We start from the raw sequence: 275,350 nt of genomic DNA on the forward strand, positions 1-275,350 counted from the left end.
AAACTGGGAGGGGGCACAGCCAAGAAAGTTGATCCAAACTGACCAAAGGAGTATTCCATACCATATGACATCATATTCAGTATATAAACTGGGGGAAGTTGGCCAGGGGGCAGTGACCTGTGATCAGTAATCAGTGATCTCAGGAACTGACTGGGTATCAGTCAGCAGGTGGTGAGCAATTGCATTGCGCATCACTTATTTTGTATACTATTATTATTATTAATTTTCCCTTCTTTTTCTGTACTATTAAACTGTCTTTATCTCAACCCATGAATTTGACCTTTTTTTTTTTTTCCCAGTTCTCTCCCCCATCCCACTGGGGAGCGGGGGGAGTGAGCAAACAGTTGTGTGGTGTTCAGCTGCCTACCGGGATAAACCACAACAGGACAACACAGAATCACAGACTGGTTGAGGTTGGAAGGGACCTCTGGAGGTCACTTTGTCTACCCCACTGCTCAAGCAGAGCCAACTAAGGCAGGTTGTCTGGGACCATGTCCAGATGGCTTTTGCATATCTCCAAGGATGGAGACTCCACAACCTCCCCGGGCAATCTGTGCCAGTGCTCAGCATCCTCACAGTAAATTAAAAAATATTTCCTTATGCTTAGATAGAACCTCTGATTTAGTTTGTGCCCATTGCCTCTTTTCCTCTCACTAGGCACCTCTGAAAAGAATCTGGCTCTGTCTTCTTTACACCCTCCCTTTAGATATTTTCATATATTAATGAGATCTTGCCCAAGCCTTCTCTTTCTCTGGGCTAAACAGTCCCAACTTTCTCAGCCTTTCCTCATATGAGAGGTGCTCCAGTCCCTTAGTTATCTTAGAGGCCTTTCACCAGACTCTCTCCAGTAGCTTCGTATCTCTCTCATACTGGGATTCATGGAATCTCACAAAGTTAGAATACTGAAATCAGGCTTAATTCATGTCTTAATACGATAGGTCTGATCACGACTCTGTGAATTTAATACCATGCAACGAAAACTGCTTTAACTATAAGGATATTGCACCAATCTCCACGTAACTATTGGCTCAAAAGCAGAGCCTAATAGGTATGTAAAATACATTCCCAAGACACATAGAAAACAGCTATGTAGTTCAAAAGATGAAGAGCCCATTCAGCTGTAAAACTTCCTTGCTCAGCTTCTGCACCCTACAAAGGAATTGGAAAAGGATGAGGAACAGCACAGAATTTTTTGGAACCAACAGCTTCAGGTTTCATGAATGAACATCATAAACTTTGATTTTGCAGACCAATCGTGCAAAGATGTTTGACTGTGAGAAGGGACCTTTTGCAGAAAGAAAATAAAAGCCACTAAATGAGGTGTCAAGGAGGAAAGACCTATCAGGCTGGGACAAGCCCAGAGGGAGATGGAAGAAATAACAGATCAAAATATTAAAAAAAAAAATCCTTCACAGAAAAAAAGAATCCAAAAACCAAAAATATGTTCATTTTCCTTAGAAAGACTGCTCAGAGACTAGAGAGTACAAACCTTTTCTTTATTTCTTAATGTACCTTCTTTCTCTGATATTTAATTTCCACTTGCAGTATTTGTCAAATTTGCTGTTATTCTCCAAATGCCTCTGATAGCATCAAATCTTTGAGCCATTGCCCTGTCTTACAAGTCTGAACTGAATATCTTAATTCCCACTTGTCTGCTTGCCTCCCTTTTCAGTTCTGGTGTTGGATTTTGTTGCTATTCTTTTGATTAATTGTGACTTCAAACAATCCTCAACAAGTCACACTCTTAGCAGAATTCCTTTTGTTACATTGAACAAAATGTAACAAAAAGCTAACTGTAATCCCCAAAATTCATATCATGAGTATTATTCTAGGGGGCCACACTAAAAGCCCAGCAGCCTCTCTCCAACAGGACACAGAGGATGCACAGGCCAACAGTACAAAAACATGTCATATGTGGACCAATCATCCCCTTGAGACAGTATCCCATTTATGATAATAAATCTATACTTTCCTCTATTTTCAATATCTTGAGTGTGATGTTGACTATATGACAAATTACTCTGAGGGAATGGAAATTGCTATCACAAAGGCAGAAGTAAAATGCAGCATCTTTCAGCATCTTCAAACCCCTGCTACCTGATTTCCATCACAGATTTCTAAAAGAACAGACAAGTAAGTGTAGGATTGAGGAGGGTTTGTTTTGGCTTGGGTGGGTTTTTTTGTTGTTGTTGTTGTTGGTTGGGGTTTGGGGGGGCTTTGGACGGGGAGGGGGGGGAGGGGCATTTCTTTTTAAGATAAACCTGTCAGGTCTGGAGTAGAATGATCAGATTGAAGAAAAGCAACTGCAGCGCCAGTAATTTAGAATGGTAAAATCCAGCCTATGTGACCACAAGTCCACTAGCCTGCCTGTTTGGATAAAAATTTGGAGGAAGGGATAAATGACAAATGAAAGTACACTGAAAAGGAAAGAAAATTCTTATAGATTTATCAAACACAACTATTTGCTAGACTGGTCTTCAGTTCTCTTGAATGAAAACATAAACTGAAATTCATCTTATCTATTCTGATTTCAGTAAAACATTCAACACAGTGCTACACTGAAAAAATTAACAATGGCACAAGAAGTTGGGCTGTTCTAACAACAGTTGAGGAAGACAATGATATGGCATCATTCACTGCAGGAACAACTTGACACCTGTCACAGAAATGGAGGATGTCTAATAACCCAAAGTGCAGACTCCCATAAAGTACTACTTATATCAACTAGTTTCAGTCATTTAAAAGTTGTGCATCTAGTCTCAGCATTATATCTAGACTATGTCTAAACTCTTGTGTTTAAGATGAACAGGATGAGTTGCTCTCAGCAGGTGGCTATGATTTTTTAACATCTAAGGTTCAAACATCAAGCATTTAGATGGAAGAAGTTAGGCAGGAAAACCACCATCTTAGGAACCAGCCTTCCCCCATCCACTCTACCCCAAAGAAGTCCTGCAATAATACTTACATGACTGATCAATCAACATATTACAACTATGGAGAAGGTAACTACCATCCCAAGAGGTATCAGGTGATGTATTCCCTATCCCCTGGACAGGGAAGTATTCCTATCACTGTGTAGGAGGCCCTTTGTCTGAAATATTATATATAATTCTGGTCACATATTTGCAATAAATAAATATCCACAAAGGAAGAACAGATGCAGAGAATGGATATTAGCATGATCAGACAAGTGCAGAAGCGACCTTAGAAAAAAGACTGGAAGAGAATGACTTGTTTAGCTGAGTCAAACAAAGTCTAAGAAAAGATGTGGTTGCTCTCTAAGCTACAAAGAAAGCACACCCCAAAGAGGGAAAAGTACTTACACTAAAAGAACATTGTTGGCACAAGAACAAATGTCTACAAATTCACATCAAATAACTGTTGACAGGATGTCAAAAGAGGGTTTCAAAGCCTTAGAGGAATAACTTCCCAATAGGAATACTGGTTACAACCTAGTGAATTTTGCAATTAAAATTAGTATTTTTACAATTAAAATTTAAATCTCTGAATTTGAAGATTTAAGATTAAATGGTGGCTGATATAGGAAAGGACTGCACTTGATCCAAATTGTGTTTTCTTGTTCTATGCTTTCATACAAGAATTACTACTCACATCTACCCTCCCTCAGCCCAGTTCACCATCCAATTTCATCCTTCCCTGCCCATCATTGCCTTTGCCTTATGCACCTCCAAATACAGTCACATTACCCTCCACATCCCTACATTACCCTCCACATCCCCTCAAGCCCTTTGTCTCAAGCTACTCCTCCTGTCACTCTCCCTTCCACTACCTCTAACAATAATAATCCAAGGCAGCCATCAGACAAGCAACGTTTCAGCCCAGGCATTTGTAGCCTTTCCTGGACACAGTGTTTTTTTGTTGAACATTGGAGCTGCATCCTTCTTTACGAAAGGTAATTGAAGCAGTCAGAAAGAGGGAAATCTATAGCAGTTTCCCTTGCTGAATTTTCTTTGATCATCACTCTTTCTAGGATTTTCTTGGCCTGACCCCAACAGTAACTTCTGTAGCCAAGAAATCTGCCTACACAACTGAATTCTTACAATGTGGGCATAAGACTACCGGTACTAGGCAGGTTGTTATCAGCACGGACAGAAAAAATTAGGAAGGTGCTTCACCCTTATATTTGGCTATGTTATGGGGCATGCTCCCATCAGAATGAGTTGCAGGGAGGGCTTGCTCACGTGGCTGGTCTTTACTTGTGTAAGCCAGCCACTGATGCTTAGCCTGCAGCAGTTCAGCCTAGATTGCATGCCACTGTCTCAATGTGGAGACAATGTCCCAAAGTGCATCCACTTTTGTCACTGGAAATGCATAAAATGATTCCATTCCTACTGCAGTTTAGCAAGAAATAGTCTCCACTGCTAGGTTTGTGTCTATTTTTGGATGTAACCTAAATATTGAATGTCAAATCACAGAGAGGTCACTACACTCTGAATGTAGGAATATTTTACAGGCCTTTTGTGTAGCACAATGGACAACACAAGCAAACAAAAGAAATGTAACAATCCATGGTCACATCACGATCCCAGAAATACTCAGTGAACTACTGCTTACGTTAGTAATCCCACTAGTGCCTTTGTCTCTAATACAGCACAGTAGCACAGCAGTGTAACATGCTTTTCACTTAGCTGTCACTTATGCTACATTGCAGAAAGACTCGGCAAAATAGTGAGATACAGCTACAGTTTACTATACTGCTGTTATGGCCACACATAGTTCTATATTTAGCTCTAACCTAAATAGAAGATGTAAAAGCACAAAACGGTCTTGTGCTTCTGCATATGTAAAAATCATTCAAGCCTATCAAGCACATCAAGACCAAGAATAAAGAAGTTAACCTAAATTTTTAAAATACATTTAACTTCTGGAATTTCAATTAACTTTTTGTATATGTAGACATTTTTTCTGTCTTCGACATACCAAAACCTGTAATCCCCCCCCTAATTAAAAAAATAAAATAATCGAAGATATTTAAGTTCTGCTACAATTACAGTTTTGGAGTTGTTTCCAGTGCCTTTTAAATATTTGACACTTTCTTTTTGTTACATTCTTATTCTTAGGGAGCAATGCAATGATCCCTCCTCAGAAGTTCAAAGGGTCACATATGTTTATGTTTTTAACTCCAAATAGGTCAGTCTGAAAGCACTTAAAGACAAAATTTAGTCAACACCCAAACTGAAATTCCTATTGGTAAACACTGAAAAATTATAATCCTCTCATTTTAATAAAAAATTAGTAAAAATATTCCTCACTAATAAAGTGACTGTGATCTTTTTGCATAGAAATCGTATTTAAGTCTACAGGGATTTGGACTAAGGAATAGTTTTCAAGAATGAGTGTCAGTTCTCTTTCCCACCTCAGATGACTGGAAACTATTTTCTAAGCATCTCTTAACATAATTATACTTTATTTTAAATCTTGGTGAATCTAAAGCATGTACAGAAATGAAAATACAGAAACTGCAGCTTCTGACCACTCCTGATTATTTGAATATGAATGTCATTTTAATAACTTGCAAATTTTGCAAGAAATATGTAAACTGTATATATAGACATATATGCATGTATATATATGTAGTTGATTCTCCAGTATACTAGCCACTGGAATCATCAACACCAAATTAATAACAACTGACATCCTTTTGTTTCTAAGGGTACATAAGTTTTCACAGTCTCTGCTCCCCTACTCAGCTCAATTAATGAATAGCCTTTGGACTTTCCGCAGAGGTCACATCTATGGTTACCTATTTCTGCATATTAGGAGCTAATAAAATTGCCAAAGGTGACATCTCAGATTTATTTTGCCCACTATCAAGAGCTCCTAAAAAGGTGTCTCATATTTCAAATTTAAAAATTCACCTGAATGACTGAAATACATGAGATGTAATGAGACACGTTTTGATTGTTCTCATTACAGAGATAGAGATACTTTTGCATTTTTACTATTATTCAGTCCATTAATGTGTTGATAGCCTGAGTTTCAAGATCTTTCTCAATAGGAACATGGAAATTAGTTGTGCCAGGGGTTTTTTATATCACCTTTGTTACAGAAATTTTGCAATTATGAACTACTCTCCAGCCAAGAATACACCCCAGGACACTATCAGGGTTCTTGCAGACACCTTCTGAGTTAAGAGATTGCCAAGAAGGTTTTTAACTCCCCATTACAAAGGTTCTAACTTAGCCTTTTTTTTTTTTTTTTCAGATCCTCAAAATAATCAATGATATTCCCAAATTACACCAATGCATTAGGTACAAATTCTTCTTTACATACTGTCACTGCTATTTTTCTGGACTCTACAATTTCTTACTGAAAGACACTGACACTTCTGCTTTTGCAAGATTTATTCCAACTCCCCCTTTGCATAGTGAGACCCATGACATGTGCAACCCTTTGCCACTACAGAGAACTGATTATGACTTAAAACTGATTATAACTTTGATTAAATACTAGATAAACCATCATGTAAGTCAAATAACAAATATTTGAGAAAAGATTTGTCAATAAGATATATGTGGAAAAAGGTGTTCAGAAAAGGGTGAGAGGGGAAAAAAAAAAACACAAACCAACTTCACCTTGCCAACAGATAAATAAGACAAGGCATGATAAACTAATTTTATAGTTAAGAGCAAATCAGGAGTCTTTTCTAGAAGAAGGGAAAACTTACTAAAAATCACTACTTGGAAATTCAAGAATTATAAAAGGAAGTGCTATATAGCTGAATATGTATTTGATTATCCAAAGAAGTTGCTGAAGCTATCCTTACATCAAGGTTCAAAAAGGGGTTGGCCTTCTACATGTATTTAAAAGTACAATAATGGTTTCAAAAATGAAAATAAAGGTAATGGTTAGAGACTTAGGACAACCTCTAATAATTGTAAATTAGGATAAAAACAACAGCAGGAAGCAGATTACACTATGTCTGTCTAACATGGGTTCTTACATTTGCCTTAGAAACATCTGGAATAGCTCTTACCACAGAGCACTGGCCTGGACAGAGCCAACAGTGGTTAGTTACTATTATGCACACTAAGGAAATTTGACACACTGCAGGCAAAACATCTTAAAACTTCACAAAACTATAAAGATGACTCACAGCACCTACTAAAAATACAACCAGTGCTACTCTGCATATAAGAAAACTGAATCTTGGACAAGTGACACAGGAACACCCAGCAGATCAGACCTGCAGACATATCCTACCTTGTAGCTCTAAACCGTGATCAAAATAAGATATTTTCTTCTGCAAAGTCACCCATGACACTACTGACAAGAAACCAGCTTGGTTAGAGGCTCAGAAGAGAATTATTTTAGATTCACAAAGCCTAAGGATTGCTTGGAACAAGAGAAGAACGCTACAAATTAAATTTCCTAAAGAGATGCTGAATATTGAATTCCTGCTGCTCCACCATAGGCTTACCTTGGGCATTGCAAAACAGCCTCTTGACTCAGCAAACTACCCACCTCTCAATGAAAAACTCTCAGGAATGGGGGTGGGGGGTGGGGGGGAGGGGCTTCCAAGGTATTCAGTTTTCATTTACATCTTCTTTACCTTCAGTTATATCTGAAGGTCCTAAATGTTTTTGAGGAAAAAAATCTTTTTTATCATCTCATGACCATATTTCACCCAAAGAGATCTTGGTTTTAGGGAAGATATAAAAGGAAATTAAGTTTCCTCCAGGTGCCATGAAATGATGCCTGCTCTCCTGCAAATACCCTCAGTACCTTCTTCCACACTGACAGCAACCCAGTGTAGGCCATATGCCTGGGAGAAAGAAAGTGAAAGGAAGAAGAACTTACCATAAGGACAGCACTCAACCGATCACGTTGGACCTGCTGCACTTGGATGCAGGGTCCTGGCACTTGTAACCTTGAGCCACTGAAAATATTCCCAGCATCACCATTTGGGATGCCACTGTTACTAGGCCCAAGACCTACAGATGCCCTGTACAAGTAGGTGTGAGTCAGTTTACCCACACGAGTGACCTCCAGCATGTCTGGTGGGAGGTGGGAGCTTGGAAGCATGTGCACACTATAGCAATACTTTTCATACTCATCAGCTGGGCAGCAGCAGCCACTGCAGCAGCAAGTCTGGCAGTGGCACAGCCTCACAATGGCAAGAAAGAGGAGGAACACTGCAAAGATGCAGGAGACACAGGCAAGGGAAATGATCAAGTAGATGTTTGTAGCGTTGAGCAGTGGTGGTGGCTCGCCACTGTCATCAAAGTCTGGCAGTGCCTGAGGCAGGGTATCAGCCAGCAGGATGCCCACCGTCACAGTAGAAGAGAGTGGCGGATCCCCATGGTCCCGCACCACCACAACCACCTTGTGCTTGAGGAAGTCAGTGGAGCGCATGGAGCGCATGGTGCGCAGCTCACCAGAGTGTGGTGCCAAGTGGAACAGGGTGGAGTCAGAGGAATGGGCAAGGTGATAGGAGAGCCAGGCATTCTGCGCATTGTCCTCATCATCTGCCACTACTTTGGTCACCAGGTAGTCCTCATCAGCCAGGCGGGGCACAACTTCCACAGCTACTGAACCATTCTCGCTGGTGGGGTACAGGATGGCTGGGGCATTGTCATTCTGGTCTGAGATGTAAACATTCACAGTTATGGCAGCACTCAAGGCCGGTGACCCATTGTCCTTGGCTTCCACTTGGAAATAGAAGCTCCTAAGCTGCTCAAAGTCAAAGGCACGTTTTGCATAGATGCTCCCGTTGGCCAAGCTCATGGACAAAATGCTGGCCAGGGCACTGCCTGCAACTGTGGAATTCCTGAGCATGTAAGAGACCTGTCCATTGTCCCCCATATCAGGGTCAGATGCTGAGACCTGGCAGAGAAAAGCACCAAGTGGATTGTTCTCCTCCACAAACACATCAAAATTGTCAGCGCTGAAGACAGGTGGGTTATCATTCACATCAGAAATCTGCACCCAAAGGGTCTTCTGAGTGGTGATGGGTGGAGAGCCCAAGTCTGTGGCAGTAATGGTGATGTTGTACCCACTGATTAGTTCTCGGTCAAGAAGCCCACTGGTGACCAGGCTGTAGTAGTTTTCAAGGGAAGGCTTTAACTGGAAGGGAAGGTTATCGGGGATCTGGCAGGTTACTTTCCCATTCTCCCCAGGGTCCTTATCCATAATACTCAGCAGAGCTATCACTGTGCCAGGAACAGCATCCTCGGGAATGGGACTGGAAAGGGATGTAATTGTTATCTCTGGACCATGATTGTTCACATCAGTGATTTCCACCAGAAGCTTAGCTGTGCTGGACATGCCAAATGCCCCATTATCCCTTGCCTCAATAAGCATCTCGAGGAGAGGTCTCTGAACGGCTAAAACACCATTGACTGTCACCTCCCCAGTGTGCGGGTGAATTAAGAACATTCGCTGTAGATCAGCAGAAGTAATATTGCTAAACGAATACCTGACCTCTCCATTTGCACCTTCATCCAAGTCCGTGGCATGCACTTGCACTACCAAAGTGCCACTGGGGGAGTTTTCCAAGATACTTCCCCTGTAGACTGAGTGCTCAAATTCTGGTGCATTGTCATTGGTATCCAGCACAGTGACAATGATTGGGACATCACCGAACTTCGGAGGATCCCCACCATCTTTGGCTGTAAGGAAAAGTCTGTGAGTGGCTTGCTGCTCCCTGTCTAAGGCTTTCTTCAGCACCAATTCAGGATATTTACTCCCATCTCCGCGTGTCTGCATTTCCAAATGGAAATGTTCATCAGGGCTCAGAGTGTAATTCTGGACACTGTTGGTACCTTCATCAAGATCTTGGGCGTTGGGGAGTGTAAACCGTGCCCCAGGTGACAGGAACTCAGGCACGTTTATATGATATTCACTTAAGGGAAAGCTGGGGGAATTGTCATTTATGTCCAAGACTTTAAATTCCATCCTATAAAGCTCTAGGGGGTTGTCTAACACGAGTTCATAATTCAGAAGACAGGCAGACTCTAATTCACAAAGCTGTTCTCTGTCTATGGGCTCATTAACAGACAAAGCCCCTGTGCTTGCATTTATATTAAAATATTGCTTACTTGAACCGGTGATCATGCGAAATTTCCGAGCTGAAAGTGTAGCTGCATTTATTCCAAGATCCTTTGCTATGTTCCCAACAGACGCTCCACACTCTGTTTCCTCAGCAATGGTATACACTACTTGCCCGTTCGCGGTGCAGCAGATAAGGCAGAAGACCATTAAATACACCCGCATTCTTCCTCCCCTGGCTCAGCTCCCCGCAGACCAGCTCAGCAGGAACATAATCCAGAATTTCAGCAAACCCCCGAAGTTCCCAGCGCGAAGTGAACAGACACCAGGGCACAGCGGCGGCAAGGGGAGAAGCTCGCTGCCGGCGCGGGAGGTGCCCTGGCTCCGCGGCGGCTCCCCCGCCCCGCACCGCCGGCTGCCGTGCGGGGAGAGGCGGCAGCTCCGCTGCGCTGCGCCCGCCGTTGCCGCTCTCTGTGACCGGCGCGGCGGGACCCCGCGCGTCTCTTACCGGCGTGCGGCGGCGGCAGCGCCACCCAGAGGCCGCGGCGACACCTGCGCCGCCGGGGGAGAGGGCTGCGCTCCCTCCAACGCTGCCACCTCACCGGCCGGCAGCTTCTTCACCACCACCACCCCCCCCCCCTTTCTTTTTTCTTCTTTAAACGCCCGACGGAGATCCGAGGGAGCTCCGGGTCCCCGAGTCCACGGCATGGATGCGTTTCCCTGAAGGACAGATGCAGCCCCCCCGCCCTGCTCCTTGCAAGAGAGGCAGCGACAGGATGCGCTGCCGCACGCTGTCAGAGTACCGCGGTGGGAGAGAAATGCGTATGAGAAGTGACAGGCATCGGCTAAACGTGGGTCAGCACAGCCCAGGCAGTCTCCGGCTGAGCACAACATTTCCCAGAGGGGTTTTAAGAGCAAATTAAAGGAGGCAGTGTACCCCTGTTAAAAAAAAAAAAAAAAAAGGAAGGGGGGGGCACTTTTCTTTTTTTCTCCTTCTGGACAAGGAAAATTGACACAGATTATTGGAGAGAAGGATCTCTGATAGTCCCCAGTCAGATCACCCACAGACGAGCTCCCATCCAGCCTGCCAAAGCAGGATGGGGATGGCTCGGGTGGGCAGGAGAAAGTGGGAGGCTGCAGCAGTCCAATTACTTGCAGAAAAGTAAATATCAGTGCCAGAGAGATCTTGCATTTAGGACATGCCCAGGAACTGTGGGGAGAGACGAGCTGGTACCACACAGAGATAGGAGATCACAAGTGAAAAAAGAAAAAAAAAAAGGGGGGGGGGGGAATCAAAGCTCTCTGCTCACCTGACTTTCTGCACCGAGAGCACAGTTAGCAACTACCCCCTAAGCAGGTGGGAGAGGGCAGAAAGCATTTCAAAATACCCTTCTGGAAAACCCTCCTGGAATGACCTGTGGCAGCAATTTACACAGACAGGCCTCAAGCCCTGACAAGCCCGCTGGTCTCCTCTGTTCCTAGCATCCTTCTGTGAGAGATTATTATCATGAGATCCTGATCAATCAAAAGCAAGAGGCTATAAATGTGCAACAAGGACAGATCTTAACCCTTCTTGTGTTCATTGTGTTTCTTTATGCAGCTGAGAATTTCTGGCCAAGTGAAAAAGAACATTTCAATTATACATAGTACCAGGGCCTTTCAAAATAGGAGAAAATTGGGACCACAGCCAAGATTTGTACATTAAATAAATAAACAAATAGATACATTTGTTTGCATCCTCGCAACTCAGCAAAACCTCACAGTGATGTTCCTATCCTGCCCGCACCGGCGCAAGACTTGGTCAGTCCCAGCACACGTATCTGCAGATACGATTTTTTTAACCCCAGGCACACCCTGGCAGTACCTGAATGTTGCATTCCACTTCTACTGTGTTGATGCTACAGCACCCGTTAGAGCAGTGGGGGAAGGGGGGCTGAGTGCAGGAGCTGTGGAGCTGGTGTGCACCCACCTTAATTCACACACCATGTAAATGTGTTCAATGGACCATTGCACACAGTATAAAATGTAAGTATTTAAGGTACACTGTTTACCTTGGTTTGGTGGTTTTGGTTTTTTTTTTTCCTTGATTGCTAACTGCAGAAGTCCCCAATTCCCACCTGGTCACCATAAAATTGTCATCCAGACTCCCCCCACTCCGAATTTGCCCTAGACTCCTCTTCTGCCAAGATATGATGTCATCTACAATATATGAAAAAGTTGCTAGTTTTACTGCTCTGTAGTGTAGTCATTATAAACACCCTGAACCAATGCAACACCACCTATTAAAATCACAGGAAAGACTGATAAATTTCCCCTAACATTGGCCTGCAGCAAAGATAAATCCATCTGCCCGGGAAGGCTAAGGCAGATGGGTGTTGGTGTCCCAGGTGCACACACAGGTAAAACACACAGACTCTACTCACCCATCTGTGACTGGGTTTGCAATGAAAAAATGCAAGAATTTTGGGCCCAAGGTCTTCCTGTTGAACAGATAAACCCACTCAAAGGCAGATTTTCTTTAAATCTTAATACTGGAATAACAAGTTGTGGTTATGCATACCAGTGCTTGAAATACCAGCAGTGCTAGCACAAACTGAATTAAGGAACAATGGCCAAAATAAAAATAATTGTACATTTGCCTCTTTCCAAGATGTACTCACCTTTTGAGAAGTATCTGCAGCCTACACCAATTTTGTCTTTAATTCACTCGTTTACTACTCATTTAACATCAAAATAACTTCTTCAGCTTTCTGCTATATCTCTTTAATTTTGTAGCGTCATCTAATGCTTGTTTACAGGGATCTAAGGGAACCTGCCTTCAATTGTCTTTCTTTTTAACACCATTTTAAAACCTTACAAGCCTCCTTTAGTATTTTGGCCTCCCTTGTCCTATTGTCCTTTTCCACACTCTGCTGTGGACAATGATGTCCCCAGCAGCCAGGCAGCTTCACTCACCGGAACACGGGTGTTGCTGCACCATCTCAACACCCAGCTCCTACCGCACTGCCTTCCCAGTCCAGCCTGGATGGGAGCCTGATCCATACGCCACTCAGACATCTCTGGGCCATGGCCAAAATCCAGTGCTTAGTAACATTAAATACCCAGGGCCTGTTACACCACAGCCACTCCTTCTGTGAAGGGAATAACACCATTGTGCCGTGGGAGCAGAATCCAGCCTTGCCCTTTGTGCAGAGCCACTGCTCTTCTCAGCAGAATCCCAGGCCCATTCCTCCCTGTCTGTTTGTGCTCTACTTCCCACATCCAGCTGCCCCGCGGGTCTCAAGAGTGCCTTTACACTCAGTTTCTCTACTCTCACTCTTGTTTGGCTGCCATTCCACCTAACCCCTCTTTTCAGAGTCTCCAGTCTCAAAGGTGTCCTCTCCATCTCAAGTTGCTTACCCTAATTATGTTATCTGCACATCAGTCATAGTAAACACCTTTAATGTAGATGCTTCCCTTGGTATCACAGTAGATAATGTAACCACTGTTTAAAACCCCTCATCTTTGATCTCATGTTTGCCTTCAATTTGCCATCTCCAAACCGTTCCCTATTCCCTTCCCTTGGCTTGACCCATTCTTAAAGCTGGTTTGACCTGAGTCGCCAAGGAATTCAATTTTTTGCAATCCTGAAGGCATGGGCCGGAACCTCTGCAGTCTCACTCACCACTACACAACCCCTCTCATCATGTTCCGCTCCCCGACATGCTCACAGAGTGCTTCCTCCACATCCCTCCACCCAACAGGTAGCTGCAATGCTGCATTTACACCGCCTCAGAGCCTCAGGCATCCTTAGGTACTCTTTCTTCCACCCCGTCTTATATTTTCAACCAATCATCCCCTTTTCCAGCAATAAGATGTCATTAGTCCAGCCATGCATGTAGTGTTCTGAACAATGGCAGTGGCCAGAAGAGACTATTAAGAGAGCAAAGGCAAAAAAATAAAGGTGACTAGTAAAACTGGGTTACCTCGGGGCTGTGGAGCTCACAGATGCACCACACGAAGGGCCACTCATGTTTGAACATCATCACCTACGTCAGCAATTATTTTAAAGCGTCGTTTCCGCGGGCAATGCATCAGAGGCATTGCAGATGCAGAGCGGTGCCTTCGGTGGAGGCTTGCAGGACACGTCCCACTCGGTATTGAGGCTTGGGAAAATCCCAGAGGTGCCCACAAGAACCGAGGACCCCCACTGGTGCTAAATTAGGACATGGCACTTCAGCAGGAGACAACAGAAGGGGCTGAATCCGTTCATAGGAGCAGACGGAGCGACAGCCCTGCAGTTTCTCCTCCGAGGGGAACCGATGAACTCTCCTCGCCGGCAGCTGTCTTCAGACCGACCGGCAGCCCCAGACCTCATCTCCACCCGGAAAGGAGCACGTGAAAGCTCGTACACTGACGGGAGCCCGACAGAAAATAGGGGCTGTCTGCACACTGAGGAAGACCGAAGACAGAAGCAGGAGCTTCTCCTCGGACCGAGCCCAAATCGCCAGCGCAGAGTCACCGACGGAGGTACAGGGACCCCGCTAGTGCCTTTCGCATGTGGGCTTTTCCAGGCAGAGATGAGCGCCAGGTGATACCCCCAGCGACCCGAAACACCGAGGTCCTCCCGCTCAGGACCCGGCGTGGCAGGCAGCCCGGGCTGTCCCCCGTCGGAGCGCACCCACCCCCGCTGTGGGCTCACGCTCAGCCCCGCGCCTCCCCCGGCGAAAGGAGCGGGCAGACCAGCTCTGCTTCTGGCCGCAGCGCCGAGCTGATCCGCTGTTGTTCCCGCAGCTCTGACTCCCCCGCTCTGCGGAGGCAGGCTGTACCTGCTGGCAAACCGGCCAGCGATGTCAGGATGCCCTTCAACAAGCCACGGGAGTTCGCAGCTGCTACGTGGGGACAGCAGGAGCGGAGATGACTAAAAGGAGCCCGGGAGAACAATCTCGTAAGCAGAGGATTTCTAGAATTCAGCGAATCAGACGAAAATCCTCATTACCCACATCAAGCCACAGAAATACGGACTCACAAGGTGCTATTTGCTATATCGTCGTCAAGAGCTCGCCTCGTGAACGCGAGGGCGGAGACTGGTCTATTTACCCCCAGTTAGAGACCACCGGGCTTGGCAGAAGATGCTGGGGAGACGCCAGCGACAGCGGGTACGGGCGACCGGTCCCGCTCGTGGGGCAGAGCAGCTTCGAGCCGAGCACCCGGCGTCTCTCGCAACTCCTCCGGCAGCCGCGCCGGGCATTTCCCTGCCTGTAAAATCCCCAATTTTGAGGCCGCAAAACAGCATCCGGCCGCCACAGCGGCGCGGGCGCTGCAGCGGCGGTTCCGCCGCCCCTCCCGCTCCCGGAACCGCCCGCGGAAGGGCTCTACAGCGCACCCCGCTGCAAGCCCTGCCTCAGCTGCCACGACTGCATTGCGCATAACACCGCTGCTAATCATCATCATTCTCCAAAACTATATGAGGCGGGAATGAGAGCGTGGGCTTGCAGCGACTGACAGCCCTGCGCGAAACTGTTATCTTTTATTCAAGACACTGACCGTATATTCTAGCGACTTCTGTTAACGACTCCTGCCCAGACTATGCTACGAAGTGAAAGCACCCACGAGCTCTTTTTCTGAAGTTAAGACTGTTTTATGTTTCTAAAAGAAGTACTGAAATGTTTCGTGATAGTGTACGTCTATAATAAGTCCCGTTCAGATCTTCCAATTCGTTACTGCGGTCAGTAGTAATGAGAGAGAAACCGTACGGAAGCCAAAGCCTCTCCTGCCGCAAACGATCGGCATTAAGAGACTCCACATCGCTCTTAATCATAACGCAAGGAAACGAGTTGCTTACCACACCTGTGCGCAAATGCTGTGTTTTCCCATCCTCTTCTAAAGAATTAGTTAAACCTTCCTATAAACCTAACCAGAAGATTCTCTTTTAGGAGATCGCGGTTTGCTGTTCCTGCCCTCTATCACATCCTCGTGAATTAAGGAAAGGAAGTGACAGCTTCTACAGCTCCGGGATAAGCCTTGCTACTCACAAGCGGCGGTAGTTCACGCACGCTTAAGAGGTGATGACCCACTCCACTTAAGCACATCAGCTATCGGACATGATCAGAGGAGACTAGAAAAACAATCCCCAGCAAATACACAAAGAACTCAAACATAAAGCTCTTACTAAGGGATCTAAAATAGATGCAGGAAGGAAAGAGAAATTCGTGGGGCACGTTCATATTTTTCTATGGATCAGCGAGAGATAACCCATTCCTACCATTTTTTTCAAAACCGACATGAAGCTTTCAACTTCCTTTAATGGATTTCGGTACCCCTATAAGCACCATTCTTGTCAATTTGTAGCCAACGATCTGCGATTTTATTTTTTTAATCCACGTCCTTCGTGTAAAACACTCCTATTAGTACAAAACCAAACAAAATGTACGTTCTCAAAAGAAATATACCGCGTTACAGATACCACTTTGCCACAACACTGTGGAAGTTATCCAAAAGCGTGTCTTTGGCGAATTGAACGCGTAACACCAAAAAGAATGATACAGAAGTACTGCTTGTTCTTACTACCCCGTCAGCCCTACAGACTTCGTTTTTATGCTATAAAAGATCAGATATAAGAGATCTTTGCTTTTTCCTGTAGAAGTTGCACATTTTCTAACACCGAACAAGGAACACAAAACATGATCCTAATATCCCATCTCAAGGAGTGCTTTGGAGCGGGTCTCGATAAGAACAGAGTCGATTCAGTGCCGTTAGTGCATGGCCAGGATCAGCTGCTTCGATAACGGTGTTAAAACAACCCGGGAATTAAGCAATCCCTCTCCACACGGGGAAATCAATGTGGAAACCAATATTGAAAACTTTTATCTAGCTGAACTTGTCTTTCCCAGCTTCTTCTGCTCTAGTGCTGGGAGAACCAAGTTTTCAACCTACCTCTAGACTATTCAATATTGCATATATTACTCCCTACTACTTTTCCCTTAACCGCTCTTCCTTCCTCTCTCGACTCCCAGTAGCTTAACAATTTTTGACTCTACTTTCCACAGCACGTTACTGGGGTGGATGCATAGAACAGACGCCACAACACTAAAGAGCGGGATTAGGTGGTGGGGAAGAGGCACAGCGAGGCCAGGGAGCACCTCCGCCCTAAAACAGTTCTCTGCTTTTTCATAAAGCATCCTGTGTCTCAGTCCACTTTCCCCCACATTTTCACCGGACACCCAGAGTCAGAACAGTGCTTACGACGTCCACGAACTTTTCTTCCCCTCATTGCACCCCATAACTATCACTTCATGTATTTCAACTTCTTAAGCTTAACGAAACCCACCAACCAGCGAGCTTCTGGATCAATAAAAACTCGAACTATCCTTGGCGCACGTGAACCCAATATTCATCAAACCAGGCATAAACACACCTGGGTTCAAAGCTAACTAGCACCCTAATTACAGTCATCCTGAGGGTGCTACCTAACTCCTGGGTGTTTTCACATGTTGAAAATCGCTAAATAAAGGCAAATAAAAGATCAGCTAACACCTACTACTGCCATTTGACGCAAAGTAGAGGGGGGGAAAAAAAACTCTTTCAACAATAAGAATACCTCTACTAGTAAGGTCCTACGCAAGGAAAAAAGAAAAAAAAAAAAAAACAAACAAAAAAACAGACATGGAAATTTTGCGACATATTCAGGTAGTCAGACAATGAAATTTTAAAAGGCAAAGACACATGTCTAATGCGGATCACTACAGCTACATGCAACAGCAATACAGGACTAGCAATCGCATTGTAAAATTAATATCACAGAAAAGATGTTCTAATACATAGAGGAACCATAACGTGTGACAGGAAAAAAGAACGACACAAACAAAAAAAACCCCATATTTGCAAACAAACTTACCGCGCGTGAAGCAAGTGGGGAGAGAAACGGACCCTTCCCAGGAGAACCGTTTTCTGCTGCGGGGCCGGGCGGCGGCGGGAAGTTGGGGCTGAAAACCATCAGGTCGCTCTTGCCCGCGCCGTCCGCCACGCACAGGCTCCGGCTCTGGCGCTGCGAGTACGACCAGCTCCCCACCTCGCTGGCGCACACCAGCGTCGCCGGCCCGGGCCCCGACAGCACGGCCGCCCGCGGCGCCCACCGCGACGCCCCGTACAGCACCACCGCCAGCAGGAACAGGCTCGACACCGCGCAGATGGCCACCACCAGCCACACGTTCGTCGTCGCCGTCGCCGTCGCCGTCGCCGCCGCCGCGCCGCCCTCCGCGCCCGCCCCCGGCCGCAGCCCCGCCCCCGACGAGGACGAGGACGAGGACGAGCCCGCGGCCGCCAGCGCCGCCTCGGCGCCCTCCACCAGCGACACGCTCAGCGTGGCCGTGGCCGAGCGCGACGGCTCCCCGTGGTCCCGCACCACGATCACCAGCCTCTGCCGCGGGCCGTCCGCCTCCTCCAGCGCCCGCGCCGTGCTCACCTCGCCGCTGTACAGCCCCACGCGGAACGGGCCCTTCCCCCGCGGCTCCCACAGCTCGTAGCGCAGCCACGCGTTGTAGCCCGAGTCCGCGTCCACCGCGCGGATCTTCGCCACCACCTGCCCCGCCGGCGCCCCCCACGCCGCCCACGCCCACAACGCCCCCGAGCCCGGCCCCGACGCCGCCTCGCCCGCGGACCCGGGCCCCGGCCCGCCGCCGGCAGGCGGGAGCAGCGCCGGCGCGTTGTCGTTCTCGTCCACCACGAACAGCTGCACCGTGGCGTTGCCGCACAGCGGCGGCTCCCCCGCGTCCACCGCCCGCACCTCGAACTGCAGCACCTGCAGCTCCTCGTAGTCCAACGGCTGCAGCGCCCACAGCCGCCCGCTCTCCGCGTCCACCGACACGTAGCTCGACGCCGGGCGCCACCCCGCGCCCACAGCCGCGCCCCCGACGCCGCCCTCCGCCACCGAGTAGCTCACGCGACCGTTGCCCGCCTCGTCCGGGTCCCGCGCCCACAGCCGCGCCAGCTCCGCGCCCGCCGCGTTGTTCTCCCGCGCCAGCACCGTGTACACGGCCTGCGCGAACGCCGGCGCGTTGTCGTTCACGTCCGACACCGGCACCCGCACCCCGCGGCTGGCGCGCAGCGGCGGCGCCCCGCCGTCCTCCGCCCGCACCTCCACCTCGTACTCCGGCACCCGCTCCCGGTCCAGCGCCTCCCGCAGCACCAGCGAGTACGAGCCCGCGAACGTCGCCACCAGCCCGAACGGCGCCGCCGGCCACACCGCGCAGCGCACCCGCCCGTTCGCCCCCGAGTCCCGGTCCGACACGCTCAGCAGCGCCACCACCGTCCCCACCGCCGCGTCCTCCGGCACCGGCACCGACAGCGACGTCACCCACACCTCCGGCGCGTTGTCGTTCGCGTCCACCACCTCCACCACCACTTTGCAGTGACCCGACAGCGGTGGGTTTCCCTGATCCGCCGCATCCACTTGCAGGCGATAGAGACCAACGTCCTCATAGTCTAAGTCACCCCTGACACGGATCTCGCCGCTATTTCTGTCGATCCCGAAAACGTCTCTTCCATCCTGAGGGAACAAGTGCTGGAGAGAATACGATATATTCCTGTTCGTCCCCTCATCCAAATCCGTGGCGCTTACTCTGATCACTAAAGTGCCACGCTCCGTATTTTCCGGCAGCTGCACTTTATACACCGACTGGTTGAACTGGGGCGCGTTGTCGTTGGCATCCAGCACCGAGATCACCAGCTCCATCCTGCCCGTCAGGGGCGGACGGCCCCCGTCACTCGCCGTCAACACCAACCGGTGCACAGGCACCGTCTCGCGGTCCAGCGGTTTCGCGAGCACCAGGAATAAGAACTCAACGTCCTCCTCGGCCTTTTGTAAATCCAGACGGAAATGCTCGGTGGGGCTGAGTGTATAGGAGAGCTGCGCGTTGGCTCCGATATCTGCATCCGATGCCCCCTCCAGCGGGAACCGAGAACCTGGCAGCGACAGTTCCGCGATGCTGAGGTTTTTCCGGGCGGCGGGGAAGAGCGGGGCGTTGTCGTTGATGTCGGTGACCTCCAGCTCCACGTGGAAGACGCGCAGCGGCCGCTCCACCAGCACCTCCAGGCGCAGGGCGCACGGCGCGCTCTTCCCGCACAGCTCCTCCCGGTCCAGCCGCGAGCTCACCACCAGCGCCCCGCTCGCCCCGCTCACCTCCACGCTCGCCCGCCGGCCCTGCGCCGCCAGCCGCAGCCGCCGCGCCTCCGGCTCGCCCGCCTCCAGGCCCAGGTCCTGCGCCAGCCGGCCCACCACCGTCCCGGCCTTGGCTTCCTCCGGCACCGAGTAGCGCACCTGCCCGCCGCCCAGCGCCCAGGCCGCCTGCAGCACCAGCACCCGCACCACGGGCCCCCAGCACACGCACATCGCCATCGCCCGCCCGGGCCCCGCACAGCTCCCCCCCGCCCCCCGGACCTCCGCCTTTAGGGCACCACGGCATGCGCGGGGTGCCGCCCCGCCTGGCCCAGCCCGCTGCATCCTGTCTCCCGCCGCCGCCCGCCCGCTGACGGCAGCCGTGACAGGGGCTCGGGGAGGAGCTGCCGCCCTCCCGCAGGCTCACGGAGCCTTCGCAGTCAACAGCGGCACCTGGTGTCCGTCCGCGGCTCCTTCTGCGAGCAGCCGCCTCCTGTCATCGTCCTGCGCCCTGCAGCGTGTCCGCTCGAGGAAGGACGGGCCGTGGCTTCGCCCACTCGGCCGACAGGCTTCGCGATTTCCCTTCGGAACATTTCCTTTCGTCAAAACCGGTAATAGTTGGTTCTCTTCTCTTCTGGCACTTTAATTGACATACACTTGCCAAAATGTTTTCTAAATGCCTACATTAACCCAGGAATCACATCTGGGAAGGTCTTCACTGAAAATAACCTACCGCATTTCCGATCTCCTGACTTTGTGTTGTCTATACGTTGTTGAGGAGGCATAACACAGTTTCCTCATTTATTTCTGTCTTTGCAAAGAGATTTCAGCTGTTTCCTCTACAGAAGAAGACTGTATCCTTGATCTTCCATCTATGGAAAGTATTCAGGTCTCCAGCAGAAACACACTCACATGGAATTTATTTGTGTTTAGTGCAGCAACGCTGAAAGCAAGCAGAAATTGCTTACTTTTTCATGGCTTTGCGACAGTGATGTAGCTGAGCATTCCCATGCACTCACCTTGGTTTTCATACAGTAAATAACAGAGTGAGGACATCATATTACAAAGAATATCTGTGTCTGTCCCTAACAGAATGGTTTTGCCTTTTTAAGTATAGGTCCAACCTAAGAAACCAGCAATGCATACAAATTCCAAAGACTTTCAACTCCATCAATGACTTCCTAACTCTATGTCTGTCTAAACATAACTCACATAGCACAAATCCTCTTGGAAGGGTGAAACAGCTCAGGGAACCTGAGCTCTCTAGTAGTCTTGATGTGCCTCAGTAAAGTATTATTTGTAAGTTTTATTCCCCACTTGTAGCTGCACAATGAATGACAAGTTCTTCCTTACCTTTTTAGGCAGGTAGGTACTCGCAGTACAGTAAAACAATGTGCCCATTACTGATGGAGAACAGCCACTGCAGGGTGCAGTACAGTCACCCACACATGCTGTAACTGAAGACAACACAAAAGGGTTGCACCACTGCTCTGGCAAGGTACAGTTTGTCTTACAACATGTTCCTAGGCTCCCACCACATAAACACATCAGGGCCCCTTCTCTACGCAACTACAGACACTTGCCGTTACCCTGCCACCCAGGCCAGGCAGCAACACAAAATGGATGATTTCACACAGTAGCAATTTGTTGGTTTCTACCACAGAAATATCAGTGATGCAGCAGGAGGTCAAACCAAAATGAAGATACCAAATGGTAAAAAAATCCAGGTAGGTTTGTTGATAGATTATCTTTAATTACACCTGTTGCTAATCTAACAGCTGTCTTGATTTATTTCCAGGTCTCCATTATCAGGGCTGAGATCAGGGATCACTGTTCACGATTTCAGGGAAGCAGGGCTGGAAAAGCAAATGCATTTTTTCCAGCCTCTCAAATCTCTGCTGTATTGCCAGTGTTTCTGTATCCACTTCTATGAAAGCAGAAACAGAAATTAAACCTGAAGCCTCACAGCATCCTCTCGAGGTAAACATCACCTTAAGAGTCTACAATACAGTGAACCACAGTGATGGCAAGGGGCTCAAGTTCTGAAATCAGTCAACACTATTTGGCGGCATGGCTCTCACCCACAATTACTGACACATCTCCTGAGAAAGGCAACCTAAGCCCCACTGCCTGTGGGGGAAGCAGGAGTTTCAGTGTCATCCCAGTTCATATTCACATGGTCATCATAAGGCACACACACAACAAGACACAAAGTAATAGTTTATTTTTAAAAGTATTCCCAGGAAAGGGAAAAAAAAAAAAAAAAAAAAAAAAAAGAAACAAAATACAAAGCCTACCACTGCAGGATACATGGAACTAGCAGAGTCAGGAACCATAGCTGAGGTGCTTCTACAAATATATTTGCCCACCACAGACAAGTCCTCTAGCAACACATCTTGCCTAATACAGCACTATAGCTGCGCATTTTCCACACCTACCTTGCTTTGTGCTCTTCTGCGATTAAGTACTTTGTATTAGAAAGTACATTTGCATCATACTTAGAAAAGGGTGACGTGAAATGCTGCTACTATTTTTTCCATGTCTATAGTAATTCTGTAGTACTTCATGAACTAATATATGCCATGCAAGGTGAACAGACAAGAACCTGGAGTACCAACTGTGGTCACCTTATGTGATCTCTGTTTCAGAGGAGAATCAAAAAGGACAGACTTCTGATTAAGAAAAGACTAGAAACTCTCACTTTGTAGCAGCCAAAGCAAAAAGTTCATTAAAACTGCCCTACATGCAAGACAGGAAAACATACACAAATGAAGACACTCCATACAAACTGAAAGAAGGCTGAGAGAAGAACTTAGAATTGTGATTAACTACACAGATGGCAGGAAAACCAAACCTGGTCACTTGAGCAAGACAATAAGGTCAACACTGCAGTCGGGCAGAGATCTTTGCCAGGAACTCTGCCATTTCTTAGGTCACCAAGGGATCTCAAAAAGTCATGGAGGGTGATGTAATGAAGATTATGGAAAATATTACCCTACGGAGCAGAGTTAAAATATAGGTCTACTGAGAACTGCAGAAAGAGTTGATGACCCTGAAGACCTAGGTGGGGAAATGGCAAAATATTTTCCATGCAGGACACCACAAAGTTGAGCAGATGAGGAAAAAAAACGTGGCTTCAACAAAGACTGTACCTAACTCTGAAACAACCATTTAAGGTTCTGAAATAACACCTTTGGCATAGAGAAAACAATGATGAAGATATATCAGCTCTGTTCTCGGTGCCAATCAAAAGGTAAGACTTATGAGACCACAGAAGAAAACAATGCATTTCATTCAACTTTGTGGTAATATAAGGTTCACCAACACTTTGAATATTTTGTGGACGTTCTCCCCTTCTTAACATGGTGGGAAGAGAGAAGACCAGGAAGAGTTTCGGAGAAGTCCAGCAGGATGACCAAAGATTTAGAGTACCTTTTGTCTGAAGAACATTTCCACGTGTTAAAAAATAAAAGACTGAAAAAGAATACGAAATCAGAACTAGAAGAATGGTCTTCAAAGCAGAAGTACCGTAAAGAATGATAAGGAGCAAAGACATGAAAAACTAGACTGGGCAACACCACAAGAAAACACATACAACTTCAATATGTCCAATATTCAGGATGGCTTTGGGCCGGACATTTCCACACATACTTTAAATCCCAATTTATGTTCTTGATCTCCCCATCTCCTCTGCAAAAAGATATGAGAATCTACAGAAAAAAAAGCAGCCAAACCTATCAGACCTCAGCTATAAAAAAAGGAGTAAATGATCATGTGACAATATGAGCATGGAGGTCATGACGCCATGGAAAATGGCTGCAGAACAGCGCCGATCAATTCCGTGCCAAGGAAGAGAGGAAAGTGGTGCAAAAAATTGCAGTACTCAAACAGCTTGCAGAGGAAGAAGACACAAGGAACACTGCAGCCAGTAGTCAGAGAGTAAGCACCCGCCAAGCACCCACCGCCCGCAGGCCCCGGCGCCGGAGCCCGGCTCACGCCAGCGCCTGCCCACGGCGCGGGCGACAAGGGCGACAAGGGGGAAGGGGCGACAAGGGCGAGAGAGGGAGGGCCACTGACCGTGTCCAGGAGAGCGGGCGGCTCCGGCTGCGTCTCCTTCGCCGCGGGGCCGGGCGGCGGCGGGAAGTTGGGGCTGAAAACCATCAGGTCGCTCTTGCCCGCGCCGTCCGCCACGCACAGGCTCCGGCTCTGGCGCTGCGAGTACGACCAGCTCCCCACCTCGCTGGCGCACACCAGCGTCGCCGGCCCGGGCCCCGACAGCACGGCCGCCCGCGGCGCCCACCGCGACGCCCCGTACAGCACCACCGCCAGCAGGAACAGGCTCGACACCGCGCAGATGGCCACCACCAGCCACACGTTCGTCGTCGCCGTCGCCGTCGCCGCCGCCGCCGCCGCCGCCGCGCCGCCCTCCGCGCCCGCCCCCGGCCGCAGCCCCGCCCCCGACGAGGACGAGGACGAGGACGAGCCCGCGGCCGCCAGCGCCGCCTCGGCGCCCTCCACCAGCGACACGCTCAGCGTGGCCGTGGCCGAGCGCGACGGCTCCCCGTGGTCCCGCACCACGATCACCAGCCTCTGCCGCGGGCCGTCCGCCTCCTCCAGCGCCCGCGCCGTGCTCACCTCGCCGCTGTACAGCCCCACGCGGAACGGGCCCTTCCCCCGCGGCTCCCACAGCTCGTAGCGCAGCCACGCGTTGTAGCCCGAGTCCGCGTCCACCGCGCGGATCTTCGCCACCACCTGCCCCGCCGGCGCCCCCCACGCCGCCCACGCCCACAACGCCCCCGAGCCCGGCCCCGACGCCGCCTCGCCCGCGGACCCGGGCCCCGGCCCGCCGCCGGCAGGCGGGAGCAGCGCCGGCGCGTTGTCGTTCTCGTCCACCACGAACAGCTGCACCGTGGCGTTGCCGCACAGCGGCGGCTCCCCCGCGTCCACCGCCCGCACCTCGAACTGCAGCACCTGCAGCTCCTCGTAGTCCAACGGCTGCAGCGCCCACAGCCGCCCGCTCTCCGCGTCCACCGACACGTAGCTCGACGCCGGGCGCCACCCCGCGCCCACAGCCGCGCCCCCGACGCCGCCCTCCGCCACCGAGTAGCTCACGCGACCGTTGCCCGCCTCGTCCGGGTCCCGCGCCCACAGCCGCGCCAGCTCCGCGCCCGCCGCGTTGTTCTCCCGCGCCAGCACCGTGTACACGGCCTGCGCGAACGCCGGCGCGTTGTCGTTCACGTCCGACACCGGCACCCGCACCCCGCGGCTGGCGCGCAGCGGCGGCGCCCCGCCGTCCTCCGCCCGCACCTCCACCTCGTACTCCGGCACCCGCTCCCGGTCCAGCGCCTCCCGCAGCACCAGCGAGTACGAGCCCGCGAACGTCGCCACCAGCCCGAACGGCGCCGCCGGCCACACCGCGCAGCGCACCCGCCCGTTCGCCCCCGAGTCCCGGTCCGACACGCTCAGCAGCGCCACCACCGTCCCCACCGCCGCGTCCTCCGGCACCGGCACCGACAGCGACGTCACCCACACCTCCGGCGCGTTGTCGTTCACGTCCACCACCTCCACCACCACCTTGCAGTGACCCGACAGCGGCGGCGTCCCCTTATCTGTCGCTTCGATTTGTATCTCGTATGAACGGACGTCTTCGAAGTCCAGGGCGCCCGCGAGACGGATCTCCCCCGTCTTCGGATTTAAAATGAAAAGGTTTAACCCCTTTGGAGGAAAAGTATTGCTCGCAGTGAATGTCATTTCTCTGTTGCTTCCCACGTCCGGATCCGTGGCGCTCACCCGCACCACCAGTGTCCCCTCTGCAGCGCTCTCTGGCAGCTGCACTTTATACACCGACTGGTTGAACTGGGGCGCGTTGTCGTTGGCATCCAGCACCGAGATCACCAGCTCCATCGTGCCCGTCAGGGGCAGACGGCCCCCGTCACTCGCCGTCAACACCAACCGGTGCACAGGCACCGTCTCGCGGTCCAGCGGTTTCGCGAGCACCAGGAACAGGGATTCTCGGTACTCTTCACTCTTCTGCAAATCCAGAGAGAAGTGTTCGGTAGGGCTGAGTGTATAGGAGAGCTGCGCGTTGGCTCCGATGTCTGCATCCGATGCCCCCTCCAGCGGGAACCGAGAACCCGGCAGCGACAGTTCCGCGATGCTGAGGTTTTTCCGGGCGGCGGGGAAGAGCGGGGCGTTGTCGTTGATGTCGGTGACCTCCAGCTCCACGTGGAAGACGCGCAGCGGCCGCTCCACCAGCACCTCCAGGCGCAGGGCGCACGGCGCGCTCTTCCCGCACAGCTCCTCCCGGTCCAGCCGCGAGCTCACCACCAGCGCCCCGCTCGCCCCGCTCACCTCCACGCTCGCCCGCCGGCCCTGCGCCGCCAGCCGCAGCCGCCGCGCCTCCGGCTCGCCCGCCTCCAGGCCCAGGTCCTGCGCCAGCCGGCCCACCACCGTCCCGGCCTTGGCTTCCTCCGGCACCGAGTAGCGCACCTGCCCGCCGCCCAGCGCCCAGGCCGCCTGCAGCACCAGCACCCGCACCACGGGCCCCCAGCACACGCACATCGCCATCGCCGCCGCCGCCGCCGCCGCCCGCCCGGGCCCCGCACGGCTCCCCGCCGCCGCCCGGACGCACCGGCTCTCCTGCCCGCCCCGCGCCGCCCCCCCGCGCTCACAGCCGGGCTCTCCGCCGCACCGGGGCGGAGCCGCCTCGCCGCTCCGCCGCCGTTTCTGAGCCTGCAGCGACACCGTGTGCTGCTCCGCCGCCTCACACGCTCCCCACCATCGCCCGCGCCTCCGGCCCCGCGCTGGTCATCTCCTCTGCCGTCTCTTCCTGCTCCTCTTTGTTTCTCTTCTTTCTTTTAATCTTACCTCCTCCCTCTTATTTCTTTTTCCTTGCTTGTTTGTTCTTTGCTTGCATAGATTCCTTTCTTTTTTTTCGTCCTTTCTTTCTTAATTTCTTCCCTTTTCCCCCCTTATTTCAATGATCTCTCTTTGTTCGCTTATCTCTTTCTTCCTTTCTCTTCCCTACCTAATTTCCTCGCTTTCTGCTATCTACTTTTTCCTTTGTCTCTTTCTTCTTTCTTCTCTGCCTTTTTTTTCTTTCTCCTTTTCGTTCTTGCCCTGCCGTACACTACCCTTGCCTCCCCTTTACCTTCTCTTTCCGTCCTTCTCTCTTCTTTACCCGCGCTGGCAGTTCACCACTCGCCTCCGGCGCCGCGGCACAGACCATCAAAGGCGGAGCCATCAGCGCTAATCACGGCGCAACAGCGCCGGAGCGCGGTACTCCAACCAAGGCGGAGGCGCTTAGGGACCAACGCCGTTCAGCGTTTAGAGGTACGGTCAGTGCGTGCTGGTCATCTCCTTTATCGTCTCATCTTTCCTTCCTTTCTCTTCTTCCTTGCTTTCTTCCTTGCTTGCTTTTTACTTGCATACAGTCCTTCCTTTCTCTCTGCTTTCCTTCTTCATTTCCTTCTGCTATGCTCCTTTTTCTCTGTTTTTCTGTCTTCCCCTTCTCTTTCCTTCTTCTCCTTTTTTTCCTTTACCAAAGTGTGTTCCAAATGTGTACACCATGCTCAAAACGAAGCATGGACATGCCCTTTGGCAAGAGCTCTCCTTCCTTCTCTTCACCGCTTTTCATCAAGCCTTGCAGAGCATCCCTGAGAACTGAAGATGCCGAGGTCCTCAACTCCATTCAATGCCTAGGGGTAAGGTCGGTGTGTTCTAGTAATCGCCTCTATCATCTCTTCCTTCCTTCCATCCTTCCTTCCTTCCCTTCTGTTCTTTCTTTCTTCCTTGCTTGCTTTCTACTTGCATAGGTTCCTTCCTTGCCTTTTTTCTTTCCTTCTGTGATTCTTCCTCCTGCAAGATAATGTTAGTGCACCCTGGTAATCTCCTTTATGGTTTCTTCCTTTTTTCTCTTCCTTGTCATCTTATTTCCTTAATTTCTTCCTTGCTTCTCTCTTTCTGTCACTCTTTCTTTCTTGCCTTCCTTTTTTTCTTCCTTGCCTTCTTTCTTTCTTCCTTTCTCTCCCTCATCACCTTTCTGTGTACAGTGATAGCGTCCCTGCATCCTAGTAAACTAATTTATTGTTTCTTATTTTATCTTCTTTCTCCCTACTGCTTGCTTTGTTCTGGTTGGCTTTTCTTTCTCTCTGTTGTGTGTTCCTTCCTTCTCTGCTTTCTCCTCTTTCTCCCTCTCCTCTCTTCCCAGTCCTTCCCACACTTCTCTTCGTCTTCCCTCTTTGCCTCTGCTTTGTCTCCTACCAACATGTTTTCTATATGACTACATCACTTTTGCCATGTGGCGCGGACACGCCCTCTGGCAAGACCTCTTTCCTCTTCCTCAACACTTTTCATCAGGCCTTGCACAGCGTCCCTGAGTACCAAGGATGCCAACATCCTCAACTCCATTCAGCACGTAGAGGTAACGTCAGTGCATCCTGGTAATTTTGTCTCTCATCTCTTCCCTCCTTGTCTCTTCCTTCTTCCTTTCTTCCTTGCAAGCAAGCTTTTTCCTTGCATACAGTCCTGGGTTTTTTTCCTTCTTCCTTTCTCTGTATTTACTTCCTTTTTTCTTGTTCTTCTTCACCTTTTTCATTCACCTCTTCTTTTCTCTTCATCTTCTTTCTCTTTCCTCCTTCTTTTCCTTCTCTTCCTGCTTTTTTGACTTGCCATGCCCTATCCTTGCCTCTTCTCCTTCCATCCTTGTCTCTTCTATTTCCCCTGTAGTAAAACATTTTCTACATGTCTACACCATGCTTGACATGAAGCCTGGATGTGCCCTTTGGCAAGAGCTCCCACTCGTTTTCCCTTCTGCCTTCCATCCATCCAGATGGGGAACAACCTTCCTGCTTTCCTCCCATCTATGCAAGACAGACAGACTGCCCCTTCACCTCCCCATCCCTCCCCTTCTGGGGGAAGGCCACACCCTTCAGCCTCCAGTCCTCTCAAAGAACCCAGCAAAGAACAGGCCATCACATGGCAAAGAACAGCTCTGCTACCCTCCAATAGTTTGACGTCCTTCTTCTACTGAGGTGCCCAAAACTGCACACAGTACTCGAGGTGGGACCGCACCAGTGCAGAGTGGAACAATCACCTCCCTCAACCAGCTAGCAATGCTGCGTTTCATGCACCCCAGCACGCGGCTGGCCCCTTTAGCTGTCAGGGCACACTGTTGACTCATATTCAACTTGCCATCAACCCAAACCCCCAGATCTCTTTCCACGGGGCTGCTCTCCAGCCTCTCATCCCCCAATGTCTATGTATAACCAGGATTACCCTGTCACACGTGCAGAATCTGGCACTTGCTCTGGTTAAATTTCATATGGTTGGTGATTACCCAGCTCTCTAGTCTATGCAGATCTCTCTCTAAGGCCACTCTACCCTCGAGGGAGTCCACAGTTCCTCCTAATTTAGCATCATCGGCAAACTTACTCAATGTACATTCCACTCCCGCATCCCGATCATTTATAAAACCATTAAAGAGCACTGACCCTAAAATCGAGCCCTGGGGAACCCCACTGGTGACTGGCCGCCAGCCTGATGTAACCCCATTTACTAAAACTCTTTGACCCCAGGCCGTCAGCCAATTGCTCACACAACAAATTACGGACTTGTCTTACAACAAGTATTATGACAGCTGTATGCTGGACATTTTATCCAGAAGGGTACTGTGAGAGACAGTGTCAAAAGCTTTGCTAAAATTCAAAAAAACACCACATCCACTGGCTTCCCTTGCTCAACTAGGTGGGTGACCTTGTCATGGTTAACAGGGGAGGTCCCTGATGACTGGAGGCTTGCCAATGTGACGCCCATCTACAAGAAGGGCCGGAAGGAGGACCTGGGAAACTACAGGCCTGTCAGCCTGACCTCGGTGCCGGGAAAGATTATGGGCAGGTTCATATTGAGTGAACTCAACAGGCAAGTGCAGGTCAACCAGGGGATCAGGCCCAGCCAGCATGGGTTCATGAAAGGCAGGTCCTGCTTGACCAACCTGATCTCCTTCTATGACCTGGTGACCCACCTGGTAGATGATGGGAAGGCTGTGGATGTCATTTACCTGGACTTTAGCAAAGCTTTTGACACCGTCTCCCATAATATTCTCCTTGGGAAGCTGGCAGCTTATGGCTTGGACGGGCGTAGTCTTCGCTGGGTAAAAAACTGGTTGGGTGGCCAAGCCCAGAGGGTTGTGGTAAATGGAGTTAAGTCCAGTTGGCAGCCGGTCACGAGCGGTGTTCCCCAGGGCTCTGTTTTGGGGCCAGCCTTGTTTAATATCTTTATCGATGATCTGGATGAGGGGATTGAGTGAACCCTCAGTAAGTTTGCAGATGACACCAAGTTGGGTGGGAGTGTCGATCTGCTCGAGGGCAGGACGGCCCTGCAGAGGGACCTGGACAGGCTGGATCGATGGGCCGAGGCCAACTGTATGAGGTTTAACAAGGCCAAGTGCCGGGTCCTGCACTTCAGTCACAACAACCCCATGCAACGCTACAGGCTTGGGGAAGAGTGGCTGGAAAGCTGCCTGGCCAAAAAGGACCTGGGGGTGTTGGTAGACAGCCGGCTGAACATGAGCCAGCAGTGTGCCCAGGTGGCCAAGAAGGCCAACAGTATCCTGGCTTGTGTCAGGAATAGTGTGGCCAGCAGGAGCAGGGAGGTGATTGTTCCCCTGTACTGGGCGCTGGTGAGGCCGCACCTGGAATACTGTGTCCAGTTTTGGGCCCCTCACTACAAGAAAGACATGGAGGTGCTGGAGCGTGTTCAGAGAAGGGCAACAAAGCTGGTGAAGGGTCTACAGCACAGGCCTTATGAGGAGCGGCTGAGGGAACTGGGGTTGTTTAGCCTAGAGAAGAGGAGGCTGAGGGGAGACCTTATCGCTCTCTACAACTACCTGAAAGGAGGTTGTAGTGAGGTGGGTGATGGTCTCTTCTCCCATGCAGTTAGCGATAGGACGAGAGGAAATGGGCTCAAGCTGCGCCAGGGGAGGTTTAGGTTGGAAATTAGGAAAAAATTATTCACGGAAAGGGTAGTCAAGCATTGGAACAGGCTGCCCAGAGAGGTGGTGGAGTCACCATCCCTGGAAGTAATCAAAAAAAGGGTAGATGTGGCACTTTGGGACATGGTTTAGTCTAGTCTACCCTTAAGTGGTTTAGTGTGGACTTGGTAGTGTAGGTTAATGGCTGGATGGATGATCTTAAAGGTCTTTTCCAACCTAAACGATTCTATGATTCTATTCTAAAAGGAAATTAGGTTAGTTAAACAGGACTTTCCCCCATGAACCCATGCTGGTTATGACCAATGACTGCAGTGCCTCTCAAGTGTTTTTCAGTAACTCCCAGAATAACCTTCCCTATCATCTTACCAGGCACTGATGTGAGACTGATAGGCCTATAATTACCAGGGTCTTCCTTCTCACCCTTACTTGAAAATTGGGACAACAACATTTTCCAGCTTCCACTTGACTGGGGCCTCTCCAGGCTCCCAAGACCATTGAAAAATAATGCAGAGATGTCCCGTGATAACATCAGCCAGCTCCTTCAGTACCCTGGGATGAATCCCATTGGGCTCCATAGACTTACATGCCTCCAGCTGGAGCAGCAAGTCTCAAACAAGTTCAGAGTTGGCTGGGAGTTCATCGTTCCCCCAGTCACGGCCTTCCAACACAGGGCTCCGGGGGTCCCAGGGCCCATCATCGGTGTTAAAGACAGAGGCAAAGGCGGCAATAAACATCCCTGCATCGTCTACATCCGTATTTGTGAGGTGGCTGGCCTCATCAAGTGTCGGACTGATGTTACCTCTGATCCTCCTTTTGCTGTTAACATACTTAAAAAAGCCCTTTTTGTTGTCCTTCACAGTGCTGGGCAGCTTGAACAAAAACACAAGCCCAACCCCCAGGTACTTGGACATCTGTGCAAACGGGCTCCAAAGAGCCCAAACAACACAGGGGAGTCTCTTGTTCGAGAACTCAAACCCATCACAGCCCAGCACGACAATCCTCCGTGAAAGATGAAAAAGCAGGGGGCACCACAGCTCCTGAGCACTCTTCATATACCTTGAGGAAGAGCTACTCTTCCTGACTCATTTTCACCTGCACGCTGAATAGCAAGCACTTGCTTTCCCTTTGAGGCAAGCATGCACTGCCAGAACAACGCAGCAAGAACCTTGTTACCCAAGGGATTTAGTCCCCCTGGAATACCTCTCCTTCGTTCGCGTGATCCACGTATAACACAGCCAAACACAAGCCACAAAGGTAACAGCACGAAATTTTCACTGAGGACATCTCCTTGATGCCCAACACATCCCCTCCAAGAAATGCACTGGGGTCCCTCCTCCCTCTGTCCTTGCTGTCACCTGCTCACCCTGTGCCTGGAAGCAGCAGGACAGGAATGACAGCAGGCAGTGGTGCTTTGCTGGTCCAAACCTACAGGCATTACAATCCAGGCAACATCTGGTCAACCCAACATAAAGATGCCACAACTGAACAGGAACAAAAGTACATCTGTCTCTCAAACACCTTCACTTCATGTGTGAGTGACTTACCTGTAGCATCACTGGGTGCTTCTTCAGAAAAGAAATATTTTCAGCAGGGGCAAATTGGTTTTAAAGGACATTTTCCCTTAGGGTTGTCCGAGATCTCTGGGGATGCTGGACAGAAAAAAATGACTCATGTTCTGCAAAACCCGGACAGTGCGCAGCACCCCTTACGCACTCCTATCACAGGGGAAGCAGTAAGGAGACCTGAAAGATAAGGACGTTCTCTGAAAGTGAAACTTAGCTCAGGAGAGCAGAAAAGCCACCCCCCACACTGATGGGAAATCACCCAAACGTCTGCCACCTGAGAGCTGCCAAAATTCAGCAGTCTGCATCTCATCCACTGTTACCAACGCATTGCCAATGTGAGAGAAAAGCAAACCAAAAGGGTGAGCTGTTTTGGTGAGAGGAGAGAAGAAAACCAAAGGATCCCATTCCACTGCATTTAAATGCAAGGTTTGCCAACATACTGAATACTGAGATGACTTCTTCCCCTCCCTAGCAAGACTAGGAGCACAGAGAAGACCAAGGAAGCTTCAGAGAAGACTTGCAGCACGATCCAAATTTCAAAAAGCTTCTGTTTGACCAACAGCATTCCACATCAAAAACAAGTGATTAAAGGCGCATATGGCAGTTATCCCCACAAGCAGTAATACCAAGGACAACAACTGGGTGCGAGGACATGCAGAACTTCTGGAGGTCCTGAGAGGATCCTGGGCAAGCAGCCCTGTGTGCCGGCGCTCTGCTCAAGGTTTTCTACTGGAATCCTCTAGCCCGCGCCACGGGAAATGGCATCTCCACAGCTAATCAGATATTCTCCAGTCCTTCCCCAATGACACAGGCCGTGTTCTACCCAGCGTCTCCATTTCCCTTAGGCAAGACCCTCCCCCGCTCAAGGTCACCCTCCCCACGACATATGCCCATGCCCTACTCACTACCACTTGCAGGATCACTGCCACAATACCCAGACATTGCTCAACCCCAACAACAGGCCCACGTCTAAACCCCACTCTGAGCATGACCCAGGCCTTTGAACATCCTCACCTTCCCTCAAGATTTGCACAAAGAACAGATAGAAGGCTGCAAAGCCACACAGCATCTGGCAGGCTCTTCCCAGCTGCGTGAACTTCACCTGTACTCTTTTTGCCTTTTCAGCAATCTCAGGTGGAAACGCCACAGAGCTCCACATGAGAGTTCTTAAGGATTCTCTCATTAGACAGAATCAGACAGTTGTCATCTGTGACAACTCAGATCCCACTCTGCACAGATTTTATTCTTGGACAGAACCACACCAAATGCTGAAGTGCAAGCGCACTCACCATATCAACCAGGTGCGAAAATTTGTACTATGGAAAAAGAGAGTTGGGCTGCTCCGAGGGGTTTGGCCTGTGTGTGCATGTAACCAAATGAGTAAAGCATGACAAGGGGACACAGCATCTCTACTGAGGCCAGCTGTGCAAGTGCACAAGTAGGGGAAGGCAAGAGCACAAAGATTACGCCCACCTCATCACATGCCCTTACAAACCCTGCCTGAGGAGGACAAAGGAACCACCATGGCAACATCAACGGCTGTGGAAACTACTATAGATGCCCACCACTACACAGCAACAGCAGATTGAAGCACCACCCTCCCACAACACCCTTCCCAAAACAGGAGTCAAAAGGTTCATTCAACGGTATTCAGCAGTCTGCATCTCACACCATCTTACCAGCACATTCCCTACATCAGACAGGCAGCAGCACAAGGGACTGTCTCTGGATGGAGATATTCGTAACCTCAGAGGACTTTGTGGGCATTTCAATACCACACGCAATCTCAAGATCAGGAAGGCCTCCAACTCCAGACCCCTGGGAGCCTGGAAAACAATCCTGGGCAAGAACACGCCGTGCCCTCCCTGCCTCATGCTTTCCTCTAGGCATCCTCCATTCCCCACTCTGCAACACGCGTTCTCATGACAAGCACACAGCTCGCATTCCTGTCTTACAACGTGGCACAGGGTCTTCCCAAGGATTTCCAGTTCCCCCAGACAAGGCTTCCCACTGCCCAACGTCACCCTTCCCATCAGGACATGGCCAGGCCCTGCTCGGTGCCACCGCCACATTCACCTCTGCGACATGCCACAGTTTCCTTTCCCACCTCAGGGCTCACTCCAGCTTTTGCAGACCCGCCCCAGCAAAGACAGCACCATAAAGACACGTACAGGCGGCATATCATATAGACCATGTCCCGCTGACTCTCTACTCTTTCTAAAGGTGATCTCAGAACAGCTCTAAATGGCAAGGGCAGCGATTTCATGCTGTGAGAGAACAACCCATATGCTGACAAGCACCCCACTGTAATGGATTATATTGATTCTGTAGGAGAATTCAGGTTTGGGATTTTGTTAACAGGGTTTGTTTGCTTGTTTAGTTGTGTGTTTGTTGGATTTTTTGGTGAAAAGAAGGTTTCCAGGGCTTTTGTAAGGGTGTGGCTGCTGATGCAAATATTCAAAGACCATCATAACAGGCCAGTAGGTATCATGCCGCTTCCCTGGCCAGGAACACAAGTCCACAACCATTCCCATCAATGAGAGCACCACAAAAACCACACAGACAGGGTCATATACACCGTGTTCAGCAGACTCTCTGTAGTTGACCCTTCATGTTTTGCAATGCTTCAGCTATCTCAGATGGAAATGTTACACACCTGGGAGCTCTGCTACACATCTGAAATGTTACACGTCTAGTTGTAGAGATGCTGTCAGGATATCTCTAATGGCAATGGGCACTGGTTTCCTTCTGTGAGAGAACAACCCAAATGCTGATGAGCGCAGCACTGTAATGGATGATACCGAGTGTACAGGACAATTTTGGGGTTTTTTGAAAAGAAGTTTTCTGGGACTTCCATGAGGCTGTCAATGCTCATACAAGTATTGAAAGGCTATTGAAACAGGCCAGCATACACCATATCACATCACTTCTCCAGCCTGGTACGGAAGTCTATATGATGGTTTGGGGGGTGGCAGGAAAAGAAAAAGAAAATTCCCGTTTCTGACACCTGCCTTGGGTCACACTCCTCTCCCTGAACGCCTTACACTACTAACTATGGTTACAACATCCATGGAAAAAGAACACGGGAAAAGTCTGCAACGTCTCCCCTGATTAACTCTGCTGGGCAAATAAAAATGGAGAAATTACACCACGGGGAGAGAAAGTCCCAACTGTCACCTTCCATCACATCTTTTGCAAAGGAGAATCACAGAGCAGGAGGACGGAGATTTGGACAACAAGCCACATCCAATACCAGCACGGTCAGCAGTCAGCAACGGTAATAAGGCAGGAAACAGTGCCTGGGGAGAGGGGAGGGGCGGGACACACGACTGTGTCACCACCACAGCCCGCGTGTCTTGCAGTTCTTCATCAGTCTCGAGTGGAAATGCTACACACCAGGAAGGGAGAGCATCTGCAAAGCCCATGTCGTGGCATCCCTCATCCCAATCGGCAGTGATTTGATTCTAGGGGAGAACAACTCACACCCAGAACAGCAAACCTCAGCTGCGGGCGGTAACTGCTGCTGGGTGCGGCGATACCTTTACTTCTCCCCCGCGAAGCAAGAGCCGACGGGCTCCGGCAAGGGCGCGAAGGCGGATGCAAAGGTCCCAGTAACACCCTTAAGCACCCGCCAAGCACCCACCGCCCGCAGGCCCCGGCGCCGGAGCCCGGCTCACGCCAGCGCCTGCCCACGGCGCGGGCGACAAGGGCGACAAGGGGGAAGGGGCGACAAGGGCGAGAGAGGGAGGGCCACTGACCGTGTCCAGGAGAGCGGGCGGCTCCGGCTGCGTCTCCTTCGCCGCGGGGCCGGGCGGCGGCGGGAAGTTGGGGCTGAAAACCATCAGGTCGCTCTTGCCCGCGCCGTCCGCCACGCACAGGCTCCGGCTCTGGCGCTGCGAGTACGACCAGCTCCCCACCTCGCTGGCGCACACCAGCGTCGCCGGCCCGGGCCCCGACAGCACGGCCGCCCGCGGCGCCCACCGCGACGCCCCGTACAGCACCACCGCCAGCAGGAACAGGCTCGACACCGCGCAGATGGCCACCACCAGCCACACGTTCGTCGTCGCCGTCGCCGTCGCCGTCGCCGCCGCCGCCGCCGCGCCGCCCTCCGCGCCCGCCCCCGGCCGCAGCCCCGCCCCCGACGAGGACGAGGACGAGGACGAGGACGAGCCCGCGGCCGCCAGCGCCGCCTCGGCGCCCTCCACCAGCGACACGCTCAGCGTGGCCGTGGCCGAGCGCGACGGCTCCCCGTGGTCCCGCACCACGATCACCAGCCTCTGCCGCGGGCCGTCCGCCTCCTCCAGCGCCCGCGCCGTGCTCACCTCGCCGCTGTACAGCCCCACGCGGAACGGGCCCTTCCCCCGCGGCTCCCACAGCTCGTAGCGCAGCCACGCGTTGTAGCCCGAGTCCGCGTCCACCGCGCGGATCTTCGCCACCACCTGCCCCGCCGGCGCCCCCCACGCCGCCCACGCCCACAACGCCCCCGAGCCCGGCCCCGACGCCGCCTCGCCCGCGGACCCGGGCCCCGGCCCGCCGCCGGCAGGCGGGAGCAGCGCCGGCGCGTTGTCGTTCTCGTCCACCACGAACAGCTGCACCGTGGCGTTGCCGCACAGCGGCGGCTCCCCCGCGTCCACCGCCCGCACCTCGAACTGCAGCACCTGCAGCTCCTCGTAGTCCAACGGCTGCAGCGCCCACAGCCGCCCGCTCTCCGCGTCCACCGACACGTAGCTCGACGCCGGGCGCCACCCCGCGCCCACAGCCGCGCCCCCGACGCCGCCCTCCGCCACCGAGTAGCTCACGCGACCGTTGCCCGCCTCGTCCGGGTCCCGCGCCCACAGCCGCGCCAGCTCCGCGCCCGCCGCGTTGTTCTCCCGCGCCAGCACCGTGTACACGGCCTGCGCGAACGCCGGCGCGTTGTCGTTCACGTCCGACACCGGCACCCGCACCCCGCGGCTGGCGCGCAGCGGCGGCGCCCCGCCGTCCTCCGCCCGCACCTCCACCTCGTACTCCGGCACCCGCTCCCGGTCCAGCGCCTCCCGCAGCACCAGCGAGTACGAGCCCGCGAACGTCGCCACCAGCCCGAACGGCGCCGCCGGCCACACCGCGCAGCGCACCCGCCCGTTCGCCCCCGAGTCCCGGTCCGACACGCTCAGCAGCGCCACCACCGTCCCCACCGCCGCGTCCTCCGGCACCGGCACCGACAGCGACGTCACCCACACCTCCGGCGCGTTGTCGTTCACGTCCACCACCTCCAGCTCCACGCTGCAGTGACCCGACAGCGGCGGCGTCCCCCTATCTGCCGCCTCGATTTGTATCTCGTGGAAGATGTTATCTTCGAAGTCCAGGGCGCCCACGAGACGGATCTCCCCCGTCTTCCGATCAATGGTGAACATATCTCTTTTACCAGCAGGAACCGAACTGACGATGCTGTAGGAAAATTGCTTATTAAGACCCTCGTCCAGATCCGTGGCGCTCACCCGCACCACCAGTGTCCCCTCTGCAGCGCTCTCTGGCAGCTGCACTTTATACACCGACTGGTTGAACTGGGGCGCGTTGTCGTTGGCATCCAGCACCGAGATCACCAGCTCCATCGTGCCCGTCAGGGGCGGACGGCCCCCGTCACTCGCCGTCAACACCAACCGGTGCACAGGCACCGTCTCGCGGTCCAGCGGTTTCGCGAGCACCAGGAACAGGGATTTCCTGTTTTCATCAGAGGATTTAACATCGAGCATAAAGTGCTCGGTGGGGCTGAGTGTATAGGAGAGCTGCGCGTTGGCTCCGATGTCTGCATCCGATGCCCCCTCCAGCGGGAACCGAGAACCTGGCAGCGACAGTTCCGCGATGCTGAGGTTTTTCCGGGCGGCGGGGAAGAGCGGGGCGTTGTCGTTGATGTCGGTGACCTCCAGCTCCACGTGGAAGACGCGCAGCGGCCGCTCCACCAGCACCTCCAGGCGCAGGGCGCACGGCGCGCTCTTCCCGCACAGCTCCTCCCGGTCCAGCCGCGAGCTCACCACCAGCGCCCCGCTCGCCCCGCTCACCTCCACGCTCGCCCGCCGGCCCTGCGCCGCCAGCCGCAGCCGCCGCGCCTCCGGCTCGCCCGCCTCCAGGCCCAGGTCCTGCGCCAGCCGGCCCACCACCGTCCCGGCCTTGGCTTCCTCCGGCACCGAGTAGCGCACCTGCCCGCCGCCCAGCGCCCAGGCCGCCTGCAGCACCAGCACCCGCACCACGGGCCCCCAGCACACGCACATCGCCATCGCCGCCGCCGCCGCCGCCGCCCGCCCGGGCCCCGCACGGCTCCCCGCCGCCGCCCGGACGCACCGGCTCTCCTGCCCGCCCCGCGCCGCCCCCCCGCGCTCACAGCCGGGCTCTCCGCCGCACCGGGGCGGAGCCGCCTCGCCGCTCCGCCGCCGTTTCTGAGCCTGCAGCGACACCGTGTGCTGCTCCGCCGCCTCACACGCTCCCCACCATCGCCCGCGCCTCCGGCCCCGCGCTGGTCATCTCCTCTGCCGTCTCTTCCTCCCTCCCTCTCTTCCTTCCTTTCTTTCCTTCCTTCCTCCCTTCCTTCCTTACTCCGCTTTCTTTTTCTGCTTTTTTCCCCTGCTTTTTTCTTTTTCCTTCCTTGTTTGCTCTCTCCTTCGCCCTTTCTCTTTCTTCTTGTCTCCTCCTTTCTTCCTTCAATTCTCTCTTTTTATTCGTTTCTCTCGTTCTTCTCTTCTTTCCTACTGTTTTTCTTTTTGTTTTTTTCTTCTCTTACTTTCTTGGCTTTCTTGTCTTCCCTTTCCAACTTCCTTCTGCTTTCTTGTCTTTCCCCCTCTCTTTCTTCTTTCTTCTCTGCCTTTTTTTTCTTTCTCCTTTTCGTTCTTGCCCTGCCGTACACTACCCTTGCCTCCCCTTTACCTTCTCTTTCCGTCCTTCTCTCTTCTTTACCCGCGCTGGCAGTTCACCACTCGCCTCCGGCGCCGCGGCACAGACCATCAAAGGCGGAGCCATCAGCGCTAATCACGGCGCAACAGCGCCGGAGCGCGGTACTCCAACCAAGGCGGAGGCACTTAGGGACCAACGCCGTTCAGCGTTTAGAGGTACGGTCAGTGCGTGCTGGTCATCTCCTTTATCGTTTCTTCCTTTCTTTTTCTTCTTTGTCATCTTCCTTCCTTTATTACTTCCTTGATAATTTCTTCCTAGCTTTTTACTATTTTCCCCTTCCCTTTTCTTTCCCCCTTCCTCCCTTCCTTCACCACCTTTCTGCTGCCTTTTCATACTAGTAAACTCGTTTATGGTTTCATCCTTTCTCACTCTTCTTTCCCTCTATTGCTTGCTTCGTTCATGTTTGCTTTTCTTTCTTTCAATTGTTTGTTCCTTCCTTCTCTTCTTTCTCCTCTTTCTCCTCCTTCTCCCCCTCTTCTCTTCCCTTCCCTGTCCTGCCCCACCCCCCCCCCCCCCCCCCCCGCCTTCCCTCTTTGCCTCCTCTTCGTCTCCTTTACCAACATGTTTTCTATATGACTACATCACATTCGCCATGGAGCACGGACATGCCCTGTGGCAAGACCTCTTTCCTCTTCCTCACCACTTTTCATCAAGCCTTGCACACGCGTCCCTGAGTACCAAGGATGCCGAGATCCTCAACTCCATTCAGCATGTAAAGATAACATCGGTGATGTTGATAATATCCCCTACCATCTCTTCCTCCTTTCTTTTCCTTCTTTCTTTCTTCCTTTGCTTGCTTTTCCTTGCATACAGTCCTTCCTTTCCCTCTTCCTTTCTCTTCCTTTCTCTTCCTTTCATCTTCTTTCTCTTTCCTCCTCCTTTTCTGTCTCTTCTTTTTTCTTCTATGTCCTGCCCTGCCCTATCCTTCCTTCCCTTTCTCTTCTACTTCCATACTTGTTTCTTCTTTTCTTTTTTGCCTTTAACAATATATATTTTACATGTCTACAACACGCTCGACATGAAGCACAGACATGCCCTTTGGCAGGAGCTCTCATTCCTCTTCCCTACCTCCTTCCATCCCTCCAGACGGGGAACAACCTTCCTGCTGTCCTCCAGTCTATGCAAGACAAACTGCTCCTGCACCTGTCCTTCCCTTCTGGAAGAAGGCCTCACTCTTCAGCCTCCAGTCCTCTCAAGGACCCAGTAAATAACAGAGCAAGGCAATCATATGGCAAAGAACAGCTCTGCTACATCAGAACAGAATCCACCACTCCCTGAAACACAGGCCCAAGCCCCAGATACTTGCATGTCCATGCAACAGGCTCCAATGAGTCCAAGCAATGTTGGGGAGTCTTTCTTTTGGGAAATCACACCTATCACAGCTCAGTATGCCAATCCTCCAAGAAGGCTGAAAAAGCACAGAGTAACCACAGCTCCCTAGCACTCTTCACATGCCTTGATGAAGAGCTATTCTTGATGAAGACCAGGCCGAATGTCAAGCTTTTGCTTCTTCTTGCAGGCAGGCATTCACTGCCAGAACAACACAGAAAGAACCTCAGTACCCAGGGGCATTAGTCCCTCATGGAATATCTCTCCTTCGTTAGCATGATCCACACATCACACAGCCAAACAAAAGCCACAAAGGCACGACCGTGGCATTTTAGACAAGAACATCCCGCTGACGCTCAACACATCCGCTCCAAGAAACACACTGGGGTACCGCCTCTATCTGTCCTTCCACAGCTCACACTGTGCCTGGAGCCAGTAGGAAAGGAACAAGAGCAGCCAGTGGTGCCTTGCTGGTCCAAACCTAAGGCATTGCAATCAAGGCAACATTCCATCAATCCAACATGAAGATACCATGACAAAACAGGAACAAAGGTACATCTGTCTCTCAAACTCATGCCCTTTTGGTATGAGCGACTTACCTGTAGTATTGCTGGTTGGTTCTTCAGAAAAGGAAACATTTTCACAACAGGAGAATTGATTCTAAGAGACATTTTCCCTTACCATTGTCAGCGATTTCTGGTGAAACTGGACAGACAAAAAATTGCTCTCGTTCTCCAACAGCTTTGAGATCACTAAAAAGTGCACCGTACTCCGTTATGTACTTCTACAACAAGGGAAGCAAGAGGGAGACCTGAAAGCTAAGGACATTCTGTCAATGTCAGCCTCAGCTCAGGAGACTGCAAAAGCCATCTCCTACACTGATGGCCAACCACCCCAACATCTGCAACCTTACAGCTGCCAAAGTTCAGCAGTCTGCTTCTCATCCAGTATTACCAACACATTGCCAATGAGAGAGAAATAAAAAACAAAAGGGTGGGAGTGTTTGCTAAGAGGAGAGAAGAAAACCAAAGGAACCCATGCCACTGTATTGAAAAGCAAGGTTTGCCAACATTTGGATACAGAGAGCACTTCTTCCCCTGCCTAGCAAGAATAAGCAGAAAGATAACCAAGGAGACGTTCAGAGAAGGCTGGCAGCACGATCCAAAGTTGTAGAAGTTTCTGGTTTAGCAAAAACATTCCACCTCAAAAAGAAGTGATTACGGGCATGTAGGTCAGATGACTTACCAAGCAGTCATGCCACAAAGAACAACAGTGCCCTAAGATATGCAGAACTTTGGGAGGTCCTGAGAGGATCCTGGGCATGTCGCACTGGGTGCTACGATTCTTCTCAAGGTTTTCTACTGGAATCCTCTAACCCATGCCCTGGGAAACAGGGTCCCCAGCTAAGCGAACATTCTCCAGTCCTTGCCCAATGACACAGGTCGTGTTCTACCCAGCGTCTCCATTTCCCTTAGGCAAGACCCTCCCCCGCTCAAAGTCACCCTCCCCACGACATATGCCCAGGCCTTACTTGGTGCCACTCCGAGAATCGCTGCCAAAATACCCAGACATTGCTCAACCCCAACAACAGGCCCACGTCTAAACCCCACTCTGAGCATGACCCAGGCCTTTGAACATCCTCACCTTCCCTCAAGATTTGCACAAAGAACAGATAGAAGGCTGCAAAGCCACACAGCATCTGGCAGGCTCTTCCCAGCTGCGTGAACTTCACCTGTACTCTTTTTGCCTTTTCAGCAATCTCAGGTGGAAACGCCACAGAGCTCCACATAAGAGTTCTTAAGGATTCTCTCATTAGACAGAATCAGACAGTTGTCATCTGTGACAACTCAGATCCCACTCTGCACAGATTTTATTCTTGGACAGAACCACACCAAATGCTGAAGTGCAAGCGCACTCACCATATCAACCAGGTGGGGAATTTCTGTCACAGAAGCCCAAGCTGGGCAGCAGTGCAGGGTTTGGGCTGTACACGCACACATCAGTGAGCCATGCGTGACAAGGGGACACAGCATCTCTACTGAGGCCAGCTGTGCAAGTGCACAAGTAGGGGAAGGCAAGAGCACAAAGATTACGCCCACCTCATCACATGCCCTTACAAACCCTGCCTGAGGAGGACAAAGGAACCACCATGGCAACATCAACGGCTGTGGAAACTACTATAGATGCCCACCACTACACAGCAACAGCAGATTGAAGCACCACCCTCCCACAACACCCTTCCCAAAACAGGAGTCAAAAGGTTCATTCAACGGTATTCAGCAGTCTGCATCTCACACCATCTTACCAGCACATTCCCTACATCAGACAGGCAGCAGCACAAGGGACTGTCTCTGGATGGAGATATTCGTAACCTCAGAGGACTTTGTGGGCATTTCAATACCACACGCAATCTCAAGATCAGGAAGGCCTCCAACTCCAGACCCCTGGGAGCCTGGAAAACAATCCTGGGCAAGAACACGCCGTGCCCTCCCTGCCTCATGCTTTCCTCTAGGCATCCTCCATTCCCCACTCTGCAACACGCGTTCTCATGACAAGCACACAGCTCGCATTCCTGTCTTACAACGTGGCACATGGTCTTCCCAAGGATTTCCAGTTCCCCCAGACAAGGCTTCCCACTGCCCAACGTCACCCTTCCCATCAGGACATGGCCAGGCCCTGCTCGGTGCCACCGCCACATTCACCTCTGCGACATGCCACAGTTTCCTTTCCCACCTCAGGGCTCACTCCAGCTTTTGCAGACCCGCCCCAGCAAAGACAGCACCATAAAGACACGTACAGGCGGCATATCATATAGACCATGTCCCGCTGACTCTCTACTCTTTCTAAAGGTGATCTCAGAACAGCTCTAAATGGCAAGGGCAGCGATTTCATGCTGTGAGAGAACAACCCATATGCTGACAAGCACCCCACTGTAATGGATTATATTGATTCTGTAGGAGAATTCAGGTTTGGGATTTTGTTAACAGGGTTTGTTTGCTTGTTTAGTTGTGTGTTTGTTGGATTTTTTGGTGAAAAGAAGGTTTCCAGGGCTTTTGTAAGGGTGTGGCTGCTGATGCAAATATTCAAAGACCATCATAACAGGCCAGTAGGTATCATGCCGCTTCCCTGGCCAGGAACACAAGTCCACAACCATTCCCATCAATGAGAGCACCACAAAAACCACACAGACAGGGTCATATACACCGTGTTCAGCAGACTCTCTGTAGTTGACCCTTCATGTTTTGCAATGCTTCAGCTATCTCAGATGGAAATGTTACACACCTGGGAGCTCTGCTACACATCTGAAATGTTACACGTCTAGTTGTAGAGATGCTGTCAGGATATCTCTAATGGCAATGGGCACTGGTTTCCTTCTGTGAGAGAACAACCCAAATGCTGATGAGCGCAGCACTGTAATGGATGATACCGAGTGTACAGGACAATTTTGGGGTTTTTTGAAAAGAAGTTTTCTGGGACTTCCATGAGGCTGTCAATGCTCATACAAGTATTGAAAGGCTATTGAAACAGGCCAGCATACACCATATCACATCACTTCTCCAGCCTGGTACGGAAGTCTATATGATGGTTTGGGGGGTGGCAGGAAAAGAAAAAGAAAATTCCCGTTTCTGACACCTGCCTTGGGTCACACTCCTCTCCCTGAACGCCTTACACTACTAACTATGGTTACAACATCCATGGAAAAAGAACACGGGAAAAGTCTGCAACGTCTCCCCTGATTAACTCTGCTGGGCAAATAAAAATGGAGAAATTACACCACGGGGAGAGAAAGTCCCAACTGTCACCTTCCATCACATCTTTTGCAAAGGAGAATCACAGAGCAGGAGGACGGAGATTTGGACAACAAGCCACATCCAATACCAGCACGGTCAGCAGTCAGCAACGGTAATAAGGCAGGAAACAGTGCCTGGGGAGAGGGGAGGGGCGGGACACACGACTGTGTCACCACCACAGCCCGCGTGTCTTGCAGTTCTTCATCAGTCTCGAGTGGAAATGCTACACACCAGGAAGGGAGAGCATCTGCAAAGCCCATGTCGTGGCATCCCTCATCCCAATCGGCAGTGATTTGATTCTAGGGGAGAACAACTCACACCCAGAACAGCAAACCTCAGCTGCGGGCGGTAACTGCTGCTGGGTGCGGCGATACCTTTACTTCTCCCCCGCGAAGCAAGAGCCGACGGGCTCCGGCAAGGGCGCGAAGGCGGATGCAAAGGTCCCAGTAACACCCTTAAGCACCCGCCAAGCACCCACCGCCCGCAGGCCCCGGCGCCGGAGCCCGGCTCACGCCAGCGCCTGCCCACGGCGCGGGCGACAAGGGCGACAAGGGGGAAGGGGCGACAAGGGCGAGAGAGGGAGGGCCACTGACCGTGTCCAGGAGAGCGGGCGGCTCCGGCTGCGTCTCCTTCGCCGCGGGGCCGGGCGGCGGCGGGAAGTTGGGGCTGAAAACCATCAGGTCGCTCTTGCCCGCGCCGTCCGCCACGCACAGGCTCCGGCTCTGGCGCTGCGAGTACGACCAGCTCCCCACCTCGCTGGCGCACACCAGCGTCGCCGGCCCGGGCCCCGACAGCACGGCCGCCCGCGGCGCCCACCGCGACGCCCCGTACAGCACCACCGCCAGCAGGAACAGGCTCGACACCGCGCAGATGGCCACCACCAGCCACACGTTCGTCGTCGCCGTCGCCGTCGCCGCCGCCGCGCCGCCCTCCGCGCCCGCCCCCGGCCGCAGCCCCGCCCCCGACGAGGACGAGGACGAGGACGAGGACGAGGACGAGCCCGCGGCCGCCAGCGCCGCCTCGGCGCCCTCCACCAGCGACACGCTCAGCGTGGCCGTGGCCGAGCGCGACGGCTCCCCGTGGTCCCGCACCACGATCACCAGCCTCTGCCGCGGGCCGTCCGCCTCCTCCAGCGCCCGCGCCGTGCTCACCTCGCCGCTGTACAGCCCCACGCGGAACGGGCCCTTCCCCCGCGGCTCCCACAGCTCGTAGCGCAGCCACGCGTTGTAGCCCGAGTCCGCGTCCACCGCGCGGATCTTCGCCACCACCTGCCCCGCCGGCGCCCCCCACGCCGCCCACGCCCACAACGCCCCCGAGCCCGGCCCCGACGCCGCCTCGCCCGCGGACCCGGGCCCCGGCCCGCCGCCGGCAGGCGGGAGCAGCGCCGGCGCGTTGTCGTTCTCGTCCACCACGAACAGCTGCACCGTGGCGTTGCCGCACAGCGGCGGCTCCCCCGCGTCCACCGCCCGCACCTCGAACTGCAGCACCTGCAGCTCCTCGTAGTCCAACGGCTGCAGCGCCCACAGCCGCCCGCTCTCCGCGTCCACCGACACGTAGCTCGACGCCGGGCGCCACCCCCGCGCCCACAGCCGCGCCCCCGACGCCGCCCTCCGCCACCGAGTAGCTCACGCGACCGTTGCCCGCCTCGTCCGGGTCCCGCGCCCACAGCCGCGCCAGCTCCGCGCCCGCCGCGTTGTTCTCCCCGCGCCAGCACCGTGTACACGGCCTGCGCGAACGCCGGCGCGTTGTCGTTCACGTCCGACACCGGCACCCGCACCCCGCGGCTGGCGCGCAGCGGCGGCGCCCCGCCGTCCTCCGCCCGCACCTCCACCTCGTACTCCGGCACCCGCTCCCGGTCCAGCGCCTCCCGCAGCACCAGCGAGTACGAGCCCGCGAACGTCGCCACCAGCCCGAACGGCGCCGCCGGCCACACCGCGCAGCGCACCCGCCCGTTCGCCCCCGAGTCCCGGTCCGACACGCTCAGCAGCGCCACCACCGTCCCCACCGCCGCGTCCTCCGGCACCGGCACCGACAGCGACGTCACCCACACCTCCGGCGCGTTGTCGTTCACGTCCACCACCTCCAGCTCCACGCTGCAGTGACCCGACAGCGGCGGCGTCCCCCTATCTGCCGCCTCGATTTGTATCTCGTGGAAGATGTTATCTTCGAAGTCCAGGGCGCCCACGAGACGGATCTCCCCCGTCTTCCGATCAATGGTGAACATATCTCTTTTACCAGCAGGAACCGAACTGACGATGCTGTAGGAAAATTGCTTATTAAGACCCTCGTCCAGATCCGTGGCGCTCACCCGCGCCACCAGTGTCCCCTCTGCAGCGCTCTCTGGCAGCTGCACTTTATACACCGACTGGTTGAACTGGGGCGCGTTGTCGTTAGCATCCAGCACCGAGATCACCAGCTCCATCATACCCGTCAGGGGCGGACGGCCCCCGTCACTCGCCGTCAACACCAACCGGTGCACAGGCACTGTCTCGCGGTCCAGCGGTTTCCCGAGGACCAGGAACAGGGATTTCCTGTTTTCATCAGAGGATTTAACATCGAGCGTAAAGTGCTCGGAGGGGCTGAGTGTATAGGAGAGCTGCGCGTTGGCTCCGATGTCTGCATCCGATGCCCCCTCCAGCGGGAACCGAGAACCCGGCAGCGACGATTCCGCGATGCTGAGGTTTTTCCGGGCGGCGGGGAAGAGCGGGGCGTTGTCGTTGATGTCGGTGACCTCCAGCTCCACGTGGAAGACGCGCAGCGGCCGCTCCACCAGCACCTCCAGGCGCAGGGCGCACGGCGCGCTCTTCCCGCACAGCTCCTCCCGGTCCAGCCGCGAGCTCACCACCAGCGCCCCGCTCGCCCCGCTCACCTCCACGCTCGCCCGCCGGCCCTGCGCCGCCAGCCGCAGCCGCCGCGCCTCCGGCTCGCCCGCCTCCAGGCCCAGGTCCTGCGCCAGCCGGCCCACCACCGTCCCGGCCTTGGCTTCCTCCGGCACCGAGTAGCGCACCTGCCCGCCGCCCAGCGCCCAGGCCGCCTGCAGCACCAGCACCCGCACCACGGGCCCCCAGCACACGCACATCGCCATCGCCGCCGCCGCCGCCGCCGCCCGCCCGGGCCCCGCACGGCTCCCCGCCGCCGCCCGGACGCACCGGCTCTCCTGCCCGCCCCGCGCCGCCCCCCCGCGCTCACAGCCGGGCTCTCCGCCGCACCGGGGCGGAGCCGCCTCGCCGCTCCGCCGCCGTTTCTGAGCCTGCAGCGACACCGTGTGCTGCTCCGCCGCCTCACACGCTCCCCACCATCGCCCGCGCCTCCGGCCCCGCGCTGGTCATCTCCTCTGCCGTCTCTTCCTCCCTCCCTCTCTTCCTTCCTTTCTTTCCTTCCTTCCTCCCTTCCTTCCTTACTCCGCTTTCTTTTTCTGCTTTTTTCCCCTGCTTTTTTCTTTTTCCTTCCTTGTTTGCTCTCTCCTTCGCCCTTTCTCTTTCTTCTTGTCTCCTCCTTTCTTCCTTCAATTCTCTCTTTTTATTCGTTTCTCTCGTTCTTCTCTTCTTTCCTACTGTTTTTCTTTTTGTTTTTTCTTCTCTTACTTTCTTGGCTTTCTTGTCTTCCCTTTCCAACTTCCTTCTGCTTTCTTGTCTTTCCCCCTCTCTTTCTTCTTTCTTCTCTGCCTTTTTTTTCTTTCTCCTTTTCGTTCTTGCCCTGCCGTACACTACCCTTGCCTCCCCTTTACCTTCTCTTTCCGTCCTTCTCTCTTCTTTACCCGCGCTGGCAGTTCACCACTCGCCTCCGGCGCCGCGGCACAGACCATCAAAGGCGGAGCCATCAGCGCTAATCACGGCGCAACAGCGCCGGAGCGCGGTACTCCAACCAAGGCGGAGGCACTTAGGGACCAACGCCGTTCAGCGTTTAGAGGTACGGTCAGTGCGTGCTGGTCATCTCCTTTATCGTTTCTTCCTTTCTTTTTCTTCTTTGTCATCTTCCTTCCTTTATTACTTCCTTGATAATTTCTTCCTAGCTTTTTACTATTTTCCCCTTCCCTTTTCTTTCCCCCTTCCTCCCTTCCTTCACCACCTTTCTGCTGCCTTTTCATACTAGTAAACTCGTTTATGGTTTCATCCTTTCTCACTCTTCTTTCCCTCTATTGCTTGCTTCGTTCATGTTTGCTTTTCTTTCTTTCAATTGTTTGTTCCTTCCTTCTCTTCTTTCTCCTCTTTCTCCTCCTTCTCCCCCTCTTCTCTTCCCTTCCCTGTCCTGCCCCACCCCCCCCCCCCCCCCCCGCCTTCCCTCTTTGCCTCCTCTTCGTCTCCTTTACCAACATGTTTTCTATATGACTACATCACATTCGCCATGGAGCACGGACATGCCCTGTGGCAAGACCTCTTTCCTCTTCCTCACCACTTTTCATCAAGCCTTGCACACGCGTCCCTGAGTACCAAGGATGCCGAGATCCTCAACTCCATTCAGCATGTAAAGATAACATCGGTGATGTTGATAATATCCCCTACCATCTCTTCCTCCTTTCTTTTCCTTCTTTCTTTCTTCCTTTGCTTGCTTTTCCTTGCATACAGTCCTTCCTTTCCCTCTTCCTTTCTCTTCCTTTCTCTTCCTTTCATCTTCTTTCTCTTTCCTCCTCCTTTTCTGTCTCTTCTTTTTTCTTCTATGTCCTGCCCTGCCCTATCCTTCCTTCCCTTTCTCTTCTACTTCCATACTTGTTTCTTCTTTTCTTTTTTGCCTTTAACAATATATATTTTACATGTCTACAACACGCTCGACATGAAGCACAGACATGCCCTTTGGCAGGAGCTCTCATTCCTCTTCCCTACCTCCTTCCATCCCTCCAGACGGGGAACAACCTTCCTGCTGTCCTCCAGTCTATGCAAGACAAACTGCTCCTGCACCTGTCCTTCCCTTCTGGAAGAAGGCCTCACTCTTCAGCCTCCAGTCCTCTCAAGGACCCAGTAAATAACAGAGCAAGGCAATCATATGGCAAAGAACAGCTCTGCTACATCAGAACAGAATCCACCACTCCCTGAAACACAGGCCCAAGCCCCAGATACTTGCATGTCCATGCAACAGGCTCCAATGAGTCCAAGCAATGTTGGGGAGTCTTTCTTTTGGGAAATCACACCTATCACAGCTCAGTATGCCAATCCTCCAAGAAGGCTGAAAAAGCACAGAGTAACCACAGCTCCCTAGCACTCTTCACATGCCTTGATGAAGAGCTATTCTTGATGAAGACCAGGCCGAATGTCAAGCTTTTGCTTCTTCTTGCAGGCAGGCATTCACTGCCAGAACAACACAGAAAGAACCTCAGTACCCAGGGGCATTAGTCCCTCATGGAATATCTCTCCTTCGTTAGCATGATCCACACATCACACAGCCAAACAAAAGCCACAAAGGCACGACCGTGGCATTTTAGACAAGAACATCCCGCTGACACTCAACACATCCGCTCCAAGAAACACACTGGGGTACCGCCTCTATCTGTCCTTCCACAGCTCACACTGTGCCTGGAGCCAGTAGGAAAGGAACAAGAGCAGCCAGTGGTGCCTTGCTGGTCCAAACCTAAGGCATTGCAATCAAGGCAACATTCCATCAATCCAACATGAAGATACCATGACAAAACAGGAACAAAGGTACATCTGTCTCTCAAACTCATGCCCTTTTGGTATGAGCGACTTACCTGTAGTATTGCTGGTTGGTTCTTCAGAAAAGGAAACATTTTCACAACAGGAGAATTGATTCTAAGAGACATTTTCCCTTACCATTGTCAGCGATTTCTGGTGAAACTGGACAGACAAAAAATTGCTCTCGTTCTCCAACAGCTTTGAGATCACTAAAAAGTGCACCGTACTCCGTTATGTACTTCTACAACAAGGGAAGCAAGAGGGAGACCTGAAAGCTAAGGACATTCTGTCAATGTCAGCCTCAGCTCAGGAGACTGCAAAAGCCATCTCCTACACTGATGGCCAACCACCCCAACATCTGCAACCTTACAGCTGCCAAAGTTCAGCAGTCTGCTTCTCATCCAGTATTACCAACACATTGCCAATGAGAGAGAAATAAAAAACAAAAGGGTGGGAGTGTTTGCTAAGAGGAGAGAAGAAAACCAAAGGAACCCATGCCACTGTATTGAAAAGCAAGGTTTGCCAACATTTGGATACAGAGAGCACTTCTTCCCCTGCCTAGCAAGAATAAGCAGAAAGATAACCAAGGAGACGTTCAGAGAAGGCTGGCAGCACGATCCAAAGTTGTAGAAGTTTCTGGTTTAGCAAAAACATTCCACCTCAAAAAGAAGTGATTACGGGCATGTAGGTCAGATGACTTACCAAGCAGTCATGCCACAAAGAACAACAGTGCCCTAAGATATGCAGAACTTTGGGAGGTCCTGAGAGGATCCTGGGCATGTCGCACTGGGTGCTACGATTCTTCTCAAGGTTTTCTACTGGAATCCTCTAACCCATGCCCTGGGAAACAGGGTCCCCAGCTAAGCGAACATTCTCCAGTCCTTGCCCAATGACACAGGTCGTGTTCTACCCAGCGTCTCCATTTCCCTTAGGCAAGACCCTCCCCCGCTCAAAGTCACCCTCCCCACGACATATGCCCAGGCCTTACTTGGTGCCACTCCGAGAATCGCTGCCAAAATACCCAGACATTGCTCAACCCCAACAACAGGCCCACGTCTAAACCCCACTCTGAGCATGACCCAGGCCTTTGAACATCCTCACCTTCCCTCAAGATTTGCACAAAGAACAGATAGAAGGCTGCAAAGCCACACAGCATCTGGCAGGCTCTTCCCAGCTGCGTGAACTTCACCTGTACTCTTTTTGCCTTTTCAGCAATCTCAGGTGGAAACGCCACAGAGCTCCACATAAGAGTTCTTAAGGATTCTCTCATTAGACAGAATCAGACAGTTGTCATCTGTGACAACTCAGATCCCACTCTGCACAGATTTTATTCTTGGACAGAACCACACCAAATGCTGAAGTGCAAGCGCACTCACCATATCAACCAGGTGGGGAATTTCTGTCACAGAAGCCCAAGCTGGGCAGCAGTGCAGGGTTTGGGCTGTACACGCACACATCAGTGAGCCATGCGTGACAAGGGGACACAGCATCTCTACCGAGGCCAGCTGTGCAAGTGCACAAGTAGGGGAAGGCAAGAGCACAAAGATTACGCCCACCTCATCACATGCCCTTACAAACCCTGCCTGAGGAGGACAAAGGAACCACCATGGCAACATCAACGGCTGTGGAAACTACTATAGATGCCCACCACTACACAGCAACAGCAGATTGAAGCACCACCCTCCCACAACACCCTTCCCAAAACAGGAGTCAAAAGGTTCATTCAACAGTATTCAGCAGTCTGCATCTCACACCATCTTACCAGCACATTCCCTACATCAGACAGGCAGCAGCACAAGGGACTGTCTCTGGATGGAGATATTCGTAACCTCAGAGGACTTTGTGGGCATTTCAATACCACACGCAATCTCAAGATCAGGAAGGCCTCCAACTCCAGACCCCTGGGAGCCTGGAAAACAATCCTGGGCAAGAACACGCCGTGCCCTCCCTGCCTCATGCTTTCCTCTAGGCATCCTCCATTCCCCACTCTGCAACACGCGTTCTCATGACAAGCACACAGCTCGCATTCCTGTCTTACAACGTGGCACATGGTCTTCCCAAGGATTTCCAGTTCCCCCAGACAAGGCTTCCCACTGCCCAACGTCACCCTTCCCATCAGGACATGGCCAGGCCCTGCTCGGTGCCACCGCCACATTCACCTCTGCGACATGCCACAGTTTCCTTTCCCACCTCAGGGCTCACTCCAGCTTTTGCAGACCCGCCCCAGCAAAGACAGCACCATAAAGACACGTACAGGCGGCATATCATATAGACCATGTCCCGCTGACTCTCTACTCTTTCTAAAGGTGATCTCAGAACAGCTCTAAATGGCAAGGGCAGCGATTTCATGCTGTGAGAGAACAACCCATATGCTGACAAGCACCCCACTGTAATGGATTATATTGATTCTGTAGGAGAATTCAGGTTTGGGATTTTGTTAACAGGGTTTGTTTGCTTGTTTAGTTGTGTGTTTGTTGGATTTTTTGGTGAAAAGAAGGTTTCCAGGGCTTTTGTAAGGGTGTGGCTGCTGATGCAAATATTCAAAGACCATCATAACAGGCCAGTAGGTATCATGCCGCTTCCCTGGCCAGGAACACAAGTCCACAACCATTCCCATCAATGAGAGCACCACAAAAACCACACAGACAGGGTCATATACACCGTGTTCAGCAGACTCTCTGTAGTTGACCCTTCATGTTTTGCAATGCTTCGGCTATCTCAGATGGAAATGTTACACACCTGGGAGCTCTGCTACACATCTGAAATGTTACACGTCTAGTTGTAGAGATGCTGTCAGGATATCTCTAATGGCAATGGGCACTGGTTTCCTTCTGTGAGAGAACAACCCAAATGCTGATGAGCGCAGCACTGTAATGGATGATACCGAGTGTACAGGACAATTTTGGGGTTTTTTGAAAAGAAGTTTTCTGGGACTTCCATGAGGCTGTCAATGCTCATACAAGTATTGAAAGGCTATTGAAACAGGCCAGCATACACCATATCACATCACTTCTCCAGCCTGGTACGGAAGTCTATATGATGGTTTGGGGGGTGGCAGGAAAAGAAAAAGAAAATTCCCGTTTCTGACACCTGCCTTGGGTCACACTCCTCTCCCTGAACGCCTTACACTACTAACTATGGTTACAACATCCATGGAAAAAGAACACGGGAAAAGTCTGCAACGTCTCCCCTGATTAACTCTGCTGGGCAAATAAAAATGGAGAAATTACACCACGGGGAGAGAAAGTCCCAATTGTCACCTTCCATCACATCTTTTGCAAAGGAGAATCACAGAGCAGGAGGACGGAGATTTGGACAACAAGCCACATCCAATACCAGCACGGTCAGCAGTCAGCAACGGTAATAAGGCAGGAAACAGTGCCTGGGGAGAGGGGAGGGGCGGGACACACGACTGTGTCACCACCACAGCCCGCGTGTCTTGCAGTTCTTCATCAGTCTCGAGTGGAAATGCTACACACCAGGAAGGGAGAGCATCTGCAAAGCCCATGTCGTGGCATCCCTCATCCCAATCGGCAGTGATTTGATTCTAGGGGAGAACAACTCACACCCAGAACAGCAAACCTCAGCTGCGGGCGGTAACTGCTGCTGGGTGCGGCGATACCTTTACTTCTCCCCCGCGAAGCAAGAGCCGACGGGCTCCGGCAAGGGCGCGAAGGCGGATGCAAAGGTCCCAGTAACACCCTTAAGCACCCGCCAAGCACCCACCGCCCGCAGGCCCCGGCGCCGGAGCCCGGCTCACGCCAGCGCCTGCCCACGGCGCGGGCGACAAGGGCGACAAGGGGGAAGGGGCGACAAGGGCGAGAGAGGGAGGGCCACTGACCGTGTCCAGGAGAGCGGGCGGCTCCGGCTGCGTCTCCTTCGCCGCGGGGCCGGGCGGCGGCGGGAAGTTGGGGCTGAAAACCATCAGGTCGCTCTTGCCCGCGCCGTCCGCCACGCACAGGCTCCGGCTCTGGCGCTGCGAGTACGACCAGCTCCCCACCTCGCTGGCGCACACCAGCGTCGCCGGCCCGGGCCCCGACAGCACGGCCGCCCGCGGCGCCCACCGCGACGCCCCGTACAGCACCACCGCCAGCAGGAACAGGCTCGACACCGCGCAGATGGCCACCACCAGCCACACGTTCGTCGTCGCCGTCGCCGTCGCCGCCGCCGCGCCGCCCTCCGCGCCCGCCCCCGGCCGCAGCCCCGCCCCCGACGAGGACGAGGACGAGGACGAGGACGAGGACGAGCCCGCGGCCGCCAGCGCCGCCTCGGCGCCCTCCACCAGCGACACGCTCAGCGTGGCCGTGGCCGAGCGCGACGGCTCCCCGTGGTCCCGCACCACGATCACCAGCCTCTGCCGCGGGCCGTCCGCCTCCTCCAGCGCCCGCGCCGTGCTCACCTCGCCGCTGTACAGCCCCACGCGGAACGGGCCCTTCCCCCGCGGCTCCCACAGCTCGTAGCGCAGCCACGCGTTGTAGCCCGAGTCCGCGTCCACCGCGCGGATCTTCGCCACCACCTGCCCCGCCGGCGCCCCCCACGCCGCCCACGCCCACAACGCCCCCGAGCCCGGCCCCGACGCCGCCTCGCCCGCGGACCCGGGCCCCGGCCCGCCGCCGGCAGGCGGGAGCAGCGCCGGCGCGTTGTCGTTCTCGTCCACCACGAACAGCTGCACCGTGGCGTTGCCGCACAGCGGCGGCTCCCCCGCGTCCACCGCCCGCACCTCGAACTGCAGCACCTGCAGCTCCTCGTAGTCCAACGGCTGCAGCGCCCACAGCCGCCCGCTCTCCGCGTCCACCGACACGTAGCTCGACGCCGGGCGCCACCCCCGCGCCCACAGCCGCGCCCCCGACGCCGCCCTCCGCCACCGAGTAGCTCACGCGACCGTTGCCCGCCTCGTCCGGGTCCCGCGCCCACAGCCGCGCCAGCTCCGCGCCCGCCGCGTTGTTCTCCCGCGCCAGCACCGTGTACACGGCCTGCGCGAACGCCGGCGCGTTGTCGTTCACGTCCGACACCGGCACCCGCACCCCGCGGCTGGCGCGCAGCGGCGGCGCCCCGCCGTCCTCCGCCCGCACCTCCACCTCGTACTCCGGCACCCGCTCCCGGTCCAGCGCCTCCCGCAGCACCAGCGAGTACGAGCCCGCGAACGTCGCCACCAGCCCGAACGGCGCCGCCGGCCACACCGCGCAGCGCACCCGCCCGTTCGCCCCCGAGTCCCGGTCCGACACGCTCAGCAGCGCCACCACCGTCCCCACCGCCGCGTCCTCCGGCACCGGCACCGACAGCGACGTCACCCACACCTCCGGCGCGTTGTCGTTCACGTCCACCACCTCCAGCTCCACGCTGCAGTGACCCGACAGCGGCGGCGTCCCCCTATCTGCCGCCTCGATTTGTATCTCGTGGAAGATGTTATCTTCGAAGTCCAGGGCGCCCGTGAGACGGATCTCCCCCGTCTTCCGATCAATGGTGAACATATCTCTTTTACCAGCAGGAACCGAACTGACGATGCTGTAGGAAAATTGCTTATTAAGACCCTCGTCCAGATCCGTGGCGCTCACCCGCGCCACCAGTGTCCCCTCTGCAGCGCTCTCTGGCAGCTGCACTTTATACACCGACTGGTTGAACTGGGGCGCGTTGTCGTTAGCATCCAGCACCGAGATCACCAGCTCCATCATACCCGTCAGGGGCGGACGGCCCCCGTCACTCGCCGTCAACACCAACCGGTGCACAGGCACTGTCTCGCGGTCCAGCGGTTTCCCGAGGACCAGGAACAGGGATTTCCTGTTTTCATCAGAGGATTTAACATCGAGCGTAAAGTGCTCGGAGGGGCTGAGTGTATAGGAGAGCTGCGCGTTGGCTCCGATGTCTGCATCCGATGCCCCCTCCAGCGGGAACCGAGAACCCGGCAGCGACGATTCCGCGATGCTGAGGTTTTTCCGGGCGGCGGGGAAGAGCGGGGCGTTGTCGTTGATGTCGGTGACCTCCAGCTCCACGTGGAAGACGCGCAGCGGCCGCTCCACCAGCACCTCCAGGCGCAGGGCGCACGGCGCGCTCTTCCCGCACAGCTCCTCCCGGTCCAGCCGCGAGCTCACCACCAGCGCCCCGCTCGCCCCGCTCACCTCCACGCTCGCCCGCCGGCCCTGCGCCGCCAGCCGCAGCCGCCGCGCCTCCGGCTCGCCCGCCTCCAGGCCCAGGTCCTGCGCCAGCCGGCCCACCACCGTCCCGGCCTTGGCTTCCTCCGGCACCGAGTAGCGCACCTGCCCGCCGCCCAGCGCCCAGGCCGCCTGCAGCACCAGCACCCGCACCACGGGCCCCCAGCACACGCACATCGCCATCGCCGCCGCCGCCGCCGCCCGCCCGGGCCCCGCACGGCTCCCCGCCGCCGCCCGGACGCACCGGCTCTCCTGCCCGCCCCGCGCCGCCCCCCCGCGCTCACAGCCGGGCTCTCCGCCGCACCGGGGCGGAGCCGCCTCGCCGCTCCGCCGCCGTTTCTGAGCCTGCAGCGACACCGTGTGCTGCTCCGCCGCCTCACACGCTCCCCACCATCGCCCGCGCCTCCGGCCCCGCGCTGGTCATCTCCTCTGCCGTCTCTTCCTCCCTCCCTCTCTTCCTTCCTTTCTTTCCTTCCTTCCTCCCTTCCTTCCTTACTCCGCTTTCTTTTTCTGCTTTTTTCCCCTGCTTTTTTCTTTTTCCTTCCTTGTTTGCTCTCTCCTTCGCCCTTTCTCTTTCTTCTTGTCTCCTCCTTTCTTCCTTCAATTCTCTCTTTTTATTCGTTTCTCTCGTTCTTCTCTTCTTTCCTACTGTTTTTCTTTTTGTTTTTTCTTCTCTTACTTTCTTGGCTTTCTTGTCTTCCCTTTCCAACTTCCTTCTGCTTTCTTGTCTTTCCCCCTCTCTTTCTTCTTTCTTCTCTGCCTTTTTTTTCTTTCTCCTTTTCGTTCTTGCCCTGCCGTACACTACCCTTGCCTCCCCTTTACCTTCTCTTTCCGTCCTTCTCTCTTCTTTACCCGCGCTGGCAGTTCACCACTCGCCTCCGGCGCCGCGGCACAGACCATCAAAGGCGGAGCCATCAGCGCTAATCACGGCGCAACAGCGCCGGAGCGCGGTACTCCAACCAAGGCGGAGGCACTTAGGGACCAACGCCGTTCAGCGTTTAGAGGTACGGTCAGTGCGTGCTGGTCATCTCCTTTATCGTTTCTTCCTTTCTTTTTCTTCTTTGTCATCTTCCTTCCTTTATTACTTCCTTGATAATTTCTTCCTAGCTTTTTACTATTTTCCCCTTCCCTTTTCTTTCCCCCTTCCTCCCTTCCTTCACCACCTTTCTGCTGCCTTTTCATACTAGTAAACTCGTTTATGGTTTCATCCTTTCTCACTCTTCTTTCCCTCTATTGCTTGCTTCGTTCATGTTTGCTTTTCTTTCTTTCAATTGTTTGTTCCTTCCTTCTCTTCTTTCTCCTCTTTCTCCTCCTTCTCCCCCTCTTCTCTTCCCTTCCCTGTCCTGCCCCACCCCCCCCCCCCCCCCCGCCTTCCCTCTTTGCCTCCTCTTCGTCTCCTTTACCAACATGTTTTCTATATGACTACATCACATTCGCCATGGAGCACGGACATGCCCTGTGGCAAGACCTCTTTCCTCTTCCTCACCACTTTTCATCAAGCTTTGCACACGCGTCCCTGAGTACCAAGGATGCCGAGATCCTCAACTCCATTCAGCATGTAAAGATAACATCGGTGATGTTGATAATATCCCCTACCATCTCTTCCTCCTTTCTTTTCCTTCTTTCTTTCTTCCTTTGCTTGCTTTTCCTTGCATACAGTCCTTCCTTTCCCTCTTCCTTTCTCTTCCTTTCTCTTCCTTTCATCTTCTTTCTCTTTCCTCCTCCTTTTCTGTCTCTTCTTTTTTCTTCTATGTCCTGCCCTGCCCTATCCTTCCTTCCCTTTCTCTTCTACTTCCATACTTGTTTCTTCTTTTCTTTTTTGCCTTTAACAATATATATTTTACATGTCTACAACACGCTCGACATGAAGCACAGACATGCCCTTTGGCAGGAGCTCTCATTCCTCTTCCCTACCTCCTTCCATCCCTCCAGACGGGGAACAACCTTCCTGCTGTCCTCCAGTCTATGCAAGACAAACTGCTCCTGCACCTGTCCTTCCCTTCTGGAAGAAGGCCTCACTCTTCAGCCTCCAGTCCTCTCAAGGACCCAGTAAATAACAGAGCAAGGCAATCATATGGCAAAGAACAGCTCTGCTACATCAGAACAGAATCCACCACTCCCTGAAACACAGGCCCAAGCCCCAGATACTTGCATGTCCATGCAACAGGCTCCAATGAGTCCAAGCAATGTTGGGGAGTCTTTCTTTTGGGAAATCACACCTATCACAGCTCAGTATGCCAATCCTCCAAGAAGGCTGAAAAAGCACAGAGTAACCACAGCTCCCTAGCACTCTTCACATGCCTTGATGAAGAGCTATTCTTGATGAAGACCAGGCCGAATGTCAAGCTTTTGCTTCTTCTTGCAGGCAGGCATTCACTGCCAGAACAACACAGAAAGAACCTCAGTACCCAGGGGCATTAGTCCCTCATGGAATATCTCTCCTTCGTTAGCATGATCCACACATCACACAGCCAAACAAAAGCCACAAAGGCACGACCGTGGCATTTTAGACAAGAACATCCCGCTGACACTCAACACATCCGCTCCAAGAAACACACTGGGGTACCGCCTCTATCTGTCCTTCCACAGCTCACACTGTGCCTGGAGCCAGTAGGAAAGGAACAAGAGCAGCCAGTGGTGCCTTGCTGGTCCAAACCTAAGGCATTGCAATCAAGGCAACATTCCATCAATCCAACATGAAGATACCATGACAAAACAGGAACAAAGGTACATCTGTCTCTCAAACTCATGCCCTTTTGGTATGAGCGACTTACCTGTAGTATTGCTGGTTGGTTCTTCAGAAAAGGAAACATTTTCACAACAGGAGAATTGATTCTAAGAGACATTTTCCCTTACCATTGTCAGCGATTTCTGGTGAAACTGGACAGACAAAAAATTGCTCTCGTTCTCCAACAGCTTTGAGATCACTAAAAAGTGCACCGTACTCCGTTATGTACTTCTACAACAAGGGAAGCAAGAGGGAGACCTGAAAGCTAAGGACATTCTGTCAATGTCAGCCTCAGCTCAGGAGACTGCAAAAGCCATCTCCTACACTGATGGCCAACCACCCCAACATCTGCAACCTTACAGCTGCCAAAGTTCAGCAGTCTGCTTCTCATCCAGTATTACCAACACATTGCCAATGAGAGAGAAATAAAAAACAAAAGGGTGGGAGTGTTTGCTAAGAGGAGAGAAGAAAACCAAAGGAACCCATGCCACTGTATTGAAAAGCAAGGTTTGCCAACATTTGGATACAGAGAGCACTTCTTCCCCTGCCTAGCAAGAATAAGCAGAAAGATAACCAAGGAGACGTTCAGAGAAGGCTGGCAGCACGATCCAAAGTTGTAGAAGTTTCTGGTTTAGCAAAAACATTCCACCTCAAAAAGAAGTGATTACGGGCATGTAGGTCAGATGACTTACCAAGCAGTCATGCCACAAAGAACAACAGTGCCCTAAGATATGCAGAACTTTGGGAGGTCCTGAGAGGATCCTGGGCATGTCGCACTGGGTGCTACGATTCTTCTCAAGGTTTTCTACTGGAATCCTCTAACCCATGCCCTGGGAAACAGGGTCCCCAGCTAAGCGAACATTCTCCAGTCCTTGCCCAATGACACAGGTCGTGTTCTACCCAGCGTCTCCATTTCCCTTAGGCAAGACCCTCCCCCGCTCAAAGTCACCCTCCCCACGACATATGCCCAGGCCTTACTTGGTGCCACTCCGAGAATCGCTGCCAAAATACCCAGACATTGCTCAACCCCAACAACAGGCCCACGTCTAAACCCCACTCTGAGCATGACCCAGGCCTTTGAACATCCTCACCTTCCCTCAAGATTTGCACAAAGAACAGATAGAAGGCTGCAAAGCCACACAGCATCTGGCAGGCTCTTCCCAGCTGCGTGAACTTCACCTGTACTCTTTTTGCCTTTTCAGCAATCTCAGGTGGAAACGCCACAGAGCTCCACATAAGAGTTCTTAAGGATTCTCTCATTAGACAGAATCAGACAGTTGTCATCTGTGACAACTCAGATCCCACTCTGCACAGATTTTATTCTTGGACAGAACCACACCAAATGCTGAAGTGCAAGCGCACTCACCATATCAACCAGGTGGGGAATTTCTGTCACAGAAGCCCAAGCTGGGCAGCAGTGCAGGGTTTGGGCTGTACACGCACACATCAGTGAGCCATGCGTGACAAGGGGACACAGCATCTCTACTGAGGCCAGCTGTGCAAGTGCACAAGTAGGGGAAGGCAAGAGCACAAAGATTACGCCCACCTCATCACATGCCCTTACAAACCCTGCCTGAGGAGGACAAAGGAACCACCATGGCAACATCAACGGCTGTGGAAACTACTATAGATGCCCACCACTACACAGCAACAGCAGATTGAAGCACCACCCTCCCACAACACCCTTCCCAAAACAGGAGTCAAAAGGTTCATTCAACGGTATTCAGCAGTCTGCATCTCACACCATCTTACCAGCACATTCCCTACATCAGACAGGCAGCAGCACAAGGGACTGTCTCTGGATGGAGATATTCGTAACCTCAGAGGACTTTGTGGGCATTTCAATACCACACGCAATCTCAAGATCAGGAAGGCCTCCAACTCCAGACCCCTGGGAGCCTGGAAAACAATCCTGGGCAAGAACACGCCGTGCCCTCCCTGCCTCATGCTTTCCTCTAGGCATCCTCCATTCCCCACTCTGCAACACGCGTTCTCATGACAAGCACACAGCTCGCATTCCTGTCTTACAACGTGGCACATGGTCTTCCCAAGGATTTCCAGTTCCCCCAGACAAGGCTTCCCACTGCCCAACGTCACCCTTCCCATCAGGACATGGCCAGGCCCTGCTCGGTGCCACCGCCACATTCACCTCTGCGACATGCCACAGTTTCCTTTCCCACCTCAGGGCTCACTCCAGCTTTTGCAGACCCGCCCCAGCAAAGACAGCACCATAAAGACACGTACAGGCGGCATATCATATAGACCATGTCCCGCTGACTCTCTACTCTTTCTAAAGGTGATCTCAGAACAGCTCTAAATGGCAAGGGCAGCGATTTCATGCTGTGAGAGAACAACCCATATGCTGACAAGCACCCCACTGTAATGGATTATATTGATTCTGTAGGAGAATTCAGGTTTGGGATTTTGTTAACAGGGTTTGTTTGCTTGTTTAGTTGTGTGTTTGTTGGATTTTTTGGTGAAAAGAAGGTTTCCAGGGCTTTTGTAAGGGTGTGGCTGCTGATGCAAATATTCAAAGACCATCATAACAGGCCAGTAGGTATCATGCCGCTTCCCTGGCCAGGAACACAAGTCCACAACCATTCCCATCAATGAGAGCACCACAAAAACCACACAGACAGGGTCATATACACCGTGTTCAGCAGACTCTCTGTAGTTGACCCTTCATGTTTTGCAATGCTTCGGCTATCTCAGATGGAAATGTTACACACCTGGGAGCTCTGCTACACATCTGAAATGTTACACGTCTAGTTGTAGAGATGCTGTCAGGATATCTCTAATGGCAATGGGCACTGGTTTCCTTCTGTGAGAGAACAACCCAAATGCTGATGAGCGCAGCACTGTAATGGATGATACCGAGTGTACAGGACAATTTTGGGGTTTTTTGAAAAGAAGTTTTCTGGGACTTCCATGAGGCTGTCAATGCTCATACAAGTATTGAAAGGCTATTGAAACAGGCCAGCATACACCATATCACATCACTTCTCCAGCCTGGTACGGAAGTCTATATGATGGTTTGGGGGGTGGCAGGAAAAGAAAAAGAAAATTCCCGTTTCTGACACCTGCCTTGGGTCACACTCCTCTCCCTGAACGCCTTACACTACTAACTATGGTTACAACATCCATGGAAAAAGAACACGGGAAAAGTCTGCAACGTCTCCCCTGATTAACTCTGCTGGGCAAATAAAAATGGAGAAATTACACCACGGGGAGAGAAAGTCCCAATTGTCACCTTCCATCACATCTTTTGCAAAGGAGAATCACAGAGCAGGAGGACGGAGATTTGGACAACAAGCCACATCCAATACCAGCACGGTCAGCAGTCAGCAACGGTAATAAGGCAGGAAACAGTGCCTGGGGAGAGGGGAGGGGCGGGACACACGACTGTGTCACCACCACAGCCCGCGTGTCTTGCAGTTCTTCATCAGTCTCGAGTGGAAATGCTACACACCAGGAAGGGAGAGCATCTGCAAAGCCCATGTCGTGGCATCCCTCATCCCAATCGGCAGTGATTTGATTCTAGGGGAGAACAACTCACACCCAGAACAGCAAACCTCAGCTGCGGGCGGTAACTGCTGCTGGGTGCGGCGATACCTTTACTTCTCCCCCGCGAAGCAAGAGCCGACGGGCTCCGGCAAGGGCGCGAAGGCGGATGCAAAGGTCCCAGTAACACCCTTAAGCACCCGCCAAGCACCCACCGCCCGCAGGCCCCGGCGCCGGAGCCCGGCTCACGCCAGCGCCTGCCCACGGCGCGGGCGACAAGGGCGACAAGGGGGAAGGGGCGACAAGGGCGAGAGAGGGAGGGCCACTGACCGTGTCCAGGAGAGCGGGCGGCTCCGGCTGCGTCTCCTTCGCCGCGGGGCCGGGCGGCGGCGGGAAGTTGGGGCTGAAAACCATCAGGTCGCTCTTGCCCGCGCCGTCCGCCACGCACAGGCTCCGGCTCTGGCGCTGCGAGTACGACCAGCTCCCCACCTCGCTGGCGCACACCAGCGTCGCCGGCCCGGGCCCCGACAGCACGGCCGCCCGCGGCGCCCACCGCGACGCCCCGTACAGCACCACCGCCAGCAGGAACAGGCTCGACACCGCGCAGATGGCCACCACCAGCCACACGTTCGTCGTCGCCGTCGCCGTCGCCGCCGCCGCCGCCGCGCCGCCCTCCGCGCCCGCCCCCGGCCGCAGCCCCGCCCCCGACGAGGACGAGGACGAGGACGAGGACGAGCCCGCGGCCGCCAGCGCCGCCTCGGCGCCCTCCACCAGCGACACGCTCAGCGTGGCCGTGGCCGAGCGCGACGGCTCCCCGTGGTCCCGCACCACGATCACCAGCCTCTGCCGCGGGCCGTCCGCCTCCTCCAGCGCCCGCGCCGTGCTCACCTCGCCGCTGTACAGCCCCACGCGGAACGGGCCCTTCCCCCGCGGCTCCCACAGCTCGTAGCGCAGCCACGCGTTGTAGCCCGAGTCCGCGTCCACCGCGCGGATCTTCGCCACCACCTGCCCCGCCGGCGCCCCCCACGCCGCCCACGCCCACAACGCCCCCGAGCCCGGCCCCGACGCCGCCTCGCCCGCGGACCCGGGCCCCGGCCCGCCGCCGGCAGGCGGGAGCAGCGCCGGCGCGTTGTCGTTCTCGTCCACCACGAACAGCTGCACCGTGGCGTTGCCGCACAGCGGCGGCTCCCCCGCGTCCACCGCCCGCACCTCGAACTGCAGCACCTGCAGCTCCTCGTAGTCCAACGGCTGCAGCGCCCACAGCCGCCCGCTCTCCGCGTCCACCGACACGTAGCTCGACGCCGGGCGCCACCCCGCGCCCACAGCCGCGCCCCCGACGCCGCCCTCCGCCACCGAGTAGCTCACGCGACCGTTGCCCGCCTCGTCCGGGTCCCGCGCCCACAGCCGCGCCAGCTCCGCGCCCGCCGCGTTGTTCTCCCGCGCCAGCACCGTGTACACGGCCTGCGCGAACGCCGGCGCGTTGTCGTTCACGTCCGACACCGGCACCCGCACCCCGCGGCTGGCGCGCAGCGGCGGCGCCCCGCCGTCCTCCGCCCGCACCTCCACCTCGTACTCCGGCACCCGCTCCCGGTCCAGCGCCTCCCGCAGCACCAGCGAGTACGAGCCCGCGAACGTCGCCACCAGCCCGAACGGCGCCGCCGGCCACACCGCGCAGCGCACCCGCCCGTTCGCCCCCGAGTCCCGGTCCGACACGCTCAGCAGCGCCACCACCGTCCCCACCGCCGCGTCCTCCGGCACCGGCACCGACAGCGACGTCACCCACACCTCCGGCGCGTTGTCGTTCACGTCCACCACCTCCACCACCACCTTGCAGTGACCCGACAGCGGCGGCGTCCCCCTATCTTTCGCCTTAACGTGTAGGTCGTAGAAAGTAGCTGTCTCAAAGTCCAGGGCGCCCGTCAGTCTGATCTCTCCGCTGTTCCCATCGATGCTGAATACATCTGAGGCCAACGGAGGAACAAAAGTATCAATTTCATAAATCACTTCTCGATTTATTCCCTCGTCCGGATCCATGGCGTTCACCTGCGCCACCAGTGTCCCCTCTGCGGCATCTTCGGGCAAAAGCACACTATACACCGACTGGTTGAACTGGGGCGCGTTGTCGTTGGCATCCAGCACCGAGATCACCAGCTCCATCCTGCCCGTCAGGGGCGGACGGCCCCCGTCACTCGCCGTCAACACTAACCGGTGCACAGGCACCGTCTCGCGGTCCAGCGGTTTCCCGAGGACCAGGAACAGGGATTTACTGCGTGAGCTACTGTTTTCTTCCTCTATTCTAAAATACTCGGAGGGGCTGAGTGTATAGGAGAGCTGCGCGTTGGCTCCGATGTCTGCATCCGATGCCCCCTCCAGCGGGAACCGAGAACCCGGCAGCGACGATTCCGCGATGCTGAGGTTTTTCCGGGCGGCGGGGAAGAGCGGGGCGTTGTCGTTGATGTCGGTGACCTCCAGCTCCACATGGAAGACGCGCAGCGGCCGCTCCACCAGCACCTCCAGGCGCAGGGCGCACGGCGCGCTCTTCCCGCACAGCTCCTCCCGGTCCAGCCGCGAGCTCACCACCAGCGCCCCGCTCGCCCCGCTCACCTCCACGCTCGCCCGCCGGCCCTGCGCCGCCAGCCGCAGCCGCCGCGCCTCCGGCTCGCCCGCCTCCAGGCCCAGGTCCTGCGCCAGCCGGCCCACCACCGTCCCGGCCTTGGCTTCCTCCGGCACCGAGTAGCGCACCTGCCCGCCGCCCAGCGCCCAGGCCGCCTGCAGCACCAGCACCCGCACCACGGGCCCCCAGCACACGCACATCGCCATCGCCGCCGCCGCCGCCGCCCGCCCGGGCCCCGCACGGCTCCCCGCCGCCGCCCGGACGCACCGGCTCTCCTGCCCGCCCCGCGCCGCCCCCCCGCGCTCACAGCCGGGCTCTCCGCCGCACCGGGGCGGAGCCGCCTCGCCGCTCCGCCGCCGTTTCTGAGCCTGCAGCGACACCGTGTGCTGCTCCGCCGCCTCACACGCTCCCCACCATCGCCCGCGCCTCCGGCCCCGCGCTGGTCATCTCCTCTGCCGTCTCTTCCTGCTCCTCTTTGTTTCTCTTCTTTCTTTTAATCTTACCTCCTCCCTCTTATTTCTTTTTCCTTGCTTGTTTGTTCTTTGCTTGCATAGATTCCTTTCTTTTTTTTCGTCCTTTCTTTCTTAATTTCTTCCCTTTTCCCCCCTTATTTCAATGATCTCTCTTTGTTCGCTTATCTCTTTCTTCCTTTCTCTTCCCTACCTAATTTCCTCGCTTTCTGCTATCTACTTTTTCCTTTGTCTCTTTCTTCTTTCTTCTCTGCCTTTTTTTTCTTTCTCCTTTTCGTTCTTGCCCTGCCGTACACTACCCTTGCCTCCCCTTTACCTTCTCTTTCCGTCCTTCTCTCTTCTTTACCCGCGCTGGCAGTTCACCACTCGCCTCCGGCGCCGCGGCACAGACCATCAAAGGCGGAGCCATCAGCGCTAATCACGGCGCAACAGCGCCGGAGCGCGGTACTCCAACCAAGGCGGAGGCACTTAGGGACCAACGCCGTTCAGCGTTTAGAGGTACGGTCAGTGCGTGCTGGTCATCTCCTTTATCGTCTCATCTTTCCTTCCTTTCTCTTCTTCCTTGCTTTCTTCCTTGCTTGCTTTTTACTTGCATACAGTCCTTCCTTTCTCTCTGCTTTCCTTCTTCATTTCCTTCTGCTATGCTCCTTTTTCTCTGTTTTTCTGTCTTCCCCTTCTCTTTCCTTCTTCTCCTTTTTTTCCTTTACCAAAGTGTGTTCCAAATGTGTACACCATGCTCAAAACGAAGCATGGACATGCCCTTTGGCAAGAGCTCTCCTTCCTTCTCTTCACCGCTTTTCATCAAGCCTTGCAGAGCATCCCTGAGAACTGAAGATGCCGAGGTCCTCAACTCCATTCAATGCCTAGGGGTAAGGTCGGTGTGTTCTAGTAATCGCCTCTATCATCTCTTCCTTCCTTCCATCCTTCCTTCCTTCCCTTCTGTTCTTTCTTTCTTCCTTGCTTGCTTTCTACTTGCATAGGTTCCTTCCTTGCCTTTTTTCTTTCCTTCTGTGATTCTTCCTCCTGCAAGATAATGTTAGCGCACCCTGGTAATCTCCTTTATGGTTTCTTCCTTTTTTCTCTTCCTTGTCATCTTATTTCCTTAATTTCTTCCTTGCTTCTCTCTTTCTGTCACTCTTTCTTTCTTGCCTTCCTTTTTTTCTTCCTTGCCTTCTTTCTTTCTTCCTTTCTCTCCCTCATCACCTTTCTGTGTACAGTGATAGCGTCCCTGCATCCTAGTAAACTAATTTATTGTTTCTTATTTTATCTTCTTTCTCCCTACTGCTTGCTTTGTTCTGGTTGGCTTTTCTTTCTCTCTGTTGTGTGTTCCTTCCTTCTCTGCTTTCTCCTCTTTCTCCCTCTCCTCTCTTCCCAGTCCTTCCCACACTTCTCTTCGTCTTCCCTCTTTGCCTCTGCTTTGTCTCCTACCAACATGTTTTCTATATGACTACATCACTTTTGCCATGTGGCGCGGACACGCCCTCTGGCAAGACCTCTTTCCTCTTCCTCAACACTTTTCATCAGGCCTTGCACAGCGTCCCTGAGTACCAAGGATGCCAACATCCTCAACTCCATTCAGCACGTAGAGGTAACGTCAGTGCATCCTGGTAATTTTGTCTCTCATCTCTTCCCTCCTTGTCTCTTCCTTCTTCCTTTCTTCCTTGCAAGCAAGCTTTTTCCTTGCATACAGTCCTGGGTTTTTTTCCTTCTTCCTTTCTCTGTATTTACTTCCTTTTTTCTTGTTCTTCTTCACCTTTTTCATTCACCTCTTCTTTTCTCTTCATCTTCTTTCTCTTTCCTCCTTCTTTTCCTTCTCTTCCTGCTTTTTTGACTTGCCATGCCCTATCCTTGCCTCTTCTCCTTCCATCCTTGTCTCTTCTATTTCCCCTGTAGTAAAACATTTTCTACATGTCTACACCATGCTTGACATGAAGCTTGGATGTGCCCTTTGGCAAGAGCTCCCACTCGTTTTCCCTTCTGCCTTCCATCCATCCAGACGGGGAACAACCTTCCTGCTTTCCTCCCATCTATGCAAGACAGACAGACTGCCCCTTCACCTCCCCATCCCTCCCCTTCTGGGGGAAGGCCACACCCTTCAGCCTCCAGTCCTCTCAAAGAACCCAGCAAAGAACAGGCCATCACATGGCAAAGAACAGCTCTGCTACCCTCCAATAGTTTGACGTCCTTCTTCTACTGAGGTGCCCAAAACTGCACACAGTACTCGAGGTGGGACCGCACCAGTGCAGAGTGGAACAATCACCTCCCTCAAACAGCTAGCAATGCTGCGTTTCATGCACCCCAGCACGCGGCTGGCCCCTTTAGCTGTCAGGGCACACCGTTGACTCATATTCAACTTGCCATCAACCCAAACCCCCAGATCTCTTTCCACGGGGCTGCTCTCCAGCCTCTCATCCCCCAATGTCTATGTATAACCAGGATTACCCTGTCACACGTGCAGAATCTGGCACTTGCTCTGGTTAAATTTCATATGGTTGGTGATTACCCAGCTCTCTAGTCTATGCAGATCTCTCTCTAAGGCCACTCTACCCTCGAGGGAGTCCACAGTTCCTCCTAATTTAGCATCATCGGCAAACTTACTCAATGTACATTCCACTCCCGCATCCCGATCATTTATAAAACCATTAAAGAGCACTGACCCTAAAATCGAGCCCTGGGGAACCCCACTGGTGACTGGCCGCCAGCCTGATGTAACCCCATTTACTAAAACTCTTTGACCCCAGGCCGTCAGCCAATTGCTCACGCAACAAATTACGGACTTGTCTTACAACAAGTATTATGACAGCTGTATGCTGGACATTTTATCCAGAAGGGTACTGTGAGAGACAGTGTCAAAAGCTTTGCTAAAATTCAAAAAAACACCACATCCACTGGCTTCCCTTGCTCAACTAGGTGGGTGACCTTGTCATGGTTAACAGGGGAGGTCCCTGATGACTGGAGGCTTGCCAATGTGACGCCCATCTACAAGAAGGGCCGGAAGGAGGACCTGGGAAACTACAGGCCTGTCAGCCTGACCTCGGTGCCGGGAAAGATTATGGGCAGGTTCATATTGAGTGAACTCAACAGGCAAGTGCAGGTCAACCAGGGGATCAGGCCCAGCCAGCATGGGTTCATGAAAGGCAGGTCCTGCTTGACCAACCTGATCTCCTTCTATGACCTGGTGACCCACCTGGTAGATGATGGGAAGGCTGTGGATGTTGTTTACCCGGACTTTAGCAAAGCTTTTGACACCGTCCCCCATAATATTCTCCTTGGGAAGCTGGCAGCTTATGGCTTGGACGGGTGTAGTCTTCGCTGGGTAAAAAACTGGTTGGGTGGCCAAGCCCAGAGAGTTGTGGTAAATGGAGTTAAGTCCAGTTGGCAGCCGGTCACGAGCGGTGTTCCCCAGGGCTCTGTTTTGGGGCCAGCCTTGTTTAATATCTTTATCGATGATCTGGATGAGGGGATTGAGTGAACCCTCAGTAAGTTTGCAGATGACACCAAGTTGGGTGGGAGTGTCGATCTGCTCGAGGGCAGGACGGCCCTGCAGAGGGACCTGGACAGGCTGGATCGATGGGCCGAGGCCAACTGTATGAGGTTTAACAAGGCCAAGTGCTGGGTCCTGCACTTCGGTCACAACATCCCCATGCAACGCTACAGGCTTGGGGAAGAGTGGCTGGAAAGCTGCCTGGCGGAAAAGGGTCTGAGGGCTGTTGGTCAACAGCAGGGTGAACATGAGCCAGCAGTGTGCCCAGGTGGCCAAGAAGGCCAACAGTATCCTGGCTTGTGTCAGGAATAGTGTGGCCAGCAGGAGCAGGGAGGTGATTGTTCCCCTGTACTGGGCGCTGGTGAGGCCGCACCTGGAATACTGTGTCCAGTTTTGGGCCCCTCACTACAAGAAAGACATGGAGGTGCTGGAGCGTGTTCAGAGAAGGGCAACAAAGCTGGTGAAGGGTCTACAGCACAGGCCTTATGAGGAGCGGCTGAGGGAACTGGGGTTGTTTAGCCTAGAGAAGAGGAGGCTGAGGGGAGACCTTATCGCTCTCTACAACTACCTGAAAGGAGGTTGTAGTGAGGTGGGTGATGGTCTCTTCTCCCATGCAGTTAGCGATAGGACGAGAGGAAATGGGCTCAAGCTGCGCCAGGGGAGGTTTAGGTTGGAAATTAGGAAAAAATTATTCACGGAAAGGGTAGTCAAGCATTGGAACAGGCTGCCCAGAGAGGTGGTGGAGTCACCATCCCTGGAAGTAATCAAAAAAAGGGTAGATGTGGCACTTTGGGACATGGTTTAGTCTAGTCTACCCTTAAGTGGTTTAGTGTGGACTTGGTAGTGTAGGTTAATGGCTGGATGGATGATCTTAAAGGTCTTTTCCAACCTAAACGATTCTATGATTCTATTCTAAAAGGAAATTAGGTTAGTTAAACAGGACTTTCCCCCATGAACCCATGCTGGTTATGACCAATGACTGCAGTGCCTCTCAAGTGTTTTTCAGTAACTCCCAGAATAACCTTCCCTATCATCTTACCAGGCACTGATGTGAGACTGATAGGCCTATAATTACCAGGGTCTTCCTTCTCACCCTTACTTGAAAATTGGGACAACAACATTTTCCAGCTTCCACTTGACTGGGGCCTCTCCAGGCTCCCAAGACCATTGAAAAATAATGCAGAGATGTCCCGTGATAACATCAGCCAGCTCCTTCAGTACCCTGGGATGAATCCCATTGGGCTCCATAGACTTACATGCCTCCAGCTGGAGCAGCAAGTCTCAAACAAGTTCAGAGTTGGCTGGGAGTTCATCGTTCCCCCAGTCACGGCCTTCCAACACAGGGCTCCGGGGGTCCCAGGGCCCATCATCGGTGTTAAAGACAGAGGCAAAGGCGGCAATAAACATCCCTGCATCGTCTACATCCGTATTTGTGAGGTGGCTGGCCTCATCAAGTGTCGGACTGATGTTACCTCTGATCCTCCTTTTGCTGTTAACATACTTAAAAAAGCCCTTTTTGTTGTCCTTCACAGTGCTGGGCAGCTTGAACAAAAACACAAGCCCAACCCCCAGGTACTTGGACATCTGTGCAAACGGGCTCCAAAGAGCCCAAACAACACAGGGGAGTCTCTTGTTCGAGAACTCAAACCCATCACAGCCCAGCACGACAATCCTCCGTGAAAGATGAAAAAGCAGGGGGCACCACAGCTCCTGAGCACTCTTCATATACCTTGAGGAAGAGCTACTCTTCCTGACTCATTTTCACCTGCACGCTGAATAGCAAGCACTTGCTTTCCCTTTGAGGCAAGCATGCGCTGCCAGAACAACGCAGCAAGAACCTTGTTACCCAAGGGGTTTAGTCCCCCTGGAATACCTCTCCTTCGTTCGCGTGATCCACGTATAACACAGCCAAACACAAGCCACAAAGGTAACAGCACGAAATTTTCACTGAGGACATCTCCTTGATGCCCAACACATCCCCTCCAAGAAATGCACTGGGGTCCCTCCTCCCTCTGTCCTTGCTGTCACCTGCTCACCCTGTGCCTGGAAGCAGCAGGACAGGAATGACAGCAGGCAGTGGTGCTTTGCTGGTCCAAACCTACAGGCATTACAATCCAGGCAACATCTGGTCAACCCAACATAAAGATGCCACAACTGAACAGGAACAAAAGTACATCTGTCTCTCAAACACCTTCACTTCATGTGTGAGTGACTTACCTGTAGCATCACTGGGTGCTTCTTCAGAAAAGAAATATTTTCAGCAGGGGCAAATTGGTTTTAAAGGACATTTTCCCTTAGGGTTGTCCGAGATCTCTGGGGATGCTGGACAGAAAAAAATGACTCATGTTCTGCAAAACCCGGACAGTGCGCAGCACCCCTTACGCACTCCTATCACAGGGGAAGCAGTAAGGAGACCTGAAAGATAAGGACGTTCTCTGAAAGTGAAACTTAGCTCAGGAGAGCGGAAAAGCCACCCCCCACACTGATGGGAAATCACCCAAATGTCTGCCACCTGAGAGCTGCCAAAATTCAGCAGTCTGCCTCTCATCCACTGTTACCAACGCATTGCCAATGTGAGAGAAAAGCAAACCAAAAGGGTGAGCTGTTTTGGTGAGAGGAGAGAAGAAAACCAAAGGATCCCATTCCACTGCATTTAAACACAAGGTTTGCCAACATACTGAATACTGAGATGACTTCTTCCCCTCCCTAGCAAGACTAGGAGCACAGAGAAGACCAAGGAAGCTTCAGAGAAGACTTGCAGCACGATCCAAATTTCAAAAAGCTTCTGTTTGACCAACAGCATTCCACATCAAAAACAAGTGATTAAAGGCGCATATGGCAGTTATCCCCACAAGCAGTAATACCAAGGACAACAACTGGGTGCGAGGACATGCAGAACTTCTGGAGGTCCTGAGAGGATCCTGGGCAAGCAGCCCTGTGTGCCGGCGCTCTGCTCAAGGTTTTCTACTGCCATCCTCTAGCCTGCGCCACGGGAAATGGCATCTCCACAGCTAATCAGATATTCTCCAGTCCTTCCCCAATGACACAGGCCGTGTTCTACCCAGCGTCTCCATTTCCCTTAGGCAAGACTCTCCCCCGCTCAAGGTCACCCTCCCCACGACATATGCCCAGGCCTTACTTGGTGCCACTCCGAGAATCGCTGCCAAAATACCCAGACATTGCTCAACCCCAACAACAGGCCCACGTCTAAACCCCACTCTGAGCATGACCCAGGCCTTTGAACATCCTCACCTTCCCTCAAGATTTGCACAAAGAACAGATAGAAGGCTGCAAAGCCACACAGCATCTGGCAGGCTCTTCCCAGCTGCGTGAACTTCACCTGTACTCTTTTTGCCTTTTCAGCAATCTCAGGTGGAAACGCCACAGAGCTCCACATGAGAGTTCTTAAGGATTCTCTCATTAGACAGAATCAGACAGTTGTCATCTGTGACAACTCAGATCCCACTCTGCACAGATTTTATTCTTGGACAGAACCACACCAAATGCTGAAGTGCAAGCGCACTCACCATATCAACCAGGTGCGAAAATTTGTACTATGGAAAAAGAGAGTTGGGCTGCTCCGAGGGGTTTGGCCTGTGTGTGCATGTAACCAAATGAGTAAAGCATGACAAGGGGACACAGCATCTCTACTGAGGCCAGCTGTGCAAGTGCACAAGTAGGGGAAGGCAAGAGCACAAAGATTACACCCACCTCATCACATGCCCTTACAAACCCTGCCTGAGGAGGACAAAGGAACCACCATGGCAACATCAACGGCTGTGGAAACTACTATAGATGCCCACCACTACACAGCAACAGCAGATTGAAGCACCACCCTCCCACAACACCCTTCCCAAAACAGGAGTCAAAAGGTTCATTCAACGGTATTCAGCAGTCTGCATCTCACACCATCTTACCAGCACATTCCCTACATCAGACAGGCAGCAGCACAAGGGACTGTCTCTGGATGGAGATATTCGTAACCTCAGAGGACTTTGTGGGCATTTCAATACCACACGCAATCTCAAGATCAGGAAGGCCTCCAACTCCAGACCCCTGGGAGCCTGGAAAACAATCCTGGGCAAGAACACGCCGTGCCCTCCCTGCCTCATGCTTTCCTCTAGGCATCCTCCATTCCCCACTCTGCAACACGCGTTCTCATGACAAGCACACAGCTCGCATTCCTGTCTTACAACGTGGCACATGGTCTTCCCAAGGATTTCCAGTTCCCCCAGACAAGGCTTCCCACTGCCCAACGTCACCCTTCCCATCAGGACATGGCCAGGCCCTGCTCGGTGCCACCGCCACATTCACCTCTGCGACATGCCACAGTTTCCTTTCCCACCTCAGGGCTCACTCCAGCTTTTGCAGACCCGCCCCAGCAAAGACAGCACCATAAAGACACGTACAGGCGGCATATCATATAGACCATGTCCCGCTGACTCTCTACTCTTTCTAAAGGTGATCTCAGAACAGCTCTAAATGGCAAGGGCAGCGATTTCATGCTGTGAGAGAACAACCCATATGCTGACAAGCACCCCACTGTAATGGATTATATTGATTCTGTAGGAGAATTCAGGTTTGGGATTTTGTTAACAGGGTTTGTTTGCTTGTTTAGTTGTGTGTTTGTTGGATTTTTTGGTGAAAAGAAGGTTTCCAGGGCTTTTGTAAGGGTGTGGCTGCTGATGCAAATATTCAAAGACCATCATAACAGGCCAGTAGGTATCATGCCGCTTCCCTGGCCAGGAACACAAGTCCACAACCATTCCCATCAATGAGAGCACCACAAAAACCACACAGACAGGGTCATATACACCGTGTTCAGCAGACTCTCTGTAGTTGACCCTTCATGTTTTGCAATGCTTCAGCTATCTCAGATGGAAATGTTACACACCTGGGAGCTCTGCTACACATCTGAAATGTTACACGTCTAGTTGTAGAGATGCTGTCAGGATATCTCTAATGGCAATGGGCACTGGTTTCCTTCTGTGAGAGAACAACCCAAATGCTGATGAGCGCAGCACTGTAATGGATGATACCGAGTGTACAGGACAATTTTGGGGTTTTTTGAAAAGAAGTTTTCTGGGACTTCCATGAGGCTGTCAATGCTCATACAAGTATTGAAAGGCTATTGAAACAGGCCAGCATACACCATATCACATCACTTCTCCAGCCTGGTACGGAAGTCTATATGATGGTTTGGGGGGTGGCAGGAAAAGAAAAAGAAAATTCCCGTTTCTGACACCTGCCTTGGGTCACACTCCTCTCCCTGAACGCCTTACACTACTAACTATGGTTACAACATCCATGGAAAAAGAACACGGGAAAAGTCTGCAACGTCTCCCCTGATTAACTCTGCTGGGCAAATAAAAATGGAGAAATTACACCACGGGGAGAGAAAGTCCCAATTGTCACCTTCCATCACATCTTTTGCAAAGGAGAATCACAGAGCAGGAGGACGGAGATTTGGACAACAAGCCACATCCAATACCAGCACGGTCAGCAGTCAGCAACGGTAATAAGGCAGGAAACAGTGCCTGGGGAGAGGGGAGGGGCGGGACACACGACTGTGTCACCACCACAGCCCGCGTGTCTTGCAGTTCTTCATCAGTCTCGAGTGGAAATGCTACACACCAGGAAGGGAGAGCATCTGCAAAGCCCATGTCGTGGCATCCCTCATCCCAATCGGCAGTGATTTGATTCTAGGGGAGAACAACTCACACCCAGAACAGCAAACCTCAGCTGCGGGCGGTAACTGCTGCTGGGTGCGGCGATACCTTTACTTCTCCCCCGCGAAGCAAGAGCCGACGGGCTCCGGCAAGGGCGCGAAGGCGGATGCAAAGGTCCCAGTAACACCCTTAAGCACCCGCCAAGCACCCACCGCCCGCAGGCCCCGGCGCCGGAGCCCGGCTCACGCCAGCGCCTGCCCACGGCGCGGGCGACAAGGGCGACAAGGGGGAAGGGGCGACAAGGGCGAGAGAGGGAGGGCCACTGACCGTGTCCAGGAGAGCGGGCGGCTCCGGCTGCGTCTCCTTCGCCGCGGGGCCGGGCGGCGGCGGGAAGTTGGGGCTGAAAACCATCAGGTCGCTCTTGCCCGCGCCGTCCGCCACGCACAGGCTCCGGCTCTGGCGCTGCGAGTACGACCAGCTCCCCACCTCGCTGGCGCACACCAGCGTCGCCGGCCCGGGCCCCGACAGCACGGCCGCCCGCGGCGCCCACCGCGACGCCCCGTACAGCACCACCGCCAGCAGGAACAGGCTCGACACCGCGCAGATGGCCACCACCAGCCACACGTTCGTCGTCGCCGTCGCCGTCGCCGCCGCCGCCGCCGCGCCGCCCTCCGCGCCCGCCCCCGGCCGCAGCCCCGCCCCCGACGAGGACGAGGACGAGGACGAGGACGAGGACGAGCCCGCGGCCGCCAGCGCCGCCTCGGCGCCCTCCACCAGCGACACGCTCAGCGTGGCCGTGGCCGAGCGCGACGGCTCCCCGTGGTCCCGCACCACGATCACCAGCCTCTGCCGCGGGCCGTCCGCCTCCTCCAGCGCCCGCGCCGTGCTCACCTCGCCGCTGTACAGCCCCACGCGGAACGGGCCCTTCCCCCGCGGCTCCCACAGCTCGTAGCGCAGCCACGCGTTGTAGCCCGAGTCCGCGTCCACCGCGCGGATCTTCGCCACCACCTGCCCCGCCGGCGCCCCCCACGCCGCCCACGCCCACAACGCCCCCGAGCCCGGCCCCGACGCCGCCTCGCCCGCGGACCCGGGCCCCGGCCCGCCGCCGGCAGGCGGGAGCAGCGCCGGCGCGTTGTCGTTCTCGTCCACCACGAACAGCTGCACCGTGGCGTTGCCGCACAGCGGCGGCTCCCCCGCGTCCACCGCCCGCACCTCGAACTGCAGCACCTGCAGCTCCTCGTAGTCCAACGGCTGCAGCGCCCACAGCCGCCCGCTCTCCGCGTCCACCGACACGTAGCTCGACGCCGGGCGCCACCCCGCGCCCACAGCCGCGCCCCCGACGCCGCCCTCCGCCACCGAGTAGCTCACGCGACCGTTGCCCGCCTCGTCCGGGTCCCGCGCCCACAGCCGCGCCAGCTCCGCGCCCGCCGCGTTGTTCTCCCGCGCCAGCACCGTGTACACGGCCTGCGCGAACACCGGCGCGTTGTCGTTCACGTCCGACACCGGCACCCGCACCCCGCGGCTGGCGCGCAGCGGCGGCGCCCCGCCGTCCTCCGCCCGCACCTCCACCTCGTACTCCGGCACCCGCTCCCGGTCCAGCGCCTCCCGCAGCACCAGCGAGTACGAGCCCGCGAACGTCGCCACCAGCCCGAACGGCGCCGCCGGCCACACCGCGCAGCGCACCCGCCCGTTCGCCCCCGAGTCCCGGTCCGACACGCTCAGCAGCGCCACCACCGTCCCCACCGCCGCGTCCTCCGGCACCGGCACCGACAGCGACGTCACCCACACCTCCGGCGCGTTGTCGTTCACGTCCACCACCTCCACCACCACCTTGCAGTGACCCGCTAACGGAGGGGAGCCTTTGTCTCTTGCTTCTATTGTAATCTCGTAACTATCCATTTCTTCGTAGTCTAATTTCCCTTGAAGTCTGATTTCTCCTTTGTTTTCGTCGATAGTGAACATTTCTTTTACTTGAGCAGCGACACGCCTACTAAATAAATATATAATATCACTATTGAGCGCTTCATCCAAATCCGTGGCACTGAGTTTGATTAACAGAGTCCCGCGCTCTGAACCCTCTAAGACTTTCACTTTATACACCGACTGGTTGAACTGGGGCGCGTTGTCGTTGGCATCCAGCACCGAGATCACCAGCTCCATCGTGCCCATCAGGGGCGGACGGCCCCCGTCACTCGCCGTCAACACCAACCGGTGCACAGGCACTGTCTCGCGGTCCAGCGGTTTCATTAGAACAAGAGCCAAAGACGCGCTCTCATCATCATTCCCCTGATGTTCGAGACTGAAGTGCTCGGTGGGGCTGAGTGTATAGGAGAGCTGCGCGTTGGCTCCGATATCTGCATCCGATGCCCCCTCCAGCGGGAACCGAGAACCCGGCAGCGACGATTCCGCCATGGTAAAGGATTCTTTGCTCACGGGGAAGAGCGGGGCATTGTCATTGATGTCGGTGACCTCCAGCTCCACGTGGAAGACGCGCAGCGGCCGCTCCACCAGCACCTCCAGGCGCAGGGCGCACGGCGCGCTCTTCCCGCACAGCTCCTCCCGGTCCAGCCGCGAGCTCACCACCAGCGCCCCGCTCGCCCCGCTCACCTCCACGCTCGCCCGCCGGCCCTGCGCCGCCAGCTGCAGCCGCCGCGCCTCCGGCTCGCCCGCCTCCAGGCCCAGGTCCTGCGCCAGCCGGCCCACCACCGTCCCGGCCTTGGCTTCCTCCGGCACCGAGTAGCGCACCTGCCCGCCGCCCAGCGCCCAGGCCGCCTGCAGCACCAGCACCCGCACCACGGGCCCCCAGCACACGCACATCGCCATCGCCGCCGCCGCCGCCGCCCGCCCGGGCCCCGCACGGCTCCCCGCCGCCGCCCGGACGCACCGGCTCTCCTGCCCGCCCCGCGCCGCCCCCCCGCGCTCACAGCCGGGCTCTCCGCCGCACCGGGGCGGAGCCGCCTCGCCGCTCCGCCGCCGTTTCTGAGCCTGCAGCGACACCGTGTGCTGCTCCGCCGCCTCACACGCTCCCCACCATCGCCCGCGCCTCCGGCCCCGCGCTGGTCATCTCCTCTGCCGTCTCTTCCTCCCTCCCTCTCTTCCTTCCTTTCTTTCCTTCCTTCCTCCCTTCCTTCCTTACTCCGCTTTCTTTTTCTGCTTTTTTCCCCTGCTTTTTTCTTTTTCCTTCCTTGTTTGCTCTCTCCTTCGCCCTTTCTCTTTCTTCTTGTCTCCTCCTTTCTTCCTTCAATTCTCTCTTTTTATTCGTTTCTCTCGTTCTTCTCTTCTTTCCTACTGTTTTTCTTTTTGTTTTTTTCTTCTCTTACTTTCTTGGCTTTCTTGTCTTCCCTTTCCAACTTCCTTCTGCTTTCTTGTCTTTCCCCCTCTCTTTCTTCTTTCTTCTCTGCCTTTTTTTTCTTTCTCCTTTTCGTTCTTGCCCTGCCGTACACTACCCTTGCCTCCCCTTTACCTTCTCTTTCCGTCCTTCTCTCTTCTTTACCCGCGCTGGCAGTTCACCACTCGCCTCCGGCGCCGCGGCACAGACCATCAAAGGCGGAGCCATCAGCGCTAATCACGGCGCAACAGCGCCGGAGCGCGGTACTCCAACCAAGGCGGAGGCACTTAGGGACCAACGCCGTTCAGCGTTTAGAGGTACGGTCAGTGCGTGCTGGTCATCTCCTTTACGGTTCCTTTCTTTCTTCTCTTTGTCATCTTCCTTCCTTCCTTCCTTCCTTCCTTCCTTCCTTAATTACTGCCTTGCTTCATTCCTTCCTAGCATCTTTCTTTTTTCCTTTCTCTTCCTCTCTCCTTCTTTCTTTCCTCCTTTCTCTCCCTCCCCTCTTTCTGTATACGGCAATAGTGTTGGTGCATGCTAGTCAACTCGTTTATGATCTCTTCCTTTCCTCTCTTCTTTCTATTACTTGCTTCGTTCTTCTTTGCTTTTCTTCCTCACAAGTGTTTGTTCCTTCCTTCAATTCTTTTCCCTCTTTCCCCTTGTCTTCTCTCTCCTGCCTCCCCCACCCCCCTTCTCTTCTTCTTCTCTCTTTGCCTCTGCTTTGTCTCCTTAAGCAATGTATTTTCTATATGATTACATCACTCTCATCATCGAGCACAGACAGGCCCTCTGGCAAGAGCTGACGCCTTCCATCCATGCAGACAGGGAACAAACTTAGTGCTTTCCTCCTGTTTATGCAACACAGACAAACTGCCCCTTCACCTCCCCTTCCCTCCCCTTCTGGAAGAAGACCACACTCTTCAGCCCCCATCCTCTCAAGAACAGAATCCACCACCCTCTGAAACATGAGCCCAAGCCCCAGGTACTTCAACATCTGTGCAAAAAGGCTCCAATGAGTACAAACAACACAGGGGAGTCTTTCATTCGGGGACTCAAACCCATCACTGCCCAGCACACCAATCCTCCAAGGCAGCTGAAAAAGCATGAGGCCACCACAGCTCCCGAGCACTCTTTGCATACCCCCATGAAGACCTATTCTTCCGGCCTCATTTTCCACCTGCATGATGAATGTCAAGCTCTTGCTTCTCCTTTCAGGCAGGCATGCTCTGCCAGAACAACACAGCAAGAACCTCCATACACAGGGGCATTGGTCCCCACGGAACACCTCTCACTCTTTAGCTTGATCCACCCAGCAAAAGCCACAAAGTTAACACCGTGGCATCTTCACTGAGAATATCCCCTCCATGCCCAACACATCCACTCCAAGAAAGCCATTAGGGTCCCTCCTCCATCCGTGGTTGCTGCCTCCTGTTCACGCTGTCTTTGGAAGCAGCAAGAAAAGAATGACAGCAGGCAGTGATGCTTTTCTGGTCTAATCACAGAATCATAGAATATCTCAAGGTGGAAGGGACCCATAAGGATCATCGAGTCCAGCTCCCAATCCAGTCAACACTCAGTCAATCCAAGATGAAGATGTCACGACTAAACAAGAACAACAGCACATCTGTCTCTCAAACTCATCTTCTTTAAGTATGCAACTTACCCGTAGCATCAGTGGTTGCTTCTTCAGAAAAGAAACATTTTCAGGGGAAGGGAATTGGTTCTAAGGGACGTTTTCCCTATAACATTATCAGAGATTTCTGGGGGAGGTGGACCAAAAAAAATGACCCACATTCTGCAAAAGCCTTGAATCACTGGACAGTGCACAGTACCCCCTTATGCACTTCTATCACAGGGGAAGCAGGAGGGAGACCTGAAAGATAAGGACATTCTCTCAACATCAACCTCATCTCAGGAGACTGGAAAAAACATCCCCCACACTGATGGCCAACTGCCTGAAACTCTGCCACCCGACAGCTGCCAAAATTCAGCAGTCTGCATCTCATCCACTGTTACCAACACATTGCCAATGTGAGAGAAGAAAAAGAAAAAAGGCGGAAGTTTTTGGTAAGACGAGAGAAGAAAACCAGAGGATCCCATTTGCTGTACTGAAACGCAAGATTTGCCAACTTCTTGAATACAGAGAGCACTTCTTCCACTCCCTAGCAAGACTAAGAGCAGAGAGGTAACCAAGGAGCAGTTCAGAGAAGGCTGGCCAAATTTGATTGAAATCTGGAAAAGCTTTGGTTTGACCAACACCATTCCCCATCAAAAGCAAGCGATCAAAGGTGTGTATGGCAAATGTCTCCTCATCTGACACAAATAGCATGGAGAACAACAGGGCGCGAGGGTATGCTGTACTTCTGGAGGTCCTGAGAGGATCCCAGGCAAGGAACCCTGTGTGCTGTGCAACTTCCCAAAGTTTTCTGCTCGAATCTTCTATCCCAAGCCCTGGGAAATGAGACGTCCAGCTAAGCAGACATTCTCCAGTTCTTCACCAGTGACACAGTCCATGTTCTACACAGCATCTCCAGCTCCTCAGGGAAGACTCTTCCCCACTCAATGTCACCCTCCCCACGATGGATGCCCCAAGCCCTACTCTGTGCCGCTTGGAGGATTGCTGCCACGGTACCCAGACAGTTCTCCGCCACAACAGCATGCCCCAGCAATAAAACCCACACTGAGCATGACCCAGGCCTTTGCACATCCTCACCTTCCCTCACAAATGGCACAAAGAACATATGGAGGCACACAAAGCCACACAGCATCTGGCAGGCTCTTCCCAGCTGCGTGAACTTCACCCTGAATGTTTTTGGCTTTTCAGCAATCTCAGATGGAAACACCACAGAGCTGCACAGAAGAGTTTTTAAGGATTCTGTGATTAGAGCTGTGACAGCTCTGACCCCACTGTGCATGGATCTTATTCTTGGACAGAACCACAACAAATGCTGAAGCGCAAGAACACTCATGATGTCACCTGGGCGGGAGAATTTGTACCATAGAAAACCGGAGCTGGTCTGCTCTGGAGGATTTGGCATGTACGTGCACTTTTCTGAGTAAAGCATGACAAAGGGACACAGCATCTCTACCGAGGCCAGCTGTACAAGTGCACAAGTGCGCAAGTAGGGGAAATCAAGCACACAGAGATTACACCCACCTGCTCATCACATCCCCTTACACATCCCACCTGAAGAGGAGCAAGGAACCATCATGGCAACATCAACAGATGTGGAAGCTACTATGGATGCCCACCACCACACAAGGACAAGCAGGTTGAAGCACTACCACCCTCCCACAACACCTTTCTCAAAACAAGCGGGAAATGATTAATCAGACAGCATTCAGCAGTCTGCATCTCATCTCCTCTTACCAATACATTTCCTACAGCAATCAGGCAGCAGCACAAGGGACTGTCTCTGGATGGAGATATTCGTAACCTCAAAGGACTTTGTGGACATTCTATTGCCATGTAACTATCTCAAGATCCAGAAGGCCTCCAACTCCAAGCCCTTGGGAGCCTGGGAAAAGATCCTGCGAAAGAACACTTTGTGCCCATACGGCCTCACGCTTTCCTCTAGGCATCCTCCATTCCCCACTCTGGGACATGTATTCTCCAGAAAAGAACATCATGTCCCATTCTTGCCTTCTTATGACATGGCACATGGTCTTCCCAAGGACTTCCAGTTCCCTCAGACAAGGCTTCCCACTGCCCAATGTCACCCTTCCCATCAGGACATGGCCAGGCCCTGCTCGGTGCCACTGCCACATTCACCTCCATGAACATGCCACAGTTTCCTTTCAGTCCAGCTTTTGCAGACTCTTCCATCAATGACAGAACCATAAAAAAACATACAGATGGATGGTATCACATAGATGGTGTCCAGCAGACTCTGTCTGTGTTGCAATGCTTCAGCATCTCCATGCAAAACCCTTCATGTTTTGCAATGCTTCAGCAATCTCAGAGGGAAACCTTACACACCTGGGAGCAATACGATTTCCAGAGATGATCACAGAATCATAGAGTTATGTTGGAAAAGACCCTTGAGACTATCGAGTCCAACTGTTAACCTAACACTGCCGAGTCCAACACTAAACCACATCCCTAAGCACTACGTCTTTTACATACCTCCAGGGATGGTGACTCAGCCACTTCCCTGGGCAGCCTGTTCCAATGCTTGACAACCCTCTCCATGAAGGAATTTTTCCTAATATCCAGTCTGAACCTCCCCTGGCTCAACTTGAGGTTGTTTCCTCTTGTCCTATTGCTTGCTACTTGGGAAAAGAAACCAACATCCACCTTGTTAAAAACCTCCTTTCAGGTAGTTGTAGAGAGCGATGAGGCCCCCCTCAGCTTCTTTTCTCCAGACCAAACAACCCTAGTTCCCTCAGATGCTCCTCATAAGTCTTGTTCTCCAGTCCCTTCACCAGCTTCCTTGTTCTTCTTTGGACATGCTCCAGCACATCAATGTCTGTCTTGTAGTGAGGGGCCCAAAACTGAACACAGTATTTGAGGTGCAGTCTCACCACTGCCGAGTACAAAGGAATGATCACTTCCCTAGTCTTGCTGGACATACTCTTTCTGATACAAGCCACAATGCTATTGGCCTTCTTGGCCACCTGGGCACACTGCCAGCTCATATTGAGCGGCTGTTGACCAACACTCCCAGGTCCTTTTCCTCCGGGCAGCTTTCCAGACACTCTTCCCCAAGCCTGTGGCATTGCATGGCATTGTTATGACCCAGGTGCAGGATCCGGCACTTAGCCTTGTTGAATCTCATACAGTTGGCCTCGGCCCATCGATCCAGCCTGTCTAGATCCCTCTGCAGAGCCTTTCTACCCTCAAGCAGACCAACACTCCCACCCAACTTGGTGTTGTCCTGCAAACTTCCTGAGGGTGCCCTCAATCCTCCAATACCAAGACCTGGGGAAGACCACTTGTGACCAGCCGCCAGCTGGGTTTAACTCCATTCACCACAACACTTCAGGCCCGGCCATCCAGACAGTTTTTTACTGGGCAAACAGTACACCCGTCCAAGCCACAAGCAGCCAGCTTCTGCAGGAGAATGCTGTGGGAAATGGTGTCCAAGGCTTTACTAAAGTCCAGGTAAACAACGTCCACAGCCTTTCCCTCATCCACTAAGAGGGTCATCTTGTCACAGAAGGAGATCAGGTTAGTCAAGCAGGACCTGCCTTTCACAAATCCATGATGTCGGGACAGCTCTCATGGCAATGGGCATTGATTTCATGTTGTGAGAGAGCAACCCAAATGCTGACGAGCACAGCACTGTAATGGATGGTATCTAATGTGTAGGACAATTTGGGGATGGGGTTTTTTTGGTTCAAAAGAAGGTTTACAGGGACTCTTTAAGGTTGTCATTGCTGATCCAAATATTGAAAGAACATCAAAACAGGCCAGTGTACGTCATGACACTTCACTGGCCAGGAATGCAGTCCACATCTGGGGGAAATGGGGAGCAGGAAAAGAAATTTCCCATTTCTACCACCTGCCTTGCATCACACTCCTCTCCCTGAACACTTTATACTACAAACTACAGCAACAACATTCTTGGGGGGGGGAGGGGAACGGAACTAGGAAAAGTCCATATTGCATTCCCTACTTTCATAATAAGTCTGGTGGTAGAACCAACATGGAGAAATTACACCACGGGGAGGGAAACCCCTGAACTCCTAAGTGTCACCTTCCATCATGTCTCTTTTGGAGGAGATTCAAAGAGGAGGAGGACAGAGTTTTGAACAAGAAACCACATCTCATACAAGCACAGTCAACAACAGTAATAAGGCAGGAAATAGAGCCTGGGTGGGGGACTGCTGCCACCACAGCCCGCATGTCTTGCAGTCTTCATCAATCTCAAGTGGAAATGCTACACACCAGGAAGGGAGAGCATCTGCAAAGCCAATGTCGTGGCATCTCTCATCACAATCGGCAGTGATTTTATTCTACAGGAGAACAACTCGCACCCAAAACTGCAAACCTCAGCTGGGAGAATGAAGTACTGCCCACCGTAGGAGAAGATCAGGTTAGAGATGATCTAAGGAACGTGAATGTGCACAAGTCCATGGGACCTGATGAGATGCATAGAGTCATAGAATCATGGAATGATTTGGGTTGGAAGGGATCTTTAGAGATCATCTAGCCCAAACCCCCTGCAGTGACCAGGGACATCTTTAACTAGATCACGTTGCTCAGAGCCCCATCCAGCCTGACCTTGAATGTTTCTAGGGATGGGGCCTCCACTACCTCTCTGGGCAACCTGTTCCAGTGCTTCACCACCCTCATTGTAAAAAATTTCTTCCTTATGTCTAGTCTAAATCTACCTTCCTTTACTTTAAATCCATTATTCCTTGTCCTGTCATAACAGGCCTTGCTAAAAAGATTGCACCCATCCTTCCTATAGGCCCCCTTAAAGTACTGAAAAGGCCGCAATAAGGTCTCCCCACAGACTTCTCTTCTCCAGGCTGAACAACTCCAACTCTCTCAGCCTGGCCTCGTAGGAAAGGTGCTCCAGCCCTCAGATCATTTTTGTGGCACTCCTCTGGACCCACTCCAACAGGTCCATGTCCTTCTTGTGCTGAGGGCTCCAGAGCTGGACGCAGTACTCCAGATGAGGTCTCACCAGAGTAGAGTAGAGGGGCAGAATCACCTCCCTCGACCTGCTGGCCACGCTTCTTTTGATGCAGCCCAGGATTCGGTTGGCTTTCTGGGCTGCAAGTGCACATTGCCAGCTCACGTCCAGCTTTTCATCTACCAGTACCCCCAAGTCCTTCTCCACAGGGCTGCTCTCAATCCACTCATCCCCCAGCCTGTATCAATACCGGGGGTTGCCCTGTCCCAGGTGCAGGACCTTGCACTTGGCCTTGTTGAACCTCATGAGATTCACACAGGCCCACCTCTCCAGCTTTTCCAGGTCCCTTGGGAAGACGTCTCATCCTTCTGCCATGTCAAGCACACCACTCAGCTTGGTGTCATCTGCAAACTTGCCGAGGGTCCTGAGGGAACTGGCAGGTCATAGAATAGAATCATAGAATCGTTTAGGTTGGAAAAGACCTTTAAGACCATCAAGTCCAACCATCAGCCTAACACTACCAAGTCCACCACTAAACCAATTAAAGGTAAACTAATAATTACTTTCATGTTTCCTGGCTCGGTGGCTGGATTATTTTTTAATGAAAGTAAAACTAGGAATCATTGAGGTTGGAAAGGACCTCTAAGGTCATCAGTCCAACCATCAACCCAAAAACAAGCTTTGAGATCACTAAAAAGTGCACCGTACTCCGTTATGTACTTCTACAACAAGGGAAGCAAGAGGGAGACCTGAAAGCTAAGGACATTCTGTCAATGTCAGCCTCAGCTCAGGAGACTGCAAAAGCCATCTCCTACACTGATGGCCAACCACCCCAACATCTGCAACCTTACAGCTGCCAAAGTTCAGCAGTCTGCTTCTCATCCAGTATTACCAACACATTGCCAATGAGAGAGAAATAAAAAACAAAAGGGTGGGAGTGTTTGCTAAGAGGAGAGAAGAAAACCAAAGGAACCCATGCCACTGTATTGAAAAGCAAGGTTTGCCAACATTTGGATACAGAGAGCACTTCTTCCCCTGCCTAGCAAGAATAAGCAGAAAGATAACCAAGGAGACGTTCAGAGAAGGCTGGCAGCACGATCCAAAGTTGTAGAAGTTTCTGGTTTAGCAAAAACATTCCACCTCAAAAAGAAGTGATTACGGGCATGTAGGTCAGATGACTTACCAAGCAGTCATGCCACAAAGAACAACAGTGCCCTAAGATATGCAGAACTTTGGGAGGTCCTGAGAGGATCCTGGGCATGTCGCACTGGGTGCTACGATTCTTCTCAAGGTTTTCTACTGGAATCCTCTAACCCATGCCCTGGGAAACAGGGTCCCCAGCTAAGCGAACATTCTCCAGTCCTTGCCCAATGACACAGGTCGTGTTCTACCCAGCGTCTCCATTTCCCTTAGGCAAGACCCTCCCCCGCTCAAAGTCACCCTCCCCACGACATATGCCCAGGCCTTACTTGGTGCCACTCCGAGAATCGCTGCCAAAATACCCAGACATTGCTCAACCCCAACAACAGGCCCACGTCTAAACCCCACTCTGAGCATGACCCAGGCCTTTGAACATCCTCACCTTCCCTCACAAATGGCACAAAGAACATATGGAGGCACGCAAAGCCACACGGTGTCTGGCAGGCTCTTCCCAGCTGCGTGAACTTCACCCTGAATGTTTTTGGCTTTTCAGCAATCTCAGGTGGAAACGCCACAGAGCTGCACTCTTAAGGATTCTGTGATTACAGCTGTGACAGCTCAGATCCCACTCTGCACAGATTTTATTCTTGGACAGAACCACACCAAATGCTGAAGTGCAAGCGCACTCACCATATCAACCAGGTGGGGAATTTCTGTCACAGAAGCCCAAGCTGGGCAGCAGTGCAGGGTTTGGGCTGTACACGCACACATCAGTGAGCCATGCGTGACAAGGGGACACAGCATCTCTACTGAGGCCAGCTGTGCAAGTGCACAAGTAGGGGAAGGCAAGAGCACAAAGATTACGCCCACCTCATCACATGCCCTTACAAACCCTGCCTGAGGAGGACAAAGGAACCACCATGGCAACATCAACGGCTGTGGAAACTACTATAGATGCCCACCACTACACAGCAACAGCAGATTGAAGCACCACCCTCCCACAACACCCTTCCCAAAACAGGAGTCAAAAGGTTCATTCAACGGTATTCAGCAGTCTGCATCTCACACCATCTTACCAGCACATTCCCTACATCAGACAGGCAGCAGCACAAGGGACTGTCTCTGGATGGAGATATTCGTAACCTCAGAGGACTTTGTGGGCATTTCAATACCACACGCAATCTCAAGATCAGGAAGGCCTCCAACTCCAGACCCCTGGGAGCCTGGAAAACAATCCTGGGCAAGAACACGCCGTGCCCTCCCTGCCTCATGCTTTCCTCTAGGCATCCTCCATTCCCCACTCTGCAACACGCGTTCTCATGACAAGCACACAGCTCGCATTCCTGTCTTACAACGTGGCACATGGTCTTCCCAAGGATTTCCAGTTCCCCCAGACAAGGCTTCCCACTGCCCAACGTCACCCTTCCCATCAGGACATGGCCAGGCCCTGCTCGGTGCCACCGCCACATTCACCTCTGCGACATGCCACAGTTTCCTTTCCCACCTCAGGGCTCACTCCAGCTTTTGCAGACCCGCCCCAGCAAAGACAGCACCATAAAGACACGTACAGGCGGCATATCATATAGACCATGTCCCGCTGACTCTCTACTCTTTCTAAAGGTGATCTCAGAACAGCTCTAAATGGCAAGGGCAGCGATTTCATGCTGTGAGAGAACAACCCATATGCTGACAAGCACCCCACTGTAATGGATTATATTGATTCTGTAGGAGAATTCAGGTTTGGGATTTTGTTAACAGGGTTTGTTTGCTTGTTTAGTTGTGTGTTTGTTGGATTTTTTGGTGAAAAGAAGGTTTCCAGGGCTTTTGTAAGGGTGTGGCTGCTGATGCAAATATTCAAAGACCATCATAACAGGCCAGTAGGTATCATGCCGCTTCCCTGGCCAGGAACACAAGTCCACAACCATTCCCATCAATGAGAGCACCACAAAAACCACACAGACAGGGTCATATACACCGTGTTCAGCAGACTCTCTGTAGTTGACCCTTCATGTTTTGCAATGCTTCAGCTATCTCAGATGGAAATGTTACACACCTGGGAGCTCTGCTACACATCTGAAATGTTACACGTCTAGTTGTAGAGATGCTGTCAGGATATCTCTAATGGCAATGGGCACTGGTTTCCTTCTGTGAGAGAACAACCCAAATGCTGATGAGCGCAGCACTGTAATGGATGATACCGAGTGTACAGGACAATTTTGGGGTTTTTTGAAAAGAAGTTTTCTGGGACTTCCATGAGGCTGTCAATGCTCATACAAGTATTGAAAGGCTATTGAAACAGGCCAGCATACACCATATCACATCACTTCTCCAGCCTGGTACGGAAGTCTATATGATGGTTTGGGGGGTGGCAGGAAAAGAAAAAGAAAATTCCCATTTCTGACACCTGCCTTGGGTCACACTCCTCTCCCTGAACGCCTTACACTACTAACTATGGTTACAACATCCATGGAAAAAGAACACGGGAAAAGTCTGCAACGTCTCCCCTGATTAACTCTGCTGGGCAAATAAAAATGGAGAAATTACACCACGGGGAGAGAAAGTCCCAACTGTCACCTTCCATCACATCTTTTGCAAAGGAGAATCACAGAGCAGGAGGACGGAGATTTGGACAACAAGCCACATCCAATACCAGCACGGTCAGCAGTCAGCAACGGTAATAAGGCAGGAAACAGTGCCTGGGGAGAGGGGAGGGGCGGGACACACGACTGTGTCACCACCACAGCCCGCGTGTCTTGCAGTTCTTCATCAGTCTCGAGTGGAAATGCTACACACCAGGAAGGGAGAGCATCTGCAAAGCCCATGTCGTGGCATCCCTCATCCCAATCGGCAGTGATTTGATTCTAGGGGAGAACAACTCACACCCAGAACAGCAAACCTCAGCTGCGGGCGGTAACTGCTGCTGGGTGCGGCGATACCTTTACTTCTCCCCCGCGAAGCAAGAGCCGACGGGCTCCGGCAAGGGCGCGAAGGCGGATGCAAAGGTCCCAGTAACACCCTTAAGCACCCGCCAAGCACCCACCGCCCGCAGGCCCCGGCGCCGGAGCCCGGCTCACGCCAGCGCCTGCCCACGGCGCGGGCGACAAGGGCGACAAGGGGGAAGGGGCGACAAGGGCGAGAGAGGGAGGGCCACTGACCGTGTCCAGGAGAGCGGGCGGCTCCGGCTGCGTCTCCTTCGCCGCGGGGCCGGGCGGCGGCGGGAAGTTGGGGCTGAAAACCATCAGGTCGCTCTTGCCCGCGCCGTCCGCCACGCACAGGCTCCGGCTCTGGCGCTGCGAGTACGACCAGCTCCCCACCTCGCTGGCGCACACCAGCGTCGCCGGCCCGGGCCCCGACAGCACGGCCGCCCGCGGCGCCCACCGCGACGCCCCGTACAGCACCACCGCCAGCAGGAACAGGCTCGACACCGCGCAGATGGCCACCACCAGCCACACGTTCGCCGTCGCCGTCGCCGCCGCCGCGCCGCCCTCCGCGCCCGCCCCCGGCCGCAGCCCCGCCCCCGACGAGGACGAGGACGAGGACGAGGACGAGGACGAGCCCGCGGCCGCCAGCGCCGCCTCGGCGCCCTCCACCAGCGACACGCTCAGCGTGGCCGTGGCCGAGCGCGACGGCTCCCCGTGGTCCCGCACCACGATCACCAGCCTCTGCCGCGGGCCGTCCGCCTCCTCCAGCGCCCGCGCCGTGCTCACCTCGCCGCTGTACAGCCCCACGCGGAACGGGCCCTTCCCCCGCGGCTCCCACAGCTCGTAGCGCAGCCACGCGTTGTAGCCCGAGTCCGCGTCCACCGCGCGGATCTTCGCCACCACCTGCCCCGCCGGCGCCCCCCACGCCGCCCACGCCCACAACGCCCCCGAGCCCGGCCCCGACGCCGCCTCGCCCGCGGACCCGGGCCCCGGCCCGCCGCCGGCAGGCGGGAGCAGCGCCGGCGCGTTGTCGTTCTCGTCCACCACGAACAGCTGCACCGTGGCGTTGCCGCACAGCGGCGGCTCCCCCGCGTCCACCGCCCGCACCTCGAACTGCAGCACCTGCAGCTCCTCGTAGTCCAACGGCTGCAGCGCCCACAGCCGCCCGCTCTCCGCGTCCACCGACACGTAGCTCGACGCCGGGCGCCACCCCGCGCCCACAGCCGCGCCCCCGACGCCGCCCTCCGCCACCGAGTAGCTCACGCGACCGTTGCCCGCCTCGTCCGGGTCCCGCGCCCACAGCCGCGCCAGCTCCGCGCCCGCCGCGTTGTTCTCCCGCGCCAGCACCGTGTACACGGCCTGCGCGAACGCCGGCGCGTTGTCGTTCACGTCCGACACCGGCACCCGCACCCCGCGGCTGGCGCGCAGCGGCGGCGCCCCGCCGTCCTCCGCCCGCACCTCCACCTCGTACTCCGGCACCCGCTCCCGGTCCAGCGCCTCCCGCAGCACCAGCGAGTACGAGCCCGCGAACGTCGCCACCAGCCCGAACGGCGCCGCCGGCCACACCGCGCAGCGCACCCGCCCGTTCGCCCCCGAGTCCCGGTCCGACACGCTCAGCAGCGCCACCACCGTCCCCACCGCCGCGTCCTCCGGCACCGGCACCGACAGCGACGTCACCCACACCTCCGGCGCGTTGTCGTTCACGTCCACCACCTCCACCACCACCTTGCAGTGACCCGACAGCGGTGGGTTTCCCTGATCCGCCGCATCCACTTGCAGGCGATAGAGACCAACGTCCTCATAGTCTAAGTCACCCCTGACACGGATCTCGCCGCTATTTCTGTCGATCCCGAAAACGTCTCTTCCATCCTGAGGGAACAAGTGCTGGAGAGAATACGATATATTCCTGTTCGTCCCCTCATCCAAATCCGTGGCGCTTACTCTGATCACTAAAGTGCCGCGCTCCGTATTTTCCGGCAGCTGCACTTTATACACCGACTGGTTGAACTGGGGCGCGTTGTCGTTGGCATCCAGCACCGAGATCACCAGCTCCATCGTGCCCGTCAGGGGCGGACGGCCCCCGTCACTCGCCGTCAACACCAACCGGTGCACAGGCACCGTCTCGCGGTCCAGCGGTTTCGCGAGCACCAGGAATAAGAACTCAACGTCCTCCTCGGCCTTTTGTAAATCCAGACGGAAATGCTCGGTGGGGCTGAGTGTATAGGAGAGCTGCGCGTTGGCTCCGATATCTGCATCCGATGCCCCCTCCAGCGGGAACCGAGAACCCGGCAGCGACGATTCCGCGATGCTGAGGTTTTTCCGGGCGGCGGGGAAGAGCGGGGCGTTGTCGTTGATGTCGGTGACCTCCAGCTCCACGTGGAAGACGCGCAGCGGCCGCTCCACCAGCACCTCCAGGCGCAGGGCGCACGGCGCGCTCTTCCCGCACAGCTCCTCCCGGTCCAGCCGCGAGCTCACCACCAGCGCCCCGCTCGCCCCGCTCACCTCCACGCTCGCCCGCCGGCCCTGCGCCGCCAGCCGCAGCCGCCGCGCCTCCGGCTCGCCCGCCTCCAGGCCCAGGTCCTGCGCCAGCCGGCCCACCACCGTCCCGGCCTTGGCTTCCTCCGGCACCGAGTAGCGCACCTGCCCGCCGCCCAGCGCCCAGGCCGCCTGCAGCACCAGCACCCGCACCACGGGCCCCCAGTACTCCTGCGGTCGTCCACAAATGCCCATCGCAGTCAGCGATTCCGCCTTTTCCCCACCGTGTCGTTACGGATCTGTCTGTCGAAACGGTTTTCGCTGTGCACTGCAACGGTTTTCTCAGGGGCTGCACATCCTTTTCTCTGCTGCTCTTTGTCTCATCTGCATTCTTTTTTTATGTGCACCGGAAGGTCTTTCCCCGCCCTTCACCTGCTTTTATCATACGTTTATTAGGTCCTAGCGGCATCATGTGGCAATCCGCACGAATTGCCTGTTACGGTTCTCTGGAAATAGCACTGGTTTGCTTCATCTTTGCCATTTTCCATTCCACGCACTTCAATTCTTTCTCACTTTGTTGCCGGATATTCATCCCCAGCACTTTCAGGAAACTGGTTTAGAAGTGCGTAAGATTTTTCCGCATCTTCTTCGTAGAGCACCCTTCTGCCAGTTTGCCTGAAACACGGTGCTTTTCGCTAATTGCAACTAATTTTGAGGTCTGTATTTTTTTCTTCGGTTAAAAGAGACATTAAGTGCCATCGATTTTTTAATTCTTCTCGGAGACGCTTTATTTTGTTTTGGACTGGTGTTTATTTTCACCTCTACTCATCTTAATTTGTAGTACCTCTTATCAGTTCATGCGGCTGAAAACTAATTTTTCACGCTTGTTTTCCTAGTGAAATGGTCTTGCCATAAATTATATCGAACATATTTTTCAGTTAATGGGACAGGCCCCAAGATTACCCTTATTGGGGTTCCTCTATTAGAAACACTGAGGTTTAATTGAAGTGTTTCCGAAAATATGCACGTTCCACATGCAGTTCTATACATTTCTTGCAATAAAAATATAACTAGAAGTGTTTTGTAACCAGGCCCCCGGTGTGAGGGCGTTCACACGCTGGTGCTATGAGCAAGTCTTGTAAGGATTGAGGGCAGAAGGAAAAGGGAAAACCGGGAGACAGATCCCCTTCTCGCGGTGGCTGGGTTCCCCTCCACAGCGTCCCTCTGAGGGAACAGGAGGGTCAAGCGGTTCGGCGATAACTCCTTCACAAGAGATACTCCCTGTTACCCATCAGCTGTGCTGACAGCGCAAGTGACCACCCTGCTATGAAACGCTGAGTGAAAAGGGGACACAGAAGGAGAGCAGACTCTGAGAAACGCAGGTTACTCCACATTTGCCTCTACTCGGAGCCGAGGGGTACACGAGAGGGCAGAAGTGAGAGGAGATGCAGTCAACACGCGTGGCGACTCCAGTCCCTTGGGAGGAAGCAGAAGAGAGCCTTGCCGTGGGCAAGGTCATTCCTTTAAAGGAGACAAGGCTGAGTTTTTCCGCTGTGCTCTCCACTCCGTGCTTGCTTTCTGCCGGAGGTTCGTTGGTATCGCAGGTTACTGGAATAAATGTTACTGTCCCCCGCCCCGGCAAAGCCGGGTGCGCGGCTTTGGGGGGGATTTTCGACCACCGTTTGAAGCTTCAGGGCAAAATCCGCCGCCTGCCCACACAGCTCTTGTCCGCCCTCGTTCGCATTCACCATCACCTGCCCCGGGCCCCCGCAGACAGCCGGGCTGCGGCACACCGGCCCCACGGCCACCGCAGGGAACTAAGGTTGAGAGCCACTTCCGCCATTACCTCTGCATCTCATGTACACAGACCACAGTTCAAAAGACTATTGAACACGAGTGTGCCTACTGACCTTTCTGTATTCCTGCCCGACTGATCTCCGCAGCACCGCCGGTTCATGGGGAAATCCGCCGCTGAAGGCAGTCAGGCTTTCCGTGGAGAGCAATGATGTCTTGATTCCAGATCCGTCCCTAACGCCATTTTTGTATGGCCTATGCCATCAAAACGCAAAGACGAACTCTTCTTCCTACTGCGTCTTTGTAACTTACCTGCATTTCCTTATCCCGACTAGTGACAGGGTTTTGTCCCCGAGGAAGGCATTCAGACAGATCACGTTTCATATCCCAAATACTTGTGGAAGTTCAGCCTTTGAAGACGAAGAGTGTTTTTTCCCTCCAGCACTGCTCTCGAGCGGAGCAGCCCACGGGAAATAGCAAAAGAGACCTCTAGCAGACACTGCTGCTGCTGGGGACCTTGACTTATTAAACCCATTAGCACATCCTTATCGCATTCATAACACCCACACAGGTTTTGTAATTCTCTTCCATTGTTTAGGTCTACACACGAATTTTCTGCAGCCTCACACTGTCATTACTATAGACCACAGGTAAACACACAGAGACGAATCTATCCTATCAAGTAGAACAGCATTTGTTAACTTTTTTCCGGGTGCAGGTGACAGAATTGATCTTTTTGATAAGAGGACCGACGAGTAAGATTCTACAAGGCATGATTTTTGCCAAGTTAATCTGGAGACACGTTCCTGACCTCTGAGTTTTGTGGGGTTTTCTGGCAGTTCCTTTTAATTCGTGTAGCAGAAGGAAATAAAGGTTTGGGTAGAGATCACTGTCTTGACTCGTGGATAGGAAGAGATGCCAGGACAGATCTTCTATCAAACAAATTCATCACACTCACTCCATGCGAGTCCAGGATGAGAGATGTTTAGGCAGGATAGGTTTGGGTATGTTTTCCCTACTTATCTGCTTGCTAAGTTAATCCACTTACCTGGAATAAATAGATCTTCTCTGGAGGAATATTTCATGCCATTTTCATAGGGATGAACAATAAGAGTACCGTTTTATTTTCAAGTATCTTAGAGCCATGCTAGGGTCTAAGTTAAGCTTGCTGTAAAATGTAGTAGGATGTTTTGAGCCAGTAAAACAGCTGTTAATGAGATGACAAGCACTGATGTTGAGAATAGAGGAGATGATGTCCCTTTTCCTGTAGTCTGAACACTTGTCTGCATCATTTCTACATCCACCAAGCAGTAGCTGGAATAAATGGTCCCACAACGCCAGAGATCTGAGCTTAGCTAGGAATAAATGTATTTCTTTATGCAAAGAAGCAGTTAAAGAATCCAGGATAACACAGATAACTTGGAAGAGTTGTTTCTTGCTTACTCAAATCCAGTCCATGCGAATTTCTCACATTCTGATGAAATTCAGCTACTACCTAAGTAGCAGCAGGGTAGTGGGTAGCATTGCACTGCTATGATAGACATACAACTAAATTGCCTTTTATACCACCTGTACCTATCACGAGAAGCCACAAAGGTCGTAAAGAAAAGCTGAGACAATCCTGCAGAAACCATCTGAGTTGGTAGAAGGCTTAGTTTAGCTACTCCGACTTTGGTCAGTCTCAGAGTATGCCCTGTGCCTCTGACTAAGCAGCAAGACGTGAGGAGTGGTTTATCCACATGAAGAAAGAATCTGTACAGAAGAAAAAAATCAGTAAAAGCTACTCACCTTTACACCCCGACAGCCCACCAAGTGCCCGGGCGTTACTCTGAGTCTCCTCCGTTTGATAGGAAGGGGTGAAAGCCTAGCTAAACTGTCGCAAAAAATAACCACGGGTTTCGACATCCTGAGTTCAGTTCATCCATCAGAGCTCACGGAGTGAACACTTGGATTCTTAGAAAAGTAAGTACAGCCTAATGGCAAACACCACCCGAAAGGTTCGTCTCCTGCCGCTCTTTAGACAATGGACAGACAGACCGACTTTTCCAGGGATATTTGGAAAGCTTTAGTTCGACCCCCTCTGAACTCAGAGCATGAGTTACACTTCAGTTCAGTTACACTTTGAGACAAGAAATGGAGAATCGGCAAGAGGGAGAAAAGCAGCAGCTCCGGCAGAATCGCTGCCGTGACACAGGACTCTTCCAGCTCTACCATCCCTGAGATGGAAAGTGCCGTACAGCAGCTCTAGATCAGCCGGCTCGTGGCGACTCTCCCCGTCGTCGGGGATCCGGAAAGAAGAGCCCGTCCCCTCCTGAAGGGCAGGCGAGCCCCGAGCTCACATTGTCGGATGTCGCTTCCTGCGAAGCGGGTACTTCACGCCTCTTTAAGGCAGTTTAGCGGTTAGAGCAGGGCACAGAAAAGCCGAGGTCTGGTTTCAAAGCCCTCCTGAAACTGAAAGCTTTTAAAACAGCCTTCTCCCCCAATCAAGAGTGCCCTAATCACCGAGAGAGGGACCGCCCGTATAGGGTCCCACCGGTCCTTCTGCGGGGCATTCCGCCCTGGGCAATGTCGGCGGAGAGGCCGGGGAAGGGGGTGACCTGGTCGCTCAGCGGCTGGAGCACTCACCATCGCGGGGTTTAGTCCTCGCTTCTGCACATCACCTTCGGCAACCACCGAATATAACGGGGGCAGGCTCATATAGCAGGGAAGGGACACCAAACCCGTCCCTTTCCACCACCTCTGTTTTCAGGACGCTGCCAGAGCTGGACCCTCCCTCCCCCGGCGTTTCTTGGGAAGCTGCCGGCGATGCCGGTTGCTTTGCATCCAACCACTGCTGGCACTCTGCCTGTCACTCGGACAGTGACAGGACCCGTCGCAGGGCCACGCAAAAGCCTTCCCGCAGGCGCCGTGCTGCCGGCCCCGGGCCACCCAGCTCCCTCCGACAAGCCCAGCGCTTGCCTGCAAGCCCGGCTCCTTGAGCCTGGCACCGCTCGCCCGGGCTCCACCGCCGCCATTCGCGGGAAGCGAATAGCGATCCCGGTCGGAAAGCGGATTAAAAATATATATTTTAAAAAATCAGCCACTTCCAAGCCGCTCCCAAGCCAGTGCGTCCGTTCCCGGGAGGGCACGGAGCCGCTTCTCGACCCCGGCGGGTCCCCGCAGCGCCCGCAGGGCGCTCGGCGGAGCAGACGAAGCCCCGCCCCTTCTCCCTACCCCCCCCCCCCCGCCGGAAGTACCCGGCAGCCTTTGCTCCCGCCGCGGCGCACCGGGCCGGGCCCGCCCAGCGGCCGGCGGCCAGCAGGCGACAGCGGCGCGGCGGGCGCCCAGTGGCCACAGCCGCCTCGGCCGCAGCTCCGGGGCCGGGTTCCCCTGCGGGGGCCGGCAGGCGGGTGCTGTCCCCCCGCGCGGGTCTGGGCTCTCGCTGATCCCCTTGAAGGGGGAAGCGACGGTTTTGCCCGCTCTCAGCCGCCGTTGGGGCAGCTCTGTACAGAGTCAGCAACCCCGCCGGAGCAGCAGTTGTGCTTGGTCTGTTTCTGTCTCTCTCTCTCTCTCTCTCTCCTGTCCCCGTAGGGTTCATCCTCACTGGCCTTTGTTTAGGCTGGAATTCCTCCGAGTGGGGTTTATGAGAGCCCGGGTTTTCTCACGTGTTAAGTGTTTTAGGGCCACAGTGCCCGCGGTCTGCCAAGTCCTGGGTTCTTCCTCTGAGGGAAGGCGTGTCTGCTAACACAGACCCCACCCGATCACGGTCAGGCGGAGATACCCTCCAGCAATAAACATTTTGGCTCTTCATCCCGAGGTGAGAGCTCGTGTAATAACCTCTCCAGGCCCCCAGCCTTCCCCAATTAACATCCCTGACATCTGGGCGTTCGCAGCACCCCACACGCCCCCATTTTCCCGGAGGATAGGCACCGACACCCGGCGGTGGGCTGAAGGTTAGCTGCCCCGCCCGCAGCTCTGCGGACCCGCTCAGGCAACCGCACTGTTACAGCCCACCCGCCCCTTCAGGCTGCACAGCGTTGGGACGAGCTGAGCTGGAAATCCTCGTCATCTGCTCCGAGAAAACACATCAGGCACCGTTAGAGCTGGAGGATAAAACGTGGAGAATAATATTTGTAGGTGGCAATTAGCACTGACAGAGAGGAAAGGCGGGCGAGATCGGCTTCCCCGGCCGGGGGTGGTGGAGCGGGATGCACAAGGCAGCCCCTGGGAGCGGGGCTCTGCCTGGCCCAGGACCCTTTGATTGCTGGAAAGGATGTCGAAAGAGAGGGCGAGTTCCCCGGGAGCTGGCCGATCCTGCAAGGCTGGAGAGATGATGCGCACGCCCAGCCCGGTTCTCTGCGCATCCGTGCCAGATCCTGTCCCGGGAGTGGGGGAGTCCCCGCGTTGTCCCACCTTGCAAAAGTTGTGCGGAGGCACCCTGGAGCCCGGCTGGCCGATCCCATTGCCTTTCATTTGCTAAGTTCATTCCCCAGACACCATTAGAGCTACCACTCGGAAGCAGATGGTTCCCCGCCGTCCCGAGGTTCATCCCGGCCAGATTGCATACACTTTATTAATAACCCAACAGATGCTCGGGCACTTTCCAGCTCAGATTATATTTCCTGATTGCTCAAATCCTGGCATGGACGATCTGTTCATTTATCTTCCGCCGCTCCTCTTTGTGCCTTACCAGCACCAACCTGACAAGGATGGAAAGGGTAAAATTCGTGTCCCTCCCGTCCCGATCCTGCATATAAACGTCCAGGAACTGAACTAGGTCTGATGGCAGACTTGGTTTGGCCCTCCTAGCTCCCATGTCCCGGGGAGAACCACCGCTGCGTGCTGCCGGGGACGCTCCGCTCCCCGCGGGCACAGCACGGACGAACCGTCGGGGCCCTCCGGTGCTGCTCTCCGCGGCGGGGCTGGAAGCCCAGGCGCCCCGTTAGCAGCCCGCCTCGCCGGTGCCTGGCAGGGAGCGGTACATGTCGTGACTCCTAGTAAAACAGCAGGAGGCGGAACTTAGGCCCTTTACTTCCCAGGGTTATGCTAATTGGGTCACGGAGAGGCAGGTTCCCCCTCCTGGAGCTGCTTTCCGAACCGTGGGGATCCCTGTATCGAGGTGAATTAAAACAACCCAATGAAGAATAACGACATTGCCCTCGACACGAACTCCCCCAGCCTTGGGCAGTACGGGCAGCGAGACAGGCAGAGCTGATGGCCGGTGACCCCATCTCCCTCACGGACACAGGGTCTTAAGAGAGGAGAGCAATGTACAGGAAGAAACTGCTTACACCCTGCGAGACCCCTCCTGGAAATATATGCTCTGAGCTCCAGAAAAAGCCATCACAGATGTTTCAGCATGTTCAATTTTAATGTATAAAATGGGCTTTTCGTTGCTCTGTAGGGAGAAGCACAAAAGCAGCAGGTTGTTTATACTACTGAATAAACTAAATGCAGGTCTCTGAGGCAAACCACTTACCTTGAAACACAGACCCACAGGAGCGAGCAATGGAGAGATGCATGGTTAATGTTTTACATCTTCAGAGCAGCATCCAAGTGGCTGGCTCAGCACCAGTTAGGTATCATGGAAGGTAGGGGCTGTGGTTCTAATTTGGAATGTAGAAGTCACTTGTAAAGTATAAGTGGCAGGACATTTGGGGTTGAAGTTGAGTGGAGCATGATGTATGAGTTAACCTTAAAGGCTGAGGGCTTAAATTAAGTCTTGAAGCTGAAGGGTAATTGTTAAAGAGAGTTTGGAGGGAAAGTGCATTTATTATCAGGATGCTAGTCATAGTGTAGTTTTAAAATAAAAATAAGAAGCATGGAAATCTTTTCTGCTCAGTGGCAAGCTGGTCTCAGTAAAAGGCACTTCACTTTCTGTGAATGCAAGTGAGAGGCACTCTCAGCAATAACAGAATATTAAAGTCTGTTACATTTTTCATAGCTCCTGACTTTTGCAATATAATTCCACTTCCTTGCCTTCACCATGCTCCCCATGCCCAACAGATTTAGTGCAGTGGTGAGTTTTCTTCATTTCAGCCTCTGTAAATAAAGTGAGAGAATTACACAGTTGCGGGAAAAATAATTCCTTCCTCCTTGTTCTACTGCAATAGGGAAGAAATGCAGGAAATTATGCCAGCCAGGCTTGCCACTGAAAGGAGAATTAGGATGTAAAAGCTGGGAATGTTTTGTTAAGATGGCCAGTGAGCATGATGTGAAAAGGGGTTGTGGGCTATCAGAGACTAAGCTTTTTGTGATTTCAGGAGAAAACCATGTAATACCTTACACCCTGCTTACATAGCAATTTTCTTTCCTACCCATAGGTTCCCCTAATACCACAGATTCCCTGAAATGTCCACCAGAAAGGAAATGAATGGAAATTCCAATCCTGGTACAGGGTTCCTGGTCAGATAGTGACCATTTTATCCAGTTTTCAATGTTCTGCCCACCTTTCTTCCTTGTTTCTGAAACAACAGCTACAAATATTATCCCATGGCATAAATTCTCATAGGTTGTTAAATTAGACAAATCTTCCACCATAATTTTTTTCTTTCACTTTCCTTTGCTGCATACCAGCTGTTCAGGTCCTCAATGCCATCTCCTTTTTTCTTTCACAGACTTCCTAAATACATACGTCCTCAATGAGTTTCCTAGGCCAGGTCACAGAATAAAGCAGAGAATGAGCAAAACCAGCAACAGCAACAAAAATATTTTCTGGGTTGATAAATGTTCTTCGATGACTCACCACTTTGTGCCTCTGACGAATTGTCACCACAATGAGTAAATCTTTTGAAATAACATGCACATTTTAAAGGAATATATAATTATGTGATCTGTTGATGGTTTGCTAATTTTTCAGTCCCAACCTCCTCATTGCTGAACTCAAAAAAGGGGAAATATGAGGCAATCCAAAATAACAAAAGTTGCAAATTAGAACCTTGTAACAAAACAAACAAACAAAAGTCAGAAGGATTCACTTCCTGCATTTTTTCCCTTTTTTCCTCATCACAATTGCCTTGAGAGTGGAAGGATCAGCCACGCTTTTCTTCACTTGGAGGACAGGCATCCCAATAAAGACAAAATGGAAGTGTGGTCTGATGATCAGCCAGCATATGCATGCAAAAGAGAACTCATGGAGGAACTTCAGCTCTCCCTAGAGCAAGGGCATATGGAAATATTTGGGGAAGAGAGAAAGAGATGGGGAACCAGGGCTTATGGGACACCTGTTTGATGTAGGAAAAAAATACTTTATTACCTGCAGACTCTTCCTGTACAGATTTCTAAACAGGCACCAGTAGTGATGAGGGTGCAGAGTCAGTCCCTGGGGGTTGTTCTTGTACAGTTTGACATGAAGACACAAGGCTCCCATCACACAAGTTTTCTCTAAGGTACAAATCTGGTACAGACCTCTGCCCTCATTGCAGGCAGAAAGGGTTGAATTATCATCAGTGATTCCAGGGGCTTGGGCAGTTTGGAAAACTTCTGGGACCAGCTGGTCTTTTTCCACCTCTCCTAGGTCACACCACAGTCTTAGCTAAAACCTATTCTCTCCTCAGTGCCTTATATTCTCCTTATATTCTCTAAACTTCTAATGTTTAAGCTTAGGTGAATGATCCTGGGCATTGCATGGAAAGACATTTGCTTCTGCTCAAGCAGTACTAAAATTACAAGGTTGCCTGATGTTCGAGGTGGGAGGCCAAAAAGCCAACCAGGGCAGTCGGCAGAGCCTGTCTGGCAACCAGTAGCAAGGCATGGTTAGTACAGGGTACACACAGGCTTTGCGAGGCTCCAGGAGAACTTGGCTCCAAGTGAGAGAAACAGAAATTGGTTTGCTTGACAGCTATGCAGAATATTGCATTGGGCTATATGTTGTAAGCAATTGTGATGCAAATATGGAAATGTCCAAATTGCCTCCTTTCTTGCTGTGACCACAGAAACATGTCTGTCTCTTTGGGGTTAAGGAAAGGAAAAAAGCTGTGATCACAGAATAGTTGTATTTGGAAGACATCTCTGGACAACATCTACTCCACTCCCCTCTGCTCAAAGCAGGCTGCCTAGAACTGAGTCCAGCCAGTGATTTTACTCCACATGTTTGTTTCCTTGGATCAGCTTTCAGCATTTGGGAGCTGAAAAAGTGGATTTGTTTGAAGATTTTTGCTGGGTTTGTTTTGTTAGAGATATGCCTGCATCATTCTTGTTTTGGAGGTCTTTCTGTGCACATGAGCTTAAAAATGTTCTCTGTCTTTGTCAAGCCTACTGTTCTCTACTCATCTTTAAGGCAACAACCAGCTGTGTGCATGCCAAAAGATTTAACTGAAAAAATACGTAAAGCAGCAAGCAATCCAGTTGAGCAAATGAATGACAGCCCCACAACCCCAACCTAGAAAACAGCAAAAGCTGCATCTATATTGATGCTTAATTTGCCACCAAAATAAATAAATAAATCAAGCCTTAAGCACCATGACATTCATCAGAGAAACAAAAGCTAGTGCAGATTAGCAGCCTACTCACTTGGAACTGGGGCGGGGGGGGGGGTGGGGGGCGGGAAAGATAACTGAAGCCTGACTCTCAGTCTCAGCCCTTGTAACAAATCCAGATAACAAGGTCTACTATATTTTGTGAACTGCAAGATACCAGGGACTGAAAATGTCCATCAGCCACCCCGGTTAGACTTGCAGCATGGACACCTGTCCCTGGTGTCTAATTTGTTTTCCTCAATCTTTTGGTCTCTTTTGGGCAGAGGCACACCTAGGCCCACCCCACATGAAAACACATGCTTATGAGAAGATCTGCTGTCTCTGGTTCCTGCCCAGGGCCTTAGTTTGGCCAAAGAGCTCACTAGAAAGCTGTAGGTTGAGGGATTCTGCAGCTGCTTTATCTCTTCCCAAGGACATTGGGTAATGCTGTTCTCCTGATTTTTTGCTAACACAAATTCCTTGCAAGCTTAGTCCACTGCCTTGTTTACCACCTCTTGGCTTTTCCACTAAATCCTGGAAAGAAACCAGACACACAATCCTAATGAAAAGCTCGGCATGTGTGGAGTAATTGCTGGAGGTGACTTAGAGATTAAACTTAGATTCACAATTTTAGGAAAGGCCCAGCACTGAAGAAGCCTCCAGGGTGGAGTGCAGTTGGCATGCAAGGAATCCATTTCACGGAAGTTCCCTGGGCCTGCAGTCTTAGACGTCGGCAACACCAGGGTAACTTGGTGTGTTGGCTCTAAGAGGAACTGCCCAGAGGGTGGAGCGGTGTGGAGACACCATGGCCAGGCTCTGTGTGGCACCCCAGATGGGGCTGCTGTGAAGCATTCTGCCCAGCTGGGGCAGCTCCTGTGCCCTTGGATTCCCCAGTACACTCCGTCAAGCCCGGAGACTTGGTCTATCTACGGACATGAAAAGACGAAGCATTTGTCACCTTATTGCTGCTGCTTTTAGTCCCTGTATAGTCCTGACTGTGCCAGAACATAGCAAACAATTTATTATAGATGTACTTACCAAAGGTACAGAGTGCAGTATAATGGAACACTGCGAGAACTTGGGCAAACGATGGATGAATGAAGAAGGAAAATAGGAAAGGGTATAATATGAGACCCTGGACCAACAACCTGTCATGGTTTTGACAAAATGCTGCCCTTTGGTAAACTTTGCTCATTATAATATCATTATAATACCAAAACACACCTCCATCCCAAAACCTACCCACCTCTAAGGTGTGACCACTCCTCACTGAGCTTGCGCTTTGAATTTTTCCTAGCCTATACCTTTAAAGCGAAGCAAGAAAGTTTTACACCAATCATAACAAAGTATGTATGACTAGAGTCACTCAAGCTCCACCTGAAAGGTAAAAAATAGTATAAATTAGCCTAAGAGAGAGGGGATGTTAGGGAAGATACCATTGCGTACCACTCTGACTTCTGGGATCAGTCAACGGGCTGAGCCTCTCTTCCCCCCCATCGGGACACCTTTGGGTAAGATTTGAACACTTGGTTATACCAAGTGTCTCCCCGGGAAACTTAGAAACCTCTATATAGAGTTGCTTTATATCTTTTGATGCATCTGTGTTACCCATGCTTTGGTATTTGCATGTGCCTTGCAGTCAGTAAATTTATCGCCGGTAATACAAAGAACCTGTGTGTCTGTTGCTTTAATAAATTGCTTTGATTCATTGGTCTAGCTGTGATAGTTCTCATTGAACGCGACCAGATGCTTTAAGCGTGGCCGTGGTAGTTCATGCAGCACAACTAGACAAAAGGTGCCTAAGTTATTTGTGCATCTGTAATTGAGATAGTTCAGTGCACTGAACGCAACTGGACTTATAACAACAAATTGGGTACCTTCCAAAGCCCTCTTGACGCAACAGCATGTAAAGGGAGAATTTATATTTCACTTCTTGCCTTTGCTATTGGTTTTAGAAGTGATTGCTCATCAGAAACCAATTACCCCAGAAAGGCTTGGGTTTGGGTCGCTACTGATGTTAGGAGGATGAATAGCCTCATTTGCAATCTCTCCACTGGAAAACAAAAAGTAGTGATAATTAAAAAAAAAGTCTTTTCTAATTCTCTCTGCCCCTGTTTTAATTCACAAAAAAATTAAACTAATAACTCTGTGAGCATGTTATGCAGATACCTGGAGTCAGGGATAAATGGATTAAACTGTCCCAGGCAAATTCCCTGGGGAAGGAACCTCTGAGCAGGCAACTGTTATGCCTTGCAAGTTTCAAAGCTTCTCTGTCAATGCAATCTATGCAGAGAGGAGTCTGTTTTATTTTTCTTTCTTCCTTCTTTCCACCACTCTTTTTCACTTTAATTCCACCTCAGCCAGCAAAAAACTTCCATGATTTTTTGCTGGGTTCATTTTCCCACTCCATCTCCATTTTCCACCTGCCTTTGATCCTTTGTGAAGGAAATTCTCCATGCCAACAGAATCAAGCTTTTCACAAGTGGCTCCCAGGGTCATCTTCCTTCCTCATTTCTTCAGCAGATAGACAGTGCTTTACTAGATAGAAAGCCCTGGGGGAAGACATGAGGGTCCCCACTCTGTTCCCAAGCTCTGTGCTGTGTTTTGTCCCAATATATTTTTTAAAGAAGATACAACATTAAAACAAAGCCTGTAACTTGCCTCTGCTGGTCTCCAAGATAGGAGGAGCAGAAATGATCTAACTCCTCCCTTGCAAGATTGGAAGTGTCTTGCTGGTCAGCCATGATATCCCGCATAGATCTGCCCTGGTTTTCAGACACCTTAATGATGCACATAAGATGGCTCAGTAGACACAAGCACAGCAGATAGGGTGGTTTTGTCCCACTTGGGTGCTGGTGTTGTGCATCATGTGGGTAATATGGAGGGGGCACAATTTCACTAGGGATTTGGCAGTATGGGATCTTCATGGATCCACAGGATGACCGAGACTGAAAGGGATGCCTGGAAGTGATTGGGTCAGCCTCCTGCTCAAAGATTTGATCCAACCCCGCTAGCAAACAATAGCAGATATAACACTTAAGCCAAAAGAGACGCAGAAAAGAGGGCATGAGGGTGGACCCCACAGTGACAGGAAGAGCATGCTGAAGTCAGTTCAGATATCAAAGGAACATGACCATCACGGTGAGTGCTGTCTGACAGGCACTGAGAGAGTCAAATGGCTCATGTCATGTGGCACAACCAGCCAAGAGGACTCTTGGGGAACATGGGAAAAGGATTCAACCCCAGCTATAGATCTCCTTACATACTGGGGCAATTACCAGACTATTTTGCAGGGGGAAGCTAAGAAGAAGAAAAGATGGTTTAAGTAAGGAAACTGAATATAACATTGCATTTCCTGGCAACAGTAAGTTTTAAGCTTTAGTTTCAGGAACTGATTTCAGGATTACATTCCTGAAGTTTGGTCTTCTAGGGGAGACTCAAAGCAAATAGTAAATCTGTTCCTCTGGTCTCTGACAAAGTGCCACTGACAGACAGGTGCTGGGCACGCAGGGCTTTATCTCCATTTCTGGTGAATTATATTAAAGGAAGATCAAGGAGGAGACTGAGGACAAGAGGGATCCTACTGCTGGGATTCAGCCCCAGGTCAAACACCTTACATTTACATACCTGGGTGGATATGTTCCATCTGTACTCGGGGGAGCTTTGGAGATTTAGTCAGTACAGACTGAACAACTGCAGAGCAAGAGCAATGATGAACTGGGTACAAAAGAGCAGCAGCTCTTTGACAGAAAAATTAAGCCTAGTGCCCTCAGCCCTAACGAACATACTGCCCTTGATGGTATGAAAAAACTTTCTGTTAGTTAAAACACCAAGAAATATGGCCATGGACTTAAGAGGAGACTCATCAAATCAGCCAGGCTTCCCTGTGATGCCAGAGTCTAAACTAGCCTCTGAATTTCAGATAGATTTGTGCTGAAAAAATCCTGGTGTAGGGATCTGCATTATTGCTCGCATCACGATGAACTCCAGTACTTTTTAGGGGAAGATTTGGATACAGAAATTCAGTGACTCATTGCAATAGAACAGAACAAATTCAAAGAGTTCATCTTTTCTCTGGGTTCACATAGCAATTTAACCCCAGTTTTTCTATTTCACATGCAGCCTGCTGTCACAGATTCTCTGCATCCTGGCCTATTAGAAATCCTACTGATGCTCATAATATTTTTCTTGATTGATGTTTGCTTTTCCTGCTTCTTTTTCCTTCATACAAGTATGATTTATTTTCTGTGCAGGCAAAATGTATGATAAGACATTTCTGGAGCTATTTAATGATATTTTCTGTTGTAGCCATTATTGAAACAAACTGATTTGATGTGAAGACCTTAGTGACTCTTTGGGAATCTTCACTCTCTCTTCTTTCTTCTGATGCATTTTTTCACCTGTAGTTGTAGATATTCCTAGCAATGAATTACAATAAATATCTCATCACAGATGCCTGCAGATCCTCTGGATGTATTTCTGATGGTTGACTGCACAAATGTTTTATTTTTCAATCCGTTTAACATGAACTTGTTTGGCCTGCTTCCTGGCATTGGAGAAACACTTTGAATTCTGAATCCTGAAATAAAAATCACTGCTATTGTTTAAAACATGTAAAAATGTATAATTTATTCAAATGTAAGATTTGTAAATAATTGAATTTTGTGAGAGACAACTCATTAGTCAAAGTGCAGACTGCACTTAGAGGTCATATTTAATTTATTTTCAAAGCCTTCATTCATGCCTTTTAGTCGAGTATGTCCTAAGTTCTTCAATACAGAAAGGTGTCTACTTATATCTCACAATAATTAAGCTGATTAAGTCATATTATCACTAACAAGAAGCATTAATTCAACTTCGGTGAATGCTGCAAGCATAGTCAGTGACATTTCCACCACTCTATATTGAAAACACATTATAGGCAAACTGGGGAGGCAAAAGCTTCATTTAGCCCAGGCCTGTTTCTTCATCTGATCTCTGTGGAGGAGTTGGCAACTGATGTTTTCAGAGCAGTAAAAAAAAGAAAGGGTGCAAAGGAGCAGAGAAAATCAGCACTTGACAATCATACAGACCATTTTTCAGTGTGGCAGAGGCTAAATTACTATGACAAAAGCTAAAGGATATTTGTTTCTGCAAAACATCTACTGACATCAAAAAGGAAGCAGGAGGAGGGGATCCAGCCAAGAACAGCAGGCTGTTCTGTAGGGTGAGTCCAGGGAGATATTTAAGACACTGAAGCAATTTGAAAAGAAATCAGGATGGACCTTGACCCAGTCCTGGCTAAATTAAGGTGTGTTCATTCCAGCATCATCTTGAGGCGAGGCGAGGCGAGGAGAGGCGAGGCGAGGCGAGGAGAGGCGAGGCGAGGCGAGGCGAGGAGAGGAGAGGCAAGGAGAGGCGAGGAGAGGAGAGGAGAGAGAATAAAGTCCTAGTATCTTTGCAAACTGTAATTAACTACTGAGTGCCACAGACTTACGGGCTGGATCCGGAGCCCTCCAAGGCCAATGTGCAGACTCCCACGGGTACCATGGATTTTAGCTCTGTCCTGCCAGTACCAATCCATCTGGGGAGCTGAGAACACCTGTATTCATGGCTCAACCCAGCCTAACCTGACCACATGCAGAGTGCTGTGTCCCTGCTAAGGTTTCCTGGGGCTTCACTGGCTGCTACTTGACTCTGTGTGGCAGACTGGAATAGAGCTAAGCACCAGTCCCTCTGGGTCCTTTCTCTGTGGCCTCTTTTCTCTCTACCTCTGGATTGATTTTGTCTCTCTGGTATATGCTTTCAAGTCATTACAGAGATATAAGTAATGTTTCCATCCAAACAGTCTATTCAGCAGCAGCAACCAGAACACAAAAAACCCTTATTTGTGCTGATGCCCAGAAGCACTATGTGTCTGCCTAACATGGCCTGCAGCATTTTTCAGCCAACTGCACCACATGGCAGCTTTCCCGCTGTTGTAGAAGCAAATCTCAAGCTGGCTAGCAGGTTTCTGAAAGCCAGATTTGCCTCTGGATCTCTGAGAGAGCTGGAACATATGAGAAGGGCATATAGAGACCGTGCTGTCGAGTATGTCTCCAAAGCTGCTTTCATGCCCAGTGCATTACCAGACTACAGAAAACAGCCAATGCTCATGAACTATGCAGGAGTGTAAGCACAGGAAGAGTTTTAAAAATAACTGGTTGTAGGGCAAAGACCTTGCATTTTTAATGACACCCTGTCCCTGTGGGAGATCTTCAAAGGAGATCTCATCTATTAGATGGACGATTCTGACCAGGCATGCCCTTTGAAGAAGGGATAGTAGTGTGGTTGAATTAGGTTTAAGCAAGTGCTCTCTCCCTTAAAGCAAGTCCATTTTAATTGTCCTTTTTATTGATACGAAGAGAGATCGAGAGATTGAAATTTAGCTCTTGTCAGTGCAGGACTTCCTTGAACTAAGCAAAAGGAGATCCTCAGGGAATGTGGGGTGTTGGGGCCTGGGCTGAGCACTGTGTTGACCCTCAAATCCCTTTTGGAAGAGGCCTGACCTGTATTATGGTGCAAATCTAGGGACCAGCAAGAGGTGCAGATGTTTGTGAGCCTTAGTAGCAGGTGTTAAAAAATGCCAACAAAATGCACTGAAGAGTGACACACTCATGGGAAAGTGGCAAAAGCTGGCTGCTTCATTGCTCAACCTCATGAATTTTCAAGGACAGGGGTGCAAAGTGTCCATTTAAATGCCTGTGTGTTTTGGGGATCAATTTTGAGACCTCCCTTTGGGAAGCCAAACCTGAGAATCTGATACAAAACGCCAGCTCCATGTGTTTGTTTAGACCCTGGATACCACGAAGCACATGTACTGGGTGCTTTTGCTATGTGAGCTAAAACACAGCAAATGGCTTGGCCCTGCTGCAGAGGGGGTGTGGCTGAGCCCCTGTGGGCTCACTGGAGAGGGGCTGCAGTCCTCTCCTAATGCCTGACCAGCACGCCCTGAAAATGGCTGGGAAGATATTGCCAGAGCTAATCTGGGAGAGGAAGATGTTCGCTGCCCCCCACAGGGAGTCAGGTCCATTTGATGCTTTTAGTACTTGAGGCTGTTATTAATTTTATTGTATCACTTCACATAATTCACTTGCTCATTTGAAGCAATGAAACAGGCTAATACTATACAGGCGTGTCAGGCAGTGGTTGTTTGGGGTTCTTTTTCAACCTTGACACTCTGCAGAGACCATTGAAATATGCACTCGGCAGCATAAAATCCTTTGTCCTGCTGTCTAACTGGGACAGGGAATATTTCATCTACCGGCAGCCAGGCAGATGTGAGCTGGGACTGGTCACCAGAAGCAGCCAGGTCCCTTTCCTGTCCAAAGCACTGTCCTCCTGGGTCCCTGACTCCCATGGGGCCCTTTCGAGTGTTCCCTGCACCCCACTTCCACTAAAGAACATGTTTCCCACTTGTAGACAAGGACTTTTCTGGGTTAACCCCAAAAGCCGCATTGCAGCCTCCCCAAGCCAGTCACTGAGCAAACAGGGGGTAAGAGAAGGACAGCCACAGTGTGGCCATCTCAGGACTTCATCCAAAGGTGAACCACTTCCCACATCAAGTCATCCCACCAGCAGATGTGGGCTTGCCTATTCCCAGGTAGTTGGACCCTTCACCTGGCACACATCCAGGTTATCTCTGTGACTCCCGAGGCAAGCTGGTGTGTGGTAAGAATCTTAGGGGAAAGCTTAAATGAACCATAGAAAGCAATGCACAATAACAACAATAAGCCATTACTGTCAGATCCAGCCTCTCTCCCCAGCAGTTCAAAGCCCTTTATGCCCACACCTTGGTGCAAATCTCTGCAGAGTCTCTGCCCAAGCTAGAGCATGACACCTCCAGCACACAGCTCCTCCTGGCCATGACCCCAGAGTGTTCCTGGGTCCAGGGAGGGAGGGAATGGGACCTTGAACCCCAAGCATCCAGGTGAATTGAACAAAATGAGCTCTTCTGGGCTGCTCCAGCAACTCAGGAGGCCAGAGGAACATGTATGTCTGCTGCAGCCAAGAGCCCTGCTCCAAGAGCTGGGCAGCGATTCCTGCTGTAATGTGCAGCTCAGCAATAACCAGGAGCCAGGGTGACCTATTAAAATACAATTTATTGGTACAAATCAGACACTGTGAAACAAACTTGGTTTAGAAAGAGCTGTCATGTTCTGCACAGATGGATTGGAAATGAGCTGTCCTGTGACAGGAGTGATTGGCAATGCTATCAGACAGACCGGGTGGACAGGTGTAAGGTGAACAGGGAAGGGGGAGAGACTGTTCTTGGGCTGGAGTCCTGCCCTTGAGGGCTCCTGACAGCTAGCTAAAAATCCTCAAAGAGAAGCAGGGCACAGTGGGAGATGTCTGTCCTATGCAGGTGGGGCCCTCAGTGGCAGGGGTTACCCCAGGCATTCAGGACTTGGTGAAAACAGAGATCCTGGTGAGGGCAAGGGGAGGACGGAAGAGGACTGTCACCTGTGCTGGGGTCCTTCCGATGGCTGGAAACTATCTTTCATTCAGATGATGTTGCCTTGGGCTAGAGAGTTACCCAGCAGGCCCTGACCTTGTGCATCTCTCAGCTGCTTAAGCCAACAGCTCTTCTGGCCATCCAATCTGTGTGTGCTCCAGCCAATGCTGCTCCCGGCACAAAGACTGGCTGTGTCCTGGACTTTGGGTCTCCAGTTCTGCAAGTGTCGGGTCAGGGTTTGAAGGGAAGCACCCATAATGGCTGGGTTTTGCACTCACTTCCCAGAGAAGCCAGACACCAATGGCTGCTCTGGACATGCAACACATCCCACTGGATCTCAGGGACAGAGCAATAGTCACTGCCCCAGTATGTAGGGTCAGGCTTGACTGAACCAGCCTTGATTTGCCTACATTTTCCATGCCTACTGGGACAGAAATACAGGCATGCAGCTCAGTACATTCACACAGCCAGACAAGACAAAGAAGTGACAATGTTTACAGAGATGGATGGTCCCTAAGGGGACATGGGAATGGGTAAACTAAAGGCAGATTTTCTTAAATCTGGTCATATGGACCCCCAACAGCACCTGCTGCCAACACAGATCTGCAGGATGAGATGGGAGAAATGACACCACCCCACCCCATCCCCCCCCATCCCTATCACTTCTCAGTCTCTTGCTCCTTAAATCCTTTCCCCGTGCTCTGGGGAGCCACTGTGCCAGCAGCCCCACAAAGTCCTGAGTGGCCTGTACATGGGGCTGTGTGCTGTGGGTGGACCTAGCAGCTGAAATAATGCAAGTGATTCCCAGGGCCTTGGGCACACCCATCCAGGCCCAGCGCTGGTCACTATTTCAGGTCATTGTTGATAACCACACTGTCATACATGTCACAGTAAGTTGTCATCTTCTTCCTCTTGCCAAAGGTGGAGAAGCTGTTCTTGTTCTCCTGGCCCAGGAAGAGGGGCATGTCTTTGCTGGAAAGCAAAGTGGGGGTGCCAGGGATGTAGACATTGTGCTGATAATCCAGAGCTGGGATGTGCACTGGGTACAAGGGGCTGTACTGGGGTGTCCAGATGCTGTTGGTACCTGCTGAAGCCTTCTGATACTCTGGAGGAAAGATGAGTGTGAGACTGGCTCAGTGGAGGTCACATCCATAGCTCAGTGGGACAGTGACATCCACATGTCACCATCCTCCCTTCTGGGGCCTGGACACTCCTTCCACACCACAAAACTCTACCACTGCTAGGAGCCAGGATGTGTCCCCCCCACTGCATCTCCACCAAGTGACAAGAGGGTCTGGTCTTCCCAGCCCCAGTGCCCCAATACTAACCAGAGACAGGGGTCACCAGTGTGCACAGCCTCTCGTGCTCCTTCTGGAGGGCTCTGCAGATTTCCCCCACGTCCTCCAGGCTCTGGGAGCTAAAGAGAGGAAGGAGACTGGTTCAAAGCTGCATTGGAGATAACTTTCCTGTCCCCACATCCCCCTTCCCTCTGTTCTGCTCTGCTCCCTCTGTTCCCACAGTGCCGGATTTGGTACCTCTTCAGGGCAGGTCGCTGCATGCTTGGAGGCAGCCAGTCCATGTTGGGCTGTTTGATCTGGAAAACACAGGGAAGGGCAAGGCTGGTTATTGGTACCCCCTCTTAATCAGCCCTGGGACCCTCTGCTAATCAGCCTTGCCCTGCCAGCACAAGGCTTCAGTAGCCAGGGATGCAGGACTCCATCTCCTCCTGTGTGGAGAAGCAACAAGCACATTACAATTTTAGGGAAACTGAGGCAGTGCTGAACCAGCCTGTTCCCTTCTCGACCTTCCCCACCCTCCTGAGATATTGGGGTTGTCTGGGGCTTGCTTTCCATCTCTGGGAGGTCTGTCCTTCTGGGGAGAGAGAAGGGCTTTCCCTATTTCTGTTAATTTTAAAAAGCCTTTTTTGCAGGTGTGATGGTAACTTAGCCCGGGTCTCAGGCACCAAAGTGTGAGAGGTGTGGAAATTGGCTGCATACCCCATGTCCCAGGGGAGTTGCAAACAACTAGGGGAAAATCCCATTAACATATTAGAGAAGTGAGTCCAGTGGTGCAAGGAGACATGCAGGGAAAGCCTCTTGGCAGCGAGTCTTGGGGTCTCCTTAGAAGGGCTGTTTTATTAAAAGTCAAATGTAAGTGGATTATGCACCTCATCACTCTCTATCCTTGCAATTATGTTTTAGAGAGTCTTTCATTGGGAAAATTAGACGTTCCTCATTTCAATACTTTACAAATATTGACATCAAAATCCCACCGCAAAGACCCCACTCCCTCCCTGCTGGTGCAGCCCGATGCATCACAGTGGTCGGGCCTGGGTGCCAGAAGTGGGGGCACGAGTGGTGCCAGCACGGCCGGGACCAGCCCGGGTGCAGCAGCGGGACACTGCGGACCCCCGCTGGCACAGGGGGAGCAGGGCGGCAGTGATGTTCAGGCTGTTCCAGCATGAACTGCTCACCCACACAAAGCAGATGCTGCCCCTCTCCTCCCCCGCCCCCCCATCCCACCCCCTCATCCCGGGGCACCGGAGCATCTCCGTTGCCTGTAATGGATGCAAAAGGCAGTGGGAAGGGATTTCCTCTCATGTCAGCCGAGCCTGACACTCCCCCGGTAATTAGACCCGTGGGAAGCTCGGTGGAGAGTTTCCTGCTGCCTGACGGCTCCTAATTCGTGCACTGATCAAAGGTGCCAGTTATTCTCTGGGAAAAGCCATGCCTGGTTTCTTCCACAGCAGAGGCTGAGAGAGGGGTCCAGGGGGACCTGTGGAGCACCGGTAAGCAGCGTCGGGCATGGCATTACCTGCTTGGATACATGGAGATGTTGGCCTGGCTGGGACTGCTTCCCGGGGTCCTTCTCATTGTTCCAGGGTGGGCTGCAGGGTTTGAGGAACATGAAGTCACTCTGGGCAGATTCAGGACCGAGGCAGACCTTGTAGCAGTAGCCCAGGGGGCCGCCCCCTGGCACGTTGGGGCAGGTGGCAGCTGTGATCCCCACAGGGGTCTGTGCTGACAGGTTGGATGTCTTCAGGCCATCAGGGGAGGATCTGGACCAGGGGCAGCAGTGGCAGCGGGGCAGTGAGCAGCCGCCACCTTGGCAGGAACGGCGCTCTCCACGGCAGCGAATGGCTGTGAGGATGAGGATGGCAAAGAGGAAGGTGAAGGAGATGGAGCCCAGGGAGACAAGGAGGTAGAGGGTGAGTGGGGAGGATGAGGAGGCCGCTGGGGGGAGGTTGAACTCGCTGAAGTCAGAGAGAGTCTGAGGCATGGTCTCCACCACTGAAAGCAGGAGGGACATGGTGGCAGAGAGGGCTGGCTGCCCACCATCCCGCACCTGCACCACCAGCCGCTGCCAGGTTGCATCCTGCTCCAGAAAGGAGCGGAGGGTGCGCAGCTCGCCTGTGTCTGGTGCCACACTGAAGAGGGTGAAGTCAGTGGCCTGGAGAAGCTGGTAGGAGAGGTGGGAGTTCAGCCCGGCATCCGCATCCACCGCCGACACCGTGCCCACAAGGTAGCCAGGCCCGGCTGATCGCGGCACCAGCTCAGTGGCCACAGAGCCATTGCGCAGCATGGGGGAAACAATGACTGGAGCATTGTCATTCTGGTCCAGCACAAAGATGTGGACTGTGACGTTGGCACTGAGTGGGGGGAAACCTGCGTCCTGTGCTTGCACCTGGATCTGGAAGCTGCGGATCTGCTCATAATCAAGGGAACGCAGGGCATACATGTGACCACTGTCTGAGTTGATAGACACGTAGGTGCCCACAGGCATGCCATGGATGTGCCCATCAGCAATGGAGTAGGACAGGTAGGCATTTTGTTTGCAGTCGGGGTCCAATGCACTGACAGAGCAGATGGAGGCACCTGGTGCATTGTTCTCCATCACGTAGACACTGTAGGAGGACTGGAGGAAGCGTGGGGCATTGTCGTTCACATCGGACACCAGGACAGTGAGCATGCTGCGGGTCAGCAACGTCGGGGAGCCCTTGTCCCGTGCTGTAATGCTTATGTTGTACTCAGGCACAATCTCCCGGTCCAGCATCTGCGTAGTGACCAGCGTGTAGTAGTTGTGGAAGGAGGAGCGCAGCTCGAAGGGTATGTGAGGGTCGACCTCGCAGCTCACATGCCCATTGTCCCCAGAGTCCCGGTCCAGAACACTGATGACAGCGATGACAGTGCCTGGTGGGGCATCCTCCAGCACAGGTGTGGACACAGAGGTGAGGGTCACCTCTGGTGCATTGTCATTCACATCAAGGAGGTGCACAAGCACCTGGCAGTGCACAGCCACAGCCGAGGGTCCACGGTCCTTGGCTTGCACATAGAGCTCGTGGAGGCTTGCCCGCTCATAGTCCAGGGAGCCCTTCAGCAGTATCTGCCCACTGCGGGGCTCTACATGGAAGAGCTCCTGGACACCTGGTGGTGTGTGGCCACTGAAGGAGTACTCAATCTCCCCGTTGGGGCCCTCATCCAGGTCAGTGGCATTGAGTTGAATGACCAGGGTGCCAGGAGGGGCATCCTCAGGAAGGCTCACACCATACGAGGGCTGGTCAAAGGCAGGCACATTGTCATTCGCGTCCAGCACCGTGACAAGGATTTGAGCTGTGCCTGAGCGCTCAGGGACACCGCCGTCAACAGCGGTGAGCAGCACCCAGTGCATGCGTTGCTGCTCGCGGTCGAGGGCACGCTCCAGCACTAGCTCTGCAAACTTGCTGGCATCACTGCGTGTCTGAACCTCGAGTGAAAAGAAACCATTGGGGCTGAGCCGGTAGGTGTGCACCGAGTTGGTACCTGTATCAGGGTCCTGGGCGCTCTCCAGTGGGAAGCGGGCACCGAGCATGGCGGACTCAGCCACCTCCAGCACATACTCTTGCCAGGGGAAGGTGGGTGCATGGTCATTGATGTCCAGCACCTCCACCTCGACACGGTAGAGCTCCAGTGGGCTCTCGATGAGGAGCTGCAGGTGGAGCAGACAGGTATCCGCGGCCTTGCACACCTCCTCCCGGTCAATCCGCTCGTTCACAAAGAGGATCCCGTTCTCCAGGTTCACCTCCAGGTGCTGCCTGGCCCCGGCCCGCGACATGATGCGGAACCGCCGTGCCGACAGGGTGGACACGTCCAGCCCCAGGTCCTCACCCAGATTGGCCACGAAGGCTCCGTGCTCCAATTCCTCTGGCACGGCGTAGCGCAGCTGCCCGCCTGCAGGGCGCGGTGCCGGGGGCCCGGCCAGCAGGAGGAAGAGGAGGGAGCGGAGGAAGAGCTGCCCCCGCCCAGAGCCTGCCCCGGCCTCCATGTCCCCTCAGCCCTCCCGGGGACACGAGGTCCCACGCGCGCCGCCGCGTCCCCCCTCGCCTTTGCTCGCCCCTTGCACTTCCAGAGTTTCGGACTCCCGGGGACGGCGAGGGAGGGCCCTTCCCGGAGCTGGGGGGCCAAGCCGCGGCCACCGGCGGCCGCTTAACTCTTTCCTTGCTGGCCCCGGGGACGGGATGCAATCCGGGCCACGGTGCCACACCAGAATTGCTCTAGCGGAATCGGGCGCACCTGAGGAGGGGGCTAGCCCCGGGGAGGTTCTGTTAACGGCGGTGGGAGCTCCAGCGAGACCGATCGCTGCCCGGGGCACCGGTATTACCCCGCAGATGCTGCGGTCGTCCCCGCGGTAGATTAAGAGGAGCCTGGATCGCGGCGGCTGCCAAATCCCCTGGCCGCGTCCCCCGCCGTGCTGGTCCTAACCTTTACCAGATGGTTAAGCCCCTCCAGACTTGATTACATTTCCCTGCACACCGTTTTCCTTGTAATGCGGGGTTTTTAATTACCGGAGCAGGGGGGATTACAGCCCTGGATAAAGCTGTGCCCATCAGCGCTGAGGCACAGAGAAACGACCCCCCTTCCTTCCCTGCCTGCTCCCACCCCCGACACCCCACCTGCCCACAGCCCGGCGCCCCTAATCCCCGTCCCCCACCGGGGACCCCAGCGCCAGCGCCCTCGGGTTCTCGGGGCACGATCCCGCCGCAGACCCGAGGACCTCCCCCCCGTCCCGGCGGCTCCCCCCGCGGGCACAAACTTTCCGCCGCCGCAGAAGGCGATGGGGAGGCGGGCGCGGACCGAGCGTCGGGTCCCCCACCTGCAACAGACGGAGCCCCCTGCGACCCCCGCCTCCCCACCCCGCCCCAGTACCGATCACGGTCCCTCCGCTGGCCGATCCGTTCTCCCCGCAGACCAGTCTTCAGCCGCCGCCGCCGCGCCCGGGCAGCTCCGTCCGTCGCCTCCCACCGGCGCCGTCCCCGGGGGCGCTCGGTAACGGGACGGGGCGGCCGCCCCCAGCCCCGCGGCTGCTTTGGGCGCGGATAATCCCCTAACGATCTAGTTAAGGGCTCGGCGGGGCTCGGAGCGGCTTTAGCCGTGCAGCGATATTTCACCGCCTTTGTCTCTGCCTCCCGGTCCCCGGTGGGAAGGGAACCGCCGGCCCCAACCGGCCCTCCCCGCTCCCCACGGGGACCCGCGTGGAACGCAGGAACCAGGGGTGAAAGAGAGACCGGAGGAAGCAGGAGGCGGCGGGGCTGGAGGGGTGTTAGGCTGAGGAAAGGGGATTTGGTCCCTGGGAGCGCAGCGCGACCCACGCGGGACGTGCCGCGCTCGGGGGCCGCCGGTTAGGGAGAGGCGCGGGTAAGGGCGGGGTGGTCACGCGTGGGCTCGGGCCGCTCGCGGGTGGAGTCGGGACGGCTCCCGGTAAGTGAAGCCCAGGCGGACTCGGAAGCGCCGATCACGGCCGGCCCGTCCCCCGCACCATCTCCCACGCCAGGGCCACCGCTGGCGTCGTCGTTGTCACACACACACATCCACCCACCCCGCCCCGATCTGTTTCTTTCTCATCCCACAATCCTCCCCCCGCCCCAGTCCCCGATCTGTCCCCCTCTTCCTGCCCTGCATCACTGCCCAGTCCTGCCCGGGGCTGGGAGCCCGGAGGTGGGAGAGCCAGTCCTGCCCGAGGGCTGCTCACGTCAGAGGAGCGGGGGATGACACTGGACACAGATATTTTTGGGGGTCTCTTTTCCCTCCCTCCAGTCCTTCCCCGTCTCCGACCAAGTGCGTTCCGGGAAATCCTCGGAGCGGCTCTCGACCTTTTGTTTGATTCAGATTAGAATATTCATTCCGCCCCCCTCTCCAGGTACAACCTGCTCCCGGCAGGATCCGTGCCCCTCCGGCCCCCTGCCTGGTCCTGCCTGCCCTTTTCCGGCTCTGGTCGGCGGTGCCCCCCCGCGCAGTTCTCCATCGCCGCTTCTTTGGGGCAATCCGCCCCCCAGCTTGCTTCCCTCCCCTAAGGGAGGTCACGGGATAGTCCCATCCTGTTCCTTTTCCTCGCCACCCCAACCTTGGGGCCCCTTCCTGCCCCACCCCCAGTCCTCAGGGGACCGAGGTCAGAAGTGGGGGGCTGAAGAGGGGGCACAGGCTTGTTCCAAAGATCCCTTTCCTGAAGGAAATGGCACAGGCTGGGGGTGGCTGGGGGTGATGCAGAGGGATGGGGGGGAGGATCCGAAAAACAGCCTTGTGGGGGGGGGCATAGCAGAGGAAGCAGAGGAGGGTGAACAGCAGGATGGGGGAGATGGCATGGGGACAGTCCAGCACACCAGCTAACACCCCATTTCACATCCTGTAGATTTTAAGCCCCCTCTTGTGAGGCAGGGGAGTGTTCAGATGCCAGCCCTGTTCTCTTGGGGTAAGGAATCAGGATGCAGTGAGAAGCTTGTTTTGGGAAGATGCTGGAAGCTAGAAGAAGGTGTGGGGGGGGTCCTCTCTGAGATGTCTTGGCACAGGCAGGTCGGTGACCAGTTGCTGCAGGTCAGCACTGATGTGCCTTGGCAAGGCCAGCCGGAGGGATCAGGGTGGGATGTAGCAGGAGATGCAGCAGGTCGAGCTGCCTTGGAAAAGCCATGCAGAGAGCAAAGGGTTGGGGGACCACCATCCAGTTGCCTGCAGGCACCAAACCTTGCCCAGCCATCACTGTCACTCCAATTTCCTGCCCACTGCATTCTGGGGCAGCAGAAGGGCCTGAAAGAAAAGCTGTCCCTGCTAGACCATATATCCCTTACCCCATCCCCCAGCTCCCCCTGGCGCCTGTCTGCCCAGCCGTGCATGTGAGTTTGCTGCTCCCTTCTTGCTCGAAGCAAGAGCAGTTACAGTTTGCAGTGCCCAAGAGGGGAACCACAGTGGGAGGGGGGGCTCTCATGATTAAAGATGAAAGCAGCCCAGGTCCCATGACTGGTAAACCACTCCAGAGTTGCTTGTGCAGGGTCAAGGGCTGGGGGGCTTGGTCTTTGAAGCCACAAAGACCTGTGCAGCAGGATGACCTGATCAGTGCCCCTCCACCTCTGACGCTTTGGCTCCCTGCCTTCCCATGGGAGGAAAAAACAGTGCCCTGAAGGGGACCAGTGGCCATCTTTATCAGTGCTGGTGGGGCACCCTGCCTGCCCTTGGGTGCTGGGATGCAAAACGTGAAACATGCCCAGTCTCCTTTCAGAGGCATACAGGGACAGGATGAGAAGCTACAGGCATGAGCTGGAGAAGGGAAATTCTCATTAGGTGTTAGGGAAAAAATCTTCACCATAAGGGTAGTAAAACACTGGCACAAGGACCAGACTGGAGCAGGAATTGCCATCATTGGAGATACTCCTGAGCAACCTAATCTACCAGCCCTTCTCTGAGCAAGGATGCACCAGGGACCTTCAGAAGTCCTAACTGATCAAAACTATTGTGTGATTCCAAAAGTCCCAATCTGCATCAACCCACCCTGAGCAAAGGTGAAGTGGTCACCAAGGCGAGGGTGCCCAGAGCGCCTTGGTTTCAAGGGAGCGCAAGTCCTGTGTTTCTCAACGAGGCATTTCTTTTCGCAGATGCCTTGCCCAGAGGTGGAGTATGGAGCAATGAAGGATGCTGGGCCTCCATTCCCACTGGAAGTCCTAGTCCATGGGCTCAGTAGTTGCTCAGTACCCTCATATTCTCTGGCAGCAGCGCAGGTAGACCTTTCGCAGCAGTCAGGTTTAGACCCAGGGTGTGTCAGCAATTTTTTCCTGAAGTTCCAGGTGGTTTGTAGGTGAGAAGAAGATGCAGCTGAGGTGGCCAGCTCAAGGGCCACTACTGGTAGAGTAAACTGGATTCTCTTGGCCAGCGACACATAGCAACACATCCACCAACCCCTCCTGCTGGGATAGATGGAGGCTGAGACACAGGCCCAACTCTGCGTGGACCCTCCATACCATTACCTACTTTTGAGCATTTTTAGGACATGGGGGCCAGTCCCACTCAGCTTCTGGGTAGGCCAGTTCTGGCTCCCTGTAGGACACAGACTTCACTGGCAGCTTGGGAAGTCAATGTCTCCACTCCTGCTTCAGAGCGTGGGCTTTCCTTGCAAGCCCAAGCCTGCAAAGGGACCTGCTTTCATGGCTGGTGTCTTATTCCTCTTGAAGTAAGAGACCTCGGACCTAAATCAGAAGAAGGGCTGGGTCCCCATCATCCTGAGAGCTGGGACTTTTACTGCTCTGAGCACTTTCTTAGAGGACCCCCCCTAAAATATCCTGTGGGAATGTCTTCTCTCCCCTGGGAAGGACTGAGAAGGAATGGGGGTCAGTGAGCAGGAAAGTAAGGGTGGGCAATGGTGTGATGCTTGCATGGGGGAAGAGCAGAGGCTTTGTGAGAGAGGAGGTAACAGTTCTCCTCTGTCAGGCACCAGTGTGACTGATCATGGAATACTGCGTACAGCACCTGCATCTGAAGTTTTGAAAGAAGATTAAAAAATTGATTTAAGGCTTGGAAAAATATTTTACAGGCAGAAGCATAAATGAAACTTCCTGAACTCTGTGCAGAAAAAAGCCAGAGGAAGTTTGATGGCAGGACCAGGGACACGTCACAAGGAAGAAAAGCTGAGAACAATTTTACTGTTAAAGGCATGCAGACTCGTGGCTTGAACCAGGCAGCTTCATGCACTGGACAGTGAAAGAGGATCAAGCTGTCAGAACTGTTGATGGTGTCTATGTCTCTTGGTGTCTGGAGATCCACATGGAACAGAAGATACGGGTTCGTCAAGCCAAATTTCCCCAATGTAGCTCAATGAAAGGGGAAGACTGGCCCTGGGGAGAGGGGTTCCAATTGACCTCACCTCCACCAACAGAGAAACCACTGCAGCTCTCCCCTCCATGTGGGTGATCCCACAAGAAATTTGACCTGCTTTTTTCTATGAGAAGGAGGTCCTGTAGCCACAAGGAAGTATCTTGTCAGCTCCTAAAGGGCTCCAGGGAAGGGGCCATAACCATAACATAACCCTCTCCTCTCCTCTCCTCTCGCAATGTGCTAAATAAATAGCAGCTGGAAATGTTGGAGTTGGGACCCCAAGGAGGAGGCCAAGGGGCAGGAGCTGGGGTGGATGTTTCCTTGTCCTCTCCCCACACACATCTCCTTGCATCAACATCCAAAAAACAAATGGGTGCCTGCATTTCACTTTGAAGTCCCACATCCCTAGGCTAGGTTGGTGGTTTCAGGAGGGAAAGGTAGAAAAAGGCATGTTCTCCTTTGTCCCCATTTCTGTTTTTTAGCTATCTGCTTCTATGAAGCCATCCTGGATCTCTGGGGATGCATCTCTGGAGAAGCAATTCCAATTCTTGCAGTCCTGGACAGATATGGGGATGTTCCCTGCTTCCCTGTCCCCCTTTGACTTCATTTCTCTGCCCCCATTCCCAGGATAGGGACTGCCTCTACCATCCCACCCTCCCTTAGCCTCTGCCGGGGGCTGTGTGGCCCCCTGAGATATGCCCCATCTGCTCCTGGGAGCTTTGCAGATCCTCTAGGTCTCCCTTTTCTCCCCCACCAGCCCTACTTCTTTCCTTTCTGTCTGGGAGATCAGTCATCGTGGGTGTCGACAGGCATGCACCCGACCCCCCTGGGAGGATGGGGAGCGTGAAGCTGGGGGTGGTGTTCTGCCTCGAGAAGGCAAAGCTGCCATCAGCAGGTGCTTTGATCTACAGACAATTACAGATAAGTGTAGGACTTCACTCCGCTCAGCCAATAAATAATGGAATTTGTGGGTTGACACAGACAGATTTCCCCCAAACTGTCAGAGAAGGGGAGACAGAGAGTGAGCGAACTGGAGCCAGAGCAGCTGGAGGGAGAGGACAGGCAGGGGGGAGGGATGAGGAGGGCCTGTGGGAAAACAAGGAGAGGAGGCAAGGGAAGAAAAAATGAACAAGTTGGGGAATCTGGGCAGGGAGGAGAAGCCTAAGTAACACATATTTGTAGAGGGGAAGGAAAATCAAGACAGGAACTGTGGGTGGGAAGTGGTGGGGGGAGAGTGCTGCATATGCAGCAGACTGGAAGCAGAAGGGAAAAAAAAAAATCTGAAGGTGGAAAAAAAAGAGAAGGAGGAACAAAGGCATGGCAGTGCCCCCAGGGCTCCCCGGCTGCCTGGCAGATCACACGCTTTCCAAGCAGGGACTGTATTCCTGCAGCCCCCGCAGAGTGGCCTTGACCACCGCCCCCTGCTCAGCCCAGTGAAGCTGGCGACTGGGAGGCATGTGTGAGTTGGTGAAATGGTGCCACTGGTGTGCAGCCAACAGCGGAAATTTGCTCTGAGATCACAACTGCCCGAAAAACCTCCTGCGGAAGCCCTGTCCCCACACGCCCCCACTCCTCCCTATCACCATCTCCCCCTCTCCCTGACCCTTCTCCAGCCCACAGCTGTTCGTTCTCTGGCTGATGATGTTTTTTTACTTTAACGACAACAAAGAAATACCTCCTCTTTGCTCAGGAGCACCACCACCAAGCCCAGCAGAAACCATCCATCCTTTCAGCAGCCCTCCAGCCCAATCTGGCTGCAGTAGCTGATCTGACAGGTATGGGGGGAATCACTGGGGCTGTCTCCTTCCTCCCAGTTCAGAGCACTCAAGGGCACCCTTACATCCCCTCTTGGCCCCATTTGTGGCTTGACCTGGCTCAGCCCTGAGTACTGAGTGTGCGGAGAGTGGCTTAACTTGCCAAGGTGTCCAGGCCAAGCACCACTTCGCTGTAGGTGTCCTCTGCTCCCTGCATGGCCCTTTTTGGAAAACAGGTGTCCAAGCTTCCCATCCAAGCTCCAGATGGGAAGCAAATACCTCCCAGCCCAGGGAACCCCTCCAAGTCTCTACCTTCTTCTACTCTAGCCTCCTATCCCTTCCTGCTCCCTTCTGCGGAAACACCAGCTCCAACTAGGGGTTGGACCTTTGCCCTTGCACAGATCAGGCTCTCCCCTGGCAACACCTTGTCCCACCAGCTGAGGAAAGCAGGACAGGTTACAGGTGGGGCCAAGGGTTGACTGATCAGGGTGTCACTTAGTAAACAGGGTGTCCATAGACCTGGGTGGGGGGGCAGAAATACTGGCTGCAGGGTTGTGTGGGATGGTGCCACAGCAGAAGGTGTTCTGATGGGGCATGGGAGACTCAGGAGCCTTGCAGCCCGTGCAGCCTGTCCCCAGCAGAGCAGGGGTTTGGTAATACATCCTCCTGGCACTGCCATATCAGGTAAAAAAGAAGCAGGAGGGGGGCTTTCCAGGGATATCACACACAGATGTTGTTTAGCTTAATGATGGCAAATGGCAAGAACAGCAGCCTAACTGGGGCAGCAGTAGCTTATGGCCTGAGCAGTGGGAGGACTGGAGTTCCTGCCAAGCTCCTAAACCTCTCTTTCAGGAGGGCAGGATGTAAAACTGGTGTAAATTGCTAAAAAGCTGGGTCTTTTTGGTAATAAAGTCACTGAAGCAGGTAATGATTCAGCTGGCCAAGGCAGAGTAATGCATGGGGCCAGGCTGGGGCCTTTTCTTTTCCAGGATCACTCCAGGTCCCTAATCGCAGTCATCTTACTGGGATGGTGGGAATCCTGGGCTGGATTTGGCTGCTGCTGCTCTAGTCCCAGGCAGGACCTGAAGAGAGTGATGGGAAGGTGGGACAGCAGGGGAGGGCAGGGTTGAGGGGGTGCACAACGGCCTCCCAGTTCCTTCTGAAGGAAGGAAGGGGGGAAAGCAGCTTCACACTGTGGGTGTTGGTGCTCAGCCCCTCCACAACGCTTCAGTCCTCCCTCCCAGGATGTGGCCAGGGAAAAAGTGGTGGGGGCAAGACAGATTTGTGTTTTCTCTGGGGTCTGCTGTGACGCCTCAGTGCTTCTCCAACAGCGCCATCAATATTTAATGGGGTAGAGCCATAGTAGTCCAGCTCAGGCTGACCACAGTCCCCAGCCTGGCTGGGATGGAGGGGGTGCAGGTAGATCTGCTGAACTGGGAGATCCTCCCCCCAGGTCCTCTGAGCCACACACTGCAAAGAACTGCTCTGTGGCCAGGGCAGAGCCTTGTACCCTCTGCCCAGATGCTGAGAACAAGCACCAAACTGGCTCCAGGCACCTCAAAACACTTTCACAGTGAGACCAGGCAGGATACCCCAGCCTGGATGTGGGAACCATGAGAAACGCTCCTCCTTACCCCACCAGCTTCCAGTTTTAACCCACGGAAGAGCTGCACCAAAAGGGACTGCAGCTCTAGCAAGAGCAAAGTGGGAATCAGCAGGCATAGAGCACCCCAGCCCTGTTTGCTGGTGGGGGGAAGCAGGAAGGAGAGCTGCAGAGCTGGGGCCTCCCTCTCTCCAGTTAAAACCCCAAGCTCTGACCCACACAGGGACATCCAGCACCAGCAGCCTTACAATTCAGCATGGAGACAGAATGCTAATGAAGAGTCATGGAGAACCACCGCTCCAGCATTGGGGGCAGTGAGCAAAGGGTTAACACCCCACAGCAGCACTAAGCAGTGGTGGGAGCAAAGGGTTAATGCAGCCGGTGCAGGAAATGTTATCTGTCTCTTCTCTAAATATTATTTCCTCCCATGAAACCAGCTTTTCATCCTTGGCTAGAGGCAGCTCCTGCTGCTGGGAATCCAGCAAGAGCTTGTATCTGCTGCCGCACGCACCGCTGCTCCCAGCAAGCCGCCGAGACAAAGCGCCGCGCTCCCCTGGCGAGAGCAGCCCCAGCGCTGGGACCAGGCAGCAGCAACACAGAGATGCTGGGGCTGGAGCTTCAGCCCAGAGGATGCAGATGGTCTCGGGATGGAGTTTGAGTATCACAGGCTTTTTACCAAAGAGGAATCTCATTAATGAAAGCCCTCTCCCACCCTGCTGTACTGTGGAAGAATTTCCTCCCCACCTCCCAGGATGCAGAGCAGCAGGCAGAGGTGCTTGGACAGGCTGGGTCAGGCCTGGGCAGGCTCAGCCCAGCAACAGCAGGCTGCACAACCCTGGCTATCTCCCCAAGAAGGTTTTTCAGGGGCTGCCATTTCACACCCCACCCCTTGCGTGTGCCAGGGTAGAAAAGAACAGCGGGATGCTCTGTGGGGAAACACAGGCAGCAGTCACTGGCTCCAAGGTCACAACCTGCGAAAGAGGGAGGGTGCAGGGCAGCCCTTGCCCCTTCTCCAGAAGCCGAAACCAAATTCAGGCTGCAGTACAGGTCTGGTTGTCTGTAGAGTTCGTGGCTGGGATAAAATGGCTGCTGCTAAATCTTCTCTGCAATGTCCTAAACTTAATGTGTATGAAACCACAGCAGCATCCTTTTCGCACCCCAGAGGGCACAAAGGCACAAGCACCTTCTCTCTCCCATTCAGCCAGAGCCACATGCTGCAGTCTGAACAGGTACGTGGCTGGAATGAAAGCTGCCTTTCCAGCTTGTGTGCTCAGACAGCATTTGCCAAAGTCAAAGGATTGCCAAGTTAAAAGGGTCAAACCTCCAAGGACAGCTGTATCTGACTGGCTATACATCATTTCAATAGTGTCTTCAACAGGGATTATAATCTGAACTGAAGCGGAAAGACCCAAGGCAATGAAGCTGTCAGCAGTCTAAGATTAAGGAATTAAAACAGCAGCACAGCATTACAGGATTTGTTCTATATGTATTAGAAAGAGCAGGCTAAACACACTGCAGCCTTCCTCGGGTCAGAAATTTCACAGGAGCACAGAGAAGGACAAGAGCATGGATCTCATCAATATACATAAAAAGAGAGAGGAGAGCAAGACAGAGCTACGAAAACCTAGCCACACAAAATATAAATCCTAACTTTAGATAGAAATGAGTCACACAAGGTTTGACTGAGGTAAATAAAAGCAGAAATGAAGTGGATTTAGGGGAGGGCAGAGGTAAGAAGACACTGATAGCCAGCAGACAGGAAAAAAATGGCCCTTAATATACTAAGGCTGGTAAAATCTGGAACACAGCCCAGCCTGCTCTTGGATTGCCTAATGGAAATGCAGGTCCCCAGTCCTGTCCTCCCTTGCCCTTCCCGTGTTCTTACACCCATCTCCAGAATTACTTGAAAAAGCCAAGAATGGCAGCAACTGCCTGCATAGCGCAGCTGGTAGCTGAGCCGAGAAGGGGAGACAAGCCTTGCCTTTGCCTCCATCGAGGTCCCCCGAAGGCCATCAACAGCTCTGCACAGCTTGGGAGGTATCAGCAGCTCTTCTTGGTGGGAAGCAGAAGCTCTCAAAACAAAGAAGGAATCAAACTCCCACCAAAGGACCCATTAAAACAATCCATTTATTTCTGGCAAATCACACACGCACCTTTCTTTCATTTGCTCTATCCTAGATCAGTTGTGGGGAGGAATTTCTCCCCTGCCTTAAAGATATCAAAGTTATGGGACAAAACACAAAGAAAAGCAGGGAAGTACCCCTTGCAGATAAAATACACAGGAAAATTTTGGCAACCCAGACTCCATGCAGCCACCAGCTCTGCTCAGCACAAGCCATAAAGATGCAGGTTGTACCGCTTAACACCGCTCGCTGTGGCACGTTTCCTTCAGTTACATGATCCAAAAAGAAATTGAGTCACTCCCTGCGTCTCACACACACAGCCTGGTTGACAACTAGAACAATTAGGGCCTGGAACAACAATGCCTGGTTGACAACTAGATTAATCCTAAACCAGGCCATCTGTACAGAACTGTTGCGCTTTATTGACACAAAAACATACCCAAGCAGAACACTTCCCTGCACACACAAGGCCATAGAGCAGTGATGAGCAGCCAGATCTAGGACAGAGAAAGGAGATGGGAAGCTAATGACAGGCGGAGCTTGTTCTGCAGCACAGGTAGCGCATGGAATCACTTTTCGACTGCTCCAGCCAACTTCTACTGGGAGATTTACATACAAGTCTTCAATCAAGTCTTTTAAGAGATATCCAGAGTCCCCTGGGTAAAAACAATCTGTTTCAGGAAAGAGTCCAGAGCTGCTCAGTGATTCTTTTTGGTTGAACCGAAACCAGAGAAACCCATCACAGCTGCCATTTCATCGTCCTCTTCAAATGTCAAATCTTCCTCCGCCCGCCTTTTCTTCTCTCTCTGCTTCTCCTTCTTGTAGGCTTTGGCCTTCTCCTCCTGCAGCAAGGGACAGAACAGCAAAATAATTTGAACTTCCCGAGCTGAGTAAGCTTTTGAGACACTGGGCACTGCGCAGTTAACCCAAGTCCTACCAACAGAACTGAAGTTGTGTCTGAGGAAATAAAATAGCCAGCAGAAATCCTGGACTGCAGTCTCCCAGGAGGAGATTTCACACTGTCTCCAGACCACTGCACCTACCACCCCAAGAGCAGAGTTACACTGAGGATGTAGCCAAAAGGAAATGTTATGAAACTCTCTCTTCCAAACAAACATCAGAAGTTTTGTCTGAAATCAGTGCTGAGGCAAGAAGGAGCTGTTTTTAAAGCAGGAGGCGTTTCCGTCATAGGATGCCCTGTTCCAGTGACTGTGATGCTGAATGTTGCTGCCTGTTGGCTTTCAGCCTGGCAGAATGACAGGTGCTCACTGGAACAGAAGCTGAAGCTCTGAATGGCTTTGGGGGGTTTTGACACCAAAGAGTTCGCACTGCTCTAATCAAAGTGTTTTGCTCTGCAAGGATCACAAGCCCTGGAACAGTGCCAGGCTTGTACCAGGCAATGCAGAAGCATGGCTTTGGCTCCCAACTTAGCAACTCCTGCCATTCTCATCACCGTCTGCTGCACCACAGCTACTGAAGACAGCCGTGCCCTGGAGAAAGCTACACCAAAAGTTGCTGCTGATTTCTTTGTTGCCATACATTGACTGGCAGCAGCTTTTTAACCCACAGCACTTCCTGCACTGCTGGGGCACCTGTCTCCCCCCTCCCCCAAACAGATGAGGCTCAGCGGCACCAAAGCCTGCTTGAGAGCACAGCACAGGGCTGCTCTGTGTGCACCACGACAGAGCACCCCTGCGGTGAAGCAAAGGTCAGGGCTTGGGCAAGGAGGCTCAAATGGGCAGTGATTTTTAACACTTGGTGGTTATGTGACTGCTGATGGAGGAAAAGCATCCATAGAAGCTCCTCAACTGTCAGAACTTTGTCAGGTTTTCAAGTAAACTTGATCTTCATGTCAGGGAGCTGACACCTAAGCCCAGGTTTGAGAGGAGTCTGCTGTCCTTCACTGCCTCCACGCACATCTCACACCACAGCACACCGCTCACAAAGCCCTTTCACACTCAGGGAGGCCACACAGAAGCAATATGCCACGTGAAGAAGGATCCAGCAATCCTAAGAACCATGGAAGATAAGGGACAAAGACACAGATCTGCTTATCAGAGCACAGAAGTTCAAACACAACTAATGGGAGACAAAAAACAGATGCACTGTCAGGCCTGTGCTGCTCTCAGCGGAAACCTGAAGCACCAAAAGTTATCCTCACACAGAAAGAGGGGAAACGGGTTTCCAGGGACAGCAGCAGCAAACTTTTTAAGAAGCAAAAAAAAAAAAAAGAAACAAAACCCACTCACAGCAGCAGCAGAGAATCCCATGCTACCAAGAACAAGGCTTCTGTGGAACAAGATTAGGAACCAGGGTTGACTTCCTCACAAGCATGTTTCCGGGAGGCTTTGCTTTGTCAGTCGTTGCCCAGACTCACCTCCTCACGGAGTTCCTTCATCCTCTCCTCAAAGTCATAGTCCTTCTGCTTCTCCTCCATCTTCTTCTTGTTCACCTCAAAGCGTTTCTTCACCTGGTCCAGTGTGGAGCGCTCCACCCGCATGGACATGCCCAGATTTCTCTGGTCTAGAAAACAGGAGTGGAATCAACTGTGTTCAGCAACACTCGTAGCCTTTGATGATCTGCACATAGCCCCCGTCTCTGAACCCAATTTAAATATCTGAGCACAGCAGCCTCTTCCTGCCTGTCATCCATCCTCTCAAGGCAGCTTCCGGGGCCAAACTACACTCATGCACAAGGCCATATGCCCTCAAGGCTCAGTGCTCCAACCTGACCTAACCGCACTGACTCGCAGGCCACCCACCACTTGAAGCACTGAGTGGCAGAGCCTGGCATGGCACTGTACCACTGCCCAGGTAACCCAGAGGCAGCTTGGGGAGTGTGATGCAGCAGTGCCTCCTCCCCCAGAGAGGCATGCACTTTCTGTCCTCATCTGGTCCCATATTCGTATGTGGATTGGGATTTCTCATGTCAGAGGGGATGGGCTTTAAGGGGACACCATAATGTAAACCAGGCAGTGACTACAATGACCCATACATTACTTGTAACGAGAAGGAGGATGCAGCCTATTCTTTTAAGGTTCCCTATTAGGATGCTCCTCATCATGTTGATGTTCTGACACTTCAGGAAATTTAATCTTGGACCAGTGGAAAAAAAAGGTTGGAGTGTTGAAAAAGAGGCCAGAATAAAACTGGCAAGCTGGCGTCTCAGCTGTGGGAGAAGCTAAACAAGACATCAGTGGCTCTCAGTAAGAGTTCCTGCTTGCACAGGCATTTCTAGCTAAAGCGGAGACATGAAATATTAAACCAGGCCTCTGCTTCAGTGGCTGCTTAGAGCAGATTCCCAAGTTTCTGCTCATGAGTAAGCCTAGGTTGAAGGGGCCACCCCCCTGCAATATTTCCAACCCACATTGCCTGGTGGACTCAAACAGCCTGTTGACTCCAGCAGCCATGCGCAGGTTTGTCCCAGGATGCAGCAGCACTTGGAAGGTCAAACTACACACCAGAAAGTAGTAAGAGGGCTGCCAAGAACACGCAGGTTTCAGCCAGATTCATGGACTGGATCAAAAGCTCCCAAACTTACTCTGTAAATCATATCGTAACAAAGAGCTATGCACCAGCCACTTTCCAACCCCAGCTCAACCCCTTCATCTCAGGCCCATGCACAAAGTCATGCCAGGATTTTTGATTCCAGATTCTCTCATATAAACTTATTGCTAATCTCCCAACATGTCAAACAAAACAATTCAGCATCCTCCTTCCATTCACGTAAAACCACAGGGCTTTAACATGTTGGGTTTTCTTTTCCTAGCTACAGAAAACTGGCCCTCAGGTCCTTTTCTGAACCCATGATTTCTCAATGGTGCAGGTCTGGATTGCATACATCACTGCCTTTTTGTAAAGGGGCCATTTGTTGACTTCCACAGGGAGCCAAAATCACCTTAAGGAGCAGAACATCATGGCAAGAGTGTGTCAGTGCATCCTGCTGCTCCTTTACTTTCTCCACTTTCCCCACTCTCTGAACATGTCAAGGAGAAGCAATGCCCACAGTCATGAAATGAGAGTCAGTTCAACAAGGGGTACAGTCCTCTTTTTCAAGTTAAACACAGTAAGGGAACAGACTGATAAACTGGGAATTCTTTTCTCTTGTCTTTATCTTGGCCTAAGTTAACTGCTCATTACAGCAATGGAGAGACGAACCAGAGATATGTACAGGACAGTAACACCACACTGCTGGACCCAACTTCGGGGTCATCCTGCCTTACGTTTTTTGCCATTGATGTGATCCAAGAAGTTAATGGAGTCTTTCACCACACAGTCGCATACATTACAGTAATACCTGGCAGGAGAGAGAGAAAACATTAATGCCAAAGCATGAGACAAACCTCATCTTGCAGAACAACTATTTGAGATAATCTAAAATGTGAAATCTGCATGCCACTTGGGATATGGCTCCTTTCTTCAGGGCAAGAGGGAAGCTACTTCCATTACAGAGAGCCCCAGTGAAAAGAAACGTGCAAAGGCACACCCCAGATTGACAGAGCTGCCCAGGTTAACACTGGAGGTACCAACCCTTATGCCAATAACCACTCTGACAGACAACAGAAACCAAGACATGAGCTGATCCATAACTATGTCAGTCACGGCATCTTCCCCTTCCAGTCACAACCAACAGGGTGGGATGGACTGTGTAACACCACAGGGCTCAGCTGCCCTCCTCCAAGGCAGGGCTTGCCACACAGCCCAGGTGCTGAAGGTGCTCACCTGGCTGTAAGGTAAGTCCTCCCATCCCTATCGCCTCACAGCAGCAACTCCCTGCTTTATACAGCAGTGCTTTCTGCCCATCTTAAGAGCTGTTGCAAAAACCCAGCCAGGGCCTGCACTTGCATCCCTGGATGCTGTTCAGGGCTGCACATCTCCCTGGCACTGCTGGCTGTTAGGCTACGACAGTGAAACACTAACAGGCTTACTCTTGAGATGGCACAAACTCTATGCATTCTTTTCAAGCTCTTGACAGCTTAGGGTAAGCTAAGAACCCTTTCAGCCTTTGGCCAAACACAATCCACACAAACAGTGCCCAAACACCAGTCCTAAGGACAGGTATCTGTATGTTTCTCCCATTCCCAGTGCACAGATATCCAAATCAACAGCAGATAGGGTCTCACTGCAAGCAGGCCTCCTGGCTAACAAAACCCAAGCAGCAGCAGAGATCTGCCTCAGTTGTCTCTACAAGCGGGCAAAGCAACACTGATATCAAGTAATAATGTCCAAAGGGGCTCAGCCTGCTGCATCTCTTCCATACATTAGCCCAGAAGACACTGTTTAGGTGTAATACAGCGTGGCACCATTGCACCAGGCTCAATACACAGGAGGAAATCACCGTCTGGTGCACCACACAGGCTCACTACTGTATCACAGCCCCCTGGTCTCACCAGCACAACTCTGAGACTCCAACAAAAAGACCACGACCTACCCTCCCATCTCTGACTGAGGGGTAGTTTTGGTGATGACGATGGTTTTCCCCAGCTTCGATTCCAGGTCCACTTTGTAGTCTCGGTGCCGAAGAAGTTCCCTTTTGACGGGCTGAGCTGGTTTGCCTAAAACATAAGCAAAACCCCAAAGTGTTTACCAAAAAAGGCCAAGCTCGACACACTTGATTTCACGTTGCCTTTGATGAAGGGGGGCTACCGGGAACCTGGGAACTATGTGATTCATGCAGGAATGGCTTTTTTTTTTTTTTTTTTTAAATCAGTAAAGAATATAATTTCCTCCTCACTATTTCCTGGTTCCTATTAGAACCACATAGATCTGTGAGGTATCTCCAGCTCTGATGTGGGTCATACTCTGAGATCTCCTTGTTTCCAGGAGCTGATTGTTCCTCTCCCACCCCAAAGAACATGCAGACAAAGGCAAAGGTTCTCAGTAATTACTTTTGTCAAAAAAATATGTTCAGTGGCAAGCACAGGAAAAAGGATCAGAGCAAGCCAGCTTTGAATTGCTGCTATTTCCCTCTGGGATTTCACTTCTAGCTGCTCTCTCCCTCTCAGACCCAAAGGGTTTGGGTGACTCACTGCCAAATGAGCAAAGCTTGCCTGGAGTCAGTACACTACGCACCATCTTTCTTTTCTCTCTCTTCTGTGAGCCGCTTCTCTGCAAGTTTCTCATATTCATCTTTGTCCCACTTTCGGCGGAAGTCGAAGTTCTTAGTCTGAGAAGGAAATAAAGTATATTAACATTTTTATACAGTTTGACTAGCTCTGAGGGGAGACTCAGGAAAGAGGTGGAATCACTTGGCCTGTGAGGGCACAGCAGTAACTTAGCGGCACTACGTTATATCCCCATGTCCTCTGTTTTCATATCTAGGAATTAAGAATGTAGCTTAAGAGAATAACACTCATCATGCCTATATCTACTTCTTCTAGAAGGATTTCAAAGCACTGAGAAAAGTAACAAGTTTCTCTTAATAGCTCCTGAGATGATCACCCAGGCTTTCGCTCTGAAAAACAGACACAAATGGGATTTAAACCCATTGATCTAAGACTTTAGAAGTGCCACCTCACAAACACAGTACAGTCGTTAGCAGGTTACACATACCTCTTCCAAAAGTCAATTAAGCCCAAGATGCAAATATCAGATGAGGAAGCCGTGAAACACAACACGAGCTATAAAGAGTTTGAGTAAAATGCAGGAGTACAGAAGGCTGTGTACACCTGCTCTCAAAGAGACCAGCAGTATGTCTATGCATTACAGGAATCAAAGCGCTGAGTTTACTACGAAATCATAGGAACCAGTATGAGTTTTTCAAGTGAGACACGCATACAAGCAAACCAGAAAAAACTCTGCAACCTCATCTGTTGAAGCACAGCATGGAGATACCAGGGAAGCACCTGTGTGAAACGCACAGTAAGCTGTCCTGCTCCTGCAGCTTCATGCTGCAGACACACGGGGAAGGGAAGAAACATGTCTGAGGCAGACTGGCCTTTCAGCAGCTCCTCAGAGCACTCTACACTGGCAATGACAGGATAAGTTGTGTGAAGAGAAGCTGAATTCAGGTGAAGCTGGCACTGAAGAATACAAAGACTATTCTTTTCAGGGGGGATTTTTACCTAGGCACCAACCCTGAGGGCAGAAGTGACTGGACAAGAATCCTTCTTCCATTCACCTCTACTCTCACCAGACCAGCACAGCCTCTTCCTAGTGTCTGCCCTGTCTGCAGTTAAGGCTCCTGCACCTGGTATCAGTCATGGCTTATAACTCAGACACTTCGTTACTTTCTTGAGAAGATACTCTTGTTTGGTTAGAAAGCTGCATTTCACTTGGCACAGCAGTGAGAGGCTCTCAGTTTCGTATTAAAAAAAGGACAGATTTATTTTAAAACACCTCTGTGAAAGAAGCACCCCTCCACACCCCATCGCCTTCTCTGTTCAGCCAAATCAAGAATCCAATCACAATCCAAAGGAAATAAATCCCGTTTGAAGCTATAGCAGCAGCATCACAGCCATTTAACATTTTCTCCTCTGGCAATCCTTCAGATGGAACGAACAACTACTGATAGGAATGAAAATGCCTTAGGGAAGCGTAGAAAAATTCTCATTTATTCCCAGAGCTTCTTAAGCACTTTAAGCATGTCATAACAGGTTTTATTAACCACCCTGAGCAAAAGAAAAGAAAATATCATGGAGTGTAAATTAACGTTTGGGGGTATTTTCCAGAATCTAGACTCTCCTGCATACCAGCGCATTATCATAAATCATAGCTGGTGGGAGCCCAGGGAGGAGGTGATTTACTTGCTGCTTCACTCTTCTGTTGTAATAAAAGGGAAAGAGTCTTTTGCAGCTCTTTTACCAATCTCCCTCATCCAGGCACAGGGAAAGAAATTAAACCCAGATGCGTAACAAGATCTTGGCTAGACATTATCCAAAGGAACTTTTCCTAACTGGTCTGGTGGAGGCAAGGGTGGCTGCAAGCCCTAAAATCTTCTCCTAAGAACTGCTTTGGATGACAGGGAGTATTTTCCAAATAAGTAACAACAATTAAAAACCATTAAGTGCCCCATAGCCTCCTGTTCCCTCTGGAGGTGGACACTGAATGATCTGCCCAGTATCAGCATTAAAGTCTATAAAACAATACAAGAGTCTCAAGTCTGGCTCAATCTAGCAGGAACACAACTGCCAGTAGCTGAGAATAAAACACAGGCCCCATCTCACTACCAGGCAGATCCTGCTCCCTGACCTCTCTCAGCCACTACTCACTTCTCAGTGAGTGGCTTCAAGTGAAGGAAAGATCGGACAATAAAGCAGAAAAGCACAGCCCCTGTGGTGCTGACAGCTGTCTCGGGTATTACTGGAGGTGTTTAAACCAGTCTGGTTCTCCAGTCATGTTACGCCAATGGCATCCACCTCACTCATCTGATCTCGTCATTCCCAACACCAAATCCTGCAGGATCCATAAAAGCAGAAAGACCTCACTGCCACATTACATGAACTGAGCAATGCCAATAAAATAATCAAGTTACATGGGAGCCATCGGAGGCTCCAGATCACAGTCATGGAAAGGGCGGTTTCTCCATGCAGGGCAGATGGGAGCAAGCAGCAACTTCAGCAGGACACAGTGTGAGAGCCAGCCAGGAAACAGGCAACCCCTTCCCAGAGGAGCTGAGAAGCAACGGAGCAGGACAGGACGAGGAATGCAAGGAAGAAGCTGCCTCCACCCACCATCGCCCAGGCCTAGGAGGCCCCTGGGATGGGCTGGTCACCCCCGAGGGGCTGAAGGCGCGTGGGCACCCCCACCCCGGGAGTTGGGGCAGGTTCGGATCTCCTCATGCCGCCTGGCTGAAACAGGGACTCCCATGGGGGAGGTCTAGCCCTAGACAGGGCAGATCGGGGTGGGTTCCATTCCCCTTCTAGCCCTGAAGACATCAGAGCCTCTCAGGGGTCCCCAAATCTCCCACCGCCCACACACAGAGAGTACAGCGGTGTGAAGAGCAGGCATGGGGCCTCCCCACGGGCTCCTGCCCGCCCGGGCACCCTCAGCCACGCCACGTCCGCCCCCCGAGGGGTCCCTCACCCCGCGGGCTGGCAGCAGGCCCCGAGCGAGGCCCGGCCGCAGCGGGGCGGCCCCTCCCTCCTCCTGACCCTCTAGAGCGGCCCCAGCCGCCCCGGCCCTGCCCCCGGCACGGCCCAGAGTCTACCGGGCAAAACAGAAAGGGACGGGCACAGGCCCGCCGCCACCACCACTTACCCCGCTGCCCGACGCCATGTTGACGGTGCAGGCGACAAGGGAACAGAAACTGTCGCGCCGTGGCGCCCGGGCCGTAAAGCGAGGCAGTCCACCTGAGCACCAACGAGGGCCCGCCGCTTTGGCCTAGAGCGCCGCAAGGCAGCGGCGCCGCGCGGTCACGTGGAGCGCGGCTGCTTCCGGGTTCCCGGCGACCGGCCATGCTGCGGCTGGGTCCGCTTGCCACCGCCAGATGCCTGCTGCCCGCGGGTCCCCACCTCGGGCTGCCGTGTCCCACCGGGGGCTGGGCGAGCCTCTCCCGGCACTGGCCGCCCCATCCGCCGGGGCCGGTCGGTGACCGCGGCTTCCTGTCCCGGCAGGTGCGGGCGGCGGCGGGCTCGGCTGGCGGCGGCGGCGGCGGCTGGCGGGGCCCGGCTCTGAAGACGCCCAAGGTAACGGTGGGGAGCGGGGGCCGCGCCGGCCGTTACCGGGCGTTGTTGCCCGCCCCCCCTCCCCTCCCCCCCGTCCTTGCTGCTGACGGCAGCTCTCCGTCCCGGGCCAGGGCACCCGCGACCACCCCCCCGCCCACGTGGCGCTCCGCGACCGGCTCCTCGCCGCCGTGGTGGCCTGCTTCAAGAGGCACGGGGCGGCCGCCATCGACACCCCCGTGCTGGAGTTGCGGGTGAGGCGGCGCCGGGCAGGACTCCGGAGGCGGCGGGAGCCCCCCCCCCCCCTCCTCCTTCGTGTGGGGGGTGGCCCCCACTGGGGCTGTGTGACCCTGCTCTGCTCCCCTGTGAGGCTGGGGGGGGTTGTGGGGTCCCCCCTCTCCTCCTGTAGGACTGGGGAGCATCCTCCTTCCCCAGGGCTGAGCAGGCAGGTTTGGGGTAGGGCTGGGGTATACCCCCGGGTGGGGCATGACGGGCGGGACAGCCGTGACAGCCCCTTGTGGGGGGATGGGGCCGTGGACCACACTTCTGCCCCAGGTTAAAAGGGGCTGGTGGGGGGATGTGTCCCGTTCCACTCCCCATACTCTTCCCTCGACTTGTGGGGCTGCGGGACACCCTCCATGGGGCTTGGGGCAGGGTGGGCTCTGTGCTCTGTCCCCTGTCCTGGGGGACCCTACACCCCAGCACCACCCTGGTCCTTCGCTGCCCTGCCAGCTCCCTCTCCTCTCCCCAGGAGACGCTGATGGGGAAGTACGGGGAGGACGCAAAGCTTATCTACGAGCTGCAGGACCAGGGTGGGGAGCTGTTGGCCCTGCGCTATGACCTGACCGTATCCTGCGCTCACTCCACGCGGCTCTCGTGGCGGGGATGGTGGCACACCAAGGTCACTGTCCCCTCTGTCTTGTTGGGTCACCCTGCCCTGCCTGCCGGTCCCATCAAGGTGATGGAAAGCCCCTTCCTGCTGAGCGGTGGACACCCCAGCTGGACTGGCTGTCGTTGGCATGACCCCACTTCAAACCACCCCACAGACAGTCCGGGATCTGCAGCAAAGCGGCCCTTTCTTCCATGGGCTGTGGACATGCACCAGTATGCTCCACTGTACTAGTTTTACCTCCTCCCAGCTACAGTCCCCACCTCTGTGTGCCCCTGTCCTGCCCATCCCACCTTTCCAGTGCCTCAGTAGTTGTTCTGTGAGAGCAGCGGTGTTTGCTGCAGGTACAAAGCAGGTGTCCGTCCTGGGGCCTTTTCCACCCCCATGTCTTGCAAAAAGCTCTCCGCTTCAATGTCTATGTGTCTGTGCTGTATGTTGAACTCTCTCTGATTGCACTGTAAGAAGGTGAAATGACCTAGCAAAGGTCTGTCTTTGTGAGGTGTTGACCTACTGTGGTTCAGAAGGAGGAGATGGAGTTGTCCTGGTGTTGGAGGAGCTCAGCGTGGTTCATTGTACTCGTCAGCCCAGGCTGATGATCTCCCTAGAGACTGGGGAGCAGATGGCAAAGCAAAAGGGGGATGGGGCACTTTGAGGTTCAGCTTTCTGCAGCTCAGGGGATCTCCACGTTCCTGTCCTTAACTCCTTGGCCCTCCAGGTGCCCTTTGCTCGCTATTTGGCAATGAATAAGATCACCAACATGAAGCGCTACCATGTTGCTAAGGTCTACAGGCGGGACAATCCAGCCACAACCAGGGGCCGCTACAGGGAGTTCTACCAGTGCGTGAGTGTTGTGGCTGCCGCACGAGGAACTGGTGTGGGTTTTACCAGCTGGATTGCCTTCGGCTGCTGCGGGGCTGTGTGGTGTGCCTGGCAGAGCTGAAGCAGCTCAGCTGTTCCAGGAGACTCTGCCGCTTCTTCTGCCCCCAGGATTTTGACATCGCTGGGCAGTTTGACCCGATGATTCCCGATGCTGAGTGCCTGAAGATTGTGCATGAGATCCTGAGTGACCTGCAGCTTGGGGACTTTCTCATTAAGGTGAAATGAGACCCGAGTGGTTCTCACACCTCTGTGGGATTGAGGCACCAGTGAAAAGGCACGAGGAAGCGCCAACAGCTGCAGCTTCCTGCACCTTGGGGGGCAAGAAGAAATGGTGGTAGGGGGGATCTCCCTGAGCTAAGTGTGCCTATTCCACCCCCAGGTCAATGACCGACGAATTTTGAATGGTGTGTTTGCTGTCTGTGGCATCCCAGAGAGCAAGTTCATAACTACATGCTCTACCGTGGACAAGCTGGACAAGGTAAGTGTTGTGCTCGTGGGGAGATTGATTCCAGTCTCGGGGGGTGCATGTCTTGGGCTGGCCAGTGTTGTGGTTGTCATCATAAAGAGGTTCACAGCAGCTAAGCTGTTGGTGCTTGTAAAGGAGCTCTTGAATGTGGTTAAGAATAAATCCTGGCATTTCCAGTGGTTTCTGTTAACAATTCCTTTGAGAGAGATGTGGATCATTAGTGAGATTGCTGACTGCTGTCTTCCTGCATGTGTTGTGAATAAGTGGGCTGGTGGAGAAAGTGGGTGATGAGAACATCCTGCAGCAATGGATGCTCGTTTCCCCTCGCAGATGCCATGGGAGGAAGTGAGGGGCGAGATGATAAGAGAGAAGGGTCTCTCTCCCGAGGCTGCGGATTGCATTGGGGAGTATGTCCAGCTTCATGGTGAGCACTGTAGGGTCAAGCCCTTGGCTTTGTTCTTCCAGGCCAGGCAGGCAGGGCCAGCGACAGTGGGGTGCAAGGCACATACGTGGCTGGCCGGGCACATCGTTGCAGGTGCTGCTACACTGGCAGACCTGAGGCATGGCATGTTCCCACAGGGGGCCTGGACCTGATCGAGCGGCTTCTCCAGGATGCAAAGTTGTCCCAGAACAAGCTGGCCAAGGAGGGGCTGGGGGACATGAAGCTGCTGTTTGAGTACCTGACCCTGTTTGGCATCACAGGGAAGGTGAGAAGGTGCAGAGGCAGGAGGGAGTGCTGCTCTTGTGGCTGGGCAGCCTGGGCCCCCCGAGTGCGCGCAGTGACAGGGCTTCCCTTGTGTCCTACAGATCTCTTTCGACCTGAGCCTTGCGCGGGGTCTGGACTATTACACAGGGGTGATCTTTGAGGCTGTCCTGCTGCAGCAGGAGAATGACCATGTGGAGGAGCCAGTCAGCGTTGGGAGTGTGGCTGGAGGTGGTCGCTACGATGGGCTGGTGGGGATGTTTGATCCCAAGGGACGGAAGGTGCCCTGCGTGGGGGTCAGCATTGGGATCGAGCGGATCTTCTCCATCCTAGAGCAGAGAGTGCAGGTAGGTGCTGCAGGTGGTGCATGGGGGAGGGCTCTAGGCAGCCAGCTATTGTTTACTACAGAGCTCTAAAGCTCTGCAGTGTTCAAGGGAAAAGAATTTTGGGGGAGAGGGTGGCTCCTCTCATGCCTAAATGTCTGTGTGCAGAAGGCAGCCTATCAGGATGCAGGTGTGGGCAGCTGAGGGCAGCATTTTGTAGCAGATGCCAAGGAAACATTAGAGACAGGCCCTGAACTCTGGTCCTGGCTCTGAACTTTGTGCCCCAGTCACTTTGCTCTTGTCTGTGAAGTTTTCTGTCCTAGGGATTGTGAAGTGATGAATTCAGTAACAGCTGTGGCACTCACTCTGTAATCAGCACCCTAGGAAAGCCTGTGAGGAAATTAATCACTCTGTGCTTTAGTTCTGAGCTTGTGATTTGTAGCAACTGAGACTGAGGCAATGTATTTGTACCTGAAGAATCAAAGGAGACATTGGAAAGCTGTCCAGGTCCCATCCGGGAGGGAGGGAGGGAGGTCAAGGTCCCACAGGAACAGCAGCACATGAGTAAGTAGTGTGTTACAATGCAGATTCTCTTGGGGCTCATTAAATGTGCCCAGGTTGTCTTATCTGTGCACTCTTTTTGCTTCTGGAAGATTAGCCTTGCTCAGTAACGTTCACTGAATGGTGATGGTTAGCTATTAAGTATACTTGTTTTGGGGAGCTAAGATAAGGTCTGAAGATAAGGTGAGATGAGCTTCTGTTGCAAGCTGCAGATTCCCTCAGAGCCAGTCACTCCTATGAGTGTGTCTGTCCCTGCAGGCTTCTGGGGAGAGAGTTCGAACAACTGAGACACAAGTGCTGGTGGCTACACCTCAGAAACACTTACTCACTGCAAGGCTGAAGCTCATCTCTGAGCTGTGGGATGCAGGGATCAAGGTAAAGTAGGGACATAGGCTTGGCACTGGTATGGGAGGGGGAGGGAGGGAGGGTCTGAAGGGAGCTGCAAGCAAGACCAACTCCACTAGTTGTGTGTCTCTTCAAGATCTGGGCCTGTCTGAGAGCTAGCAGGCAGAGATCTTGGAAGACAGCTGAAAGCACTAAAGGCAACCACTTGCTGCAGGAGTAATGTGGCAGAGTTTTCTGTGGAGTTTTGGTGCTGGCTGTTGTGCTCCAAGATCCATCAGAGCAAGTTTTGCACTAACCATTCACTTTCTCCACTCCCTCCTAGGCAGAGATGCTGTACAAGAAGGATCCTAAACTGCTGAAGCAGCTGCAGTATTGCGAGGACATGGGGATCCCCCTTGCTGCCATTGTAGGAGAGCAAGAGTTGACAGATGGAGTCATCAAGCTGCGAGATGTTGCAACAAGAGAGGAGGTGAGAATGCCTTTTTACACCAGGTTTCAAAAGTGCTTCCAAAATCTAGAGATTACTGCGAGGCTCTGGGTTTTCCCTCAGTGACATTGTTCTTTTGGGGAGCTGTAGCACAGATCTGTCAGGCGACTAGTCAGAAAACCGGTCACAAACTGTGTTGGTATCCACAGCAAGTCCTTAGGGCCAGACTGAACCATGCTCTGCTCAGGGTTCCAGTGCTGCTACCTCCTCCTTTCTGTTTGCTTTGTAGGTTGATATTCCAAGAGAAAAACTTGTTGATGAGATCAGAAGAAGGCTGGAGCCCTAGGACTTTTCTGGCCAGAGCTGCTTGACTGAACTGCTGTACAACTTGGAACCCTCCAGCACACTTAGCTGTTCACTTCCCGCTGAAATCTGGTCACCATCTACTATCCTGAGGCTCATGTGCCTGGGCTAACACAGTGTTGAGATGGGGTATCTGCTTGGAAAGGAGGAAGCAGGTTTTAAGTTATGGACAGTGCAGTCACCAGGTTAACCTTCTGGTTAACTGCTCTGAAGGACAGGTCAAGGTTGTGGGTTCCTAATACTGCAGTACCTGTAGGTGTACAGCCATTTCCATCCACTGTAGGCAGTTCTGGTGGTGGCATGGGCACGGAGGGACATGGTGCAGCTCAAGCAGGATCAGGCTGAGCTCTGGAGTGGGAGGGGAATCTGTGGCACGTTGGGGGCCCACAGGCTCAGGAGGTAGGGAAAGGGTGGCAGTAGGCCACCCCAGGCCACCCCCACCCCTCTGAGGGCTGCAAGGGCCAGCCGCAGCCTGCAGCCGTCGGGTACGGGGCCAGGTGTGCTTGGGGCCAGGTGTGCTTGGGGCTGCTGTCGTGGGAGCCTGAGCTGCGGCACCGGCCTGTGGGGAGCGCAGGCTCCCCCTCAGGGAGGGACACAACAGGGGGCTGGTGCAGCTGCGCGGGCAGGCTCCGGCTGGGACAAGCATGGAGGAACTCTGTATTTTTATATAGTAAAAACAGCACAAAATGCAAAAACCCACCCTCGGGCATTTATTTGAGCTTCGTGACGTCGGCGCCTCTCCCCGCGGGCGCCCGGGCGCTGAGCTGAGGCGCGGCGACGCGCAGGCGCGGGCCCGCTGCTGTGGCAACGCGCGGAGGCGGCAGTGCGCAGGCGCGACCCGGAGGCGCGGCAGTGCGCAGGCGCGGGCCGGTAATGGCGGAGGAGGCGGCAGTGCGGGCGCAGGGGGAGGTGGTGCGGCGACTGAAGCAGGATAAGGCCGATCCCGACGAGGTGCGACTGGTCCTAGCGCCCGCCCGCGGGGCTGGGAAGGGGTTGGAGGAGCTTCGCCTACGGGGCTGGGGAGGGACGGGCTCGGGGGTTGCTGGGAATGGGGTGCTGGGGGAGGACCGGTATGACTGGGAACGAGGGAGATAGCCTGGGGAGAGGGGCTTGAGGGGAACTCGGGGTGCTGGGCTGGAGAGAGGGCTGCTGAGGTGATTGGGGTGTGGTTGGGGTTGCTGGGCTTAGGGGGAGGGTGCTGTGGGGAACGGGGAGTACTGGTATAATTGTTGCTGGGCTAGGGGTGGTGGCATTAGGAAGAGGGGTGTTGAGGGGGATGGGAGTACTGTACTGGGCTGGAAAGTGGAGGGGCTGAGGTGCCTGGGGAGAGGGTGCAGGGCAGACTGGGAGTGGGAACTGGCGATACCGGTGTTAGATCAGAGAGAAGGATGCTTGGGGGTGTTAGGATTGGGAGGAGGATGCTGGAGACTGCTGATGCTGGGGTGCACGTAGCAGGAGCTGGTGGTGCTGGGCCTGGGGGTGGTGTGGAGGCTGGTAGGATGGGAGCTGTGAGGACTGGGGAGGCAGATGTTGAGGGTAATGGAGGTTGTGTGAGTCAGAGAATGGTGGGGGTGTTGGGAGTGCTGAGATTGGGGTGCTTATAGCAGAAGTGGTAAGTACTGGAGAGAAACAGGAAGTGCCCTTCAGGTTGCTGTGGGAGACTGGGAATGGCGGATGTATTGAGGCTGGGGAGTCTGGGTGTACTGGGAATGCTGAGACTGAAGTTATTGGGGAAGGCCTGTGGACTGGGCTTTGCAGGTAGGCTTACCCCCAGCTCCCTCCTTGTTCCATCCCCAGATTGCAAAGGAGGTGGCGAAACTGCTGGAGATGAAGGCGCAGCTGGGGGCAGATGAGGGGAAACACAAGTTTGTGCTCAAGACCCCAAAGGTAACTTCCCCTAGCACACGCACTCGCGTGCCCGTCTGTATGCATGACCTACTCGCGTGCATGCAGCACCCCCCACGCACCTGTGTGTGCAAAATCTCAGCACAGACTTGCCTGTCTTTGTTCCCATTTCTCTTTCCCTTTTTGCCGCAGGGGAGAGAGGGGTGAAAACATCCCTGACGGCACCTGACCCAGATGCCCTACTAACTTAAAGACTTTCTGGTGCTTCTGTGACAAGCAAGCCACTAGCTGGTGTGGTCAGGAAATTAGATTAACTTTTGGTCGAGCTTTATCGTAGCTGCCCAGTGTGAGAGGTCTCATATCTGCTTGGATTGCGCTATTTGAAGTAAGGTCATGATTTGCATTGTCCTGATGAGCTTAGGGTTAGGACTCTAAAGCTCTTGTAGCACTGACATCACTAGTACCTGCAGACATTGGCTCTCATGGATCAAGGATCCTCAAGCTGGTCCTGTTCCTTGTTAACCTAGACAGAGTGGATGAAGCTGCTGGTAGGTTGGGTGAGCATGGAATGCTGTGAAGTGCAGCTCTGCTGGTGCGAGGCTCATTGTGGGGGAACTGCAAAGCATAAGCCAAAGAAACCTGGATGCCTGGCAGTGTTTGCCAGGAATGTTCAGCACATGTTGAAATGTGGGGAGCAAGAAAGGTCTCGTAGCTTTTGATCTTGCCTTACTCTTTGGGGGTGGGTAATCCCATTTGCCAAGCAGGTCTGACCAGCTGCTGACATTTGTGTCCTCTTGCAGAAGGACCCTTCCATTCACGGGTAGCTTTTCAGTCTCCAGGCCCCTGAGAATAGTGTCCATAATGCAATTTATGCTAAAATTTTTTGTAACCTGAATGTTTTGTCACTAGCAGCTGACTAGAGACCAACTACGCTTCCATGCTGTGGCATGGAGACAGTTATGAATATTGCTTACAAATAAAACAGGTTATGTTAATGCCACCGACTAAGGAAATGTCTCAAAACTGTCTCCCTTGTCCATTTCCTTTATTGTATGTTTTGGTAAATGTAATTGTGGTGTGAGACCTGGAAAGTGGAAGGATATTTCACTGTTTAAAGGTGTGGAGAGGGGATTTTGCAACTCTGTGAGTGCCAGGGAAACAGCTTGGGTTTCCAGCCTGTCTTAGCCACGTCAGGGTACTGCTGAAAGCTGTTCTTCGCTGTGCGACCTGCAGGTGGCGTGTTACAAAGTGCCTGCTCTCTCTGCTTCTTCCTGCCTAACTGCCAGTCCCTAGAAAATGAAAGTGGGAGGTATAGTTAATTAACAGTGATTTATGTGTTGCTGAGAGCCTAAAGGTGGTCATCAAAATAATTCAGTGACTTTCAACAGCGAAGAAATTAAAAAGGAGCACATCCCATGTGAACAGTAGATGGGCACTTCACAGGTATTGCACTTTGAAATGATGATTTCTCTCTACATGTGTTTGGAAATTGTAGAGCTGCTGGTTGTTCCACAGCTTCGAAGTGTGCCTGTCCTCTGATTCCACCTCTCAGGATGGCTAATTGTGTGGGGGTCCGGCTAATGCGTCTAAATCAGAGCTGTGGACAGATCCTAGCTGCAGTCATGCTCGAAAGCACGGAACTCTCTGACTGTTGGATCTGTGTTAACTCCTGTGTTTCCTGCATTGTGAAACTCCTGACTTAGGTTTAGCTCTGCAGACTGCAGCAGATTGTGCCCGAGCTGTGTCGTGCTGCTTTCCAGTGTTTTTTGGTGCTGCTTTTTACCACCTCTCCTGATATCTGTTGTGTGGACCTGATCTCTCTAGTTTTGTTAGCAGTATGGTATCTCCTTCACATTGCCTCTCACATCTGCCTCCACTGCGTGCCTCTAACCCAATGTGTCCTTTGCTTTTTTCCTTATCTCACCTCAGGGTACGCGGGACTACAGCCCCAAACAAATGGCCATTCGTGAGAGAGTCTTCAATGCGATCATCACCTGCTTCAAGCGCCATGGAGCAGAAGTCATTGATACGCCGGTGTTTGAGCTGAAGGTGAGTGAGGACAGCAAGTTGGCTGAGCTGATGTGGATTCTGCAGCTGAAAGCTTACGATGTGTTGAGGGCTGAGTTTTCTTCTTCCATCTCCTAGGTGTCCTCCCTTTCTCTCCTTGTTTTCTGTGTGCTGTAGGGCTGATCCTTTGTCACTGAAGATGCTGTTTGTTCATGTGTCCTTTTTTTGTAGGAGACGCTGACAGGGAAATACGGTGAAGACTCGAAGCTCATCTATGATCTGAAAGATCAAGGAGGAGAGCTACTGTCCCTGCGCTATGACCTGACAGTATCCTGCCACAGCCAGTGCTGAGGGGTCTTGTTCTGCTGTCCTCCTTTTGGGGCAGTGCTGTCTAGAGGGCAAGGGAGCACTCTTGGCCCTGACCCCATACTGGCAGGGAGAGTATGAGCAGGCAGTGTGGTTCAGTGGGTGCAGAACCCTTGCTCAGTTATTTATTGTATGTTGCTTCTGTTTGGTGAAGTAGTGCTTGTATGTGGAGGTAAGGAAGATCTGTACTGAGTGGGGTTTCTCCTACAGCAGGGTACCCAGACTAGGCTGCTGTGGTACACAGCCTGCATGAGACTGAGATCCAATCTAAGATGGTGCTGGAGGATGCCTGTAGGGACACTTAATGGCAGCATGTGTGGGCTGTGTCTTGGACAGCTGTGGAGACCTTGGGGAGCTGTGGCAAGTCCAGCTGTCTCTTAGCAGTTGCTCTGCTTTGCCCCTTGGGTGTGCAACACACTGTGCTGGGTGTTTGGGGAGATAGTGGGGACCCAGCACTGCCTGTGACTGATAACTGGGTGGGGTGATCCCTCCCTGTTCCCATCCTTAACCCTACTGTCTCAGGTGCCCTTTGCTCGCTATTTGGCAATGAACAAGATCGCCAACATTAAGCGCTACCACATTGCTAAGGTGTACAGGCGGGACAACCCGGCCATGACCAGGGGCCGCTACAGGGAGTTCTACCAGTGTGTGAGTTTGGCCATTGACAGGGATGATGTTGAGTGAGGCTACACTCAACAGCTGTAGAGTTGGCTGGGCAGCGCTTGTGGGGACCTAGCACCATAAAAACATAGGTACAAAGGCTGTGTTACCCTGCAGTGGCCTTCCCTGTGCCTGTGGAAAGCTCAGGAGGATCCACTAATCTTCTCCTTAGCATGCCCTTATGGGTGTGAAAACTAGCTTGAGAGCGGGAGAGTGAGGACAGTGGCTGCGAGACAGGATGCTGGTGTATCAGGGAACTTTGTAATACAGCCCCCAGGTGCCCCAGGCATCTGGCCTGCTTTGCACTGTGGAGGAGGGCAACTCCTTGCTCTATCCCACAGTGCTTGCCAGCTTGGTGGAGGGGAAGAATTTCCTTCTGATCCCAAATCTGGCAATAGTTGAACTCCTGGATGTGTTAGCAGGACACATGAACCAGGCTTTCTGATTTCTTTTTCTGTCTTGGCAGTTGAAACTTTGGTTTTGTCTCAGTTTGGATCGCTTCTCTCATCTTCTTCCCTGATCATTAACTTGATTGGCATGTGTATGAAAAAAAGAACATCCTAAGAATCAAGGCAAAACATTTGGCATTTAGGTCATACTAAATAATAAGTAGTTTTCTCCTCTCCTTCCTGGTTCCTTTGTTCTATTTATTTACCGATGATCACTCTTCTGTCTCCTTTTTGTTGTTTTTCAAGGATCTCTGTTTCAAAGTGTATCACACAGTAAACTGCTGTGTCAGAGGCAGGGAGCAGGTCACACCTCAAGAAGCAGAACACCTTCTTGCAAACTGTCTGCACTGGCCACGATGCAGTATACAAACTCTTTGCAATGCAGCGGACATGAGAGCACTGCTGCCTTTGATGAAAGATGGTCATAACCCACATCCTGTCCCTTCTGGATCCTATTGGCGAGGGCTGCTGCTCCCTTACATCCCATTTCTGTTGCTTTTTGTAAACAAACTGCTGTTAACAGCAGAGCTGAGATGTATCGCTGCAGCCATGCCAGTGGTGCTGAATTGCTCACTGCCTTTTCCTGTGCCCCAGGATTTTGACATTGCCGGCCAGTTTGACCCGATGATTCCTGATGCCGAGTGCCTAAAGATCGTGCACGAGATCCTGAGTGACCTGCAGCTTGGGGACTTTCTCATTAAGGTGGGACTGGGTGGGTTTCTCTGTGCCACGGTGGGAAGCAGTGGTCATTGTTCCTGTGGTTTTACGCAGCAGCATCTGTTCCCACTCCAACGCCTGCCAAGGCCTCATCCAGAAGTTCATCCTGCCTCTCCGCCTCCTCATGGTGTATATGCTAAAAGGCTGGACCTCAGCTCAGACTTGCCTTTAGCTAGGAATGCAAGGAAATTTCCTGAGGCTGCAGTTAGCAGAGTTCTTGTCATGATTTAGCCCTAGCCAGCAGCTAAGCACCACGCTGCCGCTCGCTCGCTCCCCCTGTCCCAGTGGAATGGGGGAGAGAATCGGAGGAGTAAGAGTAAGAAAACTCCTGGGTTGAGATAAGAACAGTTTAATAATTGAAATAAAGTAAAATAGTAATGATAATAACAATATTATAATAATAATAATATACAAAGCAAGTGATGCACAATGCAATTGCTCACCACCTGCCAACCAATACCCAGACAGTTCCCGAGCAGTGATCCCCCCCCACTGGCCAACTCCCCCCAGCTTATATACCTAGCATGATGTCATATGGTATGGAATAGCCTTTAGGTCAGTTTGGATCAACTATTCTGGCTGTGCCCCCTCCCAGTTTTCTTGTGTACCTGGCAGAGCATGGGAAGCTGAAAAGTCCTTGACTAGCATAAGCAGTACTTAGCAACAACTAAAACATCAGCGTGTTATCAACATTGTTCTCGTACTAAATCCAAAAACACAGCACTATGCCTGCTACTAGGAAGAAAATTAACTCTATCCCAGCTGAAACCAGGACAGTTCTCTCTAGCACTAACCACAGTCCCCTGCAAAACATGCAGCAGCCAACTGACCAGGTGACTTATATTCACTGCCTGCAGTAAAACACAGGCTCTGGCCCAGGATCCCTGCCCTTGTCCCAGCTCCTGATGCCTCCTTAGTAGGGACATCTGCTTAGTGTGTGCACTGTCTTGTCTGCAGACTCCTGCCTTCCCACCAAGTCCTTTCTGGGGCTGAGGCCCCTTCCAGAAGAACAGTCATGCCCTATTGTAGGTCGAGCTTGCTATTTGCTTCAAAACACCTGTTATCTCGGTGTGGCAGCAAATGGTGCTGGGTGTGCAGGTCTGGCAAGATGGGGAAGGGTGTGCAGCAGTAGGAGAGCAATGGGTAGGAGTGCCTGATGTGCAGGAGGGCAGTGGAATCTCTGAGAGGGATTCAGAGCTGGGTCATTGCTGAGCTCTGCAGGGGAGGTGAGCAGGGTGAGCTGGGTGTTGCACTCCTGTGTGCAGCCCCCACTGGGTAGGGGGGCTGCCCTCAAACCTGTCTGGGATGAGCTGAAGAGCTATGCAGAGGAATTGCCTGTCCAGCTACTGTGGGCAGTGGAGAAAGCAGATGCCTCTGAGGATAAGAAGGCACCCCTGCAATGGGAAACAGCAGAATAACCTGCCTGTGATTATTCTTGTCTTCTGTGAGCTACTGCCTGGTTCATGTTGATGCTAGAGCATTACAAACTCCCTAGCAGTCTTTGTTTCTGTCTAATGTTAATTGTAGATGTTCTTCCAACTACCCATGGAAATGTTGAATCCAGCTGAGCCTTTGGCCTCAATTATCTGTTATTACAGAGCATAATTTAACTATCGAATTCACTATACTATTAAAAAAAATTCCTTAGCAAGGTTTTAACATAATCAGATATCCCTTTGTTCTTACACTGAGAGAGCAGAGTAATGCACTGAATTAATCTCCTTAGTCCGTGGTCTGTTCTTGGACTCATAGGCCCTGTTGGTTTTTCTTCTCTGTTGAGTGGAGGTATCTGTGGCTTTAGAAGGAAAATGTGATAGCTCTGCCCAGGCTTGGTAGGAGTCGGTTGTGCTAGCTGGCCTGCTATGGGCAGAGAGGCAGTTTAGCTCCCCAGGAATGGGAAAGAGACAGAAATTGCAAACAGCAAAACCACCTTAGCAGCCATCTGCTAGTTTCTCTTCCATGCTTGAAACTAGAGAGGAGACAAACTGGACACAGCTGAAGCATCTGTTTGAGTTCATAGTTAATAACTTACCTCTCCCCCAGGTCAACGATCGGCGCATCCTTGATGGGATGTTTGCAGTTTGCGGTGTCCCAGACAGCAAGTTCCGAACAATCTGCTCCAGTGTTGACAAACTGGATAAGGTATGGGCTGGAGTCCTGGGCTGCAGCTGCTGCTGCTGGAGTTTCAGTGAGTTGCTGTCCCTCTGGGCTGCTCTTACCATGGTCCATGAGAACGGGCTGGAAAATGCTGATAAACATCAAGTTGTTCTTTCCCCCTTTCTCTGGAGGGGAGGCGTGCAGGGCACAGCAGTCACGTAGGAAAACTGGATCCTATGCTTTCTTCTCCAGTATCCCACAAGGTCCTGACAAATGGAAAGGTGGGAAGGAAAAATGCTTTTCACATGGGAGGTTCAACATCCCAAACCTTAGCCTTCTTAAGGTACTGCTGCCTATGAAACAGGATCATGAAAACCTGCCCCCAGACTGAGCCAGGGCATTGAAAAGACTTTTCAAATGCATCAGGTTCAGTCAGGTGGTGTGAGGAATCATAGCTGTGTCCTGGAATCATAGAACAGCCCAGATTCTGGGAAGATCATCCAGTCCAACCTTTACTAAAATTTCAGAACTCAGTTGCAACGCAAGCGTGACATAAACGGTAAATCTCTGTGGTAATGCAGGAGCAGAGAAGTGCAATCATAAGTGATAATCTGTAATCGTAGTCTGTAACGCAGTTAGGTTGCAGATGACCTGGCTGAGTTAAATGGAAATCCACAGGTGAGTAGGCTGCCACAGTTGTTGTGTTGTCCAGGACCCTATTCATAAATACTGTCCTGCAAGCTGGTGCTATTCTTGATTGGCAATGTGATGTCTAGCATCCCTGCTGAGGACACAGAATCTGCAGCGTGTGTGTGTTGCTGGTCAGGCTGTTTCAGTATGATCACGGCACCACTGGACAGTGTGTGCCTCTGGCTGTTTGTGGGATCCTCAGGATGTGGTGAGGAGCAGTGGGGAGACAGCAAAGACAAGTGAGGTGGACGTGTATGGATGAGGTTTCTATATTTTACCTGGAAGGCAGAGAAAAGGATTTGGAGTGAGAAGGAGTAAGAGATCAGAAACAGACCTGAAAAATAACCTCAGCAGCACCTTCCTGCATCCTGGGCAGCAGAAGGCTGGTCTGTTTGGTGTTGCACTGTACTGTGTACCCCCACAGCATGTGTTCATGCTCTTCTGTGGCTGCCATCAGTGCAAGCATGTTTTGGTAGGAACAGGACTCCTTGGGTCTGACCTGGACTGTGCAGCATTCTAGCAGGGCAGACACGATCACAGGGACAACATGCTGCTTAGTGCCGTAATCTCTCTTCCTGGTGCTGCGAGATGGGATAGACCATCCCACATCTGGTCACTTCATTCACTCCTCTGTTGATTTGGGCATGTAGCACAGGTACTTTTATACAACATGCTGTGTCTAGACATTGCTGTTTGTATGGCTTTCTCAGGTTTGGTGTAACACAAAACAGCCCCCTCTATGTGCAGCTGCTCCTGTAAGACACATGGCAGCAGGTACCCACAGGTTTGTGCTCAGCAAGCTGCCTCAAGAGCACTGGCTGTTGTGAAGGTCTCTAAGGGATTCAGACCCTTATGTGGCCTTTTGGGAGGAGGGAAAGGTGCCAGTGTAGGTACAACTTCTTATTTGCGGCTGATTTGTCTTGACTGTAGGCCCTAGTCAGATATAAAGATGCTGGAGATCAGTCTATAAATCCTCCACTAATTGCTAAGGAACCTTAAAATGAAGTGCAATCTAAAAACTCAGTTTTCTTGGCTCAGGATCCAAAGTAGAATTTGGAGACAAATTTCTCTATGTGTTGAGAGTCATGTGAGGGACACTGGGCTGACTGCTTAAAGGAGCGCTCCTAATCTTCCTCTGAAACCCTGTTAAACAAAGCAGCCTTGTATCTCGTGTGTTCACATTGCTTTGTTCAAGGATGAACTGCATTTTCCTTTGGAGGCCTCATCTGATGCTCGAATGAAGTCAACTAGAGGAAGGCTCACTTAAAGTCCCATTAGCAGTGAGATCTATTGCAAAGGCATGACCAAAGTGTAGGTTTTGGGGTTGCATATGCATGCAAAAGCAATAGGAAGGGAGGACCGGGCTTTTTTAGAATGGGATAATTTCCTTGTTTTCATACTGAAATCCTGTGACTTATCTCAGTGCAGCTGGATGTGATCAAGACTCTTGTTCTCTTTGACCCTTGGTCAGTGGGAAAACTGCAACACACTCTGCGTACACTGGGTTTTTTCATCACCCAGCCATCTCCTCGCACCCTTCCAGGTGGTAGGCATGACCAGCAATGCCTTCCTGACTGGTGTTTATGACTAAGTACCTAACCAGGAAAACCACAGCAGCAAGACATCTCTCAAACTCGGTGCTTTTACAGTACTGATGTTCAATTCTGGCCAGAAATCAAAACCAAAGTATTTGTCTTGGGGCTTCAAGGTTTTGGGCAGCTTTGCTGACTGCAAGGTTGGGATATGAACAGACTATGCAGAGGTACAAGAAATAGAGTTATGACCATACGACTGTGCTCTGAGAGCATTTGATCTGCTGCTTCTCTCATGCACCTCTTAACCACACTGACACTGATGGGGTACTGCTGTGCAAAGATCTGAGGGCAGGTATGTCTCTTCATCTGTATTGGGCAGGACCACCAGAGACCTTCTGCAGGAGAGACCATATCCCTGGAGCAGTGGCTGATGTTCTTCTCTCCCTTCACAGATGCCATGGGAGGAAGTGAGGAGCGAGATGGTAGGAGAGAAGGGTCTCTCTCCCGAGGCTGCGGATCGCATTGGGGAGTATGTCCAGCTTCATGGTGAGCACTGTAGGGTCAAGCCCTTGGCTTTGTTCTTCCAGGCCAGGCAGGCAGGGCCAGTGACAGCGGGGTGCAAGGCACATACGTGGCTGGCCGGGCCCATACGTGGCTGGCCGGGCCCATCGTTGTGGGTGCTGCTACACTGGCAGACCTGAGGCATGGCATGTTCCCACAGGGGGCCTGGACCTGATCGAGCGGCTTCTCCAGGATGCAAAGTTGTCCCAGAACAAGCTGGCCAAGGAGGGGCTGGGGGACATGAAGCTGCTGTTTGAGTACCTGACCCTGTTTGGCATCACAGGGAAGGTGAGAAGGTGCAGAGGCAGGAGGGAGTGCTGCTCTTGTGGCTGGGCAGCCTGGGCCCCCCGAGTGCGCGCAGTGACAGGGCTTCCCTTGTGTCCTACAGATCTCTTTCGACCTGAGCCTTGCGCGGGGTCTGGACTATTACACAGGGGTGATCTTTGAGGCTGTCCTGCTGCAGCAGGAGAATGACCATGTGGAGGAGCCAGTCAGCGTTGGGAGTGTGGCTGGAGGTGGTCGCTACGATGGGCTGGTGGGGATGTTTGATCCCAAGGGACGGAAGGTGCCCTGCGTGGGGGTCAGCATTGGGATCGAGCGGATCTTCTCCATCCTAGAGCAGAGAGTGGAGGTAGGTGCTGCAGGTGCTCAACTAAGTGTGGAGAAAGAGAAAGGATTTATGTCTTCCCCACATGCCCCCAGTCCAGAAGATGCTGAAGTGAATCTTCCTTGCTGCAGTCTTTGATGGAGAAGCCAGCCAGGCTTCTACTGTGCTCTGCAGCAGAAGTCAGAACCAGTACATAATCTCCAATTTTCTATGGCTTTGGGAGATGATCTCTGGAGCTCCCACTGGAGACAAGACCCCTCTTCCAGCAGCCCTCAGACATGGCTTTTTCAGCTGTAGCTGGAGGGGGTGCTTTAATCCTCAGCAGTACCATGTACCCAGGTCAGGTGTCTTGGTGTTCCCCACTGCATTAGGCATCCGTGTGACCCCACATCCTCCTTGGCAAGGCGGCACTGCTCTGCAAGGCTGGCAGGGAGACAGCAGCCTTGCATGTCTACTCGTCCTGCCCAAAGCACTACAGAGACCAGAGAGGGATTGGATGTCCCAGCGCAGGGACTGCAGTGCCTCTGGGGGTTTCCCAGATACCTTTTTCCTATCCCCCTTCCTCAGAGTAGCTGTACCAATGTGTTGTCCTCTGTCCCAATCAATGGGTGTTAAATAGGTCTTTGTAGGCTCCCGAAACACTACTGTACATTTCCCTCCCCAAGACACCTGTTGTGGGGAGTTCTCTCTTGGCAGCCAGACACAACTGGCATTTCTAAGTGGAAACTGAATTCTTCCCCCACCACCTCCAGTCCTGGCCAGGTTTGTTCCTCTGCAGGTGACCTTTTAAAGGCTTCCGTTCAGTGAAAGGAGCGGCAGGAAAATCCCACTTTGAGTATCCAGCATCTGCCACAGGAGCAGGTGGCTGCTGACAGCATCTCAGCTTGTTGCTGATAATCTAACCCAGTTACCAGCTCAGCTGTAGAGCAGGCGGCTGCCTCTGTCCAGCTTCTGTTGGGCTTGCTGCTCCTGAGCTGCTTGGAGCAGATCTCTGGGAGGCCCTTGGCTGTGGAAGAACAGTCTCTCGGCAGAAGCGGGCAGAGAAATTACTCATTCTCAGCACATTGTCCAGTCTGTGCGCACCTGCAGTGCAGGAGGCAGGCTATGTTAAGTCCGTATCATGGAACAACTGCAGAAGATGAGATTCGGTTCCAGAATGGTGTCTGTGGGGCCTCCCAGACTCTCCTGAGTTTATGCTATTCATCCCACTGAGCCTGATCCTCTTCACTGCTAAATTGATGGGTCTGGGGTGGTCACCTGTCCTGCTCATAGGGTCTCGGATATCTCTCTATGTCCATGGCATCTTTTGAGTCTTGTCCTCTCTCTAGGCCTCTGAGGAAAAGATCAGAACAACAGAGACACAGGTGCTGGTGGCCTCTGCCCAAAAGAAGCTCCTTGAAGAGCGGCTGAAGCTCATCTCCGAGCTGTGGGATGCTGGAATCAAGGTATGACCAGGTGATGGCAAAGTCAGGAGCTGCCTGGTCCACTCTCTGTGCCAGGAATGGACCAGATCTGTCTTTTCTTTGGGAGGAAGGAGGCAGGGATAAAGTGGGCAGCAGACTGTGTTCCTGAATGGAGCCTGCCTCTTCTTGGTGTCCTGAATCAGGTTTGTCCAGGAAGGGCTGGGCAGCATGACGTGGTTAGCCCCATAACACTGCAGGGGCTGCTCTGTGTCTGTTATCTCAGGACAGATTCCCAAAGCTGGCAACACTCCAGCCCCTGCTGCATGGCAGGTGGGATACCATGCTGCTTCCAACAAAAAGCAAAAAAACTGCAGAGCCTTGCAAGGAGAGGGAGAGGGGGGCCAGGAAGGAGCCTGGGCTGTTTTCCACAGGCCAAAGGCAAGCTGTGTGGCAGGGCCCTGTTCCCTGCCTGCTGCAGGCAGACTCCCTTGATGGCTGAGTGAAGGAGAATTCCTGGGTGCTCTGCCAGGCTCCTCACCCTGTAGGGACACCAAAGGTGTCAGCCCTTGTCTGACACAGACTAGAGCTAATAACTTTGTGCTTTCCCAGGATAAGCAGTGTCTTGTGAGTACCTTTGAGCTGTGTTGCATTACTCATTAGCTGTAATGCCCAGCCTTCTCCATTAGCCCATCTTCCTCCCCCACCACACACCTCCACGCTCCCCAGATGGCCATTAGCAGACTGGCCCAGCAATGCCTGGTTGAGAGGGTGCAGAGAAACAGGCCGGTGCTGATCATGGTGTTGTGCTCTGGTTCTTTTCCAGGCAGAAGTGTTGTACAAGAAGAACCCCAAGCTGCTGAATCAGCTGCAGTACTGCGAGGACACAGGCATCCCTCTTGTTGCCATTGTGGGTGAGCAGGAGCTCAAGGATGGAGTCGTCAAGCTGCGGGTCGTGGCAACCAGGGAGGAGGTGAGGCCCATGGCGGGTGGCTATGTAACCCTTCATCCCAGCTCAGGCCAGTCCTCCAGACCTATCTGTACCCTGCTCTGCAGCAGTGCCCTCAGGTTGTACATGGCAAGGTGGCTTTGCCAGCCCACATTTTGAGCGTAGTGCCCAAAGGGGAGATCAGAGGAGTAAGGCACTTCCACCTAATGTGAAAAGCTTCTGAGGCTTAGCAAAGTTGCATACACAGAAGGTGCGGTGAGGGGAAGGCTCTCCACACATAGTAGGCAGAGGGGCAGTAAGTAGTAAGCCAGGGCTGGCAGACTTGAGGTGAGGCCTGTGGACTTACGGTGGTGGTCTTGTGGGTGCACTTTTGCAGACTGGGTGGAGCACTGTTTTCTCCAGCTCTGGAGAGTTTCTCATGATGTGGCCTCCCTGAACTCCCAGCTGTTCCTCAGTTCAGGAGCCTGGAACACAGAGGGGTGATTCAGTGGATTGTATGGCTGCTCATGCTTTCCATCCAGGGCACGGGACCATCACTGAAGGTCCTGGAAGTGCCCTCTTGGAATGAGTATGACCAGTGCTGATCTATGCACTGGTCTTGGCTTTGGAACTAGTAGGAAAGAGTGGGAAAAGCGTTGGTCTCACAAGCGTTGGGCAGGAGAGGGTTCGGCAGGGTTGCAGGCCCGTGCTTGCTCTCACAGGTTCATCTCCACACGTGCTGCTGCAGCCCGCTTGCACCATGCTGTGATATCCTGACACACAGGGCCACAAATGCAGTCGGGGCCATCCCTCTGGGACCAGAGAAGGTCATGATGCATCAAGGTGCTTGTGTTGTATTGAAGCAACTTTGTGCTCCCCCTGTGTAGGTCAACGTTCGCAGGGAGAACCTGGTTGAGGAGATCAGGATGCGAACGAGACGGCCTTAAACCCCTTCTGGACATGTCTACTTGTTTGTTGGATTCTGGCTGACAGATTTTGTCCTGTAAATGCCTTTGCCAAGCCACATAGCAGCGGGTGCAAGGTCAGGGGGGCTCTTTGAAAGCTGTATTTATTCTTGTCTCGTGCCCTCCCTTTTCTGGTGGGAGCAGAGAGGCTGTACTGACTCCTACAACATGCCCTAGCCCTTGAGTATGTTGCTGGAAAGATGTTTTGCAAGTGGCTCTGGCAAATGCTGGCCTCCTGTCTGCTGTCACTGCGGTGGCATGTGGAGCCCTGTGCTGTCAGCAGGCCCCCGAGGCCTTAGCTGCAAGCTGCTTGTTCCCTTCGCTTTGAATAAACATCCCACCCCATCTCTCTGTTCTGGCTGCCAGGAGGTGAACTTATCCCAAGCAAGATGTAAAGACGCTGCTCCCAGAAACATAATAAATCTGTCTCTCCCACTCTGTGACTCCTGTCCCTACTTTCCACTTGGGGCAGGGATTTGCTTACCTGCCTTCCTGAGCGGAGCTGGTTTTTAAATGTAACTGCGGACTTCAGCCGTGATGCTCCCTCCTTGCCTCTGCATCCGAGCACTGCTGCCAACCCCTGCGCCATGTGCAGAGCAAAGCCTCCACCAGCCAGGCCGGGCTGCCCTGAGCAGCCCCTCGTGGGCTCCCTGTGCCCCAGTCACAGGTGAAACGGGTCCCCTGGCCTCTTGCGGGTGACTTGGGGTGCCCTCCGTCCCCAGCTCCCCTTGCTGCTCACTCACGCATCTCGCCCAGCTTCGTACCCCAAACCAGGTAGTTTTTTAAATCTGCGCCCCACGGCTTCCCCGGGTGGAAAGGCTGCGGGAATGGCGCGCTCGGGGGGTCGCTGCCGGCGAGTCCCCCCTGCCCCGCCCGGGGCGGAGCAGCCTCGGCTCGATAGGCGGAGCGGCGGCGCTGGAAGCTTCCAGAACCCGGTCCGGGCGGCGAGGAGGATCAGCACCAGCGGCGGCGGCGATGGAGGCCGAGGCGGGTGCAGTCGCGGGGGCGGCGCGGGGGGCACGGCGCTGCCGGGGGCGGGGGGGAGCCCCGGTGCGGGGCCCGGCTTACCTCGGTGCATCCCTTCCCGGCTCGGGGGACCCGGGAGGGTCTCTCGGGGAGACCCGGGAGCCGTCGGTCGGGGACCGGAGCTCCCGAGACCCGTCTCGGTGCGTTGCCCACTCGCGGAGCGCACCGGCGGGCGGCGCTGGTCCCGAGCCTGGTCCCGTCGCCAGCCCGGAGCCGTCCCCATCCCACCCCTTCCCCCAACGCGCGGTGAGCTGGGGCTGGCGGCTCCGGTGCCCCGTGGAGACTGTAGGGGTGATGATGAGCCCCGTTAGCCCCTAATCGGCAGGGGCTGCGGGCGGTGGGGACCTCTCCCAAGAGCCCTGGCACCTCCCTGCCCTGCACCGTTCCTGGGGGCAAGGAGGTGCCCTGTGCTGGGACCCAGCCTTGGGAGCTGCAGAGCCATGGCAGGAGGCTTTGTGGTGTGCGCGGCTGGTCTTTCTGCACTCTCTCAGGAGAGATTTCCCCTATGTGGGTCCCCACCTTCATCCCAAGGTGTTTTCTGGTCTTCAGGAAAGCTGAAACCCCTTGGAAATAGAAAGGTGCCACCACCTGGTGATGCACCTGGAGATGCACAAGATCAAGGTGCAGCAAAACTGCATTTTAGCCTGAGCTAGCATTAATCTCACTCAGTGTACAGTTTCAGAGGCCCTAATGAAACTTCGCAGTACTTAATGAGCTAAAAGCTGATGATGCTGCCACATGGACAGTGTCTCCAGACCCACCTTGGTGTCCTCAGAAGCCTGAGTAGATGCTGGTAGAAGAGAGTTGGCTGTCTCAGGGTCCCAGCCTGCCTGGGATGTCATGGTGTGATGGGTCACCTTGGCTCTGTGCTCTAGCCTCCTCTTGCAGTGTGATCTAGCTTCTGCCTGTGTCTTGGCTTTCAAAGCCCTTGCAGGCATCCATAGGGGAACTCTTGGTGTCGTGGTCTACCAAAGTTGCTGGACTTAGTTATGTGGAGCAGGCTTGGACAGTGGGCAGGGTGTAGTCCTTTGGATCTGCAGTGTTGAGAGGCTCCTCAGACTTCCTGAGGGCAGAGAGGTTCAGCATTTGCTCCTCCACATGCTGGCTGGTGCTAGGCCTTGCAGTTGCTTCGTGGGGTTGGCATGCCCCCCGTTGGGAGGTTGGAAACTCTTTGCCCAGACAAGTACCAACTCCTCAGACAAGTCTCCTTCCTCAGATGTGGACCAAGAGTATCAACCAGGCCAATAAGATGGCCCTGCTTGCCTGGGCAAAAGAAACTGGCATCAACCTGGTGCAGATCAATGGGCAGAGGCGATATGGTGCCCCACCCCCAGGTATGTGAGAAGAGCATCTCAGTGCTGTGATGCCCTGGGAGCATGGCACATAGGGTGCCTGGTGGGCACGGAGGTGAGGTGGGTCTCACTGATGTGCACCGTGTCGCTGTGTCCCTGCAGGCTGGGTGGGCGACCCCCCACCGGCTGGCACAGAGGTGTTCATCGGGAAGCTGCCGCAGGACATGTACGAGAACACATTGATCCCGCTCTTCCAGAGCGTGGGGAAGCTCTACGAGTTTCGCCTCATGATGACCTTCAGTGGGCTTAACCGGGGCTTTGCCTACGCCAAGTACAGCAACCGGCACGGTGCCAAGGAGGCCATTGCTGCCTTCAACAACTTCAAGGTGCGGGAGGGCTGCGCCATCGTGGTGTGCAAGAGCATGGAGAAGCGTGAGCTGAGTGTGGATGGCCTGGCCGCCTCGGTGAGCCGACAGGAGCTGGAGGCTGTGCTGCAGCGGGTCACAGAGGGGGTCCTCAGCGTCACCCTGTATGCCAGCCCCTGCCAGAAACGGGCCCAGCTTGCTGTGCTGAAATACAGCTCGCACCAGGCTGCTGCCATGGCCAAGAAAACCCTGATGGAAGGTGAGTGGGAGGCCGGGGTGCTGTGGCATGCTGCTTGGGCTGGTCTTCCTGGTGTCTCTAAGGAAGGACTGATCCCATTCAGCTGCAAGGTGACTTCAGCCTTGTTCAAGGGAACAAGGGAGAGAGACATCCCTTATTCTCTCCCTGTGTCTTGTGGGAGGCCAGCTGTCCTCAGTGGGGCTGATCCCCAGCAGTCTGTGTGCAGACCTAGTGGTGGTGGGGTAAAGAGGCTGTTGGAGCTCTTCAGGCAGCTGCCTGCTCAGAGCAGGTGCATCACCAGTACCAGTCCAGGGCATCCAGGCTTTGACCAAGTTTCTAAACGCTCCTGATGGAGATGCCCTACCCCTCAGTGCCACATCCCGTGATTGCACTGCCCTCCAATGGGACATGTTTTCCATACACCCAAGAGGAACCTCCAGAGTCCTAATTTGTACCTGTTTCTTCCCCAGCTGAGAAGCATTTGGCTTTGACATCTTTGCACCTGTCCCTAAAGGCAGGCTGCCCCTAAAATCCTGTGAGTTTCGCAGCCCTGAGCCCACATTGGTAGCAAAAGGAGATGGAGAAGCAACTAACTGCCCTGCAGCTGCGAGGGGTCTTGGAGGCAGGGGAGATGATCCTGTGCAGTTTGTACACTGTGGGTCAGTGCCGAACCACCCATGGGTGTCACTGCACCAGGTGCTGGGGGTCGGGATGGGGTGATAATCGAGGGCTGGTGCATGAGCATCTCCTGCCAGCTGCTGCTGGTCTCTCCTAGGGAACATGAGGCTCGGTGGGTTGGAGACGAGGGTGGACTGGCTGAACCCCGATCTGAAGCAGAAACTGCAGTTGCGTGAGGAGAAGCCATCATCCAGCTGGGTGCAAGGGGGCAAATGCCCAGGGGTCCCCAAGCAGGCACCCCTGTCCCCAGTGCTGCACAATGCGCTGGATTGCCTGAACACCCTGTGCCAGCGGCAGTACCTGGGAACCCCCTTGTTCCTCACCAAGTGCGTCCAGGCAAACCCCAATGGCTGGCTGCGATTCTGGTGCCGGGTGGTGATCCCAGGGTGCCCCATGCCCTTCAGTGGGTTCATGTGGGTCCAGAAGGATGGGCCAGGCAGCAGTGGGCACGAGGAGGTGAAGGTTGCAGTGGCACTGCAGATTCTCCGGATGCTAGGTGAGTCCTCATACGCTGTCGGTGCCAACCCCCTGCCTTTCCCAAAGTCTTGGAGCATCTCCTGGGGCTGTGGTGCTTCTAGTGTGGGGGGGGACCCAGGCTGGCAGGCGGGGCTGAAACACTCTCACCCCCCGCACCATATGTGACCCCAGTGGCTCTGAGCTCTATGTGGGATTCTGGGTTGGAAGCAGAGGATGCAAGGGGAGGGGGTTTTGGGGTGCTGCTCCCCGCAGCACTGCACAGAGCCTCATGTTTTCCTCTCCACTGCAGGATACCAGCTGATATAGGCAGCCATTCTGCCTGAACCATGAGTTGAACCTGAGCCGCTGGCCGCAGGAGCAGCATGCAAGGCCCACTAGGGACCTGGTCCTGTCCCAGCTTTGCTTTGAGTCTGGGTTTGTTTTGAGAGCCAGCTCAGGAGGGTAAGGTTGCTGGCCTGGTCGGTGACAGCTGCCATGTCCTTAGCTGGTCCTTGGGGATGGTTCTGTTTTTTTGGGGATTTAGGTTTACCTGCCCAGTTTGGCTTCTTTTATGTTGGTTTGTGTTGCTCTGCTGCAGTGGAGGGGCCTGGTGCATGTCTTGGGAGAAGCCGCAGCTGCTTGGAGAGACTGCCAGTGTTGTCTGGGTAGGCAGAGGGGACATAGGGAGCTGCCTGGGCTCACCAGGGGACCATCTCTCCTCCACTGGCATGCCTCATTCCTGAGGAACAGCCTCGGGTGAGGCCAAGACCACACATGGGAACCGACCTGGTGAACAGGGGATGTTCCATGGGCTGGTGGAGCTGCTTTTTAATGAGGGTAGTGTCTACGGGCTCTGGGAGGTGCAGGGCTGTTTGTGCTGCAGGTAAGCAGCTGTGGGGTTACCAGCTGTCTATGAATGATTCCTTGGGACCAGGAGGTCTGGCTGCATGCTGTTCACTTGGTATTTAAGTAGCCTGGAAAGCACCAGCTGTGTCATGTCATCTTTTGCTCCCTGCCTGTCCAGCGCCATCTTGGTGCTCTCCCCCAGCACCGGGAAGCCTGTCTTCTCCAGCAGCAGGGGAAGGGATGGGGTGGGACTTGGAATCCATCCTGTAACCTCCAGGTTCCGGAGCTACAGCCTGCTGCGTCCCTGAAAGCAGCATTTGCCCCTGTGGCAAGCAGCAGTCCCTGGCACCCAGAGCTTTGTGTCTCCACCTTCTCAGTGCGGTGCTGAGCCACCTCCAGTGGGTTGAGAGCCTCAGAGATAGGTCAGGTTGAGGACATCTTTCTGGACACAGCTGCCCCCCCAAACCTGCTCTGGCAGAGCACCATGGCCAGACAGTGCCAGCTGGGGACACCACAAGTTCCCTTAGGGATGGTGACACTGCAAGCCTCCCCCTCCAGCCCTAGCATCCAGGGGCAGATGACAAGCTGGAACAACCCCAGGGGCCACCAGGGATGATAGGGGACAAGGCAGTTGCCAGATAGATCTGTCCCACCAGGCTAGGTGTTTGTCCCAGCCTGGATGCTGATGTGGACCCAGGGACCTTCCTTGTGCTTCCTGATACAAAGTGGCAGGGACAGCCTGAGCGCAGCATGTGGGCCCTAGAGGGGACACCCATTGGGGACAGAGGATGCGGGACCCACCCACACTGCCTTTGAGGAAGCGGTTGGTGATGTGCTGCTCCGTGCCAATGGTGTGGGCTACTTCCACCACATTGGCCCTGGTCACCTCACTGAGGACACTGATGGAGTTGGTGCTACTGATCTTCTGAGCCAGGAACATGATGGCAGTCTGGGCAAGGGCACTGTGTGGGACCCTCAACCGCATCTCCTCTGCCAGCTGGGGGGCAAGAGCACATACCAGCTTGGAGAGACCCAAGGACCATGCATTGGGTTTTGGGGACCCAGTGCACATAGACAATGCTGAGGGTTTCAGTGGGCTTTTGCCTCCTGGGTGTCTTATTGCCACCAAGGAGGACACAGTTGGGGTCTTCAGGTCAGAGGGGGCTATGCCTTTGGCCAGGACCTTGACAGGATGTGGGGGACATGAGATGGCATGGGAATGCTGCAGCCCTACATGCCCCTTTCTCCTGCTCTGTGCTGCCTGTCAGCTGCCAGTGAAATACAGGGGCCACCCCCTGCCACCCCCTAACACATGGTCTCCCAGGGTCCCTGCCTTGCACCAGGACAGGTTGGGCTTCGTGTTGGCATTGAAGAGCCACTGGATGCTCTCACTGCTCACACCAGCACTGTGCTCTTCTCCACATGGGTCAACCACCTGGCCCTTGCTGGGTCAAGGTCAATGACACCCAGGGCTGGGCTGTGAGGGAAGGGGAGAGAGGAGGGTCTAGCCCCTGGGCAGGAAAGCTAGGTGCTGGCAGTGACCCCCTTGCTGCACCCAGAGCCTCACTTACCTGGAGATGCCCAGCCACTGGGCAGATCTGGCTCCCCAGCCCAGGGCACTGCTCCAAGGTGGCATGTCATGGCCAAAGGGCTGTGGGGAAAGTGCTGCATCTGGCTAGGGCCACTCTGTGGGTGCAGATGTCACCCAGCCTGCAGGCTCCCCCGTGGTGGGGGAAGGTGGTGCCAGTCCCCTGCCCTGGTCCATGCTGCCTGCAGCCTCCCCAGGCCACTAGCCACGCTGCTCAGCAGGGACCAGCCAGTGCCTGCTGCTCTGCCCACAGCCAAGCTGGGCATCCCCGGCCACTCAGAGCAGTAGGGGAAAAAACCCTTGCTCCCTCCTAATGCCAGCTACAAGTTACAACACCCAGGAACAGGGTGCTCTCCCCACTGCCACCCCTGCCCTGACCCTGTCCCCAGCACCCTGCAGGCAGGTCCTGGATGCGCCCAAGGGTGCCAGGGAGGTTGGGGTGAGCCAAACCATTAGCACAAGGTGCTATGACCTGAAAGGCACTGGGTTTATTTGTAATAGAACTGATATGTAAATTAACAAAGGCTAACTGATACACCTGCTTAGACAGCAGTGCAGGCACAGTGGGGGCCAGGCAGGCCCTCAGAAAAGGGATAGACCCATTTGCCCAGGCCCCCCAGGGCCCCACAACACCCCCCCCCCACCACCACCTCCCAAGCAACTCCCTGTCTTATCCCCTGACATGCTCCCCACACCCATCCCAGGACCACCAAATACACCAACAAACCCCCGTCTTAGCCACACCCACACCACATCATCCCCCCCCCCCAGGGCTGCATCCCCACCAGGGACCCCCAGCCATGTCCCGCCCATATCTTAGAGCCTCCCTGCCCTGTCCATCAGGGATCCTCAGTCATGATCTTCCCCATCCCTGGACATTCCGCCCCCCCCAGTCCCTCTCACCAGGGACCCCCCGCCAAGTCCTCCCCACCAAGGACCCGCCACATACAGCCCCCACCCCCTTTAGGTCCCTCCTATGTCAGAGACACCGACACCACCACCACCACCCCTCCCCCCTCCCCGGGACCCTCAGCCACACCGTCCCCAGCCTCCCCCCCCCCTATCCCGGGGCCACCCTCGGGCTCCTCCCTCCCGGGCCTCCGACCCCCCATAAGCGCTGCCCACTCCGTACGAGGGACCCACCACGGGGCAACCCCCTCCCGGGCCACCCCCACCCCCCGACACCCTCTGTCTCTTTAAGAACTCGCCTGCAGCCCAGCCTCAGTGGCAGCCCTGGGAGCCAATCAGAACGCCGGCTCCCGACCTGCTGACGGTGACGGCAGCACCCGCCCGTGCGGGGGTAACCCCGCCCACGGGGTGCGGCTGCCCAGAGCGCCAACCCCGCGCGGCAGGGAGGCACCGCGGCCGGCGGCGCTCCCGGGCTTGGGCCCGGCCCGGCCCCGGCCTCTCAGTCACTGCCGTCGCTGTCGCTCCCCGCCGCCGTCTCCGGCTCGGCCTCGTCCCGCAGATCGGCGAAGAAGTCCTCCCCGCTGCCTGCCGCCTTGCTGCTGAGGGCCCGCAGCGGGCCCCCCTTCTTCTTCTTCTTTCGGTAGTCGTCCACCACCAGACCCCCCAGGGCGGAGATGTCCCAGAACTTCACCTTCTGGTCGTGGGCGCAGCTGGCCAGGAGTTGCCCACCCGGGGCCACTGCCAGCTGCTCAATGGGCTCCCCCAGGTGCTGCCCGACACAGCCCAGCACCCTGTTCGGTAGGATGTTCACTGCCCTGCAGATGGGGCAGGCCCCAGTGAGGGAGGTGGTGCCCTGGTCCACCACAAGCCCACCTGCCCACACCAGCACAGGCTTGGCATGCCCTCCCTTCCTTTGCTCCTAACCAAGGCTGATCTTGTCCCACACCCTCCCTCCCCACCCCACCCCATCCCCCTGACCTGATGACTCCATCCAGGGACCCCACACATACGATGCTGTCCGTGATGGGGACCATGCAGTCAATAGACTCAGCCCTCAGCGCGAAGCGGTCGCTGGCAGCCCCAAAGCCGTCCCAGTTAAAGAGGTAGACTGTGCCTTCGCTGGAGCCACACGCCACTTTCTTCCCCCTCTAGGCAAGACGGAGGACAGTAGCCAGAGGCAGAACAAGAAACCGGGAGTGTGGGGAGGGATCCGCAAGATCCTGCTCCGTGGCAGGGGCCCAGTGCCAACCTTCAGCAGCACAACAGATGTCAGGTCCCCATTCTGTGGCTCCGAGAGCAGCTCAAAGCGCCGCCTCTTCACATTGAAAACACCCAGGGTGCCATCACCGCTGTGGGAGATGGAAGGGGCATGTCATGAGCGTGGGACATGGCACAGGGTGCTTCTCCCAGCCCTAAGGGAAGGCCTTGTGTAGGCACAGGGGAGCTCAACCCCAGCACCACAGAGCCCCTAGTACCTGGCGGTCAGCAAGATCTTCCCATTACCATCCACGGCCATCGCGCTGATGTATTCCTCCTGCTGACGGGCCTCCAAGATGGCGTCCCCCTTGCGCAGGTCCCACACCTTCAGCGCCCCACCATCATCACCCGTGGCAAAGACATGGTTATCAATGGGCAGCACGCAGTTGAGGGCCGAGCTGCAGAGACCCCGGCCTCATGATGGCACAGTCACGGCTCCTGCTGCAGGCGAATGGCTCCCAGAGCATCGAGGATGATGCTCTGGCCTCTGCCTGCCCATCTTAGGGCTGCATGGCCCCAGCAGGGGAGAGAAGGGGACGCTGCCCCAGCAGTCACTGCCCGGGACAAGCTGCTTGTGCAGACCTACCCATGGGCCTTGGGGAAGCGCGTTTCCAGCCGTCCTTCCTCCACTGTCAGGACGTGGACGGACTTGTCCTTGGACACAGTGAAAAGCTCTGGAGAGCCGCGTCAGCGCCCCCAGCCCCGGTGTCCCCTGCCGTGCCCCGGTACCACCCCACGACCCCCGCACTCACTCTGCCCGTCCTGGGAGAAGGCCACGTCCCGGCACGACTTGAGGTGATGCCCCGAAGACCAGAGCTGCCGGTTCTCCCCCTCAGTGCAGGAGTACGAGTACCTGCCAGCATCGGGTCGGGCTTGCTGGGGCCCGCGGGAGGACGGGGACCTCCAACGGCCGGTGCCCAGCAGTCCCTATACCCGGGACCACCCGCCCCACGCCCGGGCGGAGCCCCCACTCACAGGTAGACATCGCCGTCCACATCCCCCGCCGCCAGCAGGGGCCTGGCCGGGTGCAGGGCGATGGCGTTGGCCGTCGCCTCGAAGCAGATGTCCTCGGGGGTGTCCCGCAGCCGTGGCTCCCTCCCCGCTGGCTCCGAACACCCCTGGGGGAGAGCGGGGCGGTGGGGCCGGGGCCGGGGCCGGCGGGGCCGGGGCCGCGCTGCCCCCACGCGTGCTCACCTCCCCCGGCGCCGCCATGCCGCGTCCCCGCTAGGCGCAGGCGCTGTGTGCGTTTGCATAGCACCGCCCCCTCATTTGCATGGGGCCTGCCCGCCGCAGGGCGCGCTCCTCTAGCGATGCGCGCCGACTGCCTCGCGTGGGCTGAAGGTAGCCCAGCGGTTACTTCGGTGTGCCACAAACCCCTTGTGCCGGGGATCGCCCCGGTCTTTTCTCGGCTGCCTCGTTTTTTTCCTGCTTTTTAGGTGTTCGGCAGTGGGAGCCCCCACGAGCTAATTTTCGTCACGGAGAACACTATGGCCTCCTTCCCTGCGTCGCAGGGGAGGGGGCATCACTTCGGCCCCTTTCAAGGGCTGGGGCTGGCAGGGCACCCCAAGGTCCAGCCCAGGGCCCCAGCCCAGCCAGGGGTCACCAGCAGCGCCCCCACCCTCGCCCAGAGGGGCTCTTCCAGCTCCCTGCTGACCCTGCACTGCAGTGACAAGCTTTGCCTGGTGCTGGCCCAATTGCATCCACCCCACCGCTGGTCGGGACGATCGCCACTCCCGTGCCACATGCAGCCCCGCCACAGCCTCACTGCTGCCAGCTGTCACAGCAGCTGCACAGGGGAACAAGTATGAGTCCCCTGCTTCAGGCCATTCCTCTTGCTGTACCCTACGCAAGGGTCCCATTTTTTCCCCTACACACTGAGGCAGAGGTTGCTCAGCTGGGATTATTTCCCCCAAATAGGCTTATTTGCTAATTTTATTCAGGACTTGTGAGGCACTGCCTGCCCCCCACCCTAAAAGGCTCCCTCAGTAAACATTCTTATCTAGGACCTGCCCCATGAGACCCTCCTGGGCCTGGTGGGTGGAAGAAGGAGCCCTGGCACCCCTGCTGATCTGAGGCCAGCCCAGGCACCTTCTCTCTGCCCAAGAAAATTTAATGCAGTTTTATTATGGCTACAACATTTACACATCACAGGCTGTACAGAAAACACTGGAGGGGAGAGCCTCAGCACAGACCCAGAACGCAAGGCTGGGGTGGGGCATGTGCTGCCCAGCCCAGAGCAGAAAGTAGACAGCATGGGGGGAAAGAAGAGCACACCAGCAAGCTCTGGGAAGGTGGCATCCAGCAGGCTGGGGTTCCAGGAGCTGAAGGAGAAGATAACGGAGGCGTCAGTACTTGGGACGTTTCACCTCAACCCTGGAAGAGACAGAAGGGCACGATGGTGGTGAGGATGCAGGGCAGACAGCTCTGTCCCCCTCCCATCCAGAGCTCAGCACTGAGGTCCACAGTTCCACCCCACAGAACAGTGGCGGGGTAACAGCTCCTCAGGGCACCCAGCGAGATAGGGCAGAACTGTCTGGTCAAGGAAGAGCCCAGCCCCAACATGGCCCTGGGGTCTGCTCAGCACCCGCCCATAGCCCAGGGGAGAGGTGCCCTGCAGGCTCTGCTGAGCTGAGCAGGGCAGAAGCACTGTGAAGGGACAAAATGTTTTCCACTCTCCTTCCAGACCCACTGCTGAGAGCCAGCAGGGAGGTCTCTGCCCCCTGCAGCCCCTGGGTGAGGTGGCAGGAGACAGCCAGGCCCCAGCACTGCCCTGCAGCCGAGCCCAGAGCAGAGACAACTTTACTAACCCATCAGCCTCCAACTTTTTCCTCTTCTCAATGATCTGCAGAGAAAGCAAAAAGTCCCGTTACCCTCAGGGTAGCTGGCTGCCCACAACCACAGCAGAGGGGTTGTAGGGTGCAAGATACACCCGGGGAGAGCTGTAGCCAGGCCAGAGCAAGCTGAGGTGAGCTAAAGTTGTCCACAAGCTGCCCAAAGTCCGGAGAAGCTTGGCCTGTTCCGCCTTTGCTCCATTTGGCCACCAAAGACCATTTGTTCTCACCTTCCCCATGCCCACCCCATACCGTTGGGGTGCTCATGGCCAGCTCACCCTGCCAGGAGAACCCCCAGCTCTGTGCCAGTTAGAAAACAGGAAACCGCTAAACATGCCTTGTCCCCTCCAAGTCCCTTTGGATGGCTCTGAGCTGCCAGTTTTGGACATGTTCATCTGCTGTAGAGGCTGGAGCAAAAAGCCCCCGATCAGGACTGCTTCCAGGGCAACGGCTCTAAATGAAGCTCCAAATGCAGGTCCAAATGCCTCTGCAGTCCTGAAGCCCCACATAGTTGGCTGATGCTCTTGCAAGGAGCAAATCCAGCTTTTAGAGTCAGCCCTGCCACACACGCACACCGGCAGTGTCTGGCTGCCAGGACATGGGCTGGACCAAAGAGCCATGACTCGGACAGCAAGGGCAGGACTAGGTGGGAGCTCTCCTGGGCTATGCTGGCAGCTCACAGCCTAAACAGATGATACCCCAGCACCGGGCACTCACCGCACTGATCTTCTTCCACTGCCGATCCAGCTCTGCCTTGTCATTTGTCTCCTTGAAGCGACGGGTTTTGCGTCCCTCAGACATCTTGATCCCATACTGGAAGGCTGCCCTGGGGAAGGAGCAAGACAGAGCTCAGGGCCTGCAGGGGATCCACAGCCTGCCAGGGGAACGGACACCAGGGAACCTCTTGCTTTAAAGCTCCCCCAGGACCCAGGTTTGGCCAGCATGGCCATCCCACCCAGAATCCTTGATCAGCCCCCTTCGCAAGGGCTGCACTCACTTGGGCAGAGCCTCTTTGTTGTTCATATATTCGCTGTACTCCTCCTGGGTGTCGAAATCCCAGCGGCCCAGAGGTCCTTTCTTGTTACCCTGCGGCAAAAGAACAGCTCAGAGCAGCTCCTTAGTTGATGCTGACCAGGGCTTCTCATGCAGCCCCACATGCCCAGGCAAGATCTCAATCTCCCACTGGCCCCTGTTCAATGGGTTTGTGCACATAGTCTGGCCTTGGCTCTGAGATCCCCTCCCCAGGAAGCCCCAGACAGGAGATTCTGTGGAAAAGGGAGTTGAGACGGACTAGCACACGTACCCAGCACCTCTTGGTCAAGTGCAGACAGTTGCATGTTTGCTCCCTGGGACAACAGATCCCACCCAGACACAGGCATACAGCAGATCAGTAAACCCCAAAACACATTCAACACCCAGCTCCAGGGCATTCAACCCCTCTGCACAACCCTGCTTCTCTCCAGTGGGATCCTCTCAGCCTGCAATGATGCCTAGTTCACTGGCTGGTCCTAAAAAGCTGGTGATGGCATACCTGATCCATTTTGCTGTAGTCCACCTCTTCATCACTGTCCACAGCCATATCATCCATTCTGTAAAGAAAAGAAAAGCAAGGAAAGGGTTCAGAGTGGGTCCATGGGGACATGGATTAGGACCTTGGAGCCAGGCTGGTGGGAGCTATCTCTTGTGGCCTCAGACAGGACACACTCAGTTCCTGGACCAGGGAGAAGTTCCTCCAATTGCAATCCCTGTGGGTGAGCTGTACCACAAGGGCATCCAAGATTGCAAATGCTCCTAAGATGACTCTGCAGGCTGAAAGCTGTTCCTCTTCTGCCGAGGGACTGCTTTGCAGCCAGAGGTCAATGAGCACATGAACTACCAGGGAACCTGTCAGACTCCCAGCCACCTCAGCCCCTCCCTGGCACTGAGGGGCAGCAGATTCCAGGTAGCCATTTATAGCAGAGACCAGCTAAGAAAAGGCCAGGTCTGCCAGAACCAAGGACTCGGGGAGCATTTTGACAGTAGGTTGCAACCCCAGACAAAGCCAGGCCCACTCTTCCCAACAAGCAGTGGGGCTGATACTCAAATTCTTGCTGCCAGACAACAGCAGCCCCTCGGCACACCCTGCTCCCAACCCGCACTTCTTGCTGCTTCCTTACGTAGCAGGGTAGCACTCGGCGTAGCTGTTTGACATGCCAAAGAAGTCCCCCAGCTGCTTCTTATCTTCTGGCTTCTTCAATGTGACAGCGGTCAAAGAAAGCACCACCACACAGCCTTACAGCTAAGGGCTGAGCACAGCCAGCCAAAGAGCCATCTCCTGCCCTAATGCAACCGAATCGGAGGCTGCAGAGCTTATATTTGGCATATGAGCAGCAAGGTTTGGATGGCATTTCTCTGCTACAGGAGGAAGAGCCCTCCCAAATGAGGAAGGACAGCCACACAGTCATGCTTGGGCAAGGCCTGCCTGCAAGGGAAGCTCAGCCCTGCAGTCGGCCAGGATGGCACAGACAGTAAAGGATATGACTCTGCTCCTTCCCAGCCAGCAGCTCCAGCAAACTTCTCATTGATGGACTTGATGAGCTCCTTGGCTGAGCCGGGTCCTGGGGTAGAGAGAGCAGCAGGCTGAGTTTTGGGGGAGGAACAGCTCACCACAATACACATGGGGTGGGCAGAGCCCCCTTCTGCCTAACTAAACAGGCAGAAGGACAGGCTGCATATCAAGACAAGAGGAGGAGCCAGGAGAACACCAAGGAGCAGCAAACCAGTTCAAGCACAGACAGGGGCAGGCTGATCCTAGGAGACTCCAAATCCTCCTCAGCTTACAACCAGCATAAGGTTGTTTGAGCTGCTCTGCAGCCAGGGAAGGATCTGCACACACACTCAACCCAGGCTGGCATGCAGCAGCCTGTAAACACAAGATTCTTCATCCCAAAACCCTCACAGTAGGCAATTCCCTCCTTCACAGCAGTCTCTGGGAGAATAGGGAGCTCACGCAGGCCAGCGAGCCAAGCAGTTCTGAAATCTGCAATCCCGTACAGCCTCGCTCAAACGTCCAGCCTCATTCAAATATCCACGCCACTGGACTCACCTTTCTCGATGTCTGTGGGCTGCAAAGAAGAGGAAGAGATACCATGTCACCCGGGGGGGCTGAAAGAAGGCAAGCGACAGTGCTGCATGACTTGCAGCTCCACTTTAAGACTCTCCATGGCAAACACACAGTGCTGAACCAGAAAAGCTACTGTGCTAATCATGCTTTACTTGCTGAACGAGAGGACAAGTACCCAACCACCCACCACTCCCTGGCTGGAGAGACAGAGCTCAGCAAGATTTAAACACTGTCACATGTGGGAGCACAACCAGAGACAACCACAGTCACCGGGTGACCCCATCAACCCCAAAGCTGCGCTCCCCAAAGGGCAGAGATCAGGTGGGACAGTCCAAGCTTCACAAGCAGAGGCTCACCTCATCATCAGCCTTGGGCTTCTCAAAGTAGCTGTGCCTCTTCTTTTCCTCCTCCCGCTCACGGTCACGCTCCCTGTCCCTCTCCCGCTCCCGGTCCCTGTCACGCTCCCGGTCCCTGTCACGCTCCCGGTCCCTGTCACGCTCTCTCTCACGGTACCTCTCCCGCTCCTTCTCCCGTGGCATCTTTGCAGTGGAGGGTACATAATCGCCAATGTCTTCAAAGATGCTAGAAGTGGAAAAGAGCCTGCAGTTATGGGTACTGCAAGAGAAGAGGCCACAACCACCTCCCTTTGAACTGGAACCTAATAAAGGAGCACACAGCACCAACACCAAGAGCTAAGGATGCCCACTAGAACTGGCTTCTACATCTGTCAGAAGTATTGCTGCATTTCTGCTCTCTGTTGCTGCCTGGACTTGCTTCGTGTGGTCCAGGACAACAGAGAGCCCTTGCCTGCCTCAAACCTGAAATAAAAACCAGAGCTTGCCTCCAGCCTTGTCCTACAAACCGCAGGTCCAAAGACGCAGCTTGCTCCAGAAGCATTAAACCCAAGCCCTCTCTGAATGTGATGGGCCAAAAAGACATTCCTTAAGGCAGAGAGCTGTGACCCCACAGCCTATGGGCAGGGAGGCACTTACTTCATATCAGCTTCAGGGGGCTTCTTCTCATCCAGCTTCCCTGCAAGGACACAACAGCAGTGAGAAGCACATCATCCACTCCGCCACCTGCACTGTTTCCCTGTCTGCAATTAGGTTTCCAAGCCCCAAGAGTGGCAGGCCTGGAAGATGTCCTGACTTCGTCTTTGGTTACCACATCACATTTAGCCCCCTCAGGAAGCCATTTTGTCCCTCCCCAACAGAGGACATTTCCCCAAGGAACTGGATCTTAACCAGGAAGAGTAGAGCAGCATGAGGCGCCCTTGCAGCTATAATTTCTCAGCAGCCAGTCCGCTGTGGTCCTGCCACAGAACAGCCTGCCTTCAGGATGCTGTGTTTGGGGAGCTATAGGAAATTGCTGTCCTCTAAGCCCACTGTCTCATGGCACAGGAGAATGCAGCAAACCAAAACAAACACATCTCAATGCTTGAAGCACATCCCAAGTCCTACTACTTGGTTCCCTTCAACTCCTACCTTTGTCTTTCTTCTTGAGTTTCTTGTTGCGGGTCCCTTGCCTGAGATAGGAGAGGATCTGCGTCAGTTTGCTGATGACAATGTCATTGGTGGTCAGTGTGGTCTGTGCCTGAAAGAGAAATTCCCGAGGAAGCGTCTGACTCCCTTGACAGGGAGCCCCTCCTGGCAAGACCTGTTTTGGCCAGTTCAGACCAATGTGGTCAAGCAACCTGGATGCTAGCTGGATACCTCCATGGTGGGGCAGTCAGCCTTGCTCCGGATCAGTGTGGTTGGGATATCGGTGTCGGCATATTCATCGTCCAGATCTACAACGTAGGCCATTCTCCCTGGTAGGAACAGCTCGTTCCGCTCGTAGGCCTTGTTCTTGAACAGAATGCGGTAGATATTACGACCTGGAGGGGAAGGAAACGTGGGAGAGCTGCTCTTCCGAGAGCAACAGACAAGCCCATAGCAAACATATTTAGTTTATCAGAAACATCAGTCACCTCCTAGGAGACATGCTTCCTCCAGCTCTCAATTTCAGGATGCCTACACCTCAGACTCTCCCCCTCCAATGACTAAACGTTTTCATTCCTCCATTCACCCTCCAGGATTTCCCCCACATTCACAGCACAACATAAGGTGGGGAACAGCCAACATCCACACAGTCTTACCCAGCCGGGTCTTAAATTCAATTTTGTTCTCAGGATCTTCATCTTTCCTGAACAGAAACAGAAAAGAAACAGAAGTATTATGCTATGCATATGCCTCCTCTGCATTCTCCTCTCTGGGAGGCAGCTGCACTCAGGAGTGCAAAATCCTCAACCACTCACTTAGTTTCTTTCTGTGGCTTCTCCATCATTTCCTCCTCTTCCTTCTCTTTGCTGGCAATCTCAGCCCGTACCTGGCCACAGAGTAAATCCATGCATTACAGAACAATCAATCCATGCTGCTGCTGCCCATCAGAACCAATGAGCCCACTTCCACCAGCTCCCCAACCCTTCGTAAATCTTTCCCAGAAAGAGAAGTCCACACCGACAAGACTGAAGCACCCAAAAGTGGCAATGACTACCCTCTGCCCACCCTCTCTGCCTGTGGGAGCAGACAGGGTAGCAGAAGAGCAGCATGGTGATATCTATGCTCACCTTCTGCAACAGTGCGAAGTCCAGACCTTTCACCAAGTGAGTGTGCTCCATGTCACCACCCAAGAACTTAGACTCCTGGATCAACTGTCTCCTCTTCTCCGCAGCTGATTTATCCCTGTGCAACAAAAATGGAGCCAGTTATGAGACAGCCCCTCTGGAGCAGGCTAGCAAGACAAGGCCATGCCGCAGGCTCACGCACGCCTCTGCTGTCGGCCCCACAGCCCTGTAGTTGGCAGTTGTGCTGATCAGCTCTGTTTCCTCGTAGTCCTTGTTCACGCCATCTCTCCTCTCCTTGGCTCGATCCCTGTACTTCTCGGCCAACTCCCTCTCGCGCTCTATCTCCTGCTGACGTAGCTTTGCGTAATAGCTGGGGTTGGAAAAACAGCTCAGTGTTAGAGTGACACATTCACGCTTTTGATGCACTGGTCAGGTAACCACCCCCAAGGCCCCACACATGCCTGTTCTGCTCCCAACCCCTTCCCCAAAAATGTACTAAAGCACCATGGGACACACATGCCTGGAGGACACTGGACAAGATGAAACTGCTATACTGAGGCTATATATATATATACATATATATATATATATATATAAAGAGGAGCTCAGTCTTCCCTTCCAAAGGGAAGAGCTCAAGTGCAGGGCTGCTGTGCAGATTGTGCCCCAAAAGACATAGTCACCAGTGCAGATGTCCCACCACTGCCCTGCTCTGCCAGACACCCACAGAGCCTCTTCCGCTTCTTCTGCAGGTGAAGCTTCACCCCCATCCTGCTGCTGTCCTTCCACATCTGTTCCCACAAGCAGTGACTGTCACTCAGTCTAAGCTCTTCTCGCTCTGCTTGGCTCCAAAGCCCCAAAATAGTCCAGGCCACTTAGGGTCCTTTTTGGTAACCCAAGAGCTCAGAAGCTGCTTCCATGGGAGTGACATGATGTACAAAGACAAGTCCCAATGCATCACTTTTCCATTTACCTTTTCTTCTTCCTCCTGCGAGCAGCTGGGTCTTCATCTTCATTGTACTCCCGGGGCATCCTAGAAAAGGGCGAGAAACCACATGTACAGTCTGCAGAGCCATACAAACACAGGAAGCTAGACAGAACAGTCCTTCAGACACAGCAGGGCACTGAGATGCTCAAAGATGGGAAGAGTACAGTCCCGTTTCTCCCTAATTCCACTCTGTCAGCAGGGAGAGGAGCGGAAAGCACTGATTTTCACAGAACAAAAACTGAATCTGCCTCCTGCACAAAGCATCTTAACAGCCATCCAAGACTCGCTCTGTTATTTACAGCAGTTATGACCCACCTGTTTCTCCACTTAACACACACATGTACAGCTTGCATGGACCCAAGCAGAAAGTAAGGCTGAGGTCGGCTCCTTGGGCCCTGTCTGCACACTCATTAGCAAAAGCCCCTTTAGGTACTTCACTGCAATGTGCAGAGGGAGAGAGTCAGGCAGGAATGGAGCTCCAGAGAGAAAGCGGACATGCTTTGTCCCACAGTCTTGTGAAATAGAGTCCTACTCACTCATGGTGGCGAGATTTGGATGGTGGTGCAGATGTTGGCGCAGCCCGTGGGGTCATGAGAAGCTTTCTGAAGTCTTCATTGGTCAGCTTGGACCTGCAAGAAAGAGAAGAAACAGAAATCATCATCCTTCAGCAAGCTTTGCAGCCTGACAGCTTCCGAGGAGGCAGAAGGTTTGCCAGCACGTCCTGTGCAACAGTCAGACGTGGGACCCCATGGAGGCAGCCCAAAGGCTGCATTGCACCAGTCACTCCCAGCCTCTAGATGAAGGAATCGGCCTTGGGCCCCATAGTCCTGGTCCAGTCACACTCTGGTGCTCCACTGTTGTACTCACTGGTGGAAGGAGTGCGAGTCATCCACATCGTGGCCATCAGGGGCCAGGGGGTTGGAGAATGGTTCATCTGGGGGACAGGAGGAAAGAGAGTGCTCAGAGCCTGCCTGCATGGCTTCAACCCCCCTCTAATCCCCACAACCCTTGCAGCCCGATTCCTGCTCAGGACCACAGAAGGGAACAGCATTCGCCCACCACCCCGCTCCTCTGCCAAGCCCAGGTCACTGACACCCTGGGGTGGTCTCAGCAGGGTGCATGGGACTAAGGGGTCCAGGAATCACTGTCCACCATGAGACCTTGCCACCCCCCCAACCCAAATGACTCTGCACCCTCCCAGCGGGTGTTCTAGTGCCTCCCCCAGGACGGGGCCTCTGTGCCTCCCCGGGGGTATCATGTCCCATCCCCCGCACTTCCCGGGACTGTCCTTCCATCCCCTCCACCCCCAGAAATGCCCTATTGCCCCATCCCCTGAACGTACCCCAGTGTAAATCCCCCGCACAGAGGCTTACCTCCTATCACCCCCCCGGTTTGTCCCTACATTCTCCCCGAGCATCTCCTCACTCCCTGGGCTGCTCCGGAGCCCCATCCCGGGAGGTCCCCTCCCTCCGACTCCTAAGGCTGTCACCGTACCCCTTCCCCCAGCAGGGCTGTTCCTCTCACCAGGCTGGGGGTGGAGCTGTGCCTGTGCTCCCCCCCGGGCGGGTCCCCCCGTTCCACCACCGCAGCCTGGTGACCCAAGCCGAGGGTGGGCCCTACACCGCTCCCCCCACCGGGCTGCTCCCCCACTCTCCTGAGTGCCACAGCACCCCCCCCCCCCCCCCCCCCCCCCACCCCGCCCAAGGGTCAGATAGCCCGGCCCCCGGGGTGCCCCCCCACCCCACTCACTGTCGCGTTCCGGCATCGCGCCCCCGTCAGCAACCCCACACCACGGCCCCCCGGCACTGCCGCTCTCCTTCCCAGCACCCCCCGCGGCCGGCCGGCCCGCCCCTCGTCCGCATTGGCAGGCCGCTGGCCGGCGGGCGCTGCGATTGGCGAGCGCTGCGATTAGCAGGGGCTGAAGCCACGCCCCCATGTTGTTGTCAGGAGCAGAGAGAAGATGGCGGCGGTGACTGTGAGGGGCATCGGGGGTGGGCTGGGCCGCAGCCTGCGGGAGCTCCGCATTCACCTGTGCCAGCGCTCTGCGGGCAGCCGCGGCGTCAGGTGAGCCGACGGGGGACGGGGAGCTGCTCCGCGGGCGGACTCGAAGGGGGCTGGGAGTGAGGCACTGGCTTGCCCACAGAGTGCCCGGCCCCCATGTGCCCGGGCCCAGTGGACTCAGCCACGGGGATACGCCATTCCTCCTTCCCTCCCCAGAGACTTCATCGAGCAGCACTATGTGACCCTGAAGAAGGCAAATCCCGACTTCCCCATCTTGATCCGTGAGTGCTCCGGTGTCCAGCCCAAGCTCTGGGCTCGGTACGGTAAGTGGGGGGTGTCCGCCGGGAAGTACCGCCAGAGGACAGCTAAAAGCGAGCGCCAGCGCCCGCACTCTGCAGTAAATACGGTGTTCAGGGATTACAGTAAAGGACGGATGGAGAGGGAGCAGCTGTCCATGAGGCAAGGTGGAGATTGACTTCAGAGAAATGCGATACTGCTGTGTGATCTGGTGGGAGGCAAAAAAAGGGACCTGCAGCTCAGAAGGTGGTTGCTAGCTTGTGGCTGTGAACTCCCATCCCTGTAGGATTCCTATACAGAAAAATGTTTCAGTTTTTTCTTTTTTTTCACTGCATTCTTGGTGAAACACCAAGGAGGGAGCAGAAAAGCCCCACTATAAAGGCTTTGTTTTCTTCCTAAAGTTATCTGGGCTGGACAAAAGTAATTTAGAAACTTTCTTTCAAAGAGATGCAATGACTCTTTAAGCATGAGTTTCCCAGTGTGAGCATATGGGCCAGTAGAGCCTGCTGGTATAGTGCCTGTCTCTTGTCTGTATTTGACTTGCAGGGAAATATACCCCTGGGTAGAGGCTGCTGTAGGAACAACAAGTTTTTCAGCACTATTTTACTTAAGTGTTGGTGAGCGTCTTGATATGAGCAGGCCGAAGGCCACCAGGTTCCTTTAGGATGTGGTGGTGGCCTCTGCCCAGCTGCTGTGCAGGAAAAGCTAACAAAAAGAGGCAAAGAAACGTGTTAGGCCACATTGGCTTTTCTCCAAGGGAAAGGCTGAGAGTAAAGAGAAGGTGGAAACGATAACTTGGGCACAGGGAGGCACACTGGGGAGTGGTGGATGCAAAAGGGTGGTGATGGGAGCCTGGGCTGTGATGCCAGTGACAGTTGGGAAGCCTAAAGCAGGGCTTTGGGTTGCCCCTGCACCAGAAAAGGACCAAGGCACCTGCCCCCTCTCTCACTCTGTCTTTCCCGCAGAGTTTGGCAAGGAGAAAAGCGTGCCACTGAACAACCTTACCGTGGATGAAGTGGCCAAGGCCTTGGAGAACATTGTGAAAAGTAAGGTGTGAAGACAGACAGTAAATATGCGTGTGCTGAAGACTTGACTGATTATCTTTAATGTAAAACATGTATCTTTAACTTACCAATCACATAAATGCAACGTGCTTACCCTGAGCTTCACATGTTGGGTTTAAAGCCAAAAGGAGATGCTGGAGGGAACAGCTGATCCAGCAGGGTTTATACACCACCTCCCCATCTGCCTGGATTGTAGCTCTGCTCTGCCCCTGCACCAAGCGCTGGGGAGTCATGTGGCAGCCTGCTGATAGCTATGAGGTGGTGACAAAGATGGAAACGGCCATATCTTGCTAAGGACCGGCATCCCTGTGCAGCCAGCACTGGTGCTTACAGCTAGCAGTTAGACCCCTAACCAGCCCTTGAGAAAGCAGGGCACAGGGTGAACAAATGGTTTGCTCCTTGGAGAGCAGGGGGAGGGAAGGGAGGTGGTGTGGCGTGGCCTAGGAGAAGGCAGACAATATGGTGTGGCAGGGACTGAAGACAGAGGTTCCCAGGAGCTGCCCAACCATGTCCAGCAGTGCTCGTGCTCGCTCCTGGAGTTCTGGGGTGCTCTGGTGCTGCTCAAGGGCCCGGTGCCCACCTTGCCTGACAAAGTCAGTAGCAGCCTGTATGAGGGGAGAGGAGTGAGAGCTGGCTGGCTGCTGCAGCTGATCCTGTCTGCCCGGAGCCACCACTGTACAATCCAGGGAGTGGGGTTGAAGGAATGCCCCAGAGCCCTACCTGACACTGAAGTCCCAAGCCAGGTAAATCCAGCCATGCTGATTGCTGGCCGGGATTGCACAGATCTTGAAGTAAGCACAACTGAATCAAAAGAATCCCCCCATAATAACCTCAAATAGTACAACCAACCTGCCCCAAACCAGTCATTGTCAATGAAAAAGGAACTCCCCAGCGACACAAGAAGGGCTTTCACCCTCTGCATCACACAAGTGCCCCCCTTCAGGCACGTGTCTGAGTGCTGAGGAGTGGGGGGCTAGCGTGGCAATGACTGAAGGCAGTACTATTTAAATAATAATAATCCCCATCCCTGGCTTTATGATCTTGTGCTTGATTCTGGGGCAGGCACCCCTGGCTCTTACCTCTGGCCAGTGCAGGAAGAGGAGGTGCAGCAGCTCGAGGCACTGTCCCACCACTTCAGGGTCGGGCAGAGTGAGGGTGGGTAGCAGCAGGGGCAGGGCAGGCTGTTGGTACAGCTGCTGGCAGTAGGCTGGCCCCTTCTCCGCTATATTGCACAGAACTGTCAGGACCTGGATGGAGACGCCATGAGAGAGAGTGAGCAATGAATGCTTTGTTAGTGGGCAGATTATTGACAGGCTTAGGAGGGCTCCAAAGAACTCCCTGTGTCCTCCCTGGAGGTCCTGCCAGGTGCTTCCCCAAAGCTGTGTATCCACCAACTGGCTGGATTTTCAATGCTTTTTAAAAGCTGCCTCCATCCCCACCCCAAGGTACTGTTCATCCCTGTGGCAAGCAGATGCAGCTGTACTGCCCACCCCTTGGCAGAGCATCTCCCCAGGACCCCCTAAAGCTTTAGGGTCTTCCAAAAGAATGTGGCAGCAGCCTCCCTGGGCCCACTCCAGGTGCTGGCATGCCTGGCCCCAAGTTCTGCCTTGGGACCCCTGTTCTGCCAGGACAAGACTGTCAAAGGTGGTGACTTCTGGGGAGGCGGATGGTGACGCCACCACAACATGAGACCTTCCGCCAAGCTGTTGCTACCGCCCCAAGCCAACCTCCAACTTGAGCACTGTGTGTGGGATTCACGTTCCTGAAAGTCCAGTGCTTCCCCCCCAGACCTGGGGCAAAAGACAAGGTCTTACCAACACACTGGCCATCTGAGAACATGGCAGGAGCTGCAGCAGGGCTGGGAGCAAGTCCAGGGAGAACAGAGCGGAGCAGAAGAAGGGCTTGTCTGCTAGGGTGGGCAGAGAAAGAACGTGTCAATAAAATCGAGGTTTCTGAGGGAGGTCTCTGTAGGCAAGATGCCAGCAATCAAGGCAGGTCCTGGCAGCAGCTCTGGCTCTGCTGACAGCCCTGCAGGACACTCACCCGTGAGGTTGTTCAGCAGCCAGAGACACTCCTGTGCTATGAATGGGTGCTGCTGGAGGAAGCACTGCAGGATGAGGAAGAGGGCGATGAGCAGGCGCTCGTCCTGGATCTGGACTTCACAGCCTGTCTCCTCTGCGAGGAGGTTGCTGAGACACCGCAGCACTGGGCAGATGAGCTGTGACAGTGGGAAACTGCCCTTTAGCCAGGCCCTGCAGCAATGCCAAGAACAGCCAGCACCCTGCCCGCATCTTACCAGCTCCAGGCCCTCAGGAGCATCTTGAGGGATTTCAGAAGCCAGGTCGAGCAAGAGCGAGGTGAGGGCAGGCAAGGCCCCCAGTGACAGCAATGCTGTGTTGGCTGTATGGCTGCAAAGGGAAGGGACAGCATGGTTGCTCTTGGCGCTCAGAGAGGGAAAACAGCTGCAGCCCTCGCCAAACGACAGGACCTGGAAATTTGGAGCGCCCTGCTGAACCACCATAGGGCTTGTTTCTGAGCTTAAGAGAAAGTTTAAAAGCCCATGGAAAACGGATCCACTGGAATTATCTGTGTGAGTCTGGAAACAACAGCCCCAATCCTTCTTTGAGTACCCGCACATTCCTTTCTGCTGGGGTTGCTGAAAGAGATGGCACTGGAGCAGCCATCTACCACCAGGGCAGGTAGAGAATGTTGGCAGCAACCAGCCCAGCCAGGTGACGCTGGGCCAACCCCAGAAGCGCGAAGATTCAGGGAGCTTGCCTTGGGAGCGTGGGGGACAACTCCAGACATGGGGAGGCGATTGGGGGGGTTCAGAGGACTAGAAACAGCCTCCTCAGGTTTATCACCTGTTACCATGCTGTAAAGGAGCTCAGTGATCCTGCAAACAGCATGTGTGTGCTCAGATATGTGAGCAGGAATGCCCAGGATGGCAGGGAAATTGCTTTCCTGAGGGAAAGGGGAGGCAATTCAGGTCCCCTCACAGGAGCCTGAGCCTTTGTGCCTCTCTGTTTGGCTGCCCCCAGGGAACTCAAAATGAGGAGAAAAGCATGTTTACCTACAAATGATGTAGTGGAGACACCATGCAAACTCCAAGGCTGCTCCCGTCCCAGCCTTGAGGCCAGAGCAAACCAGTCGAAGCATGTGCTGGGGCAGAACGGAGTCCAGAACCAAGCTGGGGCCAGAACAGCAGAGTTAATGGAGGCACAGGCCAGAGCACAAGCAGGACAGACAACTGACAGGGAGACGCTAGCCCTGGCCACTGAGCAGGGAGCTGCTCTCCCCCATACTGGGGGCCACATGCTCCAAAAACACACCTGGAAGAGACTCTTACCTAAGGGCTGCAGCCTCAGGCACCACTAAGACCCAGCACAAGTTATCCCTGTCTGTGGCAGGGTCTGGGGACATTCAGGACACCTTCGTTTGGGTGATATTTTTGTCACTGGGGGCTGTCAAGCTGATCTTTTCCTTCACAGGAATACAACCAGAATTTCCCTGCAAGCCTACCCTGCTCAACACTGTCCTTTACCGAAATACCAGAGCTGTCTGCTCAGATGAGGCTGAGGGAAAAGAGTCAAGCCCCATGCCCTGATCTGCACAAAACCTCCATAGTTCTGGTAGGATTCTGCTCTGAACTATTAATATCACTGGGATGGGAAAGGCATCATTGTCCCTGGCACATGGATACCACACCAGGCCCCAGGGCCCATCCCGATGCAGGGTTAAGAGGTGCAGACTTACGGTATGATCTCTGTGGGGGCTTCCTTGGCTTGGAGGAACTGCGAGAGGACGTAGCCCAGACCTTCCAGCACAGCCTCGTGCGGGGACTGCAATCAAACAGAACAAAGCTAATCCCGCATGACAGAGATGGGGGATCCCAGGGTGCCAGCTGCTGTGCTGGTGAGAGGGCGACACCTCTTTGTGACACCAAACCAAGCAGCTCAGCAGCACAGTCTCTCCATGCCTGGAGAAGAGGGGGCACAGCAGGGAATTCGGAGTGATAGAGCAACCTGTGGCCACACCAAAGCTGAGCTGTACCCCTTCCCTGCACTCACATGGGCTGCAGCTGTAGGGATGCAGGAGCCCAAACACAGCAGCAGTGCTGCTTTGGGCACTTGGATCTGCCAACAGCAGCCCCATTCACGCTGTTGGCCTTGTATGCCTGCTAGACCTAAGCTATGCAGAGGGGAGAAGTCTGCAGCTCCCCGTTACAGACTGTTTATTGGCAAGCCACAGTTACAGATATGAGAGATTCAACTGGAGAAGAGCACAAGGTGGTGACTTGAGCCCTGAAAATGGAGTGCAGGAGAGCCCATGAGAGACCCTCACCTACAAGGGAACAGCCCTCTGCAGAGGGGTCTCTGCCTGTGGCCACAGCTGCAAGGAGGGCTGGTAACTCAGTACTGTCAGCCAGCATCTAAAGGGCATAAGAAAAGGTGTCTTATGGGGCAGGGGAAGAGTGTGGCTGAGCTATTTCACCCACCTGGATACAGGATGCCAGCACTGGAATGATGCCCTGAGGCAGAAGCTGCTTCCTCACAGCTTTGCTTTCTACTACCAGGTTCCCCAGCGTGTACAAACACAGCTCCTGAAACATGCCCGAGACAGCAGGTCACCTCCTCTGCACTCCCCAGCGGGACCCTGGCCAGCCTGGGCAGCCAGCAAGGCCTCTAGGTCCCTGCACCCTGAGACTAGGGCACACACTTCCCCTGAGTGGGGCAGAAGCTGTATTCAGAGGGGTAAACATAGATCAATACTGATGGTCTCTCCAGCTACCCCCCTTCCCAGGTGTATCAGCTTCAATTTATCATTTTTCTCTCTGTCTCAGGGTGGGATCTGATCACTTCTACTTTGGAGGTTTTTCAGGCTTTTAATTATTGCTATGACATTTCCCTGAGACCCCTCTAATTCCACAGTATTCTCCTGGAGACTGACTGTGTGCTGCATTAAAATGTGATCATCACCTTGGAATCGCTCCCCACCTTGTTCCTTAGCTCTGATCCTGTCTGCTTCTCAAAGGAGCACAGCGTGCTGTACAAGGCGCACTGCTCATCAGCTGGCAAACCACGCGGGCATCCCAGAGCTACTCCAACTGTTCGCTGCTTTGCCCTTCTTGGGCAACTCCTCTTGGTGTTGGGATGGGGCACAGTGAAGGGGGTCTCCATATTTCCAAGACTTGGCCAGACAAAGCCTTGCTGCCCTGGGCTAGCACCAGGGACAGTCCTGCTCCAGAGGGCCCCTTCCCCACCAGCACTCCTACGTGAGCCATGTTTGGCTAAGGCTGGCCAAAAGAGGTCAACACCCAACCACTACCAAAGGATTATCAGGTGCCAGAGCCCTGGCAAACACAAGCACTGATCTTACCGTGAACTCAACACTGTGTCCTGAGAGGTAGGTGAGGAGATAGGAGGTCACTGGCAGACATGCCTCGGCCACAGCAGGGTCATTGGAGTGGGAAAGCTCATGGAGACAGCGGGCTGCCTCCATCTGCATGTCAGCCAGGCTGCTGGTGAAGAGCCCGATGAGTGTCTGGATACTGCCATGCAGCCTGGTGGAACCCAAAGGGTGCTGTCACCTCCTGCCTTCCCACCCGTGGCCATACACCAGCTCACCCACACAACGACTGGAACAAAGGGCCACTCTGGACCTGCCCTTGATAACAGCCATGCAGTGGCAGACCTGGGCTGACCTGACAAACTTCTGCTGAGTGTCCTTGTTCTGCAGAGCCCAGCGGAGGCGGCTGAGTGATCTTCTCCTGTCCTCTGAACCCCTCTGCACACCTCTGAGCAGCTCAAGAACCTATCCAAAAATTAAAAGATGGGTGAATTTCAAGCAGGGCCAGGGTTAAGATTTCATCCCGTTAATCCTGGAGAGAGAGAAACCCAGGGCACCAAGGTGGTCATAAAGAACCTTACTGTTTCTCACTGTGTCTGGCAGTCACTGGGAAAACAATCTCAAACCCACCCCTACCTAGAGGCTGGGGAAGACCCCAGGGATCCTCATCACCATGGAGAACATCATGCTCTTCACCTCATCCTCTGAGAGAGGGTCCGGCACAATCTCTGCTCCATCCTGTCCACGCTCCTCTGCTGTGGTGTCCTCCCGCAGAAGCCGCTTGCTGACTAGCTGCTCCTGCCGCCGGGCTTTTCTGAGAGCTGTGATTGAATTGGTCACCATCACCACCTGCCTACGTCAAGACACTTCTCCATCCCACCAAGAAGCCTCATTCCTTTTATCAGGGATTAACTGCCAGTTCCTCCTCACATGAGTCAGGAGGGATGCATGAGGCAGTGACTGCATTTAGACTTTGCACACTGCAGGGCTGTGGGGACAGGCATGCATCAAAGCATGAAGCCATGGCTGGGCAAACTGGTATGAAGGCAGGACAGAGGCATGAAAACCAGAGCAGCCGCACTAGGAGGGACCCAAAGATGGTTTTAGGTAGGCAAGACCTTGGAAAACCCAAACCACAGGGAGGTGGCTAAGGAAACGGGGCATCCAGGGCAGAAAAGCCACGTGGATTAAAAAAAAAATAAGGCTGTAAAATGCTTCCCCGAGTGGGCAGGGAGCCCACGGATGCCAACCATCCCATCCATCCCCAGGATGCGTGGCCAGACGGGACAGGGGCCAGGGCTCTGTTTGGGTCCCGCTGTGGGACAGAGCTGGCGGCCGCGGGGGCTCCCACCAGTGGCCCCGCCACCCACGCGGGGGCCACAAGCCCGCCCAGCCCCCCGAACCCCGAGAGCTCTCTCCAGGGCCCGGGCCCCGTCCTGCCGCGCTGCCCCCTCCCCGCCCGGGCAGGCCCCGGCCCCGGCCCCGGCCCCGGCCCCGGCGCGGACCTGCCTCTCGCTCCCGCCGCCGGGCCCGCAGCTCCTCCGCGCCGCCGCCGCTGGGCCCGGCCCCGCGCCGCCGCCGACCCCACATGGCGGCGGGGAGGAGGAGGAGGCCGGGCCGGGGCGGGCAGAGACGGGCCGCGGGGACAACGGGTGGGCAGGGCCCGGAGCGGGCAGGGCTGTGGGAGGAGACCGAGCAGGGCCGGGCCCGGGGCGGGGCGGCGGGCAGGGCCGGATCGCGGAGGCGTCGGCGGGGCCGTCGCTGCCGTTTCCGCTGCCTGATGCCTGGGCAGCTCCCGGAAGGGTAGCCGGGACGGCCCCCGGCGGCCGGGGCCCTGCTGCCGCCCCCGAGGACTCATGAAGCACAGCAGTAACGTCACCAGGCTCTTCGTGATCTCCTGCTCTATCCTGGTAAACGCCCTCCTGTCCGTCACCCTGTTCAACCTGCAGCTCACCCTCCTGTTCTTCGTTGCCATCTCATGCATCGGCCTTGCTGTTCACTTGTACTATGGGGTCACATAGCTGCTGACTTCCTGCCCTGCGTGCTCCAGGGCAGTCTTCAGTCCTTCCTCAGGGGTGTTCAGTGCTTGTGCTGGGGCTGGCATTGGAAGCACAGCGGTGCTCTGGCCGTTGGCCTCCCTGCCCCAGTGTTTGCAGGGAGTCATTACTGGTGGGAGGGTGCAAGACTAGCAGGGGGCCCCCGGAGGAGGGGCGCTGAGGAGGGGAGTGCCCTGTCCCTGTTTCCAGGGGGGAAGCTGGGCCCTGCTCCAACCTGGCCAGGCTCGGTGCCACGGGGTTCCTGCGTGATCGGGTGCGTCCTGAGCACCTTGTTCATGAGGCATATCACGTTCTCAAGCTGCTTACCCCATCTTCCCTGCACCAAAGAGCGCACCTGTTTCTTGTGCCTGTTAATGCTCCTGCAGCAGTTAGCTCTGCTGTGCTGCACACTCTGCACGCAGGCAGCCCCCCTGCTGCATGACCGCTGCCTGGCCAGCATTGGTCTGATGCTGTTTTGACTCTTGTGGGTGGTGCTTCCCTGTGGCAGGGGGGCCACGTCCATCTGACCGTGCCCAGCTGATCCCTAGCCCTTGGCTTCAGGGGAGCCTTGGGGCTGTGTGACCCCTCCCTGGCCTGTGCCCTCTCTGAGCGCCGAGTGAGGTGGGGAAGAGGGTTTCTCCCTCCAGGTCTGTAGAGGTACCAGCCATCTGCATGGGGCTGGGCACTGCTGCCTGGAGAGCCTCATGCCACAGCCAGAGATACTTCTCCCCACCTCTCAGTGTGGTTTTTCAGCCCGCCCCTTGCCCCACCCCGTGGCTGAAAGGCGGCTGTCCTTAGGCCCCACGGAGCAGATGGGGACTAGGCGTATGTGGGAACTGTTTCAGCTGCCCCCCAAAAGGGAGACAGCACCCAAATTTGTACCAGTGCTGTGGCTAGTGAGTTCCTGGCAGGCAGAAGTCGCCTCTGGCTCTGGACACCGTTATTAAAGTTGCAGTTCAACAGCACATGTGTCTGTCCTCCCTGCAGGAAGGCATCTGTTTCGCTTGGCAGAGGTTTGGGGGCCAGGGGCATGTCCGAGCCTGAAGACACTCATCAGTGAAGGGGCACCTGCTTTATTCCACGTAGCAGCAGCCCAGGGGCCACCAGGCCTCCCACTGTATCTGCTCTGCTCCTGTTGCAGGGCTGTGCCTGAGCCTGTGCTCCCGCAGGCACGTGCCCAATAGCAGAGCAGGGTTTTCCTCGTGGGGGCAGAGGGGTAAAGCGCTCCCCTCCTGCCAGCAAGCACCCTCCCTGATGCCAGGTTTCTGCAGGGAGCAGCTCTCAGCAGCCGGAGCAGACAGGACAGGAGGCCTTGCCCTGTGTAACTGTTTTAGCTGGGGCTGGCTGGTCCCCTGGCATCAGGGCTGGTGGCTCACTCCAGGGAGGAGGGGTTGAGGTGGCAGGGGCCTGCAGGCACTCCATCCTGCCTGCCTGCCAGGGCAGCAGTGCCCAGCACCCTGAGATGCTGGCTCCAGGTGACTGTGTGGTGGCATCGGCCGAGCCCAGCTGTCTGGCTTCCTGCAGCTGCTGGTTGTGCGCGGCGAGCTCCGTGACATCCCGGAGCACCTCTTGCAGCAGCACCCGGTGCTGGCGGTCTAGCACCTCCCTCTGCTCCTCTTCCAGGTGCTGCTGGTCCTGAAGCACCTGCAGGGACACCTGGGGCTGCCTGGCACGGTCCTGGCAGCCTGGAGGTGCATCCCAGCCCTCCCTGCCCACCTGCAGCAGGTGCTGCCTGCAGGCCTGCCTCTCTGGACGGTGGCTCTGCAGCAAGGCCTCCAGGTCCCACTCGGCCACCTCCCGTTCCCTCCGTGCTGCCTCCAGGCTCAGCCCCAGTGTGGCCACCTCCTGTTGCCAGCGAGCTGTGTCCCACTGCAGGGGACAGGGACGAGGACAGGGCAGCTCTGGGGTGTGTCTGCTCCCTGGGGCTGCCCTGCCCTGGGAGAGCAGAGCCAGGGAAGGAGGAGAGTCTGGAGCCCACAGCGGTGGGCTCTCTTCCCATGCCCACCTCCCTGGTCACCTCCTGGCCTGGCACTGCCCTGTCCCCCAGCTCTTGCTGGAAGAGCAAACAGTGCTGAGCCCGTGGCTGCTGCCTCTGTGCCTTGGCCAGGGCGTACTGGACCACCAGGGACGGGCGTGGCTGGCACTGGCTCCCTGCCTGGCAGAGGGCAGAGCCAGCTCAGACAGCCTGGGGACCCAGGGCTGCCGGTGCAGAGGACTGCAGGCCCTGGGTGCTGCCCCTGCCCAGGAGCAGCAGCCAGGGACCCAGTGGGCTCCCACTCACCGTGTCACCCCTGGTCAGTGGCCACAACTGTGGTGCTTCGTTCGGCGAGGGCTCCTCCAGTGAACCCTGCCCTGTGTTCACCCAGGGCTCGACTGTCCCCTCCCTGGCTGCTCTCGCTGGCACCCATTCCTGGGTGGGGAGAGGGAAGGAGAACGAGTGTGATGTGGCGGGCCTGTAGAAGCCAGTTTAAACAAAGGACTGAGGCCTCTTCCAGCCCCTGAGCAAAGCCGTTTCCCACCATGTAAAGCGATGCTCCATGCCCACATATCAGCTACCCGGGCATGGGGTGCGTGCCTGTCCCCACGCTCTGGAGCTGCTGGCTCCAGGCTGGCACCGGTCGGGGGTGTTTGGGTCCCAGGCTGCTGGCCCGGCGCTGTATTCCCTGTGGAGACCTGGTCCAGTGGGAGCAGGTGGAGACATTATGGGGACGCAGCCAGGATTCAGGGCTTCTCCTGTGCCTGGGTTGTCCCTGAATGAGGGGGCTGTGGCCTGACCTGTGCCCACCTTGGCACTGGGCTGGCACATCTGACTTGTCCTGCGCACTTTGGCTGCTGCCTGCTTCTTCTCCCACCTTTGGCTCTTCAGCACCTGGAAAAAAGGGTCTGGGGGTCCTTGCTGGGGTGCTGGAGACCTCCAGGCATGGCACAGCTCCAGGGATGCATCCCACCCGCACTGCCTCGCCTCTCAGGCAGGCAGCCCCCAGCCCCTGCCTTCGGTGCCGGAAAAGGGTCTCGACACCAGGACGGAGCCCAGACCTCATCCAGCTGCAGGGCGGGGATCAGTGCCATCCTGGTCCCACCTAGTGCCCAGGGGCGTTACCCCACCTGCAGCTCCCGCAGGGCTCTCCACAGCTGGGTCACGGCCATCTTCTGCTTGGGGAGGCCAGCTCCAGCCAGCAGCTCTGTCCACAGCCCTCGGATCTCCCTTTGATGCACTGCGCTGGGTCCCAGAGGGTGGCTGAGATCATCTTGGCCAGCCCCTTCACCCGCTCAGCCAGCCCCAGGGCCACCAGGATATCTTCTGTGGAGGTGTCTGGGAGAGCAGCAAGCCCTGGGCAGGGGCCACAGGGGTCCACCAGCACAGGGACATCCCGGTGCCTGGCACAGGGTCAGGGCTGACGGGGATGAGCAGAGCCAGCATCTGGCTTCCGATGACTGCAGGTGTCCCTGGGCAGTGGCCAAGGACCGAGTGCCAGGCGTGGGGCAGGGTAGGGGGGAAACCTCAGGGAAGGGGCACCCCAAAGCAGCGTCCAAGTCCCAGGGGCTACCTGGCAGTGTCATGCACAGCAGCAGGAACGTCGGGCTGTGCCCCTCCAGCAGCCGCTCAACGATCCAGGGCAAGCAGACGGTGTCAGGCGGGGGGTGGCCGGCGGCCAGTGCCCTGTGTGTGGGGCAAGAGACACCCTGGGAGAGGGGTGGGGCTGGGACCCACACACCCGGGCAGGCTGAGCCCTGACACGCAAAGAGCCTGAGGGTGGGCTAGCCACACTGAGAGCGAGCCCACATCCCTGAGGGGTGGTAGCAACCCCTTGGCTCCCAGCCATGGGCTCCCATTGGGGTGTCTGTGTCTCTCCTGCTTTAGCTCTGGGTACCGAATCCCCCCTGACGCCACAAGCAGGCACTGTCGGGGTGTCAGAGAGGGGACCTGTCTCAGCCCCAGCACAGAGCCGCAGCTCTGGTACATACAGCTTGGGGCGGGGCCCCAGGGATGCCAGGATCCTGAGAGCTGAGCGCCGGTGCCTGCCGCCTTCCAGCTCCCACTCCACGGTGAGAGTGAAGAGGGTGCTGGTGCTAGGGAGAAGCCGGCACGTGAGCAGGGCTGCAGCAGTGCCTGGAGCCAGCCCCGGCACCCCGTGGCCCAATCCTTCCTGACCCTGCGGGATATCGGCCGAGTCCCTCACCCCTGCATGGCCGAGCACTCGTCTGCAGGGTGCTGCAGTGCTGGGATGGCACCCAGCCCCCAGGCACAGACAGTGATGGCAGCTTGGGCATCGGGCACGGCAACTTCCATTGCCGCCTCCACCCTCCTGGAAGCAGAGAGAGACAAAAGCGAGCAAAGGAGGGTTACATCTACCCGACTCCTGCATGCCCGGGCCCCCTGAGGGATACACCTGGCTGTCCTCTGGCTGGGCACCATGCTCTCTGCCCGGCCCCATGCTCGATGTTGTGGTACCGGCCCCCTTGGAGTAGCTGCCTGACCCCAGGGCATCAGGTACCTACAGGCCCAGGGGCGTGACACCCATCACTTGCAGGGCTCGGCTGTCAGGATGGAGCAGGTCTCAGGCTTTGTCAGGGGCGCAGACCTGGAACAGGCTGTGTTGGGGGGGCGGGCAGAAAGAGGGGGCTGCTGGCATCCCACACTCACCAGGGCCCCCAGGTTGCTTGTGGCCATGCACAGGTAAGGGCTGGGAAGGGGGAGATCTCAGGGTCACTTCCAGCTTTTCCAGCCCTAGGGCCAGGGAAAGGCAGAGCCCTGGGAACGCCAGACCCCTGTGTGGAGCTTGGGAGGTCCCTGGCAGCATCCCACAGACAAAAGGCAGTGCCCAGCCTGGTGGCAGGAGCTGGCATCGCTCCTGTGCCAAGCAGGTGCGTGCTGGAGGGGCCTTCAGGCCACAGGGAGCTGCAGTAGCTGGCAGGAAAAGTCCAGCCACGTGGTGGGCAAGAAGGTGTTAGAGGGCTCCCCGTTCCTACAATGCTGCTGGAGCCTGGGAGACACCCCATGGGCAGCCCAGGCTTCCCACACCTGGGAAGTCCTGTGAAGAGGTGAGAAAACCCGGGATCCGAAAGCCTCCAGCCCCTGGTCACCCTTCAGCACAGGGGACTGGATGCCAGCACTGGGGCAATACATGCCCCTTGGCACAGCAGGGTCCAGCCAGTGGCAGAGAGGGAATGGGACCCCCACCCCAGGGCATCCTGGCCAGCCCTGCTCCTGCCCTACCTGGACCAGGCTGACAGTTTGCAGGCTTTGTGCCTTGCCCCCCTGTCCTGGTTTCGGCTGGGATAGAGTTAATTTTCTTCCTAGTAGCAGGCATAGTGCTGTGGTTTGGATTTAGTAGGAGAAGAATGTTGATAACACGCTGATGTTTTTAGTTGTTGCTGAGTACTGCTTATGCTAGTCAAGGACTTTTCAGCTTCCCATGCTCTGCCAGGTGCACAAGAAACTGGGAGGGGGCACAGCCACAATAGTTGATCCAAACTGACCAAAGGGCTATTCCATACCATATGACGTCATGCTCAGTATAGAAACTGGGGGGGGTTGGCCGGGGAGCAGCGATCGCTGCTCGGGAGCTGTCTGGGTATCGGTCGGCAGGTGGTGAGCAATTACATTGTGCATCACTTGCTTTGTATATTATTATTACTATTATTATTATATTGTTATTATTATTATTTTACTTTATTTTATTTCAATTATTAAACTGTTCTTATCTCAACCCAGGAGTGCTTCTCACTCTTACTCCTCCGATTCTCTCCCCCATCCCATCGGGGTAGGGGGAGTGAGCGAGCGGCTGCGTGGTGCTTAGTTGCTGGCTGGGACTAAACCATGACACCCCCACGGCCTCCAGTTCTTGGAAGATGGTGTCGATCACCTGGGGACAAGCTGGGAGCCATTGGTTCTTGGCACCCATGGCCGGGTCTCACACCCGTACCAGCAGGACTGGGGTCAGTTGGATGACCCGGGAGCCCAGCACCGTGCAGTTGCACTGTCACCTTTCCCTGTCACCTCTCCCCTGCCACGCCCTGTGCCCTCACCTGCCAGATGATGCTCTGGAATGGCAGCTGGGTGCCAGGGCCATGGGGTTCCCACAGCAGCAGCAACACACTGTAGCCAAGGGGATCCAAGGCCAGCTGGGGTCTTGCCAACTCCAGGACCTCCTCCTGGTAGGAGTGACGTAGCCAGCAGAGCAGGGATGGCATGGTACAGCCAGTACGGCACAGCACGGACAGTGCGGTGCATTGGCATGGATCGGACAGCACAACACAGAGGGTATGGCACGGGTAGCACAGCACAGGCAGCCCAGTATGGATGGCACAGTGTTGATGCACAGCATGCTGTCGCGAACGCAGGTTTGTGAATCCTGCTGATTATGTCAATTCACTATGAATGAGTGACTTTACACAGTTTGATTTAGTAACAGTTAGAATTTACTTGTAGCAAATCACAGAAGTTGATTATAATATTTTAATAGCACTCAATCATCAATGATTAATAAAGTGATTAGACAAAATTGATCAAAACAGTGACTTAGTTACAGATTTGAAGACGGCAAGGTTCACTCTATTACTACATGGAAGCGCATAAAAGAGAATTAAATCACACTGAGTTAGAATGATTCATAAAGGGATTGCATATATATGGAATAAGGGGGACCCTCCCATTGAGTCACGAGGTTTAGAACAGACCCCCTTGCTTTCTAAACTCCTTCTCAGAGAAGAGCCTAGGTGCGGCTAGGTCTAGTCTTAGTCTCAGACTTGGTCAACAGTTTATATGGATAAGGATAATGTGTATATATATATATGTATATCTAGTACATAGGAAAAGTGCATAATGGAAATTGGGTTACGTGAGAGAGAGAGAGAGGGAGAAATCGTATGTAGGGGATACGGAAACCCTCCCGTTGAGTCACGAGGTTCAGAATGGACGCCCTTGCTTTCTAAACTCCTTCTCAGAGAGAAGCCTAGGTGTGGCTGGGCCCACTCTTAGTCTCAGACTTGGTCAACGGTTTATAAGAGTAATGCTATAAGAATAATACAGCAGTATACAACTCCCTTTAAAATTAAATCATACATCTACAGACTACTTAAATTGATTCACGCATGCACACTCACAAATATAAAGGCATATATGAAAATAGTATACCTGTTAAAAATTCCCCTTGAGTTTAGTGAAATACTCACGTCTAATGCCTTGGCATTTCTCAACGGGCGAGAATAGAGCCTCGAGGAGTGAAGAATATCAGCAGCCCAGGCTCCGTTGTCGATCCCCGGCAATGGAGTTCTGGTGGCAGCAGACTTTCGGAATCTGCTAGTTTTCGCTGACTCTGAGAGACATTTCGATCAGAGGGAGATGCTGGTGCGGCCCGCCACAGTCCAGGAGAGCTCAAAGGGCCTCACTTAGGACTGCCGTTTATAGGATCGTGAGATGATTGAATTTAATCACCAGTAAGTTTCCATCCGAGCAACAATTCGGGTCGGCTTGTTGTTGGAATTCCAGCAGCGATGATACCACTCTGTTTCAAGGCTGTCTGGGGTAGCTGTTTGTTCTCGTTCCCCTCGTTAGCCATAATATGAATCTTGATTAAGAACAGGGCCGCCCTCTGCTTCAGCCATGTAGGAGTTTCTGGTACAATTAAGGGGCGCTTAACTGACCAACTCGCTACACAAAAGCTGCGGCCTGGAATTCCTGAGACTGTAAAGCGGCCGAAGTGAAGGGGAAAAACAGAACAGAAAAACGGGGGTGGGGATGGGGGGAGTGTACCACCACAGATGCATGGCACGGCATGGCATGGCATGGCATGGCATGGCACGGCATGGCATGGCATGGATGGCATGGCACAGTGGTGCACAGCACGCCAGAGAGAGCACAGCACGGGCAGTAAGGCACAGACAGCATGGCACAGCACGGCAGCCACGTCCCAGCACCCAGGAGGAAACAGGGAAGGGGTGAGAAACACCAGCAGAGCCACACGTAGGACCAAGCCCCGGGCCTCCAGCACTGCCTGCGACACCTGAGGAGCTGGCAGTGGTGCCCAGTGCCTCTGGGACCACAGCTGGGTGTCCCAGCTCACAGCTTGGGCCAGTGCGTCCCTGGGTCATCTGGCTGGGGACAGGGGTGCAGAAGAAGGACTTGGGGCCCACAATACCTGTCCTGCATCCAAGCGGCAGACGCCATCGACAGTCAAGCAGCTGTCCTGGCAGCGGGGAGGGAGGGTGATAATGTTCAGCTTTCCCCCGTCCCAGTATGACCAGTGCAGGCTAAAGGAGGGACTGGGCACACTGGGATGGAGATGGCAGGAGTGGCATGGAGGGCCTGGCACAGGCAGGGGTTGGGGGGAGGCCTCCTCTTTTCCCCTGCTATCTGGTAACCGCCAGGAGCCCCCCGCAAGAGAGGGGCCCATAGGGATGTAGGGCAGGATCAGCCCAAGACCTCAGCACCCATCTGGGTCCCGAGCGTGGCAGGTGCCTGGGACAGGGCCCCCTGCTCCTGTCTGGTTCCCTGGGGACCCTCGTCCCCTTGATGCCCATGTCCCTGCCACTCCCACCTGGACCGCCTTCCCAGCGAAGAGAAGCTGCAGAAGGCCTTCACTGCTGGCCGCCGAGCTTTCCCCCGGCCCTGAAAACACCGAGCGTGGGGTGATGCGGGGGGGTCATCCCCACCTGCCCCACCCAGCTCTGTCCCCCCCACTGCAGCCTGGGGCCGGGTCCCAGGGCTTCACATCATCCCTGAGCCCTCCCGCTATGACCACAGTGCTCAGAGCCACCAGGGTGGGGAGGGGGCCCCCTCCCCGTCACCACTGCCCAGGACGTTTAGCTGGTTTATCTTCAGCCCCACCAGCATGGCCAGCGGTGCCAGTGCCACCACGGCTGTGGCTGCCACCCTAGTCCGGTTCCCTGGTGTGGGGGTTCGGGCTGAAGGCAGGTGTCCCCAGCCCTAGCTCTACCTGCTGCCTGGTGGAGTCCCACAGCTGCTCGTACACATACATCCTGCTCAGCCTGCCAGGACACAGGGTAGAGGGGGAATGAGCCAGGTCCTGCCACATGCACCTGGCACCTGCCAGGACCTGGATGAGCCCCTGGGGAGCTGGGCAGCGCCTCGCCATGCCGCACCGAAGGCGGGGACAGATCCCTCCAAATCACCCTGTGATGTCCTCCACGATGGCACTCACCTCCCCAGTGTCCATGGCTAGCTCAGTACCAACAGCCCTTGAGCTGCTGTTTCGGACAGACCAGGGGATGGGGTTACATGGGGATACCGTGTTTACTTGCATTATCAATGGGTGTTGGGCACAGTCATGTGGGCAGAGCCAGGCAGGGACTGAGACCAGCCTGGAGGCACTATGTTCTGGGGGCTGAGCCCCACTGGCCAAAGGGTCAGCGGGGCCATGGGAGGCAGGTGGGTGCTGTGACCCACTCATACCATTAGCGTGCTCCTGGTTCCAGGAGGGACATCTTTGCAAGCCGGGACAGGAGATGAGGGACCTTGGACTATCATGAAGGTTTTTCTAGACACCAGAAGCAACCGCAAACCACAGAATCACATTTATTGGAGATCAGTCATACCAGGAAAGCACAAAAGGAGATGCTGAAGCTGAGGATCTATGTGGTCTGTGAAACTGCAGACGGTGGGAGACAGGAGAGAGGTCCCAGGACAGCCCCTGCCCCTTGCCTTTGGACAGGACCAGGCACAATGAGGAGATGCGCACGTGTCCCTCCATCTGTCACCATTCCCCCTATAGAATGGGATTACAACGCTGCCCCTGCCTCCCTGAGCCCCTGCCTGCCCAGGTGTCTTCAGGTGTGAGGGTGATGACAGGCTGGATGTGCGCAATCATTGCAAATGGAGCAAGCAGCATCTGGGGCTCCATCAGGAGCAGAGCAAGGGGTGGGGTTGTGCCTCACGTGGATGCTGCTAAGGGAAAGCGAATCCTAGGATTCTGGGACACAGGGATTTCTCCTTCCTCATCCATTAGACAGCAGCTGCTGCTCCCTATTCCCAGGTCCAGCCAGTAGCAAGGCTGAGCACCAATCCCCAAGACGCAAATGCAGATACCTGGTGTACGCATGTCCACACAAGTCAACACAAACAGAGCAGTGCCTTTGCTAGCACCCGTCTAAGCACCAACAGCGCTCCCATGAACACAAGGACATGGGTGGCACAGCCCCATCCCTCCTCTCCAGCTGCTCAGGGATGATGTGGGCTGGTGGCACAACCCCACACCCCCACCCTCAACCCACAGGCAGGTGCACACCTGTGTACCTGCAAACACGCAGCAGACCGCAAGCCCATCACGGATCCACGGCTGGACCATGGGCCCTGTTTAGCCACTCTGCAGCTCCAGCCTTGGATCTTTCCACACTCTGTTTTATCCTCTACCGGCTAGTCCAGCCTGCATTTGCTCACAGGTCACATGCACATGTGCACAAACAGAATAGAGAATGAGGTGACACAGAAAATACCCAGGAATAGATTTTAATGAGAAGGCAGGACAGACCATGGGGATGAAGCGCAGGGCTTGGCCAGGCAAGCACTGTCTACCTACAACCAGCCCCCTTCTTCCCTGTCCCCATTTTCCCATGCTTGTTCTTTCCCCACCCACCCACCGTGATCCTCCTTTTGATCCTTCCCATAAGCGTTGCCTGGTTATGTTTTGCACGGTCTCCCTCAGCATCCCATAATCAATTTTCTCTTTCCTATGAGATGTTTTCTGAATAACCCAGAACCCAGAATTAACACGCTTTCTTCTTATCAGCTAAAACATTTCTGGTCAAACCTCTCTGAGGTCACACTTGAGGGGTTCGTCCACCAGTGCCTTGAGAGCTTGGGACTTGGTTGCTGTCTCTGTTACCTCACGCTCGTTAGCATTTGTGTATAGGGGTGTTTAATTTATTCGTTTTCCTGTCTGCTGTGGTTTTTCTCTTATGCTGAATAGCAGTTAAGCAGACATCCTCACAAGCCAGACATCCTCACAGCCATGGCCCAGCCATGGAGGAGGGCTGGAGGATCAGCAGAGGGGCCGCAGAGGACGGCTGGGCTGGGGGGCACGGGGCTACAAGGTGGGGGGGGAGCTCTGGGCAGGGATCACCAGACCCCAGTGAGGCTTGGGGCATCTGAGCACCGCCTGCAGCGGTGCAAATATGATGGAGCTGAACTCCTCTTGTTCAGGGCAGATGTTATCACAGGGGCAATGGGTGCACGTTGGGGCTTGGGGCGTTAAAGTTGCCTATAAGGAAAACTCCTCTGGGAGGGTGCAGGCCTGGGACAGAGCAGGGCAAGGGGCTTTGCTTGGGGTTTTCCCCAAAACTTGGATGGGCAAAGCCACAGTCACTGTGGGATAATGCTGGGGACAGTCCTGCTCCACAGAGGAACCTGGACTGGGGACACCGAGATAGCCCCTCACCAGCACTTGGGCATCCTGTGAGTCCTCCCATGGAGCTCCTGGCCTTGCAGTCCCTGGGGCTGAGCCCCTGCAGGGAAGCACTGCTAGGAATGGTCACACGTCCCCTTCACACTCTGCGACAGGGCCGGACAAGCCCAGGCCTGGATCTGACCAGGCAGACAGCCCCGGCCACAATGAGCAGGGCGAGGGCAATGCAGACAGGGGCAATCACCGCAGCACTGTTACACTGCAGCACCGAGACTGGCACATTCTTCACCAGCCTGCCCTGGTAGCGGGGAGGGGAGTGACACGTGTAGTCCTGGGGCCAGCCCTGCCCAAGATGCCCCATGCCCGCCAGTGCCTGGAGCCCCCCGGCCCCAGAGCATGAGCAGTTGTAGGGGTTGCCGGCCGCAGCCACATCCCACAGATGCCCCAGAAGCTTCACCTCATCCCATGGCAACTCTGTAATCAAGTTGTTGTCCAGGTGGAGGGTGTCCAACATGGGGTAATTCCTGATGGAGGGGGCGGCCTGCAGCATGTTTTGGCTCAGGAAGAGCTTCTTCAGGGAGCTCAGGGATATGTCTACAGCATGGAGGTGGTTGCAGCTCATGTCCAGCACTTCTAGACTGGGAGGCAGAGGTGTGAGGACTTCATCCAAGCCAGTGTCAGACAAGTTAAAAATTCGGAGGGCCACTGGCCACTGGCAGGAGGAGGACGGGTCTGCCATGAGCTTGTTCTGGCTAAGATCTAAATGCTGGAGCTCATGCAGCAGCCGCACGCTTTCGCACACACTGTGGTAGGATGTCAGGCTGTTGCGTTGCAGACTCAGTACCTGGAGCTGAGGGAAAGCCCCCTCACAAAAGGCGGGCATCAAGCTCTCATCCCCAAGGCTGTTTTGTGCCATGTCCAGGGAGTGCAGAGCTCTGAACACCCTTCCGATGCCACACGGCAGGCTAGTGACATTGGAGCCAGTGACAGTCAGCTCCTGCAGGGTCTCCAGCCAGCTGCTCAGATTAGAGAAGTCCTGCTCGCGGCCTGCCAGTGGGGCAGGCGTCACATTGTGGAAGTGCAGGGACAATATGGGCAAGCGCTGGCTGGCCATTTCAGCCCAGTTTCCTCTCCCCTCGAAAATGCAGCTCTCAAACACCAGCTCCTGCACCTGGGTGTAGAAGAAGAACCTCAGGACTCGGGCGAGGAGTATCTCAGGCACCAGGAGATCACCAAAAATAACTTTCCTGATGACAAGGGAGTCCAGCATTTCAATGGCGGAGGGGTCCAGGTCGCTGATGGGGAAGGCTGCGTATCTCTCCAGCTCTCCCCCCCGAAACTCCACGACAGAGGCTGGGAGGCACTGGATGATGCTATTTAGGCTTTCCTGGGACAGGTTGTAGCACACACAGTGCTCCTGAGTGCGATTGAAGAAACACCTGCCTTCTGCCTCCAACAGCCCCAGCCCCAGGAGGAGGAGAACAACCACATTCATGGTGAACAGCCTAGAAATGAGGAGAGCAGTGGTGAACGGCAGCACTCGTGTGGCAGTGGCAGCTGAGGGGACCATTCAGATCCAGCTGACGGGAGGACTGACTTGGGCAGGTTCCGCCCCGGCGAGCCACCCCTCAGGGACACAGTGCTGCCCTCGCTACTCCTGCCCAACTGCCCTTCGTGTGGGTCCAGCACACCCCATCAGCATCCACCTGGCTACTCAGCCATGACTCAGGGCAAAGCTCACCAGTGAAACACCCAAGAGCTACACCTGTGCCACCTGCTCCTCGGCAGGGAGTCATGGCACTGGTCTCATTGAACCCCAAAAGCAGGGTTTCAGCAAGGCAGGGTGGCTCCTCCCGAGGCAGCCGATGCCAGGCACCGCGCTTTCCTGCCTGGGCTGCCTTGCTGCAGAGACTCCCATTCCTAAGCGACCAGGAAGTCCCACGGATCAGGAGAAACTAGAAATGCTGAGTTACAGAGAGTGAAGCCAGATACGTAAGTCTAACCACGGGACGGGAGAGCCACAGATCTGTTTGTTCCTCCGCATGGCGTGCACTGTAATCTGGGGCAGGAAATTGCAACAGAGGGCTTCATCTTTTCTTTTTCCTCACCCAGCAATTTGATTCATTACCAGCCTCCAAGGGGATGGTAGAAGATAATTCCTGAGGGTCCGGTACGCATCCCTGTCAGCACCGAGTATTGCTTTGCTGTCCAGCTGACAGGAGAGTCTTATCAACAGATTGCAAAAAAGCAGCAAGCAAAGATTAAAGGCTTCTAAGAATGTGCTGACTCAGCTCTGTCCAAGCACCCAGATGGGGCGGTGGCAAGGAGTCTTTGCGGGTCTCCAGTCCGACCTCCTGCTTCAAGCAGGTCTGTTGGCGGCACTAGCCCCGATCAGCCACAGCTTTTTCTGGCCGCATCTCAAAAACCTCTGAGGACAGAGCTCTCCCTACCTCTCTGTGCCGTCGCTGGTCTGCACCCCCCTCCCAGGGAGAAGCTCTCCTCCAGCACTTGTGCGAAGCCCCCCTCGCTGGGGGGGCACACGAAATGGGTGTGGGTTTGTCCAGGGACTCACCAGCCAGCTCACGACTGCAACGTTTCCTTGTCCCACAGCTGCTTCCTCCAGCTGTTGCCAAATCCAGGGCTTAGGCGCCAAAGGCTCTGCAAGTGCTCAGCTCCCTCCTGCGTCTTATCCTCCTCTGCCTCCAGCCAGATGAGCCCTCAGTGCCTGCAGGTGTCTTCCAGCTGCCATTGGTGCTTCCACAGCCTGTCCTGCCTGTGTTTAGATCCACAAGATCAGGGCTGGCAGGCAACCGCAGGCAGGTTCCTGGGCACTGCCCTTGCTCTCACTCTGTGACTTCCTGAGCAGGACTGGGCTGGCTGCACCATGGGAAGCAACACGCCACGCAGCAATCACGCAAGTCACTTCTGCTTTGCTTCCCTGCAGCAAGGGCCTCGGGGCTCCCCAAGCTGTGGGTGGACCCACTGGCAGAGACAACGCCCCGGTAGCCAGGTGCTTGCTGTCACCCCTGAGGGCTTGGCTGGCAGGTCAGCCCCCCCCCCACCGTCCTCCTGGACAAACCCACACCCATTTTGTGTGCCCCCCCAGCGAGGGGGGCTTCGCACAAGTGCTGGAGGAGAGCTTCTCCCTGGGAGGGGGGTGCAGACCAGCGACGGCACAGAGAGGTAGGGAGAGCTCTGTCCTCAGAGGTTTTTGAGATGTGGCCAGAAAAAGCTGTGGCTGATCGGGGCTAGTGCCGCCAACAGACCTGCTTGAAGCAGGAGGTTGGACTGGAGACCCGCAAAGACTCCTTGCCACCGCCCCATCTGGGTGCTTGGACAGAGCTGAGTCAGCACATTCTTAGAAGCCTTTAATCTTTGCTTGCTGCTTTTTTGCAATCTGTTGATAAGACTCTCCTGTCAGCTGGACAGCAAAGCAATACTCGGTGCTGACAGGGATGCGTACCGGACCCTCAGGAATTATCTTCTACCATCCCCTTGGAGGCTGGTAATGAATCAAATTGCTGGGTGAGGAAAAAGAAAAGATGAAGCCCTCTGTTGCAATTTCCTGCCCCAGATTACAGTGCACGCCATGCGGAGGAACAAACAGATCTGTGGCTCTCCCGTCCCGTGGTTAGACTTACGTATCTGGCTTCACTCTCTGTAACTCAGCATTTCTAGTTTCTCCTGATCCGTGGGACTTCCTGGTCGCTTAGGAATGGGAGTCTCTGCAGCAAGGCAGCCCAGGCAGGAAAGCGCGGTGCCTGGCATCGGCTGCCTCGGGAGGAGCCACCCTGCCTTGCTGAAACCCTGCTTTTGGGGTTCAATGAGACCAGTGCCATGACTCCCTGCCGAGGAGCAGGTGGCACAGGTGTAGCTCTTGGGTGTTTCACTGGTGAGCTTTGCCCTGAGTCATGGCTGAGTAGCCAGGTGGATGCTGATGGGGTGTGCTGGACCCACACGAAGGGCAGTTGGGCAGGAGTAGCGAGGGCAGCACTGTGTCCCTGAGGGGTGGCTCGCCGGGGCGGAACCTGCCCAAGTCAGTCCTCCCGTCAGCTGGATCTGAATGGTCCCCTCAGCTGCCACTGCCACACGAGTGCTGCCGTTCACCACTGCTCTCCTCATTTCTAGGCTGTTCACCATGAATGTGGTTGTTCTCCTCCTCCTGGGGCTGGGGCTGTTGGAGGCAGAAGGCAGGTGTTTCTTCAATCGCACTCAGGAGCACTGTGTGTGCTACAACCTGTCCCAGGAAAGCCTAAATAGCATCATCCAGTGCCTCCCAGCCTCTGTCGTGGAGTTTCGGGGGGGAGAGCTGGAGAGATACGCAGCCTTCCCCATCAGCGACCTGGACCCCTCCGCCATTGAAATGCTGGACTCCCTTGTCATCAGGAAAGTTATTTTTGGTGATCTCCTGGTGCCTGAGATACTCCTCGCCCGAGTCCTGAGGTTCTTCTTCTACACCCAGGTGCAGGAGCTGGTGTTTGAGAGCTGCATTTTCGAGGGGAGAGGAAACTGGGCTGAAATGGCCAGCCAGCGCTTGCCCATATTGTCCCTGCACTTCCACAATGTGACGCCTGCCCCACTGGCAGGCCGCGAGCAGGACTTCTCTAATCTGAGCAGCTGGCTGGAGACCCTGCAGGAGCTGACTGTCACTGGCTCCAATGTCACTAGCCTGCCGTGTGGCATCGGAAGGGTGTTCAGAGCTCTGCACTCCCTGGACATGGCACAAAACAGCCTTGGGGATGAGAGCTTGATGCCCGCCTTTTGTGAGGGGGCTTTCCCTCAGCTCCAGGTACTGAGTCTGCAACGCAACAGCCTGACATCCTACCACAGTGTGTGCGAAAGCGTGCGGCTGCTGCATGAGCTCCAGCATTTAGATCTTAGCCAGAACAAGCTCATGGCAGACCCGTCCTCCTCCTGCCAGTGGCCAGTGGCCCTCCGAATTTTTAACTTGTCTGACACTGGCTTGGATGAAGTCCTCACACCTCTGCCTCCCAGTCTAGAAGTGCTGGACATGAGCTGCAACCACCTCCATGCTGTAGACATATCCCTGAGCTCCCTGAAGAAGCTCTTCCTGAGCCAAAACATGCTGCAGGCCGCCCCCTCCATCAGGAATTACCCCATGTTGGACACCCTCCACCTGGACAACAACTTGATTACAGAGTTGCCATGGGATGAGGTGAAGCTTCTGGGGCATCTGTGGGATGTGGCTGCGGCCGGCAACCCCTACAACTGCTCATGCTCTGGGGCCGGGGGGCTCCAGGCACTGGCGGGCATGGGGCATCTTGGGCAGGGCTGGCCCCAGGACTACACGTGTCACTCCCCTCCCCGCTACCAGGGCAGGCTGGTGAAGAATGTGCCAGTCTCGGTGCTGCAGTGTAACAGTGCTGCGGTGATTGCCCCTGTCTGCATTGCCCTCGCCCTGCTCATTGTGGCCGGGGCTGTCTGCCTGGTCAGATCCAGGCCTGGGCTTGTCCGGCCCTGTCGCAGAGTGTGAAGGGGACGTGTGACCATTCCTAGCAGTGCTTCCCTGCAGGGGCTCAGCCCCAGGGACTGCAAGGCCAGGAGCTCCATGGGAGGACTCACAGGATGCCCAAGTGCTGGTGAGGGGCTATCTCGGTGTCCCCAGTCCAGGTTCCTCTGTGGAGCAGGACTGTCCCCAGCATTATCCCACAGTGACTGTGGCTTTGCCCATCCAAGTTTTGGGGAAAACCCCAAGCAAAGCCCCTTGCCCTGCTCTGTCCCAGGCCTGCACCCTCCCAGAGGAGTTTTCCTTATAGGCAACTTTAACGCCCCAAGCCCCAACGTGCACCCATTGCCCCTGTGATAACATCTGCCCTGAACAAGAGGAGTTCAGCTCCATCATATTTGCACCGCTGCAGGCGGTGCTCAGATGCCCCAAGCCTCACTGGGGTCTGGTGATCCCTGCCCAGAGCTCCCCCCCCACCTTGTAGCCCCGTGCCCCCCAGCCCAGCCGTCCTCTGCGGCCCCTCTGCTGATCCTCCAGCCCTCCTCCATGGCTGGGCCATGGCTGTGAGGATGTCTGGCTTGTGAGGATGTCTGCTTAACTGCTATTCAGCATAAGAGAAAAACCACAGCAGACAGGAAAACGAATAAATTAAACACCCCTATACACAAATGCTAACGAGCGTGAGGTAACAGAGACAGCAACCAAGTCCCAAGCTCTCAAGGCACTGGTGGACGAACCCCTCAAGTGTGACCTCAGAGAGGTTTGACCAGAAATGTTTTAGCTGATAAGAAGAAAGCGTGTTAATTCTGGGTTCTGGGTTATTCAGAAAACATCTCATAGGAAAGAGAAAATTGATTATGGGATGCTGAGGGAGACCGTGCAAAACATAACCAGGCAACGCTTATGGGAAGGATCAAAAGGAGGATCACGGTGGGTGGGTGGGGAAAGAACAAGCATGGGAAAATGGGGACAGGGAAGAAGGGGGCTGGTTGTAGGTAGACAGTGCTTGCCTGGCCAAGCCCTGCGCTTCATCCCCATGGTCTGTCCTGCCTTCTCATTAAAATCTATTCCTGGGTATTTTCTGTGTCACCTCATTCTCTATTCTGTTTGTGCACATGTGCATGTGACCTGTGAGCAAATGCAGGCTGGACTAGCCGGTAGAGGATAAAACAGAGTGTGGAAAGATCCAAGGCTGGAGCTGCAGAGTGGCTAAACAGGGCCCATGGTCCAGCCGTGGATCCGTGATGGGCTTGCGGTCTGCTGCGTGTTTGCAGGTACACAGGTGTGCACCTGCCTGTGGGTTGAGGGTGGGGGTGTGGGGTTGTGCCACCAGCCCACATCATCCCTGAGCAGCTGGAGAGGAGGGATGGGGCTGTGCCACCCATGTCCTTGTGTTCATGGGAGCGCTGTTGGTGCTTAGACGGGTGCTAGCAAAGGCACTGCTCTGTTTGTGTTGACTTGTGTGGACATGCGTACACCAGGTATCTGCATTTGCGTCTTGGGGATTGGTGCTCAGCCTTGCTACTGGCTGGACCTGGGAATAGGGAGCAGCAGCTGCTGTCTAATGGATGAGGAAGGAGAAATCCCTGTGTCCCAGAATCCTAGGATTCGCTTTCCCTTAGCAGCATCCACGTGAGGCACAACCCCACCCCTTGCTCTGCTCCTGATGGAGCCCCAGATGCTGCTTGCTCCATTTGCAATGATTGCGCACATCCAGCCTGTCATCACCCTCACACCTGAAGACACCTGGGCAGGCAGGGGCTCAGGGAGGCAGGGGCAGCGTTGTAATCCCATTCTATAGGGGGAATGGTGACAGATGGAGGGACACGTGCGCATCTCCTCATTGTGCCTGGTCCTGTCCAAAGGCAAGGGGCAGGGGCTGTCCTGGGACCTCTCTCCTGTCTCCCACCGTCTGCAGTTTCACAGACCACATAGATCCTCAGCTTCAGCATCTCCTTTTGTGCTTTCCTGGTATGACTGATCTCCAATAAATGTGATTCTGTGGTTTGCGGTTGCTTCTGGTGTCTAGAAAAACCTTCATGATAGTCCAAGGTCCCTCATCTCCTGTCCCGGCTTGCAAAGATGTCCCTCCTGGAACCAGGAGCACGCTAATGGTATGAGTGGGTCACAGCACCCACCTGCCTCCCATGGCCCCGCTGACCCTTTGGCCAGTGGGGCTCAGCCCCCAGAACATAGTGCCTCCAGGCTGGTCTCAGTCCCTGCCTGGCTCTGCCCACATGACTGTGCCCAACACCCATTGATAATGCAAGTAAACACGGTATCCCCATGTAACCCCATCCCCTGGTCTGTCCGAAACAGCAGCTCAAGGGCTGTTGGTACTGAGCTAGCCATGGACACTGGGGAGGTGAGTGCCATCGTGGAGGACATCACAGGGTGATTTGGAGGGATCTGTCCCCGCCTTCGGTGCGGCATGGCGAGGCGCTGCCCAGCTCCCCAGGGGCTCATCCAGGTCCTGGCAGGTGCCAGGTGCATGTGGCAGGACCTGGCTCATTCCCCCTCTACCCTGTGTCCTGGCAGGCTGAGCAGGATGTATGTGTACGAGCAGCTGTGGGACTCCACCAGGCAGCAGGTAGAGCTAGGGCTGGGGACACCTGCCTTCAGCCCGAACCCCCACACCAGGGAACCGGACTAGGGTGGCAGCCACAGCCGTGGTGGCACTGGCACCGCTGGCCATGCTGGTGGGGCTGAAGATAAACCAGCTAAACGTCCTGGGCAGTGGTGACGGGGAGGGGGCCCCCTCCCCACCCTGGTGGCTCTGAGCACTGTGGTCATAGCGGGAGGGCTCAGGGATGATGTGAAGCCCTGGGACCCGGCCCCAGGCTGCAGTGGGGGGGACAGAGCTGGGTGGGGCAGGTGGGGATGACCCCCCCGCATCACCCCACGCTCGGTGTTTTCAGGGCCGGGGGAAAGCTCGGCGGCCAGCAGTGAAGGCCTTCTGCAGCTTCTCTTCGCTGGGAAGGCGGTCCAGGTGGGAGTGGCAGGGACATGGGCATCAAGGGGACGAGGGTCCCCAGGGAACCAGACAGGAGCAGGGGGCCCTGTCCCAGGCACCTGCCACGCTCGGGACCCAGATGGGTGCTGAGGTCTTGGGCTGATCCTGCCCTACATCCCTATGGGCCCCTCTCTTGCGGGGGGCTCCTGGCGGTTACCAGATAGCAGGGGAAAAGAGGAGGCCTCCCCCCAACCCCTGCCTGTGCCAGGCCCTCCATGCCACTCCTGCCATCTCCATCCCAGTGTGCCCAGTCCCTCCTTTAGCCTGCACTGGTCATACTGGGACGGGGGAAAGCTGAACATTATCACCCTCCCTCCCCGCTGCCAGGACAGCTGCTTGACTGTCGATGGCGTCTGCCGCTTGGATGCAGGACAGGTATTGTGGGCCCCAAGTCCTTCTTCTGCACCCCTGTCCCCAGCCAGATGACCCAGGGACGCACTGGCCCAAGCTGTGAGCTGGGACACCCAGCTGTGGTCCCAGAGGCACTGGGCACCACTGCCAGCTCCTCAGGTGTCGCAGGCAGTGCTGGAGGCCCGGGGCTTGGTCCTACGTGTGGCTCTGCTGGTGTTTCTCACCCCTTCCCTGTTTCCTCCTGGGTGCTGGGACGTGGCTGCCGTGCTGTGCCATGCTGTCTGTGCCTTACTGCCCGTGCTGTGCTCTCTCTGGCGTGCTGTGCACCACTGTGCCATGCCATCCATGCCATGCCATGCCGTGCCATGCCATGCCATGCCATGCCATGCCGTGCCATGCATCTGTGGTGGTACACTCCCCCCATCCCCACCCCCGTTTTTCTGTTCTGTTTTTCCCCTTCACTTCGGCCGCTTTACAGTCTCAGGAATTCCAGGCCGCAGCTTTTGTGTAGCGAGTTGGTCAGTTAAGCGCCCCTTAATTGTACCAGAAACTCCTACATGGCTGAAGCAGAGGGCGGCCCTGTTCTTAATCAAGATTCATATTATGGCTAACGAGGGGAACGAGAACAAACAGCTACCCCAGACAGCCTTGAAACAGAGTGGTATCATCGCTGCTGGAATTCCAACAACAAGCCGACCCGAATTGTTGCTCGGATGGAAACTTACTGGTGATTAAATTCAATCATCTCACGATCCTATAAACGGCAGTCCTAAGTGAGGCCCTTTGAGCTCTCCTGGACTGTGGCGGGCCGCACCAGCATCTCCCTCTGATCGAAATGTCTCTCAGAGTCAGCGAAAACTAGCAGATTCCGAAAGTCTGCTGCCACCAGAACTCCATTGCCGGGGATCGACAACGGAGCCTGGGCTGCTGATATTCTTCACTCCTCGAGGCTCTATTCTCGCCCGTTGAGAAATGCCAAGGCATTAGACGTGAGTATTTCACTAAACTCAAGGGGAATTTTTAACAGGTATACTATTTTCATATATGCCTTTATATTTGTGAGTGTGCATGCGTGAATCAATTTAAGTAGTCTGTAGATGTATGATTTAATTTTAAAGGGAGTTGTATACTGCTGTATTATTCTTATAGCATTACTCTTATAAACCGTTGACCAAGTCTGAGACTAAGAGTGGGCCCAGCCACACCTAGGCTTCTCTCTGAGAAGGAGTTTAGAAAGCAAGGGCGTCCATTCTGAACCTCGTGACTCAACGGGAGGGTTTCCGTATCCCCTACATACGATTTCTCCCTCTCTCTCTCTCTCACGTAACCCAATTTCCATTATGCACTTTTCCTATGTACTAGATATACATATATATATATACACATTATCCTTATCCATATAAACTGTTGACCAAGTCTGAGACTAAGACTAGACCTAGCCGCACCTAGGCTCTTCTCTGAGAAGGAGTTTAGAAAGCAAGGGGGTCTGTTCTAAACCTCGTGACTCAATGGGAGGGTCCCCCTTATTCCATATATATGCAATCCCTTTATGAATCATTCTAACTCAGTGTGATTTAATTCTCTTTTATGCGCTTCCATGTAGTAATAGAGTGAACCTTGCCGTCTTCAAATCTGTAACTAAGTCACTGTTTTGATCAATTTTGTCTAATCACTTTATTAATCATTGATGATTGAGTGCTATTAAAATATTATAATCAACTTCTGTGATTTGCTACAAGTAAATTCTAACTGTTACTAAATCAAACTGTGTAAAGTCACTCATTCATAGTGAATTGACATAATCAGCAGGATTCACAAACCTGCGTTCGCGACAGCATGCTGTGCATCAACACTGTGCCATCCATACTGGGCTGCCTGTGCTGTGCTACCCGTGCCATACCCTCTGTGTTGTGCTGTCCGATCCATGCCAATGCACCGCACTGTCCGTGCTGTGCCGTACTGGTTGTACCATGCCATCCCTGCTCTGCTGGCTACGTCACTCCTACCAGGAGGAGGTCCTGGAGTTGGCAAGACCCCAGCTGGCCTTGGATCCCCTTGGCTACAGTGTGTTGCTGCTGCTGTGGGAACCCCATGGCCCTGGCACCCAGCTGCCATTCCAGAGCATCATCTGGCAGGTGAGGGCACAGGGCGTGGCAGGGGAGAGGTGACAGGGAAAGGTGACAGTGCAACTGCACGGTGCTGGGCTCCCGGGTCATCCAACTGACCCCAGTCCTGCTGGTACGGGTGTGAGACCCGGCCATGGGTGCCAAGAACCAATGGCTCCCAGCTTGTCCCCAGGTGATCGACACCATCTTCCAAGAACTGGAGGCCGTGGGGGTGTCATGGTTTAGTCCCAGCCAGCAACTAAGCACCACGCAGCCGCTCGCTCACTCCCCCTACCCCGATGGGATGGGGGAGAGAATCGGAGGAGTAAGAGTGAGAAGCACTCCTGGGTTGAGATAAGAACAGTTTAATAATTGAAATAAAATAAAGTAAAATAATAATAATAACAATATAATAATAATAGTAATAATAATATACAAAGCAAGTGATGCACAATGTAATTGCTCACCACCTGCCGACCGATACCCAGACAGCTCCCGAGCAGCGATCGCTGCTCCCCGGCCAACCCCCCCCAGTTTCTATACTGAGCATGACGTCATATGGTATGGAATAGCCCTTTGGTCAGTTTGGATCAACTATTGTGGCTGTGCCCCCTCCCAGTTTCTTGTGCACCTGGCAGAGCATGGGAAGCTGAAAAGTCCTTGACTAGCATAAGCAGTACTCAGCAACAACTAAAAACATCAGCGTGTTATCAACATTCTTCTCCTACTAAATCCAAACCACAGCACTATGCCTGCTACTAGGAAGAAAATTAACTCTATCCCAGCCGAAACCAGGACAGGGGGGCAAGGCACAAAGCCTGCAAACTGTCAGCCTGGTCCAGGTAGGGCAGGAGCAGGGCTGGCCAGGATGCCCTGGGGTGGGGGTCCCATTCCCTCTCTGCCACTGGCTGGACCCTGCTGTGCCAAGGGGCATGTATTGCCCCAGTGCTGGCATCCAGTCCCCTGTGCTGAAGGGTGACCAGGGGCTGGAGGCTTTCGGATCCCGGGTTTTCTCACCTCTTCACAGGACTTCCCAGGTGTGGGAAGCCTGGGCTGCCCATGGGGTGTCTCCCAGGCTCCAGCAGCATTGTAGGAACGGGGAGCCCTCTAACACCTTCTTGCCCACCACGTGGCTGGACTTTTCCTGCCAGCTACTGCAGCTCCCTGTGGCCTGAAGGCCCCTCCAGCACGCACCTGCTTGGCACAGGAGCGATGCCAGCTCCTGCCACCAGGCTGGGCACTGCCTTTTGTCTGTGGGATGCTGCCAGGGACCTCCCAAGCTCCACACAGGGGTCTGGCGTTCCCAGGGCTCTGCCTTTCCCTGGCCCTAGGGCTGGAAAAGCTGGAAGTGACCCTGAGATCTCCCCCTTCCCAGCCCTTACCTGTGCATGGCCACAAGCAACCTGGGGGCCCTGGTGAGTGTGGGATGCCAGCAGCCCCCTCTTTCTGCCCGCCCCCCCAACACAGCCTGTTCCAGGTCTGCGCCCCTGACAAAGCCTGAGACCTGCTCCATCCTGACAGCCGAGCCCTGCAAGTGATGGGTGTCACGCCCCTGGGCCTGTAGGTACCTGATGCCCTGGGGTCAGGCAGCTACTCCAAGGGGGCCGGTACCACAACATCGAGCATGGGGCCGGGCAGAGAGCATGGTGCCCAGCCAGAGGACAGCCAGGTGTATCCCTCAGGGGGCCCGGGCATGCAGGAGTCGGGTAGATGTAACCCTCCTTTGCTCGCTTTTGTCTCTCTCTGCTTCCAGGAGGGTGGAGGCGGCAATGGAAGTTGCCGTGCCCGATGCCCAAGCTGCCATCACTGTCTGTGCCTGGGGGCTGGGTGCCATCCCAGCACTGCAGCACCCTGCAGACGAGTGCTCGGCCATGCAGGGGTGAGGGACTCGGCCGATATCCCGCAGGGTCAGGAAGGATTGGGCCACGGGGTGCCGGGGCTGGCTCCAGGCACTGCTGCAGCCCTGCTCACGTGCCGGCTTCTCCCTAGCACCAGCACCCTCTTCACTCTCACCGTGGAGTGGGAGCTGGAAGGCGGCAGGCACCGGCGCTCAGCTCTCAGGATCCTGGCATCCCTGGGGCCCCGCCCCAAGCTGTATGTACCAGAGCTGCGGCTCTGTGCTGGGGCTGAGACAGGTCCCCTCTCTGACACCCCGACAGTGCCTGCTTGTGGCGTCAGGGGGGATTCGGTACCCAGAGCTAAAGCAGGAGAGACACAGACACCCCAATGGGAGCCCATGGCTGGGAGCCAAGGGGTTGCTACCACCCCTCAGGGATGTGGGCTCGCTCTCAGTGTGGCTAGCCCACCCTCAGGCTCTTTGCGTGTCAGGGCTCAGCCTGCCCGGGTGTGTGGGTCCCAGCCCCACCCCTCTCCCAGGGTGTCTCTTGCCCCACACACAGGGCACTGGCCGCCGGCCACCCCCCGCCTGACACCGTCTGCTTGCCCTGGATCGTTGAGCGGCTGCTGGAGGGGCACAGCCCGACGTTCCTGCTGCTGTGCATGACACTGCCAGGTAGCCCCTGGGACTTGGACGCTGCTTTGGGGTGCCCCTTCCCTGAGGTTTCCCCCCTACCCTGCCCCACGCCTGGCACTCGGTCCTTGGCCACTGCCCAGGGACACCTGCAGTCATCGGAAGCCAGATGCTGGCTCTGCTCATCCCCGTCAGCCCTGACCCTGTGCCAGGCACCGGGATGTCCCTGTGCTGGTGGACCCCTGTGGCCCCTGCCCAGGGCTTGCTGCTCTCCCAGACACCTCCACAGAAGATATCCTGGTGGCCCTGGGGCTGGCTGAGCGGGTGAAGGGGCTGGCCAAGATGATCTCAGCCACCCTCTGGGACCCAGCGCAGTGCATCAAAGGGAGATCCGAGGGCTGTGGACAGAGCTGCTGGCTGGAGCTGGCCTCCCCAAGCAGAAGATGGCCGTGACCCAGCTGTGGAGAGCCCTGCGGGAGCTGCAGGTGGGGTAACGCCCCTGGGCACTAGGTGGGACCAGGATGGCACTGATCCCCGCCCTGCAGCTGGATGAGGTCTGGGCTCCGTCCTGGTGTCGAGACCCTTTTCCGGCACCGAAGGCAGGGGCTGGGGGCTGCCTGCCTGAGAGGCGAGGCAGTGCGGGTGGGATGCATCCCTGGAGCTGTGCCATGCCTGGAGGTCTCCAGCACCCCAGCAAGGACCCCCAGACCCTTTTTTCCAGGTGCTGAAGAGCCAAAGGTGGGAGAAGAAGCAGGCAGCAGCCAAAGTGCGCAGGACAAGTCAGATGTGCCAGCCCAGTGCCAAGGTGGGCACAGGTCAGGCCACAGCCCCCTCATTCAGGGACAACCCAGGCGCAGGAGAAGCCCTGAATCCTGGCTGCGTCCCCATAATGTCTCCACCTGCTCCCACTGGACCAGGTCTCCACAGGGAATACAGCGCCGGGCCAGCAGCCTGGGACCCAAACACCCCCGACCGGTGCCAGCCTGGAGCCAGCAGCTCCAGAGCGTGGGGACAGGCACGCACCCCATGCCCGGGTAGCTGATATGTGGGCATGGAGCATCGCTTTACATGGTGGGAAACGGCTTTGCTCAGGGGCTGGAAGAGGCCTCAGTCCTTTGTTTAAACTGGCTTCTACAGGCCCGCCACATCACACTCGTTCTCCTTCCCTCTCCCCACCCAGGAATGGGTGCCAGCGAGAGCAGCCAGGGAGGGGACAGTCGAGCCCTGGGTGAACACAGGGCAGGGTTCACTGGAGGAGCCCTCGCCGAACGAAGCACCACAGTTGTGGCCACTGACCAGGGGTGACACGGTGAGTGGGAGCCCACTGGGTCCCTGGCTGCTGCTCCTGGGCAGGGGCAGCACCCAGGGCCTGCAGTCCTCTGCACCGGCAGCCCTGGGTCCCCAGGCTGTCTGAGCTGGCTCTGCCCTCTGCCAGGCAGGGAGCCAGTGCCAGCCACGCCCGTCCCTGGTGGTCCAGTACGCCCTGGCCAAGGCACAGAGGCAGCAGCCACGGGCTCAGCACTGTTTGCTCTTCCAGCAAGAGCTGGGGGACAGGGCAGTGCCAGGCCAGGAGGTGACCAGGGAGGTGGGCATGGGAAGAGAGCCCACCGCTGTGGGCTCCAGACTCTCCTCCTTCCCTGGCTCTGCTCTCCCAGGGCAGGGCAGCCCCAGGGAGCAGACACACCCCAGAGCTGCCCTGTCCTCGTCCCTGTCCCCTGCAGTGGGACACAGCTCGCTGGCAACAGGAGGTGGCCACACTGGGGCTGAGCCTGGAGGCAGCACGGAGGGAACGGGAGGTGGCCGAGTGGGACCTGGAGGCCTTGCTGCAGAGCCACCGTCCAGAGAGGCAGGCCTGCAGGCAGCACCTGCTGCAGGTGGGCAGGGAGGGCTGGGATGCACCTCCAGGCTGCCAGGACCGTGCCAGGCAGCCCCAGGTGTCCCTGCAGGTGCTTCAGGACCAGCAGCACCTGGAAGAGGAGCAGAGGGAGGTGCTAGACCGCCAGCACCGGGTGCTGCTGCAAGAGGTGCTCCGGGATGTCACGGAGCTCGCCGCGCACAACCAGCAGCTGCAGGAAGCCAGACAGCTGGGCTCGGCCGATGCCACCACACAGTCACCTGGAGCCAGCATCTCAGGGTGCTGGGCACTGCTGCCCTGGCAGGCAGGCAGGATGGAGTGCCTGCAGGCCCCTGCCACCTCAACCCCTCCTCCCTGGAGTGAGCCACCAGCCCTGATGCCAGGGGACCAGCCAGCCCCAGCTAAAACAGTTACACAGGGCAAGGCCTCCTGTCCTGTCTGCTCCGGCTGCTGAGAGCTGCTCCCTGCAGAAACCTGGCATCAGGGAGGGTGCTTGCTGGCAGGAGGGGAGCGCTTTACCCCTCTGCCCCCACGAGGAAAACCCTGCTCTGCTATTGGGCACGTGCCTGCGGGAGCACAGGCTCAGGCACAGCCCTGCAACAGGAGCAGAGCAGATACAGTGGGAGGCCTGGTGGCCCCTGGGCTGCTGCTACGTGGAATAAAGCAGGTGCCCCTTCACTGATGAGTGTCTTCAGGCTCGGACATGCCCCTGGCCCCCAAACCTCTGCCAAGCGAAACAGATGCCTTCCTGCAGGGAGGACAGACACATGTGCTGTTGAACTGCAACTTTAATAACGGTGTCCAGAGCCAGAGGCGACTTCTGCCTGCCAGGAACTCACTAGCCACAGCACTGGTACAAATTTGGGTGCTGTCTCCCTTTTGGGGGGCAGCTGAAACAGTTCCCACATACGCCTAGTCCCCATCTGCTCCGTGGGGCCTAAGGACAGCCGCCTTTCAGCCACGGGGTGGGGCAAGGGGCGGGCTGAAAAACCACACTGAGAGGTGGGGAGAAGTATCTCTGGCTGTGGCATGAGGCTCTCCAGGCAGCAGTGCCCAGCCCCATGCAGATGGCTGGTACCTCTACAGACCTGGAGGGAGAAACCCTCTTCCCCACCTCACTCGGCGCTCAGAGAGGGTACAGGCCAGGGAGGGGTCACACAGCCCCAAGGCTCCCCTGAAGCCAAGGGCTAGGGATCAGCTGGGCACGGTCAGATGGACGTGGCCCCCCTGCCACAGGGAAGCACCACCCACAAGAGTCAAAACAGCATCAGACCAATGCTGGCCAGGCAGCGGTCATGCAGCAGGGGGGCTGCCTGCGTGCAGAGTGTGCAGCACAGCAGAGCTAACTGCTGCAGGAGCATTAACAGGCACAAGAAACAGGTGCGCTCTTTGGTGCAGGGAAGATGGGGTAAGCAGCTTGAGAACGTGATATGCCTCATGAACAAGGTGCTCAGGACGCACCCGATCACGCAGGAACCCCGTGGCACCGAGCCTGGCCAGGTTGGAGCAGGGCCCAGCTTCCCCCCTGGAAACAGGGACAGGGCACTCCCCTCCTCAGTGCCCCTCCTCCGGGGGCCCCCTGCTAGTCTTGCACCCTCCCACCAGTAATGACTCCCTGCAAACACTGGGGCAGGGAGGCCAACGGCCAGAGCACCGCTGTGCTTCCAATGCCAGCCCCAGCACAAGCACTGAACACCCCTGAGGAAGGACTGAAGACTGCCCTGGAGCATGCAGGGCAGGAAGGCAGCAGCTATGTGACCCCATAGTACAAGTGAACAGCAAGGCCGATGCATGAGATGGCAACGAAGAACAGGAGGGTGAGCTGCAGGTTGAACAGGGTGACGGACAGGAGGGCGTTTACCAGGATAGAGCAGGAGATCACGAAGAGCCTGGTGATGCTACTGCTGTGCTTCATGACCATGGACATGATCAAGCCATTCAAGGCCTGGCTGACCACAACCAGCAGCACCCAGGAGGAAAAGCCCTCCAAGAATCCATCCTCTGTGCTGCTCCAGAAGTAGCCGATCAAGTTGAACAGGATCCCAAAGAAATAAAGGAAGAGGTTCTGAAGGCTGAGAGGTAGTGCCTGGGTTTTCAGGATGGCTTCCGTGTAGACAGCAGACAAGCCTGATATCAGGCAGTACACCGAGATCAGCAACAAGCCCACAAGTGTGATGTGCAGCCGCATGCTGGAGTGGCTGCCAGGGTCCTGCAGGCCACCACAGCTGTAGCTCACCCCAGCAGCCACAAGCAGGAAGAGAGCCAGCCATTTGCGCATGCTAAGTCTTTGGCGCAAGAAGAGGCTGTAGAGGAGCGCAGTGCTGACGATCTTTAAGTTACTCAAGACCTGGTAGGTGCTGGGATCCATGAAGAGCTGCATGTGAACCACCAGGTTGTTGTTGGCAGCATAGAGCAGGGCAGAGAGGGCGAAGGGGGCAACTTGGCACCACGACACAGTGACTCCCAGCAGCTCCCGGTTACAGGTCAGTAGGAATAGGAGGGAGAACACCAGTTTTGTCAGCTCGACAAGAACGACGACAGACGTGGAGCTGAAGGGGATCATCCCATCCACCTTGCACAGGGTCAGGAGGGGAGCATGAGAGCCATATATGGCTACAGATAAGACCAGCATCAGTCCCCACAGCCCCCTCTGGAGCACCTGGTTTGCCGAGCCAGCAGCATTACCAAATATCACCATTTTCAGGCGGTAGCCAGCAAGGGCGAACTGCTATCAGTGCAGACAGGCCAGACAGACTTGCACCCTAGAACATTCAAGAGGAGACCAAATACCATGAATTTAATGAGCCTGATTAAAACAGGATGTTACCTGCTACATTTCTGATGCAATGGAAGAGAATGGTTTTGTCTTTCGCTAGGAAGAGAAGTACAAGCCTCCCCAGGAAGCCAAAGTATGTTCCGAGAGCAAAGTATACGCTTGGCAGAAGGACATATGGGTGGTAAGCATGATGACATGTCACAGGCAGCCTTTCAGTCTGCAGGGGCATGGGGAGAGAGGTGATGGAAAAGGGCAGCTGGCAAACCATTAGCTGCCGATACTTCCAAGATACTGTGGGTTAGTGGAGTAATCACCGCTGTCACAATGCTCTAATAAATACCCCATAACCAGACCTGCTGATGTCTCACAATGATGTGGTGTAAAGCCCTTTTCCAGTGGAAAAGAACAGTGTACGTGATGTACCTCTGAAAGTCCCAGGAATCTTCTGCACCTCCTAACTAAGGAGTACTGCTCCTACAGTCACTGCTGCCAAAGGGCTCCTTGCTAGTCCCGACCTTTTTTCAGTGAACTGAAGTAGTCCCGGACTGTCTTTTCAATGTTGGGAACAGCATAGTTCTGAGCGGCATATATCCCTGTGCAGGTCCCAGCCACGAATCCCAGGACAGCTGAGAAGCGAAGTTTGGCTACCAGGTAGCCTGCCAGGAAGCCTTTGAGAAAAGGCGAGGCCAGCAGAGAGCCATCCTGCAGAGAAGAGTGAAGAGTGAGGCCACCGGGCTGGGTAGGCTGGCACAGGGAATGCAGAGCAGGGACGAGCCCTAGGGATTTTTTTTTTTTTTAACCAAGCCCCCTCAAGACGGGTGACTGGTCCGCCCCGAGACACACGGGTCACCACACCGGCGGCGGATGCGCATTACCTGCCCCACGCCAGCATGCACCTCGTCCTCCACCCTGCGCTGCAGGCTCTCCAGCTGGTCCTTCAGGAAGGCCAGATCCTTCAGCTTGGGCAGCGGGTCCTGGGGGAGACACGCAGACTGATACCCGAGCCCGCAGGCAGCGCCCCGGGACAAGGAACCAGCCCAGCATTCCCTCAGCCCCGGGTCCGCCCCGCCCGGCCCGACCCGCCGCACCTCCCCACTCACCTTACCGTCCGCCATCTTATCGCAGGCACCGCCCATCGCGCAGGCGCTGCCCGCCACTGATTGGGCCTCAGGGAGGCACGTGACGCCTTACGCACCACGCGCCCCCTCCCCCACCTCCCGCCCCCCGCCCGCCCAGCGCCATCTTGAGACGGGGCGGGGACTAGCTGGGCGCCACCATGACGGCGGGGGGTGGCATCTCTCCTGAAGGCCGGCCCTGCCCTGGGGGTGGAGGCCCAGGCCCGCAGAGTAGCGGGAGGTCCAGGGCCGCTCTTGGTGGGGGGAGCCTGACCTCACGGCCGCCCCCAGCCAGGTCTGGAGTCCTCAGAGCGCCTGCCGGGGCCCAGCCGCCTTCCCGGCTCCTGGGGTGGGGAGCTCTGGCTGCTGCTGGCGCCGCCCCAGGGCCCGGGGAGCGGTGGCTGGTGCTGGGGAAGGAGACCGTGAGAGGAGCTGCTGGCCCGTGCATGTGGGAGAGAAGGGCTCGGCGGACTAGGAGCAGGGCTGGGGGCTGCGGCTGCTCCTGCTGTTGTGCCTGTGGCCCTGCTCTGCCTCTGGCTGGTGGGAGTTGCTGGGGGTGTGTGTGCAATCACCCCCCTGGAATGGCTGGTGCATGGGGGCCTTCAGCACAGGATGGGTGCACACATGTGTGTCCGTGTTCTCAAAGGGACTGCTTTGCATGGCAGTTTCTGTTGCAAAGGTCCGAGGATCAGCCCAGCATCCACCCTGGGCAGTGCGGGGGGCATTCCCCTCCCTGGGCCTGGCAAGCCAGCAGGGAGAAGTCCCAGTGGCTTGCCAGGCCTTGGCAGAGCATTTGCCGGAGCTCAGTGTTCAGGAGTCCCCTTGTCTCTGTCCTAGAAGATGCTGCCAAGGTTCTGGGGCTGGCTGCAGCATTGGAGTGGCCCCACGTGTTATTGCTCTCTGCTTTCCCTGCCTGCCCTCTGCCCACACAGACAAAGCTCTGCCTTGGGTTTGGGGTCCCAGTCACAGCCTAGAGGTATGGAACACATCCTGACACTGAGTGTTTGTTCAGGTCTGGGGAGGGAGCAGCAGAAGATGAGCAGGAGGGCCTGTGAGTGGTACAACAAAATGGTGATGGCAGGGTGCTGCTGCCTTTGGTTTTGGCCCACTGGAGGAGGACAAACCACAGCATGGTGTGGGAACAGCCTTTCCCTGCAGGCATGGTTCTGGTAAGTGGAGATCACTGCAGGAACATCATATCTGCTGCGCATAAGTGACAGAGGGACAGGAGCGGGCTGGGCCTAGCCTTTGAGTCACTGTCTTTTCTCTTCTTCCCACTGCCTGAACTGAAGAGGGAGGTAAGTGGGGTTTCAGATGATAGAAATCTCAGTCTTCCTCTGCCCTTGTGCTTCATGCGTCCAAGTGTCATGCTGTGGCTTTTCAGCATAGTTCAGAGGTTAGCTGAGGTGACAGCAAGTTGTATGGAGCTGTGGCTGAAGGAATCACTTGTCGGTCTGTTTGCCTCTACCTGCGGTCTCCCAAAGATGCTGTGATCCACTTGTGGGCAGGGGCTGCTCTCAGAAGAGGGGATGTGTGAAGGAAAATGCCAAGGTACTAAATGGAGTGAAGGCAGTTGGGTGAGAGAGTCTGGAGCCCGGGTTTGAAGGAAATGCTGTCAAGGCTGGCATGGCCCAGCTGTGACCCTGTGCTGCCAGGACCTGCCTCTCTGCAGCCCCTGTTCCCTCAGGGTCTCTTTCCCAGGATGTCTGGGGACCAGGCTGAGGAGATCTCTGCTTGTTTGCCCACAGCAGTGCCATGGGGAATCAGCTGGCACATTGGTGTGGGTGTGTGCCTCGAGGACACTGGTGTTTTGTCCTGCTTGTGAGCAGTGACATGGGGATTGGTTTGTCCTTCATAGCTGCAAGGATATTTTACAAATGCATGACCATTTCTCCCTTGCCAGCCCAAGAGGGAGAAGATGTTCCCATGTGACCTGGGCAGCAGCTGATTAGTACATGGTGCCTGTCGCAGGGTACCATGCCTTCAGGCCCACATAGGTTGGTTCTTGTGTCCCAAAGGGTGCTGCTGTGTAAATTTGTGTGACCAGATGCTGTAGGTGTGGATGAAGAAATAGCTACCGCGGAGCAGCAGGCCAGAGAGGAGAAGTACATGCTGAGAGGCAGCTTCTGAAAGTCCCTTAGGAACTGATGAAAGACGAGGCTGGCAGTGGTTTTGAATCCACAGGAGCTGGTGAGTGTAGGACACCACAAGGCTCCTGGCACAGGCAAGCATCAGCTGGGGTCATGTAACTTGTGCTGGGTCCATTGCACACAGCAGGATTTTATACAAGCATCTGATGAGAGAAGACCCCCTCTGAGGGACATTGTGGTGTGTCAGTGCAACACCCCGTTCTGGGGTTGGCTTCCAGCTGTTGCTGCCTGAGCAGGTGAGTGACCCTTGTGAGTCAGTGAATCAGTGTGATTGCAAGGGCCTTTCTTGGAGCACAGCCACAAAATGAGAAGTGCAACTTAGTGCAGACTTTGCAAATTTGGATATTGCTAAAAAGCAACACTTGAGGGCAACATAGCACCACTGAACAGTCATTGCTGCTCACCTCCTGTAGCTGTTTCCTCATGAAAGGTGTACCTATCGCCAACCTCACAAGCACTTCTCTGCAGAAGACGATGTGCATTTTTCTCTATCGAAGCACACGACCCTCCTTGGCTGGCATGCACACCTATCTGCCAATAACTTGTTTTATTTCAGCCTCACAAAGTGACCACCACTGCACAAGCTGGTTGTAAAGCATTATCATGCACAAAGTGTTCTTTGCTCTAGACCTGCACAATTATCAACCAAAATCACCTGCTCTTTAGAAATTACATGGATATAAGGTTTAAGGATACAAATAAAAGTAGGTGCTGGGGAATCTTTTTTGCTATTGTCAAACTTCAGAAACCTTTGTCTTCTTCTCCCCTCCTGCCCCAGATACAGAAGCATTCTGCATTTGCAAGGCTTCATAATTTGGCCTTTTCAAACAATCAGAACGTTTCTGCCCAAAGGCTTGAGGTCCCAAGTTTCAGGATGAGTTTGTAGCTCCCAGGAGTGGAGCACAAACGAAGCTGAGAACACTTCCTGCCTTTCAGCACCAGAGAGGGCCTTACAGTAAGTCAGGTTTGGGGTCTTCTAGAAGATCGGTTTTGTTAATGCCAACATTTTTATTCAAGCCACTGCATAAAATTTTTAAAGAGTCAGAATTGACTCTGGCTCTTCCATTAGAAAGAAATGTTAAGCCAAGGTGTGTACTTGGCATAAGACTTCAGCAGACAGTAGTTACCAGGAATGTAAGCAAAAATGAGAAATCTCAACGCATTTTCCATGATCCAGTCACTAACCATGAGCATTATAGGAATATTCTGTTTACCAGCCTTTGCGGGGACATAGTCCCATAAGCACAGACAGCAAGAGTAAGAGGGAGAAAACCAGCATCCAGATCAGCTGCTTAGATTCACACATAAGTAAGTGAGAGTATAGCCAAGAGCAAGGAATGCTGCACCTTTTCTCTTTGTTCTTTTTTTTAAGCCATGTGTCTTTCCTTAAGCTGCTGATAATGATGAGTACATAAGCATTTTGTACAGCACTTGATCAACTCCAGTTCCCATCACAAACTGAATGAATTTAAGTGACTCAGTAAGTTTTTCTGATTTTGAGCAAAGCAGTGACTTATGCACAGTCTTGGGGTTAGAGAAACTGTGCAAAGGCTTAAATCTGGAGACAAAAAGAGTCATTTCCCCATGGCAAATAGCAACGTACCCCCAAACTGTAAGTGATGCTGGATGCCAAGGAATCGATGTTTGAGAGGACTTAAAAAATGTCACTGCTGAAGCCAGCCAAGAAGAGTCACCAGATTGAAGGAACCAGTTTGCAGTAAGGGCCACATTTTGTTGTTGAGCAACACAAGGTATCTTTTTAAAGTTTTCTTGCTGTTCAGCACTGGAGCAGAAGCAGAAGTTTGAGGTTCCAACATCCATCGTAAACCAGCAAGAAAATAATGAGATTTCCCTGAAAAGCTGGATGATATTTTCTGCTCCCAAACCATTGTGTCTCCCACAGAGAGCATCCCAGAGCATGGGGCCACAGACGCACAGCAAACTGGATGCCATCACTCCTGTGGCCACATGTGACACTGCTCTGATACAGCTTTCCGTGAGCATCCGCCACATGAGCAACAGTTTCTTCCTCTAAATGCAGGTCCTGTGCAATGTAGGTTGAACTGCAGTTCTGCGCCACCTCCTGTTCAAGGGGATTAGTGAAAAGAGGCAGACGACTCCAGTTTATTGGTGTGTTCAGTCATGACACATTCAAAGTGGAAACTGGACAGTTCAAACAAGCAGGTAGCTGCAATAAAGATGACAGTTCACTATCTTTTATATGAACCAGAGCATGGACGGTGGCCAGGTTTGCTGATGTCAACCAGCAACGACAGACTGGTGCCTTTTCCAGGAGATCAGCGGCTCACAGTGGTGGCAGGGAACCCCATCCTCCTGCACCAAGCAAACATTTGACAACAGAGGGATGAGACCATTCCTGATTCTCTAAAGCAGCAGAGAAAAAACAGCAGGGACATTTCTCTGCTGATGCTCCAGCACTTCTTTGTGCCATTTAAATAAGCAGGAAGCCAGGAAGCTGGATGGCATGGGGCATCATTTAATTACCAATAGTTGTTCCTGAAATTATTTAGCACTGAGCTGAATGAGGTGCCTGCTACTACTGTCATTTACAGGGATGGGCTCCTGAGGGTCAGACCCTCTCAACCCCAGAACCCAGCAGTAAAACAGAAGCAGAGCAACTCTCCTTTCTAGCCTTAAACCCGGAGTCACAAAGATGTCAGCATCAACTGGGAGTTATGTGCTGGGAGGTAAGAGTTAAAAAGCTAAAAAAAAAAATCCAAAAGAACACCTGGGAAAGTCAGCTCCTTAGAAGTGCTGCCCTGCTTTCAGCAGACTGCAGCCTCCTGGGCAATATGTCCACCCTCCCAAAGTATGCTCGTGTGCCTGATGCCAGGTTGGTGATGAGTGCCCAGAGCTCCTGCTGACTTCTGCCATCCACCACGGCCATGTTGGTTGGAACTGGCTCCTGAGCCAAAAACACTTCTCATCCTGAATGTAGCGAGAACAAGGCAGCTTTCAGCTCCATTCCCTTCTTCAAATATCAGTCCGTGTAGCTGGTGTCATCCTGAAAATTCCTGAGACTTCCAGTACAGTGATCTTTAATACACACAACCCTCCAGAGAATAAACTATTCAGAGAGTCCAGTGAGATTTTAGGCAGTAAGGGAATGCAGCCTCCATAAAACCAAATCCTAAATTCACCATTCCCACACCAAAAGGCAGGAATTCAGGAGCACTCTGCCTCCATCCTCCCCTCTGTCCCAGACAGTTGCTGTATTCGTGCAAATGGCAGGCCAGCCTGCACTGATGGCTTTTCATCTGAGGTGAAGGAGAAAATGTACAAAAGCAGGAGTAAAGACAGTCTTGTAATAGGCATATGCATGTCTTGCAGAAAAACTGAAGATCAGTTTTTCTAAGTTTCTGGTAAAAGCGCAGGCACCTGCTGTGCAATGGGTCTTTGAGACAACTCACATATCACCCACCCTAAGGTTAAAAAATGTCTCCTCTTTGCTGTATGGAGCAGGACGGATATGGATGGATCACTTTAGGCAGCTAATAGTGATTTCTGGTCACCCACAAGGAGTAAAGACCAAAGTATGCCTCAGAAGGGACTGCCGACCTGGCTAACTCTGTGGTTGCAAATGAACAGGAGCTGGGCTTATTTACATCCAAATAGCACTAGAAAAACCTGATGGGAAAACAGCTAAGATGTGAGGAAGAGCTGTGAGAAGCCTCGTCCTTGCTGCATCCAAGCTCAGCCCTGGCCCCAGCCCTGGCTGGAGGGAGGGTGCAGCTGTCCTGTGCCTGGCTCACCCAGACCTTGACTGTGAACCTACCTCTCTGCTCAACCTTGGACCTGCCTCGTTACTGGATGGTGGTGGACCTTGGGCCCGCTCAGCTCACCTTGCTGAGTTATGGTGGCATTGCTGCTCCCTATGGCTCAGGTATGGGTCTGCTGCTCCCTAATGCCTCTCCTTCATCCTGAGGGTAGAAGAGAGCTTCTCAGGCTATGGAGCAGTTCCAGGTGTTGGGTAAAAAATGTTCAGCAAGACCACCCTGCTGCTGGTGGGGCTGATGGGCTGTGACTGGCTTGGTCTTTAGCTCTTTGAGGCCTGGATGCCCGGGACCCAGCAGTCCCACTGAAGAGCTGGCAGGAAAGCTCAGTTCCTCATCTCACACATCCTCACCAAGTGGAGAAGCAGTGGAGAGAGGAAAAAGTAGGGCAAGAGCAGTGCCAGCCACCTCTCACTGCTGCACTGAGCCTACCTACCCATAAGTCAACCCCGTGGCTCTGTGCTTTCTCCAGGGATAAGCAATAGCTGGGGCTCGTAGCCCTGTGTCAGGCACCTTGCTGTGATGGTTAGGCATGCGGCCATGTTCCTGTCCCCCACGGCTTATGCTCAGGGGGCTCAGATTGAAGATGCCCCCTAAATCTGCTCATCACCCCACAGCCCTGGCAGTCCCTGCACATTTGGCTCCAGATTGGGGTACTGCCTGTGCCCCTTGCACACCTCTGCCTCCTGCTGGCAGCCATGGCACTGGAGCATAGGGCATTGCTGAAGCGAGGCTGTGCCGGAGCACTGTGTGATGACCGGGGACATCTGGGGCTTTTGCCTCCTCATGGCGGTGGGCACAGTGGTGACGAGGGCATGGGACTGCGGAGGGGATGGCACTGGCCTGCTGGTGCATGCCAGCAGTGGGCCAGGCTGCGTCTGTGCTGCTGATGCCCTGTGGCACCTTCAACTGCCCCAGAAGCTGGAGAGTCCTGAGCCAGGTCTGATGTGGAATGCTGCAATTAGCGCAAAACCTGAGCTGATCTGTGCTGTTACAGAGCTCAAGGGGAAACTGGTTATCCTCTGTTTGCCAGCTTGGGCAGCAAGCTTCCCCTTCTTCTGAGGTTTGATTTTCCTGCCTCTGATTCAGCTCTGCCTGTGATTCACTCTGCTAGCAAAGACTTTCACCTTGCCATTTGCTTGGCCCTGGCTTTGCCCTTGAGCCAGCCTTTGGCTGGCAGCACGGTTTCTGCTGGAATGAGGTTGCACTGTCAGGTTTCCTCTGGGCTTGTGCCTGTCTTTCTACCTGTCCCCTGATAATATGGGCTAAGCTTACCAGCCATTTTCAGCCCAACCTGACTGAAGATGGTGATGGGCAAGGTAAGAAGCACCCATATGGGAAGGGAGCAGGGCATCAGGAAGATGTTCATGCCCCATGAGGATCCCCAGTGGTTTTGAAGGCGCAAACCCTCGGGGACTGCAGTGGTGCTGGCTTTGCTGCTCATGCAGCTGCTTCTGGCTGTTCCTGTGTTGTTGAGCTCAGCCCTGATGCCATGCGTTTACCTTGAAGCTCAGCAGATGCCCACAGAGTTTGCTCTGTGGCCTTGGAATGCTGCTCCAAAACAGGTGGGTGACCACCTGCCTACGCCCCAGGGCCAGACCTCTTGGTCTGCCACTCTGCTCCCTGCACCCAGGGGTGTGCGTCTCCTACCACAAGCAGGAGGTCTCTCACCTGCAGCAGCACAGCTCTCCCCTCTCCTCCTCTGGCCAGTGCAGCACCAGGCACTCAGCGCATCCTGGAGGCCTCAGCAAAGATTCCTGATGCCTCTGCAAACCAGCAGGCCAAGAGGAGCTGGCTCTTTGCAGTAGCCTTTGCTGTCACAAACCCTCCTTTACAGCCCTTTCATTTGTCATTTTTGTCTTTTGCACAGATGCAGTACCCAGAGATTAGGCTGCAGATTAAGGTTTTACTGAATCCTGAAATGGGTTCCAGTTCCCAGTCCCAGTAGGACCAAATCTCTGTAAGCTTGCTGGGCTGGAGCCAGGGAGAGGCATCTCCCACTGTGTTCTCCCATGTGTGTGAAAGATGGAGCCCTGATATTCACCTGGGTTGTTTTGCTGAGAGGCAGCTGCCGGGTAGGAACAGTTTTTTCCTGGGAAGGAACTGGAGCTGTTTCATGAGTGGCTTTAGATGAGAGGAATAAGCTGTAGCCAATCCTTCTCTACTCAGGGTCACACTGGGGGCAGGAGGTTTCAGGACAGAGCACACTTCCAGGCTAGGAAAATGGTACCAGCCTGAGAGGGTCAGCAAACACTGTCCTACAGGGATCGCAGGACTTGCAGGCATCCTTGGAGCCTTGCCACACTGGCACTGCGTGAGGGGAAGGACGTCCAGGTGCTCACTGGCCTTGGGATGCCTATTTCCTGGGAGCCTGAGCAGGTCCAAGGGCCCTTTTGAATCCTAGAGGCTTCAAAAGGTGATTAAGGAGCTGTATTATAAGCTCTTTGTGCCTCAGTTTGCCAGCTGGGCTTAACAGCGCTACTGAGTCTCTTTGGGTGGCTGTGAAGTGCTTGGCTCTGCAGGCTTCATGTGGGCTGAGCCACCGGTGGCCAGTGGTGGCTGACTGCAGGGTGAGGGTTTTCCAGGCTACCTTCTTCCCAGCAGAAATTGCAGTCATCCAAGCTTTCATCCAACTGTTCAAAATAGTACACCCAGGTTTTCCTTCTTCCACTCAGAGGACAATCCTGGGTGGTGGTGGTGTGCCTACATTTCTGAGATGAGCCCAATGAGCTCTTTGTGGAGCAAACAAGGCTGAAGCAGCACTCTCATGTCAGAGCCCTTTGAACTGCCCCTGGAGGCAGCACAGGCAGGCTGCTTTTAAACCAGGCTCCCAGCAGTGTCTGGTGCTGTGCCAGGTTGCCCACTAGAGCTGCCTTCTCACCTGCTGGGAGCCCCACACCCACAGCCCCCCACCAGCACCAAAGCTGTTGTACCAGGTATGTGAAGAAGCAGTGACATAAATGTGCAGCTGTTTAGTTTGTCTCAGGATTGCTCCCCAGGCACCTCTGCCTCCCAGGCTGGGGCACCCGTCTTCCTGCCCTTCTTTCATCTCTGCCACCGCCTGGGACTGACAAAGAAACCCAGCACCCTGCCATGATCCCCACCGCCGTGGTTGGCTCTGTTCTCTTGGCTGGTTTTGTTACCCTTGCAGTGCATCATGGCCCTTGCATGGGCTGTGCATGCTCAGACCAGTGGAAGCTGGGCTTCTGGAAGGAGCAGCTTGCTGGGTGCTGCTGACAGGAGCTATGTGGCAAGGACATGGCTAGGCTGGGCAGCCACAGCTCCAGTAAGGAGCCTGAGCCTGCTGTTAGAGAGATCGCATACCTGGCACCAGACCATTGGCCAACAAGTCTCGACAGGATTTGAGGGACCTACACACACTGGAAAAATAGTGGCAGGGAAGCTGGCTTTGCTGGAGACTCACCAGTATCCACAGAGGTAGTATCGTCCCCTAGGGTGCTTTTGTGTGTCTGGCTCCATGCAAAGCCACCCAGGAAACTGTGAGTAGAGCCAGGAGCGAACCAGGCACAGCACTCCTGTCACCATCCTCAGCCATGTGGCCAGGTCACCTCCTCTGGGCCCCTGGACTCCGCAGTCCCCTTGGGGTCTCCATGGCTGGCCAGAGGATGGCCACAGCTGTGTGTAGGCCCTGGTGCTGGAAGTTTGGGCTGAGGGTGAATAGGAGCTCTCAAGGGACTTCATCATTTTGCTAAAGTCCTGGGAGCTGGGAGGGACCAAAGGGATCACATCCATGTAGGGATGCTGCAACATCAGAGGGTAACAAGCCAACTGAGCTGTCTTCTGCCTGCCCTTCCCTCCCAGGGCACAACTGGCTGGCTAGATACTCCTTCAGCTCTTGGGAAAAGGGGAAACAGAGGCATGGAGCAGTGGGTACACAGCTCTGGCACCATCTTTGTGGCCTTGCCAAGCTGCACTATGGCAAAGCTTTGCCATAGTCTCTGGCAACCTGGTAAGCAACAAGCCCTGGAGCCACCACCCTGCCCCATGGAACACAGCTCTGGCCATGCTGTGTCACTCATGCTTGGTTGCCTGAGGGACCAGCTGGCTCCCCTGCCCCATGGCTGGCCCAGGTCATGCAAAGCACCTTTGGGATTTTGCTGTCTTCCCGACTGAGAAGGCTCCTGGCAGCAGCCCACCACAGGGAACTGTATTTCTCATCTGCTTTCTTGGTTCTGGCAGTCCCTCGGGAGCAGGCTCCATCCCTCACAAGCTGGGTTTCTCCAGCAAATGTGGCCTTACGCAGGGTCTCCAGGCATTGGGGCTGGCGTGGGTACAGCCCCTTTTTCAGCCTAGGCATCTCCTCCAGGCAGATCCTGGAGGAGCATGTAGATGGGCAGAGCCAAGAAATTGTCTCTCAGAGCCATGCTGAGGAGACCCGCTGCACATCCTCTGCCCTGCTTCTACCTGACCACATGGGGCCTGAGTGGGCAGGGAGGGCCTGGCTTGCTGGGCTTCTTGAGGGTACCTCACCACCAGGCACAGAGGGATGAGCAGCCCAATGTGTGATGTCTTGCACCAAAAACCCCAAGCCAGTTGTCCCAGCACTGCACCCTGCCCCTTTCCCAGAGTTCCAGGGGGTCTAGCATGTCCTTCGGGGCTGGAGAAACACTTCTGTGGAGTGCCTGGGAGGAATGTGGGCACGAAGGGCATCGGCAGGCACCACAGATGGCTCTCAGTGCAAAATTACTGGATGGAGCAAAGGCAGGGAGGTTTCTTGCACTGTGGGACTATTCAATATCAGAGTTCCCCAGGCCTGACTTCCTCTTCTTCTACCTCCACATCCCAAGTGGGTGGATAGTGAGGATATTTGTGTGTGACTGCACAGTGGGTCCATCAGGCTGGAGGGTACCCTGGGAGTCCTGCCCATACTCCTTGTGCCTGCAGAAGCCATCAGGTTAGCCAGGCCATGCTGGCTGGATGTGTTGGACCCAGCATACACATATACACTCATGGCTGGGATTTCCAAAGCCCTGTCCAACACCACAGGATTTCCAAGGGCAGACAGCACATTGTGTCCAAGATTCAGGATAATGCAACTTACTCCGGAGGAAAATGCTTTATTAATTTTAAAATGCTTTATTAATTAATATTTATTAATCAAAGCAGATTAAAAAAAAAACCACCCGTGGATTAATATATGAGATATACATAACAAAGAAAATGGGAAGTATGTCACAGGACTGTGGTTTGAGTCAGTTGTCTCCAGTAAACATGATGCACAGGAGGTCTTGGTGGGCAGTTCCTGCAGGAGGTTGGGGATCGCTGTCATGGGCGGCACTTGCTGCAAGAGGAAGGGGCTTGGGGAAGGGGGACCAGAGCCCCAAGGCAGTCGTGTGGGGCTGGGCAGTGCTGGTGCTTTAGAAGCAGTCACTTCGCAGAGGCTGTGGCAGGTCTGACTCACTTATCTGGAGATTGAGCTCTGTTGAGCTGAGGGTCATGGATGGATTGTGTGGCTGGTTCCCCTCGTACATGGTGTACTCGTGACGCTGCTGCTGGAGGTGCCAGAGGACGTTTCTGGATAAGAAGTGAGTCTCTGCTTCGCCCGACTCTGGAACAGAAGACAGACAAAACCCACCTTCAATGGTTTGACCCGAGGCAGGGGTCTGGGCAGGGAGCAGAGCAGAGTCTCTGGGAGATGCCCCAAAGTATGCAAGATTTCTGAGAAGTCAAAATAACTGTTCTTACTTCCCCCTTTGAGCATGCCGGAAGAAAGAAAATAAAACACAAAGTGCAGGAAGGAAAGTAAAATACAGGCAGTATGTGCTGGTTTCCCAGTAGTGCTTGTGATGGAAACTACCTCGCTGGATAGAAATGCTTCTCCCGATCAGGGAGAGTGCTGAATTTCCTCTGAAAAACAATGAGATTCATTTCAGCAAAAAGCAGCAAGCTGTTTTCAAGCCCTGCTGCTCTGGCAGAGGTGGGAAGAAGGGAAATTAAAAGGAAGAAGGGATACCCTCACTCCTCATCCCCTGTCAGGAGGAATGCCACTGAACCAGCACACACCCCAACACCCATCCCAATGCTGGGGAGGGCTTGACAGCCGCAGTCATTTCTCCCAGGAACATCAGCAGTGAAGGGGGCTGCTTCTTCCCCTGGAAGCCCACTGTTATATTTAATCATTGAGGGAGTGTTCTTGCTCCCCCAGTGGAAGACTGCTTCTTCCAGGTGCCTCTGGGGACTTCAACAAGGACTAGCTCTGCCAGCATCCTCCCCATTCCTCTGAGACCCACAGCAAGAAGTTCTTCTGTGTCAGGAAGCAGCCCCTTTCTCCCACTGCGGCATGGACATCCATGCCCGTGTGAGTGGGGATATCAGCCAAGCACTACATGGAACCTGCCTAGTTCCCCTTTTTTGCCCTGATCTGAGGTCACTCAAGGGGCTGGGGGAGCACAGCCACCATGCTGGGCACCCCTACCCTCTTCCCGTCCTCACTCACCCTCATATGGAATGAGCCGGTAGGTACCCGCACACTCCTTGGAGCCTTTCAGGATCTCCTCCAATGACCTGTAGAAAAGCTTGGCCTGTTCCAGGCGGTCCTCTCGGCTGAAGGCAGCACACTCATCCTGGGACATGGCATAGAGGGACTGCAGTGGTGTGGCATACTCCACTGCACAGTGCCAGACCTGCAGGGATGGAAGAAAAAGACATAGGGGCAGGAGGACCAAGCGCCTGGGAAAGGGCTGCTGGACGACCCTGGTGCTGGGCAGAGCCCTTGAGACCCCTTGGAAGCTCCATGGTCTGCCCTGCACTGGTGCTGTGTGCTGGACCCCCAGGACAGGGACACTGGTTCTGGCCTGAATGTCCTCCTGCCCTGTGTTGAGTGGGAAACAGCAACTGGCCTGGCAGAGTACTGGCCTGGGGTATGGCTGTGCCCCATGCGGCAGGTGGGCTCAGGAAGCTGCCTTCCTCCCACGGGGCCCCAGGGTGCCACAGCCTGGGAAGTGATTTTCTCTATGGAGTTTAGTCCTCTGTGGAGATGCCCCTTGCCAATGTCTGATTACACCTTCTTGGTGGCTTTTCTGCTAGAGAAGGGGAAGTCTGAGCATCCTGACGGAGAGTAGGAGAACAGAGAAGAGGATAAATGCTGGCAAGATGAATGCATAGCTAGAAGGAGGCTGATCAAACAAATGAGGAGAGATTTGTTAAGGCCATAAAAATTTCAAGGAGGAGCAGGGTTACCAGTAAGTCTTATATTGGGCAAACTGGAAAGTTTAATCAAGTGCATTAGAAGGAAGAGGGACAGGATCCCTGGGTAAATGCAGAGTAGGCAGGAAGAGCTACCAGCCTTGGAGGGCAGTCGCCACGGTGACCCAGAGCAGGTGCCAAGGATGGGAGCTAGCATTGCTGTCATGCATGTGTTCACCAGCAACTGGGCAGCAAGCTGAGGGACAGATTTTACTGACAACACACAGTGGGTCAGGACAGGTCCAAGCTGCAGAGCTGCTGGAGCTCACTTGGTGCCGAGTGACTCAGCAGGAGACTGGCAGATGAAACACAGCATCAGTGCATGCCTTGTAGCAGGAAAAACCTGATGCTGACTGTACTTCCCCAGGAGCAGGGCCAGGAAAGAGGTTCTGGAGTCCCTGCAGGCAGGGCTTTAAAAGCAGCAGCTCAGTGCTCAGCCACCATCAAAAGGCAAATTAGGGAGACCCGGGTGAGAAGCATGGCTCTGCTGATGCCTCCATTACATGGCCATGTCAGCAGGACCAGTGTGTTCCCTCCTCCAAGGGTGCAGGGGCAGAGGCCCATCTGCCTGAAGATGTGGAAGGAGATGAATGCAACGTGAGATGGAGGGATTTAGGGCTCATCAGTGCTGGAAAGAGGTGACTGGGGGAAGGGGAGAGAGTCATATTATATAACAACTCACACAGACATTTTCAAGCACCTCTTCACAACAAAAAGCAATATTCATTCGTCCCATGGGAAGTGATGCTCTGGAACCCACATCTGCCTTTTTGTGCTCAGCTTTCTGCTGTTTTCCGGACTTAAATCAACTCCAGGAGGGGTTAAGTGAGCTCAACATCCCTGAAAGGGCTGAGCCTGGGAGGAGGGAGCCAGGAGGAAGGGGTGCAGATGGCTGTCACGAACAGGACCTCTCTATCTCACAGAAGTCTGCTGAAAGCTGGGAGTATGTAATAGGAGAGGGGACACTGTCCTGCCCTTATGGCCACTTCTGGGCTGGGATCTGAGGCCATGAAGACCTTTGGGCTGATGCATGCCGATGGCTCTCCCAGTGCTTCACTCAGTATACCTTGTTGTCTTCATCCGTGATTGTGTAGAGGCTGTGCTTGTAGACCCTTTTTTTAGTGCCAGCTCGGGTCAGGGTGATTTCAGTGAGATCTGCCAGGTACTGAATATTGCTGTCAGCTTTCTCCAGGTCATCATAGATGTCACAGGTCAGAGGGACCAAGATGTGTAGCTTCCAAGTCTCCCTGCATGCCAGCACATTGGGGTTGGCTCTGCTGAATTCCTCCATCGACTTTTTCACCCCTGGTGGAAGACAGCATTAGACAGAGGTGCCTGGCATGAGTACAGCTGCTTTCTACCTTGCTCCCCATTTCCCTGCTAACACTGTAAAAGTGGAAGGATTGTTATTAGAAGCTATTTCTATATGTAGGCATGATAATGCAGGGAAACAGCTACATACGTGGCAGGACTATTTTTAGGTACCCAACATAGTAAGACCAGGCAAGCCCATGAGCGACGTTCTGCTTGGACCTCTCAGACATCTCAGACACTTCCACTGCTGAGGGCTTCTGCAGAGGGAAGGAAAGACAAACCAGCGGTGATGAAAGCAGCCGCCTAGGCTCTTCTGCAACAGTCAGTTCTCTACAGGGATTGGAGAGCAGCCACCCTCTCCAAAGAGATCTGGAGAGTGAGCAACCCTGCTGCCCCCTTCCACCATCACACTGGGCAGCGGGGCAAGGGTCCTCAATGGCCCACACAGCCCCTGCAGATGAGGAAGCTGATGCTGGAGCAAGCCAGACACATTTCTGGCTGCATTGGGATTGTGTGTCCCAGTGCAACTTGTGCATCTGCCCAGTGCTTCCAGCATATGGGAGGAGACATTCCAGCACCTAATGGTGGGATTTCCAGGGCCACTGGTGGCCCCTGCTGGCTCTGTGTGTTCATTTAGGTGGAAATGGGTGTTGAAACCCCACAGGCACCTGACGGCTGCCCTCCCCAAATCACTTCTCTGGAGCCTGTGTGACCCCTCTCCCCTTCCAGCTCTACTGAGGTAAAGCAGAGCCCTCCCAATGCTGCAGAGGTATTTTTGCCACCCACAGCATGCCTGATAATTAACCCTTTGGACACCACACAGACTACCCTTTTCCCCCAAGCACGAGCTTGACTGACAGATTTAAAATTATCCCTGGTTTTTGTGTCAGCGGGGTGCTGGCTGCAGCAACACTGCTGCCAGTGCCCGGGGCGGCTGTGCTCATCACAAGGCAGCCTGGCCCTCCTGCTGGCATGCGTGGCAGTATGGGGCCGAGGAGATCAGCTCTTCGGGGCTGAGCTAATGAGAGCATGTCTGCCACTGCGGAGCTGCGTGCGGATGGGCTGTACGTGCAGGGACTGCGCAGAGCTGGGCCATGTGCCCCCCACAACCACTTGGGGCTGCTGCACTCCCCAGGATGGCTGGCCAGGCTAGAGGTGTTGGTGCCTTACATGGAGCCCCAGAGTGAGGATGAGGAGCTGGCAGAGGGTGGCCAGGCCGAGGTGGAAGTTGAGTGGCTGCCCATCTCCATCAAGAAGAGCCACATAGGCTAAGCCACAGGCGAGCAGCACAGGCCCATGCCAGCGCAGGGGGAAGCAGGCACTCAGCATCCTCCAGAAGCTGCCTTGGTGCCTGGGTGGGAGAGGGAGACAGGAGACAAGATGGTGGCTGCCTGCCCGCCATCCCCATCTGCAACCACAGGGCACTGGCCAGGGGATGCTTCCACCTTTCTGCCAGTGCTGCTGACCTAGAGCTGGAGCCAGGGAGCCCTGTGGGACCCTGCTCAGCACACCCTGGGTGCCCCCAGCCAGGAGAGGGCTTGGGTCTCTTGCAGCACCCATGGGTCTCAGAGGGGAGCAGATGTAATGTTGCCCTAGACTGCAAGGGGAGATTATCTCCAACAGCCCCATGCCCTCCGGCACTGGGCAGTAGGGGAAGGCTGCGGGCTGAGATCTGCTCCCCAGGTAAAGGGCACACTAGGGAGCTACCACAGAGAGGAGAGGGAGAGGTCCATAGACATACCGCTGAGCTGGGCAGGCAGGAGAAGGGAGAGGAGGAGGAGGAGGAGGAGGAGCTGAGAAAAACACAAGGCTGATGGAAAGCAGCATGTGCTGCCGGCACACAGCAGAGCATTGCCACAGAGGGCATGCATGGGGACAGAAAGAAGGAGGAGATCCCTCCTGACACCCAGAGGCTGCTCTTCCCTTGTCCCCAGGGTGGCCCAGGAGACAGCCTTGCCCATGCTGGCTCACCTGGATTGGAGGTGGAAGATCTCCTCTGCCAGGTAGCAGGTGCCCTTGAGCAGCACCCCGATCTGCAGGGCCACAATGTGGGAGGTGATTATGCGGGCGGTGGGCACAAGGGGCTCCCCGGTGAGGTACAGTGCTGCAGCACACAGAGCCAGAAGCAGGTACATGGCCCGCTGCGCTCGCCCTCCCCGGGCCTTGGGGATGAGCAAGGTGGTGGGGTGGCTCGGCTGCCACAATTCCTGAGACATCTGCAGCAGAGAGGGGGTGTTCAGCAGCAATTGTCCCCAGCTCCCACAGCAGTGCTGTGGGGAGTGGAGAAGGGGGACACACATGCACATCCAGCACTCACTGAGCACCCCAAAGCACGCAACAGCCATCCCTTCCTTTGCACGCTGCTGAAACACAGCCGCTTCTGGGGACGTTCCCTTGTGCGATGCACAAGCCACCTCAGGGCTGCCCCTTGTGCCCAGGTGGGCTCAGCAAGACAGAGCCTAGCTGGCCACCCCACTCTCAAATTGAGGCCAACCCTACGCCAGCCCTCCCTGCTCCACAGCCACGGGGCCATCACTCACTCCTCTTGCTGCACTCACCGGAGTAGTTACCAGCTGCAACACCGGATGCTGCCTGGGTTTCCTGCACTGCAGTTAATGTGCTCTGTGCTCCAGCCTGCACAGCCACAGCTCTTTTTGGAGGCTGCTGCTGCAGACAGAGACCCAGAGCCCTTGCACCATACAGGCTTCTGGTACCACGGGTGGAGCTGCACAGTTCCCAGCACGGAGAAAAATGAAAATGAAAGCAGCTATTGTGGCTGCAGGCAGCTTGCAGAAAGCACCAGAGCCCTCCCATGCAGGGCACCTATGAGGTCTTGCAGCCTGCAGGAAAGTCAGGCACTGGGGAGTGCTGGGTGGATGTGGCAGGTTTCAACATAGATGAGCTTACACCTCTGGAAAGCCCCAAAGTATGGGTCAGGTCATAGTGGGGCTAAGCTGAGCTGGAATGAGGAAGGAAACAGAATTTATTGAGATTTAATCTATTAAGTGCAGCAGATTTCAAAGATTGAATCTATTACGTGCAGCAAGTCTCCAGGGGCGAAACAGAAGCAAATTCCTTCTAGCAGAGAGGGTGACTCACAGCACCCTGGATCCCCCCACCCCACGCAGCTCTGGGCGATGCTGGCTCAGGAGGCAGTGCCCACGGGCACTGGCAACACAGCAGGGGCTTCCTGCAGCCAGGCTCTTGCTGGCCAGTAAGGCCCTCAAGCTTCCCAGGTCCCTGGTCCTACTGACCACAGACCCAGAGCAGCTGAGGTACTCAAGGTCTTGTTTGACTCAGTTGTTATTGCTGAGGTTTGCCCTCAAGCCTCCCAGGTCCCTGGTCCTAGCAGCAGAGTCTGCAGCAGTGAGGCGTTACCCATCCTAGAGGAAGATTGACTTAGGGCACGCAAACACAAGTCCATAGGACTGGGTTGGATGCACTCAGGGATGCTGAGGCTGCTGCTTGATGCCATGGCAAGGTTCCTCTCTGAGCTCTTTGGAAGATCATAGCAATCGGGAGGTTCCTGATGAGTGGGAGAAGGCAAACATCACACACAACTTTGAGCAGGGTGAGAAAGCCATGGTGAACTACAGCCTGCCTAACATCACCTCTGTCCTTGGGAAGGTGATGGAACAAATCCTCCCAGCAATCACTGCCAAGCACCTGAAGGATGAGAAGGGAACAGCCAGCAGGGATTTACAAAGGGCACATTGTACCTGACCAACCTGAGTGCCTTATGAGATAACTGGCCGTGTGGATGAGGGGAGAACCTTCACTTCAGCAAAGCTTTCAGCATGGTCTCCCATGGCCTCTGTGTAGCCAAACGGGGTAGATACAGGCTGGGTAAGGGGGTGACCATCCAGAACGTGCTCTGGGTCCAATTGCTTTCTACCCAGAAATGCCTGTGGATGCAGGGAGGCTGCCAAGTGACCCTCACAGTCCCCACAGACCTGCAGGCACCTTGCCGGGGGTCTCCACACGCTGCAGCAGTCACACAGCACAAGGATCTTGATTCAGACGTGCCCACAGGTCACATTTAATTGAAGTGTTTGCAAACCCAGAGGGTGGGAGGAAGGAATAGATGCCCAGATAGACTGGCAGTGTGCTACTTGCACTTGTCTCAAGTATATTGGAGTCTGTTTCGGTGGTACCTTAGAAACCCCAGCAAACCTGCTTTACAGGGCATCTGACCTGTGTTCCTATCCTGGGGAGGGCTTGTGGATATAGCCAATGTGTTGTTTGCCTCTTCAACACAAAGGCTTGCTAAAACATCAAGCAAATCACTTCCTTCTCATGCACTGGGTTGTCCCTGGCAGCTGGGCTTCATTGACCAGCTCCGGCTGGCTCTTGTGGTGCATGAAAAAACCCAGCAAGCGACCACCCCAGACCAGTGCCATGGTATTTCCAACCAGGCTAGTACTGACACCTCTGTTTGACATTTAGTTGGGCAAAGAAATCAACGCTCTGTAAAGCAATCGATAGAACGCACCTACCACTGACATCAGTATTTTCTCACCCTAGAAGTTTTTAAACCACTAGTGTGACAGGCATCATAAAACCCTCATGCACCATGTGCCATGGCCTTTTACTAACCACAGAGCAGCATGAGCAGCTGGTGCTTACTTATGTGATTTTCATCTGTGGCACAGATGGATGCACGGGGCATCCTCACCTTCCCCACGCCCCATGTCTTGGGCCACATTCTGTCTTGGGCAGTGTCCCACCAATGCATCTGTGGGATGCTCCTGATGCAGACAAATCACAGCACAACCACCTCATTATGTTATTGGAGATGTCCATGGTCACCTGCTGGATAACTGACTCATCAGCACCAAACTAGTTAGCACCAACCTCCCACCCCAGCCTGTGCTTGCTGGTTTCCACACTGCTGCTGTGCTGCTGTAAGTGGAGATGGGTCAGGGCCAGGGCAGCTCTGCAGCTGGCTGTTACCTGGGTGCCTGTTCTCAGCCTCTGCAGCCTGCTCTGCCTCAACCTTCTGGGGACCCGAAGGACCCTACAACATCCCTCTGAGCAGCTGCTCTATTTGTATACACCTGGGCAGAGATTTGGGAGCTTGTGGTCTGAACTGACTGTCCAAACCATCTATTCTTTAATCACTGTCCAAATGCAGGAAGAACTAAGCTGTCTGCTGAGCCAGCAAAGGTGCTTGCAAAGGGAGGGAATCATAGAATTATATGAATCATAGAATACCAGCTTGGAAGGGACCTCAAAGATCATCTGGTCCAACCTTTCTTGGCAAAAGCACAGTCTAGATAAGATGGCCCAGCACCCTGTCCAGCCAAATCTTAAAAGTGTCCGGTGTTGGGGAATCCACCACTTCCCTGGGAAGACTATTCCAATGGCTGATTGTTCTCACTGTGAAAAATTTTTCTCCTGTGTCCAGTCAGAATCTCTCCAGGATTAACTTGTACCCATTACCCCTCGTCTTTTCCATGTGACTCCTTGTAAAAAGGGAGTCTCCATCTTCTTTGCAGCCACCCTTTAAATACTGGAACATGGTGATAAGGTCTCCCCTAAGCCTTCTTTTCTCAAGGCTGAACAAAACCAGTTCACTCAGCCTTTCCTCATATGGCAGGCTTCCCAGTCCATTGATCATCTTTGTGGCCCTTCTCTGGACCCTCTCCAGCCTGTCCACATCTTTTTTGTATAGCAGGGACCAAAACTGAACACAGTATTCCAGGTGTGGCCTGACAAGTGATAAGTAGAGTGGGATAATGACCTCTCTGCTGGTGATGCACTTGTTGATGCAACCCAGCATCCTGTTGGCTTTCTTTGCCGCAGCAGCACACTGTTCACTCACATTGAGCTTGTTGACCACCAGGACCCCCAGGTCCCTTTCCACAGAGCTGCTCCCCGGTCAGGTAGATCCCAGCCTGTGCTGCACTCCTGGATTGTTTTCCCAGGTGCAAGACCTTACATTTGTCTTTGTTGAACTTCATAAGGTTCCTGTTAGCCCACTCCTCCAGCCTATCCAGGTCTTCCTGCAGGGTGATTCTCCCTTCCAAAGTGTCCACTTCCCCACTCAGTTTGCTATCACTGTCAAACTTCATCAGGGTACACTCGATCTCATCATCCAGATCACTTATGAAGATATTAAACAGTGTCAGGCCCAATATCAGTCCCTGGGGGACCCCACTTGTGACAGGTTGCCAGTTTGAAAAGGAGCTATTTACCACCACCCTCTGGGTGCAGCCTGTCAGCCAGTTCCCCACCCACTGCACAGACCACTTGTCTAGACTGTAATGCATCAGTTTCTCTAGGAGGAGGCTGTGGGAAACTATATTGAAAGCCTTGGAGAAATCCAGATAGACAATGTCCAGCACTCGCCCCACATCAACCAAGCAGGTTACTTTGTTGTAGAAAGAGATCAGGTTTGTCAAGCATGATTTGCCCTTGGTGAATCCATGCTGGCTTTTCCCAATCACATGCTTCATTTGACTTGTGATAGCCCCTAGGAGGATTTGTTCCATAACTTTCCCAGGGACTGAAGTAAGACTGATGGGCCTATAATTTCCTGGATCCTCTTTTAAGCCTTTCTTGTAGATGGGGTTGACATTAGCCTTCTTCCAGTCTTCTGGGATGTCCCCTGATCTCCACGATTTCTCAAAGATTATGGAGAGTGGCCTCGCAATGACATCAGCCAGCTCTCTTAACACCCTCGGGTGGATATTGTCACGGCCCATCGATTTGTAGGGGTCAAGCTCCTGTAATAGCTCACACACCAACTCTTCCTTCACTGACGATGGGTCTGTGTTTGCATCAGCCTGGATTTTTGTTCCCAAGGCCTGGGGACCAACAGCACTGGTGAAGACAGAGGTGAAGAAAGTGTTGAGAACCTCTGCCTTTTCAGCATTGTTGGTGACTAATTCACCTCTTCTGTTTAACAGTGGGCCAATATTTTCCTTCTGTTTCTGCTTGTTGTTTATGTACCTGAAGAACCCTTTCTTGTAGTTTTTGACATCTCTGGCCAATTTCAATTCGAGCTGAGCTTTTGCTTTTCTAACTGCATCTCTGCATGCCCTGGCAATGCCCTTGTAGTTCTCAACAGGTATTTGTCCACTTTTCCATCTCCGGTATGTTTCTCTTTTGGTTTTGAGCAGACTCAGAAGCTCACAGTTAAGCCAAGGGGGTCTTTTGCTCCACCTACTTCCCTTACCTTTAAAGGAGGTGAGCTGTTTTTGTGCTTCCAGGAGAGTGTTCTTGAAAAACTCCCAGCACTCGCTAGGTTCTTTATCCTCCATGGAAGCTTCCCACAGAATCCCTTCCAGCTGAGCTCTGAGTGAGCTGAAGTTTGCTCTTCTAAAATCTAAAACCTTTGTCTTAGTACTAACCTTCAGTGTGCTCAGCAGGATCCCGAACTCCATAATATTGTGATCACTGCAGCCAAGGCTATCACTAACCAAGATATTACAAAGCAGGGTTTCTTGGTTTGTGAGTATGAAGTCCAGCAAGTGCCTCATTCCTATTTGGCACATCTAACATTTGTATGAGGAAGCAGTCCTCTATTCATTCCAGGAACTGTATTGTTCTTCCAACAAATGTTTGAGTAGTTGAAGTCACCCATAAGAACCAGGTTCTGTTGACCTGAAACTTGCTTAAGTGACCCAGATATTGCTTCCTTGGCCTTATCGCCTTGGTTTGGAGGCCAGTAGCAGATGCCTACTTTAAGATCCCCCTTGGAGATGACCCCTCTGATCTTGACCCAGAGGCATTCGATAGGGCTTCCACAATTGCCATAGTTGACTTCTACACATTCAAGGTTCTCCTTAACATAGAGCATAACAACTTCCACCCTTGGGAGCATTGAGAAGAGCTGAGCTGGCCAGTAACACAACATAGGCTGGTTTCTAGAAGGGCCTCGGTGTCCTGGTTGGGGCTGGGGAAGGGATCAGCCTCTCCTGACATCCCAGTGGCCATGGGTGGAGTGGGCAGCTGTAGCCAGGACTTGGATTAAACAGGGAAGGGTCTCAGTGAAATGCCTGAGAATTTTTAATAACCTGGAAAAAGAATATAAAAATCCTGCAGTGATAGGAGGTGAGATCCCTTGCAGGTAGCCAAGATGCTGTGAATTTGCTTGAAGTCTCCCCCACCTCTGGGGGAGACCCACACCCATTGGCTGCTCTGTATGAGGTGCCTTAGGTATAAGGTGGATTAACCCAGCAGCTGGGCCTGGCCACTGGCCCTGTGTGAGGCGGGAGGCAGTTAGGAGCAGGTGCTGGATGCATGTGGCATGTCCCCAACCAAAAGCCAGGCCAGGAACATGGCACTTTCCCTGGTATCTCCTGGGTAAAGAACTGCTCCTGTCAAGCAGGCTGGCAGCAGGTGTAACAGAACCTGCTCCTGCTGCAACATGGGCACTGCAGCAGTGCTTGCTCCTTTTATTTTTGCATCATGTGCTTTTGCCCTGCAAAAGCCAGTACAGCTGCTGGCTTCAGCTGAAAGGCAGGCTGCCTAGTGACAGCTTTACACTGGGGATGCCTGTGGGGATGGGGTTCAGATGCCAGGCCGGTGTTAAAAGTGGCTTTGGTCCCTTGGCTAAAAAGTGCTGCAGCTGGTGGTTTTAGTGCTGCAGTTGCACCACCAGTGTACCCTCAGAGGTCCTGCACACTGACAAGGTGTCCTGGACCAGGCTGGGATAGAGTTAATTTTCTTCCTAGCAGCAGGCATAGTGCTGTGGTTTGGATTTAGTAGGAGAAGAATGTTGATAACACGCTGATGTTTTTAGTTGTTGCTGAGTACTGCTTATGCCAGTCAAGGACTTTTTCAGCTTCCCATGCTCTGCCAGGCGCACAAGAAACTGGGAGGGGGCACAGCCACAATAGTTGATCCAAACTGACCAAAGGGCTATTCCATACCATATGACGTCATGCTCAGTATATAAACTGGGGGGGGGGGGGTGGCCAGGGAGCAGCGATCGCTGCTCGGGAACTGTCTGGGTATCGGTCGGCGGGTGGTGAGCAATTGCATTGTGCATCACTTGCTTCGTATATCATTATTATTATTATCATTATTATACTGTTACTATTAGCATTACTATTTTACTTTATTTCAATTATTAAACTGTTCTTATCTCAACCCAGGAGTGTTTCTCACTCTTACTCCTCCGATTCTCTCCCCCATCCCATTGGGGTAGGGGGAGTGAGTGAGCGGCTGCATGGTGCTTAGTTGCTGGCTGGGGCTAAACCACGACACAAGGCTTGCTCTATTGCCCACCCTAGCAAAAATAAAGTGCTCTGCAATATTCTGTGTTGCACTGGGCTCGGTGAACTGGATCACTCTCTCTGATGCAGTGAGGAGCCATCCGTGTGCTAGGTAAAATCTTGCAGAAGCAGGTGAGCTGCTTTCTCCAGCTCCCAAGCACACGTTGGCTCTCACTCATTCAGCAAAGCAGTTTTGTTGTGGGACAAAAGAGGTGACAGTCAGGGGAGCCAGGGAGGTGTCCTGGCCAAAGGATTTGGTAATTGCCCCCTCTGTCTCCAGATTATGTAGGGTCCCGATCTTCACTCACAAAGTCCACATGGAGATGGGATGCCTTTCCAGGGACATGCCCAGCTTGGGAGAGCCTCTGCCTCGCCCTGACCCCAGGCTGTGACTCCTTAGCAATGATGAGTTTAAAATCCTGATGGCAGCATGGAATCCCCAGATTGTGGGGCTGCTCTGAGTGCTGCATGTCCCTTATCCATTAAGGTTCTTCCTTTCTTTGTGGCACCAGACCTTCCTGCCTAAGAGAAAGTTTTTATCCATTTAATAAATGTTAGTGGATCAATCTGTGATTTATGCAGTCTTCTTTTGATCCCCTGTAAACTGTCAGCACCCACAGTATCATGTGGCACTGAAGCCCCAATTACACATTGAGTGGAGAAGTAATTTTTGCTTGTTTTGAAGCTGTCACGGGCTAGTGTTGTTTGGGGTGTCACTGTTCTTGTGCTGGGAGAGACATGAAACCAGCCCTTTCCTCCACCCAGATCAGTGATGGCTTCAGACCTCAGACATCTCTTTCCCAGGCTCAGATACTCAGTTGTTCTTTGAAAAGAAGCTGCTTTCTACATGATTGTGCTGGTCAAAATACTTTGAGTAGCTCCTCCAGGTCCCTTCCAGGTCTGACTCTTCCAGGTCACATGTGTTGAGCTTCCCAGCTCTCAGCACAGATACCCGGGGGGCTCCTGCTGGGACCCCTCCGCTCACACACGTGTACTCTTGCTCGCTATCCTCCAACAGTCATGTAGTTTCCTGCTCTTTGTCACCAGTCACCCTGGCACTGAGACTGTGGGAAGGGGAGTGGCTGTCTATGTCTCCTCTGGCCTCCCACCACATGTTCCCTGGGGACCGGACTGGGCTAAGCTCAGAACAAGTGAAACTACAATGGTGGTCGCTTTTGGGTTTTTTTACAGATACCTTCCAGCCTGCAGGACAGGCAAAGCTGGCTTTGGGGATGGAGCCACCAAAATCTTGCTGACAGCAAGTGGCTGGTCAGTGTTGCAGTCCCAGGGACCCCTGGAAAGTTGCTCCTGTGCTAAAGCATCCTGACTTGTCTGCAGCAAGGGAGGGGACAGTCTTTGCAGACAGGATCCCATGAATGGGGAGCCACAGGAGCCAACAGAGCATCTTCTGAACTGGGTGAGACCTTGAGCAAAACAGTGGTCCTTGTCTGAACATGCTTTTCAGTGACAGTATTCCCCCTTCCTCTGCAGCAGCAGGCTTGCAGCTTTGCTGGGATTGTCCTGTGCAACAGGGTGGCAGGGAAACCCCAAGCGAGGTCAGATCCCCCTGGGGCAGTGCTATAAAGGCACAGAAGAAGACCCATCAGATGATCCTAGAAGACTGCCATTCATACAGCCAAGGAGGATGAAAGGGGGATAAAACAACTTGGGGATTAAGAGAGAAGCTGAGTGTATGATATGGAGGGAGATTATCTCTCTGAAAAAAGTACTTTGGGGAATTGAAAGTGGCAGGGAGCAGCATGGTAACTGTGCTTGCAGCTCCCGCTGATCTCCTCTGCAAACTCCCAAGTGGAAGGAGGCAGCCACAGCAGGGAGATACTGTCTGGAGGTGAGGAGGTGCAGGGGTGAGTGGGGACCTCCAGCACAGCAGTGTCTGGATGGCACTGGGAGGGCAGGCAGCATGCAGGGGGGCTGAGCAGGGCAGCCCGTGGGGTCAGAGCAAGGGGCAATGGCTGGGTGGAAAATGGAGCCAGAACCTGACTTCCAGAGGGGGGTGCCAGGCTTTCTTTTTCCACGCAAGCAGGTGTAATGATGTGTGAACATCCTATGTCTTTCCTTGTTCCTCCTCTCTCAACCACTTACAGGAAATTTATTGTTGCCTTCTTGGTCAGGATATGCATCCAAAGGAGATTTATTGGTGCTCTCAGGGCCAGAGAAGAGAGATTTATAGGAGTACATCCCCACAGCACAGACAGGTAGACCCAGGACATAACAGAGAAGTCTCTGATTTACTATGGCAAATGATGGAGATACAAGCAGTCTGACTAGCATGGCTGGGATGCTCACGCAAATACACATGGAAGCCCAAACTGCCCCAGAGCAAGCTGGGAACATGGGAATGAACGATTCAGGGCCTGCCTATAGCTGTCAGCACTGCCTGGATTTCTGCCTGAAAAGCTCCCGTTGTTTCTCTTTGACTATGTATGTTTAACCATATTCATTAACTATATTCCACAACTGCCCTGTCATTGTCTTCAATATCCCATGGAGAGCTCTGCAATGCTGGCTGAGCTCAGCAGCTTCCCAGCCTGGGACTGAGCTAGAAGATCTGGGTCTACCCCTCTTCTTTTATTTTCTGCCTTTGATGCCAATCCCCCAGCCTCCTGCTGAGATTGGCATGGCCGCAAGCTTGAAGCAGGGCAAGACTCTGTGATCGTTTGCTCCAGAAACATGCACCTGGAGGAGAGGAGTTGGAGAGGATGAGTCTGACCTTGAGTGATGGGGAAGCTTTTGACCATCTCGGTCAAGTGAAGTCTTGGTATTCAAGTTTGTCTCCTGCATCCCACATGGTGGTAGTGGCAGGCTGAGGTCCCCACTGCAGCTCCCATGCTCAAAGCTGTTTGTGGGGCTATGCTGTGAGCTACATCCATGTTTGCACCAAAACCAGCAAAAGCCTACAAAAGAAAAACTGGAGTTGGAGAGAAGACAGGGTGGTAAATATCAAAAAAGAAAACCACATCAGCAAAAAAGCAAGATGAGCTTTTTGAATCTGTAAAACCTGCCAATACTTTTTTCAGGTTTGGATCTTTTTACACTGAAATTTCCATTAATACCTCTTTTTCCTGTAGAAAATCCACTAAGTTTAAAATAAAAAAAACAAAACCCCCAACCCCTGCTTTATTTAAAGAATAAAAGTTTTCACAGTTTCTTGGACTGACTTAGTTTTAAACACATTTAACTGAGAACAAGAACAAGTCACTTTACAAGTTACTTCTGTTAGGTTTTAAAATTCTGTCAGTCCTGGATTTGATTCATTCAGCACATGGCAAAGAACTCTAGAAATGGAAAATCACTTTGGAGTAGGGGCATGTGACACCATGGGGTTTGTTAAAGGCCCTCCAACTTGTTTGGCCACTGCTGGACTTCTGCTGCTGGGGTCCCTCTGCAAATCCAGCCCTTCTACACACCGCTGTAGCAAAGAAAAATGCTGGATCTGTGTGAGGAGCTCTGGCAGCTACTTTAGGCATCTGTTACCCAGACAGTCAAAGAGGGGCAAGAAGGTGGGGAGGAGATGCTCTGCAAGCCCCAGCAGCTGGGCAGCTTCAGGAGGGCAGACGACAATGTGGTGAGGGGCTCAGGAGGCCCAGAGACTGAGAGTATGGGAAAAGGCACAATAAAAGCTAACAGGGGGCAATGAGAGAGGAAGGGAGGAAAGGAGGGAGGAGAGGGAGGGAGGGAGGAAGGAAAGAAGGGAGGAAGCAAGGAAGGGAGGGAGGGAGGGAGAGAAGGAGGGAGGGAAGAAGTGTACCTCAAGGAGGAGACGTCAGACATGGCAGAGCTGGTGAGGAGGAACTTGGCTCAGCTCCAGGAACAGTCCTGGGTGCATGTGTGTGTGCTGCAGGCAGAGGAGGTGGGCTCAGCACCAGGAGACTCTGGGGCTCAGCTGCTGGCTTTGCTTTAACAAATGAGACTTCACTGGTGAATGGAAGGTTTAGTGACCGCTGATGGGAACCTTCTCTGGGACACCTCCAAATAGCCTAAATGCAACTGAGAAAGTTTCTCAGTGCTCCTTTTTGCATGACATGAATTTTCAGGCAATGCTGCCAGTGAGAGATGGTTTTGTCCTCTTTGGGCGGCTTCCTCCAGCCCATTGCCTTGTGTTGGCATGAGTGATTTCAAAAAAACCCAGATCAGCTCAGAGTTCTAGATGCCAAGTAATTCTGGGTGAAGGTAGAAGTTACTTTTGGATCAGGTGATCCAACTTAAGCACAACTGCATGTCAGAGAACAGCTAGCAATTTGCTTGGGTGGGGAAGGGGGGCAGGACTGCTTCTTACAGCAACAATTTGTAGTTAGATGATTTAAAGCCATTTGTGAATGGCTCCAATGCCAGAGATTAGGACGCATAGTAATACACAAGGAGAAGGGTTCTGTCCCACTAGGAGAAGCTTGTTACAACAGGTCCAGGATATCCAGAGTCCTGAAAGAGCTAGAGATGAGCACTGTGCCTCTTCAGTGACATCAGAGAAAGTGCCACTGAGATTGACAGTTATGATACCTTCAGTGCACAGCAATGCATTGCTTGCCAGAAATTTTCTTGTGAACAAGGTGGTGGTAGCGGTTTGTGGATTTTGTTTTGTGGTTGTTTCAGTCTGTTCTTTGCTTTTCTCTGAAGTTTAAGATCCCAGGTTGTTCTGCGGCAGGATACTAGACTGGAAGAGTTTTTAATGATGCGTTATGAGAAATCCTATTTTCTATGTTCCTACACTCGGCAATCTTTTGGTCACGGTTTGAGGGTTGAACTGACTCCCGTGTTCAAGCCTGGGACAGCTGGTGCCATAGGACAGATTAGCAGAGGCCTTGCTGCTCTGTTGCCTCAGTGGGTGATGGAGAGCACCTCTGTTGGGCTCAGGTGGCCAGTTTCACCTGCCTGCCATATACCATCATAAACTCAGGGCTCCCTGACTGTTCCCAAGTTTCTAGTTCCAGTTTTGAAAGGAGTCCAATCATTTTATAGTAAGACGCATCTTCAGATTTCAAAACTCATGGCTGGGCATGATTCCACGTATTTTCTTTCTTCTTGTGATCTCCCATGTTCCACTGACACACAGCCTTGGACACATACCCCACAGGATTGGGCCAAGACTAAAAAGAGCATTTCTAGAGCTCTTCACCTGGACTGAAAACCCACAAAATTAGCCCTGTGATAACTGTTGCTGTGGATACTGATCGGTCTGGTCTCTCGATGGAGAGGACAACAAAGAAACTATGCTATAGCTGACTTACAGGTTGCCCTGGCATCTGCATACAGCCAAGCCTAGTATTTGCAGCAGGAGAGGGAAAAAGTGTGTTTCATGTGGTGGGCGTCTCCATGTGACATACACAACAACATATGTATATAAGTTCAGTCCAGAAGTTTTTAGAAATGCCTTGAACTGAGGTGCCAAAGAGAGCCTCTGAGACTGAAAGGCTTTTAGCTGCTAGCCTGGCCAGCTCACCCCAGGATCTGCAAGCTTCTGCACTGGAATTGCCATGGTTCCTGCTTCTGTGGATAACTATGAAACAGACTGGACCTTGGCTCACTCTCCCATTGCTAAATGACTCTGCAGGGTGTAACAGAGGGAAGAATTTGTGTGAAATTGTACATTTGGGTGGTACTGCTGGGCAGAGAGCCTTTGGGACAGGAGCTGTGCTGCCTATAGCTGAGAAGAGCCTTCATTACACGAGCTCTTCTGTCCACAGGTCAGCAGACAGGTCTTCAGCTGCTCCTGGAAGAAACACCAACCAGCAAGGGGAAAAAGTGGCCTCTGCATCTTTTTTTTTTTAAAAGACACAGGGGGTTTAGCAGCTATGGAGACAAGCAATTCTCTTCAGTTCATGGCTGCAGAAAGGGATGCAGGTCCTTTGCTGTTTGCCAAGGGGCAGAGGCAGAGCCGTCTTCTCCCCAACACTTCACTTTTCCACTGTTTCAGGTCCATTTTTCTGGGAGTTTTTTCCTTTGGAGCTTGCCCACTAGTGTCTGCCCAACCTTGGTAAAGTGTAGGTTTTTTCATTTTCCAGTTGTGTCTTATCTTCTTTAGAGTTATCTTTTTTCACCTCCTAACAAAGGCCTCACTGGTTACTGAAGCCTAAAAAATCAGATTTAGCCAGCTACACTGGGAAGTTTGTACTCCTTTAAACTTTTGTGCCTTTCCCTAAGCATGTCTAGTTTTTTTCTGTAATACAGCACTGCAGCCTGACCCTGTTGAGCAGAGCTGATGAGAGGAAGATGGTGAAGGAAAGGCACATGGAGGCAGGAGTCATCTGAGGATAAGGCAGGGCTCAGCTAACTCCTCCAGTGATGCTCTGATGTTTTGCACAAGATGATGTTGGCATGGGATGATGTTGGCAGGCACAGACAGTAGATCACTCAGTGCTTCTCTTTGGAACAGAAGCTAAGAGCACAGTGGTGTCCCCTGGATGAAAGGCCACATCGCCCCACAGTGCCCCAGGTCTGCAGGACCAGCTCCCTCCTGAGGAGACAGAAGGCAGAAAGCTGCAGGTGGAATCCTAAAATGCTGTGCCGGGGTGCTGTGCGAGGGGCCAGCAGCAGCTGGCATGGGGAGACAACATCTGCCTACCAAGGAATGCTTTCTATGCAGCAGGGGCTGCTATGGATGGGGACCAGCCATGAATTTTCACAGCAGATGCAGTCCAAAGCATCTTCTCTGGTGCTGGTGAGTAGAACTCATCCTTCTGGAGAAGAGGACCAGTATATGATCTGACATGGGATACAGAAAAGTGCATATGGGTCAATCCCACTGTCTGTATGTTCAGGCAGGAGTGGGAAGAGACTGAAACCTGCAGGAGGACACCTGCAAAAGTCACAGGTGAAGTGGAAGAGAAGCAAGGGAGAAAGGCAGCAGGTGTGATAATGAAGCCTTAACAAGAGAAAGTAGAAATCAAAAGACACCAGGGAGATGGGTAGTGAGAAAGTGCTGCAGACAGGACCATGAAAGGGAAATCTAAACAACAAACCTCAGCAAAGAGAGAAAGCAAAGGGAGAGAGAATGCAAAGGACATGAAAACTGTAGTGCAATGTGGCAAAAAGCCTCAAGCTCAGCAGGGCCAGGTATTCCCTGGCTCTGCTCCCTGTGATCTTAGGTTAATATTTATTTGTGCCTGATCTTTCTTGCATTTCATGGCATTTTTAGACATGTCTGAGCTCCAGTGGAAAGTGTTTAATCTATTGCCACATCAGACAAAGATCTAACCGTGAATGTTGAGGAAAGTACCTTCTGGATAAGACACGCCCCAGTTTTCAATTCCCTGCAGCCTACAGCAAGTTAATGTCTATCCATTTACAGCTACAGGCCAAATCTCAGAAGCTGCAACTGAGATTTGCCTTTCAGCAAATCTAAGGGGACTGACCTTGTGAACAACAATTATGAAAATGACTTTTCTACTTGCATTTCTTATCTCTCAGAGAAGATCATGTCCATCTGGTAAGAAGGGGCACATCACAGTCATATAACATAGTAATACTATAGTTTAGTACCATAGTTATCATGGTACTAAAACCACAACAAAACTGTTTTACTATCTATTTTTATTTTAAAAATTGTGGATTCTCTGGATTGAGTTTTACAGTGCTTCACTACTCAGAGAGGACTTTTCAAAGCTTGACAAGGAAAAAGTAGCAATCCAGACTGTTTCTGTTGCTACTGTGAGCCAAAAATAATTTTCTAATTTGGGGATGAAATCCAAAACTTTTTTTCTGAGAATACTGGAAAAAGATGACTTTAATCTTGGGTGATGTGCAGACCTCCAAGAAGTGAAGTCCTTAGAGGCTGTGACTTGAAGGTATATTGAAAACTGACCAAAACCATGAGAAGGATGCTTCTGGAGAGATGCCCTAGGAGAGGGACCCTTTTGTGCCCCCAGCAGTCACCAGCAGGATTGCAATTCAAGATATGATGTTTGTCCTATCAAGAGATGGGCCAAGTCTGAGCAAGGAGCAAAGCTATCGTGGCTGTACTGCTCTCGGGGACCAAGAGAGCATCTCCTAGTAAAGAGGAATTTGCAATGTTGCTTCTAGTAAGTGGGCTCAGACTGCCAGACCAAGATCGGATGCTGGCTGGGCAATAAAAGAGGAAAGCAGAAAACGTTGGAAGAAAAGCAGTTTTGCCTCTGACCCAGGACTTGGGGGACCTTATGGCCAGGACTACTTGGGATTAGTATTTGAGCATTTCCAGCTCTGTTGTGCTGGGGGTGACAGAACGATGAGCTGGGGCAGGGTTGTTGTCTGCTCTTCTGCAATCAAGGGGTGTCTGTCAACTCAAAAGGCAACAGAAGAGGGAAAAGAGCAACAAGCCACGAAATGAACCAAAGTAGTTGAAAAAAAAAACCCCAGAAAACCATGTTTATGAATCTGTGATGTATTTTCTCCACACCAAATGTGTGGAGAAACACATCCTATGCTAAAGCCACCAGAAAAGAAATCTTGAATTGCTGCAGAAAGGCTGGCAGCAAAGTCAGCAAGAGAAAAGACCACAACTATTGCCGAGAAGCAGCAGTCCTCATGCTCCTGAGAGGCCAGGGCAAGCACTGCTGGAGATCCTCACCTCCACCCTGGCCATGGTGAGCAGCAGCTATGCAGGCAGGAGGAAGGAGCAGGTAGGCATGAGTTTGTCGTCGCCAGTACAACATCAGAAGTAGTGTGGGGTTTCCAAACCTTGCCTGTTCAAAAGCAGCAAGCAAATTAATCCTGCAGGTAGCTCTGCTGGCCATAGGGACCAGCTGGCAGAAGGGTGCTTTAGCAAAGGACCAGTCTGACCCCAGGGGAAGTTTTGGAGCTGAGCTCTGGGCCCAGAGCTGCTTGGAACTGAGTATTTTACTTACCTCTAAAGTCTCCTATTTAAGCCTTTCATCCCTCTCTGCCAAGAGATGCACAGGAGGTGTGGGATTGACAAGAACAGTAGAAAACAACCCTGCTGCAGTACTAGGTGAGGAGAAGACAGGCAATAACAGAAAATCATAGTAAATCTTACACAAGAGAGAAATCCATAGGAAACCAGGCTTTCCTGTGAGTGCCTGTAAAGGAACGAAACCTGATGTCTTCTTGGAAAGTCTTACGACTTCCAATCCTGATAAAAATGCTCTTGGCATTTTTCTTAGTCAACTCAGTGGTAGGGCTGTCAACTTGGAAAGGTGCACAGGGCACCGGCCACCACAAGCCTAAGACGGAGGGGCAAGCATCCACTCCCAATTCATTATCCAAAGCCAGCAATGGGAAGAGAAGCAGGACCAACAGAAGACTCTGATTTGATGTAGATTTTAAAATGTCTTACTAGTACAAGATGTCTCATGGGTTTGTGTATGTGGGGGCCATTCAGTTCTTAGGCTGAACTCCCCTGCAGAGGTACCTTGTTTGAACGTGGGTACAAAGTCCTTGGCCCAAGCAGTGTCCTGTTCCCCGCCTCATTCACTCAGTTTCTGGTAATTCAGACCTGAAGGTAAGTTGCCCTTTTGTTTCTGAGCTGGCTGTTTACAGCGATTGCCCATGCATGCTTTGGTCATGCAGCTACCCAAACAGGTCGTGGTTACAGGGCTTGGAGGTTCGCTGAAGCTGCACAGAACCCTTCAGCTTGCTGGTAGCCATCAGAAAGATTATTTGATGACCTTTTTTGTGATACAAGCTGCTCAGTCATCTGAGAACAATTGTTATTTTTGTCCCTATGCTGGATGGAAACGAATCTTTCTTCCATACTTGGCACTGGGGCTATGGATGCTATCACTGCTGGAGAACCTTCACCACCCTCTGTGACGCCACTAGCCTGATGGGCACTTGGTTGCTTGCCTTGTGTTCTTCACTCAACACTGTGGTTTTGGTATGCTCAGTAAGCCTAGTACGAGATACTTTGCTATAGAAATAAAAGTCTGTTCAATGGTTCAAACCTTTATTATGCAGCCACACTGTGATCTACTTGGTGTACTCTGTCCGTGCATCCTCCCAGGCCTAAAAATGAATTACCATGTGCCAGCTACCACTACACACAGGGGAAGGATGCTGAGCCATGCGCCACCCCCGCCACGTATAAGATGCCACCAGCACCACTCTTAGTACCACTTAACGTATTCCCAGAGGGCCTCTGCCTGTCCAGATGCCCTCCCCAGGGAGGGTGCACCGCCGGCCCGCGCCCCACAGGCCCCGGCCCTCCTCCGGGAAGAGACCTCGGGCCCTCTAGCGGCCTCAGCCCACGCCCCTGCAGCCGGCCACCATCTCCTGGAGCAGGGAGCGTCGCAGGGGCGGCGGCTCCCCACGAGACTACCGGGACGCAGGGTCCCGCCCGGGCCACCCGCACCGCCACCGCCCGGCCCGGCCCTTCCCCGGCGTCTCAGGCCCTCTGCAGCCCCACGGCGGCGGCGCGGCCGGGACTTCTTCCCGTCCCGCCCTCTCGCGAGAAACCGCCGTCACGCGCGCCTCCGGCCAACCCGGGTCTCACGGCGCCGCCACCGCCGCTGCCGTATCCTTCCGCGCTCTCCCCCTCCCCCTTCTGGAGAGTTCTGCACGGCGGCCTCAGGTCAAATAGTCCCCGCCGTCCCCCGCTCCTCCTCTCCCTCGCCCGGCCCTCCCCCTTCGCTCCCAGCTCGGCCTCGGCCCCCGTCGCGGCGGCCGCCTCCGGGCCGCTAACCGCGCGCCATCCGGAGGCGGCGGAGCGCGGCGGGCGTAGGGGACGACGCGGCGGAGTGATACGCGGAAGGCCGGCGAGGAGGCGCCAGCGCATAAAGAGGCGGCGGAGGGATGCGGTAGGAGCTGCGGCAGCGGCAGCGAGCTCCAGCCCAGCCGCCCCGCCAGGGGAGCAGCGTGCCCGGCCGGCCCGCCCGCAGGCCCCCCACCCCCCGCCGCCGCCGTCTTCTGGGGGGGGCCCCCTCCCCTCCCTCCTTCCCTCCCCCCCTTCTCTCTCTCCTTCCCCTCCCCCCCTCCCCCCCTCCTGCGCCGCCGCCACCTCCGCGCTCCTCCTCCCCCCTCCCCCTCGGAAAATAGTCCCCGCGGGCTGCCCCCTCCCCGCCCGCCCCTCCTCGCCGCCTCGCGCACACAATGGCGCTGAAGAGAATCCACAAGGTAAGGGCAGGGCCCCGCCGCACCGCGCCCGGCCCCGCGCCCTCCCGCCCGGCCTAGCGCTCGCCTTACATAACCTGGGTAGGCCGCCGCCCCGGGCCTGGCGGGGAGGGAGGGATGGAGGGAGGGAGGCCGGGCCCGGCCTCGGCGGCGCGGGGTCCCTCCGGTGCCGGCCTCGGCTGGGGGGTTACGGGCGCCTTTCCCTGCCTGCGCTGAGGGGACGGGCGGTCCCGCCGTCGGGAGAGGCGGCAGCCGGGCCTGGGGAGGTGGGAGCGGAGGAGAAGTTCCCCGGCTCCCCTCGACGGTGCGGGCCGGGCCGCGGCTGCCGGAGCGGGCGCGGGGGTTCCGGTCCAGCCTGCCGGAGCGCTTTGTTTGTTCCCCCGGGAAGGTCCCCCCGCACCGGGCACCTCCTCGGGGCTCGGGGGGGCGGGGCGTGCCCTGGCCCCGGGGGCGGTTACCCCCGGGGGAGGCCGAGGCCGGCGGTGGTCTCGGCCGCCGGGCCCCTCCGAAGCAACGTGGCCCCGGGAGCTCGGGCCCTGGGGCCGCGAGGGGGCGCCGGCGGCGGGGCAGGGCCGTGGGCCCGGGGTGGGCAGCAGCCGCCGCCAGCTGTTGCAGCTTGAGGGGGTGCTCCTCGCCCTCTGGAATCGTTCGGGGCGTGGAACTGGACACGCGTGGGGGCAGCGAGGAACCCCGCGTTGGAGCGGAGGCCGTCGCCCTTGGGAGAAGGTGCCCAGAGGAGTGAAACGCTGCCCGAGCTGGAAGTTTTTGGAGTAGCTTGTTCTGGAGCTTTGTGGTGAAAGGCTCTTCTCCTTCCTCAAGGAGTGACGATCTGGGTACTGGATACTTAAGCGCTAAGCATAGTAAACTTGTCATGTTCAACTAGTCAGAATAGCGTGATTTATTGTTTTAATGGAGCCATTACTGTTTTGCAACCTGAGTCACCTAGTAGACTATTAGGGAAAGGCATGCGAGGTGCCCTCTCCTCCTGGAGCAGGAGGTGCACCGCACTTGATGGCCTAGCCTTTTAGAAAGATATTGCTGCTTAATCTCATGTAGTCTTAAAACCATGCTTTTTTTGATTGTCATGGTATCTTTTACCAGGAAACCCTCCCTCTATTTAAGAGAAATATCTGAGAACATTTTTATTATCTTGGTGAGTCAGCAGGAAACTTATATCCTTTTCCCTGCAAAAGGTACCTTGTCAGTTTGGAATCCACATGCAAGGTTCAGGTGTAGAAGCCAGTCCTCCCATAGGGTTTTTGGTCTCAACTACTATGTGGATCTAATTTTGTCTAGAACCAGATGTGAACCTGCTACCTAATACTTAAGATCAATTTGCTAGCTCTGTTTTGTTACATATGTTGTGTTGGATTTAGCTTATGTGTTAATATCTTTGCTTTGATTGTAGGTTATCTTGAAGTATTTGTGAAGCTTCGTGTGTTGTACTGATCAAATTAAAGCTAAGGTGGAGAAGAAAATTGAAGAGACCTTGAAGGCTTCCGTATGCTCATGGATTAGGTAGAGCTTGAAAGGGAAGGATTTTGGATATAATTTTAGTGTATTGAGATTTCCAGATAAGTGTATGGTAGCAGGTTACGTAGGGAAGTTGTGCTCCAGCTGAGTATTGCTTGTCTGCAATGTTCTGTCACTTAGTATAGTGATACTCAATACCATGTGAAGACTCTTCTACAGAGCATTTGTGGGCTCGCAGGTGTTTCAAAAGATCACTTTCTCCTTGGGAGCTGGTCGTGTGCCTGCCATCAGAACATACCTAGGAGGCACAGCAGTGACTGCTGCACAGGGTAGATGTGACCACTGGGAGCAGCGGGGATGTGCAGATACTGCAGGGCTTTTGTGAGGAGGGTATATCTTCTGTCAGGTACTCAGGAAGCAGAGAAAGCTGCTTTACTGTAGTTTAGTGTGTGCTGAGGTTCAGGATTCAATACTCTTTCAGAGCACTTCTGTTTCTAGTTTTTTAACAGGAGAGAAGCTGAATGGGTTGAGTCTTCATTAACATTGGGTGCTCATGGACTGATTCTTCACGCTGCTTTTCAGAGATAAAGAATCGTGAAGGATAACGGGGACTGTGTAAGGTTACAAGAGTCTTTAAAGCCTTGGGAAGTTGTGTTAGAGCATCGCCAAAGCAGTGATGTATATTGAGCTCTGCAAAGTACCAAGTGTTTTGGTTGAGTAAGAGTGGTGGCTGTTGAGAAGGCACATGATAGGGCTGTAGGCAACATTTCCAACAGAAATCAAGTATGTGAAGGGAAATAAAAGCTACTTTTTCTAGCAGCTCAGGTGCTTTAAAAGTTAGATGGGAGTTAAACTACAGACTAGAAAGGAGCACTCTTAGTTTGAGTTACTGTGGTTGTCTGTCTTGGCTAATTAAATAGTAATCACTAGTTGTTTACATTCCAGCTGTTTTAAATGCCATGGAGAGTGTTCCTATCATCATCTTGGTTTTGTTCTGGTCTCTGGGAAAAGCAGTGGTATCTTACGCATAGCGACCATCCCTGTGAGGATAACAAGGGGAACAGCAAGCTTCTGACCTTTGCTGTTGCACCTTGTGGCAAGAACAAAAGCCTGCAGAATGTGGATTAAGTAGAAATAATCACAATAGTCTTGAGTACAGAGAAGTGATGGAAAGGAAAGCTGCTGCTTAGGTGTTTTTAGAGGGTATTATCAGTCCTGATACATCAGTGTTCAGGTCTTAATCTTGCCACTGGCTCTTATGCTTGACGGTTGGTTTTTGTGCTTGACCATGGACTATGAGGTTTTCTCCAAAGTTTTTGTGTCTTTGGATAATACAGGGATGAGAGCTTCAGAAACAAGCAGGAAAATCCCAAGAGTAAACTGTTGATACAGTATCAACACTGTTATCTGAAATGGCCTCTTGCATGTTGAACTGGGCTGGAAGAGGGGAAGAACAAAAAGTTTGCAGCTGGGTAAGTAGTGTTGTTGCTGGCATGTGAGGCAGCGCAAGAACCTGCACGGTCCATCCCAGCATGTCTCTGGTGGCATGGTTGCTCTTGGGGTTGTCCAGAGACTCGAGTGGGGTAATGTGTACACAAAGCAGCAGCTGTTCTTTAAGCAGATGCTCCAAAAGAGCTCAGACTTGAGACCTGCTATCAGATTGCTGCTTGTATAATTCACCAGAGTCTTTCAGGGAGCAGTGTTCTTTGTTCTTGTTTAAGTGCTTTCTGGGAGATGCAGGTCTAAAACTTGGAACTCTCTTCTTGTGGGAAATGTTTGGGATGTAAGCAATGATGCCAGCCAGAGTCCCCATGAAGTGTGGGGAATAACAATGAAGCATAACAATGTCATTGTTATTGTTATGTCTATAACAATGATATTTTTATCATATTTTTTTATCATGGATTTATTTTATATGAAATACAATATGAAGATATCCAGAGGTAGGATGGGAGTGATACTGGAGGGCCCTAATGAGCAGCTTCCATTTTAAGATTTAATCCAGAGCGCTTGGGATTCAGCTGCATCCCCATCTGTGTTGCTTATCTTTAGGAGACACGTTACCTATAACTGAAGTAACTAGGGCACCTTTTGGAGTTGCTTTGGATGCAAGAGCGAGTAAAAGGTTAGTTTATTGTCTTTTATGGGTTTTCCCATATGAACTGCTTGGTGGACCCTACAGTGAGGGGGAAGGGGAAATTGGAAGCTGTACTTCAGTAGGGCTGAAGTAAAACACTTCTGTATAGCAGAGGAATGGTGGCTTATTACCTGTTTTCTGGGCCTCTATGTTATAAGTAGTACTGCTTTGCAGAACTAAACTATATTCTAGTGATGTCCCTGTTTATCACAGCTGTGGAAGATGATGGGCTTGACTGTAGTCCAGAGCTGATTGACCTCCTGAGATGCTTAAGCATCACTCCTGCCAAAATGAACACTACCCATGGATGGCATGCAGTAGATTTACTGGCTAATTGAACGATGTTAGCATTAACTGAGTTGTAAGCATGCTACATGTGCTAAGCAAACTTTGTGTTATTTCTGTGCTACCCTTTCTGCTTTAGCGCAGCCAGTGGGAACAACTTGGTCCTTCCGTTACAGCCTCTTGCTGTGTTCGTGGAGCTGCCAGCGCAGCCCATCTGTGTTAAATATATGTGTGTCACTAGTACAGAGAATACTGGTTAAGCTTCTGTTAGCTAGTTAGCCTTTTTGATACCCAGGTTACACACCAGGAGGAAGTTATTGTTTTGGTGTTCTTGCTGTTCAGGCTTTTAAAAAACAAAAAGATGATAGTTACATCAGAGCTTGTTTATAACATGTACCTTGGTTATTATTGTATTTCATACAGCTTGACTTTTGTCATGCTACTCACTTAACTGCTTGCCTTCTAACTTTTGCAGAGTCTTGTAAGAAGTTGAAGTCAGTGGATCAGAGCCATTTCAAGATTGAAAAAGCAGATTGTGCCAAAGGGGAAGGATTAAAATCCTTCTGAAGATTAAAATGCTGTTGTTAATAGGGTAGTAGCCTTAGAAAGGCAGATACTCTGGAATTGCAAAAGTCCTGTAGACCAGGAAAGCGCCTATGGATGCTGTAGGGAATTGGTGATCTGACCTTGGTGTGCATATGTGAGCACTATCCTGTACAGAGGGACTGCTTGGCAAGTAGAGAGCAGAGTTGTGTGAAATGTGTGGTACATATAGGCTCTCATGCCTCACCCCACACACTGCTTTCTGTGACGGGTAAAGGTAGAACCTGCTGGCCCAAGGAATGTGTGACAGGTGCTTGCCCAACCTCATGCCTGCGTCAGACCTGTGCAGGTAGCTGGCAGCCCCTCATCTGTGCTGTGGTCCTGCTGCTGAGGTAAGGCAGAGTGCTGTCAATTCGACTTGAGCCCTGGTTCCATATTGCTTGGTGCTGCTCTGTTGGGAGCTGCTAATAGTTCATGGCTAAGTGGCTGAAAGTTCCTTTTTGGTTAGATAAATCATATAAATATAAAATCATATAAATCATAATTGTAACATAGCCCTAGACTGCCTGTCATAGAAAGGTTCAGGGACTTCAGGCAAATCCAACTTGCTAAAGTTGGATTAAAAGCTTGTTTTGCTGCCAGGTTGCTGCTGTAAGTGAAAATTAGGCTTATAATCAAGCTAATGATGTGGTCTCTGAGTAAATTACAGTTTGAAAAGCGCTCAAACTGGAGTAGGGAGGAAAGACCATGGAGTCTGAGCTAAAAGGACTTTGGATAATCTAAGGCATACGTCTAGTGTGTTGGAGTGTATTTGAGGAACTCTACTGTGTACCAAGGTTTATTAAAATTGCTGGAACTGAATACCAAAGGATGCTGGCTTTTTGCTCACTTGGTTGGCTTCTTGGTGGTGCCAGTTACATTGGTTTATTCTTACTAAAGGCTGTATTGGCATTAACTTAATCCTTAAAACTAGTCTTAACTCCTGACCAGAGCAGTTTTTACCAGCATCATGTTAGACTGGGGAGGGCATTGTTGTCTGGAGGAATAAATTTGAACTTCTCTAGCAAATGTCTTTGGAGTTTACAATTAAAACTAATTATAACTTGAAACATGTGCAGAGTTAAACTTTAAAGTAACACTTAAAACACTTGTGTTCAGTAGTGTTTTGAAAACTTCTTGTGCAATTTGTGAACTCCTTGATCAAGATGCGTCTTAAATGCAATGTCCTACATGCTGGGAAATAGACTATAATGTGAGGAGGGTAGCCGCTGATGAGAGCATGGGTCTGAGCGAGACAGGTGGCAGTGGCTTTCCTGTGTGCCCTGAGGCCTCACTGGCAGTTGATGCCTTTCATGACTTGGGAAGCACAGCTAGGGGGTCTGTGGAATAAGCATGCTCCATCTTCCTTAAAATGCTTTCCTGTAACCCCTGGGTAGGGGTTTGTTTTGTTGGGAACTTATGAACACAATTAAAACTGATTTTGGAGCCTAAATGTCAGTTTCTTTGTGAGTTTTGTAGCTTTTAGGGTATCTAGTTCATGGATGTAAAGGCATAGCTTCATTCAACTTGACCTTTGGGCAATACACCTTGAACCTTGCCTTGCTTTGCACCATGCTTCCACTTCCTTATTCTTTCTGAGGAACTAATTAATACATTTAACTGTAAGATGGGTCAAGTTAATGGTTTGAACTGGAGCAATGGGCCCAACCCCAAGGGTATTTTGCTGTAGGGGAGAGGGCAGAAACTTTAAGTTCTGTAAGTTGGCTTTCCGGCTGAAGGCAATTCATGCTGAGGTAGCCTCTCAGGAGCAGAAAAACTCAACCTGAAATCTGAAGGCTGCCTGATTTTTAGCTTTTAAGTTCTTAAAGCAAAACCTTCTCTACGTTGCTTAAGGATCAGAAATTGTCTCAAATGGTAACCAGCTACAGCTTTCTTCAGGTATTGGTTTAAAATCAGTGTTGCCAAGATTAGACTTGATTGTTGACCAACAAGCCTTCCCAGACTGTGGGGAAGCAGAGCAAGCCTTGCAGCTTAGGGTCTGATAATACAGTAATGGCTGGATTGTAGATGATACCAAACTGTAATTGAATCCATCATGTGTTATGAGTTCCAGTTTTATGTGAACTCTAAAGTTATTTGTTTTGTGTTATAAACCAGCTGGTTTATCAGTCTCTCTCAGCAACATCTGGAAGCAAGACCTCACTATGACTGGTGGTGTGCTAGTGGTACCTTGGAAACTGCACAGGAGTTTCCAAAAGGCAAAGTAACCTTTTGGACAGATGCAAAAGCTTGGCACTGTGCTGCAGCAGTGGATGCTTTTCTCCATTTGTACCTGGATAAATGCAGCCATAGGTAGCTACCATTCCTGTGTCTTAAATTTGGCTCTGCAGGTCTGACAAGTGAGTAGTGGAAGTCTTACTAGCATGTCAGCAGCCTGAAGAGAATGGCATGTTAAAGCAATCATGTGTGCCCTGCCAGGAAATCCAGTAATGTGTTAGCCTCTCCAGTGTGCAGAAGCAATTGGCGGTCTACTGCAGCTAGTGGCTTGTGCAGATTAAACTTCCTCGTTGTTATCTGAGCTGTTGTTCTACAAAAGTTGGGAGGTTTTGTATCACAGGGCCTTTAATTGAGAGTTGTTGCTAAACTTTTTCAAGTGCGAGGAGCTTATACATTGCTTTTTACATGGGCCTTTTAATCTATGATGGTTCAATATGTGGATTTATAGAGCAGAACATGAAATGCTGCATTAGGTGAGAGCTGCATCACTGAGACAAGTGGTATGAGTGTTCATTGTAAGTCATTTCTTTCCAGTGAGATGCTATACATGGATTCAGAAAACCAAAGTATTCCTTCTAGCAGGAACTGAAGATTGAAGAGAAAGAAGTAGCAGTTTGAGAAACAGGGCTGCTACTAACTGAACTTCATTGTTGCCTCTGCATCTGTTGTGAGACTTACTTGATATCACAAGGTGTCTTGTTTTCATCCAGGTTGGTGGAGCAGCGATTTTGAGCAGTGGGATGTAGGGTGAATGTCAGGGCAGCTTTGGAGCTGTGTATTCTACTAGCTTGTAGAATTGCATGCTCAAGCTGCAGCCCATGTTAGTAACTATTTCCCCTTTATAGTAGGGAAGGTGCATGCTAGTTCCTTAAATATAAACCATAGTAGGTTGTGGTCTTACATGGAAAAGATGGATTCTTACAGTTGTACTCCTTCCCAGTCTAGTGTTGTTGCATTGTATTTATGCATGAAACAGGAGTGAAGGGGATGAGAAGTGGTAAGGAAGAGAGGTTTAGATGTGTGTGTTGGGTTTTTTTTTAATAGATGTGTTTGGGGTTTTGAGTACTGTAGCATTAAGTTGTCATTTTCAGAAGATTAGAGTCAGGAAGTGGACTGTACTCTATACAACTTTAGAAAGATTAGGTATATTCTTGTTTATAAGTTTTCATGCCTGAACTTCTGAATTTGTGCATGTGGCAACTCCATTCTTTGTAGCCATGACTAGACTGACCACAAAGAATGTGTGGCCTTCATCTGGCAGTGAAGTTGTATGTAAGTGATGCATGTTCCTTTGCTGCACTTGTTGCACAGGGCTTACTGTCTCTTGGCTTACTGGTGCTGAAGCAGAGCACAGTGTAGTTTGCTGATCTGTATTTTTCAGACTGTTGCTATCTGAAAAATTTAGGGTACATGCACTTCTCTAGGGTGGAGCAGTAATCTTCTGTTACTCAGGATGATACCATATTTAATGTTCTCGAGTTAAAGCAGAGAGGTGTGCAGTGGATGGTGTCAAGTGTCCTGGTGGGGAGTGAGAGTGTGCATTACTGATCTTCATGCTAGCTGATACTTCCCAACCAGGAGGTAAGGAGGGAATCCTCACTTGGCTGAAGTTGGCTAGTCTGAATGGACATGAATAACTGACAGCTCTGAAGGGCTTTCCTCCTTCAGGGGATATCTGGAGATGTTATCCACCTTCAGGAGTGAGTAGGTTCTTCAGGTGCTGCATGCTCAATATCTACTGTCCAAGTCCATGCTGAACTATGAAGTGTGGGAGCAAGGTTTGCTTGGGTCAGCACTGTAAGAAGCTCAGTAGGAGCACTAGGAAAGCTTCAGTGGTCTGATGTCAAGTCAGGAGGCTTTCAGCTGGGCTTTTTAGAAGTTGGGAACCGCTGGGAGGAAAACAAAACCTGTGTATGTTTTGCAGTAGTCAGGGTATGTGAAACTTTGAATCTCTACTGCAAGACTTCTGGGGGGACTTCATACTGAAGGGGAAAATCCTGAGATTTACCTGTTTGATGTAAGGCAACTTTTCTTCTGTTGTAACAGAAGAGGGTTTGGTTAGTGGTGACCCCCCAGTTTGTGGGAAGTAAAGGTGGAACTCCCAGAGACCATCTATTCAAGAGCTTAAATACTGCCTGTAATTAACAGAAGGCCATTAAGTGACAACCTTTTTCCATTCCTGCAATCAGCTTGTCTTGATTGTTGTCCTGAAATGTTTTGTCTATCAAAAGCTTCAGATAAGTTTGATATCTGAGTTGCTACTGTGGACTGTTGGTGGTAACCCATGCAGGCTGTGAGGTGAAAAGCTGAACTTGCAAGGGGCCAGGGACAGCATGGGAGTGTTTCCTGATAACTAGATTTAGTTGTCCTCAGTGGTTGTCTGGTGTTTATGTTTAACTTTCTAGGCTGAGCTAGCACAGAAAAAAAGTTAAGATGTTTGGGCTCATTGTGCAAAGCAGATCAGTGGCTAAGCCAGAAATAGAGCAAAGTTTGACTCTAAAGTCTTACTCTATTTACTTCCCACTAAATGTCCACTTCCTGAGCAAATTGCTAATTTGAGTTCCTGGTGAGAATGTGTGGAATCTTTCTGATCTGGGCTGAAATTTTGCTTCAAATTGAAACTTGGATGAGTTCAGAAATATTTTGAGTTACTCAATATGTTCAGCCAGAACACTTGAGACTCATAATAGGATTTCTTTAGAGGAAAATTTGACTGACACAGGTACTTGAAAAGCAATAATTTGTGTTCATGGGTTAGTAGTTCTATAGGTACAGAAGGCCTTGTGTTTTATTCCATTCAACTGCCTGTAATCACTGATGCATACATCTGGAGATGAAACAGCCACAGGTTATTGAAGTTTTGTATACTGCAAAAAGGCTACTGCAGGCTTGAGAAGATAGACTAGATCATGATAGCTGGAGCAGTCTGGGAGCTCTTACAATACAGGGAATAAAATAAGGCTAATACTGAGAGTCGTTGGATTGAGGCCATCTGTGACCTGGAGATAGTGGAGTATATGATATCTTGATAATGCTTGGGATCTCTTAAGTTTTATTATCAGCGAAGGCAAACCTGATAGACCCTGTAACTTGATGAGGATTGCTGTGACTTAGAGTATGGAAACCTAGAGAGGAAACTGATGGATATGCCAAATGCGTTGCCTGGATTTAAGATGCAACTCTGCTTTCTGAGGCCCTGGCTGTTAGTTTTGTGGTGTTGCCATTCTTGTAGTTTTGGGAAACTCACTAATGTGAGTGGTATGTTCATGAGCAAGAATGATAGCCAAAGGGCCAGTAGCAGCTTTTTTTTAGCAATAGTGTGATTGGTTTTGAAACTAAATGAAATAAACTGTTCCTGTCTTTCAGGAATTGAATGATCTGGCACGTGATCCTCCAGCACAGTGTTCAGCAGGGCCTGTTGGTGATGACAGTAAGTATGCTACTATCAGCAAACACCTGCAGTCTCTAACTTTTTCTTTTTTCTTCTGAAATGGGATGTCCAGTTCCTTAGCAAGGGGAACCTTTCTGTTTCTTTTGATTAGAGTACTAGATACTACTCCAGATACTAATTGTAAATTTGTTGCCTTTCTGTATCTCTTAATACTTTCCTTGTATATCACTGGAGATCTGTGTTACTCCCATTTTATTGATTGGGCAACTCTGTGCACTGAGGACATCTTAAGTTACACCTTTTGAATTAACTGTTCTGGTGTTCTCATAGGGCATGAAGGTAGTAAACTTCAGTAGTTCTGTGGCCAAACAAGCAAGCAACTGTATACAGCTTTCTGAACTCTTTTGATATCTAAACTGTATACGATGTAGTCACATGGTCCTGTAGAATTAAAACAATCTAATCATAATACTAGATGCTAGTGTAGCAAGGTCAGGGTTAACTATATTTTACCACAGGAGTTAGTTAACACTGCATTTTTTTTAAGAGGGTTACATGTAGTCCTTGAGGATAAGAGGTTAAAATGTGAATGGAAGGAAAACTAGTTAGTAAATTAAAGCTTGAATCATGAAGTAATGTTAGATTATTTTAAAAGTTTAATAGTTACTGTGGTCAAATGAGTTATAGGAATGCTGGAAACGTTGCTTGTTCTTCAATTTGTTTTGTGCTATTGTACTATAGAGCACACCAGAGTACAAGAACTGAAAAACAGGCTTGGCTCTTAATTTTTAGGCAGTATTTCACTCAATTTGGAATACTACTTTCTCAATGAGCAAAATCAGAATGTCTAAATCCTGCTGTCATGACTAACTTGTTGCCTGACTTGGACATAGCTGCTTAGGTATGAGATAAGGATGTTCCACCTGCACTTCCTAAATCACATGGTACTTTTATGTTTGAAAACTGTACTCAAATCAGTTGGCCCTGCCAGGTTCCATGTACAGGATAGCCTAGGATGATCTCTTTGGCCTACACATCAGCTGGTTGTCTTTCCTGTGCAAGGTTGTTCACCTGGTGTGTGATTTGGAGTTGTTATTCTGTCCTTTTGAAGCTTGAGGAGCTGTGTTACAGCAGAAAAAAAAGCAGTTATTCTTTAATGTCCTACCCTGAATTTTTTTTTGTCTAACATCATTTTATAGTAAGAAGATCTACTGTCATGTTGTGCATGTATTTTTGCCTAGGGAGGAGGGAAAGATATATTGTGTGACTTGGTGTAATGGTGTTTATGTAGATGCTGCTTTATCTTAGTTGTAGGTAATGCTCCCCAGTTTGGTTTGATTAGCTGTGAATAAGGTAACTTAATTGTTACCCTGTACTTTAAAGTAGTTTTCTGTGAGAGACCTTTAAACTGCAGTGGTTTTGCAAGCTGTACAGTCTTCTCAGTATTAACTAGGATTTTACACTTTCTGATGAACTACTTTTCTTTTATAGCAGCATTAAACTCTTGGTCATAGCTTAGGTGAGCAAGACAGTAGGATGTTTGCAATGAGACAAGAACTTGTAAATTCACCTTTTGCTTTATAACTTTACTGTGGGCCTGTGTTAAATACATTAACATTTAATGCATAAAATGCCTGAGATGAGGGAATGTGTTTACACTCCTTCTTGTAGCAGTTCTGCTGTGTAGAAAAGGCTACATAAGAACACTTGGAAGCTTTGCCTGGGATATCCATTAAACAGCATGCATTGAACTTGCTGTGCAATGTGGTCTCTCTAAGTGTGCTCTTCAGTGAAGTATTCAGGCTCATGAGGTTGGGGGATGTATCAGTAGGAAAACCCTTCATGTATGCACTAAGAACTCTAAGCTTAGGTATCCTTTCTAAAAGGAAAAAAATAGCTGCCAAGATCTTTTCAAATAACTTCTGAACTATTTGGAAGTGCTGAAGTGTATAGAAACATACAAATTGCTATAGAAATCTAGGACTAGATTAGAAGAAACACTTGAAATCTGAGAATGAAAGTACTGAAATTAGTGGAGGTGTTACTGTTCAGCAGTGCTTTCAAACAAGTGAAAGCTGCGTTTGGTTTTAAGGGTTTTTAGCAGTAGTGTCAAGCTTCTAGTTACCCCACAACTTATTTCTGCTTTCAAAATAGTATTTTAAAGTAGCTTGTAGTTTCATGGAAGAGGAATTGGTAAGATGTAGAGCCAGTCTGAGGTTTTTCTTCCCTTAAATTAGCAAGTGTGATTTGTGCCATGATAAACTACGTAGTTTCTGAAGACTGTTAAAGGTAATGGAGGTTGTCTGGTGGCGGAGATGGTAACAGAAGTTGGTGAATGCTTATAGTGGAAAGTTACTACTGAATAGAGAAAGCTCTAAAGTAATAGTCAATTGTTCTCCTTGTGCCACCTTTCTGAAACCTTTCACTATTGAGTGCAAGACTTTGTATGTTAAGTGGATAGCAGTGGCAGCAACAGAAACGTGGCTTATCTAAGATCCCTGTGCTCTACATCTGCCTCAGCTGCCTTGTCAGAATGATAGCTCTCAGAGTTCAGGGCATTCTGTGCTTGTAAAGTGGTATCTTGTGGCTGGTCCAGCTCATATAAGCTCACCCCTGTTACAAGCTTCTCATCCCTGTAGTTCATAAACTTTGGAAAGTGAAGAGCTGTTTCTGCCTTGTTAACTGTAGGGACAGGATTTTCTTTCTCTTGGTAATGTAGTTTTAGCCCTCTTCTACCTACCTCTGGCCTTTTGTTTTGGAAATATGCTTAGGACTGGATTACGCTGGTATACTTCCAGAATGCTATGCAGTGGCTTAGTTCACTTCCAAACATGTACCTGTGCTTAGCTGATGAAAGTCAGCAACCCTCTTACTCTGTAAATAACTCTTTGAATGACTTATTTCAATTGATTCTTTACTTTGAAATAAGCTTTGCATGACAAATCCATCTTTTAGTTCATCAAATTTGTCCTGGATTTTGTGATAATCTAAAGCTTAGATTAAACATAACCTTGAGTCTGGGGTGGGTGTTGGAGTGGGGGAAAAGCCCACCAGTCAAACTGCCCTTCTAGCTTGTAAAATGTTAAGATTCACTGTGAAAGTGTTTTTTCTTGTGTTTAAGACAAGTTGGTTATATCAGCTTCTCTTTTCAGTGTGCAGAGGTATGCAGATTAATGTCTGGTGCTGTCTGTGTGCTCCAGTGCAGTCACAGTGAATCTTATCAGCATCTACTGATGCCTGTGAAATTCTTGGTGGTTTTTTCTGTGATTATCTGCACTCTTCTCTTCTGGGTTTCTGCGGACCCTTTGTCTTGTTGTTCTCAGTTTCCCACTGTGCTACTACAGGTGGGACTTCCTGTGAAGCTGTCTGAACCTTTTAAAATGGGTGAACACTCCGTATGAACACAAGTCACTGTCTTGATTTCCTGACTCTACACTGAGTGTAGAGTTTCTCAAAAGGCTAGCTGGTGTTACCAGCTGTAATACCATTTGTAATAAACCTGCTGCTCTAACTAAACACTCTTCTCCCCTTGCCTTGGCAGGGCTGTTCCCACTCTGCTTTTTTTTTCCCCTTCCTGTATGAGATCATGCCTAGTTGTAATGCCTGTGCCATGTGTAACTAAAAACTGCTCATGCTAGATTAGAACAAGTAGTGCCACTCTGTGCCAAAATTACTTTTGGCACAGGTAGTCTTGAAAGCTGTAGACACCAGTTGCAGGTTAACAACATAGCTGCAGGTGGCTTTAACTTTGGTTGTTGCAAGGTAAGCCTTCAAGACACAGGAGTCCTCTGTACAGCTCCCCAGTTCTGAAGGTGTGATGTAGCTGATATCCATGCAGAGGGAAGCTTCCCACAGTACTGCTTCACAACTAATTTGTTAAGCTGGTACTCTTTGCACAAGCTAGTGTTAGAGCCTTTAGAGAAAGCAGGAACCCTGAGAACCTCCTGAAGTGCCTCATACAGATTAACAGTTTTGATTGTTTTCCTTATGTTCTGCAGCATAAAGACATTCTTCATGAATCTTGTGTATTACCAGATTAAGATACTCTCTTGGACAGATGCATGTGAATGAGACTTAATTTTTGTGCATTTGACCTAAAGTGTGTACTATCACATCCTGGTCCCAAATATTGAGCAGACTGTCATTCTTGTGTTCTCTTAAGACTTGTATTGCTTTCTGCTGTTTTAATGAAATCTTGAGGCCTCTGTGGAGACTAAGTGTAAACGTTCAGTCAAGGTAACACTGGCTTAGGTTACATCTTTACATATGGTGTATGCAAAGCTTAGGCTGACCCTCCATTTAACTAAGGATCTGTGTAGGAGAGATCCTACATAAGAAAGGTATAAGTTCATACTGTACCTCATTCTAAGAGGGCAGTGCAGTCATTGGAAGCTGGGCTTTGATTCCGGTGCTTCACTGGAAACAACAAAGCTGAACTCATAAATTTGTCAGGTCTGAAATAGTGACTGTAACTGTCTGGATTTTTATTATAAAGGGATTTTTTTGCAGGGCAGAGCATGTATGTGGTATCACAGCAATGCCAAAGAGTGGACCAAGTGAATGTAGAGTGTTGAGTACTTCACTCTGTCTCTGTTTAACTCTTTGGCTTGCTTCCCTGCAGCCTTTCAGAAGGCTTTGTTTTTACAATAGACTTTTCTGTGCTGCTTTGTCTGGAAGTAGTTCATTACTTGAGCTTCTCCAAACTGAAGTAAATCTTTCTCTTTTTCAGTGTTCCATTGGCAAGCTACAATAATGGGACCAGTAAGTATGAGAGAATTGATGTTCATCGCTTTTTATGACTAGTCATCTTGTAATAACTCCTCAAACTGCAATGATTCTTTTTCATTAACAGAATGACAGTCCCTATCAAGGTGGAGTATTTTTCTTGACAATTCACTTCCCAACAGATTATCCCTTCAAACCGCCTAAGGTGAGTGGCTTGTATCATAAATCTATTCATTACCATACAGTGTAATGTACATTTGTGAGCCTACACTGAAATTTTCCTTCTTCTGCAGGTTGCATTTACAACAAGAATCTATCATCCAAATATTAACAGTAATGGCAGCATTTGTCTTGATATTCTACGATCACAGTGGTCCCCAGCACTAACTATTTCAAAAGGTACCTCCAATGCTCATTTAATTTTACTTTGCTGAAATGAATTACTGATTTGGATTTAGAATGTAAAAGCTGGTGCATTCCTGCTGTCAACCATTTCTGTGGTCACTGCTTCAGTCTTGTGACTCTACATCTAGCTTGCAGCCAATTTGTGAGTGCAGGATGCTCTGGACACCCAATTTCCCTGTGACCATAGCGAGGCTGTTCAACTTTGCCAGTGGATCAGATAAGTCTTGCTACACTAAGTGCATAGTCTTGCCACCTCACAGTCTAAACACTTTAACTAAATTTAAAAAAAAAAAAGTACATGATAACAGAAGACTTCAGTGTTCAAAATGCACACCAAGTAAAATACATAGAGGAACTGCTGTAGCATTTAAAAAATGCTAAACCTGCTTTGATTCTTTGTCATCTTAAAAAAAAAAAAAGTCCCTTTTTCAAGGGAACATCAGAATTCTGTTGGTCCTTTTTTTTTTTAACGAAACTTTCATGACATGGACTACTAAAACATGTTTTAAAACTTAATAAGCTTGCACTGTCTCAATTTTTTTTTTAGCTAAAAACATCTTGGTCCCTGTGAACTGTGTTAGCTTGTGGGGTACTGGGATATGTCCTTTGCCTGGTAGAGCAGTATTCATATTATTTAATGCAAATAGAATGTTTTAAACATCTTGAAAGAAGACCCAGGATTGACTTTTACTGATTTTTCTGGCTATTGAAAGTGTAGATCTACAGTTTGTAGATCTAGCCATGGCAATTGAGAATATTTTTGGTCTCTTCTGTGCATAGACCATGTCCTGACATTCCATTTTTGTAGCTTAAGAATTCTTGTAATTAAATGCTGCAGGTATCGTATTTAATTACAGTATCCTTCATATTGTGTGCTAGCTCCATGAGGCTATCGTGTTGCCTGTAATTCTTCCCTGCAACTACATGTGATATTCCTGGACACTTTCTTTTTGGTTCAGACAGATGACTCCTGGTACCCCTCCCTTGCACATTGTAACTGTCTCACTTTTACTGAACTCACAAAAGTTCCTACCTTCTCTGTCCAGCTAAAGGCTTCTGCATTTGTAGGAACAGATGAAAAGGCAAAACAATATCTTGACTTGTCTCTTGACAGAAATGAATCTGCTAGTGCACAAAGCTGAAAGTCTTCACTGTGAGTTGAAAAAACTGAAGAAATGGTGTCCGTTGAGGGGAAATGATTGTCAGGTTGACGCAGCTTTCCTTACAAGTGCTTTCAGTCAAGCACTGAAAGCTTGCAAGGAAGCAAGGAAGCACTAAGTTCGTGTTAAGTACTGATGTCTGTTATGTTTTGATTAAATTGCTGTATAACTGGTTAGAATACTACAGTTGGAGTATATGTAATGTGGCATGGTATCTTAGTTTTGTTTTAGAGAGTCCTAAAATGACTGTATAGGCAATGGGGTGATAGCATGTTTGAAAGTACTGGATAATAGACTGGAATTAGCACAGTCGGAAAAAGATGGGGTAAGAATTTAAGAGGCTAGGTAAGGGCATCAGTGGACTGCCTGTTAATGGCTGTCAGCTTTAATCACTTGCAAAATATATCTCAACATTAATTTTGCAACCCAAATACAGTTGTGGTATGCTGTTAATATCTGTCTCCTGTTCTCTGCCCTGAACTTTTTTCTTTTTTTTTCTTATACTCTTCAAACTGCATCCTTTGTGGCTTAGCTAGAGTAAGCCATGGAATCAGTGTGGCCATTCTGTACTACTTAGCTGCTTCTATGACCCTATCTCCCTCTCCAAGTACGCTCCCTGAGATTAGGTGTCTTTCACTTTTCACTCATTGCAGAAGCATTCATATGAATGCACAAACTCTTCTTCATACAGCACAAAACATACACAGATGTAACCAGTGAGAAAACAATCTTGTCTGAGTTCCCTTGGTGTTCATTTCATGAAGGAATTAAAGGCAGCAGAAGAAATGCTTATGGGTGACTTCACAGAAATTCAGAATATTTCCCTCAGAAATAAGAGGGATGTCTTGTCAGAAAGCAGACCTCAGCTTAGTAAGAGGCAAGAACTGATACTTGAAAGAAGTATTCCCATCTTGAACAAGTATAAACAAATTCCACAAAGGCAATTTCAGTCACTTAGGGTGGAAATCTTGTTTTCAGTCAGTTTAGGACTGTGTCTTTGTAGACTTTGGGGCTATTTCAGCTCTCTAGTAACTCTTTGATTAGCCTTATCAAAGAATAAATGTGTTGCTAGTAGGAAAAGCTGTTGGGTTAGGTAATGAAAAGTGAATGACAAGACTTAAATTATTTAGCATGAAGCTTACATCCCCTCCAAAGCAGCAATTTAGTATTTGTAGTGTAGAATTCTTAGAGTACCTAAATTGCGTTACCCTTTAAAAGGGGATGCTGTTGGGAGCAAGATGAATTTAATGATGATTTTGAATTTAAAATCTGTAAGCAGATAACTAGAATGCAGCTATGAAAAAGTGTACTCTCTTTACTGATGAAGAAATCAGGGAAGACTAGAAACAGTTCTTCTAGGAAACAGCTTATCGTACACAGCTTCCTCCTCCTGAGGCATCTGGTAGGCAACATTGTCAGCAGCTCACATGGGCTAGATGTTATGTTGTGATTCATATATAGTACGCGAACATGTTTTTTCACCCTAATCTGCAAGGGGAAAGGTGAAGGGACATGCAGTGACTTCCTTTTAATCTATAGTGCCACTTTTTTGGTGGAAAGATTGAAAAATCATGTCAGTGCTGCTTAATCATCCCAGTTAAGTGCTAAAGGTAGGGGTCTTGGCTCCTTGTGCTCTGGAGGATGGAAGGCTGCTCCAGCTGGCACTCAGTGTCTGGCTTGTGAGCCTGCACCTGCCCTCTGCTGGGTAAGATAGTGAAGGCCTGAGTGTGGGGGCTGTTGGAGCAGTTTATGTGAGACTGCTAAATAAATAACAAAGTGTCTCTCCCTGTGTAAGCAACTTGATAAAGTTATCTTGGCTACAATAGTGACTAGCATCTTGGGGTTTTGTTCTGTCTTTCTAAATGTTTGTCCCTGCTAGACTTGTTAAAATGGGTTCTGAAGAAGTGGGAGAACAACACTGAATGTCTTGGTAGAATAGCTAACTTGCTTGTATTAGTAATTCTGAAGTAAGTGTTCCTTAAAGAATACCTGCTGTAGAATAAATCATCTCAAAATATAGTCTTTAAAATCAACCAGCAAGGTGTTTTTAACTGCAAAGCTTAAGCAGAATGTGTAGGCTTAAATTAAAAATCTTATCTCGAATCCCTGTTGCCTTAAACAGGAGAACAAAGTGTTTTAACATGAAATGGGTGTTCTCAGACATTTTTGGGAAAACCCCACTTTCTCTTGAATTTGGCAAGTGGATGTGCAAGAGTTAATACTAAACTGAGTTACTTCTTCAGTAAAGATCATGCTAACTTGCTCTGTCCTGTCCCACTTCTCCCTGCTGTGTTTTATATTAAGTGCATTGGAAGACCCTGCCTAGTTAATGGCAGTGAGTAACTTCAGTCTCATTCATTCAAGAGTTCAGCTCACACTGTTCAAACTCTTCCATGCCCAGTGCAGCATGAATTTTCTGTCGTGCTGCTCTTACAGGTGTTCAAGAATCACTTTACTAAGACTTACTGGGTGGGAATTTGCAAGTACCCAGCAACCTAAACTAGCTTGATCTTCACAGTGCAGTTTTCAAAATCAGGAATTTGGTTTCTGATCATCCTCTTGGCTTTTAGTTTGCCTGTTGTAGTGCTTACCCAAATGACTGATGGAGGGGGCATGACTTTGTCGCATAGCATGGATCAGTCTCTCCGTATGTGTGGAGTTAGGGTTGTATGGCAAACTTTCAGTCTAGCACTTCTAACTCTTTTGCAACTTCAATGTAGCTGCTTGTGTAACTCCTCAGATGTTGCCCTTGCTGCAAAGAAGGCTACACTAGGAGGAGTGTTGCCAGCAGGTTGAGGAAGATGATTCTTCCCCTCTGCTCGGCACTGGTGAAGCCACAGTTGGAGCACTGTGTCCAGTGCTGGGCTCTCTAGAACAAGAGACATGGATGTACTGGAGAGAGTCCAGTGAAGGGGCATGGATGTGATGAAGGGACTGGAGCATCTCCCATTAGTAGGGCAGGCTGACATAGCTGGGACCGTTCAGCCTGGAGAAGAGGAGTCTCAGGGGGACCTTACCAATATGTGTAAATACTTGAAAGGAGAGTGCAGAGATGACAGAGCTGGGCTTTTCTCAGTGGTGCCCAGTGACAGGACGAGAGGCAGTGGGCACAAACTAAAACACAGGAGGGTGCCTCTGAACACCAGGAAACACTTTTTTTTTTTTTACTGTGAGGATGCTGAGCAGTGGTACAGGTTGCCTTGGGGGGGTGTAGAGTCTCCCACATTGGAAATATTCAAAAGCTGTCTGGACATGGTCATGGGCAACCTGCTCTAGGTGGCCCTGCTTGAGCAGGGGGGTTGGACAAGATGGTCTCCAGAGATCCCTTCCAACCTCAACCAGTCTGTGATACACTGGGCAAAACTTAACTTTTCTTCTCTTGTCACCAGAAATTGTTGAACTGACTTAGCAGGAATTCAAGTGGTTTTGAAGCAAGAAGTTTAAACTGCTCAGATTTAAAGGTACACTTCCTGTGAGACTAGGTAAGATTGCTGTAAGAGTTTGAAATGGGACTATGCTTAAGAAATAGGATTTAACTCAAGCAGAGTCCAGAGTTGCTTTAATTTACTCAGATGCATCTTGCACATTCCCAGTCAGAAGCCAGTTGTTTGGTAGTTAGCACTCAAACTTGTTGGACAGTAGTGTTTTCAGTTGTGTTTTAATGTTACAAGCTTAAGGTGTGTCAGTGCTAGTGAAGTGTTCTGAGAACTGTATGCCTCAAAAGCTTCAAGGGTCTGGGGCCTGGAACTCAAATATAGTGATTGTATAGGCAAATACTTGTTCCAGGAGTCAGCTTTCTTCCTATTTTTGAGGAATAGTGATCTAAGTAGTAGTGGACCTTGATGTGGAGGCTTTTGGCTGCCAGGCTGATGATTAGCAGAGGAGGAGCCCTAGCTGGTGTGAGAAGTAGGACAGCTGGATAAAGCCTCCAAAATGGAATTAAGAATTCCTCAGCAGCAGTATGTGTCCAAAGCTCAAATTTATGCTAGCAGAGATGTTTCATAGTCCCCAGAGTACCAGGCTGAATTAAACCTGAGCTGGCAAACTTTGTTACTTTCATATTCACTTTCATATTAGGAAACTTGGCTGGATGAGCTGGATCAAAAAGCACAGCACTGTCTGTCAGAGCCTGTGGCCTGGTCTCCAGGAGGATGACAAATTGCTTTCCATAAAAGAACTTAATGGTATAATATTTGTCATTCACTTGGGGCAGAGCAGGCAGGATGGACTGCTTCCATTACTGTGAACTCATGATACTGGCATGGTGTGCAAGAATTGATACTAATGTATTTTATCTGACTGCTCCATGTCAGTGCATGAGCTTTTTGATTATGTGGTGATCTTGAGACTACAGTGTGCCTTCAGCCATGACAGATAGCTAAGTATCATTCTGCTGTCCTGACAATCTGGCATACAAAGTAACTGTCTCATCACCTTCTGCTGTACTGACAACCTAGCATACAAAGTAACTCTCATCACCTTCTTAGTACTTTAACAAAAATTTTGTTGGTGCAGTCTTTATGCTTGCTTAGAAATGGACCTCCCTTTGGTGAGAGAAGACTGGCTTGGGGTCTGCTGAGGCCTTTTGCCCCATGGATCCTTCTTGATTAACTGGGATCACTGTCTCAGTACAGGGTGATAGGGCAAAACTAATACCTTTCTAGTGCTGATATCTAAAGAAACCAGAAGGTGTAGCTTTTGGGTCTTACGTTATGCCCTAATAAGGCTTAAATAGAGTTTCTCAGTGATGATGTGGACTACTGAGCTTCTGTAGCAGTCAGCTTAGCCCAGTTGACTTGAATATCAACACAATGTGTGCAAAGGTGTGTTAAACACTGGCTTGTACAGAGCTGCTTCTGGCTCCTAAAGACTGCTTTCAGCTGCAACTACCTGCTCTGGACATAAGAGGGTGTGTCATAGCTGCATGATGCATTTGGTTATAAAGTCATCCCTGACATCAACAGAAGCTAATTGCCATGTATAAATTGCTAGGCACCTTTGACTTCCTTTCCCTGTTGACACTAGGGAAGATGTCTGTCTTCTGGCTGTGGAGCTTATTCCCTCTGCCTGGAGCTGAGGGCTTACGGCTTTTAAAAGAGTCTGTTCACCTCCTGAGTTTCAGGAGCTTTGACATGCCTGTTAGATTTGTATGGACTGATAGATGTTCCAGTAGACAGATGGTCATTTAGATTGTTTTCCCTATTGCTCATTTGGCTAGTGCTGGAAGGATCCATGGAGGACTTCATGAATTGCCCTGATGAATGACTGAGCTGCTTCACAGCAGAAGAAACTCAGCCATGGAGTTTATATAATTAATTTGCATCTACCAGCACATTCAGTCAGGTGTAGCAGAACCAGGAAGATGAAGTTGCTCATCAGTAGCAGAGTAGACGACTACTGGTGATGTGAGAGCACAACATAAAAGCCTGAGAAGATGAGGTCAATCTTGCAGCAATAAGCTGTAGCTAAACTTCTTGACAAGCTGTAAATGGCATGATTCTCTGCACAGAGGAGATGCCTTGAAAAAGATTGTTCTTTCATTTTGGAGTGTTACGTACTCTGTAAAGGGAAGTCTTGCAGTGGAAACTGGGATCAGAGTTGTGCTGTGTTACACTAGTAGACCTCACTTTGCCTCAAAGAGCACGTTGCTGGAGCATTCTTGGTATTAAGTGATCATTCTGCTTGATGAGGGTTCATTTGTATTGCTGCTCTGTGGGAAAGTTAGGCCCATTACTTTTTTAGAAGAACTTTGTTAGCAGTCTTTCTGCTTGATTAGTTTGGTTCTACCAGCTCTTTGGTTGTTGTGAAGTACTTGGTCCATGCTAGTCCATAGCAGTAGGAAGCCCGCTAGAGGATAAGTTGTTTTTGTTGTCTGCAGTAGATAGATGGGGATCACAGTTGAAGTATTGGAGTTAAATATGCTGAATGGTTGGTGAAATGAAACAAAGCTGAAGGAAAACTAATTTTTGAATGAAAGGGAGCTTTAAACTGATAATGTTTTAAGTTGCTTAATGTTTTGCTATGGACTGGACTGCTTTCATAGTTAAGAGTGAAGAGATGAGAAATAACTCTATACTTGAACCCCATGAATCAGTGGGAAGTAAAATTTATCTATCTTGCCAATACTGACAAAAATCCAAACTTAAATTCTGAAGAGTGCATGCTTCTTATGTGTCTTTCAGTGAAAGACTTGAGAAGGGATGCTGTCAAACTGATATGACTAGAGTAGCTTCACCTATGGTCATGCAGGATGAGTAGGACAAGGTGTAAAACAATGTCACTTACCTGTCTTGTGTACTTATTCAGCCTGATTCTGTGGTTCCAAAACTTGATTTTTGTGAACTATCTTTTAATTGTCTCCTACTAATCTTGTAGTTATTTGACTAGTAAATGTGAAGATTTTGCTATGAAATTCATTGCGATGATAGTTGACTGCAGAAGAAGGTGGTCTGGTGATTCTCTTCAGCAGTGTTGGTCTAACTAGTTCGTCTGATGCATCAAAGAACTTCTATATATAACTAATGTTTTTAAGGGTTACTTCCTCTTTTCTCTTGTACTTTTTAAACTTTATGAGAAGGTACCTTTTTCCAAGGGTGTTTGGGTTTTTTTTGTAGTGGTCTGGAGGCTTGTTGGTCTAAAACATGCAGTGTTCTAGTGGAAAACCTCTGGAGAGAAACTTCCTGAATTTATTTTAGACAAATAGCTGGGTTCAGCAGGCTATTAAAATTAAATCAGTTTAGATAACTCTCAGTTAAAAATGTTTTTCTTGCTGAGGCTACACAGATAAAAAGGGAAAGATGTGAAGTTACCAGCAAGAGCAAGCATAATGGAGAATAGTTTTGATTAATGAAGACTTACAAAAATAAAACAAAGCAGCTGAATGTGGCAGTGCAGCTTGAAGCCAAATAATTGTGTCCATTTTTATTCAAGATTTTTGGAGTGATGCTTCTTATAAAACAAGTGAACTGCTGAGGAACAAAATGTAGAAATGTTTTTTGATGTGACTAGACTGCCAGAATTCATCACGGGAAGCATTTAACTATTGATTGAGGTCTAACAAACCACAGCCCAATTTAGTAAAGAATATTAGTAGCATGGAAATTTTTTTAATGGCCAGCAGATAGTAACGATATGCTCATGTTGATAGCCTGTAAACCAAGAACTAAAACTCCTAGACTGGGACAGGGGTTAATTCTCCCTTTCCTTTCAGCAAAGGAGGGGCCGCTGTTCAAGGCAGACTTCCATCTTGTTAGACAAAAGCAGCTTGTGGGTGACATCAGCATGTAGGACTGCTGTTCCTCTGGAAGACATAAAGCAACATCCTGGTTAACCTGGTGCCTGTGCTGACCAACAGCTGAACACCACCTTTGTCTGGTGCTTAGAGCAGGTGGTGGTTTTGCAAGGCTGATGTGAGGTGTGCAAGGAGGAACTCCCACCCAGTAAGATGGGTGTTGAGGAAAGGGGCGTTATAGTAGTTGGGGAAGGTAGTCAGAGAGGACTGGATGGACTTGCAACTTGGTTCTGCTGACAAAGGGTGAGCCATCTTGTTCAGAAAAGTCTTTGGTTATTAAAGGACTGTGGTAAGATAAAACTTGAGGGAGTAGTTACAACAGTTAACCCGAAAACTTTTGATTGGATTTCCTGTGGCTTCTGTTAAAGGGAGGGGGCAGATGTTAGCTGTTTTACTCACCCTATGAGCTGAAGAAACTTAAGTGATCAGAGCAGTGGAGTCTTGACAAATACAAAGAAATGAGTTACAGGAAAATAGCTGGAGAAGCAACTGTGTTGAAGCTAAACTGACCAGCAGCAGCTGGGTATAAGGTGGCAGAGCGATTCCCATTATTGAACACTAATATGAGTTCTATTCAGTGTATTGGGGCGGAAACGGTTCTGAAGCTGATGGAAAGTGCTACAGGTACTAAACATGCTGTGTCCCTTGCTAAGGGACAGCAGTTCAGGACTAGTGGCTTCTACATGCCCCCAGCACAAAATTAAAGCCTTCACACGCTGAAGCTGTATTCTTGAGAGGTAGTTGAATAAATGGTCTGAGTGTCAGTTGATGGTAGAGAATAATTAACCTCTTAACCCTTTCACAAGTATACAGTAGAAAATCAGGAAAAGGAGGAAGAGGTTGTTTGTTCTTCTAGAACAAGATATATGTTCACTTAAATTGGGAGCAGTTTACTACACTTGTAGAAGCTTTTAACTTTTGAAAATGGTAATTCATTAGTGAAAGGTCTACAGAACTGTGTAGGAAAAATGAACTAACAGGGTTTCTGGGTTCTTGGTGTTCTCATCACTGAGCAAATAGCTCAGTTAAGACCTAGTGACGCTCTCACTTTTGTCCTGCTTTGAAAATCTTCTCTGGTTTTTACATGAATGCTGGCCAAGAAGACCAACAGCATCCTGGCTTGTACCAGAAATAGTGTGGCCAGCAGAACTAGGGAAGTGATTGTCCTTGTGTACTTGGCACTGGTGAGGCTGCACCCTGAATACTGTGTTCAGTTTTGGGCCCCTCACTACAAGGACATTGATATGCTGGAGCATGTCCAAAGAGCAAAAAAGCTGGTGAAGGGTCTGGAGAACAAGACTTATGAGGAGCAGCTAAGGGAACTGGGGTTGTTCAGTCTGGAGAAAATGAGGCTGAAGGGAGACCTCATTGCTCTGTACAACTACCTAAAAGGAGGCTGTAGTGAGGTGGGTGTCAGTCTCTTCTAAGTAACAAGCGATAGGACAAGAGGAAATAGCCTCAAGTAGTGCCAGGGGAGGTTTAGATTGGATATTAGGAAAAATTTCTTCACTGAAAGGGTTGTTGAGCACTGGAACAGGCTGCCCAGGGAAGTGGTTGAGTCACCATCCCTGGAGGTGTTTAAAAGATGTGTAAGTGCGGTGCTTAGGGACATGGCTTCATGTTGGACTTGGCAGTGTTAGGTTTACAGTTGAACTTCATGGTCTCAAGGGTCTTTTCCAACCTAAATGATTCTATGATTCTATGAATATCAGATCTGTTCTCCCCTTTTTCTATGGCTGTGTCTAGCTGTTCTTTGTTTTGTGATCTGTTTTAAACTATCTTAAACCACCCCACCCCTCAGAGTAGCGGAATGCATGCTGTTCTCTTTCACTTTTTCGGCTGATGTCTTTTCAGCATGGTAGCTCTGCCTCCTGCTCTACAGCACAGTAGCAACTGATGGAAGTTCAACAGATTGGTGTTTAGTGCCTTCAAACTTCTAACTGCTGTCATGTCCAACTTGCTTGGAGGATGCACTGTGACAACTCTGCTGCTCTTGGTGAAGGGACATACGGAGTGGCAGTGTTTCATTAAAACAGGCTGAGAGAAAGCAATACAAAGGAATGGTTGGCATTTCTTAAGGGGGACAAGACATCCCTGACATGCCTCATGTAGTGTTATCCCAATATGCTTTGCTTATAACTTACTGCCTTCTCATCTTTTCTACTTTGGTGTGAATGTAGGAGTGTGCATGTGCTATTTGTAGCTTTGCAGGGAGCTTCCTGACTCCTTATATGGATGAAGGTCAATGCTATGCTGAGTGGCATTATATGAGCGGGGTGCGGCTTCTGGGATATGTACAGTATTTATTTATACTGAAACTTTAAAGTTCAGGGCTTTGTGGTTGGTGTAAGTGCAGTAAGCTATGC

The 275,350-nt window shown here is 53.0% G+C and overlaps 24 protein-coding genes across 33 annotated transcripts in view; 6 read left to right on the top strand and 18 right to left on the bottom strand.

Annotated features, from left to right (window-relative positions):
• Positions 1-1,094: 1,094 nt before the first annotated feature.
• LOC104033819 (protocadherin alpha-C1) lies at positions 1,095-10,719 on the bottom strand. Its single transcript, XM_009486605.2, is given in 6 exon segments — positions 1,095-1,149; positions 1,513-1,580; positions 7,822-10,248; positions 10,250-10,324; positions 10,326-10,521; positions 10,523-10,719. Coding segments are annotated over 6 exon segments (3,018 nt in total).
• Positions 10,720-15,096: 4,377 nt separating this feature from the next.
• LOC142594205 (protocadherin alpha-3-like) lies at positions 15,097-20,386 on the bottom strand. The gene is made up of 2 exons (XM_075715688.1): positions 17,888-20,386; positions 15,097-15,249 (listed from the first exon to the last, which is right to left on the bottom strand). Exons 1-2 carry the CDS (start codon positions 20,384-20,386, stop codon positions 15,097-15,099), a joined length of 2,652 nt encoding a protein of 883 aa, XP_075571803.1.
• A 2,781-nt stretch (positions 20,387-23,167) lies between these two features.
• LOC142594206 (protocadherin alpha-2-like) lies at positions 23,168-31,665 on the bottom strand. The gene is made up of 3 exons (XM_075715690.1): positions 31,575-31,665; positions 24,224-26,676; positions 23,168-23,206 (listed from the first exon to the last, which is right to left on the bottom strand). The coding sequence occupies exons 1-3, from the start codon at positions 31,663-31,665 to the stop codon at positions 23,168-23,170; spliced, it is 2,583 nt and encodes an 860-aa protein (XP_075571805.1).
• Positions 31,666-35,385: 3,720 nt separating this feature from the next.
• On the bottom strand, positions 35,386-38,955 carry LOC142594207 (protocadherin alpha-3-like). Its single transcript, XM_075715691.1, has 3 exons — positions 36,460-38,955; positions 35,503-35,591; positions 35,386-35,449 (listed from the first exon to the last, which is right to left on the bottom strand). Exons 1-3 carry the CDS (start codon positions 38,953-38,955, stop codon positions 35,386-35,388), a joined length of 2,649 nt encoding a protein of 882 aa, XP_075571806.1.
• A 2,165-nt stretch (positions 38,956-41,120) lies between these two features.
• LOC142594208 (protocadherin alpha-3-like) lies at positions 41,121-47,830 on the bottom strand. Its single transcript, XM_075715692.1, is given in 5 exon segments — positions 41,121-41,155; positions 41,636-41,738; positions 45,339-46,322; positions 46,324-46,446; positions 46,448-47,830. Coding segments are annotated over 5 exon segments (2,628 nt in total).
• Positions 47,831-49,992: 2,162 nt separating this feature from the next.
• On the bottom strand, positions 49,993-56,701 carry LOC142594209 (protocadherin alpha-3-like). Its single transcript, XM_075715693.1, is given in 4 exon segments — positions 49,993-50,027; positions 50,508-50,610; positions 54,211-55,194; positions 55,196-56,701. Coding segments are annotated over 4 exon segments (2,628 nt in total).
• Positions 56,702-58,859: 2,158 nt separating this feature from the next.
• Positions 58,860-70,517, bottom strand: LOC142594210 (protocadherin alpha-8-like). The gene is made up of 4 exons (XM_075715694.1): positions 70,427-70,517; positions 63,078-65,530; positions 59,375-59,477; positions 58,860-58,894 (listed from the first exon to the last, which is right to left on the bottom strand). The coding sequence occupies exons 1-4, from the start codon at positions 70,515-70,517 to the stop codon at positions 58,860-58,862; spliced, it is 2,682 nt and encodes an 893-aa protein (XP_075571809.1).
• A 3,720-nt stretch (positions 70,518-74,237) lies between these two features.
• LOC142594211 (protocadherin alpha-2-like) lies at positions 74,238-77,807 on the bottom strand. Its single transcript, XM_075715695.1, has 3 exons — positions 75,312-77,807; positions 74,355-74,443; positions 74,238-74,301 (listed from the first exon to the last, which is right to left on the bottom strand). The coding sequence occupies exons 1-3, from the start codon at positions 77,805-77,807 to the stop codon at positions 74,238-74,240; spliced, it is 2,649 nt and encodes an 882-aa protein (XP_075571810.1).
• A 10,666-nt stretch (positions 77,808-88,473) lies between these two features.
• On the bottom strand, positions 88,474-92,527 carry LOC142594212 (protocadherin alpha-3-like; the record flags this gene model as incomplete). The annotated part of the gene is made up of 3 exons (XM_075715696.1): positions 88,474-88,485; positions 89,192-91,633; positions 92,495-92,527. Coding segments are annotated over 3 exons (2,487 nt in total), but the record flags the coding sequence as incomplete, so codon positions are not given.
• Positions 92,528-110,979: 18,452 nt separating this feature from the next.
• On the bottom strand, positions 110,980-115,435 carry LOC104027601 (protocadherin-10-like). The gene is made up of 4 exons (XM_009478394.2): positions 112,949-115,435; positions 111,670-111,728; positions 111,463-111,551; positions 110,980-111,239 (listed from the first exon to the last, which is right to left on the bottom strand). The coding sequence occupies exons 1-4, from the start codon at positions 115,433-115,435 to the stop codon at positions 110,980-110,982; spliced, it is 2,895 nt and encodes a 964-aa protein (XP_009476669.2).
• A 10,272-nt stretch (positions 115,436-125,707) lies between these two features.
• On the bottom strand, positions 125,708-134,976 carry ZMAT2 (zinc finger matrin-type 2). The gene is made up of 6 exons (XM_075715118.1): positions 134,921-134,976; positions 131,795-131,888; positions 131,154-131,277; positions 129,946-130,019; positions 128,101-128,246; positions 125,708-126,565 (listed from the first exon to the last, which is right to left on the bottom strand). Exons 1-6 carry the CDS (start codon positions 134,936-134,938, stop codon positions 126,422-126,424), a joined length of 600 nt encoding a protein of 199 aa, XP_075571233.1. The 5' UTR covers positions 134,939-134,976; the 3' UTR covers positions 125,708-126,421.
• A 141-nt stretch (positions 134,977-135,117) lies between these two features.
• LOC104027776 (histidine--tRNA ligase, cytoplasmic) lies at positions 135,118-140,676 on the top strand. Its single transcript, XM_075715328.1, has 12 exons — positions 135,118-135,348; positions 135,459-135,578; positions 136,076-136,171; positions 136,929-137,054; positions 137,201-137,308; positions 137,472-137,570; positions 137,889-137,982; positions 138,138-138,265; positions 138,366-138,608; positions 139,404-139,520; positions 139,813-139,959; positions 140,207-140,676. The coding sequence occupies exons 1-12, from the start codon at positions 135,118-135,120 to the stop codon at positions 140,261-140,263; spliced, it is 1,566 nt and encodes a 521-aa protein (XP_075571443.1). The 3' UTR covers positions 140,264-140,676.
• A 462-nt stretch (positions 140,677-141,138) lies between these two features.
• Positions 141,139-155,542, top strand: HARS1 (histidyl-tRNA synthetase 1). 9 transcript variants are annotated; one of them, XM_075715337.1, is made up of 13 exons: positions 141,139-141,231; positions 142,078-142,167; positions 144,055-144,174; positions 144,364-144,459; positions 145,021-145,146; positions 146,202-146,309; positions 148,368-148,466; positions 151,099-151,192; positions 151,368-151,495; positions 151,596-151,838; positions 153,143-153,259; positions 154,041-154,187; positions 155,030-155,542. In XM_075715337.1, the coding sequence occupies exons 1-13, from the start codon at positions 141,154-141,156 to the stop codon at positions 155,087-155,089; spliced, it is 1,506 nt and encodes a 501-aa protein (XP_075571452.1). In that variant the 5' UTR covers positions 141,139-141,153; the 3' UTR covers positions 155,090-155,542. The 9 variants fall into 9 exon arrangements, with proteins under 9 accessions (XP_075571452.1, XP_075571445.1, XP_075571444.1 ...); XM_075715330.1 differs by having other exon boundaries at positions 141,154-141,231; positions 145,021-145,086; XM_075715329.1 differs by having other exon boundaries at positions 141,154-141,231; positions 144,367-144,459.
• A 392-nt stretch (positions 155,543-155,934) lies between these two features.
• Positions 155,935-159,348, top strand: DND1 (DND microRNA-mediated repression inhibitor 1). The gene is made up of 4 exons (XM_075715698.1): positions 155,935-156,098; positions 157,313-157,467; positions 157,588-158,049; positions 158,804-159,348. The coding sequence occupies exons 1-4, from the start codon at positions 155,935-155,937 to the stop codon at positions 159,346-159,348; spliced, it is 1,326 nt and encodes a 441-aa protein (XP_075571813.1).
• A 3,656-nt stretch (positions 159,349-163,004) lies between these two features.
• WDR55 (WD repeat domain 55) lies at positions 163,005-164,974 on the bottom strand. Its single transcript, XM_075715529.1, has 8 exons — positions 164,957-164,974; positions 164,738-164,880; positions 164,515-164,615; positions 164,349-164,436; positions 163,981-164,160; positions 163,755-163,854; positions 163,484-163,653; positions 163,005-163,320 (listed from the first exon to the last, which is right to left on the bottom strand). Exons 1-8 carry the CDS (start codon positions 164,972-164,974, stop codon positions 163,005-163,007), a joined length of 1,116 nt encoding a protein of 371 aa, XP_075571644.1.
• An 892-nt stretch (positions 164,975-165,866) lies between these two features.
• On the bottom strand, positions 165,867-175,082 carry IK (IK cytokine). The gene is made up of 20 exons (XM_075714866.1): positions 175,036-175,082; positions 174,154-174,220; positions 173,823-173,915; positions 173,272-173,331; positions 172,504-172,671; positions 172,305-172,419; positions 171,993-172,063; positions 171,834-171,880; positions 171,409-171,572; positions 171,181-171,289; positions 170,689-170,728; positions 170,053-170,278; positions 169,679-169,697; positions 169,112-169,190; positions 168,750-168,830; positions 168,125-168,182; positions 167,591-167,679; positions 167,311-167,419; positions 166,570-166,604; positions 165,867-166,135 (listed from the first exon to the last, which is right to left on the bottom strand). The coding sequence occupies exons 1-20, from the start codon at positions 175,049-175,051 to the stop codon at positions 166,108-166,110; spliced, it is 1,674 nt and encodes a 557-aa protein (XP_075570981.1). The 5' UTR covers positions 175,052-175,082; the 3' UTR covers positions 165,867-166,107.
• A 164-nt stretch (positions 175,083-175,246) lies between these two features.
• Positions 175,247-176,742, top strand: NDUFA2 (NADH:ubiquinone oxidoreductase subunit A2). Its single transcript, XM_075715368.1, has 3 exons — positions 175,247-175,350; positions 175,504-175,610; positions 176,550-176,742. The coding sequence occupies exons 1-3, from the start codon at positions 175,247-175,249 to the stop codon at positions 176,639-176,641; spliced, it is 303 nt and encodes a 100-aa protein (XP_075571483.1). The 3' UTR covers positions 176,642-176,742.
• Positions 176,743-176,786: 44 nt separating this feature from the next.
• TMCO6 (transmembrane and coiled-coil domains 6) lies at positions 176,787-183,587 on the bottom strand. The gene is made up of 12 exons (XM_075715367.1): positions 183,503-183,587; positions 182,694-182,818; positions 182,353-182,462; positions 182,028-182,211; positions 181,147-181,251; positions 180,405-180,490; positions 179,722-179,838; positions 178,945-179,056; positions 178,692-178,866; positions 178,463-178,557; positions 177,728-177,895; positions 176,787-177,253 (listed from the first exon to the last, which is right to left on the bottom strand). Exons 1-12 carry the CDS (start codon positions 183,585-183,587, stop codon positions 177,089-177,091), a joined length of 1,527 nt encoding a protein of 508 aa, XP_075571482.1. The 3' UTR covers positions 176,787-177,088.
• An 11,948-nt stretch (positions 183,588-195,535) lies between these two features.
• Positions 195,536-196,891, bottom strand: LOC104031555 (toll-like receptor 2). The gene has a single exon (XM_009483576.1). It carries the CDS (start codon positions 196,889-196,891, stop codon positions 195,536-195,538), a length of 1,356 nt encoding a protein of 451 aa, XP_009481851.1.
• Positions 196,892-199,534: 2,643 nt separating this feature from the next.
• LOC142594213 (toll-like receptor 2) lies at positions 199,535-200,890 on the top strand. The gene has a single exon (XM_075715699.1). It carries the CDS (start codon positions 199,535-199,537, stop codon positions 200,888-200,890), a length of 1,356 nt encoding a protein of 451 aa, XP_075571814.1.
• An 11,364-nt stretch (positions 200,891-212,254) lies between these two features.
• Positions 212,255-213,380, bottom strand: SLC35A4 (solute carrier family 35 member A4). The gene has a single exon (XM_009480991.2). It carries the CDS (start codon positions 213,353-213,355, stop codon positions 212,408-212,410), a length of 948 nt encoding a protein of 315 aa, XP_009479266.1. The 5' UTR covers positions 213,356-213,380; the 3' UTR covers positions 212,255-212,407.
• Positions 213,381-213,432: 52 nt separating this feature from the next.
• Positions 213,433-214,548, bottom strand: LOC142594131 (SLC35A4 upstream open reading frame protein). The gene is made up of 3 exons (XM_075715432.1): positions 214,534-214,548; positions 214,309-214,407; positions 213,433-214,135 (listed from the first exon to the last, which is right to left on the bottom strand). Exons 1-3 carry the CDS (start codon positions 214,546-214,548, stop codon positions 213,938-213,940), a joined length of 312 nt encoding a protein of 103 aa, XP_075571547.1. The 3' UTR covers positions 213,433-213,937.
• An 11,322-nt stretch (positions 214,549-225,870) lies between these two features.
• Positions 225,871-231,228, bottom strand: STING1 (stimulator of interferon response cGAMP interactor 1). The gene is made up of 6 exons (XM_009481028.2): positions 230,984-231,228; positions 230,183-230,363; positions 229,161-229,269; positions 228,765-229,003; positions 226,950-227,136; positions 225,871-226,061 (listed from the first exon to the last, which is right to left on the bottom strand). The coding sequence occupies exons 1-6, from the start codon at positions 231,226-231,228 to the stop codon at positions 225,871-225,873; spliced, it is 1,152 nt and encodes a 383-aa protein (XP_009479303.2).
• A 20,787-nt stretch (positions 231,229-252,015) lies between these two features.
• UBE2D2 (ubiquitin conjugating enzyme E2 D2) overlaps positions 252,016-275,350 on the top strand; it is a 26,293-nt gene continuing 2,958 nt past the window's right edge. The window contains exons 1-5 of one of the 2 annotated variants that reach the window (XM_075715216.1): positions 252,016-252,242; positions 259,379-259,442; positions 264,133-264,164; positions 264,256-264,333; positions 264,422-264,527. In XM_075715216.1, the coding sequence (XP_075571331.1) occupies positions 252,183-252,242; positions 259,379-259,442; positions 264,133-264,164; positions 264,256-264,333; positions 264,422-264,527 (340 nt within the window). In that variant the 5' untranslated portion in view covers positions 252,016-252,182. The remainder of the gene's footprint in view (positions 252,243-259,378; positions 259,443-264,132; positions 264,165-264,255; positions 264,334-264,421; positions 264,528-275,350) is intronic. The other variant, XM_075715215.1, reaches the window with a different exon arrangement.

This window comes from Pelecanus crispus, chromosome 8 (assembly GCF_030463565.1).
Source record: "Pelecanus crispus isolate bPelCri1 chromosome 8, bPelCri1.pri, whole genome shotgun sequence".
Classification (NCBI taxonomy): Eukaryota; Metazoa; Chordata; class Aves; order Pelecaniformes; family Pelecanidae; genus Pelecanus; species Pelecanus crispus.

Excerpts from the sequence above, each read along its gene's own strand:
- LOC142594207 (XM_075715691.1), bottom strand. The coding sequence starts at position 38,955 with ATGGCGATGTGCGTGTGCTGGGGGCCCGTGGTGCGGGTGCTGGTGCTG. Across the intron at positions 35,592-36,459 it reads CGCCCGCTCTCCTGGACACG|CCTTTCAATACTTGTATGAG; the intron begins GTCAGTGGCCCT and ends CTGTTTCAATAG. Across the intron at positions 35,450-35,502 it reads AAAATTGTCCTGTACACTCG|AAGGAAACCAGTGCCCATTG; the intron begins GTATCATCCATT and ends GTTCTCTCACAG.
- LOC142594131 (XM_075715432.1), bottom strand. Across the intron at positions 214,136-214,308 it reads TGCATGCTGGCGTGGGGCAG|GATGGCTCTCTGCTGGCCTC; the intron begins GTAATGCGCATC and ends TCTTCTCTGCAG.
- SLC35A4 (XM_009480991.2), bottom strand. The coding sequence starts at position 213,355 with ATGGTGATATTTGGTAATGCTGCTGGCTCGGCAAACCAGGTGCTCCAG.
- LOC142594210 (XM_075715694.1), bottom strand. The coding sequence starts at position 70,517 with ATGTTATCACGGGACATCTCTGCATTATTTTTCAATGGTCTTGGGAGC. Across the intron at positions 59,478-63,077 it reads CGCCCGCTCTCCTGGACACG|AAGTACATAACGGAGTACGG; the intron begins GTCAGTGGCCCT and ends CCCTTGTTGTAG. Across the intron at positions 58,895-59,374 it reads ACCAGAAATCGCTGACAATG|TGAATGCCTGCCTGCAAGAA; the intron begins GTAAGGGAAAAT and ends TTGTTCTGGCAG.
- WDR55 (XM_075715529.1), bottom strand. Across the intron at positions 164,616-164,737 it reads GTGGACGGCGATGTCTACCT|GTACTCGTACTCCTGCACTG; the intron begins GTGAGTGGGGGC and ends CGATGCTGGCAG. Across the intron at positions 164,161-164,348 it reads CGCTTCCCCAAGGCCCATGG|CTCGGCCCTCAACTGCGTGC; the intron begins GTAGGTCTGCAC and ends GGGTCTCTGCAG.
- ZMAT2 (XM_075715118.1), bottom strand. Across the intron at positions 130,020-131,153 it reads CCTCAGTCAGAGATGGGAGG|GTATTACTGTAATGTATGCG; the intron begins GTAGGTCGTGGT and ends CTCTCCTGCCAG. Across the intron at positions 126,566-128,100 it reads TGAAGGAACTCCGTGAGGAG|GAGGAGAAGGCCAAAGCCTA; the intron begins GTGAGTCTGGGC and ends CCCTTGCTGCAG.
- LOC142594213 (XM_075715699.1), top strand. The coding sequence starts at position 199,535 with ATGAATGTGGTTGTTCTCCTCCTCCTGGGGCTGGGGCTGTTGGAGGCA.
- NDUFA2 (XM_075715368.1), top strand. The coding sequence starts at position 175,247 with ATGGCGGCGGTGACTGTGAGGGGCATCGGGGGTGGGCTGGGCCGCAGC. Across the intron at positions 175,351-175,503 it reads GCGGGCAGCCGCGGCGTCAG|AGACTTCATCGAGCAGCACT; the intron begins GTGAGCCGACGG and ends TTCCCTCCCCAG. Across the intron at positions 175,611-176,549 it reads CAAGCTCTGGGCTCGGTACG|AGTTTGGCAAGGAGAAAAGC; the intron begins GTAAGTGGGGGG and ends TCTTTCCCGCAG.
- DND1 (XM_075715698.1), top strand. The coding sequence starts at position 155,935 with ATGGCGCGCTCGGGGGGTCGCTGCCGGCGAGTCCCCCCTGCCCCGCCC. Across the intron at positions 157,468-157,587 it reads ATATGGTGCCCCACCCCCAG|GCTGGGTGGGCGACCCCCCA; the intron begins GTATGTGAGAAG and ends GTGTCCCTGCAG. Across the intron at positions 158,050-158,803 it reads CAAGAAAACCCTGATGGAAG|GGAACATGAGGCTCGGTGGG; the intron begins GTGAGTGGGAGG and ends GGTCTCTCCTAG.
- IK (XM_075714866.1), bottom strand. Across the intron at positions 171,881-171,992 it reads AAGCCACAGAAAGAAACTAA|GAAAGATGAAGATCCTGAGA; the intron begins GTGAGTGGTTGA and ends GTTTCTGTTCAG. Across the intron at positions 168,183-168,749 it reads GCCGAGTGCTACCCTGCTAC|AATGGATGATATGGCTGTGG; the intron begins GTAAGGAAGCAG and ends TTTTCTTTACAG.
- LOC104027601 (XM_009478394.2), bottom strand. The coding sequence starts at position 115,435 with ATGGAGGCCGGGGCAGGCTCTGGGCGGGGGCAGCTCTTCCTCCGCTCC. Across the intron at positions 111,729-112,948 it reads ATCTCCATGTATCCAAGCAG|ATCAAACAGCCCAACATGGA; the intron begins GTAATGCCATGC and ends TGTGTTTTCCAG. Across the intron at positions 111,240-111,462 it reads ACTGGTGACCCCTGTCTCTG|AGTATCAGAAGGCTTCAGCA; the intron begins GTTAGTATTGGG and ends TCTTTCCTCCAG.
- HARS1 (XM_075715337.1), top strand. The coding sequence starts at position 141,154 with ATGGCGGAGGAGGCGGCAGTGCGGGCGCAGGGGGAGGTGGTGCGGCGA. Across the intron at positions 145,147-146,201 it reads ACAGGGAGTTCTACCAGTGT|GATTTTGACATTGCCGGCCA; the intron begins GTGAGTTTGGCC and ends CCTGTGCCCCAG. Across the intron at positions 146,310-148,367 it reads TTGGGGACTTTCTCATTAAG|GTCAACGATCGGCGCATCCT; the intron begins GTGGGACTGGGT and ends CCTCTCCCCCAG.
- LOC142594211 (XM_075715695.1), bottom strand. The coding sequence starts at position 77,807 with ATGGCGATGTGCGTGTGCTGGGGGCCCGTGGTGCGGGTGCTGGTGCTG. Across the intron at positions 74,444-75,311 it reads CGCCCGCTCTCCTGGACACG|CCTTTCAATACTTGTATGAG; the intron begins GTCAGTGGCCCT and ends CTGTTTCAATAG. Across the intron at positions 74,302-74,354 it reads AAAATTGTCCTGTACACTCG|AAGGAAACCAGTGCCCATTG; the intron begins GTATCATCCATT and ends GTTCTCTCACAG.
- TMCO6 (XM_075715367.1), bottom strand. The coding sequence starts at position 183,587 with ATGTGGGGTCGGCGGCGGCGCGGGGCCGGGCCCAGCGGCGGCGGCGCG. Across the intron at positions 181,252-182,027 it reads GACACAGTGTTGAGTTCACG|GAGCTGTGTTTGTACACGCT; the intron begins GTAAGATCAGTG and ends GGCATGTTTCAG. Across the intron at positions 178,558-178,691 it reads GCTGCTGAACAACCTCACGG|CAGACAAGCCCTTCTTCTGC; the intron begins GTGAGTGTCCTG and ends TGCCCACCCTAG.
- LOC142594206 (XM_075715690.1), bottom strand. The coding sequence starts at position 31,665 with ATGTTATCACGGGACATCTCTGCATTATTTTTCAATGGTCTTGGGAGC. Across the intron at positions 26,677-31,574 it reads AAGCTGGAAAATGTTGTTGT|TGCTGGTGCTGCAGGCGGCC; the intron begins CCCAATTTTCAA and ends CCGTGGTGCGGG. Across the intron at positions 23,207-24,223 it reads CGCCCGCTCTCCTGGACACG|GTCTTCAGGGTCATCAACTC; the intron begins GTCAGTGGCCCT and ends TTCCCCACCTAG.
- LOC104027776 (XM_075715328.1), top strand. The coding sequence starts at position 135,118 with ATGCTGCGGCTGGGTCCGCTTGCCACCGCCAGATGCCTGCTGCCCGCG. Across the intron at positions 137,309-137,471 it reads TTGGGGACTTTCTCATTAAG|GTCAATGACCGACGAATTTT; the intron begins GTGAAATGAGAC and ends TTCCACCCCCAG. Across the intron at positions 139,960-140,206 it reads ATGTTGCAACAAGAGAGGAG|GTTGATATTCCAAGAGAAAA; the intron begins GTGAGAATGCCT and ends TTTGCTTTGTAG.
- LOC142594205 (XM_075715688.1), bottom strand. The coding sequence starts at position 20,386 with ATGGCGATGTGCGTGTGCTGGGGGCCCGTGGTGCGGGTGCTGGTGCTG. Across the intron at positions 15,250-17,887 it reads CCCCACTTGCTTCACGCGCG|GCAGGGAAATGCCCGGCGCG; the intron begins GTAAGTTTGTTT and ends GGGATTTTACAG.
- LOC104031555 (XM_009483576.1), bottom strand. The coding sequence starts at position 196,891 with ATGAATGTGGTTGTTCTCCTCCTCCTGGGGCTGGGGCTGTTGGAGGCA.
- STING1 (XM_009481028.2), bottom strand. The coding sequence starts at position 231,228 with ATGTCTCAGGAATTGTGGCAGCCGAGCCACCCCACCACCTTGCTCATC. Across the intron at positions 229,270-230,182 it reads TCCTCACTCTGGGGCTCCAT|AAGCCCTCAGCAGTGGAAGT; the intron begins GTAAGGCACCAA and ends TTCCCTCTGCAG. Across the intron at positions 226,062-226,949 it reads CCGGCTCATTCCATATGAGG|AGTCGGGCGAAGCAGAGACT; the intron begins GTGAGTGAGGAC and ends CTTCTGTTCCAG.